Consider the following 273,189-nt stretch of genomic DNA (forward strand, 5'->3'; position numbering starts at 1 on the left):
AAGAGAGACCATCGCAGGAAGCAAAAGAAAACTTCCCCTAAACAATAAATAGCCTTAAAAGTGAGAATATATATTACATTCATAATTGACAAGATTGCTATGAAAAAAATATTTATTTATTTATTTTGAGACAAGGTCTTGCTCTGTCACCCAGGGGAGTGTAGTGGCATGATCATGGCTCACTGCAGCCTCAAGTGCCTGGGCTCAAGCAATCCTCCTGCCTCGGCCTCCCAAGTAGCTGGAACTACAGGTGTGCATCACCACACCCAGCTAATTAAAAAACAATTTTTTTGTAGAGATGGGCTCTCGCTGTGTTGCCCAGGTTGGTCTTGAATTCCTGGCCTCAAGTGATTCTCCCACCTCAGTCTCCCAAAGTGCTGGAATTACAGGTATGAGCCACTGCACCTGGCCAAAAAAAAATTTCAAAAACAAGATAGTGCTCCTGGGCTCCACACTGAAAAATCCACTGCAAAATTGGAAGGTAAAGTACAAACAAAAATTTCTTATAAAGTAGAACAAAAAGATGAAAAATAGAAACTGAGGCCAGGTGCAGTGGCTCACACCTGTAATCCCAGCATTTTGGGAGGCCAAGGCAAGCGGATCATGAGGTCAGGAGTTCAAGACCAGCCTGGCCAACATGGTGAAACCTCATCTCTACTAAAAATACAAAAATTAGCTGGGCGTGGTGGCACGAGCCTGTAATCCCAGCTACTTGGGAGGCTGAGGCATGAGAATTGCTTGAAACTGGAAGGCAGAGGTTGCGGTGAGCCGAGATCATGCCACTGCACTCTAGCCTGGGTGAAAGAGCAAAACACCATCTAAAGAAAAAAAAAAAAAAAGGAAAAGAAAGAAAAATAGAAACTGAAAACACAGGAAAACTAAACACTTAGTCCAAAAGTTTAGCATCAGAATCATGGCAGTTCCAGAAAGACAAAAGAGAAAAAGTAGAGGGCGTGAATTATCAGAGAAATAAAGCAAGAACAGGCCAGGTGCTGTGGCTCATGCCTGTAATTCCAGCACTTTGGGAAGCTGGCGGGGAGCGGATCACTTGATCCTAGGAGTTTGAGACTAGCCTGGGCAACATAGTGAGACCCCATTTCTACCAAAAATAAAAAAGCAAAATTAGCTGGGCATGGTGGCTTGTGCTTGTAGTCCCAGCAATTCAGGAGGCTAGAAGGTGGAGGCTGCAGTGAGCCAGCCATGTTCATGCCACTGCACTCCAGCCTGGGCGACAGAGTGAGACTCTGTCTCACAAAAAAAAAAAAAAAAAAGAGGAAGAAATAAAGAAAGAATGAAACTATAGTATATGAGATGATGGGTATGTTAATTTGCGTGACTCTAGTAATCAGTTCACTATATACATCAAGATAAGTATATCAAAATATTATTTTGTGTACTTGAATATACGGTATATTTAAATATAAAATTACATACAATTTAAAAAATACCTTTTAAAAAACAAACACAAAAGCACAATATTGTGAACTTTCTGAACATCATAAAAGAGGAAAACAGTTCACATACAAAAGATCAGGAATCAGAATGGCATTAAACTTTTTAATAGCAACACTAAAATCTAAAGGATAATGGAGCCAGGGTCGGGCGCAGTGGCTCATGCCTGTAATTCCAGCACTTTGGGAGGCCGAGGTAGGTGGATCACCTGAGGTCAGGAGTTGGAGACTAGCCTGGCCAACATGGTAAAACCCGATTCTTACCCAAAATACAAAAATCAGCCGGGTGTGGTGGCACAGGCTTGTAATCCCAGCTACTTGGGAGGCTGAGGCAGGAGAATCGGCTTGAACCCGAGAGGCAGAGGTCGCAGTGAGCTGAGATTGCACCATTGCACTCCAGCCTGGGCAACAGAGCAAGACTCCGCCTCAAAAAAGAAAAAAAAAAAAAAAAAGAGGATAATGGAGCCAGGTACCATGGCTCACACCTGTAATCACAGCACTTTGGGAGGCTGAGGCAGAAGGAACACTCGAGGCCAGGAGTTTGAGACCAACTTGGGCAACAAAGCGAGACCTTGTCTCTACAAAAAATAAAATAATTAGCCAGGCCTGGTGTCATGCACCTACGTAGTCCCAGCTACTTGGGAGGCTGAGGCAGGAGGATGGCTTGAGCTCAGGAGTTTGAGGCTGCAGTGAACTATGATGGTGCCACTGCACTCCAAACTGGGTGACAGAGTGAGACCCTATCTCTAAAACAATAAATAAATGGGGCCGAGTGCAGTGGCTCACGCCTGTAATCCCAGCACTTTGGGAGGCCAAGGCAGGCGGATCACGAGGTCAGGAGATCGAGACCATCCTGGCTAACACAGTGAAACCCCGTCCCTACTAAAAATACAAAAAAGTAGCCGGGCGTGGTGGCGGGTGCCTGTAGTCCCAGCTACTCTGGTACTCTGGAGGCTGAGGCAGGAGAATGGCGTGAACCTGGGAGGCGGAGCTTGCAGTGAGCCGAGATCGCACCACTGCACTCCAGCCGGGGCGACAGAGTGAGACTCTGTCTCAAAAAATAAAAAATAAAAAATATAAATAAATAAATAAATAAATAAATGATAATGGAGCAAAGCCTCCTAATTTCCGAGGGCAATTTGAACAACAAAATTGTCCAGTGACCCATAGGATAAAATAAATGAGTCAGTGCTAATAAAAATAAATAATTGAATGACTAAATAAATGGAGAAGAAATAGCTCTACCCTACAAGAGAATTCCAATTAATAAATGTAAAAGAAATGAGGAAAAAAGAAAATCACTATTAGAACACTACAGTAATAATTGTTGCAGGCAAGATTCATCAATGAATGCTATAATTAGTTGGTAAAAGTTTGAGGATTAACAGGATATTTACATAGTCTCAAAGTATGTCCACTAATATATTTATTATCTGCAAAAGGAAAAAACTTTATGATGGAGAAACTAGCAGAAACCACTTTCACCACATGATCAAGGTTAGCATCACCAGTAATAAGTCTGATCAACATCAAGCACCCAACACGATGTACTGAGAAGGGCACGTTACCTCCATGGTATTCTTGCCCCAAACCCATAACTGTCTAATCATGAGGAAAACATCAAACAAATCCAAATTGAGGGACATTCCAAAAAAATAACTGACCAGTCTTTTTCAAAACTGTCAAAGTCATGAAAGACAAAGAAAGACTGCCTAGGACAGGAAGAGACTGAGAAGACTTAGCAACCAAAGCAAAGTGGAATCTCAGATTGGATCATGGGAAAATCAAACGACACTGGAAACATTGGTTATATCTGAAGTCTGTAGTTTAGTAAGTAGTAGCGTACCAAAGTTATTTTCTTAGTTTTGATCATTGTACTATGGCTATGTGAGCTGCATAAAGACATTACATAGAACTCTGCAGTGTCTTTGCAGCTTTTCTGTAAGTCCAAAATTATTTAAAAATAGAAAGTAAAAATTCAGAGGAGGAATTATTTCCAACCTAGAATTTTATACCTAAACTATAAATCAATTGTGAGCATAGCATAATGACATTTCTCGGACATGCAAGGGCTCATTCACTTTCTGTTAGGAAGCGACTATAATTTTGCTCCCTTAAAAGAATGAACCAAGATGCAGACATGGCATCTAGGCAACGTGGAATTCAACACTAGAGGGAAGCAAAGGAATTTCCAGAACTATGGCTAAGCAGAGCCTTCCAGAACAACCAGTATAGATGGGAGCAAGGGGACTAATTGTTCCTAGAGGAAGGATGTTGCAAACCAACCAGCCAACCAACCAATCACCACCAACAGTTTACCTATCTATTTGATTATATCGGGGAAGTTTTCCATTTTGGCAGAGTGTGGGATTGAATTATTGATAAGTATGCAGAAAACTAAGCAAACAGAAAAAAAAAAAAAAAGACAATGATCAGCTCTTGGGAAAACAAAATGTTGCCCTGAAAAGAAATGTAATCATAGTATCCTAAATGACTCACTTGTGGATAATTTTTCCATAGTCACGATAATGTAAATACTAAATACTCATTTAACTGAATATTTATATTGGGAGGAGGGAAGAAGGGAAATATGTGTGTGAGTGGAGTATAGGGATAAGAATTAAATTCTTGTTTTCAAAGGCGAGAAGCAAGAAAATCTCTGTCCAATGGGCTCCCAGCCCCAAGGCAAGCTGCACCTTTTAGGTATCATTATCTGGGTGGGAATAGTGAGGGTGGTGTGGCAGACGTGAACACACAGGGAAATCCTCTCTTCTGCTGTCCTAGGCAAACTGGTGGCTAGTGGAAGGAAGCCAAGGCTGAGTGGGATTAGGGCTAGGAAGTTGGGCCAGGCTGTGCTGGCTCGTGATGCAATGACCTCAGGTTCTATTTCAGCAGGGTTCAGCGTCTAAGGAGATGCCATCTAGGGTGGAGTGCAGCCACAAGTCAAAGCAGCTGATAGCTGTCACGAGGTGGCTGTGGCCTGGTTTGGGCCTTGTTTTCAAGGTAGGTTCTGTGAAACACTACTTCTGAAGGATGTAAAGAACTGACCTGAAAAGAGGGTTCCTTGGTCCAACATGCTTGAGAAATGCTGGATTCAATGACACTAAACAAGTTTCTCCAATGCAGGACATCTCAAAACCCTTCATATGATTATGGGAATATCCAATCTCTAAGGCATGGCATGTGGGGGAGATGGTGACAGAGTGTTTGATCATGACCATGGAACCCTTTCTATGCAGAACTTAACACTGGACTAGAGAACTACTGACAACCCTTTCCAGAGTAGGGGTCGGCGTCAGTCGGGGCCGGCACTAACAGGAAAAGCACCTGGTTCCTTGTATCTTCACATCTTTACCACCACTGCCAACCCCTTTCCACTGGCTAGGTCTAATTAGGGTTTCGGGGCCAACAGGCAAATGAACTGAGGTTTGAGACAGGCTCTGCTCTCATGAAAAACTGAAGTGTTAACAAGACAGAAATGTACGCAGAGGCCCAGTTATAAGGTACAGAGGCACCCAGCAGGGGCGGGACTCAGTGGCCCCCAGACCTGTAGCATGCTGACAGGCCCACGCAAAGCCAAGATCAAACCTACAGCAGCTCTTCTCCATCAGCCCAGCACCCTGAGTCGCATTCCTTGGTCAGGCTCTGGAAATGGTAGAGGCAGCTGCTGTGGGAAGGTGAACCCCAGGGGTTCTGGCCCAGCTTGTTTGGGGCAAATGCAGGAGCTGACAACTTACAATCACAGCCTGTCCCCACTCACCTGCTACAGAGGGCTCAGTCATTTCATTTCCCTGATTTCTCCAGGTCTCTAGTGGGGGGTTCCCTGGTGCCGACACCATTCCATCCAGGAGCTGATGAAAACCCCTCTTCTCTGAAGCACAGGCAGAATGTATCCTTAGAAAGGAAGCCAGGGGGCCGGGCATGGTGGCTCATGCCTGTAATCCCAGCACTTTGGGAGGCTGAGATGGGTGGATCACCTGAGATCGGGAGTCCAAGACCAGCCTGGCCAACATGGTGAAACCCCATCTGTACTAAAAATACAAAAATTAGCCAGGCATCATGGCATGCACCTATAATCCCAGCTACTCGAGAGGCTGAGGCAGGAGAATCACTTGAACCCGGGAGGTGGGGATTGCAGTGAGCCGAGGTTGCGCCACTGTACTCCAGCCTGGGTGACACACGGAGATTCCATCTCAAAAAAGAAAGAAAGGAAGAAGGAAAGAAAACACAGGGTTGCCAAAGCATCACAGACTTAACACCACCAAGTCATTCCAGAGTGAAAGGAACGCAAATCCAGTCTCAGGCTGTCTGATTGACGAAGCTTCTGGATGCACGGCTTTTACACTTTTATATTTTATTCTCGATTGTGATGTGCCCAGCTCAGGAGCCGCAGGTTTCGGCCAGTTGTTCTGCTCTAGCCCTGAGCACCCTGGCATGTTTTACAGTTCTGAGACTGTCCTATATTCAGGGCCTGTACCATGGACAGATGCAAAGCCACTAAATGTGTGAGCTGGAATAGACAAGAACAGTTATATTGAGTGTTTACTACATGCTCGTCCTCACAACGTTACGTGCTAAGCACTAGGAGTCGCAGTTTTTGGGGTGCGGAGGCTGAGGATGAGGGCAGTTACATATCTTGTCAAGTCTCCCCCTGGGAAGGGGCAGTTGTAACTCAGCACTTCCTGGTAGCACAGCCTGGGCTCTGGGCCACCCCCACCCTTCGCAGGTGGCCTGGCTGCCACTGTTCCCCATGGCACTGGGCAGGCCGCTCACCTTTTGTTGTTGCCAGGCTCTTCGATAATCCCTGTCCATGGGGTTCATGAGATTATAGCGAGGATCAGATAATGCAATGAGCAGAAAAGTGCTTTGGAGTGGAGTGAATACACACATGGGGTGCCAATCACAGCCAGTCCTTTTCCTAGATACCCAACAATTTGGCATCCCAAAGGGATCACCCTCTCTAGCGCGTGTTTATGAGCTGACTAGAAAAAAGAAAAAGGCACGTAGACGCAAGAAGACAGAAGTGTGATTTTGAAAGTGGGTATCCCTTTACCCAGAGCTGGAAGGCATGAAGGAGGTAAGGGTGGAGACCCACTGTCTAGAGGCTTTGAACTGAAACCTTGGAAGAGTGAACTCTCTCAGACCTCACGGCTGCCCCCACCCCCTCCCAACCCTTCCCCTAAAGGCTTTAGACACTAAAAATACCCCAGCCACCTGCTGCCCTGGGAGGCAATAAATCATTGGCCATCCAGCACCAGAATCCGGGCCAATATGGCAGCGGACACAGACCCAAGGGATCAGTTCCCTTCCTCCCACCCAGGCCACCATCAAGAGCCTGCCTGCTGCTGGGGGTGGGGGAGGGTGGGGCAGGGGGGTGGGGGAGGGCAGGGCAGGGGGGTGAGGGAGTGTGTTCAGAGGACACAGGACCTGCTTGGAGGCTTCTGGGGCCAGAAGTGCTAAGTGGGTGTGGGGTAAGCGGAAGGGAGTGAGTCACTGGAGGGGGTCCTGGGGAAAGGGCGGTGGCCCCTGTGCCGCGACAGCCACCTGCTTTATTATATAGAATAAGGTCATCTCATCAAAACCACAGCTGAGCCGCCCAACTACTGTCCTACTACTCCAGGGCCACCAGATGTCAGTGTTAAAGGGAGCATGGATATTGGTGATCAGACGTCAGGACAGGGACTGAATGTATGGAGACTGTTCAAACCAGGGGCGCTCAGGGGCAAACCTGTGAAATCGGTTTCCTGCTTCCAGTTCTTAGCAATTAGATCCTACCCCCAGGGACTGAAATCAGTCCCACTCCCAAAAGGTAACCACAAAATGCCAAAGATCTGTTCATCTTCACTCTCAGCACAATACCATGTATCAGAAATGAGAGGCAAAGGCAGAATTTCTAATTTACTTATTATTAAAATGCATCATCAACAAACACACCATAGTGGGGAACACGAAGCAATGTGTTGTAGCGTAGTGTTGCTCAAATGTGAAAAAGCAGCGACCCCTGAGAGTCTCCTTTGTTTTGTTACCTCTCTCTCTAGAAAAAGCACTGCATTGTAAGTGACTTGGTCCAACCAGTGAAAAATACAAACAGGACCATTCATAGACAAAAAAGTGAAGAATAAAATTCAGTGGCCACTCAAGTATAATGAATAGACCCAAATGATCAGAAATGTGTTTACGTTGATTGTTTTAGAGCATTAAAAAATCCAAAAATTTGGGAGGCTAAGGTGGGTGGACTGCTTGAGCCTAGGAGTTTGAGACCAGCTTACACAACATAGTGAGACCCCATCTCTACATAAAATTAAAAAATTAGCCAGGTATGGTGGCATATGTCTCAACTACTCAGGAGGCTGTGGTGGGAGGATCCCTTGAGCCTGGGATTGAGGCTACAGTGAGCTGTGATTGCAACACTGCCCTTCAGCCTGGGCAACAGAGTGAGATCCTGTCTCAAAAAAAATGCTATGTGGCCTTGGGGAGGTAATCTGACCCATGTGCCTCAGTTTCTATGTCTATAAACTGGACCTCTCCAAAGCCCCTTTAAGTAATGTAAGATTCTAGGATTCTAAGTGTGACTTTGAGAGGTTCCTGTGGAGTTGGGAAGGTGAATGTACAAAAATTCCAATGGAATGCCACCCAGGGCCACTTCAGTAACATAGACAAAGACTGAGAATTCAGAATGTCTCCCTCCCAACTCCTCGGGGACCCAGGGAAGGCTTCTGGAAGACAAGGGATTACACCCCTATGACCTAATGCTGTAGCATGATCAAAATACTTGATCTCTTTTTAAGAGTTGGGAGGTGGCCAGTCAGATATTTTAAGATGTCAACTTGATCTGTATCATTATCAGCATCTAAGGAAACATTTTGTTTCCAAAAACAAATGATCACTGCTATCTATAAACCTCTGTAAGCACATGAAATTCTCAAGAATGGGGCCTTTTCCGTAATACTCTTCACAGCTGGTTTTGTGTGTACACGTAGAACTGCTGCTTCCTGAACGATAAGTTTAGGCCAAGGAAGAAAGAGGGGAAGAAGGAAGGTGGAGAAAGTCTTTCTTCAGGAGTCTCCCCAAAATGTTAATATATGCACAGAAAAAAGTTTGAAAAATAGAAACAATGGCTAGGAGCAGTGGCTCACACCTGTCATCCCAGCACTTTGGGAGGCCTATTGCTTGAACCCAGGGGTTTGAGACCAGCTTGGGCAACATGATGAAGCCCTGTCTATATAAAAAAATACAAAAATTAGCCGGGCTTGATGGTGCTTGCCTGTCGTCCCAGGTACTTGGGAGGCTGAGGTGGGAGGGTCACTTGAGCCCAGGAGGTTGAGGTGGCAGTGAGCCGATACCATGCCACTGCACTCCAGCCTGGGTGACAGAGTGAGACCCTGTCTCAAAAAAAAAAAAAAAAAAAAAAGAAAAGAAAAGAAAAAAAAGAAACTAACTTTGTAACAGGTAACTGTGGTTCTGTCTGATGATACTGGAGAATCATTATTATTTTTTGCTTATCTGAATTTTTCATTTTTCAGCAAAGAACATGTCACTTTACGTAATAATTTTTTTAATGCAAATACATGCAGGAAGGGTAATACATCAAATCATTATCCGTTACTAAGTCCTTGATGTTAGTGAATGGGTGTGATTTGTCTCCTACACTGGTAAGAAGTGGATTTTGTTAGGTCTGGGGTCTGCAGATCTCAAGGTGGCACTTGAGGCAGTAGAAAGGGAAGAGAGAAGGTGGAGAACCCTCAAAAGGGAAGTGGGTGGAGAAGGTTGGCTCACACCTTAGGCCCGCCAGCTGCTGCCTGTAACCTTGAGGGCATTTATTTATTTTTATTTAAAAAATTATTTATTTTTAGTTTTTGTAGCAATGGGGTCCCACTGTGTTGCCCAGGCTGGTCTTGAACTTCCAGCCTCATGTGGTCCTCCTGCCTTGGCCTCCCAAAGTGCTGGGATAACAGGTGTGAACCACTGCTCCTGACCAGAGGGCATTTAATAACAATTAAGGATAATAACAGTTAACCTTTTCTCATGCAAGGCTTTGCCCAATTATTCTCTTTATAAATAACTTCTCTTTAGAGTCAAACTCAAGTGTTCATAACAAACAAGAAAAACAGCACATGGATTTTAATAACTTTAAAATAATGAAAAACAAACGATTCTTCTCCAAACTTTTTCATTTTGATTTCCATCAAAACTTTGAGAAGGTTTTCTTTTACAATTTCTGTATTGGAATCTATAGACTTTTCTTGAAGCTCCAGTATAAATACTTCAGGAGTTATAGAGCTCGCATAATTAAATACAAGCAAACATCACCATTTAAACACTTTTAAATAGGTTATGCTGACTTTTGCCCCAATATTTTCTAGAAAGGAAGAGTTTGCAAAGGAAATTTACAGTATAAACAACACTGGGGAGGTATCTTAGTCCATTTTGTGCTGCTGTAACAGAAAACCTGGGTCTGGATAATTTATAAAACACAGATTTATCTGGCTCATGGTTCTCAAGGATGGAAGTTCAAGACTGAGGGACTGTGTCTGGTGAGGGAGTTCTGCTGTGTCATCTCATGGCAGAAGGGTGGAAAGGCAAAAGGGCACAAGCATGAGAGAGAGAGAGAGACTGAAAGAGAGACAGAAAGAGGGAGCCAAACTCATCCTTTTATCAGGAAGTTGCTCTGCTGTGATAACTAACCTGCTCAGCAATAATGGCATTAATCCATTCATGAGAGCACAGCCCTCATGACCTAATCACCTCTTAAAGGTCCTACCTCTCAACACTGTTGCACCAGGGATTAAGTGTCCGATACATCTTTTTTGGGAGACACATTCAAACCACAGCAGGAAGGATGGATTCTTTGCATGAATCACTCCCTACAATATAAGCTATTCAAAACCCATTGCGAATCATTTTATATATTCATGAAAGCATGCCTTCTATGGCTGGCTCCCTGGCAACAAATGTGATGGGCAGAGGATAGAAGGTACCAGAGTAACAGATCTCTAAATGTCGAAGGCAAAATGTAGACTTTTAAAATAAACTCTACCAGGTGCAGTGGCTCATGCCTGTAATTCCAGCACTTTGGGAGGCCAAGGCGGGAAGACTGCCAGAACCCACAAGTTTGAGACCAGCTTGGGCAACATTAGACCCCATTTCTACCAAAAAAAAAAAAAAAAAAAAAAAAAAAGCCAGGTGTGGTGGCTGTGCCTGTGGTTCCAGCTACTTGGGAAGCTGAGGTGGGAGGATTGCTTGAGCCTGGAAGTCGAAGCTGCAATGAGTTGTGATTGTGCCACTGCACTCCAGCCTGAGGTGACAGAGAGAGACCCTGTCTCAAAAGAAAAAAAAAGAAGGAAAATAAATTCCAACTGTTTATCAAGTAGTTGGAGATATTGAGGCTTGAAGACGGAAGCAATATTGAGGCAGTGCCTTGTTCATTGAATCTAAGAGGCCGTCAAGCGTAAGATGTACTGTACTTTGGACAGAAAAAACTGGCAGGGTGTGGTGGCTCACACCTGTAATCCCACACTTTGGGAGGCTGAGGCAGGCAGATTGCTTGCCCAGGAGTTCAAGACCAGCCTGGGCAACATGACAAAACCCTGTCTCTTCAAAACAAACAAACAAACAAAGAAAAACCCAAAATGACAAAAATTAGCTGGGCGTAGTGGTGCATACCTGTGGTCCCAGCAACTCTGGAGGCTGAGGAGGGAGGATCACTTGAGCCTGGGAGGCAAAGATTGCAGTTTAAGCCAAGATCAGGCCACGGCACTCCAGTGAGCCAAGATCAAGCCACTGCCCTCAAGCCTGGGCAACAGAGCGAGACCCTGTCTCAAAAGAAAAAAAAAAAAAAAGAACCACTGCCAACTAAATTATGACATATAAACTGCAAAATGCATCCCAATTTTAAAAATGTTAAAATGTGGGGGAAAGTACCATCTTGAATCATGAACTACAGCATTCCCTCAGTCTGCTTGCTCCCACCTCCTTGTCAGGGTGTGACAGGACTCTACTCACAGTGCCTGTGGCTCCTTAACTGCTACACGGGGACACCAACCCTCCTCCCAGCTCACTTCATTGTGAAGGCATTTAGACGTGTCCTTACTTGGCAGTAGAGTGGGTCTGTACTCCAAGTTCCTGTCAGAGTATAATCCCCATTTCTCTCCCATTTGATACTCAGCAAAAACTCAATGGAGAGAAATCATGCTTGCAGTACTGCCGGCAGGATTGGCAGCCCATCCATTTTGCTCTACTCTGTTTACCCTTGGATTGAGCCAGATCAGCAGAGAGCAAAGCCCTGGAACCACGCTGGGTAATCCCTCATGGGAAGAAGGCCTGCGCAGACGCTCCTGCTGGCATGCTGTTGGCCCACGCCAGGGAGGCTGTTAGAAACAGCCCGAGTTGTCCTGAATTTGCTGTCAAGGACACAGCAGTGGGTCTTCATGAGGACCACTGGAGACATTTTTCACGTCTTCATACCAGAAATTTAAAAAAATAAAATTTTAAGAAATGGAGGATATGATCACTACGCATTACATACATGCAGCAAATTTTCTCATGTATCCCATAAATGTGCACAAATTAAATAAATATGAAGGTGTTTTTCTTAATGCAGTTGTTATAATCATAAAAAGTTGTGCATGGATGATGTATTAGTCCACTGTCACATTGCTACAAGTAACTACCCGAGACTGGGTAATTTATAAGGAAAGAGGTTTAATTGGCTCAGGGTTCTGCAGGCTGTATAGGAGGCATGGCTGGGGGAAGCCTCAGGAAACTTACAATCATGGCGGAAGGCAAGGTGAAGCCGGCATTTCCTACATGGCCGGAGCAAGAGGAAGAGAGCGCGAAAGGGACATTGCTACACACTTTACAACAGATCTCGTGAGAGCTCTATCATGGGACAGCACTAGGGGGATGGTGCTAAACCATGAGAAACCACCCCCATGATCTAATCACCTCCCACCAGGCCCCTCTTCCAACACTGGGAATTACAATTCAACATGGGATCTGGGTGGGGACACAGAACCATATTAGGTGATGTAAAATTCACTTCCTTACAAAGGTTTCTGACTATGGTTAAAACACATCAGCCTGAGTTTGGCCCATGGGGAAGTAAAGAATAACTACTGATACTGAACCAGGAAATCTGACTGATTACCAAATAAAATGATATTATGAACAAAAATAAAACACACCTTGAGCAACATAGTGATACCTTGTTTCTATTAAAAATTTAAACTACCTGGGCGTGGTAGCACATGCCTATAGTCCCAGCTGCTTGAGAGGCTGAGGTGGGAGGAGAGCTTGAGCCTGAGAGGTTGAGGCTGCAGTGAGCCCTGATCTTGCCACTGCACTCCAGTGATAGAGTGAAACCCTGTCTCAATATAAATAAATAAAAAAGTATAACATATATACAGAAAAGTACGTAATTTATAAATGTACAGCCAAATATCACAAATTATAACTACCCCAAATGAAAAAAATAGGACATTACCAGAAGCCCCTATGACTTCTCCCCATCACTGCACCCATCTTGTCCCCCAAAGGCAATTTCCATCCTGATTTCTTGATTTTTCATTTTTTATTTTTGGTTTTTTATACAGAAAGGTCTCACTATATTGCCCAGGCTGGCCTTGAACTCCTGGACTCAAGCAATCCTCCCTCCTCAACCTCCCAAAGTGCTGGGATTACAAGTGTGAGCCATTGCGCCTGGCCATCCCGATTTCTAACACCATCGATTAGTTTTATGTTTTTAAACTTTACATCAATAGAATCACCGAACATGTATTCTTCTGGTCGGGCTCCTTTTGCTCCTCATTATGTCTGCAAAATTTCTCCATGTTGTTATGAGTAGCAGAAGGTTGTTCATTTTTTCTTTTGAGACAGGATCTTGCTCTGTCGCCCAGGCTGGAATGCAGTGGGGTAATCATGGCTCACTGCAGCCTTGACTTCCCAGGCTCAGGCAATCCTCCCCACTCAGCGTCCTGAGTAGCTGGGACTAGAGGCGCCACCCAACCTAGCTATTTTTTTTTTTTTTCATTTGTGGAGTGAGGGTCTCACTATGTTGCTCAAGGCTAGTCTTGAACTCCTGGGCTCAAGTGATCCTCCCGCCTTGGCCTCCCAAAGTATTGGGATTACAGGCATGAGCCATCATGCCTAGCTGGTTGTTGGTTTTCATTGCTGTACAATAATCCATTTACGTATAACTTATTCATTTAGATTGTTTCCAATTTGGGATTATTATGAATAATGCTGCCATTTTGGTGCATATATTAAGCATTTCTGTGAGGTACATACCTAGGAGTCAAACTGCTGGGTTACAGGATATAGATGCTTGGCTAAGCTCTGGGGGTGACTACGGGATGACCACAGAATGGACCACCCCCAACGGCAGCACTACCAGTGAGGCCACCACTGGGGCTACTCAGATCACAGACCTGCTGCTCCAGCCATGACTGCCTCTTGATACCCAGGGAGTTGGACACTTGGTATAGTAATGCCAAACTCTCACATTTCCATGACCTTACTTGTCTGCACAAAACAGAAAAGAGGGAGACAGAGAGAGAGGGAGGGAAGAAGACAGGAGAGAGAGAGAGAGAGAGAAACAGTAGAAAATGGCCTCTATATTTTCACCCTCCAAATCTCTCAAGTACTTCTGAAAGGTAAAACCAATTTGGCATCGGAACCAGGGCCTGCAGCCTCTGCAGGGTTGGAAGCCAACCTAGAAGGAGAGTGGAACACAGACTGAGCTATCAGAGCTACAGCATCCGCCACAACATACCAAGGGCCTCGTCTATGTGCTGGGCAAGGCAGAGATCAGATCTGTGAGCTCAAGAGTCTAGTAAGAAAGGCAAGCGCTGAACAAGTTAATGTAAGTACCTGCTCCCCAGCCACCACAGAACTGCTAATTCATCTCCCAGACGAGTGTTTTCTGAAATGCAATGTAATCACAAGTCCCTCTTGGTGCTGACGGTAAGTGCCAAATTGGTGCTTTCCTTCTCTCAATTCTGCAGAAGGTTAGGGCATGCATTTTGCATATTTATTTCATGCTCATCTTATTTCTCTCTCACTCTCCCTGTGTTCCTATTTCCTGATTTACTTTTCATCATAATGTATTATGTATTTCTGCAAGGCATCTCCAATCTTCCTCCTTGAAAAAGGACAGATATAAATCAATCATCTCTCTGCATGGGGCCCCAGTGTTTACCCATTTACTCAGGAGGAGTCAGCTCACTCACCAGCTCCTATTTGGGTTCACAAACTTTAAATAGTATAAATATAAAAACAGAAGCTTTCAATTCATTTCTGGTTTCACATTGGTAACCAAAAAAGACTGGTGAGAAGATTAAAAGATGAGGCAAGAACATTTCCTTTGGAATAAAAAATTAATATAACACTGCAGTATTCTAAGATAATTGGTTTTACTAATGTGGAACAATTAATGCCAGCCATAAAATGTATAATTAAACATTTTATTATTACAAATTCAAATTTGTTCTCTTTTCCCTATATCACCATTTAATTGAACAACAACACAACGAAAACTGGTCGCCTTAAAACCAATTTGAAACAGGTTGTTCAGGAGCAACAATACAAAAACAAAGTGTAGACGGGAATGTATTACATTTTGGCCAAACAAAAAGATTTGATTTATTCTGGCTCATGAAGTTAGATAATGGTGTTTATGGTTTTGAAAGTTCACTGAAACTTTTTCACTGAACTGGTTTCTTTCTGATGCATTTTCTTGAGTTCTACCCATGACTGCCACAGTAGCAGTCCTGGGATCAGAACCCACACACCGTTAAAAAAAAACAGGTAAAGCCAACAGTACAGCCAGTTGCTGGTGTTGAGGTTGGGGCTTCTGGTGAGCCACTCTGGGAGGAAGGTCATCCAGCAGCCATACAGCTCGCACACGCACAAGGTGATCTGCAGGAAATGCCTGTTGGAGAGAAAGAAGCCCGGGATGAACCACCAGCTTGGCACAGTTTGGCATCAGAGTCATGACATCTTTTCTGTAATGGCGGCATCAACAGTCTTCGCTATGAAAACCTCCCTAAGTTGGGCCTCAGATGTTGGGTGGTGCTATTTTGATGGGGGCAAGTCAATCTAATTAATGAAGGCTCATTCTTTCCTTAGAGGAGCAACACTGCCCTTTCTAGATTATTCTCAGAGTTAAGTAAGGACCCTCAGGGATCCTGACCCATTCTTAGGGAAATTTGGTGAGATCACACCTGACTTAACACAGAAAGGCCTGACTCTGAATCTCACCATGAGCCATTATAAAAGGGGAGAGTGAGTAATAACCCCTTCCTCAAACAGTGTAGTGCAGACTAAATGAGATATGAGGATAAAGGGCCAAGCAATGGGCAAGTAAAAGGCTCAATAATGCAAATATCACAAATGTTTAAAATAATAAACACATGGGCACAGGTAGTAAGTTTGCAACCAGCGTCATGGAGTGAAAAATATGTCAAGGTACCAAGGAAAAATTTAATTTTTATTGCCAACTATCTCTCTAAAATTGGGTGGGGAAGGAAGCTTTAAATAAGACTTCTTCATTACAAGATGGTAGAAAATGGAATGCAGCTGTGCCTACTTGAAATTGTTTTAGGGATTCATCTCAGGATAGCAATCTATTCACCCCAGGCCACTCTGTCCCTAAGGAAAGAAAAGGAAGGAAGGGAGGAGAGTTTATAGTCTCTCAGAGTCTGATAGGATGGATAATTTTTTCATCTTTTTTTTTTTTGAGACAGAGTCTCGCTCTGTCACCCAGGCTGGAGTGCGGTGGCACGAACGTGGCTCACTGCAACCTCCACCTCCCAGGTTCAAGCAATTCTCCTGCCTCAGCCTCCCGATAGCTGGGACTTACAGGCACCCGCCACCATGCCTGGCTAGCTAATTTTTGTATTTTCAGTAGAGACGGGGTTTCACCATGTTGGCCAGGCTGGTCCCGAACTTCTGATCTCGTAATTCACCTGCCTTGGCCTCCCAAAGTGCTGGGATTATAGGCATGAGCCACTGCACCCGGTCTCTCTGCACTCCGCCTGCCCCATATCCTTCACAATCTGCTTCTGAGAAGATTTCCTATTTATCTTGCAAGTCTGACTCCAAATTATATAAGATAATTTACTTTTTGTCAAGTGGGTCAGGAGTTTTCTTGAGTGATTTGGGGGGAAAAGGATGGACGTATTATGGTTTTATTCTCCAAAGTATTGGTGGCAAATCATCCAAGAGCGTTAGCACCATTCTTGCCTCTACAGAGTCTAGGTTGTTATTAAAATAATATTTCTCATATTTTTGATTCTGAAAAGTCTGAAATGATCCTAGTAGCACCATCACCCTTATCTCACATAAAATAATTTTCATTTCTCTTCTGCTTTTTTTTTTGGAGACAGGGTCTTACTATGTCACCCAGGTTGGAGTGCAGTGGCGTGATCATGGCTTACTGCAGCCTTGACCTCCTAAGCTCAAGTGATCCTCCCACCTCTGCCTCTTAAGTATCTGGGACTACAGGCGTGTGCCACCACGCCTAATTTTTAAATTTTTTATTCCTTGTAGAGACACGGTCTCACTGTATTGCCTAGGCTGGTCTCAAACTCCTGGGATCAGGTGATCCTCCCGCCTCAGCCTCCCAAAGTGCTGGGATTACAAGTGTGAGCCACTGCACCCAACCTCCATTCTTCCACCTTTTATCTAACAAATATATGTGGTCACAACCTACTCCAAAGGTCACCTAAGTGTTGGGACATGTAATGTCTCCCCTCCTTCCAGCAGGACAGAAGAAGGGCACCTACCGGTAATATTTTTCTTTGACTATAGCATAAATGAGGAACAATGCCAGAGACCCATCCAGGGCGACGGTCAGAATTTCCACAGACACAATGGTTGGATCAAAATAAACCCATCTTGCATCAGCTTTGCCATATTCTTTCCCTAAAGACAAAATCCATGTTGTTACTCAAATGGCAACAATTTTTATGACAGTTCATGGAAATGACCTTTCTTTCCTTTAAGGTGGAGATAAAATGAGTAATCACCACTCTCTCTGCATTCTTCACGATGCCTTAGTGGAAGGCAGGAGAAGCCCTGGGACCAAAATGGGTTTACCACCTGACACAAGCACTGAGAACAGCAGCAGGTTTACAGGTGTCCAATCATTCAGTTTCCAGCATGCTTTCACACACACGCCCTCCTCAGCCCCACCCTCTTCAACATAAGTAGCAGAATTTTAAAAGAATTCAACATGGTCAGATTTTGCAAAGACAATCTCCAGTCATGATCTTGGTAAATACATTGTAATTCCTTACTTCAAAATTTCCATATAAATTCTGTAAGTATAATGGAGATGTGGGAAATTTGTTATGAAGGACATGTTTATAAAAAACATGTTTATGGCCAGGCACGGTGGCTCACGCCTGTAATCCCAACACTTTGGGAGGCCAAGGCGGGCAGATCACGAGGTCAGGAGATCGAGACCATCCTGGCCAACATGGTGAAACCCTGTCTCTACTAAAAATACAAAAAATTAGCCAGGCATGGTGGCGGGCACCTGCAGTCCCAGCTGAGGCAGGAGAATGGCATGAACCCAGGAGGCAGAGCTTGCAGTGAGCCAAGATTGCGCCACTGCACTCCAGCCTGGGCGACAGAGCGAGACTCCGTCTCAAAAACAAACAAACAAACAAACAAACAAAAACTTGTTTCTTGCCCAGGCACGGTGGCTCACGCCTGTAATCCCAGCACTTTGGGAGGCCAAGGTGGGTGGATCACTTGAAGTCAGGAGTTTGGGACCAGCTCAGCCAACATGGCGAAACCGTGTCTCTACTAAAAATACAAAAAGTAGCTGGGCGTGGTGGCGCATGCCTGTAATCTCAGCTACTTGGGAGGCTGAGGCAAGAGAATCGCTTGAACCCAGGAGGCGGAGGTTGCAGTGAACCAAGATCGCACCACTGCACTCCAGCCTGGGCAACAAGAGCTAGACTCTGTCTCAATACAACAACACGTTTATTAATAACAGAAAATAAACTAGGTGCTGAAGGGACAGTGGGCAGGGAGGGGAGGAGAGAGCCCAGACTGCAGAATGAATTGGAGTGGGCAGAGGGGCATCTCCGCCCACAGGGACAGGGAACTCACAATGGCCCTCACACAGTCTCAGCTGTGCTGCTTGGGGAGCCAGTGTGCTCTCAGAGATCCATCCAGACCCATTATCAGAGTGGTTTCTTCTCGGGAACACCATGACTCAGAAAGTCTTTTCAGGGCTGGAATGATGGCCAGGTATTATGGAGGCCATTAAAAATTATTTAATTACTTTCTTAATTTGTAAAAGTAATACATGCTGGTCCTAAGATCTCAAATGATTACAGTGAAAAAATGGAAGTGATCACACCTCGTCTCCCCCTTTAATACTGCCTCGCATTATTCAGAAAAGGTGTGAAGTCCACAGAGGAGCCTGCGATCTGCTACTGAGCAGCGCACAGCTCTTGTCTCATAAAGACCAGAGGAAGGATCCCTCAGGGCCTGGGACAAAGGTTTCTAACAAAAGGCGTCCTAAGAGAAAGGACAATAAGAGGATTAGCTATTTAATGGGATAACACACAAGGCATGTGCTGAGGGAATGTTCTGTGAGAGGCTGAGAGTCATCAGCCTGTCCTTAGCTGACTGTCTGCAGTCTCCTGTGCCCTTCAATAACTAACTGGAAAACAATGTCATATTGAAACGTTTCTCCTCTAAATTTAAGTATACATACAATAGGTGAAATGTACCAGTTAGTGCACCTAAAATCTAATAAAATATCACCTAAGTAAAATGTCAGTTCTTTAGGAACAAAAAGAGATATTGACCAAGTCTTTTTTTTTTTTTTTTTGAGGAGTCTCACTGTTACCCAGCCTGGAGTGCAATGGCATGATCTCGGCTCACTGCAACCTCTGCTTCCCAGGTTCAAGTGATTCTCCAGCCTCAGCCTCCCAAATAGCTGGGACTACAGGCACCCACCACCACACCCAGCTAATACTGATTGATTGACTGAGATGGAGTCTCACTTTGTCACCCAGGCTGGAGTGCAATGGCCAGATCTTGGCTCGCTGCAACCTCCGCCTCCCGTGTTCAAGCAATTCTCCTGCCTCAGCCTCCCAAGTAGCTAGGATTATAGGCACTCACCACCATGCCCGGCTAATTTTGTATTTTTAATAGAGATGGGGTTTCACCAGGTTGGTCAGGCTGGTCTTGAACTCCTGACCTCAGGTGATCCACCTGCCTTGGCCTCCCAAAGTGCTGGGATTACAGGCTTGAGTCACTGCACCTGGCCTAATTTTTTTATTTTTGGTAGAGACAGGGTTTCACAATGTTGGCCAGGCTGGTCTCAAACTTAACCTCAAGTGATCCATCTGTTTTGGCTTCCCAAAATGCTGGGATTACAGGCGTGGGCCACCGTGTCCAGCCTTCAACAAGTCTTTTTTTTTTTTAGCATTTGGAAGGTGTTATGGTAGGCCCTGATAATGCAGCTGCAAGTAGGACCATGTTGGCCCTTAGTGGCCCACATTCTAGTGAGGCTGAAAACCAGGCAGTAAGTGGCGGTTAGCGAATACGAGGGCAGGGAAGAAGTGGCACTGAAGCCAGACTACGAACTTCAGGGAAGACTTCCTGGAGGAGGTGTTTTGATCACTGCCTCTCTTCCCTGTTGGTGAGGGATGGACTTCTGCCTGAGGGCTATGGTGATGGCTGAACACACAACACCCGACACTGGGCAGATGAGATGGAGGAGGTTTATTAGTTGCATACACTTGTGGCCCGGGAAAGGAGGACATCTCGCCATGCAGGGCCACATAGGAGTTGCACCTGGGAACAGTGTTCGGGCAGGGGCCACGCAGGCAGGCTTTGCAGTAACAAGAGGAGGGGGTGGGATGAGCCCTGGTTCCCGACAGAGGATGTGATTGGCTTGTCTGGATAATTCCACGGGCAGACTGGTGGGAACTGAAGCCTGCTACTGAGGGGACAAGCATTTGTCCCCTCCAAATCTGTGCCTGCTCCCCTTGATAGGGAGAGCTATCTGGTTAGGGAACCTTATATGTGGAAGCAGAGTAGGGAGGGAGACTTGCAGTTTGGCCATCTGAGGCCTCCCTGGATCTTACCAGGTATCAAAGCAGACATAATACTGAATCCTGGCCAGGCAGGGTGGCTCACACCTGTAATCCCAGCATTTTGAGGCCGAGGCGGGTGGATCAATTGAGGTCAGGAGTTTGAGACCAGCTTGGCTAACATGGTGAAACCCTGTCTCTATTAAAAATACAAAAATTAGCCGGGCGTGGTGGTGCACACCTGTAGTTCCAGCTACTTGGGAGGCTGAGGCAAGAGAATCACTTGAACTGGGAGGCAGAGGTTGCAGTGAACCGACGTTGCGCCACTGCACTCCAGCCTGGGAGACAGAGCGAGACTCTGTTTAAAAAAAAAAAAAAAAAAAAAGGCAGACATAATACTGAATCCTAATTTCAGGCCTTATACCACAAGAGATGACTCCAAATCTGAGTGGAAAATAAGGGTGTTTCAGGGAGGAGCATGTGCAAAGGCCTGGAGCTGAGATGTAGCGTGTCTGAATCTACAGACAGTTTAGCAGAGCTGATGGTGGGGGAAGGTTAATGCGTGAGAGGAAGGTAGGGGACGGATAGTAAGGGGCCCTGGAATCCACCAGTCCCAGCGCATCTCCCTGTGGCATCTCCCTCTGGCAGTCCCTCTGGCATCTCCACTACTGCTAAACTTTAACCATCTCTTTGCTTATTAAACACTGAAACAATAAAAAGGCAAACAGGAGCATTAAAAAGCCTGACGATGTGATCATTTCCATTGATTCTGTGACTGATAACTGGGCTTAGGTGAGGTTTACAAGGAAAAGATGAAAACTAAGGGTCGGGGTAGATTTCCTCAACCAGAGCCATTGTTGTGTCCTCAACCAGACAGTGGAGACCAGGAGACGCTGAGTATTCATGAGGTTTATGGCTGGCCCTGCATCCCAGCGAAGCCAAGGTCAGAACACAGGTCATCATCAGAAGGTCCTGCCCTAGACACACGGTATCAGAATCTGCATTTGAGTAAGATTCCCAGGTGATCTGGGGCACTTTGGAGTCTGGGAAGTACTACTTGCTTTACATTATCTACTGGATTTTTACTTTCATGAAAATAAAGGACACCTTCATTAAATGAGTTTTTACTGCGTTTTGGTTCTTAGAAATACGGTCTTACTGTGTTGCCCTGGCTAAATTCAAACTCCTGGGCTCAAATAATCCTCCTGCCTCAGCCTCCCAAGTAGCTGGGGCTCCAGGCTCGTGCCACTGCACCCAGCTAGTTTTCACTTCTTTAAGGTGCATAATGTAAACGTGAAGATGATAGAGAAAGCCTGTGTTAGACATTTGCATTTCATGGGATTGAGCCAAATCTGGGCTGTTTGCTTTCTCTCATGCCAGGCAGGGCAGCCAGGGGAGGAGGTGTCAGCACGGCATCTGGCAAAGGGGAGAAGAGGACACTCAGCAAGGAGGAGCCATGACTCAGGCTGGGGTCCGTCAGCCTCTGGGCTTCACCAGCAATCCCCAGGCAGAGTTTAATGCAGCCAATCAAAAGTGCATAGCTGCATTCAGCTGAGCCCTGGATCTGAAGTGGCTCAACTCTGGTCAAGGGGGCTCAAACTCCTTGGCTAGGACTTGAGGCATCAAAGATGACACCTTTTCCTTTGGGAAGTACTAATGAGCCTACTCAATTCTCTAGATGTTTCCTAACACTAGTGGTAAACAGGAGTCCCCCACACAGATCCTAGCTGAAGATGATTTTAGAGTCACAAAAGAAATGAGATATATGGGCCAGGCGCGGTGGCTCACGCCTATAACCCCAGCACTTTGGGAGGCCGAGGCGGGCAGATCACGAGGTCAGGAGATCGAGACCATCCTGGCTAACATGGTGAAACCCCGTCTCTACTAAAAATACAAAAAAATTAGCTAGGCGTGGTGGCGGGCGCCTGTAGTCCCAGCTACTCGGGAGGCTGAGGCAGGAGAATGGCGTGAACCTGGGAGGCGGAGCTTGCAGTGAGCCGAGATGGTGCCACTGTGCTCCAGCCTGCGGGACAGAGTGAGACTCGCCTCAAAAAAAATAGAAAAAAAAGAAATGAGATAAATGATGCAAAGTTTCAGAAGCAAAACCTGAAAGCAGTTATCCTGAGAAAGGCAGTTTTATAAAGTGGTAAAAAAAAAATACCTGTTGGTATTGACACAGTACATGGTAGAATATCGATGCTAATTGAATATTGACCGACAATGAGCATGAAGACTTTTGGAAAGGATCTACAAGACCACAAATATATATGTACAATAAAAAGAAAGTTGATATTAAAAGTATGGGAAAACCACCCAGTTTAAACGCCACAAGCTCTTCCATCTGCACTCACTACCAACATTTTTTTTTGTTTGTTTTGAGAGGGAGTCTTGCTCTGTCACCCTGACTGGAGTGCAGTGGCGTGATCTCGGCTCACTGCAAGCTCCACCTCCTGGGTTCACGCCATTCTCTTGCCTCAGCCTCCCAAGTACCTGGGACTACAGGGGCCCGCCACCATGCCCAGCTAATTTTTTATATTTTTAGCACAGACAGGGTTTCACCGTGTTAGCCAGGATAGTCTCCATCTCCTGACCTCGTGATCTACCTGCCTCAGCCTCCCAAAGTGCTGGGATTACAGGCGTGAGCCACCACGCCCGGCCACTCACTACCAACATTTTTTATTTTATGTATTGTTTTTTAGAGATGGGCTCTTGCTCTGTCGCCCGGGCTAGAGTGCAGTGGTGCAACTGTGACTAAATGCAGCCTTGAACTCCTGGGCTCAAAAGATTCTCCCACCTCAGCCTCCTGAGTAGCTGGGACTACAGGTGTGCACCACCACACCTGGCTCATTTAAAAAACTTTTTTTAAAGATAGGGTCTTGCTATGTTGCCCAGGCTCAAATATTGTTTAACATAATAGCTTTATTAAGATGTAATTCACATGCCACACAATCTACCTATTTAAATAATTGGTTTTAGTAGAATCACAGGTTTGAATCACCACAATCTAATTGTAGAACATTTCATTACCCCAAAAAGAAATCCGTGCCCATTAGCAGTCACTCCTCATTTCCCCCCAACACCCCTATCCCTACCCTCATTCCCAGGCAACCAGTAATCTACAGTATCTCTACAGACTCACCTATTCTGGACATTTCATATAAATGAAATCATACAGTATATAATAGAGGCGTTTGACAGTCACACTTGCAATAAACCTCCTCCAACATTTCAAACGCAAACGTTTTTAATTACTTACATAAAGAAGCAATCAAGCCATCGGAATTTGCAACGTTTCCTACTAAAGACAAGTAGACAAAAGGGCCTTCCTAGAGAGGAGAAAATGAAGACATGCTCTAATACAGCATCACAACCACAGGATGGCATCGTAGACACATGGCGTTGCCTGGCTCCATCCCCCACCCTTCTCCATGGCTCACATCCTGGCCAGAGCCTGGAAACATCCACACAACCTTGTGGGATACAATCTTGGGGCCTGGTTACCTGGACCTTGGAAATGGGTATGTCTCACCCTAATGTACAATTAATGTTGTTTTTCAATGATTGGCACTGTAAAAGCAGAGATGTGGAAAAAGTGTGGAAAAAGTGAAATTTTTGCGTAAGAGTTTAACTACTGTATTAAATAGAGTAAGCTCTAGATTATTCCGGGGATCTTAAGTCTTTGCGGAGAACCCCACAGAAGTTCACTTTTTTTTAACTCAAAAAAATCTAAGATCTTAAAGAGAAAGGCAATCAAGTTTATACCAGCATTGAGCAATCCTCCCCCCTTCTCCTATATAAGGGCAAGTTTAGGAAGATTTAAAACAGTTACAGGCTACATTTAGCATTCAGGTAATAAAATATCTGCAATTACAGTTAGTATTTTCCCATCACTGAAGTGCTTCTTTGCCTAAGATTTCTAAAACTAAACAGCTAGAAGCCACTGGGATATGTAATTGTCATGTTGCTCCTTTGAACAAATTTTGCTGCTGGTCAATAAAACTTTTTTCTCATTCCTTTTAAACAATCATTTGTATGACATTAAAACTGGGTCCTGCCTCCCCAGAGGTCACCACTCTCAATCACATCTCTTTGCAGTTCCCGCGGTGATTTCATAATATACTTTACACTGCTATTTCCTTCGACTACTAGCAGGAAAAGCTATTGTTTCATTGATACTCCTTCCTCTCCCGTTTCCAGTCCTTCGAGTTTCTGATATATTATTCTATTACTTACCCAAATTTGTAACTTAAGTAAAAAAACTGAAAACCTCAGCTCACTCACTCATCAATGTTGTGCAGTCTCTGGGCTTCTAAACCATGAAAGAGTATGACAGCCTCTACCAGGCTCCCTGCACCCTGTTCCCAACTCTCAATTTCTGTCCAGTTTGCTTGTGCATTGTTGAAACTGATTACATGTCCTTTCTTGTTCTCTAAACATATTTGTTTTCCGTTTTATCTGTAACTGGATTCTAAAAGCTGAAAAGCCAATTAACAGCATTTACAATGTTGTGATTATGGAAACAGCGTTCACTGTAATGGGCCACAATTTCTTTCCTTAGGGATCCCGTATCCTGACTCCTGTGTCATTTAAGGATAATGCTGCAAATGAAATATCCTTTGTTTTCTTTTTCTGAGACAGTCTCACTCTGAAGCTGAAGATAGGCTGGAGTGCGGTGGTGCAACCTCAGCTCACTGCAACCTACACCTCCCGGGTTCAAGCGATTCCAGTGCCTCAGCCTCTCAAGTCGCTGGGACCACAGACGTGTGACACCACACTCAGCTAATTTTTGTTATTTTTAGTAGAGATGGGATTTCACCATGTGGGCCAGGCTGGTCTCAAACTCCTGGCCTCAAGTGATTTCCCCACCTCGGCCTCCCAAAGTGCTGGGATTACAGGTGTGAGTCACTGTGCCAGGCTCCAAAAATCATATCCCTTAAAGGACATTAAAAAAATCATATGAGACAAATAGCTGTGTTTTTAACAAATAAGTACTCCCCAGTCCACTTACTTTGCAACACTTTATTTTTACCAGCCAATTTTTTATTTTTAGCGAGCCATAGGGTGAAATCCATACCACTTCCTTGCTTTGGCCTGAGAACTTTCTACACAAAGCACATCCACTGGGCTGGCCAGTGGGGCAATGGGGCTGGACTGGATTTGACCCTCTCTAGGCCTCAGGCCATCTATCTGTAAGATGAAGGACTTCCTTCCTATAGATTGTAAATCTCATCCTAAAACTAAATGCAACGTCCACTGGTGACCTCTTTCACTGGACCCATTAGTAAGATGTGGAGTCTGACACCAGGTTGCAGACCTTTCCACAGAAGCAACTCTGGGTAAGAGCAAGATGGGGAACTGGAAATCAGTAACATGCAGGAACCTATGAGTCTATAACAAATCCGTTTCCTTTTACATCTACTTGTTGAAGCTCTACTCATTTTTCAAATTCCAGCCCTAACCCCCTTCTTCAAGAAACCTTCTTTGACTTCCTAGTAAGATTTAATATCTCACTCTCCTAAATCTCCCATGTGACTAAGTTTGTTTCTGTAACCAGCAGCTATCTGCTCGCTATGGACCCCCAGCTGCCATTGGATCACACATCATTGGGATCTGGAATACTGTCATCTCTACCTTAGAATCCCCAAGAAACATGACATTTGTGTTCCGTGTTTGCTAACCTTGAATTAAGTTCATACAACAAATTACTTATAAAGAAGGATGCCCTGAAGAGGCTTTTAGACTGCCCTATCTCTTACTGTATTAATGTCCTAAATGTAAAGATAGTATAATACATATCAAGTGTAACGAGTATTCATGCCTTCAAATGCTGATCAGGTGTCACCTCCTCCAGGAAGCAAGATTTTACTATTCTCCTGCTGGGAGGTCAGTGCCCTCCTACACAGAAACTTGCTCACTTGTCTCTTCCCAAAACTGCCAGTTCTCTGAGGGCCAATTCTTTGTCTTTTATCTCTGTATTCCAAATGGCTAACACATAGTACATGCTAATAAGCGTTTCCTAAAAGAGTAAGAAATAAAAGGGATAATAGAAAACAAGACAGTTAAAAATAATAACAATAATAATAATAATAATCTGGTTAGAAAATGGGCAAAAGAAATGAATAGACATCTCACCGGCAAGTACATAAAGATGGCAAATAAGCACATGGAAAGATGTTCAACCTCATTAGCCACCAAGGAAACACACCTTCAAGCCACAGTGAGGTATGACTGTATAAACTATCAGAATGGCTAAAATAAGGTTGGGTGTGGTGGTTCACACCTGTAATCCCAGCACTTTGGGAGGCCTAGGCGGGCGAATCACGAGGTCAGGAGTTTGAGACCAGCCTGGCCAACATGGTGAAACCCCACCTCTACTAATAATACAAAACAATTAGCCGGGTGTGGTGGTGTGTGCCTGTAGTCCCAGCTACTTAGGAGGCTGAGGCAGGAGACTTGCTTGAACCGGGAGGCAGAGGTTGCAGTGAGCCGTGATTGTGCCACTGCACTCCAACCTTGGCGACAGAGTGAAACTGTGTCTCAAAAAGAAAGAAAAGGAAAGGAAAGGAAAAGAAAGGCTAAAATAAAAAATAGTGGCAACATAAACAAAATAGTGGCAACATCGAATACTGGTGAGGATGTGGAAAAACTGAAACAAACACAGATTTCTGAAGGGATAGAAGCGATACAGCCACTAAAAAAAACCAGAGTTTGGCAGTTTCTTCTAAAACTAAATATGCAATGACCATACGACCCAGCAATTCCACAGTTGGGTATTTCTCCCAGAAAAATAAAAACTTATGTTTATACAAAAACAACTACACGAATGTTCATAGCAGCTTTATTTGTGGTAACTAAAAACTGATGTCCTTCAAAAAGCCAATCCCAAAAGATTACATAATGGTTACATTTATTTTTATTTCTGTATTTATTTTTTGAGACACAGTTTCGCTCTGTTGCCCAGGCAGGAGTGCAGTGGCTCGATCTTGGCTCACTGCAACCTCCACCTCCCATGTTAAGGGATTCTTTTGCCTTAGCCTCCCAAGTAGCTGGGATTACAGGAATGCACCACCACGCCAACCTAATTTTTGTATTTTTAGTAGAGATGGGGTTTCACCATGTTGGCCAGGCTGGTCTCGAACTCCTGACCTCAAGCGATCCACCCGCCTCAGCCTCCCCAAGTGCTGGGATTACAGGCTTGAGCCACCATGGCCGACCCTGTGGTTACATTTATATAACATTTTTCTGAAATGATAGATTTTAGAAATGGAGGACATTGTTAGTGGTTGCCAGGGGTTAAGGGATGGAGGTGTGGGGTGGGGGGATGTGTAGTTATAAAAGGAAAACACTAGGGATCCTTGTTAGTGCTGGAACTATTCAGTACCTGGACTGTTGTGGTTGATATGTGAATCTACCCAGTTGATACAATTATATGGAACTTAACACACACACACACACCCCCCACACAAAGAAACTGAGAGTCTGAAAAAGATCAGTGGACTGTATCAATGTCCATATGATGGTTATATTATACTATAGTTTTACAAAATTTTTGATACCAAAATTATCAAAATAGAAAATAACTTTTTTTTTCTTTTTTTAGACAGAGTCTTGCTCCCCAGGCAGGAGTGCAGTGGTGCGATCTTGGCTCATTCAACCTCCGCCTCCTGGGTTCAAGCAATTCTCCTGCCTCAGCCTCCCAAGTAGCTGGGGTTACAGGTGCCCGCCACCATGCCTGGCTAATTTTTGGTATTTTTAGTAGAGATGGGGTTTCACCATGTTGGCCAGGCTGGTCTCGAACTCCTGACCTCAGGTGATCCACCTGCCTTGGCCTCCCAAAGTGCTGGGATTATAAGTGTGAGCCACTGCACCCGGCTGAAAATAATTTTTTAAAAACCCACCAAAATGTTAGCATCGTGGAAACCTGGGAAAAGTAAACAAGGGACCTCTGTATTATCTCTTACAACTGTATGTGAATCTACAATTACCTCAAAATAAAAAGTTAATTAAAGAAACAGAGAAAGACATGGGAGAAAGAGTACCACGACTAAGTGAATGGGCTTTTTTTTTTTTTTTTTTTGGCAACTGTCAGGACTTAAAAAAAAAATTTTAGAATAGGCCAGGCTCTGGCCTCAGAGAGCTTATTGTCTAGTTGGATAACAATGACTTCCAGTTCAATAAAGGATGGAGGAAGATGAGGGAGCTGTAGCTGAGACAGTGAGGAAAAATTTCAGAGGGAGGCAGGCCTAGAGCTGGGCCTGGGTGGGCAGGCTGAGAGGTAGGAGGACAGGGATGGAGCCCAGAGGATGGTGTGAGGCCCGTGGGTCCAGCTTTTGCCCTGCTCAGCCCTGTGGCACAAACAGTAGTGCTCAGGGGTACTGTGTACATTAACAATGTGTGCAACCATCACCACCATCCATTTCCAGAACTCTTCATCTTCTAAAACTAAAACAATGTGCCCACTAAACACTAATTCTCCATTTCTTCCCTCTCTCAGCCCAACACCCAGCACTGTATTTTGTGCATCTATGAATCTATTTTAGGTACCTCGTGTAAGTGAAATGAGACCAAACAGTCATGCTAAGCCTCACAATGGTGATATGCTCTGAGAAATGCATCATTAGACAGTTTTGTCATTGTGTGGACATCATAGAGTATATTCACACAAACCTAGGTTGTGTAACACTTACCTCACACGTAGGCTATATGGATAGCCTTTTGCTCCTGGGTTACAAACCTGTACAGCATTACTGTACTGAATACTGTAGGAAATTATAACACAATGGTATTTGTGCATCTAAACACAGAAAAGGTAATGCACTGCACTACAACATTATGACAGCTATGATGTCTCCAGACAATAGGAATTTTTCAGCTCCATCATAATCTTATGGGACAACCATGGTATATTCAGTCCCTTATTGACTGAAATGTCCTTATGCAGTGATGACTGTATTTGTCCTTTCATGTCTGGGTTATTTCACATAGCATAGTGTCTTCTAGGTTCATCCATGTTGTAGCATGTGTCAGAATTTCATTTCTTTTTAAGGCTGAATAATACTCCACTGTATGCAGGCACTGCATTTTGTTTATTCATTTGCTGGTGGACATTTATGTTGTTTCCATTTTGGGGTTATTGTGGCTCATAAGTCTGCTGCTATGAACCCTGGTTTGCAAGGATCTGTTGGAGTGCCTGGTTTCAATTCCTTTGGGTGTATATGTAGAAGTGGAATTGCTGGATCTTAAGGTAAATGTTTAGCTTTCTGAGGAGCTCCCACACTGCTTTCTGCAGCGCTGGCACCATTTTGCATTCCCACCAACAGTGCACCACAGTTCAAACTTCTCCACATTCTTGGCCAACGCTTGTTATTTTCCTTTGTTGTTATTGTTTTTTTTTTAATAGTACTCATCCTAATGGGTGTGAAGGAGTATCTCACTGTGGTTTTGATTTGCATTTCCCCTAATGACTGACTAGTGATGCTGAACATATTTTCATGTACATATTGAGCTCTTTGGAGGAATTTCTATTCAAATCCTTTGCCTACCTTTGAGGTTTTTTTTAATTGTTAAGAATGTAAGTTTTAAAATGGAGATATCATCACTTGGAATTTGAAACCACTGGGCTAGACTGCCCCATGGGCAAGATGAACCAATAATTCTCAAAGCATTTGGTAAAGCAGAGCAGGGGCCATTTTCATAAGAATCTGAGAACAAGATCTGCCCACTCATCATGAGGGCAAGGGGTCTGCAGTGAATCTTGAGTCCCCCCTCCCCTGCTGCCTGGTAACCTCCTCTTCGGTCTTTAAAACCCTAGTGAGGCCGGGCGCGGTGGCTCACGCCTGTAATCCCAGCACTTCAGGAGGCTGAGGCGGACGGACCACAAGGTCAGGAGATCGAGACCATCCTGGTTAACACGGTGAAACCCTGTCTCTACTAAAAATACAAAAAAATTAGCCGGGCGTGGTGGCGGGCACCTGTAGTCCCAGCTGCTGGGGAGGCTGAGGCAGGAGAATGGTGTGAACCCGGGAGGCAGAGCTTCCAGTGAGCCCAGATCACACCACTGCACTCCAGCCTGGGCGACAGAGCAAGACTACGTCTCAAAAAAAATAAATAAATAAAAAATAAATAAATAAATAAGAAAGAAACCCTGGTGAATCCTTCCTTCCTCGGTGCCACCTCTAGGCCTGGACAGAGCCTTATCATTCACCAGACTGCATGACAATGATTTGTTTCCCTCTCTACTTTCCCTACTATTAAAGCTCCTTAAGGGCGGGGCAAGGTTGATTACATGCAATAAACACCAAATACACATACAGTGAGACTTTATAGATAATCCCAGGCTGATTCTCCAGACTTTTCACAGCTATCCCTGAATCATGTGGTATTAGCCGGGCCACCTAATTCCTTAGTCCTTCTTAGTTTTTTTTTTAGTGATAGCAGAGACGACATGGGTCCAGAGGTGTGACTTGCAAAAGTCCTTTGTTGAAACATTCAGTATATTAAAAAAATGCTCTCATGTGATTTAAAAAATAGGACCACTGCAGACATGGGCAGGTCTGGTGGGTCAGTGTGCACTGGCACTGTCTAAATAGCAGGTCATCCTTTTCCGGGAAGGGGCAGTGGTTCTACATGAGGACACTGCCCTTGTGTTTTATGTAAAAAGGAAGCCAAATAGACCAACAAACACTTGGCTTTTCTTCATGAAGTAGGTAATACACCAGTAGTAACTCCCTGATTCTTCCCTGAAACAACGCTAAGAGCTGGTATCCCTTCCCTGTATCATCACACTTGTCCACTCCCACTGCAGCCCACCCCAATCCTGCTGCATCCCACCCCAGGAAGGTCATTCAGATGAAAGTCAGAAAAAGCACATGGTGAAAAGGGGGTGAGCCTGCCAATATCAGAGTTCCAGGTGACATCTCTGAACATTCTGTGATTCTGAGACTGGCTGGCTCTTACCCTAACAGAACTCACAAATATAAATCAGCAAACACAGGCCCACCACTTTAGGCTGCACCATCCACAGCTGATTCTCATCAATAAAGACGCCATGCAAAAACAAACAAAGGGAGGCAGAGGCCCCAGCTTCAGAATGAGACCTGCTATTATGGTTTTAAAGATTGTAAGGGCTGGACGTGATGGCTCACGCCTGTAATCCCAGCACTTTGGGAGGCTGAGGCAAGCAGATCACCTGAGGTCAGGAGTTCAAGATCAGCCTGGCCAACAGTGAAACTCCTTCTCTACTAAAAATACAAAATACAAATATTGTGTCTGGAATTGGTGGGTTCTTGGTCTCAATGACTTCAAGAATGAAGCTGTGGACCCTCGCGGTGAGTGTCAGTTCTTAAAGATGGTGTGTCAGAAGTTTGTTCCTTCTGGTGGATTCGTGGTCTCGCTGGCCTCAGGAGTGAAGGTGCAGACCTTCGCAGTGTTACAGCTCACAAAGGCAATGCGGACCCAAAGACTGAGCAGCAGCAAGATTTATTGCAAAGAGGTAAAGAACAAAGACTCCACTGCGTGGAAGGGGACTCGAGCCGGTTGCCGGGGCTGGCTCGGGCAGCCTGCTTTTATTCCCTTATCTGACCCACCCCCCCCCCCACATCCTGCTGATTGGTCCATTTTACAGAGAGCTGATTGGTCCGTTTTGACACGGTGCTGATTGGTGCGTTTACGAACCTTGAGCTAGACACAGAATGCTGATTAGTACATTTACAATCCTTTAGCTAGACACAACAGCTCTCCAAGTTCCCACTGGACTCAGAAGCCCAGCTGGCTTCCCCTAGTGGATCCCGCACCAGGGCCGCGGGCAGAGCTACCCGCCAGTCCTGCGCCGCCCGCCGGCGCTCCTCAGCCCTTGGGCAGTCAATCGGACCGGTCGCTGCGGAGCAGGGGGCAGCGCCCTTCAGGAGCGGGGGTGGCGGGGAGGGCGCCGGCTCGGGCATGGTGGGCTGCAAGTTCGGAGCCCCGCCCCGTGGGGAAGCGGCTCAGGCCCGGCGAGAATTCGAGCACAGCGCGGACAGGCCAGCAGTGCTGGGGAACCCAGCTCACCCTCCACAGCTGCTGGCCCGGGTGCTAAGCCCCTCCTTAACTGGGGCCGGCAGCACCCACCAAGCCCGCGCCCACCCGGAACTCTGCCCAGGAGCGCCGTGCGCAGCCCGGGTTCTCGCCGGCGCCTCTCCCTCCACACCTCCCCCTCCACACCTCTCCACAAGCAAAGGGAGCCACTCTGGCCGCGGCCAGCCCACAGAGGGGCTCCCACAGTGCAGCGGCGGGCTGAAGGGCTCCTCAAGCATGGCCAGAGTGGATGCCGAGGCCGAGGAGGAACCGAGAGCAAGCGAGGCCTGTTAGCACGTTGTCACCTCTCAAAATTAAAAAACACAAAAAAATAAAAATTAGGCATGGGTGGCACGCGCCTGTATTCCCAGCTACTCAGGAGGCTGAGGCACAAGAATCGCCTGAACCTGGCAGGCGGAGGCTGCAGTGAGTCAAGATCGTGTGTGTCTGTGCCTGGGTGACAGAGTGAGACTCCGTCAAAAAAAAAAAAAAAAAAAAAAAGACTATTCAGGGGCTTTTGAATAAAATCTACTCTAACCACACAAAGACCGAAGATCAAAGCCACTGAAAACACTACTTACTATTTGCCAGGCACCAAAATTATCTGTAGAATTGTAGAGAATGGAGACAGTTATAGTTCCTCCTGTGAATTCATGCTTTATATTAAATGAACTGTACAGTGCTTTCTTTCTTCTCCCTTAAAATTGTTTTTAGACTCTGGGGCCTGAAGTTTATGTTAAATAACTAAATAAACATGGAAGGTTATCAGCTCCAAAGTCTTTAACCACAACGTATGATAGAGATCCAGCCATCTGGAACTAAGATTCATGTTTGAGCTCAACAAGCACTAAGGATCTAAGGATCAGATGAAAGGTGCCTGGTCAACAGCAAAGGGCCACATGCAGGATGTTGCTGTAATTGGGAAGGCAGGGCTCCACTAGGTGTCAGGCGTGATATGGTTAAGCTTGAGCAAAAGCAAGTACAACAGATTGTCTTTCTTTCTTTTTTTCTTGTTCTGTCACCCAGGCTGGAATCCAGTGGTGTTATCACGGCTCACTGCAGCCTCTCAGACTCCTGGGTTCAAGCAATCCTCCTGTCTCAGCCTCCAAAGTAGCTGGGACCATAGGTGTGCACCATCATGCCAGGCTGATTTTTCTTTTTTTAATTGTAGAGACGGGGTCTCGTTATGTGGTTGAGGTTGGTCTAGAACTCCTTGGCTCAAGCGCCTCCTCCCTCAGCTTCCCAAAGTGCTAGGATTACAGGTGTGAGCCACCATGCCTGGCTGAGATTGTATTTCTGACATTCATGGCTACTTTCACCTCTCCGGGCTTAAATTTCCTAACCAAGAAAAAAATAGAGTCAAGCTATATATATATTAGTCAATATATGTCTAGTGAATGAATAAATAATAAGGAGAGGCAGACTGGATCTGTATCTCCACCTTTTGACAGAGTCGCTCACCAACTTCCAGCCTTGAGCGCAGCACTTGGAAGATGCATGTTGCTTACTGAGAGGATGGTGAGGACCCTAAGCAGAGGCCCAGGTAGTGTCTGTCAGCAGAGGGCCAGGTTGGTGGGAGGGGCCTGCTTCAGCGCCAGCACTTCCAGTGGGCATGAGCCATGAGTTCTACACCTGCCAAGACCCACGAGCCACAGGGAAGTCAAGCTCACAGCGACCACCAGGGTAGATCCCTGACTGGACATGATGAGGTCTTCGAGGACTCCTGTACTGTCATTTCTATGATAACAGGAAAGGCAGGCACCTGTCCCTGAGGAAGACCTGACTTTTTAGAGACAGACTTACTCAGTACATAAACATAAAGTGACATGAGGTCCAGATTACCTTCCAGTACTTCAGCAGTAACAATGAAAAAGGGAGGGAGAGAAGGACAAAAACAGAAGAAAAAGTGACAGATGGGCAAGTGCAGCAAAACTTGAAAATGCTGAATCTGCTCACTGATACTGTACTAGTCTCTCTACATTTGTTAAATGTTTGAAATTGTTCACTGTAAAACTTAATTTTAAAAAGATACATAGGCTTACGCCTGTAATCCCAGCACTTTGGGAGGCTGAGGTGGACAGATCACAATGTCAGGAGATCGAGACCATCCTGGCCATCATGGTGAAACCCCCACTCTACTAAAAATACAAAAATTAGCTGCGCGTGGTGGCACGCGACTGTAGTCCCAGCTACTCAGGAGGCTGAGGCAGGAGAATTGCTTGAACCAGGGAGGCGGAGGTTGCAGTGTGCCAAGATTGTGCCATTGCACTCCAGCCTGGTGACAGAGCGAGATTCCGTCTCAAAGAACAAAACAAAACAAAATACAAAACAAACAAAAAAAAATATGTGATACATGTTAAAGTTAAAAAAAATTATAAAAAGGTACAAAGCAAAGGATAAAAGCCTCTCTCCCTCCTGACTCCCAATCACGTTTCCCAGAGATGACCACTGTTAAGTTCCATGGTAGCCTTCAAGAATTTTTCAGGTTTATATTAATAAGCAGTTATAAATATTTAAAATATTTTCTCCCTGCTATGAATTTTTCTATTATTAACCCAGAGGGTGATGAGGAAAATTTCATAATACTTATTTAAGTTCTGTATATAAAAAAATTTGGTTTAAAAAATACAGTAAAGTTCCTACTGGACATATGTTATAAAACATAACTGAACTATATTTAATTGAGCTGCTAACAAAATCAGCTTAAAAATTAAAATGTATTATAGCAAATAAAGGCCAGTCTCATTTTTCTCTTAAGACGTCCCAGGCATGCAATTTTTTTCTTTTTTTAAGATGGTCTCGCTCTGTCGCTCAGGCTGGAATGCAGTGGTGCGATCTCGGCTCACTACAACCTCTGCCTCCCAGGTTCAAGCAATTCTTCTGCCTCAGCCTCCCGAGTAGCTGAGATTACAGGCACACACCACCACGCCTGGCTAATTTTGGTATTTTTAGTAGAGACAGGTTTTCACCATGTTGGCCAGGCTGGTCTTGAACTCCTGACCTCAGATGATCTGCTCACCTCAGCCTCCCAAAGTGCTGGGATTACAGGCGTGAGCCACCACACCCAGCCCAGGCATATAAGGGTTTTAACAACATATTTTATAGACTTAAAGACAGCTATAAGTCAAAGCTCAGATCAAACAAATGATTAAGTTATGCCAGCTATTTCCATTGATAATTAAATATCCAATTTAAAGAGCATGCTCAATTTACTCATTTTAATCCTTAAAGAAAAATTTAGCAAAAAAAGTCCTTACAGAAATAAAAAGAACACATACTGAGGCTGAGTTTCTATTTGAATGTATCTGTTTTTTGTTGTATGTTTGAATGAAGACCTAGAGAAAACATGGCAACATTCACTTTCAAGAGTGGGAGAATGAAGTGGAGCAGGAATAGAATCAGTACATAAATCCTGTCAACATTTATTAGCATTTGCAAATGTGACTCACAAAACCTCAGCCTAATCAGACTGGATTTTTGCACGTCTTGACAACAGCATACATCATTGTTTCTGGAGGGATCAGCTGCGGCAGCCTCCTACTGTCCTTTGGTGACAAGGCTTTAATGACTCCATAAATGTATGCTGCCCAGCTGCTGCCCGCTTAATGAGACGATGATTTCCACTTGATTGAACCTGCCCAGCAGCCAGTTGTCACCTAACATTCACAGGAGACCACGCTGGTCTCTTTCAGAACTACCAGGATCAAACAGTCACACGAGTTCTATGGTTCCTACAACATGGCAGTATACTGTTTGATTTAGGACTTGAATCATATTTCTCCCTTTTTAAGAATATACCCTTCTCTGCCAGAAGGTTGTTACTTCTCAGATTAAAGATGTGAAAGGAAACCTTCCAAGGCTCATCTTAATTGGACATATACATCGTCACTTTAGTATACAGGGATGGGATGACAAATGCTAATCCGGGTATGGAATATGGCAAGGAGGATTCACACTAAGAGGACAGAGGAGAAGAGAATTACATTTACTGAACTCTGGCAAGTGCCAGGTGCCTTACATCTTTCCCATTCAAACACGGTTCATGAACCACAGCCTGGCACTCACTTGGGAGCTGGTTACCAATACAGAATCTCGGATGATCCCTGGATGATTTGTGTGCATGGCCAAGCTTGAGAAGCACTGCGCCAAGTTATAAGGCTTTATTTAATTCTCACAGCCGTTTGAAGAAAACATTATTTCCATACTTCACAGGTAAGAAAACTAAGAAAATTTCCTTCCTTCTTTTCCTCCTCATTACAGAAAGGATTTGCAGGGGAAAGGGGCATGCCCAAGTTTCTGAGTTGGTCATCGGGAAAGCTGGCATTCAAGGGTGCATCTACTGCATCCTAAAGGCCCTTGCTCTTTCCACCTTCCCCCACCGCCCCAGGCTCCTTGAATGATGGTCAGACTCCACCTAGAACCGTGTTTAGGAACTGATGCTGCATTCATTCTTTCATTCATTCATCCATTAATTTATTGAGCTAGAGTCTCCCTCTGTCACCCAGGCTGGAGTGCAGTGGCGCCATCTTGGCTCACTGCAACCTCCACCTCCCAGGTTCAAGCTATTCTCATGCCTCAGCCTCCCAAGTAGCTAGGATTACAGGTGTGCACCACCACACCTGGCTAATTTTTTGTATTTTTAGTAGAGACGGGGTTTCATCATGTTGGCCAGGCTGGTCTTGAACTCCCAACCTCAGGTGATCCGCCCGCCTCAGCCTCCCAAAGTGCTGAGATTACAAGCCTGAGCTCACGCCTGTAATCCCAGCACCTTGGGAGGCTGAGGCGGGCAGATCATGAGGTCAGGAGATGGAGACCATCCCTGGCTAACACGGTGAAACCTCGTCTCTACTAAAAACACACAAAAAATTAGCCGGGCATGGTAGCAGGCACCTGTATAGTCCCAGCTACTCGGGAGGCTGAGGCAGGAGAATGGTGTGAACCCAGGAGGCGGAGCTTGCAGTGAGCCGATTGCACCACTGCACTCCAGCCTGGACCAGAGAGCGAGACTCTGTCTCAAAAACAAACAAACAAAAAAACAAAAACAAAAACAAAAAACAAGCCTGAGCCACTGCACCCGATCTGGTACTGCATTTGAAAATGCAACCTGTGGCATGTATAAGGGTGAGTGACAAGTTTTAGTCATATACATCTATCAGAATGACTAAAAACAAAAGTAAAAAACACAAAAATGCTAAGTTTTGGTGAGGCTGTGGGGCAACAGGAACTCGCACACAATGCTAGTGGGAATGCACAACAGTACGGCCACCGTGGAAAGCAGGATGGCAGTTTCTACTAAACTGAAAGAATCCCACTCCAAGGCCTTGGCCTAGGAGAAAGAAAAATATGCCCACAGACTTGGATGCAGATATCTATTAGCAGCGTTATTTGTAATAGTAAAAAACTAGGAATAACCCATTTGTTCATTAACTGATAAATGGATAAATGAATTGAAATACATCCATGACTGGAATACTACTCAGCAACTTAGGTTAAATGAAGACTATGTATGTATGATTTCATTCTTACGAAATTATAGGACAGCAAAACTTTAAAGACAGAAGGCAGACGGGTGTTTGTTGGGGCTGGTGATGGGCACTGGGATCATCTTCAAAGGGACATGAGAAAACTTTTACTAGAAGCGTGATGGAAACGTTCTGTACTACGATTGCAAGGGTGGTTACACAACTCTACACTATCACCCAAATTCACCAAACTGTACACAGAATGGGTTTTATTATACATAAATTATAACAGTAAAGCTGGAGGGAGGAAAAGGGGAATTTAGAAAAGTGGCTGGTAACCATACAAATATAGGTATATCTCAACAGGTTTCACTATAGTAACAATAATCAGTCCAAATACAAAGGAGAGAAGCCAGGTGTAGTGGCTCATGCCTGTAATCCCAGCACTCCGGGAGGCCGAGGCAGCTGGATCACTTGAGGCCAGGAGTTTGAGACCAGCCTGGGCAACATGGTGAAACCCCATCTCTACTAGAAACACACACTAAAAATAGCTGAGCACGGTGGCACGTGCCTGTCATCCCAGCTATTTGGGAGGCTGAGGCATGAGAACTGCTTGAACCCAGGAGGCAGAGGCTGCGGCGAGCTGAGGTCGCGCCACTGCACTCCAGCCTGGGCGAACAGAGTGAGACTCTGTCTCAAAAAATAAAATTAAATTAAACAAAATACAAAGGAGAAATACAGTAGCAACGAAAATATAAAATGTTTTGAAATAAACTTTAAGAGACTATAACAGAAGATTTAAACAAATTGAGACCTACCCAGTTCTTAGAAGGCAGACTGTATTATAAAGATATCATTTAATCTCAAACTAATCTATAAAGTTAAGAAAACCACAATCAAAATACCGAGTATTAGAACTTGGCAAAGTGAAATTATTTTTTATTTTTGAGACAGGATCTTGCTCTGTCGCCCAGGCTGGAGTGCAGTGGCGTGATCTCAGCTCACTGCAAACTCTGCCTCCGGGGCTCAAACGATTCTCCTGCCTCAGCCTCCTGAATAGCTGGGACTGCAGGTGCATGCTACCACGCCTGGCTAATTTTTGTACGCACCTGGTCAGCAAAATGAATTTAAAAGTACATCTGGAAGGATAGATCATAATTTTAAAGTGTTTGAAAAAGAATAGTGGGGAGAAGTTTGCTTTATCAGATATTGAACTACATTATAGTGCTGAAATTATTGAAACAGTGGCTAGAACTGGAACCAAAAGATTCCTGAAACAGAACTAAATTCAAAAATCCCCAAACATATCCATACATATAAAATACTTTAGTATATGATAAAGCTGGCATCTCAAATAAGTGGGGAAAGAATGGATTAGTCAATAAATGGGGCTGACAACACTTTCTTGCCCTTTCTCCCCAAAAGCGTAATAAAATGTGGGTGAAATTGTTTGTACTAATATATGAACACCTTTTATAGATCATTAAGGAAAAGACAAACATCCCCATTGAAAAACAGGCTATAGAAGGAGGATCCCAAGATCTACGCCCCAGAATCTCGTCCCAAAGCCTAGCACCAAAACAGCAAAGCAGTCCTCCTTCAAGAAAACTGAAGGCAGCTGGTCATGGTGGCTCATGCCTGTAATCTCAGCACTTTGGGAGGCTGAGACAGGCGGATCACGAGGTCAGGAGTTCGAAACCAGCCTGACCAACATGGTGAAACCGTGTCTCTACTAAAAATACAAAAATCAGCTGGGCATGGTGGCACGTGCCTGTAGTACCAGCTACTCGGGAGGCTGAAGCAGAAGAATTGCTTGAATCTGGGAGGCAGAGGTTGCAGTGAGCCAAGATCACGCTACTGCACTCCAGCCTGGGCGAGAGAGAGAGAGAGAGAAAAAAAAAAGGGACAAGAATTAGAGACTGGAATTGTGGCAGTGGGCAGTGAGGAACACACGGTGATGTGAACTGGAGAAGGGTAATGCCCAGCTTCAGAGAGGGTGTGGCACAGCCACTGGGCCTCAAGATTTCTCAACGAAAAACCATTCACGGGTGTTAGGTGGGACGCATGGAGAGCCAGCCAAGGCCCAGGTTTTCTGTGACAGCTGTGCTTCACCCTGCAGGACAAGGCTAAGCAGACTACACCATGACAAAAGTGTGGAAGCAACAACCAGGCAGAGGTTTATTAGGAAACAGGTCAACCTCCATGGCCAAGCACACATCAGACAGCGAGAGCTGCCTGCTGCGTCTGCACTTTTACCCTTCTTCAGCCATCCTCTCGCTCAGACCTTCATCTTCAAAAGAACCAAGAGCCCCCAGCCTGCCCCGAGGTGCCTCTGGAGCTACCCTCCTGCTCTTCCTCCTCCCATCACCAAACCTCCTGCAGGGCTTTCATCTACTGCCCAGCTTCTCCTCTACTTGGCCTATAAGCCTTTGGCTTCTGGAGCCTCCCTCCCATCAATCCCACTCTCACCACTGACTTCCTGGTTGCCAGGTGCCTCACCTTTTATTTTCTTTTTTTTTTTAAATGGTGCTACAGCAATTTATCAGTGTTCTTGAAATTCCATTCTGTGGATCCCAGGACCCCAGCACTCTCCTGGTTCGTGGTCTTGCCCACTCTTTCCTAGGATAGATATTTTAAAAGATCCTGCTCTTATTCCTCAGCTCTTTTACCCTTCTGTTCTCTCTAGCTCAGCAAAAGCAGTCATACCTGGGGCTTCATGCTGTCTCCCCCAACTCAGAAAAGAATTCCCAGCACTCTCTCTTCTGCCCTGACTCTGTCTCTCCAACTCAATTCACATTTTTCAATTGCCTTCTGGCCATTCTCTCTCTCTTCTTTTTGAGATGGGGTCTCACTCTGTCACCTAGGCTGGAGTGCAGTGGCGTAATCATATCTCACTGCAGCCTCAATCTCCTGGGTTCAAGTGATCCTCCCACTTCAGCCTTCTGAGTAGCTGGGATCACAGGCATGCAGCACCACGCCCAGCTAATTTTTCGTAGAGATGAGGCCTCACTATGTTAGCAAGGCTGGCCTCGCAACTCCTAGCCTCCCTCAAGCAATCCTGCCTCGGCCTCCCAAAGTGCTTATTACAGGTGTGAGCCACTGCCCAGCACTATTCTCTCTTAACTGCACACTAGGACCCCCGACTCATAGTTCTAAAGCCAGACTTTGCTGTCTTAGTTAACATGATCACCATTACCCATGTTGCTCAGGCCCTAAGCCCCAAGATCATGTCCACCCCCAATCTACAAGTGGCCACTTTGACTTACCACATTCTCCCCTGGAAAGTCTCTCAGAGTTAGCTTTCCTCCCCATTTTAAGTTCCAACACCACCTCGGCTTGCCTCTCTCTTTTTTTTAAATGACTCCCCACACTACAGCAGTTGCTTTTTGTTGATCTTCTTGCCCCTCAACTCCATCCTTTCCAATCCAACCTGCACCATGTTGAGAGACAATTCTCCATGAATATCTCACATCCTGCACTGTCTGGGTCTCTGAGCAAAGACATTTATATCAATTTTAAGAATGTTTCTATAATGAGCCTTTCCAGAGTAGTAAACCTGGGAGACAGCTCCCTCCAGAGAGATTCTAGGGTGGTAAAGATCAAGACCTCACCTTCTCCTCCTCAGAGGTTTACATTCCTAAGATAAGGTCTCTCCAGAGAGAAGTATGGACAGGCCACCACCAGCTCACAATAAGATGGACGCGTAGTTCTGGAGTTCCTTTCTTGTAACGCATCCCACTGCATGTACAGGCAGTAACATCTGGCCTTCATTATGTTGTCCTGTGGGGTTTGGGCCTTGAGGAATCAAACTGGATTACCTTGTTAACTTCTAAGTTGGGTAAAATCTCGGACCCTAGAGTTTCTGACTTAACACATCACCACTAAATTATCTTTATGAAGATCTGCTTTGGCCATGTGACTTCCCTGCTTGAAATCCTTCAGTGGCTTCCCACTACAGAATACAATTCTTACCAGTCACCTTTCCAGCTGGTCCTCCCACTTCTTATGTAAACCCTGTGCTCCTGTCAATCTGGACTACAGGATGTGTTCCATACACAGGCATTCATATCTTGCCTCATGTTTCTGGCCATGCCTGAATGCTATACTTAGATTGCAGAAGAGATAAAATTTTATCCATGAAGCACCAGTGCCTAGGCTGCCCACAGCGACCTCAGAATGGTGACCCCACCATTTCCTTCTTCTAGTATGTTGCCATGGCTCCTTCCAGGTAGGCTGATGGGAAGTCAGCCTGCCCTCTGCTGTAGTCATAACGAGCTGAACTGATGACCAGTGCTGGGGCCCAAGGTGACCACACTCTGGTTGGACATCTGGGAAATGAACTGCCCCTGGGAATGCTTGGCTTGAAACTGTCCAACAGGATAGCTTTCAATTTGATGGCAGCCAAAAAATCTACAGAGCTCTTCTCTTTAAGAAGTGTCAGGGGGTGGCCAGGAGCAGTGGCTCATGCCTGTAATCCCAGCACTTTGGGAGGCCGAGGCAGGTAGATCACGAGGTCAGGAGATCGAGACCATCCTGGCTAATATGGTGAAACCCCGTCTCTATTAAAAATACAAAAAATTAGCCGGGCGTGGTGGCGGGTGCCTGTAGTCCCAGCTACTCAGGAGGCTGAGGCAGGAGAGTGGCGTGAACCCGAGAGGCAGAGCTTGCAGTGAGCCGAGATCGCGCCACTGCACTCCAGTCTGGATAATAGAGAGAGACTCCGTCTCAAAAAAAAAAAAAAAAAAAGAAGTGTCGGGGTAAGGAGAGGCAACTCATCTTCTAGTGAACAAGTGAGTTTTAATTTTGGTTCTCCCCTAAGCTCTACATCTTAGTCTTAGCTTGTCCCACACTTCTGGGTATTCTTGCAATAAACTCCCAAGCAAAGACAACATGGGCATGTATTTTCTTGCAGCCTCAACTGCTTAATTCAAGTGCTCTCCCCACTGATCTCTGAGACACATGTACAAAGACGTTGGTAGATGCATTGTTTGTAATGACAGAAAAATGTGTCCACTCATATGGGCTGGTTAAGTGATCGTATTCATCAAATATAAGATACATCCCAATTTAGAGACGTTAAAATATCAATCAAATGGCCTACAGTAGTTACATGATGTAGTTGATTCTTCTAATATGTGAAAAAATGTGGGTCTTAGACTTGGAGAACTAAGGTATAGTGTATTCACACAGTGGACTACTTTGCAGCTGGGGTAGGTAATGGCACAAAAGGAGGTGTGTGTCGTGTTGCCTGTAACAACCTGAGCTTGAAAAGTAAACAGTCTTAAACCAAGTGGTGAACACACGCATATAGTTTAAGTATTTTTACAGCTTTTTGTTTGTCTAAGATATGTTAAACATTTTTCTTTTTTTTCCCAAGATAGAGTCTTGCTCTGTTGCCCAGGCTGGAGTGCAGTGGCTTGATCATGGCTCACTACAACCTCCACCTTCCAAGTTCAAGCAATTCTCCTGCCTCAGCCGCCCGGGTAGCTGAGATTACGGGCACCGTCACCACACCTGGCTAATTTTTGTATATTTAGTACAGACGGGGTTTCACCATGTTGGCCAGGCTGGTCTTGAACTCCTGACCTCGTGATCCACCCGCCTCAGCCTCCCAAAATGCTGGGATTACAGGCATGAGCCACTGTGTCCGATATGTTATACATTTTTATACATATACATTCTGATATGCTATACACAGTTATACCCGGCCAATATGTTACACAGTTTTCTCTCACTGGGCCTAGCAACATTTTTGTTATGTTATACATTTTGTTATACATTTTTTCTAACCGGGCCTAGCAATCTGCCTTATCTCCCCTGTTCTGTGGGAAACCTTGTGTTCAAGTGATAGCTTAAAAATCAATTCTCGGCTGGTGGCGGTGGCGGTGGCGGTGGCGGTGGCTCACGCCTGTCATCCCAGCACTTTGGGAGGCCAAGGCAGGCAGATCATCTGACGTTAGGGGTTTGAGACCAGTCTGGCCAACAGAGTGAAACCTCATCTCTACTAAAAACACAAAAATTAGCTGGGCGTGGTGACGGGCGCCCGTAATCCCAGCTACTCGGGAGGCTGAGGCAGGAGAATCGCTTTAACCCAGGGGGCGGAGGTTGCAGTGAGCCGAGATAGTGCCACTGCACTACAGCCTGGGCAACAGTTAGACTCTGTCTCAAGAACAAAAAAACAAAAAGACAAAAAAAAAAAAAAAAAAGAATTCTATAAATAAAGGAGTTGAGAGAAACATTCACTGTCCCTTATCTCTACATGTTGATTATCAGAATAAAAAGAATTCCAGCAACATCAGTCATGGGCACAAAGCCAACCCGTAAACATTTACAGAACTCGATGATTACCCAAAACTCGGCTTGCTTTCTCAATACTACTGACTTTGGCTTCACATTAGCCACAGGTGTGTCTAGATTTAAACAAGGTCAACTTTACAAAAAAAAAACAAACTGATACTTGGGCATAGTTTAAAAAAAACTTAAAAGTATGTGTGTGTGCGTGCGCGTGTGTGGTGGGGGGCGGGGCATTCCAATATAAATGCCTTAAACACAACCTTCCTGGCTATTTTATAAAATGGGTTGAATCTCTAAGGACACATATTTCCTAAGACCTCGACTGATATACAGAGTGCAAACTTGGCAGCCAGACTAGACTGCCTCAGAATCATGCCAGCTGTGTGGCACTGGAAAGTCACCTAATTTTGCAGCGCCTACCTTCACCTCTGTAAAATGGGGAACAATAATAACTAATTTACGGATGCTGTAAAGATCTGAAATTTTAAACTCAGTAATGCGCCTGGCACACATTAGACACGGGTGTTTCGTTTGTCTTGGCAAAGGCTTCGGGTTTTGCGACAATAGCCTTGCTGCCTCCGGAGCAAGCATCTCTCCTTGCCCCCTCTGGGGCATTTAAAAATGACCTCAATTCTACTCTCAATTATGTCCAGTTCAACAGTTACGTGCAGGTTACAAGGCCGAGGAAGCTGAGGTATCTTCTAAACTAACATAGCACGTACAGAATTTTTTTAAAGTTTGGTGGAGGAATCGGCAGCACAAGGTAAGCGGCGCTCTGTTCACAGACCTGGGAATCAGAACTCGGAATCAGAACTCTGGCCGCCGCGGCCTCCAGGCGCCTCTCAGCTAACAGACTTCCTGCAGCAGGGGGAGGGGCGGCCAGCTCGCTGCAAAAAGCCGCAGGACCCCCTCACCCCGCCTTGCCGCCCCCGCTCCCACTCTCTGAGATGGGGAGTGAAGGGTCTAGGCGATGGCACTTACCAGCGCGAAGTGCACCAGCGCGTCGTAGCAGAGCCAGATGAGCGCCCCGCGGTCCGCCGCCCCCCGCCCGCGGCCCAGGCGCAGGCCCAGGGCGCAGCCCGCCGCCAGCAGCGCGGCGCACAGCAGCAGCGAACCGCCAGCCTCGGCCCCCAGCTCCCACTCAGCGCCCATGCTTCAGGCTTCCGACGCCAACGGCCCAGGACCATGAGGCAGAGGAAAGCAGGGAGAGAAACGACGGGGCGGGGCTGGCCGAGAAGGGGCGGAGCCGGATGGCCAAGGAGGAGCGGAGCTGATTGGCCAAGGCGGTCCGGGGAGGGACGGGGCTCCCCGGCCGGGTCGGGGCCAGAGCGAGGATTCCCTGCCCGCCTCGCACCCTGGCCAGCCTGCTGAGTCCGGTGGTTTTGCCAGGTGCCGCGCATGGAGGTTCTGTAGAGGGAACGTGCTCACCAACTTGCGCAACCGCCTCGACCAAACCTGTTCCCAAACCGAGCCCAAAGGATTGGTAATAGGGCCAAACCTTTTGATGTTGTTTCACTTTTAACAAGGCTCAAACTTTAAGCCACAAAGTGAAGCCTAGGTAGTGGAAATTTTGCCAGTAGACCGGGGCAGAATTTTAGGGGCAAAAGGTTTTAATTAGGCTGCAGCAAGCCTTACCAGGGAGGTTGGGGGCCAAGGGAGTTTTCAGCCACCAGCCGGCTTAAAGCCTTTATGGCCTACTCTGACAGTCTTTCCATTTCTTAAAAATCCAGAAAAGTAGAAGGGTGGGTGAGAGGAGCGGTAAGTCCTATTGGCTTGGCGATAGATGCGTTTAACCTGTGGCAGGCCAGGTTTCACTATCGCAGGCCTCCATCACAACTGTTTCAGCACTGAGTGGTTAAATTAAATATTAAAAGCTGAGACCGGGCGCGGTGGCTCACGCCTGTAATCCCAGCACTCTGGGAGGCCGAGGCGGGCGGATCACGAGGTCATGAGATCGAGACCATCCTGGCTAACACGGCGAAACCACGTCTCTACTAAAAATACAAAAAATTAGCCGGGCGTGGTGACGGGCGCCTGTAGTCCCAGCTACTCGGGAGGCTGAGGCAGGAGAATGGCGTGAACCCGGGAGGCGGAGCTGGCAGTGAGCCGAGATCGTGCCACTGCACTCCAGCCTGGGCAACACAGCGAGACTCCGTCTCAAAAAACAAAAAAAAAAAAATTAAAAGCTGAAAGAGTCAGTGCCCATATACCAAAGTCTGGAATGTAAAAAAGCCCACCAAGAGTTTTGCCTAGGCCTTTCTTGGGCCTTGAAGCATGACAAGATAACTAAGGAATTTTTAACAGGACCCGTTTAGGATTAAACAAGTTTTACTGGGGGTCTGAAGAAACTCCCCAGGCCTCCAAAAACAAGTTTATTGGGAGTCTGGAGGAATTCCACAAGCCTCCATGATTTAGCAGGAGACAAAATAAGGGTAATCATCCCAGCACCCAGACCTATTTAGATTAAGTAAATTTACTGAGGCTGCAGAGGAAGGTCTTCAGGATTAGAAGTTGTTAATCACTTACGTCTTTAGATGAATGCACTCTTACACGTAGACATATAGCTTAGAAGGTATATACGCTCTGGAAAAACCTTGTAATTATGAGTTGGTCTGGCAATAATTTCCAGACCTTCTCCCTGTAACCGGTTGCAGAAATAAAAACTCTTCTTCCCCAGTTCATCTGCACCTCGTTATTGGGCTGCCCAACCCCCAGTTTGGTCCGGGAACAAACCTACATTATTTAACTTCACAACAACCCTATGAGGTCGGTGAAATAAGCCAGTCACAAAAACATACTTATGATTCCACTTACAGGAAATATCTAAAATAATCAATTTGCAGAAACAAAATAGAATGATGGTTACCAGGGGCGGGGCGGGGCGGGAGTGGGGGGGGGCGCGGGGAAAAGTGCAGTGTTACTTATTCGGATAGTTTGATTTGCAAGATGATGTTCTGGAGATTGGTTGCACAACAACGTGAACATACTTTACTGAGCTGCACACTTAAAAATGGTTAAGATGGCAAATTTTATGTGTATTTTACAATTATAAAAAAAATGCTGGCACTGAACACAAGAAATTTTTCCCCTAGTCACTTCCTATACCATTTTTTATAGCAGTTAACACCAGATAGAATGATCCTTGTTTACACACTTATTGCTAATCTCCTGCCACTATAATGTAAGTCTTCAAGGCCAGGGGTTGTGGCTAGCTTTTTTATTGCTGTATCCCTGGCACCTATTACAGTTTGGCATATATTAGCTGCTCAGTTAAATAACTGGCGACTGAGTATGGCCAATCTAGCCACCTATGCTCTGGATCCTATCCTGTAACTAACTTATCATCCTTTAGGGACCATTCTGCCCACCTCCCCTTCAGAGCAAAATAGAAACTTAATGAAAAAACTGATCAGATCCCCTGTCTTCATGTCTTGACCCTGCTCCTCAGTCCTTTCTACTCTGGTTCCTGCCTTATCACACTGATACAGCTCTCACTAAGGTAACTACTGGCCTCCACATCACTGAACCCCAAGAGCAGTTCGTTTTCTTAGTGTAGTTTACTTCTCAGCAGCATCCCAGCACTGAAATATTTTTCCTTTGGTTTTCTGAGAATACAGCCTCCTTAGCCATTCTGTTTCCTTTGCAAATGCATCTTCCACTACAAATGCCTAGTGAATGCTGCAGCTCCACAACCCAGTCCTAGGCCCTGTTCTCACTCCAGACCCCAGATCCAGGCAGTCTCATCCTTACCCTCTGCTTTAATGACCAGCAAAACCGGCAGAGAACTCAAATCTCTAGCCTGGTCCTATTCTCTGGACTCCAGACCAGTATTTCCAACTGCCCTACTTGACAGTCACTTGGATGTCTCAATATAACCCAAACTGAGCTCATCGCTTTCCACCCCAATGTCTGATTCTCCTTCCTATCTCATGTTACTTCCACTCATCAGTTACTACAACCCGGAAACCTAGAAATCATCCCCGATACTTCTCTCTCCCCAAACTTGGCATCTAAGGCATCACCAACTCCTCCTCAGCAGCCAAGTATTTCTTGATTCCATGCATTTCATGGACCTGTTCACCATCTCGTCTGTGCTTCACTCACTAATGTGACCAGCGACCTCTACATCACTAAATCCAAAGGACATTTTCTGTCCTTAGCCTTACCAACTAGTGATCTTTATTAATCTATTATCCCTCTTGCTTAATGATGATCTTCCATATAGAATACAAAAATCCTTTTTATGACTTACTAGACTGTGGGGTCTGGCCCCTCCCTATCTCTTTAGCCCTTTCCCATTCCCCTATTAATCCTCCTCTCCATTATAATCTTTCATCTAGCTATACTTGCTTTCTTTCACTTCCTCAAATGCCCCATGGTGCTTCCCACAAGGCTTTGTACAGACTCTTCCCACTGCTGGAAAGCTTTTCCAGTCAATCTGCCCAATAAACTCCTGCCTTTTCACCACGATCAGTGAAATCTTGGCTGGCACTTTTTAAGGGCTCAACATTAGCCTGGTTATCACCTTTCTCAGTAGCCAATTTCCTCTACTATGTGTATCATTGTATACCTCTTTTTTTCTAACATTTGTCAAAACTTGTCTTTTTTTTTATTCCTGTTATTTTTACAAGTATCCTGTGCCATAGCACAGTACCTGGCACGGGACAGAGTATTCAGTATTCGAATGTTTCTAAAGGCTTAGTCAGAATTCTTATTTATATAAGACTGAAGACATCGAAACGATACATATGTAGAATGTGATCTCATGAGAAAAACTAGGCTGAAGTAAATATGAAATTTATTCTTATGTTTAGAGTTGAAAAGGGTAGATGCCCAACGATTTGGGCTAAAGAGAGCTGATGATAAAGAGGGTGTGACTTGATCACAAATCTAATTATGATGAAGCTGGTAAAATAACTGAAAGAATCCCCCCACATTAATAGAATCAAAAGTCCAGATAATGGAATGTTCCCATTCATTCCAAAGTACTCAGAAACCAGTCACACCACACTCCTTATTGTTGGAATCCTTGGAGTACATCACGCTGACAGGAACCAGGTCCAGCAATGACTTTATAATGAGAATGGATGAAATGCAAGGGGTGTTCGAGTAAAAGAAAGCTGATTTAAAAAATGGATGAGTCTCCTCTGCTATCTGGAAATAACAAAGTCTACTCCCAATCAAAAACAGTTAATTTACAATGATGGAAATTTAAGTTTCTTTCTCTTTTGAGACAGGGTCTCAACTCTGTGGCCCAGGCTGAAGTGCAGTGGCACGATCTCGGGTCCAGTGTATGGCAGCCTCAGCCTCCAAAGTTGCTGGGACTACAGACATGTACCGCCAGGCCCAGCTATTTTATTTATTTATTTATTTTGTAGAGATGAGGTCTCACTATATTGCCCAGGCTGGTGTCAAACTCCTGGGCTCAAGTGATCCACTGACCTTGGCCTCCCAAAGTGCTGGCATTACAGGTGTGGGCCACTGCACCCAGGTTAAGAAAGGATCTTGTAGCAAGCAAAGCTAGCCAATAAATACAAGCTCCCTCAAAATGAGTACCTTGTTTCTCAAGCTCTTCTAACTTACTCCTGCAGGAATGTTTCCATAAAATACCCTGCCTCAAAAATCAGATTTTATGTTTAAAATATGTAAAATGTATACTTTATAACACTTTGGCTTGTATTACCAATAAAACTTTTACTTACCACCTAGTAAAGTTGCCGTCCCACGAAAGTGTTCCTTATCTTATGGTTTCTCACATTATTTGGCACAAGGCCCCACGCATCTTTGGGTACCACAGTTTAAGGGAATTCGTCAAGAAGGTGTATGGCAATTTGCTAGGGTAGGGAAGGGGGATGCTGTAGAAGAAATTCCCTGCAGAGAATACTTTCTTTATAGCATGGCTCGGCCATAGTTTCTGTTTTTAATAATTTAATAGATGATTGTAAGTTTTCTGATGGGGCCAATCTCTCAACAATGCTTCAAGTGATCTTCAAACTATGCTATGATTTTCTAGTACAACTCCAGTTTTCCCTAGATAACTTAAAGATTTTCAACTAGAAGTGTTTGAAAAACACTGCCATAGGGTGTTAAGATTTGGGCAATTAACACATTTGATTGTTTTACAACCCTGTTTTTTAGCCACAGGATAAATTTAAGAGGTAACTAGTTGCTCCATATTTCTATTTCTTTATCCCAAGTCCCTTGAAATAGATGTTTAGTACTACCTGGAGTTTCCTACAGATGATTTGGGAAATTAGGTTAGGCCTGCCTTCAATTTTTCCTAAAACTCAGAATGAAGAAAAGGCACATTTGTGTCTCCTTTTTTCATCTTATGCATCTGAGGAAAGCCTGGGACTGTTCATACAACAAAAAAGTCATGATTTAGGCTGTCTCATTTGAGTGGAGTTTTCTATAGGAATTGATTTAGGACAGTGGTTTACAATCAGGGATGGTTTTGGGCCCCCAGATGTTTGGCAATGTCTGGAGACATTTTTGGTTGTCTTAACTTGGGGAGAGGAGAGAGGTGGTACTGCTATCTAGTGAGTAGAGCCCAGGGATACTACTAAACATCCTACATTGCACAGGGCAGATGACACACAACAAAGAATTATCCAGCCAAAAATGTCAATAGTGCAGGGTTTAAAAAACCCCAATTTAGGCCAGGCGCTGTGGCTCCCACCTGTAATCCTAGCATTTTGGGAGGCCGAGGCAGGCGGATCACTTGAGGTCAAGAGTTTGAGACCAGCCTGGCCAACACAGTGAAACTTGTCTCTACTAAAAATACAAAAATTAGGTGTGGTGGCAGGCGCCTGTAATCCTAGCTACTCGGGAGGCAGAGGCAGGAAAATCGCTTGAAACTGGAAGGCAGAGGTTGCAATGGGTCATGCCACTGCACTCCAACCTGGGCTAAAGAGCGAAACTCCATCTCAAAAAACAAAAAAACAATTTAGGCCTAAGTTAGTTGAGGGATTTTATGGGCAAACAGTGGCATTAGGTTGCATTCCCACATCCCTTTTCCCACACATTGTATACAGCACTTTTGGAGAATCATTCTATCACTGTTTTTTAGCTATCTAAACAACATTTATACTCACAGCTTCATATACAGAAATTATATTTCCTTTCCCCCAAAAAGAGTTAAGTAAACTTTCCCAGTTTAACTAGGGTTTAAAAAATTAACCATCACTGTAAGACAACGGACATTCATGAATGTCAGGTGCTCTTGTTTACTTGTTTATCCGCATTAACTAATCCCCTGAAAAGGATAAATGACGCTTCTTAAAAAATTTTCTTTTCATATAAAAATAGAATTTTTTTTAAAGATGGGGTCTTGCTATGTTGCCCAGGCTGCTCCCAAACTCCTGGGCTCAAGTGATCCTCCTGACTCAGCCTCCCAAGTAGCTGGAGCTACAGGTGTCTGCCACCAACCACGCCCTTCAGGATGACCCTTCTGAAAGAAATGATGGCAAGATTGTATGAGTACTATCACATTTACTTATACACCAACTTCTTTTAAAAGTAATTTGCAGTGGCATTATACAAAAGTAAACATTTCTATACTCAAAAGTTTGGCTGCTCCTTTGTTCTTTTAGTTAATGCAAGATTTCATTTAGTGCCATAACCTTTACCTAACAGGTTAAAACTTTTAGGTTTGCTCTGATTACTATTTTCCATAGTTACATGTTTTCAAGGGGTAGCCAGGTCTTAAAGTTTGAGTTTTTGTTTCATCAAAGTCACAATCATACCATCATCTCAAATAAATGGACTTTTTCTAAGTTAGAGTATTTAAACCTGAGACACATAGGGAGAATGCCATGTGATGACGGAGGCAGAGACTGGAGTGATGCAGCTACAAGCCAAGGAATGCCAAGGATTGCCAGGAACCACCAGAAGCTAGGAAGAGGCAAGGAAGGATCATCCCCATGAAAGTCCCCAGACAGAGCATGGCTCAGTCATCACCTTGATTTCAGACTTCTGGTCTCCAGAAGTGGATGACAATATATTTCTATTGTCTGAAACCACCTGGTTTGTGGTACTTTGTAATGGCAGCTTAGGAAACTAATATAGATTTTGGCAATTCTTATTTGTCACAGAATAGTCTCAAATCTAGCATTATTATCGATCATTCTGGTTTGTTAGAGTTGAGATGGAACAGGAACCCCTCTTAAGGGCCTGCCAGGTGCCCCCCCAAGCATGGAAATAAAGGAAAATTTTGAGTTCCTTCAAGGGAAATTCCAGACACCTAGCTAGCCCTATGAATAAATAAGCAACTTGATAAGCAAGAGAGTAATAGTAGCTTAAAACAACAGCCAAGGAAGTCACAGGATGTTTGGTTCCTTATAGAAACTAAAGATAACATCTTAACATATGTCCCTGAGCTGTTCTTCAGACACCTGGACCCCCACCAAATGGTCCACTGGCCAGGGAAGGGGGAACTGAGGACTGAGCTCTGACTGCCATTCTTTGTTCTAAATGTCTTCCTGAGGGGCCTATAGGAAGTCACGCCCATGGGGCAGACTTAGCATTCTTTTCTGCTGACCCCAAGTTTTTTGACAAAGCTTTGATTCCTTAATCAACTGCAAATAAGAAAATCTGTGAATTCACCTATGACCTATAAGTCACCCCCTGCCACCCGCGGCTTCAAGACAGCCCACCTTTTTAGGCCAAACCATTGTGTATTGATGTACAATTCTGCCTGTAATTTATGCTTTCCTGAAATTCACCCCTGCCTTTAAAAACTCTTGCTTGTAAAGCCATGAGGGAAGTTGGGTCTTAAGTGTGAGCTGCCTCATTTTTCTTGTTTGGTGCCCAGCCTGCAGATAAATGCCCTCCTTTTTCCTGCTGCAAAACCTTGCTATGAATGTTTGGCCTAACTGTGCCAGGTGAACAGACTCCAGTTTAGTTCAGTAATATGGTGTGAAAGAGATATTAAAATACAGTAAAAGAGTAATTCATGATTTACCTCCATTGTGATTTTTTAAAAAAAATTCCAAATTTAAATTTAACCATACAGAAAACAAACAAGTTATTTTCAGAAATAAGTTTTCAATGTTTTATCATATTTGATAGCAGCTTTTTTTATTGGTTACAAAACCTAAGCCCATATACAAAATTAGGAACACATTTAGATGCCTCTTTTGAAAGAACGTTTTAGTCTTTTTAAACTGAGTTTAAAAAAAAATAAAAACAATGCAATTTTTAAACACTGTTTTGAAAACTTAAAAGTGCAGCAATATACTTAGTTTCCTTTATCTACGAAATGGTGCAATTCCAATTCAAAACTTGTAAGGTCACAAATTGAATCAAGGAAATGCATACAAGTGTCTGCACTACTTGATGCTAATGTTCACTTAAATGTTAGTTTGCACTTTAAAACATGAGAGGAAATAGGAATCATCACAGTAGAGGCCCAATTTTAATCATAATGTGTGCAAATTTTAAAAGGTAACTGTCAGTTAAGTAAGGAAAGTCCAGAAGAAACTAAACTGGAAGGGGTACAGTTCACAATATCAAGAAGATTTGGACTTTTAAGGGTTTCACCGAAGTTTGTGACCTTAATTAGCTTTTACGTTGTTATTCCTACTTTTAGCGAACACCACACAGTTTCAAAAATTTAGGCTATAGTGTCCGAACAGGATGCAGTTACCATATGAAGCTTTAACTCAAAATTTGGATAAAGAAAAAAAGGCACAATGAACTTCAACTCAATTTTATGTGCACAAGAGTTGAAAAATCTGAGCCACCTTAAAGAGAAATTGATTCTAAAATTTATAAAACCTATAAATAATCAGAGGCCAAACCACTATATTAAAACAGATTCTCTAGCAAGTAAAAATCTTGCGGTTTAAACATACGCTTGTATCCACTTTAGATACAAGACAAAACTCACTCTTTAAAGTGGCTCCACCTTGGCAGATACATATATTTGTAATGAATGCACACCTGCTATGTGTTGTTTATCAGTGAAAACACCCCAGCTGATTCACAAAGCTCTGATGGCATCTGTCTCATCTTCATCACAGAAAATACACCCCCCAATGGATAACTAAATTAGTTTAGATTTTCTATCCCTTCACATCAATGCATTGGGAAATTATACCCAGTAAACAAGAGCAACAATACCATTTCTGTGACAGCACAAATTATTTAGTTTAAAAATTTTTAAATCCATATTCTTTCATTAATAACTGGGTCAGACAATTTACCAAAAGCAATAACTTGACATAGTAATACCGGATTTTGCAGAATTACTTACAGATCACTGCAAATCAGGTTTATGTTAAATAACTGCAAATTACTCCTCTACACAGATCCCTGTCTGAATCTTTTAATATGTGAAGATGCTTTTTGAGTAGGATCTGAATTAACTTTCCCAATACTCAAAGAATGAACTCTTATGACACTTCTAAACAGTTGCTGGTTTGTTGCCAACCACGTTATCAAAAGCACTGGTTACTAAGTAAAAAATATTTTAAGACTAAATTACAGTAAACATGAAAGCTCCACAGTTTAAACCCAATATAAATCAACCATATCCAATTATCAAATTAAAACAAAGAATATTAACTCCTGAAAGCTGAAAGCAAGATTTTTTTAAAAAACATCACCAATGGGTATTTTAGACTTTTGCAGTTTTTTTGTTTGTTTTTTGTTTTGCTGTTTTTCCTTTATACTCAGGGACTCTTGCTTTCAACTTAAACAGAAGTTCAAGTCCATAACAGGTTGCAGCTCAGGTAAAATACCATGCACAGCATTTGATTACTTCAAAACAGCAGGAACACACAGGCTGAAGAGAGTGGTCAAATAGGGCTTGCTGTTCTCAAAAATTAGGTATAATGGCAAAAGCATTAATATCCATATCTAAAGTTCTTCCTCCAACCCTGGCTTCTGAGGCAGATAATAAACATATCAATTACTGGTAGATGAAGTAGTTTTTTTTTTTTTAAACTTATCTGTTTATTCAATAACCAAGTTTCTTGTTTTTAAGTTACTTTTTTTGTGTCAGTTCCACCAATGAAAATCATTTGGCTTGTACTTTAAAATCTATTCTTCCACGTAAAGAATATGAAAATATGTTTGTGGAGGACAATGATGGAGGCTCAGATCACACTGCACCTCTTTAGTCTTCCAACTTGTATATGCATCATACCAAAGTGTCTTGATCCACAGCGCACCATTTTCCAAAGGAGTATCAGTGGACAGCTGACATGTCACCACTAGGGAATATTTATTCTAAACTGGAGACTGCAGTTGTCAGCCTGTGGCACCAGGGAACAGGGAAAAATAGGGTAGTTGAGATTGTTAAGGAGAGTTCTAAAACAGTTTAGGAAATCATGCATATGCATTTACAGTCCATGTGATAGTGACTTTTGGCAACTGCAAAGTGACTGAGACATGGCTTGCTTTAGAAGCATCAAAACAAAGAGGCATGTGTGTTTTGGAGCCTTTTGTTGCTGTTGTTCTTATCATTTGGTAGCCATCTGGTGGTGCTTCATATTGAATGTGGAAAAGATGCTGCACTCAACTGAACTTAAAAATTAAATTCTTTTGTTTGAAGGTTGGCTGTTGGATCAAAATTGTAGGTACCTCCTTGTGTTGCTTCAGGAATGAGGCAGGGATCTTCATCAATCTGTAAAAAACAAGAAAAAAATCCTTATTAGGTTATGATACTATACATTATGATGTAAGTGGAATTGACTTTTTACCTCTTAGCAAATAATTCTATGTGAATGCTTTAACCAACTAAAAATATTCAAGTAAATCAATAATTTTATTAAGAAATTCAACAATTTAAAATTTAACACGTTTCAAAACTGCATTGTTAAGTTTCTGTATCTGAGACCTAGATTTATTTAACCTATCTGAACATGTATCACTTATATAATTACTATTTCTTCCTAGTTAATAGATTAGAAATGAAACAAGAACTGTTTTTACAACTTTATAATGAAGTTTCAAAGTATTTAAGAGAAAGTGACTGATGGAATGTCTAATAGAAATACAATAGAAACTTATGTCATCCTAATAATAAAAGGAAAACTCTTAGTAAATTTACATCGTGTATAGGTTTTCATTTACATGAAGATACACGCTATTTTAATATCTACTTACATCATCACCAGAGAAATACTGATCTATGATTTCAAATGCTAATTTATATATGTCTTCGTTTTCATGTTGCTGTAAAACTTCAATTTTCTCCAAACCTGGTAAAAATAAAATAATCAAAATAACTGGTTAATTGATAAGGAGATACTAATCAAAACCACACTCATTTTAATCATGGAGAAATCCTAAGGAACTCAGAACACACTGCTCCCCCATCTAAGATAGTGGTTTGTCTAAAAAACAGACAAAACACGGGGCTGCTTCTAGTTGGAGGACCAGAATCCCACTAATTTTTTCCTTCTTAGAAGCCCTTGAGGTACCCGGATCCCTGAGGCAGACAGTCTAAAAAAACACCCAAACAATCCATTTGACAGAGGGAAGCTGTGGCATAAATATGTAAAGAGACTTATTTCAAGTTATATGGCAAGTTTGTGACAGTACTAGAACCAACTCCCCCACAGTGCTTTAATATAATTTAACTAATCTATTTTTTTTTTTTTTTTTTTTTTTTGAGACAGAGTCTCGCTCTGTCACCCAGGCTGGAGTGCAGAGTGCAGAGGTGTGATCTCGGCTCACTGCAAGCTCCACCTCCTGGGTTCACGCCATTCTCCCGCCTAAGCCTCCCAAGTAGCTGGGACTACAGGCGCCCGCCACCACGCCCGGCTAAGTTTTTCTATTTTTAGTAGAGACGGGGTTTCACTGTGTTAGCCAGGATGATCTTGATCTCCTGACCTCGTGATCTGCCCACCTCGGTCTCCCAAAGTGCTGGGATTACAGGCGTGAGCCACTGCGCCTGGGCGTTTTTTCTTTCTTTTTTTTTTTTTTGAGACGGAGTCTCACTCTGTAGCCAGGGCTGGAGTGCAGTGGCGTGTCTCGGCTCACTGCAACCTGCACCTCCTGGGTTCAAGTGTCTCCTGCCTCAGCCTCCCAAGTAGCTGGGATTACAGGTGCCCACCACTATGCCCAGCTAATTTTTTGTGTTTTTAGTAGAGACGGGGGTTTCACCATGTTGGCCAGGCTGGTCTCGAACTCCTGACCTCGTGATTCGCCCACCTTGGCCTCCCAAAGTGCTGGGATTACAGGAGTGAGCCACCGCACCCGGCCAATCTTATTAATCTTACTGCCTCATAAAGTAATTTGTATCTTTCTCTTTGTTTTCCAAATGTTATTACCTTTATATAACCACAAAATGAGTTTTTAGAACCTTATAATTGGTATAAAAGATATAAAGATTTAAATTTTGAAAAACTTTCTTTAAAAAATGAATAGAGGTCTTATGTCCTATAGCCACAATGAACCTGGGAGAAAATATTTCCAGAACAGATATCATAGAATGCCTTCATTTATATTTCCAATATATTTACTCCACACATCATATACATGTTTATCAATTTCAAACCTTAATATTCTTCCTTGAAATGTCTTTTTGAAGGTTATTTTAAAATAGTTGCATTTTTTTCTTATATACTAATAAACCAGAAGAATGGGGGAAATCGTTGCCAAAGTGCTTTATACAATTATAAAATATTAATATGTATCCTAACTATTACTCCTATAGACAAAAGTAACTATATTGATAAAAAGCTGGAGTAGTAATTCTCTAAGTTTCTCAAACTTACTGTGTTATGAACCTGGCTACAATGCTAATTTTTAATTATCTTAATAGTAAGAAGATCTGGATTTTAACTTTGCTTCTATCACAACCTACTTCTGTCACCTTGGACAAGACTCCTTAAAATCTGTGGGATAATTTCTTCTCAAGAAACCCTCCCAGCTGGGCGCAGTGGCTCACGCCTGTAATCCCAGCACTTTGGGAGGCCGAGGCAGGCAGATCGCCTGAGGTTGGGAGTTTAAGACCAGCCTGACCAACATGGAGAAACCCTGCCTCTACTAAAAATACAAAAACTTAGCCGGGCGTGGTGGCGCATGCCTGTAATCCCAGCTACTAGGGAGGCTGAGGTAGGAGAATTGCTTAAATCCGGGAGACGGAGGTTGCGGTGAGCCATTACACTCCAGCCTGGGCAACAAGAGCGAAACTCTGTCTCAAAAAAATAAATAAATAAATAAATAAATAGAAAGAAAGAAATCCTCCCAGTCTGAATATTCTACGGTACTACTGCATTTGTTTTCTCTTAAAATAAATAAATAAATAAACAATAGAATATTCATATAGTCAATGAAATGTAAAATCTAAAACATGACATTATGATAAACTAATTTAAGGTTTAAACATGTTAGTACATATTGAACATGTACATTTAAAAACAGAATTTTAACATATGTTTCACATGTCATTAACTAAAGAATAATACAGTATGTCAAATCACAATTATTTCTCATTAAAATTTCAAAGTAACTGCCACAGTAATAACTTCGGGATGTAGCTGTGGAAATCCTAAGAATCATTACAAGATTGAAACAAAATATCTATGTGACTCAGAAGTCAGTAACCTTTTTCAACTATATGAAATAATATTTCCTAAAGTGAAGTCCACAGAATTACATGGTAATAACACACAAAGTGTTTCATTGTTAAGAAGTTTAAGAAATGCTGGATTAAATAAAGCTTTAACATTTATGTAGTGTTGTAAGGGCTCTTAAATTTGCTGTCATGCACTGTGACTTCAAGAGAAGTATTAGTGTTTCCTAAAATGCAATGTCAGGCCAGGCGCAGTGGCTCATGCCTGTAATCCCAGCACTTTGGGACGCTGAGGCAGGTGGATCACTTGAGGTCAGGAGTTTGAGACCAGCCTGGCCAACATGGTGAAACCTCGTCTCTATTAAAAACACAAAAATCCGCTGGGTGTGGTGGTGTGCGCCTGTAATCCCGGCTACCTGGAAGGCTGAGGTGTGAGAATTGCTTGAACTCGGGAGGCAGAGGTTGCAATGAGCTGAGATTGTGCCACTGCACTCCAGCCTGGGCGACAGAGCAAGATTCTGTCTCCAAAAAAAAAAAAAAAAAAAAAAAAAAGCTATGTTGTCAATCTCTAGAAGGCTATACAGTGACTTTCACAACCTGATTTTGCAAAGTATGGACTACTGTCTTCTGGAAAATCCTCTTGGAATGCAAACATAGTGAATAAAGAAAAGCAACATACTGTGATCATTTAAAAACAACGTATCCTAGTAATTTTCTGTCTAGTAAGTTGACTTTAAAGAACTTATGTTTCAGAGTTCCAGTGCTCAAATACTCTTCTTCCATCAATCCACTCTTACCTCCACATTCCTCTATTATTTCAGCTATTGTGCTTGCTTCATCACCGGCCATTATCAGAATGTTTTTTAGACCATCTAGAACCACCTGAACCACTTGAGAATCTTTCACTGACAGTAAATTACAGAACGGTGGTATTACATTCTGCTGTACAAGGTACTCAACCTAGACAACAAAAGAGAAGAAATATTTTTATTTATATAATTATCTATTTCCCAGTAGGGTGTCGTGCTACATGGAAGGCTGAGGCAGGAGGCTATCTTGAGCCCAGGAGTTGGAGGCTGTAGTGCGTTATGGTCACGCCTGTGAATAGCAACTGCACTCTAGCCTGGGCAACATAGTGAGACTCCATCTCTTAAAATAATAATAATTATCTTTTCCCCAAAAAGAACACAATACAGTCAGCAACTACTAAACATAAGAGAGCAGCATGCTTTCCAGTATTAACAATCATGACAGTTACAGGTTTTCAAACTCACCTGATCTTTTCTGCCACTTATTGTTAAGTTGCTGATTGCCCAAGCAGCTTCTTTTTGTGTTCCAAAGTCCCCCTGAAGGTTAAAAATGAGATCATAAAATGGACTCTTTATCCAAAAAGTCTTGGTTATTAACAGATTAATAGACACGGTGAACTCATAATATGACCAACCTTAGCAAGCTGATGAATAATCATAGGAATTAATCCAGCATCTATTACAGCTTGAACTTGTTGCTGGTTGCCTGCTGTTATGTTGGAAAGGAACCACACTGCTTCCTATAATTGAACAAAATATAGGGCACCTTTATTTGAAAAATAATACCTTTAATGTCTTTCTAATATATTTTATATAGACAATAACAAAATCACCTGAATTACGTTAAAGAGACTGTACCTAAAAAGTGATTAGGTATACAAAATTTTCCATTTTAAACAAGTTATAAGGAAACTTCCATTAATTATATTTGGGCTCCAATAACCTGGCATTTATCCATTCATTAATATATAGGCCTACTATAAGCTAGGCATTATTCTAGGAAATGGTGATTTTATAGAAATGAACAAAACAGAAATCTTTATTCATGGAGCTTACATGTCTGTGCATTAGCTTCCTCTAAAAGACAGAAATAAATATACAACTGAATTTCTTTTTTCTTTTCTTTTTTTTTTGAGACGGAGTCTCGCTCTGTCGCCCAGGTTGGAGTGCAGTGGCGTGATCTCGGCTCACTGCAAGCTCTGCCTCCCGGGTTCACGCCATTCTCCTGCCTCAGTCTCCCGAGTAGCTGGGACTACAGGCACCCGTCACCACGCCCGGCTAATTTTCTTCTGTTTTTAGTAGAGACGGGGTTTCACCGTGTTAGCCAGGATGGTCTCGATCTCCTGACCTCGTGATCCACCCGCCTAGGCCTCCCAAAGTGCTGGGATTACAGGCATGAGCCACCGCGCCCAGCCATTATACAACTGAATTTCTAAAACTACTTAAAAACTACTTCTAATAAAGGTGATTTCTTTTTTAATTTTAAAAAATATTTACTCACAAGATATAGTCATTCAAGTATTCCATAAAAATTAACCATCTAACTAGTCTAGCATGGGTCTATATAACATAAATATTCTAAAACTAAGGGATTTATAAGTCATAAACACGTCTGTGAGCTGTTTGCAGGTTAGTATCACATGTGTATCTTCCTCTTCCACAACTGAATTTGTTTTGCCATCCAACTGCGGTTAATAATTGCTGAATCTGTGTTTAGAGTACATGGGTGTTCACTATACTATTCTTGCACATTTTTTGTAGATTTAAAAAGTTTCAAACAGAAATGCTGAGGGAAGAAAATCAAGTTGGTAACTTCTACTTCCAGGGTCCTATGATAGTCTCAAAATGCAAGTAACAAATTTTCAAGGCAAAAAATTTTTGAAGTAACTAATTGCCTTGCTGAAGTTGAGATGGCATTTCTATGAAATTTTCCTCTACCCCCACGATACCCTCACTTAAAAGCATACTACATCACAGGCCGGAACCTTTCTATGCTGACTTCTGCCCAGCTGCCTCACTTCTCAGTTGTTTCCAATTATGGAATATATTCATTTAGCTAAAAAAAAACCCACCTATATTGTTAAAAATTTCTTTAGTAAAAGTAACTGGCCCAGAGTCTGAAAGTCTCTGGCTTCTTTGTCTTCACTGGAACAAATGTATCTATAAAATGTGTTTTTTGACACCATACTTTTCTATAAGAACCCAACAGTCAAATTATACTCAAGCAACTATATAAATATAGTTATGATGACGAAGAAGAAATGATCAGTTCTGCTGGGTTTGGGTGATGGTAGTATATTAGGCAGACAAAACTTTAGTAAACTAAATGTAAATTTATTTCTTTTTTTTTTCTTTTTTCCTTTTTTTTTAGACAGAGTCTCGCTCTGTCGCCCAGGCTGGAGTGCAGTGGCACAAACTTGGCTCACTGCAAACTCCACCTCCTGGGTTCATGCCATTCTCCTGCCTCAGCCTCCTGAGTAGTTGGGACTACAGGCGTCTGCCACCACACCCGGCTAATTTTTTGTAATTTTAGTAGAGACGGGGTTTCACTGTGTTAGCCAGGATGGTCTCAATCTCCTGACCTCGTGATCCGCCCGCCTCGGCCTCCCAAAGTGCTGGGATTACAGGCGTGAGCCACCATGCCCGGCCAACTAAATGTAAATTTAAACCACAATGAGACACCACTTCACATCTACTAGGATGTCAGTAATTTTTTTTAACAGAAAATAAACGTTGGCTAGGATGTGGAGAAATTAGAATTCTAGTAACACTGCTGGTGGGAATGTAAAACAGTGCAGCTGCAATAGAAAACGGTTTGGTGGTTCCTCAAAAAGCTAAACCCAGAATTAACATATGATCGAGCAATTCTACTCGCAGTTATATATCCAAAGAAACTGAAAGCGGGAACTCAAATAGGTATTTGTATGCCAATGTTCACTGCAGCATTCTTCGTAATAGTGAAAAGGTGGAAACAACCCAAGTGTCCATCAACAGAAGAATGTAAAAACAAAATGTGGTGTATACATACAATGGAATATTTATTCAGCCATAGAAAGAATAAAGTTCTGACACATGCTGCAAAATGAATGAACCTTGAAAACATGCTAGATGAAATAAGCCAGGCATGAAGACTTATTACATACTAGTAAGTACATATTACACAATTAATAATAAACTTGTCTATGAAGCTTGAAATCTTAAAAAGAGTAATTTTTCATGATCCTTCAATTTAGGCACCTCGTCTTTGGGTCCAAACTAATTTTGCTGGGAGATCAAAATTTTTATGATCGGTTCGTTTAAAAAAATACCAGCCCATTCAAATGGCAGATTTTGTCTGCACTTTCAAGTGGCTACTAATTTAATGATTGTTGCTATGCTCAGTCTACTTAAATAGAAACACAGGTAGTCTAAAAATGTTTTTTACTCTGTGATGACCAGGGCAGCACCTACCAGAAGTGATTAAAAGTTGAAAAAGGCTGGGCGCGGTGGCTCACGCCTGTAATCTCAGCACTTCGTGGGGCTGAAGCAGGCGGATCACAAGGTCAGGAGTTCAAGACCGGTCTGGCCAATATGGTGAAACCCCGTCTCTACTAAAAATACAAAAATTAGCTAGGCGTGGTGGCAGGCACCTGTAGTCCCAGCTTCTCGGGAGGCTGAGGCAGGAGAATCGCCTGAACCCAGGAGGCAGAGGTTGCAGTGAGCCGAGATCGTGCCACTGCACTCCAGCCTAGGCAACAGACAGACTCTGTCTCAAAAAAAAAAAAAAGTTGAAGAAAAACATTTGCAGAGGTGATTTAAAATAATTCTCATCTTCGCTGCAGTGGCTTTTAAGAAAAAACAAGTAGCAATAGAAACAAGGAGACAGTTAAAAATGAAACATAGAAAGAAATAGCATAATGAGGACATTATATGCCTTACCTTATTTATCTTCTCTTTTGGGTGTGATAAGAGATTTGGGAAGTGTGACAGGACATCACAATTGAGAACAACCTGGGTCTGCTCGTCGGTGCCAGTCACTATGTTGCCAACTGCTCTGAGGGCTGCTGTCTAGGGTGGGGATAAAATGTTTTCTATAAATTTATTTGCTTATAAGACTAATTCTATATTTTTCATAATCCTGAGAAAAAGTAAAAACGCAAGGCGTAAATAACACTTATTTCATCCTTTCACAAAGCACCAAGCAGTCTGAGAGCTATTCTGAATTTTAAATAGTCTCTTGTGAAAAACTGAAACTTTATGAAAAAAAAAATTGTGTGAAAATTGGTTGGAAAAAGATTCAAAAAATAAAAGGAAATTAAAATTTTAGAAGAAGTCCAGTTTCTTAAGGCTGGGCATGGTGGCTCATGCCTATAATCCCAGCACTTTGGGAGGCCGAGGCGGGGGGGATCACCTGAGGTCAGGAGCTTAAGACCAGCCTGGGCAACATAGTGAAACTCCATCTCTACTAAAAATACAAAAATTAGCTGGTGTGATGGTGCATGCCTGTAATCCCAGCTACTCTGAAGGCTGAGGCAGGAGAATCGCTTGAACCTGAGAGGCAGAGGCTGCAGTGAGCAGAGATCGCGCCACCATACTCCAGCTTGGGCGACAGAACAAGACTCCATCTCAAAACAATATATAATATTTTAATAAACACCTGGAATGGGCACACACTTCCACCTAGAAAGTCACTTTGGTAAAGCAGGATGAACAGATCTAGCAAGTGCCTACCCCTAATTAGAGTGGGAGAGAGAAAGAAGAAATGCAATTAGGTTATTGCAATTATTTGGGGGAAAGATAGAGTCTTGAACTAAATCTGTTGTTCTAGATAGATAAGGAGAGACAGATTTGAACCTATATAAGAAGAATTGAAATGATTTTGTAATGGAATGGGAATTGCAAGGAGGAATCAAAATTTCTAGCTTTGGCCATGCTGTTCACTGAAGGTAGACAAGGAAGAAGAGCAGGTTTGTGGGAGATGATCGTTTCATTTCTGTCTAGTTAACCACGGAAAGCTTGAAGGAGTTCTTAGATGATATGTATAAAGGGTCAAGAACAACTGGCTATACAGGTGTGGAACTCAGCAAAGAAACTGGGTGAGATAAAGATTTGGAAATCAACAAAATCAGGCTCAGGGACTAGCAGAAGAAATGTGGAAGATAAGCACTTACAGATAGAATTAAAGCCTAGTTGTACAAGTTAACTGGTTATAGCAAACACAACTGTATACAAATAAGAAAAATTTAAAAATACTTACTTGAACTTTGACTTCCTGATGGCTCAGAAGGGGCACAAGAAAGGGCACAACTCCTGAATCAATAACCATCTGTATCTGCTCATTACCTCCATCTGTCAAGTATGACAGAGCCCAAACAGTGTCTACAAGAATCTACAGGAAACACAAAAGAAAAACCATTTTACATATTTGTTTGAATGCTTTACTTGTTCAACACACCTCAGGAGTAGTGACAGAAAAAGTAACCAAATTTCAAGTTTTAGTTTAGTGGCAAAAATATCTGCTTAGCTGATTAATCTATTAAGTAGAAAGTACCTTATCTTTCTTTCAGTGCCTACCTCAGATCATTCTTCACAGAAAATGAGACACAGAAGTCTGGGAAAACTTCTATTCCAACTTCTGCATTTATGTATCAGACAGATGAATTTAAAAACAGGGAGAAAAAGTAATTCTCCCTGCCCTCACAAATTAGCTACCTAATAATCACACAGAAAAACACTATTTACAAGAATGAGGCCAACACACCATACTGTTTCAAGTTCAGAAGAGAACAGAAAGGTCATCTATTTACTCTACTGGTTTTCCAACATATTTAGCAATACAATTTTTCAGGCTACTAAAGTAAACCAATAAAAGAAATGACTTGGCACTTTAACTTCATCTGGGGAAAAAATTGTTTGAAAATCTCCTGAAATGTGTCCCCAACTGAAGTATAAACCTGGAGTATAAACCATGCCCTATGCCCATCCTAACTTTGCAACTACATAGAAGAAAACAGGCTTAGCGATCTGGTGATTCATTCAAGGTCAAAGATCTTGTATGTGGCATTGCTTGGTGTCGTCACAGAGGAATATAAGCACTGGTTGTAGCTTATGCGAAATCAAGATGTTTCCTATTAGGTCATCCAAATGGAAGACATCACATCTTTTTGCCCTAAAATAATAGCAGGCACCTGAATTCACATACCCTTCAAAAAAGGATATAGATGAATAAATAAAATAAAACTACACATATAACCCACACCCCTTCAGCATTACTAAGAGTCAGAGAACACTAAAAATTTCCATTATCTGTAAGAGGAGAAAAAATTAAATTCTAGCTTTTGTCTGGACCTCTTGCCTCAAGACTGTGTAAAAGAGAGGACAGAAGCTGGACCTAAGAGCTGAGCCCACCTACCAGCCCATTTCCCACTCTGGAAGTGAGGAGGCCTCCCCGCTGGAGGTGTCTGCAGATGCTGGGTCTGAGAACAAAGTCTGGCTACTGCCCACCCTGGCAGTAACAGTAACTAGATTTACCTAGAAACAGGGGTCTCAAAGCATAACACCAATATGTGTAGGCTACAATGGAAAATAACCCTTCATACCAAGATCCAGGAAATTCTCGAAAGAGAAAGACAGTCAACAGATGCCAATATTGAGATGACACACATATTGGAATTATCTGACAAGGACTTGATAAGATTTTAAAGTAACTATCATAAAAATGCACTGGTGAACAATTATGAACACATTTGAAACAAATTTAAAGTGGGAATTCTCAGCAAAAAAACCCGACATGATAGAAGGGGGAAAAAAAATAAATGAACCCAAAGATACATCAATAGAAATCATCCAAACTGAATAACAGAAAAAAAAAAGATTAAACAGAAATTAACTCTCAGGAACTTCCAGCACAATAACAATAGATCTAATATTTGTGCCTTCAGAGTCCCTACAAGGAAAGGCGGAGCTGAAAAAAATATGAAGAAATATGTTCCAAATTTGGCAAAATAGATAAGTCTAGAATCAGATTAAAAAATGGGAGGTTGAGGCAAGAAGAGAAAATAGAATAAGCTCATGCATCATTGCACAGGTAAGAGACAGAAGTAAAAAAAATATCATTTAAAACTGTCAAAACAGATAGTAAGAGAGCATTAAAAAGGTGTAAGAATAAAGGTAACCACTAGAACAAAAATACAAACTTCCCCAAATACCAAAAGAAAACTGAAAAAGACAAAAGTATGCTTAGCAGAGAAAAAAAAAAAAAACACAGGGACATTATTTCACAAAATGACAGTTCAAATCAATCTATCAACCTATGTGAATGGGCCTAACTAACCTATTAAAAAAAAAAAAAGATTTTCAAATTGGCCCTGGCTCTCAAAACAAACACAATTCCACGCTGTATACAAGAGACACACATAAAACAAAGAATTTGGAAAGGCTAAAAATAAAGGGATGAGCAAAAGTATGCCAAGTAAATGATAAAAAGAAAGCTGAGGTTGTAACCCTGTTAAAAGACCAGTAGAATTTAATCTAAAAAGAATTACAAAGAAAAAAGGATACTTTACAAAGTTAAATCCCACAATTTATCATGAAAATACAACAGTTATAAACATCTATTAACCAAATAGCCCTGCAATCACTGTTTTAAAGCAGAGAATAAACACACACACACACACACACACACACAAATATATGTAAAAACATACTAATAATAGGAGGTTTTAACATACTACTGTCATATGAGGGAAGTCAAATAGGCAAAAAATAAAGGTATAACTCTTATGAATATATATTGAACTTTATACCCTGATAATGGCAACTACAACTTGCACATGTACAAATATCATATTAGGTTCAAAGAAAACATCAATAAATTACCTAAGTCAGAAACATTACAAGCCTATCACAAGGCAATAAACTTATACATTAATAAAATGAAAACCAAAAAGGCTTTTCTATATAGAAATTTAATAGCCTTATATTAAACAGCTCTTAGGTGAAACACACACACACACACACACACACACACACACACACACACACACACAAACAGAAAAACCCAACAACAAAATTTCTATTTTTTTTTTCTTTTTGAGACAGAGTCTCACTCTGTCACCCTGGCTGGGGTGTAGTAGCACAATCTTGGCTCACTGCAATCTCTGCCTCCTAAGTTCAAGTGATTCTCCTGCTTCAGTGCCCCATGTAGCTGGGATTACAGGTGCGTGCCATCACAGTCAGCTAATTTTTGTGTTTTTAGTAGAAATGGGGTTTCACCATGTTGGCCAGGCTGGTCTCAAACTCCTGACCTCAGGTGATCCGCCCGCCTCAGCCTCCCAAAGTGCTGGGATTACAGGCATGAGCCAAAACACCTGGCCTAAACTCAACAAAATTTCTAAAAAGTTAAAACAAAAATGCCACACATCAGAATCTATGACATTTATTTAAAACAGTGATTAAAGGAAAATTCATAGCCTTAAAAATTTATACAAATTTGTCTGAACCCACAGAATGCACAACAGCAAGAGTGAGTGAACAACAGTGTAAACTACGGATTTTGGGTGATTATGACGAGTCAATGAAAAATACAAAAGTAATGAGATAAAGGATAGAAAAATCATAGATCTAACTAATAAACTGAAACCCTGGTTCTCTGAAAAAAACAAAAAACAAACAAAAAAACAACTAAGAAAAAGTCCTACCTAACTTAATTAGAAAAGAGCAGGGAGGGGGCACAAATACACAAAATCAGAAATGATAAAATAACCCTTAAAATAATAAATTAGAACAAAAAACTACCCTGCACACTTTAATGCAAGTAAATGTAGATGCAATGAATAATTTACTAGAACAATAGTTTATAAAAACTGACCTCCTTTAGAAAGAGTGCTTAAACAAGCCAACTTCCATATCAAAAATAAAGAAAATTATCATGAAACTAACTCCACAAAAAAGTACCAAAACCCCAAAGGATTTAAGAGGGAAACTATCAAATCTTCAAAGGTCAGACAGACTCGATGCTATATAAATTGTTCCAGAGTACAGAAAATGAAGGAAGCATAACATTAACACCTCAACTTTAATAAAACAATAAAAGTATAAAACCTAATACATCATAATTATAGCACCATTAACTGTATTAACATAATTAAATTTAATATTAATATTTGTAATTAATGTAAATTATTGCCTAATAAATTGAACAAAAGCTAAACTGCAAACCAGTATCACTTAACGTGAATGCTGATGTAAAAATCTGAAATAAAATATTATTAACAGAATCACATACTACATTGAGAAACTAACATATAATGATCAAGTGAGATGTTTCAAAGAATGCAAGGATGGTTCAATTTTTAAAAATATCATTAATATAAGTTTTATTAATAGATTTAAGGAGAAAATAATAGAATTTTCTCTACAGACACTGAAAAATTCATTACATTTTTTCAGTGTCCTTGATAGAACACCCAAAAAAGGAATGTATAGATATTTCTCTAACATAAAACATCTATAGTTCAGACAAAATGTAGATACAATAAAAAAAAAATTGATGAATTTGATTATATACAAAAAGTTCACATGGCAAAACATCATAGTCAAAGACAAAAGACAAACTAGGGAAGTATTTTAAGTATGGCAGAACTAATATCCTTAATATATAAAGAACTCTTAAAACCTAAGAAAAAGACCAAAAATCCTACAGAAAAACAGACAGTAAATATGACTAGTCTGTTCGCAAAGATACAAATTAAAATGGCCCTTAAATAAATGAAATAATGTTCAACGTCATTCATAAAAAGTAAAATGCAAATTAAAACTGAGATACTGTTTCTCACCTATCAGATGAGCAAAAATTTTAAATGTGACAACACACTCTATTGGCAAGGATACTGAGAAAGTCACTTTCACTTTTGAATGCATACTGCATACACTACATAATAGATAAAGGAGTCGAAAAATGTCGTTTAAAACTATCAAAACAGTAAAAAAGAAAAGATATAAGAATAAGGGCAACCACAATAAAGGCAACCACTAGAACAAGAATACAAACCTTCCCAGATACCAAGGCAAAATGGCACAACCCTTACAGCAGGGAATTTGGCAGTATGCAACGAAATTACAAATGCATTCACTCTGTGACCCAGCAATCCTGCTTCTAAGAATATACCCTGAAGATATACCTCCAATAATATGAAAACACACAATAGTCATTGGTATAATACTTTTACATTTGCAAAATTCAGGAAATGGCCTAAATGCCTATCCATAATAGTGTGTTTAAATAAACTGTGTCCACAAAACAGAATCCTGTGCAAAACGACATGATGCCTTAAGATGTTTCTCCATTACATGGTCACTACTATTAGCAGAAAACTATTTTTTCTTCTAACTAATATAATAATGAAATTGTAGACTGAGCTCAACTAATGGTTTTCAGTGGGGTCTCCATGACAATACCTCAAAGGCTGGGAGAAGGTAAGCTACAGCTGGGTGTTAGGCACCCTGAAACTGCAGATACTTGTAGTCTCTAATTTTTTATTTTTAGAGATGAGGTCCCAGTATGTTGCCTAGGCTGGGCTTGAACTCCTGGGCTCAAGTGATTTTCTTGCCTTTGATCTATATTAGCCTTTGAGCTATCAACCCAAAATAAAAATTTGACCATTTATTCTCTGGCTCCTTATCTACTACATAAAAAGCGTATGTAGTTCTTTAGACAAGACTATATGATCTAGAACCTATTAAATCTCTGCCTTATTTTTTCCCCACTATTTGTTCCACATTTTATGCTTCTATCACACTACTTTAATTTTATTTAATTGTTATTTTTTTTTAACACAGCATCTCGCTCTGTTGCCCACGTGGGAGTGCAGTGGCGTGATCTCGGTTCATTGCAACCTCCACCTCCCCGACTCAAGCGATTCTCCTGCCCCAGCCTCTCAAGTAGCTGGGATTACAGGCACGCATCATGATGCCCAGCTAATTTTTGTATTTTTAGTAGAGACGGGGTTTTGCTATGTTGGCCAGGCTGGTCTCAAACTCCTGACCTCAAGTGATCCGCCGTCCTCAGCCTTCCAAAGTGCTAGGATTACAAATGTGAGCCACCGTGCCCAGCCATCATCATACTACTTTTAAAAACTCCTTTGTTGGTTCTTCTTCCCTTGCTGCCATTCCTGAAACGCCAGGAATTCCTGAGTTACATTTTTAGCCCTCCTTCCGAAATACAGCCTCCCCCAGGCGATCTCACTCAATGCCCAGGTTTTCATCAATCCTTTAAATACTGACAAATCCAAAATCTGTATTGTCTTTTGCTTTTGGAAAATACTGCCACTGAGGAACAACAAGTTCCAAGTTCTACTCACTTTATTTCCTAACACTCAAAGTTTTTTCTCCCTTAATGATTCCTATTATTGCAATTTAGTAGTAGTCCATGCCTTCATCAACTTCCCTAAACCTATTATGATAGCAAAATACATCTACCTACAGTCAAACTTTCCCTACTTCAAACCTTCCATACCTTTTCTGTGTTATTTGTCTGTTACAGATAATTTTATCTGTATAAAACAGAAATATCATTTCTCGATTTAAAAAATCTACAATGACTCTGCAGTCATTACAAGATAAACTTAAAACTCTTTAATATAGAATCAAAAACTCATATAAAAAAATAGCAGGGAGTGGTGGCATGCACTGTAATCCCAGCTACTGGAGAGGCTGAGGCAGGAGAATCCCTTGAACTCGGGAGGCGGAGGTTGCAGTGAGCCTAGATCGCGCCACTGCACTCCAGCCTGGATGACAGAGCGAGACTCTATCTCGGAAAAAAAAGAAAAAAAAAAAAAAAGAATCAAAGACTCTGCAAATTAACTCCTTAGCGAACGTATTAGGTTATTATCTACATGTATTCTCTTAAACCTCCATGTATTCTTGAGTTCTTAATATTTTCCCCCGTGTTCTTGAAATGACTTTCTCTCAACCTGTGAAAATCCTATTCATCCTAGTTATATGACATGAGACAAATTACTTAAGTACCTCTGCTTCTTTTACAACGATGGAGATAATGAGAGTACCAATCTCACAAGACTTTTGTAAGAATTAAATGGGTTAACATAGCAAAAGTGCTTAAAACAGTGCCTGGCAGATTTTAAACTCAATAAATGGTAACTATGAACACATTTGACTCTGTCCCCACTTCTGTCTCCTTATAATGCTCGTCTCAAATGTTACTTTGTCAATGAAGCTTTCTGCTTCGCCAGCAAAATTATCTGTGCTTCCATAATATAGCACTTTGGTCATTGCTCTATCTTTTTTTCTTGTTGGCTTTCATACCATGTTTTATGTTTATGTGCTTATGGTATGATTTTTTTTTTTTTCACTGTGAGCCTATGGATTATACTGAATATGTGATCATGGTATGAAAAAGCACAGGCCTTGGACCTGGCTTCAGTTCTCAGGTATGGCTCTCATTCACTGCATGACCTTAGAAAGATTATTTAACTATACCGAGTTTCAATCTCTGTATTTGTAAAATAGGAGAATAAAACTTATCTTACAAGGATACTGGTAAGATAAAAGGAGTCTACAGAGAGATCCAGCACAGCAATTTCTTGACATAAGTTCTTTCCTTTTAACTCTTTTTACATCTTTAATGTTAAGGTCTTAGAAGGCACGGTCTCTTTATGTCTTATCACTGAGTGTACAATTCATGGCACAATTCTGGCTTTAAGTGGAACAATTTGTGAGTGTTTGCTAAACTTGACTAATATACCTGTAACTACAGTACACTGCCACTTTAATACCCCAGCTTTCACATAAACACAACCAACAGATGGTGAAAGCTTTTATTTGCCTATAATTAATTCTATAATGTTCTGGGGGAAAGTCCTGAGGCAAACAGTAGATATTTTGCTTATTCCCCTTTTAATCTTTGCTGTCAGAAAGCTTACAACTAAACTTAACTTTCAACAGCAACAACTAAACTTCTGTATAAATTTTACTTTTTCCTTTACAGATATTATCTTATATGTCTTTTGTTAAGTCACTTTATATCCATTTTGGAAATAAGACGGCATATAAACATGTTTTACTTCATTTTAATGACATTTTAGGCTGTGTCAAACACAAAGTGACTTTAGCTACCTTTAAAAGATTCCATCCTAAGAGCTTAAAATCTGCAAATGAGCTAGAGTAATGTGATACAATTTTTATATACAAATTATATTGCCTTGTGAGAAAGGTAAGCAAAGATGTATTTCTTTGTCCCAGTGATAAATTACACACAATTCACAATTCTGCCACACATATACACATATGTATGTACATGTTATGTGTATGTAGATAAAGATAAGATTACAAAAACACAAATATACAACAAATCAGAAAGAGATGTTAGTTAGAATAAAAGAAACTGGATCAACACTAGTCACCGAAATTTATCCACTGTTTTACTCCATGGAAAAGTAACAATTTACCTTACTGCATTTAGGAGAATTTTCAGATTGCCTAGATAGTATCAAACTTGCCAGAATGTTGACAGTAAATGCTTCACTAAATCTGAATATAATGAAAAAAAATCACCTAAAAATGCCTTGCATTTAAAACTATATATTCTTCTATACTATATCTAAAAAGACCGTAGCATAAAAAGGCAGCATGGTTTTGTGACAAGTACCCAAGACCTGTTATGAGAAGACTTTAATTTGAATATTGACTCTGACCCTTACTAGCTCTTCCACTTTAGATAAGTCATTTAATCTCTCTCTGAGAGTCCGTTTCTTCTTATTCTATAAAATGGGGGGAATAATATCTAGCCTATCTGTTGTAAGAACCAGTGAGATTTTTTTTAAAAAGTAAGGTGTTTCATGAGGTTTTACCGCTTTACAAATATTAAGGTTTAAAAACACTACTTAATAATGACAGAAATAAACCACATATGCAGTAATTTCTCAAAAGTGAGCATTTTTGCTGTCTGGCTGTTACTGCTTACAGATTTAAGCTATAAACCTAATTTAAGCTTAATCCTATTTCTGAAAACTGTAAATACGTTGTAGAAACTTGACAAGTTGATAAAATGTATGCTGACACTTACATAAAAACCCTTTCTGTCCCATCAAGAGCAAAATCCCACATTTAAGCTGCTTCTTAACTTACATTTATATCCGTATGGTATATGAGGACACATAAAGCTGGCAAAATCTGAGGAAAGAAAATAAACAATACTTAACACTAGTTAATTAATATGTCTGCAAAAATAAACAACTTTGACATAAAAAGCAGGTAAATATGGTTTGTAGGGCGAGAAAGACAATGTTAAATTTGTCTGAATATCTTTTAGGAAAATGAAAACCTGATAAATTCAATCTAAAAAAACCAAAAACATATCTCAAATGTTAAACTGAAATATGTTCAATTAACAAGTTAAAATATCCAAATAAATCTGGCAGAAGTTAATGTACCTTAAAATAAAAACATTTGTTTTTAATAACCTTCTTTATGGCATAAAATGTCAAGTGGAAAAAACGGAGATGCAAATATACAGTTACAGCTATTTAAGAAAAGCTACACTTAAAACTGCCATAATTGTCTCACTTACCTGCTTAAAGTAAAAATACGATTTTACTTCATAAGCTACTTAAGTCAAATTAAAGTTTTCAACTTCAGCTTTAATCAAGAAAATTCAAACCAGTACAAAGTACAAAGCTTTGCTTGTTAAATTCAGGCCCCAGAGATCTCTTTTTAAAATATGGGAGAAAGGGAGCAGGGGGTTGTAGGAAATCACACAAAATACCTTTGCATAGCAACAAAAAGTAGCAGGTACTAGTGAAAGATGTCCATTATAAAGATACACAGTTGGCCAAGTGTGGTGGCTCATGCTTGTAATCCCACCACTTTGGGAGGGTGAGGTGGGTGGACTGCTTGATGCCAGGAGTTCAAGACCAGCTGGCCAACATGGTGAAAACCCATTTCTACTAAAAATACAAAAATTAGCCTGGCATGGTGGCACATGCCTGAGACATGAGAATCACTTGAACCCCGGATGTGGAGGCTGCAGTGGGCAAAGATTGTGCCACTGCACTCCAGCCTGGGAAACAGAGCGAGACTGTCTCAAAAAAAAAAAAAGAGATAACACAGTCAACAGTGAATAAAGGTTATGTAGGATTTTTTTTTAAAATGCAAAGCACAAGGATCTATTTACATATCAAATGTAAATAAAAAAGTTTTTACTTTGTTTTAATTAGTAGATTTAACAAAAAATATGTCACACTTTTAAAACTCCAATTTTGTCAGTAATAAATTGGAGTTAGGTCGTGGGGGCAGTGGCTCACACCTGTAATCCCAGCACTTTGGGATACTGAGGTGAGCAGATCACTTCAGGTCAGGAGTTTGAGACCAGCCTGGCCAACACAGTGAAACCCCATCTCTACTAAAAATACAAAAACTAGCCGGGTGTGGTGGCACTGGCCTGTAATCCCAGCTACTCAGGAGGCTGAGGCACGAGACTCGCTTGAACCCAGGAGGCAGAGGCTGCAGTGAGCTGAGATCATGCCACTGCACTCCAGCCTGGGCAAGAGAACAAGACTGTCTCAAAAGAAGAAGAAGAAAAAAAATCAATTGGACTTAAAGCAAACTCATTCAAGAACATTTGCATGTAAGTATACTAGTTTTGCCTGTAGCAACCCCCTTTTATAGCTTTAAACCAACAATGCAATACAGTAATAAAACTTTGAGATTGTTTTCCTTTTGTATTTTTCTCTCTGAATTTTTATATTTTCTTTTTATGCAGATAATCAAAAAAATAGGCATTAGGATGAACTGACATTCTTTCAGGTACAGTAAGACACTCAACTTTTATTTCATAGGAGTAATTAAATATGGTATGTTACTTTTAAAATCTTACACCTGCGGCCGGGCGTGGTGGCTCAGGCCTGTAATCCCAGCACTTTGGGAGGCCGAGGCGGGCAGATCACGAGGTCAGGAGGTCGAGACCATCCTGGCTAACATGGTGAAACCCCGTCTGTACTAAAAATACAAAAAAATTAGCCAGGCGTGGTGGCGGGCGCCTGTAGTCCCAGCTACTCAGGAGGCTGAGGCAGGAGAATGGCGTGAACCCGGGAAGTGGAGCTTGCCGTGAGCCAAGATCGCGCCACTGCACTCCAGCCTGGGCGACAGAGCAAGACTCCGTTATCAAACAAACAAACAAACAAACACAAAACTCACACCTGCAATGAAATCAGTATATGTATTATTTTGTCCCCTGTACATGAATTCCTGAAGTACAAACATAGGGAAAATATACCATCTGGCCTTTACAATTCTTCATTTACCTCCTGAACTGTCTCCATAGGCGGTGGGGGATCCTTATTCCTGCAGAGATTGACAATGACCCATGTGACGTTCCGAAGGAAGGTGATGGGGATGGAGGGACTGATGAAGGACAGAAGAGGTTTGACAACTCCCAGTGATATGACATAATCTCTACATTGAGGACCATCACCTACAGAAATGAAAATTGTATTTAAAAAAAACTTACATTCAGGATGAGAAAGTCTGAAATGTATGCAATGGCTCATGTGGGAACACTGACGTTCTATGTTTCCTCACCATTAGTCAAAGGCATCAAGTGTTGTTTCTCCAGATTTTGATTTGGGGAACATAAATTTAACCTACCAATGCTAACAGCAAACTGTATATCCTTTTCAAAGAGTATCATCTTAAGTCAGTACTTATGAGGCAAGAAGAGAGTCAACACACATTAAATTCAGAGGAAACATAGTATGTAATGGCTATGCCAATGTAGGAAAAAAGTTAATTTAGATTCTTAAGAGGATTCCTTTCAAACCGCTTACCTATAATATTTCCCAAAGCCCATACTGCTTGTTCACAAACATTCTGATGTGGTGAACGAAGAAGTCTCAGAAAAAGAGGTACTGCATCTGTAATAAAGAAAAACTAATATTTATACTAGCAACATGTTGAAGGGTTTGTAGATTTCAGATCAAAGAAATTGATCAAATACAGAGCCTGGCATATTGTAGCTGGAAGAACAAATGTGGCAAATATCTTTACCCTAAAAAGAATCAATTTCAGTATTTTCCCCTAGTAATAGTCAAGTACCGTACCAACTGGCAGTATCTAAAGGTTGCTATCATATCATTAACTAAAAGAAAGCAACAGCATGAAATCCTTCCTATAATCCATTAAAAAAAAAAAAAAAAAGAGTTCCTACCCCAAACATGTAACCTTAAAATGTAATGCTTTAGTCTACATAATCTCAATTCCTGATATGGGGATTAACCAAAGAACTGATTAATCTCATATCAGGTCTATCTTATACTTTAAAATAATTTCTCGTAATCCTTACTCTTTACAGAATTTATACATTATACCCATTTCCAGCATAAGCTAGATCACTTTTTAAAAATTTCAATCAACTGTGTACTACCTCATTTTTTTTTGCTGTATCTGTGTATTACTTGTATTATTTACTTAAAATTTAAATTAAAATTAATTCAGTTTTAACAACTTTATGGAGATATAATTACAATAAATTTACATTTAAGTGTGTAATTCAATGACATTTCATATTTATACAGAGTTGTGAGGACATCACCACAATCTAATTTTATAACATTTCCAGGACCTCAAAAGAAATCTTGGCTGGGTATGATGGCTCATGCCTGTAATCCTAACACTTTGGGAGGCCGAGGCAGGTGGATCACTAGGTCAGGAGTTCAAGACCAGCCTGGCCAAGATGGTGAAACCCTGTCTCTACTAAAAATATAAAAATTAGCCGGGCGTGGTGGTGGGCGCCTGTAATCCCAGCTACTTTGGAGGCTGAGGCAGAGAACTGCTTGAACCAGGGAGATGGAGGTTGCAGTGAGCCAAGATCGTGCCACTGCACTCCAGCCTGGGTGACAGAGCAAGACTCCGTCTCAAAAAAAAAAATATATCATACTCAGCCGGGCACAGTGGCTCACACCTATAATCTCAGCACTTTGGGAAGCGAGGCGGGCAGATCACGAGGTCAAGAGGTTGAGACCATCCTGGCCAACAAAGTGAAACCCCGTCTCTACTAAAAATACAAAAATTAGCTGGACATGGTGGTGTGTGCCTGTAGTCCCAGCTACTTGGGAGGGTGAGGCAGGAGAATTGCTTGAACCCAGGAGACGGAAGTTGCAGTGAGCTGAGATCGCGCCACTGCACTCCAGCCTGGCGACATAGCGAGACTCCGTCTTAAAAAAAAAAAAAAGAAAAAAGAAAAAGGAAATCTCATACTTAAGGCAGTCATTCCACATTTGTTCCTCTGCCACACATTCCCCAAGCCGCAGGCAACCATTAAATATCTGCTTTCTGTCTTTACAGATTTGCCTATTCTGGACATTTTATACAAATGAAATCATACTGTGTTTTTTTGGCGGGTCTGACTTCACTTAACATTCTTCAGGTTCATCCATGTGTAACAGGTATTGGTACTTCATTCTTTTTTACTGCTGAATTGTATTCCATTGTATATACCACATTCACTTTATCCACTCATCGGTTAATGAACATTTGGGTTAGTTATGAATAACATTGCTGTGAATATTTATGTACAAGTGTTTGTATGAATATGTTTCATATCTCTTGGTTTCACCTAGCAGTAGAACTGCTGGGTCACATGATAACTCTTTTTTTTTTTTTTTTTTTTTTTGAGATGGAGTCTCGCTTTGTCACCCAGGCTGGAGTGCAGCGGCACGATCTCAGCTCACTGCAAGCTCCGCCTCCTGGGTTCACGCCATTCTCCCGCCTCAGCCTCCCAAGCAGCTGGGACTACAGGTGCCCGCCACCATGCCCGGCTAATTTTGTTTTTGTATTTTTAGTAGAGACAGGGTTTCACCATGTTAGCAAGGATGGTCTTGATCTCCTGACCTCGTGATCCACCCGCCTCGGCCTCCCAAAGTGCTGGGATTACAGGTGTGAGCCACTGCACCCAGCCTTTGTTTGTTTTTGAGATGGGGTCTCACTCTGTCACCTGGGCTGGAATGCAGTGTGCAGTCTCGGCTCACTGCAACCTCTGCCTCCCTGGCTCAAGCGATCCTCTTGCCTCTGTCTCCTGAGTAGGTGCGACTATAGGCATGCGCCACCATGCAATGCTAATTTTTAAATATTTTGTAGAGACACAATTTCGTCATGTCACCTAGGCTGTTCCTGAACTCCTGAACTCAAGTGATCTGCTTGCCTTAGCCTCCCAAAGTGCTGGGATTAGAGGCATGAGCCACCTGTGGGTCTGGTGAGAATAGTATTCTCAATACATGATTCAATGTAACTTACTGCCATATCACATGCTACTTAAAATCACCTTGATTACCACACCTAAAATTAGCTAAGTGTCCCATACTATAATAACGTACGTGGTGATATCTAGTACTTTTCTAAAGAGCTTGTGTCAGTGTCATTTAACAATAATTATTAGCCCATCTTGAGGAAAGTAAAATTTAAAATATGTCATAAGCTAAAAGGCAGAAGCCATTCAGCATCTTGAAGATATCAGAAATGGAATTTAAAATCCTGTTATCACAGCATGATGTCTACTCCAAAAGATAAAACTCTACTCTTCTTTTAATAACCACAATTAAAATTTTTTCATGATAAATTAATGACGGCTATGAAAAAGATATCGGTCATCAAAAGTAACTTATAAAAGTCATCACTTAAAAAATGTTACAAGATAAAATTTCTTTATTACAAAACTCTACTTCCTTGCCATCATTAAAACATAAAAAGTTCAGACAGTAAGGAATTTACTTACTAGACTGCACAACAGCTTGAGTCTGTGCGGAAGTTCCTGATGCTATGTTAGTTAATGCCCAAGCAGCTTCAAACTGTAATGAAGGACTGTAAAAAAACAATAACACATCTTTTTAGACACATAACTACCACTTAAATTAATGAATCTTAAGACTGATAAGATATGGCTATTCTTTGCCTTGTCCTTGAATTTCACCTTGTTATAATCCAATTGCCTGCTAGCCAACCCTACTTTTTTTTTTTTTTTTTTTTGAGATGGAGTCTCCCTCCATCACCCAGGCGGGAGTGCAGTGGCGCCATCTTGACTCATTGCAATCTCTGCCTCTGGGGTTCAAGTGATTCTCGTCTCCGCCTCCCAAGTAGCTGGGATTACAGGTGCACATCACCACATCTGGCTCATTTTTGTACTTTTAGTAGAGATAGGGTTTCACTATGTTGGCCAGGCTGGTCCTGAACCCCTGACTTCAGGTGATCTGCCCACCTCGGCTTCCCAAAGTGCTGGGATTATAGGCATGAGCCACTGCACCCAGCAGCCATCTCTACTTAAAAAATCTCTTTGGCTCCCAAAGCCAGTCACTATGAACCTGCTTCTTTATGTCCACTGGTATTACAACATTTAGCCAGTCATTATTTCCCTTGACTTCGACTTCCTCTCCACAGACACATCTAATCAATATATCATGTCGATTTTACCTCTTAAACATTTCTTACATTTATATAATCACCCCTAATATCAAGTGCTAGTTGAGGCCCTCATCATCTCACTTTAACCGCTATCACACGCTCTAGGCTGGTCTTAAAGCTAGAACCCCATCTGTCTCCATTACACCATCTGCTTTACATACTAGGGATATTACAAGGCTGTATAATTTTGTTGAAAAAACAAGATCATTATATTTTCGAATAGTAATGGAAGACCTCACAAAGAAAGTGACAACTGAACTAGCTTTTCAAAGATGGATTTAAAAAGAAAGGCAGTGACAGTGGGAAATAAAAAAGGTATCATGCATGGAAGGATCATGATGTGTAGGAACGACAAGAATTAGATCAAGAGAGCTGAAACTAACTAAGAAGCAAGTAACAGGGTGTTTGTGCATGTGTGTGTGTGTTTCAGGATGGGAGTGAGGAGTGTATTCTACAGATATGCTAAGGATGGGGCATTGAAAAGGGAGTAAAGAAAATAATGTTCAAATCAATGGTATGCAGAATGGCTAAAAAAGGTTAAAGGCTGATATAGGAGAGACCTATTAAAAGACATGCTGGGGCTTACACTTGTAGTCCCAGCAGTTTGGGAGGCTGAGGCAGGCAGATCGCTTGAGCCAAGAAGTTCGAAACCCGCCTGGGCAACATGGTGAGACCCCATCTTTACAAAAAATAAAAAAATCAGCCAGATGTGGTGGTACACACCTGTAGTCCCAGCTACTTGGGAGGCTGGGCGGGGGTGGGATGGGGGGATTGCTTGAGCCTAGGAGTTTGAGGATTCAATGAGCTGTGATTGTGTCACTGAACTCCAGCCTGGGTGACAGAGTGAAACCCTGTCTCAAAAAAGACATAAAGGAAAGACCTGTTAAAAGGAAATCATAGATATTAAGTTAGGATAGCTGAAAGAGTACAAATTCCCTTAAGTGGAATACCAAGGATTGGGGGGATTTAGTCAGCAAAAATTAAGATTAGACAAAGGTTAGGGAGTTTGAAGAAAAGCCTATAAACAGGGAAGAGAGCAAGCAAGGTTGTTAGTATCAAAAGGTTAAAGAAGTCCGAGCAAGGTGGTTCACACCTGTAACCCCAGCACTTTGGGAGGCCAAGGCAGATGGATCACCTGAGGTCGGGAGTTTGAAACCAGCCTGGCCAACATGGCAAAACCCCCTCTCTACTAAAAATACAAAAATTAGCTGGACGTGATGGTGCGTGCCTATAATCCCAGCTGCTCGGGAGGCTGAGGCAGGAGAATCCCTTGAACCCAGGAGGCAGAGGTTGCGGTGAGCTGAGATTGCACCACTGCACTCCAGCCTGGGCGACAGAGAGAGATTCCATCTCAAAAAAAAAAAAAAAAGAAAGAAAAAAGAAAAAAGGTTGAAGAGATCCAAGAACAAAAGGTTTTAAGGAGAACAGATGTCAGAGATACAGCAAATAGTGATATACAGGTTAAAAAGATGGAACATATGAGAAAATGAAGTAGCAGAGAAGAACTATGAGGGGACTTTAAAAAGCTCATTAAAAATGTGTATTATGAAAAAAAACTCCATGGATTTCAAATTTTTTGCACCAAAATAAACTCATACTAACTTTCTATACACGTCTGAACATGATCTAGTTCGAGGCACTAAGAGGGGTAAGGGGTAAGTCATCAATCTGAAAAGAGCCCCTAGGAGAGCAACATGAATCCTGCTAAAATTAAAGCAAAAACAGACATCAAATTTATGGTGAAGCTTGGGTGAAATAATGGTGAACTCACTGATGTACTTAAAACTTTATGGGGAAAATGCCCCCAAAGAAATCAGCAGTTTACAAATGGTTAACTCCTTTTAAGAAGGGACAAGTCGGCCGGGCATGGTGGCTCACGCCTGTAATCCCGGCACTTTAGGAGGCTGAGGCAGGCAGATCACGAGGTCAGGAGACGGAGACCATCCTGGCTAACACGGTGAAACCCCGTCTCTATTAAAAATACAAAAAGTCAGCCGGGCGTGGTGGCAGGCACCTGTAGACACAGCTACTCGGGAGGCTGAGGCAGGAGAATGGTGTGAACCCAGGAGGCGGAGCTTGCAGTGAGCTGAGATCGTGCCACTGCACTCCAGCCTGGGCGACAGAGTGAGACTCTGTCTCAAAAAAAAAAAAAAAAAGGGACAAGTCAATGTCGAAGATGAAATCCACAGCGGCAAACAATCAACAACAATATCTGAGGAAAAAAATTAATCTTGTCGTGCCCTAACAGAAGATGATTGCTGATTAACAGCAGAAACAATAACCAATACCAGACATCTTGATTGGTTCAGCTTACACAATTATGACTGAAAAATTAAAGTTGAGCAAACTTTCCCCTTGATAGGTGTCAAAACCATTGTGCCCAGATAAGCCGTAGACAACAGCAGAGCTTTCAATGAAAATTTTAAACCAGAGGGATCAAGATCCTGAAGTATTTCTTCAAGGAATTGTTAAGAGGAGATGAAACATGGCTTTCCCAGTATGATCCTAAAGACAAAGTACAATCGAAGCAAAAGTGGACTGGTCAGGAGGAAAGGTAATGACTAAAAAGTTTTTGGGGATGCTCAAGGTATTATTCTTGTTGACCTTCTAGAGGGCCAAAGAATGATAACACCTGCTTATTATGAGAGTGTTTTGAGAAAGTCAGCCAAAGCTTTAGCAGAAAAAAGCCTGAGAGAGCTTTACCAGAGAGTCTTTCTCCACCACAATGTTTCTGCTCATTCCGCTCTTCAAACAAGAGCAATTTTGCAAGAGAATCAATAGGAAATCATTAGGTATCCACCTTACAGTTCTGATTTGGCCATCTTGTGACTTCTTTTTGTTTCCTAATCTTAAAAAAACAACCTGTAAAGGGCATCTAGTTTTCTTCAGTTAATATCATGAAAAAGACTGCGCTGACATGGTTAAATTCCCAGGACCCTCAGTTCTTTAGGGATAGACAATGGCTGGTAGTATCACTTACAAAAGTGTCTTGACCTTGATGGAGCTTATGTTGAGAAATCAAGTTTATATATTTATTATCTTTCATATATTTTATTATCTTTTGATTCCACTTTTCCACAAACTTTTAAAATTTCCCCTGTGTATGATGAATTCTAACAGAAGGCAGGAAATAAGATGGTATATCAGAGGCAGGGAAGAAGTAAAAAAAACCCAGTAAGATCAAAAACAGTAAGACAGTATATGTTGCCTCAGACTGGAAGGAGAAAGTTATTAAGCTGGTTAGGTGGTTTGGCAAAATACTGGGAATGGGGGACTTAAATGAGAAAATGGATAAATGTAAAAAATAAAATTATAAAGCCAGAGAAAGTCTTTCAAGATGTCATGTGGAAAAATAAAAAAAAAAGAGAAAAGATATAGAAAAAACAAGTGCAATAACAAATGGACATTTACGGCCGAGTGCGGTGGCTCACGCCTGTAATCCCAGCACTTTGAGAGGCCGAGGTGGGTGGATCACAAGGTCAGGAGATCGAGACCATCCTGTGAATGGTGAAACCCCATCTCTACTAAAAATAAAAAAATTAGCTGGGCGTGGTGGCAGGCGCCTGTAGCCCCAGCTACTCGGGAGGCTGACGCAGGAGAATGGCATGAACCCAGGAAGTGGAGCTTGCAGTGAGCCAAGATTGTGCCACCGCACTCCAGCCTGGGCAACAGAGCGAGACTCGGTCTCAAAAAAATAAATAAATAAAAATAAAAAACAAATGGACATTTATCATAAGTTTGACATTGTGTAGAGTGCTTTGTATGTATTATTTCCATTCCTTACCATCACCTAATTTTTATAGATGAGATAGCTGAGGTTCAAAAGCCACGTGGATTTTTATCAACAGCAAACCCTGGATTTGAACCACAGTCAATCTGGCTCCAAAGTATATGGCCTTTTACATTATAACACAACTTCCCATGACAAATCCATAAAGTCAGATCCAAATCATGGAAAATTTTCTGTTTTTGCTTTGGGTGGTGGTTACAGAGGTCTGAGTTTTATAATTATTCATTAAGCTGTACATATTTTAGCATATTTTTCTGTATTATATGTTATGTTTCACAGACACAGACACACAAATGAGTCTACATATAAAAGACTGGAAAGAAAAGGAAAAAAAAGAAGAAGAGAAGTTGGCCACAAACAAGGGGCCCTAGGCCGGGCGCAGTGGCTCATGCCAGTAATGTCTGCATTTTGGGAGGCTAAGGCAGGAGGATCACCTGATGTCAAGAGTTCGAGACCAGCCTGGCCAACATGGTGAAACCCCATCTCTACTAAAAATACAAAAATTAGCCACACCTGTAATCCCAGCTACTCAAAGAGGCTGAGGCATGAGAATCGCTTGAACCCGGGAGGCAGACATTGCAGTGAGCCAAGATTGCACCCCTGCACTCTACCCTGGGCAACAGAGCGAGACTCTGTCTCAAAAAAAAAAAAAAAAAAAAAAAAAAAAAGAACAAGTGGAGGGTCCTAAAGGTAGAAGTAGAATAGAACTTATTTATTTATTTATTTTATTTTATTTTTATTTTTATTATACTTTAAGTTTTAGGGTACATGTGCACAATGTGCAGGTTAGTTACATATGTATACATGTGCCATGCTGGTGTGCTGCACCCATTAACTCGTCATTTAGCATTAGGTATATCTCCTAATGCTATCCCTCCCCCCTCCCCCCTATTTATTTATTTATTTTGAGACGGAGTCTCACTCTGTCACCCAGGCTGGAGTGCAGTGGTGCGATCTCAGCTCACCGCAAGCTCCGCCTCCCAGGTTCACACCATTCTCCTGCCTCAGCCTCCCGAGTAGCTGGGACTACACGCGCCTGCCACCACGCCCGGCTGATTTTTTTTTGTATTTTTTTAACAGAGACAGGGTTTCACCACGTTAGCCAGGATGGTCTCGATCTCCTGACCTCATGACCTGCCTGCCTCAGCCTCCCAAAGTGCTGAGACTACAGGTGTGAGCCACTGCACCCAGCCGAATTTATTTTTTGAGTCAGGGTCTTGCTCTGTTACCCAGGCTGGAGTGCAATGGCACGATATTGGCTCAGGACAACCTCCACATTCCAGGCTCAAACGATCCTCCTACCTCAGCCTCCCAAGTAGCTGGGACTATAGGCATGTGCCACTGGCTAATTTTCGTGTTGTTTTTTTTTTTTGTAGAGCTGGGATGTTACCATGTTGCCCAGGCTGCTCTCGAACTCCTGGACTCAAGCGATCCACCTACCTCGGCCTCCCAAAGTGCTGGGATTACAGGCGTGAACCACTGTGCCCAGCCAGAATTTATTTTTTCAACAGCTGAAATAAAACTTACCTTTACTTAAGTAACACTGTTATAGAAAACAAACATGACAGTATTTTAAAAAGTGTTACAGGACTGGGGGTGGAAAGTGGGAGAGGTTGTGGCACACAACGAAAGCAAATGGCATTTTTAAACACTAAAAACCCTTAGTGGCAACATTTATATACCACTATTCTTATCTAGCCAACTGAAAATTCCTTGGACAACATTTAGCAAAATATCCCAAGTTTCAGTCTAGATGCTCTTAAATGCAAAAAAAAAAAAAGCATTTGTTTTAATATGTTTTGGAGTTCAAACTTATATTCTCCCCAGTTAATCCAAATTAACAAAGTTTAAGGCACAGCACTGAGATATCACTAAACAAAAATGGAAATAGGGCCAGTTCCTCAAAAGATATCAAGTGGAGTTTTACTCCTTCTCTCCTGGGTAAATATAACCTGTCCCCTTATTCTTAATTTGCAGCAAACAAAAAGTCTGACATCGGACAACTTATCATGGATGAAGTTCTGTTAAAGACAACACAGAGGATCAGTAATCAGCTGGAAGATTCCCAGGGTAAGAAAGAGCCACTTAGTTCTGGAAACCATCCATGTTGACTTAGTCACGAGGTTAATCTCTATATAGGCTCATAAGCAAAGAGTGACTCAAACATTATTTGGGTTGTTTTAAAATATTACTAATAAAAAATCCTAATAAAGACTATAAATATTTGAGATAAGTTAAAACAGGCAATAAACAGGAGATAAAAATTTCCTAGAAAACATACACATCCTTCGGAAATGAAAACGAGAAGCACTCTGGGTCTGCTAAATATGATCACAGAATAAGAAAATTAAATTAAAATATATGACGATTGAAAAACATCATAAGTACAAAACCAAACTGAACTCACTGGTTAAGTAATAATCCAAACTTTTAAGTTAACTGAAAAAAACTGAATAGGGAGTCAAATCCATACTTACTTATCATCCCTTTCTAGACATTTGACTAGAATTGGTAAAATCCCAGATTTTATTAAGTCATCAATCGGTGGATTTCTGTCACTGGATAACAGTTTTCTAGGAAAATAAATGAGAAATTAATTGCTATAATTTTCAAACTGTGAAAAGAAATAACAACATATTAACTTCTAGACTACCAGGTAACACAACTGAGGAATGACATAATTCTCTCTCTGGACAAATTAGCATTTACCTTGCTGCCTGGACAGCACTCAATTGGACCACTGGGTTATCACTTGTGGCATTCTGCAATACCAAATGTAAATTTCAGAAATGAAAAAAAAAATCAATTTCAAAATACTTCAAAACGAGAGTATTAAATTAATAACATACCTGCAATATAGCTTCTAGGGTTACATTTTGCTTAAAAAGAAAAAAAAATAGTTCAGCAGAGTTTACTAACAAAATTACATTCATTAAACAGTGTACCTGAGTTAATATACTTTCATTACCATTATAAAGTTGGTCTTATATTAAAAATGAAGTTCTCACAGTTACTATAAAAATTATTTTAAAATCACTATTAAAACATGGTAACTTACTGCTTTAAAATCAGCATCAACATCTGAATCTTCTAGACTTTCTTCTTGGGGAACATTTCTCTTTTTCAATAAGTGTTCATCTCTTTTGTTCTGAAAGGCAACCAATAAATGCTTAAGAAGTCATAAGGACTACTGTTAATGAAAAATCCATTAAAACTACTTCAACTTTATTAGGCAATTATGAAACAAATACTGAACACATAAGGATAATATGAATTAAATGTGCATACTGCAAACCAATGACAAGGGTCACATTCTGGCTTCGGTAACAAAATTACCTGGCTTGCTTTTACACACACACACTTCATTAAGCACCCACTGTGGTTTTTTTTTTTTTTTTTTTTTTTTTTTTTGAGACAAGAGTCTTGCTCTGTCACCCAGTCTGGAGTGCAGTGGCACAATCTCAGCTCACTTCCAACCTCTGCTTCCCGGGTTCAGGTGATTCTTGTGCCTCAAACTCGTGAGTAGCTGGGATTACAGTCGTGCGCCACCACACCTGGCTAATTTTTATATTTTTAGTAGAGATGTGTTTTTGCCATGTTGGCCAGGCTGATCTCAAACTCCTGGCCTCAAGTGATCCACTTGCCGCGGCCTCCCAAAGTGCTGGGATTACAGGCGTGAGCCACTGCGCCTTGCCTATTTGCGTAAGTTTGCTCATACTTAAATTGTAGATTGTTTGCAAAAATGGCAGTAATTCCCCTTCCCATATCCAGTCCCGCACTGACTGTAGGCATGGCTGTGTGACTTGCTTTGGCAATGGGACATTAAGCAAACAGACTTGAAAAGTGCTTACACATCAGGGACAGGTTCTCTTTTGCAACTTTTTTCCTGAAATCACCTTGTGAACACTGAGCCATGGAGAATAAGACTGTGTGGACAACAAACAAGTCCCAGCCAAGTTACCTGAGACCATGTTAGATCATCTAGTCACCAACCAACCCTGCCAGCTGACCAGAGACAGTAAGGGAAGCCTGCAGAAAACAGTTGAACTGGCCTATGCCAGAAAACCCACTCTGCCAACCCACAAAATTGTTAGCTCAATAAAATGGCTATTGTTTTAAGCTACATAGTTTGGAGCGGTGTATTATGAAGCAAAAAACTAGATGATGCACTCATGTTTTTAAATTTATGCTGTATTTAAATTAATATGACTTCTAAAATTCCTGGTATTTTGTTGTTGTTCCTTCTCTCTACTTGCTATAAATTTGTCTCCTGAATTACCACTTTAACTGTATTCTACAGGTTCTGACATATAATAGTTTTCCTACTGTTCATTTTTAGGTATTCCTAGAATCCATTAAGATTTCTTTTATACTCAATATATTTAATATATTCAGACATACTTTAAAACGTTCACAATTATGAGGTTTTTGTAACTGTCTTATTCAGTGATTTCTAATTTAATTATATTGAAGTCAGAGAACATGTATGTACAATACACTGAAATTAGCTGACATCTGCTTTATACCAGAAGTTCCCAAACTTTCTCAGTCCACAGTGTACACCAAAGTAGTCATTTCGGAAAAAGAAAAGAAAAACAAATAAACTGAAAGAAAAAATTATTTCACTCTTAGATAAAATAATTGTAGAAAGGAATGTAGTGTTATTTAAGTGTTTAAACTGTGGACTACCTCGAGATCTAATAGTTCTGTGGTGTCTGAAAGATGTCACTGTATTTCTCTCAAAACTGAAATATCCCAAAGACCCTTTCAGGTCACTGTGGAGCCCCATGTTACCTCAGCGCAGAGTTTGGAAACTATATCTTATTCTATCATAAAACCAGTTTCCAAACACATATGTGGTTTTACATGTGTCTATTAGTTAAAATTTGTGAATTAAATTATTCAAATTTTCTATCTCTTCTTGTGTTTATTCATTACTAAGAAGAAAATCTCCCACAATGATTATATCTTTGATGAATTTCCCCTTCTAATTTTGCAAATTTTGATATATATATATATATATATATATATAGAGAGAGAGAGAGAGAGAGAGAGAGAGAGAGAGAGAGAGAGAGAGACATTCTATTAGGCATATACTAGTTTAGAGCTATTATAGCTTCTTTGTAAATTATTTCTTTTATCAAACATTGGGTAACAACCCCTGCATTTAAATTGAAAACATCCTAACATAGACCAAAATATCTATGGCACAAGAACCATATTTACTTATTTTTTATTTTTTACATGGATTTTTTGCTCTTGCTGCCCAGGCTGGAGTGCAATGGTGCGATCTCGGCTCACTGCAACCTCCACCTCCCGGGTTCAAGTGATTCTCCTGCCTCAGCCTCCTGAATAGCTGGGATTACAGGCATGCGCCTCCACACCCGGCTAATTTTGTATTTTTAGTAGAGACAGGGTTTCTCCATGTTGGTCAGGCTGGTCTGGAACTCCTGACCTCAGGTGATCCGCCCACCTCAGCCTCCAAAAGTGGTAGGATTACAGTCGTGAGCCACCGCGCCTGCCCCATACTTTACTCTTGACAAAAATATGTACAAGCCAAGGAAAAATAATCACTGGGCAGGTTTCTAATGGTCAGATTAATCATTAAAACCAATAACTTAAACTGTCCCTTCAGTTGATACCTAGAGATTTTTACCCTCCTGAAAACTGCACTACAATAAATTCGGCATCCATAAAGGGTATACTTTTCTTTTGTCAGGTGAGAAAGCAGCTCAGGGGTTATGGGAACTTACCTAATTTCAACACCCAACCAATCCTTAAACACACATATGGATTAAATGGATTTCTTAAATTCCTTTAAAAATCCATTATTAATCTATTATCCACGTATGCATGTATTTACCTAGCCCTTTTGGATGTTCTGTTTTTTACTAGGTTGAACCACATGAACTGCTTTCAAAGCGGTTAACTATGGGCAATTTCTTATAACACAACTTAATATATTGTTTGAGTTAGTAAGTTCTGTATGTTATTAAACTCTATATAAAGTACTTCCTTTTCATTCCCAAATTCCTCTTTCCATCTTGAAAAACTGGCTTGCAATTCTATACCTAAACTTGTGGAGCAAGTTTGATGCCAATTCTTTTAAATCTTATGAAAAGGATAATTACATTATTTATCAGCCCCCTTTCAAGCTTGAAATAAGTAATTAAATCTGTTTTTATCCAATAATACCCTCACTTTAAATCTTCATCTAGTTTAGGTTTTGGTTCCTTGGGTTTTGTTTTGTTTTTTAAGAAATAGTCCAACCCTGGTTGCATCTAAATGCTTTTAATGAGGTAGGAAAATATACTCAATGAAAATTCCCCTCAATATTAACATTTATAAAATGATATTACTGCTGGGTGACTACATGGATATTCACCCACAAGTTTTATAAGTTATATTTATGTTTTGGGCACTCTGTTCAGTGTGTTATGCTTTGATTAAAACAAATTTTTTAAAATAACACTACTGGTTCATCAATCATGTTAAGAACTGACAATCTAATGCATGTTTCTTTTTTCCCTGCAGGATCATTTAATTCATCTTATCAAATAGCTGCTTTTTTCGATACTAACTTAGGCTTTTTTTGGTAACTGAAATTTTTATTGAGATAATTGTATATTCACATGCAGTTATAAGAATATGGAGAGATCCCTTGTATGCTTTGCCCAGGTTACCCCAATGGTAACACTTTGCAAAACTATAGTACAGTATCACAACTGGGATACTGACATTGATACAATCCACTTATTTTATTCAGACTTCTCGTTTTACATGTATTTGCATGTGTGTGTGTGTGTATTACATCCCATACAATTTTATCACCTGTATAGATTCATGTTATCTACCACCACAGTCAAGATGGTAAACACTTCCAAAAACACAAGATGCATTCCTCCTGACCTTTTATAAGCAAAATCAACTCCTTCTCATCTGACACCGTATATAACCTTTGGCAACTACTAACCTGTCTTCCATTTCTAAAATTGTATCATTTCAAAAATTTTATATAAATGGGATCATATGGTATATAACCTTTTTATGACAGAATTATAGGCTCAGTATAATTGTCTGGAGATTTATATAAATTGTTGCTTGTATCAACAATTGTTGCTTATATAATTGTTCATTTTTATTGCCAAATAGTGTTTCATCATATAGACATGCTGTAGACATATTACAGTATGTCTATTTACCCATTAAAGGCCATCTGTGTTGTTTCTAAGTTTTGGCTATTAAAAAATAAAGTTGCTATATAGACATGCATGTACAGATTTCATATGAATACAAATCTTCCTTTCTCTGGGATCAATGTCCAGGATTGTAAGCACTGGGTTATACAGAGGTTGCATGTTTAGACAAAAAACTGACAAACTGTTTTCCGGAGTGACTGTACCATTTTACATTTCCACCACTAACATGAGTGATCAGTTTCTCCACATCTTCACCAGCATTTGGTGTTGTCACTATTGTTTACTTTAGCTGTTCTGATAGATATGTAGTTGTGGCTTTAATCTCTATTTCCCTAATAGCTAGCGATGCTGAACATCTTTTCACGTGCTTATTTAATGTCTGTATGTCCTCCTTTCAATGAAATGACTCTTCACATCTTTTTAAATTAGACTGTTTTGGTTTTTCTTACTATTAAGTGTGTGTGTGTCTGTGTGTGTGTGTCTGTGTGTGTGTGTAAGAGCCAGGGGTCTCACTATGTTGCCCAGGCTAGAGTGCAGTGACTGTCCATAGGCAACATCATAGCATACTGCAGCCTCCAACTCCCAGGCTCAAGAGTTGTTTTTGTCTCAGCCTCCTGAGTAGCTGGGAATACAGGTGTTATGCCCCTGCACCTGGCTCTTACTGCTGAGTTTTGAGAGTTCATTATATGTGCTGGATACTAGTCTTTTACTGAATACGTGGTTTAACAGATATTTTCTTCCAATATCTAGCTTGTCTTTTCTATCTTTTCATATGGGCTCACACACAGCAAAATTTTTAATTTAATCAGGTCCAATTTATCAATTGTTTCTTTTATGGATTAGGCTTTTGTGGTCAAATATAGCTCTTTGTCTCCAGATCCAGAAAATTCTCTATGTTTTTTCCTAAAACTTTTATAGCTTTGTGCTTTACATTTAAGTCTATAATCCATTTTGTATTTTTGCATAAGGTGTGAAGTTTAGGCTCACCATTTTTGAAAAAGCTGTCCTTCCCTCCATTGAATTGGTTTTGTAACTTTGCTAAAAATCAGCTGGAGGTATTCGTGCAGGTATATTTCTGGGTTATATTTTCTGTTCCACGGTCTATGTCTTTCCTTCTACCAATAACACACAGTATTGATTACTATAGCTATATACTATAAGCTTTCATATTGCGTGAAGTAATTTCCCTTTTTCTTCTTTGTCAAGATTGTTTTAGCTATTCTAGAGACTGTGCCTTTCCATACACATTTTTAAATGTCTATCTATGTCCACAAAATATCTTGGTTGAATTTCAATAGGAAATGCATTAAACCAACAGATCAATTTAGGGAGAATCAATGTCATTATTACGTTGAGGCTTCCAATCCATGAACACAGTATACATCTCTCCACTTACTTAAGTCTTGTTTCATGTCTTTTACCAGTATTTTGTAATATTCACTGTATAAATCCTGTACATGTTTGTTAATATATACTGAAGTATTTTATTTTCTTTGAATTGTCTAAAAATTGTATTGTTTTTAATTTTGGTTTCTGCATGTTCAGCATATATAAATGCGACTGATTTCCTTATTCTGTGACCTTGCTAAACTCACCTGTTAGTTCCAGGAGCTTTCTGATAGATTCCTTGGGATGTTCTACATAGATAATCACATTATCTGCAAATACGGACAGTTTTACTTCTTCCTTTACAAACTACATACCTTTCATTTCTTTTTCTTGCCTTATATGGCACTGGCTAGAACTTCCAGCATTATACTGAATAAGAGCAGTTATGATGGACATCCTCACCTTGCTTCTGAATCTCAGGGGAAAGCATTTAGTCTTTCACCATTAAGTGTGATGTTAGCTGTGAGGTTTTTGTGGTGCTCTTTATCAAGATGAGGCAATTCCTTTCTATTCCTTTTATCAGAAATGAGTAACTGATATGATCATATTTTTCTTTTTTGGCTTATTAATATGGGGGAATTTAGAGTATTTTTTAAAAGATCTTTCAAACAATTAACTAAACAAGTACTGGATCTTATCAAGCAAGTGGGGCACTTGGGTGGATTTTTTCTTTATGTAGGATCTTAAACTTGCCTCACCTCCAAATCTAATGAAAATAAGGGCCTATGGCCTGACTGACCAATCATCAAGAAAAGATTAGGTCAAATTTAATATAATGTGCCAAAAGTTGAAAATATAAGTAACAGGTTTTGAGCTCATTCTCAACCCACGAAGCATTATTCATCCAACACACATGTATTTTGAGAGGCATTATAGCATAATGGTAAGAGCTCTGCCATTTATTAGCTTGTGACTATGCAAGTTACTTAATTCCTACGTAACTCTGTCTACAATGTGATAAAAAAAGAGGTACAGATGTGTGTTAAGTGTTGATGCATAAAAGCCTCTCTAAATTGGGAAGAAAGAGAGCAAGGAGGTAAAAGAAAAAACAATTCACACGAAAGGAGTCAGAGGCCAGGTAAATAGTACCTATTAATAAACAGATGTCATCTGTCATCCTCAATTTTGATGGATCAGTATCTGTTATTTGAAGTGTGATCCTTACACTAGTTTAATAATTCTCAAACTGTTTGTTACAGTTCTGCTACAAGATAAGGAGCTTTTACCTTCAGGGTGATAAGCCTCTAAAGTAACAAAAAAAGGTGGGGAGGGGAGCTTGTGCCAGAATGTAAATCAACTGTGAAACTAAGCACACTGTTTAGTTCAGCTCTTTAGTTAGACAGAAAGACCTGCTTTAAACATATTATTTTTAAAAAGTTGACAAAAATTCTATATATGTATTGAGTAAAATGATGATGATGATCTGAAATATGTATAAGCTGTGGAATAATAGCTATGAGTTAATAAACACAGCTGAGTGCGGTGGCTCATGCCTGTAATCCCAGAACTTTGGGAGGCTGAGGCGGGCAGATTGCTTGAGCTCAGAAGTTCAAGACCAGCCTGGGCAACATGGCGAAACCCCGTATCTACCAAAAATACAAAAAATTAGCTGAGCAAACTGGTGAGCACCTGTGGTCCCAGCTACTGAGGAGGGTAGGAGAATTGCTTGAGCCTGGGAGGCAGAAGTTGCAGCGAGCCAAGATTGTGCCACTGCACTCCAACTTGGGTGACAGAATGAGACCCCATCTCAGAAAAAAAAAAAAAAAAAAAAAAAAAATTAACACATGCATTACCTTACATTTCATTTTTGTGTGTGTGGTGAAAACACTTAAAATCTACTGTCAGTGATTTTTCAAGAATATAACACATTGTTATTAACTATAGTTCATAACCATGTGATATGGTTTGGCTGTATTCCCACCCAAATCTCATCTTGAATTGTAACTCCCACAATTTCCATGTGCCGTGGGAGGTGATTAAATTATGGGGGTGGGTCTTTCCTGCGCTGTTCTCATGATAGTGAATGAGTCTCACAAGATCTGATGGCTTTAAAAACAAGAGTTTGCCTGCACAAGCTCTCTTGTCTGCTGTCATATGGGATGTGCCTTTCACCTTCTGCCATGATTGTGAGACCTCCCCAGCCACATGGAAGTGTGAGTCCAATAAACCTCTTTCTTTTGTAAATTGCCCAGTTTCAGGTATGTCTTTATCAGCAACGTGAAAACTGACCAATATACCATGTTCTACAGTAGAGGTCTTGAACTTATCCCTCCTATCTAACTGAAATTTTTTATACTTTGAATCAATATCTCCCCAAATCCCTGTTCCCCCCACCCCTGGCCCCAGCCCCTGGTAACCACCATCCTACATGAGTCTACCTTTTTTAGACTCCATGCATAAGTGAGAGCATGTGATACTTGCCTTGTTTGCCTGGCTTATTTCTGGTAATGTAATATCCTCCAAGTTCATCTGCGTTGTTGCAAAAGAGAGGGTTTCTTTCTTTTAAGGCTGAAAAGTATTCCACTATGTATACATACCACATTTTCTTTTTCTATTTGTCTACTGGTGGACATTTGGGCTGATTCCTTATCTCAGGTATTGTGATGCAATAAACATGGGAGTGCAGGTATCTCTTCAACATACTGGCTTCATTTTTCCTTTGGATATATACACAGTAGTGGGATTGCTTGATCACATGGTAGTTCTATTTTTAGGAACTTCCCCATACTGCTTTCTATAATGTCTATACTAATTTACATTCTGACCAAGAGTGTACAAGAGTTTCCTTTTCTCCACATCCTCACCAACATGCGTTATCTTTCATCTTTTTGATAACGGTTATTCTAACAGGTGTAAGATGATATCTCACAGTAGTTTTAATTTTATTTCTCTGATTAGTAATGTTGAACAATTTTTAGTATACCTATTAGCCAGTTCTATGTTTTGAGAATGTTTATTCTGCTCTTTTGCCCTTTTTTTTTTTTTTTTTTTTGAGATGGAGTCTTGTTCTGTCACCCAGGCTGGAGTGCAGTGGCATGATCTCGGCTCACTGCAAACTCCGCCTCCCAGGTTCATGCCATTCTCCTGCCTCAGCCTCCCGAGTAGCTGGGACTACAGGCAAATGCCACCATGCCCAGCTAATTTTTTGTATTTTTGGTAGAGATGGGGTTTCACCCGTGTTAGCCAGGATGGTCTCGATTTCCTGACCTTGTGATCCGCCCGCCTCGGCCTCCCAAAGTGCTGGGATTATAGGCGTGAGCCACCGTGCCCAATCCTTGCCCATTTTTTAATTGTTAGTTTTCTTGCTATTGAGTTCATTATATAATATTAACCCCTTATCAGATGTATGGTTTGCAAATATTTTCTATAGGTTCTCTCTTTATTAATAGTCTCTTTTGCTGTGCAGAACCTTTTAAATTTGATATAATTGCATCTGTCTATTTTTGTTTTGTTGTCTGTGTTTTTGGGGTCATATCCAGGAAAACATTGCCCAGACCAGTATCATGGAGATTTTCCCCTGTGTTTTCTTCCAGGAGTTTTACAGTTTCACATCTTATGTTTGCATTTTAATCTATTTTGAGTTGATTTTTGTATATGGTGTGAAATAAGGGCCTGGTCTCATTCATCTGCATGTAGATAGCCAGTTTTTCCAAGACCATTTATTGAAAAGACTGTCCTTTCCTGTTGCATGTTCTTGCCACCTTTGTCAAAAATCAACCAACTACAAATTTGTGGATTTATTTCTGGTGAAATAAATTCTTGCATGTCAGAGCATATCTTTTCAAATATTCACCTTAGTTGCCTTAGACACCCCTTTCTTTTTTTCTGGATAACATTATTTCCTTTCCAGTTACTATGGTTCGATTTCTGAAAATACTTGTAGTAGGACCAAAAATGAAATTAACTAAAGAAATCTCAAGTAATTTCTTATTTCAAATTTAAGCATTCCTCAAGTAAGCCGTAGAAAGCAAACTTTTCTGTTCCACTGTTCTGTGTGTGTGTTTTTATGTCTCTACCATGCTGTTTTGATTATTATGGCTTTGCAGTAGATTTTCATATCAGGTAGTGTGATGCTTCTGGGTTCATTCTTTTAAGATTGCTTTGGCTATTTGGGGTCTTCTGTGGTTTCATATAAATTTTAGTTTTTTTTTTTCTATTTCTGTGAAAAATGACATTAGAGGTTTGATAGAGATTGCACTGAATCTGTACATCACTTTGGGTAGTACTGATATTTTAATAATACTAATTCTTCCAAATCCGTGAACATGGGATATCTTTCAATTTACTCCTGTCAGAAAGACTCTCTTGAAGGAAGCAGTGCCTTACATTTTGGCACAAGCTCCCTAACTTGTCACAGATCAGGACTTTTGAGTAGCACGGCCTATATCTGAAGTATTTGTCTTAAAACTTCAATACATGACTTAAATATAAGTGCATATTTTTAGACATCATAATTAAATTTAATTCGTGAATATCAGCACTTAATCGACTACATAGCCACAGTGTGATTAAGCATTTTGAGATGGGCTAAGAAAGAGACTTAGGAGTTATTTGGGAGGCTGGGGTGGAGGGATGTAGATGGATAGTGAATGTGGTTATTATCAGCACTTTAGAAGCTTACAATCTAAGGGAAAATGAAATATTCAAAGCAAAATCCCATGGAGTAAAGTGAGTTACAATTGACGGATGATATCCACTAGTTCAATTTCTCAGTGAAACTCTGGGGACTAGCTCTCTTTTGTTTTCAAGAATCTCAATGTCACTAAATAAAAACAATGTGATTCTCTCCTCAATGGAGCAATACAGAGAGCAAGGCCTGGAATCAGGGACAGATACTCTGACCATAAAGAGTGGAAGAATCTTCTCTTGAAGAGCTCTCCACATCTCTGTAAAATCACATCAAAATCAACTAAGTTTTGTCTGAATAAACTTCAGGCGTTGTTTCAGGGAAAGTTTGCTTTCTACTGCTTACTTGGGGAATTCTTAAATTTGAAATATGAAATTGCTTGAGATTTCTTTAGTTAATTTCATTTTTGGTCCTACTACAAGTATTTTCAGAAATCGAACCTTAGTAACTGGAAAGGAAATAATGTTAGCCAAAAAAAAAAGGAAGGGGTCTCTAAGGCAACTAAGGTGAATATTTAAAAAGATATGCTGTGACATGCAAGAATTTTTAGTTCTATAAATTAGAGAAGGCAGCACAACAACAGGAGGAGGATCAAGTAACCAAATATAATATATAAATTAGTAGCTTAGATTTATAAGCACATTAGAAGGGCTAAAATGATTAAACAAGAGGAGGCTTCTGAACTAATACAAAAGTTCTAAAGTTGAATTGCAAGCGTGAAAAGTTAAGGAAAAGTAAGGGCCCATATCTGGTGGCAGATGGTGTAATGTTAACAGATGGCAATAAATACTAATTACTTAATTCCAATTTTACTTCTATTGCATCTATTAAAGAAAGCAATCTTCATTTGGTGAATGAAAATCCAGACAAAAAAGGACGCACACTATTCTACCTATATAGAGTTCTAAATATGCAAAATAATCTGTGTTAGAAATCAGAATAATGGTTACCTTTGGGGATAACCAATACCTAGAAAGAGGCCCTGGGGTATTATTCTCTTTTTTGATCCAGGAGCTGGTGGTTACACAAATGTGTTCACATTACAAATATTCATCAAGCTGGATACTTACGACATGTGGACTTTTTGTATGTATGGTGTATGTCAACAATATGTGAAAAAGAAAAAAAGCTTAAAGTGTTAAGACTGGAAAAAACACCTTACTTTATTAAGCTAAGGCTTAGCTCATTTCTCTGGTCTAAATGACCCAAAGATCTGAAAGAACTTGCAAATATGATTACCAAAGTATTGTTGTGTCCATAAAGGAGTTGACAGGGAATGGGAATTAGCAAGTATTTTTATGCTTATGTTAATGTTTATTATGCTAATGTTTATTAATATACAAAATGATTGATGATTAATAGATAATAGACATAAAATACTTCTATCATTAGTTGTTAATCCATTGATGATTGAAACAAAAAAATGATCTTCCTTGTTAATTTCCTAATTTTGGAGCTACTGGACTAATTACATAGAAAATATTCTATGTTGTGAGTAGCTGGAACTACAGGTGCGTGCCACCACACCCAACTAATTTTTGTATTTTTAGTAGAGACAGGGATTCACCATGTTGGCCAAGCTGGTCTCGAACTCTTGACCTCAGGTGAATTTTTTGAAATTTAGTAAATATATACTACAACTCTTAGCAAGTATTTTCAAAATTTACTTTTAAAAAGGGGGTGGGGAAAGGGTACAGGAGAATGGATGTCAGGAACTATATACTATACCAATGAGCATGACATTGATTTGCAAAAATTCAAAATATGGTTATTTAAACATTTAGAAAAAATAAGCTAATTCCAATTTAACCTTCAGGTTTCAGCTTAAATGTTATTTCTTCAGACAAGTCACCTTTGAATGCCCAATTTTAAAAAAAACCTCACTCTGTTAACTTTCATGGCTATTTTTCCTCCACAGCATCATTCACAATTTGTAAGGATATATTTGGTTATGTGATTATTTATCTAGTGTTCACCTCCATGAGACAATTGCTCAAATGGTAATGCTTGGTTGAATAACTAAATGCGTTTCTGCCGAAGACCTTATGAATGTAGTTAAAATGAGCTTCTGGCAATATCGTTGTAAAACTACAGATTTGAAGAGCTACCTAGCCCGTGTATGAAACAAAGTGTGTATTTAAAATAATTCTTAAATAATAAATGCACAAGTCTATTTCTAGTGACTCTAAGAGAATGTGTACTTTCAGAATCAAGACCTCCTTCCTTCTCCCTACAACTGAAAAGTTTCAAGACGGTAATTTTCTTTTTTTTTTTTTTTTTTTTTTGAGACAGAGTCTCGCTCTGTCACCTAGGCTGGAGTGCAGTGGCGTGACCCTGGCTCACTGCAGCCCCTGCCTCCAGGGTTCAAGCAATTCTCCAGCCTCAGCCTCCCGAGTAGCTGGAACTACAGGTGCGTGCCACCACACCCAACTAATTTTTGTATTTTTAGTAGACAGGGTTTCACCATGTTGGCCAGGCTGGTCTCGAACTCTTGACCTCAGGTGATCTGTCCACCTTGGCCTCCCAAAGTGCTGGAATGACGGCATGAGCCACCGCACCCAGCCCAAGATGGTAATTCAATATAGGAAGGAGTTTTAGGAGTGAATTACATGAGGAAAAGTCTAACCTAAGACAAACACCAAAGATCTGAAATAAGTTTTAAATTTATTTTTTAAAAGATATATGTATAGGCCGGGCACGGTGGCTCACGCCTGTAATCCCAGCACTTTGGGAGGCTGAGGCGGGCAGATCACGAGGTCAGGAGATCGAGACCATCCTGGCTAACACGGTGAAACCCCATCTCTACTAAAAATACAAAAAATTAGCCGGACAAGGTGGTGGACGCCTGTAGTCCCAGCTACTTGGGAGGCTGAGGCAGAAGAATGGCATGAACCCGGGAGGCGGAGGTTGCAGTGAGCCGAGATCACAGCACTGCACTCCAGCTTGGGCGACAGAGCAAGACTCTGCATCAAAAAAAAAAGATATGTGTAAAGAAAGAGAATTCACTATTATTTTCTGGATTAGCAATTTAAATATTTGTTTCAAATAAAATGTGTTCACATGAAAACACAATTTGGGCCAGGCATGGCACTCACGCCCGTAATCCCAACAGAAGGACGATTGTTTGAGTCCAGGAATTCAAGGCCAGCCTGGGCAACATAGTGAGACCTAGTCTCTACAAAAAATAAACAAAAATTTGCTGGGTGTGGTGGTGTGCCTGTATTCACAGCTGGGTGTGGTGGTGTGCCTGTATTCATAGCTACTCAGCCAGCTGAGGTGGGAGGATCACTTGAGCCCGGGAGGTCAAGGCTGCAGTGAGCCAAGATCACACCACTTCACTCCAACCTGGACAGAGTGAAACGCTGTCTCAAAAAAAGAAAGAGAAAAAAGAAAACACAATCTGATGAAGGTAACTCTAAAATCCTCCAAAAATAATGGAAGAAAATACAATAAATTTTAATAGCAGTTGCTTTCAGTGGGGAAAACACAAGGTTTTTCTACTTTTCTACTTTTATTTACTTCTGTAAAGTATCTTTAACGAGGATGTGTAACTTTTACATAAGCAAAGGGAGAGGAAGCCCACAGAAAGAGGATGTCAAAGAAAATGTATCTAACTTCATCAGATGTTATGAGAATTTCAGTGATGGTAAAGTGCTTCACACAGGGCCTAGTACCCTCAGTAAATGAAAGCTATTATGAATAAGTACCATGATAAAGTATCCAGTGATGTGTGGTTTTAGGGATGACCACGAATTTGCCACAGTATTTTCATTATTCAAGATACACAGAATTTTAACATCAGAAAAATCTAATTACTTTTCTTTAAATGTAAATCAACCTTACCTTCCGCAGTTCCACTGTCACTTCATTTCTATGTCTTCGCATTGTCTAGAAAAGAAAAACAAAGATTACAGATGTATCAAAATACGGATACTGCTAGTATATAAAGATCTCAGCTGGGTGCAGTGGCTCATGCCTATAATCCTAGCACTTTGGGAGGCCGAGGCGGGCAGATCACTTGAGGTCAGGAGTTCAAAACCAGCTTGGCCAACATGGCGAAACCTAGTCTCTACTAAAAATACAAAAAAATTAGCCGGGCTTGGTGGCAGGCACCTGTAATCTCAGCTACATGGGAGACTGAGGCAGGAGAACTGCTTGAACCTGGGAGGCGGGGGATGCAGCAAGCCGAGGTGGCGCCAGTGCACTCCAGGCCTGGGCGACAGAGCGAGACTGCATCTCAAAAAAAAGAAGAAGAAGAAAAAAAAAAAACTCAGGTATTTGAGTTAGAAGTCATTTAATATTGGCTGGGTGCAGTGGCTCACACCTGTAATCCCAGCACTTTAGATGGCTGAAGGATCACTTGGGGCCAGGAGTTCGAGATCAGCCTGGCCAACATGGCAAAACCCCATCTCTACTAAAAATACCAAAATTAGCTGGGTGCAGTAGCACGCCCCTGTACTCCCAGCTACTCCTGGAGGCTGACGCTCAAGAATCGCTTGAACCTGGGAGACGGAGGTTGAAGTGAGCTGAGATCATGCCACTGCACTTTAGCTTGAGTGACAGAGCAAGACTCTGTCTCAAAAAATAAATAAATAAGAAGAAATTTATAATCTCAATGACTGATACATCTTATACTTTAAATGATGAGCTACAATTAGTTAAAAAGCCAAATTCTGTATTTACTGGATATCTGTTGGTTAATTTTGTGGAAGGTGGGACTTGGCTGCCTAGGACCCATTTCCCTGCCCTAACTGTACCCAGTCATCTTTGGGGAATTACATCCTTCCCTTCCTGTAGTCTTAATGAGACCTAAAGTGGCTCACTCTCTCCTAGCTTAAGTAGGTCACAAGACTCAACTACACTATCAGAATTATCTCCTCTATAACTCTGAATCTTTAGGAGAAAGGGAAAAAAAGGCACATTAAATTCCAAAGGAAGAATTTTGGACAAGGTAGTAAATAATGCCTATATCCTTGACTTGCTCAATTCCCAGTTCTTCCATTTCTCTACTCATCTTATGAACTACCTTACATTCTTCCAATAAATTATGGTTTTGCTTAAGTCAGCCAGGGATGGTTTCTGATGTCTGCAATCAATGAATTATATCTCTAATGATGCATATTTTTAAAAAGTAAATTCATTGCCATGGCCTTAAACACATGAAAATAAAAATAAGTTTGAGATAGATGTTTTGTATCAAAAGGTAAGGTATCCTTCTGAGTTTAAGAGGATCTATCAGGCATGCCTTATGGGGAAACACTGAAATAATATATATCTCCCCTCTAACATACTGATATAATGGATTCTTTTATTACACATATAAGCATGGTTACATCTTTATATTATTGGAATAAAGGCTATATATATGGTCATGGTATATTATTATTTTAATATACTGCCAGGTTCAGTGTGCTATATTTTATTTAATAATTCTTGTGATATCTCTTTCTTAAACCACAGTGATCTTCTTAAGAAAAAAAATCTCATAAAATCCAAATTATAAAGTTTGCTAACTATACTGAAATAATCTAGATACAAACTTAAACTTAAATACAGATATATATTAAATATAAACAAAACTGCCAAACAAAATTCAAATTAGTCATATTCATTTCATGTGATGGAATTATATACTGATAAAAACTATTATCCCTGATAAGGTTCGACACTAGAAAGAAACTTGAATTTAATTCTATATTTAGTATGTTTCTATATTGTGACTTTAGTACTATTAATATAGAGAATGTCTTACGCATAAATTCATAAAAATGACAAACGTTGGACAATCTTCAAATACCAACATTAATGAAGTGTTATTTGACAACTCTATAAGCTATCTTTATTCACTGGAAGATTAGAACTCTACCACTGTTAAAAATTTTACCTAAATGAATATTTACTTCAATTTTTCCTATAACTGAAAAGAAAAATATTTTCATTGCAATATTTGCAACACTTAACTATTTATGAATTATTAAAAGATGATGCATAACAAAAAGATCCAGGCAGCATATCTGCTCCAAAATATGATTTTCTGCTCTATCATCTTAATTCACACTAAGATATTTCTGTATAGACAGAATTAGTGAGTTAAATTCTGAAGAACCACACTAAATTAGGAAACCACACTTAAGAGGTGATTAATTTAACGTTTTAAACACCCCTAAACAGGAGTTAGCTCCCAGGTAGTAAGTGCTTCGAATATGAACATCTCAATTTATAGACACTGGTTTGATACTCTGCATAAGGAAAGTTGGAAATAGATTTTTACTGCTAAAGTAGAACGGTTATTCAAGATATATGAATTGACTAGAAATACAGGCACCTCGATTCTTACTTGTTTGGGGTCTAAGAATCCGGCAGGCCCTACAGCACAACTTCAGAGAAGTTTCTGTGTCTAGAAACCCCCTTGATCCTGTGTTCCATCCCTTCTTAGAGAACTGTATCACCTAATCCTAGTCAGAACATTGTGGTATCTGCTTAGGGTTGAAGTTTTCTTACAAGGTGGTAATCTCCAGTCTAAAAGTACTATACCCATGAAACGAACCATATGACTTTTGTGACTGCTTACTAATACATATTTATATATGCAGCATAATTCTAAGATTTGTATATATAACTCACTAGTAGCAAAACTTCAAAGGCGAAAGTATCTGTTACCCTCACCTATCTCTAATAATTAAAGACCACTTATTCACCCGAAAGAATCATATAAGTGTAAATGGCCAGTTTAGAAGGTCATTTAAGACCTTAGGTCAGTTAAGAAGAGGAGGTACTGACTACCATACCTAAGTACCTCTGAGTTAGTCATGACTTACTATGCTCTTTGTTTAAATTACAGAAAAAGATGGACTCCCTTATATTCTCCCTTATATTCTTCCCAAGTGATCTCATCTACCTTCATGTCTGCAATTACTGTTTCATGACCACTCCCAAGTATCTATTTTTAGTCCACTCTGTCTCTTAAGCTCCTAATCTATAAGTCATTCACCCATTCAACAAAAATTTACTCAATACATTTAAAATACATTGGGCAATACATTTGCCAACCGGGAAGCAAGTACAGAATTCACAGTCTAGCACAGGGATCGGCAAACTATAACCTGTGTATCAAATCTGGCAGGCTATCTGTTTCTGTAGGTCCCAACAGGAATGGTTTTTACATTTTTTAAGTGGTTACATTATAAATGATATTAAGTACCTACATCATGCTCTTATTTTTGCCTTTTTGCCCTCAAATGCTAAAATATTTACTATTTGTCCTTTTAAGGAAAAGTTAGCAGACTAGGTGCAGTGGCTCACGCCTGTAATCCCAACACTTTTGGAGGTCGAGGCGGGAGGATCACTTGAGCACAGCCATGCTCAGCTGATTTTTCATTTTTTGTAGAGGTAGTATCTCATTGTGCTCATGTGTGCACCTACAGTTCCAGCTACTTGGGGGAGCTGAGATGGAGGATTGCTTAAGCACAGGAAGTCAAGGGTGCAAGGAGCCATGATGGTGACACTGCATTTCAGCCTAGGTAACAGAGTGAAACCCTGCCTTGAAAAAAAAAAAAAAAAGGTTTGCCAACACCTGGTCTAGTGGAAATGAGAGTAATAATGAGTGATAAAAATGTGTTAAGCTGGCCGGGCACAGTGGCTCATGCCTGTAATCCCAGAACTTTGGGAGGCCAAGGCAGGCAGATCACCTGAGGTCAGGAGTTCAAGACCAGCCTGGCCAACATGGTGAAACCCCATCTCTACTAAAAATATCAAAATTAGCCGGGCATGGTGGCGCACGCCTGTAATCCCAGCTACTCAGTAGGCTGAGGCACAAGAATTGCTTGAACCTGGGAGGCGGAGGTTGCAGTGAGCCACGAGTGGGCCACTGCATTCCAGCCTGGGCAACAGAGTGAGATTCTGTCTCGAAAAAAAAAAAAAGTGTTAAGCTTGAGATAGGAAAGTAAATGTTAAGATCTGTATCAAGAGGAGATATAATCAGAGGGACAGAAAAAAGCTCCCAAAAGAATTAAAATATGTGCATATGTGTGTTAAGGGCTGGAAGAGAGATGGTTTAAAGGCTTCAAACTCAGTATGCTTAAAACTAATATACTTGCTCCCTTCCTAACACCCTCACCAAAAAGATCCCCCACATCTCCTCTCCTGTCAATACTCCTAATGTTAGGAAACTGTACAACCATCCAAATAGTTTCAAGAGACCGATCCTGGAAGACTATCCCTGTCTACTCACTTTCAATCCTCTGAAATCAAACAAGTCAACCAGAACGGGATTCAAACCTCCCAGCTCCACGGCCACTATCTAAGAGTAAGCCACCTGCCATCATCTAATCTGGACTACTAAAATAGCCTAACTAGTCTCCTTCCATGCACTGAATCAATTTTCCACAATGCAGCCGGGGCGGTTCTTTTTAAAATGCAAAATCTGTGTCGTCCTTCTCTTGAATAAAATGTGTCAATGATTTTTTTCATCTCTTGGCATCCCCTGCCCCACACAAAAAATGTCATCAGAATAGCCAAACTTAAACTCCACAGACAAAACCTACAAGAGGGCCAGGCACAGTGGCTCATGCTTGTAATCCCAGAACTTTGGGAGGCCGAGGCAGGAGGATTGCTTGAGCCCAGAAATTTGAGACCAGCCTGTGCAACACAGTGAGACCTGTCTCTACAAAAAAATTAAAAATTAGCCAGGTGTGGTGGCGTGCACCTGTGGTCCCAGCTCTTCAGGAGGCTGAGGCAGGAAGATGGCTTGAGCCCAGGAGGTCAAGGCTGCAGTGAGCCATGATCATACCACTACACTCCAGCCTGGGTGATAGAGACCCTGTCCCCAAAACAAGCAAACAAACAACACCTACAAGGTTGGGAGACAAAGTATTCTAACGAATTCTCAAATACAAGCAGGGTCTGGTTAAATCACCAGCTACAGGATTCATATGCATATATGCAGAAGAAAATGGAAGGGCAGAAGTTATGGGGCGATTGAAGACCCTGAGAACAAGAGAACTCCCAAATCATGAATGACTAGAGACTTTGGAAAGGCAACTTGAGAACAGTTGCAAATGGAAGGGATCTTTTGCACACATCAACATTGTTAAGTATGATGGAGCTAGACACAAAATCAAAGAACTAAAATCCTCTTCCTGGACAATGTCCTAAAATGAACAGAGCCAGACCTCAGAAAATAGGATGCCAATGCCACCCCCTTTAAAAAAAAAATCATCTTGTAACAAACAACAGAAGAAAAAGATCTTGAGTGGTGAAACTAGAAAGGCTACCCTGACCCACTTCTTGCTCTTAAAAGTTCAGGAAAATCTATCAAAAAATGGACAGGAAAGGATTGGCGTTGAAGCCCATGCTGTAAGAAATGAGAGAATAGGAAACAGAGTGTTGCTATTGAAAGCCTACTGAAAAGACATATACACAAAACTGATAAAAACTATCCTAGAAAATGATAGAAAATGTGAAATAACATTATCAATCAGAATTAGAAAAACTCAGAAATGAGGTCCTAGCAATCAAAAAAGAATTAGAAATAAAGCAAAAAATTATTTCAGAAAGGAACCTAGCCAAGAGCAATCTTAAGAGCCAGTAAACAACAGATAATGCTTAAGAGAAACAGACTATGTAAAGAAAAAAACTGTAATCAGAAAGAAGGTGAAAATTATCAGAAGGGCCGGGCACGGTGGCTTACGCCTGTAATCCCAGCACTTTGGGAGGCCGAGGCGGGCGGATCATGAGGTCAGGAGATCGAGGCCATCCTGGCTAACACAGTGAAACCCCATCTCTACTAAAAATACAAAAATTAGCCGGGCGTGGTGACGGGCGCCTGTAGTCCCAGCTACTTGGGAGGCTGAGGCAGGAGAATGGCATGAACCCGGGAGGTGGAGCTTGCGGTGAGCCGAGATTGCGCCATTGCACTCCAGCCTGGGTGACAGAGCAAGACTCTGTCTCAAAAAAAAAAAGAAAATTATCAGAAGGAAGTGACAATAAAGGCACTTAGATTTTAAATTCATATAATAAAGACTCCTCAAATAAGAAAACCGAAGCAATGAAATAGAGCAAATACTTAAAACTATAAATCAAAAAAAACTTCCTGAAATTAGAAGACTTGAACTGAAATACTGAAAGTACACCCAAGTACCTGGGGAATCCATCCAGAAAAACCAACACTGAGAAATATACAAGTGAAACTAACGGACTTCCAAAAAGAAAAGAAGAGAAAATTGCATCTGGACATTAGGCAAAAAATATTGAAAATGTGAATCAAGGACTTTATATCCAGTCAAAACCACTAAATTTATACAAGTGGCAAAACAACTGTTATAAACACAACTCAAGGACTACTGTTTATATGAGCACTTTCTGAAGAATCTAATAGAGAACGGTCACCACACAACCAAAATAACTGGAGAGACACTGATAAAAGGTGACCGTGAGCAATGAATTTATTTACCTGTAGAACTAAGATTAAATAGTCCTTCTAAGGTAGGCCCAATCCCTGGGCCGTGAACTGGTGCCAGTCCATATAGCCTGTTAGGAGCCAGGCTGCACAGCAGCAGGAGGTGAGCATTATGGCCTCAGCTCCATTTCCTGTCAGATCACGGTTGGCATTAGATTCTCATAGAAACACAAACCTTGTTGTGAACTGAGCATGTGAGGGATCTAGGTTGTGTGCTCCTTATGAGAATCTAACTAATGCCTGATGATCTGTGGTGCAACACTTTCAACCCGAAACCATCCTCCCCGACCCGCCATTCATGGAAAAACTGTCTTCCACAAAACTGGCCCCTGGTGCCATAAAGGTTGGGGAGCACTGTTATAAGGGAAAAAATATAGTATATAACTGCTACATGCCCTGACAATGTAGACACAGAATTGAAGAGGAAGACAAATATGTATATGAAATACTGAGTAAGTGGGCCAGGTGCAGTGGCTCTCGCCTGTAATCCCAGCAATTTGGGAAACTGAGGCGGGTGCAGCACTTGAGGCCAGGAGTTCAAGACCAGCCTGGCCAACAGGGTGAAGCCTCATTTCTACTAAAAATACAAAAAATAGCCGGGTGTGGTGGCGTGCACCTGTAATCCCAGCTATTCCCGGAGGCTGAGGCAGAGAATTGCTTGAACCTTGGAGGTGGAGGCTGCAGTGAACTGAGATCACGTCACTGCACTCCAGCCTGGGTGACAGAACACGACTCCATCTCAAGAAGAATAAAAACAAAAAAACAACTAAGTGTATTGATTGCCTTATTAACTATTAACTGGTGAGAAAAGGAAATTGCATCACATCAGATGCTGAAGGAAAGTAGAGCAGAAAAGAGGTTAAAGCAGTGCTGAGAGAGAAATTTAAAGCACCTAATGCAAACATTAAGAAAGAGAGAAAGTCTCAAACCAATAATCAAAACTCCCAGCTTCGACACCCTACAACATAAAAAGCAAAACAAACCCAAAACAAGCAGAAGGAATAAACAGAAATCAATGAAATTGAAAACAAAAAAGTAGAGAAAATTAATGAAAAGCTAGTTCTTTCAAAAAAAAAAAAATCAGCAGACTGGCCAAAAAAAAAGAGAAAATGCAGAAGTTATAATATTAGAAATGAAAAAGGTACTATCACTACAGACTTTGCAGACATCAAAAGAACAAGGGAAAACTACAAACAACTCTACACACACAAATTTGACAATTTAGATGAAATGGACCAATGACTCAAAAAGCAAGAACTATCACACCTCACTCAATATGAAATACCTAATTTGAATAACACTGTTAACTATTAAGATGATTATATTTGTAATTTTAAAACTTCCCTTCAGGGTTTGGATGGTTTAACTAGAGAATTCTTCCAAATGCCTAAAGAAGAACTAACACCAATTTTATATAATCTCTACAAAAAACAGATGGGTACACTTATCAATTCACTTTATGAAGCTAATTACAAAATTACCTGAATAACAAAACCAGAAAAGACAGCATTAAAAAAAAGAAGAAGAAACTGCAGGCCAATATTCTCAATGAATGCAGATACAAAAATCCTTATCAAAATGTTACCAACTAGAATTCACTATACTAGCAGGCTTCATTCTAGTGATACAAAGCTGGTTCTGTATTTGAAAATCAATCAATATAAACCATACTAATAGACTAATGAAGACAAATCAATGATTATATTATTCAATGCAGAAAAAAATGACAAAATTCAACATCCATTTATAGTAAAAACACTCAGAAAAATAAAAGCCTAGAGTTAACATTCTAGTGGTGAAAAGTCTGAATACTATGTTTCCCTAGATTGAGAACAAGAAAATGGTGTCCACTCTCACCACTATTATTCAACATAGTATAAGAAGTTCCAGCCAGTAAAATAAGGCAAGAAAATAAACTAAAAGGCATATAGATGCAAAAGAAAGAAAATAATCCCAGCCAGGTGCTGTGGCTCACTCCTGCAATCCCAGCACTTTGGGAGGCTGAGGAGGGCGGTCACGAGGTCAAGAGATCAAGACCATCTGGTCAACATAGTGAAACCCCATCTCTACTAAAAACACAATTAGCTGGGCGTGGTGGTGCACGCCTGTAGTCCCAGCTACTAGGGAGGCTGAGGCAGGGGAATCGCTTGAACCCAGGAGGCGGAGGTTGCAGTGAGCCGAGATCGTGCCACTGCACTCCAGCCTGGCGACAGACGGAGACTCCATCTCAAAATAAAAAATAAAATAAAGAAAGAAAACAATCAATTATTTGCAGAAAAGATGATTTAAAAATTCCAAGGAATATACCAAAAACTTTCCAGATCTATTAAGTGAGTTCAACAAGGTCACAGAATACAACATAAAAATCAATTGTATTTCTATATACTAGCAATGAACACATAGACACTGAAATTAAAAATACAAACAACAGCCGGGTGTGGTGGCTCACATCTGTAATCCCAGCACTTCGGGAGGCCAAGGCAGGTGGATTGCTTGAGCCCAGGAATTTGAGATTAGCCTGGGCAAAATGGCAAAACCTCATCTCTACAAAAAAAAGCAAAAAAAAATTTAGCTGGGCATGGTGGTATATGCCTGTAGTCTCAGCTACTGGGGAGGGTGAGGTAGCAGGATCTCTTGAGCTCGGGAGACGGAGGCTGCAGTAAGTGGAGACTGTGCCACTGCACTCCAGCCACGGCGACAGAGATAGACCCTGCCTCAAAACAAACAAACAATGCTGGATGATGGCTCAAGTAATCCCAGTGCTTTGGGAGGCCAAGGAGGGAGGACTGCTTGAGCCCAGGAGGTCAAGACCATACATAGCGAGACTCAGCTTCTACAGAAAATTTAAAAATTAGCCAGGTATGGAGGCAAGTGTTTATTGTCCTAGTTACTTGGGAGGCTGAGGCAGGAGGACCACTTGTGTCCAGGAGTTCAAGGCTGCAGTGAACTATGATTACACCACTGCACTCCAGCCTCAGTGACAGAGCAAGATCCTGTTTCTAGCTTAAAAAAGAGAAAAAATGGAGGGGCATATTGTGTTCATAGATTGGTAGACTCAACTTGGTAAAGATGTTGATTCTCCTCATACTGATATACAGGTTTAATGCAATTCCTATCAAAATCCCAGCAATATATTTTGCAGATACAGAAAGAATTATTCTAACATTTATACGGAAAGGCAAAGTAAGTAGAATAGTTAAAACAATTCTGAAAATGAAAAACAAAGTGGAAGGAATCAATCTAGCCAATTTCAAGATATATTACATAGCTACAGTAATAAACATTGTGTGATATCAGTGGAAGAATATACACATTGAAAAGAACAGAGAACCCAAAATAAGCCTACACAAACATATCCAACTGATTTTTTACAGAGGTGCAAAAGCAATTAAATGGAGGACATCAATAGACTTTTCAGCAAACAGTGCTGGACCAGATACATATTGACAGACAAAAATATTAACCCTGACTTAAGCCTCACACCTTAAAAAAATTTAATTCAAAATAAATGTGAAACTATAAACTTTTAGGAAAAACCATAGGAGATAATTCTTTGGGATCTGGGGCTAGGCAAAGAGTTCTTAAACTTGACCCTAAAAGCATGATCCATAACAGAAATAGTTGGTAAACTAGACCTCATCAAAATAAAAAACTATTTTGCTCTTTGAACACCCATGTAAAGAAGATAAAAAGAGAAGCTAGAGACTAAAAAAAAAAATTTGCAACCACATATCCAAGAAAGGACTAGTATCTAGAATTAAAAAACAAAAACAAAAAACCTCTCAAAGCTCAACAGGTAACCAACCAACCAATGGAACTAGAAAATAGGCAAAAGAAATGAAAAAAATATTTCATGGAAGAGGATATACACATGGCAAATAAGCACATGAAAAGATGTTCAATACTATTAGCCATTAGGGAAATGCAAATTAAAACCACCATGAAATCTTATTATACATCTAAAATTTAAAATTGTGATACTTTCAAATGCTGGTGAGTATGGAGAGTTTTCATACATTGCTTGTGGGAATGTAAAATGACAGCACCTTTGGCCATTTCTTAAAGTACACATGTAACAACCACAGGACCCAGCAACTACACATTGGACATTTATACGAGATAAATGAAAACTCATCTACACACACACACACACACACACACACACACCTGTACGCGAATGTTTACAACAGCTTTATTCTTAATAGCTACAACCTGGAAACAACCCAGGTATCCTTCACGCTTAAACTGTGGTACATCCATACCATGGAACACCATATAGCAATTAAAAGAAACAAACTGCTGATACAAGCAATGACTTGGATGAACATAAATACTGTACGAGCATCTTGCAAGATGTTACCACTGGGGAAACTGGAGAAAGGATAAACAGGATCTCTCTGTGTTATATTTTATAACTGCATGTCAATCTACAATCACCTCAAAATAAAGGTCAGTTTTTAATAAAAATTTTAAAGGATATACATCAGATGCTGAGGGGGAAGGAAAAGAGAAGGTCACAACTAATTTCAATAATGTACATGATGGGGAATCAATAGAAAATAACTAAGAAAGAGAGGACTAAAGGAAACAAAAACAAAACCACAAACTAAAGGCCAAAAGTATACTAAAACAAAAAATAAAACAGATCACATACAATGACTATTTTACACATAAATATATAGGTGATAACAAGGAAACTAGGACTTGACTTTAAAACCATGAAAATAAACTGCGTATGTATATGACAAAATCAAATTTAACAAGAAAAGCAATCCCTAAAAATAAAGAAATGAACCTAAACATGTATCCATTTGGTAGCATAATCACACTATCCTGTGTAACTTTTCAACACAGCAATTTAACCCTGCATCTCCAGTTAACCCTAAAGAGAACTACCAGGAAAACTCCAAACTGTTCTCGGTAACCCTATTACTGGGTGCAGCGCTGCTGGTATTGTTATTCTGAGACTGTTATGTGTCTATGTGGAATAAAGCAAATGAGTAAAAATGTCATATTCTACTATTCCTGGTGTCAGAAAAAAACAGGAAGTTTGGCCTAGGAGAAAGACGGATATATGATAGAAGTAGTTTAGTAAAACCCCATAGTCCTGAATTTGAATTGGAATATCAATATATGCATTATATGTGTGTGTTTACGTGTGTATGTATGTATATAAATATGCATATAAATATGTATACATATAAATATACATACACACACATATATTTATATACATACACACACACACAAAATTTTGTTTTAATCCTACATCTATCCACCCCTAGATGTCTACTTGGAGATGTGTATCTCCAAAGCCTAGAAACAGTGACCAAATCAGTGAGTGCATAGACAATACTCTCAAAAATACCACCAATAGCAAACAGAACTGGTTCATTCCAACTAATAGGCAGAAAAGGTACAAGGTAAGCCTGCAATATCTTAACATACCAAATATCAAAGATATTTACGAGACTAGAGTCTTGTAAAAACTACTCAATAGCTAACATGAAGAGGCTCCAAATGTTCAAAGACAGTACAATTATTATCAATTATCAGTAAGACAATGAATTCAAACACACATAGATTTCAATCTGTAAATCCAGGAAATGGAAATAAAAACCCAAACAACTAAATTGTCATCACTGAAGGATGATAATGAACTACCTCATTATTTTGAAAACTGATAAAGGAAAAGAATCAAGCACTTATTTTACTGTTTCTAAACAAATTTTATCATGGGGTAATCTAACCAATTAATAAATGAGAGGAAGGTTTCTCTTAATAGATGTAGTCTAGCTCAGCTGTTCCCAAACTTTTTGGCACCAGGGACTAGTTTCACAGAAGACAATTTTTCCATGGACTAGGAAGTAGAAGGAGTGGTTTCAGGATGATTCAAGTGCATGACATTTATTGTGCACTTTATTTCCATTATTATTATATTGTAATATGAAATAATTACACAACTCACCATAATGTAGAATCAGTGGGAGGCCTGAGCTTGTTTTCCTGCAACTAGAGGTCCCATCTGGGGATGATGGGAGATGGTGACAGATCATCAGGCATTAGATTCTCATAAGGAACATGCAACCTAGATCACTTGCATGCACAGTTCACAGCAGGGTTTGTGCTCCTTTGAGAATCAAATGCAGCTGCTGATCTGACAGGAAGTGGAGCTCGGGTGGTAATACAAGCAATGAGGAGCAGCTGTAAATACAGATGAAGCTTCACTTGCTTGCCTGCTGCCTACCTCCTACTGTGCAGCCCAGTTCCTAATGGGCCACGGACTGGTAGTGGTGCAGGGTTGGGGATCCCTGGTCTAGCTTAAAGAAGGAGTGATAGATTATCATCATTTTACAAATCCTAGTAAATAACAGACTTAGACAATGTTCCTCAGTGGTGATGTCATAACAGAAAGAGACAGCCAGACACTACGTGCCTTTCTGATGGAAGAGAAAACCATCACATATGATGCAGTCATGTTCCCAATTCCCCCAAATAATCTGAATCTGATAAAGCCTCCAGCTTCAACTTTGAATTTACAGGAAATACAGAGGGCCAATATACATGTCAAGTGACATGATAAAATGTAAAATCCAGCCGGGCACGGTGGCTCATGCCTGTAAACCCAGCAATCCAAGAAGACTGCTTGAGCTCAGGAGTTCAAGACCAGCCTGGGCAACATGATGAAATCCCATCTCTACCAAAAATACAAAAAACAACTCAGCCAGGAATGGTGGTACATGCCTGTGATTCCAACTACCCAGGAGACTGAGGTGGGAGGATTGCTTGAGCCCAGGAGGCAGACGTTGCAGTGAGCCAAGATCACACCACTGCACTCCAGCCTGGGTGACAGAGTGAGATCCCATCTCAAAAAAAAAAAAAAAAAAAAAGCAAAATTCAGATTATGAGAACCTCCATGAACCCAGTTTCTCCAACAATAAAGTGCATAAAAAAGACAAAGATGGTGAGATTAAGAGACCATAAATTAAAAAGGAGACTTTGAGTTCACACCAATCAATCAATCGCAATGTGTGGACCTTGTAATAGTTGATTCCAGGTGCCAACCTGACTGGATTAAGGGATACCCAGATAGCTGGTGAAAGCATTAATTATCCTCAGTGGTTCAGACAGCACTGAGCTCATCCCTCTTCTGCTGAAAGGAAAACCCGGGCGGTCAGGCATTTGATTAGAATGACTGGGCTGTCCCAGTGCCTGTGAGGGTATTTCCTGAAGAGACCGGCATTTGAGTTAGTAGACTGATAGGGGAAGTTTCACTCTCAATGTGGGTGGGCAGCATTCAATAAGCTGGGGCCCAGATAGAACAAAAAGAGGAGGCAAGAGTAATTCTTGCTGTCAGAACTCCAGATTCTATGGTCTTCGGATTCCAGGACTTGCACCAGCACTGCTGCCCTTTCCCCCCATGATCACATTGGCAAGTGTGATAATGGTATCATGTTTTTAAAAAGAATTCCTATATTTTAAATAACATACATATTCTTAATAACAAAAAAGTAGGACAAAAACTGTATATGTTACTTCTGAAAGACGTCATACTTTGGGAGGTCACCTGTTCTACAACAACTGGATCCTGGCTATTAACAGAAAAAAATATTTTTTAATGCAGTGCTGATGTCATATAAGTAGTAGAGAAGAGGGTCCCTCTCCCTCTCCCTCTCCGTCTCCCCACGGTCTCCCTCTCCGTCTCCCCACAGTCTCCCTCTCCCTCTCCCCACGGTCTCCCTCTCCCTCTCTTTCCACGGTCTCTAATGCCGAGCTGAAGCTGGACTGTACTGCTGCCATCTCGGCTCACTGCAACCTCCCTGCCTGATTCTCCCACCTCAGCCTGCCGACTGCCTGCGATTGCAGGCGCACACTGCCACGCCTGACTGGTTTTCGTATTTTTTTGGTGGAGATGGGGTTTCGCTGTGTTGGCCGGGTTGGTCTCCAGCTCCTAACCGCGAGTGATCTGCCAGCCTCGGCCTCCCGAGGTGCCGGGATTGCAGACGGAGTCTCGTTCACTCAGTGCTCAATGCTGCCCAGGCTGGAGTGCAGTGGCGTGATCTCGGCTAGCTACAACCTCCACCTCCCAGCCGCCTGCCTTGGCCTCCCAAAGTGCCGAGATTGCAGCCTCTGCCCGGCCGCCACCCCGTCTGGGAAGTGAGGAGCATCTCTGCCTGGCCGCCCATCGTCTGGGATGTGAGGAGCCCCTCTGCCCGGCTGCCCAGTCTGGGAAGTGAGGAGCACCTCTTCCCGGCCGCCATCCCGTCTAGGAAGCGAGGAGCGTCTCTGCCCGGCCGCCCATAGTCTGAGATGTGGGGAGCGCCTCTGCCCCGCCGCCCTGTCTGGGATGTGAGGAGCGCCTCTGCCCGGCCACGACTCCATCTGCGAGGTGAGGAGCGTCTCTGCCCGGCCGCCCCGTCTGAGAAGTGAGGAGCCCCTCCGCTCAGCAGCTGCCCCATCTGAGAAGTGAGGAGCCCCTCCGCCTGGCAGCCGCCCCGTCTGACAAGTGAGGAGCCCCTCCGCCCGGCAGCCACCCCGTCTGAGAAGTGAGGAGCCCCTCCGCCCGGCAGCCGCCCCGTCTGGGAAGTGAGCGTCTCCGCCCGGCAGATGCCCCGTCCGGGAGGGAGGTGGGGGGCAGCCCCCGCCTGGCCAGCCACCCCGTCCGGGAGGGAGGTGGGGGGGCAGCCCCCGCCCGGCCAGCCTCCCCGTTGGGGAGGGAAGAGGGGGGCGCCTCCACCCGGCTGCTGCCCCATCCGGTAGGTGGGGGGCGCCTCTGCCCGGCCGCCCCTGCTGGGAAGTGAGGAGCCCCTCTGCCCGGCCGCCACCCCGTCTGGGAGGTGTACCCAACAGCTCATTGAGAACGGGCCATGATGACGATGGCTGTTTTGTGGAATAGAAAAGGGGGAAATGTGGGGAAAAGATAGAGAAATCAGATTGTTGCTGTGTCTGTGTAGAAAGAAGTAGACATAGGAGACTCCATTTTTGTTCTGTACTAAGAAAGATTCTTCTGCCTTGGGATGACTTTGCCCCCAACCCTGTGCTCTCTGAAACATGTGCTGTGTCCACTCAGGGTTAAATGGATTAAGGGCATTGCAAGATGTGCTTTGTTAAACAGATGCTTGAAGGCAGCATGCTTGTTAAGAGTCATCACCACTCCCTAATCTCAAGTACCCAGGGACACAAACACTGCGGAAGGCCGCAGGGTCCTCTGCCTAGGAAAACCAGAGACCTTTGTTCACTTGTTTATCTGCTGACCTTCCCTCCACTATTGTCCTATGACCCTGCCAAATCCCCCTCTGCGAGAAACACCCAAGAATGATCAATAAAAAAAAATTAAATTAAATTAAAAAAGTAAATAAAGTTTACACCAAGGCTGGCTTAAAAAAAAAAAAAAAGGGGAGAGGTCAGTCAAGTTGAACCTAAGAGGGAAGTCATAAAAGGTAATTAAGTGAAATGAAAACTATGAAGGTAGCTGCCTATTTCATACTGGGAACAAATTAAGTCCTGACCCCTGATGCCAGGTTGGAGAGTTAAACCTAAATTAACACTTAGGTTATACAACATAAAATAACTACAGCAAATATTTCAGGAACAGAAAAATGGAAGTAAAATATATCAGCAAGCCAGAAGAAATGATCAGAAATGACCAGATCTGAAAAATAAAAAAAGAACCAAATAGAACTCTGAGATATGAAAAAATAATTATTAAGTTAGACACATAACCAAAATTAAGAACTGAACAGATGGGTTTTACAGCAAATTTAAAGTAGTTTAAGAGATTCTGTGAACTTTAAGACAGGTCAGAAGAAACCGTCAATTATGAAATAAAAGAGGGCCAAAGACGACAAATATAGAAAAGAGGGTAAGAAACATAAAGGATACAATAAAAAATACAAAACAGTGTTTGTTTGGGTTCCTCTGGACAGAAGCAACTGTTAGGAGATAATAGCTAAGAATTTTCCAGAATTGATAAAAAACAATAAACCACAGATTGAAGACACCCAACAAACTCCAAGTGGGAAAATAAAAAGACTTCTTTTCTCAGGAGGAAAATATCCTAGAAGGAGCCAGAGAAAAACAGATTATCTTCAAAAAGCAACAGACTAAAAACTGGCCAGGTGCAGTGCCTCACACCTGTAATCCCAGCACTTTGGGAGGCCTAGGTGGGCAGATCATCTGAGGTCAGGAGTTCAAGACCAGCCTGGCCAACTTGGTGAAACCCCATCTACTAAAACTACAAAAATTAGCCGGGCGAGGTGGTGGGCACCAGCAATCCCAGCACTTTGGGAGGCTGAGGTGGGAGGAGTGTTTCAGCCCAGGAGTTCAAGAACAGGCTGGGCAACATAATGAGACATCTCTACAAAAAGATTTTTAAAAATTAGCTGGGTGTGGTGCTGTGCACCTGGAGTCTCAGCTATTCGGGAGACTGAGATGGAAGGATCGCTTGAGCCCAAGAGGTTGAGGCTGTGGTGAGCTGTGATTGTCCCACTGCACTCCAGCCTGGGTAACAGAGAGAGACCCTGTCTCAAAAAAAAAAAAAAAAAAGAGTCAGTTTGTCAGTTTTTAGTCTGTTGGGTTTGTTTTGTTTTGTTTTGTTTTTTTGAGACAGAATCTCGCTCTTCCTGTTTTTGTTTCCTTCTTATATAGTCCTCATACTTCATCAACTCTAACTCTAACTCCTGTTGCCCTGGTGAAAAGTTAACTCTGGGTTGTTTCAATTCTCACTCCAAAAGCTGAGTTGCTAAGTGTGCAACAGAAAAAATAAATTACTCAACCTCCATTATAGGTATAACAAATTCTAGGTCTCTAACCTCAATTAAGCTCTCAATGCTTACTGTCTGGAAATCTTTCCAGGCTTTCCTAGTTAGATTTTGCACAAAAAGCTACTGCTCAAGCCCCCTTCCAAATCCGCCTTCCTCTCAGCAGAAGACCAGGCCTCATATTTATTGAGAAAACAGAAACTATCAGATAGTAGCAACTCCCTCAACTTCCTAACGTGCACATCCAAATCTCCTCCCCAATCCCAAGATCCCTGTCTCCTTTCATCCTATCACAATGACAGTGCAAGAGGTGGCTAGCTGTGCACTGAATCTAATTATTCTCTCATCAACTGTCCCCTTGCTTCATCAATTATCCATCTCCTCTCTCCCATCTTTCAAGTATTCTATTTCCCATATCATGAGCATGCCCATGTCTTTCACTTAAAAAAAAAAAAGGCCCTTTCTCAATCTACATTTTCTTCTAACTAGTTCCTGTTCTCTTTTGCCAAAATTTTTGAAAAAGTAGTCTAGACTGTCTTCACTTCTACTTATTTAGTCCACTCCATCCAAAATTCCATTGGCACTGCTCTTGCCAACATTATCAGCAACCTTCTATTCATGGAACACAATCCTTAATTACATGGTATCTTTGCAGGAGAACACTTCATTCATTCTCATCTCCTTGACTTCCATAACACCACATTCCTGGTTTTCCTCCTCTTTGGTCTTCCTCCTTCATCCATCCATGTTGCTCTTCCCACGGTTTTGCCTATTCATCTAGTCACTCTACAAACCCTTTCTAGGTTATCATATATATCTCCATGGCTTAAATTATCAATTAAGTATTAATAACTCTGGATAATCCAGATTTGTTTCCTGATGAATTCTGAATTGTGCAGTAATATGTAACTTTTCAGTGTTATAAACAGAATACATATAAGGGAAAATCTAGTTAATCTTTAAATACAGAAAAATATTTGTATCTGGCATCTAAAACGTACTATTTATTATTTTGCTCACCTGTATATATTCTAGGTTATGATTAATCAATACAGCAAAGTGGAACCATTACCTTTTTTGTCATAACAGCTTTGAGATATAATTCACTTACCAAACAATTCACCTAAAGTATACATACAATTCAATGGTTTTTAGTGTATTTCAGAGTTATAAAACTATTAACACAATCAATTTTATCATATTTTCTTTTTTGAGAGGAGGTCTCACTATATTGCCCAAGCTGGTCTCAAACTCCTGGGCTCAAGTGATCCTCCCATCTATGCCTCCCAAAGTGCTGGGTTATAGGCATGAGCCACCGCGCCTGGCCTATATTTTCATCACTACATAAAGAAACCTTTTATCCTTTAGCAGACACTTACCATTCTACCCAGCTCCCCATCTCAGTCTTACAAAACCATTTATCTACTTTTTGTCTCTATAGATTTGAAAATTCTGACATAAAATGTCAGATGTCAGACGTCAATCACCCCTCCAACTATAGCTCCCTTTAGCTAGCATCCTTTAAGTAAACTGCTGTATTTGTAAGTAAACAGATTTTGGTGTGTTCTGCAAGTCCCATAACCTTGAGAATTTAAGCAGCTTATAATTTTAAGCCCGGATCTCTCTCCTGAACTAAAGTATCTCCTGGATCACTCCCTAGAAAACCCCACATGTTCCTTAAGACATTCAAAACTGAGTTCATCATTTTCCTCACTGGTCTTACTTAATTTACTGTTTTCACCTTATCTGTAGATAACAGTACTCTCTAAAAGTGGGATATTCAACTACCTCAAAAAGTAGTTCCAAGAATTAAATAAAATAAACATTAATAAAAGCAGCTCGTGTCACCAAGCAGGCAGTCATCAATGTTTGTTTCCCTTTTCTGTCTACAGGTTGTAATCTCCATTTCCAATATTAAATGCCATTACTTTTCCTGTCCATTGAGGTTTTAACGTCAATGATTTTTCATTTCTAGCAAAAGTTTATTTTTGTAGTACTTCTTAATGTTTTTAGGTCCTTCTTAAAATGATTCAATCATCTTAAAAGTATTTATTTTACAGTCTTTCTCTGATTACCTCTATTGCTGAATTTCTTAGGAGACATAAGACTGACGGTTTTGGTGTCTGTATTATCTGTGATATATTTCTTCCTGTGTTTTATAATTTTGGATTATGAACCTGTTCTCTTCCTGTGCTAGTGAGACCATCCAAAATTTGAAACACTTAGCCTCTCTATAAGAGTAACTAAAAATCAAATAACTTAGAATCTAAATAGCAGAAATTATATTAAATTTGCTATTTGAATGGCATCCTCTCTGGAAGACAAGCATTATTTTGATCTAAAAAGTCTTGTCTAGTATGTGAAATTAAGAATAAATCGGAAACTTCAAACGTCCTTCTCTATCCAGTCCCACTGGTCTGCCAGTTACAGATTAAAAAAATATAGCAGGGGGTGGAGAAGTTTATTAATAAACCTAACATCAAAAATTAAAGCTTGTTTTACCCTTCCAAAAAAGCCTATTCCTACTCCACTGCAGACAGAAAATTCCATTGCGTTAATATTACAAGATATCAACTAGAATTTTTTTTAAAAAATTAAGAAGGGAGTGAGATTTTTCACTTTACAAATAACTGAAATGGGATTCCTTTTTTTTTTTTTTCCCTCTTCACAGAGGTAATCAAGTTAGGATTTTTTTTTTTTTTTTTAATAATTTTAAGTTCTGACTGGAAAAAGAGAACTGGAAGTATAGGTTTAGGACTAAACACAGGACATTATGTCCTAAGAGTTTAAAATTTTAGAGCGATACCATGAAATAATTTAATGCAAGAATAATATCAATTAGGCCTGTGCAGTGGCTCACGCCTGTAATCCCAGCATTTTGGGAGGCCGAGGTGGGCGGATCACTTGAGGTCAGGAGTTCGAGACCAGCCTGGCCAACATGGTGAAACCCCGTCTCTACTAAAAACACAAAAACTAGCCAGGTGTGGTGGCAGGCGCCTGTAGTCCCAGCTACTCAGGAGGCTGAGGCAAGAGAATTGCTTGAACCCAGGAGGTGGAGGTTGCAGTAAGCCGAGATCACGCCACTGCACTCCAGCCTGGCGACAGAGCCAAGACTCCGTCTCAATAAAAAAAGAAGAAAAAAAGAATAATATCAATTAAATTAGAATAAAAAGAACTACTACAAATTATATTTTCATTATCTTGATTGTGGTGATGGTTTCATCAGTGTATGTATGTGTGTGAAACTGTGTACAGTTTAAAGCTGCTTTAAAAAATGTGATTCAAATTGCAAAAAAATCTATTCCTATGTACCTTCTTAGGTATTAAAGCCACAAGAGCTACACAACGGAAAGACCATATGAGTGGCTCTGTCACTAACTAGCTATGTGATCCTGAACCTATTACTTAACCTCTCTGAACCCCAGAGTCCCCACTTATGAAACGAGGATATCACAATCTATCTCTGGGACAGTATAGTGAAAGTACCTTCTATAACAAGTCCTTACTGAACATCTACAAAATATGACTTGTTTACTGTACAAAGTAAAGTATACCTATATAAAGCATTCATTAAAACTTGTGCTTTATTACTAAGTTACAATGTGAGTACCAACAACAAACAAATCTACCTTACATAGTCCAAAATGTACATATCACTATTATATTTTTTCATCTTTCTACTTTCAAACTGTGTCTTTGTATTTAAAATGCTGCTACACAATCCCAGCACTTTGGGAGGCCAAAGCAGGCATATCACAAGGTCTGCAGTTTGAGATCAGCCTGCCCAACATAGTGAAACCCTGTCTCTACTAAAAATACAAAAAATTAGCCGGGCGTGGTGGCAGGTGCCTGTAATCCCAGCTACTCAGGAGGGTGACGCAGGAAAATCGCTTGAACCTGGGAGGCTGAGGCTGCAGTGAGCCAAGATCACGCCACTGCACTCCAGCCTGGGCAACAGTGCGAGACTCTGTCTCAAAAAAAAAAAAAAATGCTGCTACACAGAAGCCAATATGCACTGTAGCCAAAATGCGCTACATAGTACAAAATGTATTTAAAATGGACAGTATGCAGTTGGGTCTTGCTTCTTAATCCAGTCTGACAATCTCTGCCTTTTAATTGGGATGCTTTAGTCAATTTAAATGTAACATAATGACTGATATTGTTGAAATCAGGCATTTCATTATGGTATTTTTGTTTTTGATCATCTCGTTTGTTTTTTATTTCTCTTCCTGCCGGCCTGTCTTCATTTGGGTTAATCAATTTTTTTTTTTTTTTGGCATTCCATTAGATATTCCTCTCCTGGCATTTAGGTTCATCTTTTAATTTTGAAATTTCTCACTAGGGATCACAACTGTGACTTTAACTTAAAACAATCTATTCAGAGTTAATGTTCTACCTACTAAATGTCAAGAACCCAACTTGCGTGCCACACATACATGTACTACACATGCCACCACTGCATGCATAGTATTTAAAAACTGCCAAGAATTTGGACAGATCTTATATGCGAATTTTTTTGGACTCACTTTCTTTGTAGCTGCCTCTCTTCCAGGATTTACCCACTAAGTTTCTTGCTGTTCTGTTAGCCCAGAACTCTGTACCCTTACATTTCATGCAAATAAGGTTGTGGTATTCTTCACCAAGTAGCAGGAGGATTACAGAGCACCCTCAGACAAAAACCCACCAACTCATGAATTTCACAGGATAGTTATGTTTTAAGAATAGGCTCTCCTCCAGTTTGTCTGCTTTTGATCACTCTCCAATACCTTTAAAGAAAAATTAAGACCGGGCGCGGTGGCTCACGCCTGTAATCCCAGCACTTTGGGAGGCCGAGGCGGGCGGATCACCTGAGGTCAGGAGTTCGAGACCAGCCTGACCGACATGGAGAAACCCAGCCTCTACTAAAAATACAAAATTAGCGGGTCGTGGTGGCGGATGCCTGTAATCCCAGCTACTCGGGAGACTGAGGCAGGAGAATCGCTTGAACCCGGGAGGCGGAGGCTGCCGGGAGCCGAGATGGAGCCATTGCGCTCCAGCCTGGGCCACAAGAGGGAAACTCCGTCTCAAAAAAAAAAAAAAAGAAAAAGAAAAAAAAAAAAGAAAAATTAATATATTTTGTCCAGATATTATCATTGTTATCTACAAGAAGGTAACTCTACAGTATTGCACCATTACTAGAAGCCAGAATGCCACATTACTTTTACTACATAAACTCCATTCTGAAAATGCCTTAACTAGGTAATTTATGCTACTATTAGGTATATTTTTCCTTTTTATTTTAGTAGCAGCTTTATTCAGATATAATGCCCACGCCATAAAATTTATCCTAAAAGGATAAGTTCCGTGGTTTCTAGTACAGAGTTGTATAAGCATCACCACTACCTAATTTTAGAACATTCTCATCACCACAAAAAGAAATCACATACCCTTTAGCATTTGTTCCCCATGCTCCTTCCCACAACCCCTGGCAATCACTAATCTACTTTCTGTATCAATGGATTTGATTGCCTGGACATTTCATATAAATGGAATCATATAATATGTGGACTTTCATGTCTGGCTTCTTCACTTAGCATGTTTTTGAGATTCATCCATGCTGTAGCATGTATAAATACTCCTTTTTATTGCTGAATAATATTCCACTGTATGGACATAACCCATTTTATCTACCTATTCTTCCATTCAAGGACATTTGGGTTGTTTCCACTTTGGGGATATTATGATAATGCTATAACAAGCATTCATGTACATGTTTTTCATCTTTTGGACACATACCTAAGAATAAAATTGCTAGGTGATATGGGAACTCTATGATTAACATCTCAAACTGCTATTTTCTAAAGTTGCTGCACATCCTACCAGAAGCGTATTAGAGTTCCAATTTCTACTTATCCTTCCCAATGCTATTATTTGTTTGATTTTAGCCATTTTAGTGTATGTGAAATGATATCTCTTGCTTTTGATTTGCACTTCCCTAATGACTAATAACATTAAGCATCTTTTCATGTGTTTGTTGGTCATTTGTATGCCTTCTTCAGGGAACTGTCCAAGTCCTTGCCCCTTTTTAAACTAGACTGTCTTTGTATTGTTCAGCTGTAGTTCTTTACAAATTCTGGATGTTAAGTAGTACCTTTAATGGATGTATGATGTGCAATTTTTTCCTCCCATTTGTGGGCTGCTTTTCTCTCTCTTTTTTTTTTTTTTTGTTGGAGACAGGGTCTCGCTCTGATGCCCAGGTAGGCATGATTACCACTTGCTGCAGCCTCAACCTCCTGGGCACCAGTGATCCTCCCACCTCAGCCTCCCAAGCAGCTTGGACTACAGATGTGCACCACCACACCAGGCAAATTTTTAAATTCTTTATAAAGACGAGGTCTCACTACACTGTTTAGGCTGGTCTCGAACTCCTAGGCTCAGGTGATTCTCCCACCTTGGCCTCCCAAAGTGCTGGGATTACAGGTGTGAGCGAGCCACTATGCCTGGCCACTTTTCTACTTCCTTGATGGCATATTTTGAAGTACAAAATATTTTAATTTTGATAAAGTCCAATTTACGTATATTTCCTCTTGTCACTTGTGCTTTTAAGGTGGTACTATGAAACCAGTGCCAAGGTTACAAAGATCTATACAGATGTTTTCTTCTGAGAAGTTTACACATTTTAGTTTTTACATGTATATCTTTAATCAACTTTGAGTTGGTTTTTGCATACTGTGTGAGGTAAGGCTCCAGTATTCTCTTGTATGTGGATAGTCATTTGTTCCATTTGTTGGAAAAAAAAAAAAAACTATTCCTTCCTTGTAATACTGTTTTGCCACCCTTGCTGAAAATCAATTGACCTACCCACCTACCAAAAAAAAAAAAAAAAAAAAAAGAAAAGAAAAACCCCCCAAAATATAACTGGTAAATGTGAAAGTTTATTTCTGGACTCTCAATTCTATTCCATTGGTCCATATGTCTATCCTTATGCCAGTATCACACAGTCTTAATTACTATAGGTTTGCTTGTTCTGTAAATTCTGAAATTGCTAAATATAAATATGAGTCCTTCAACTTAGTTCTTATTTTTCAAGTTTTGCTTTGGTTATTCAGGGTCCTTTGCAATTCCATACAAATTTCAGAATCAACTTGTTGATATTTCAAAAAAAAAAAAAAAAAAAGAAGAGGAAGAGAAAAAGAAGAAAAAGGAAAAGAATAGAAAAAAAGAAAAAAGGCAAGTTAGCTTGGATTTTATGGGAAATTGCATTGAATCTCTTAGTTCATTTGGAGAATACTGAAGCTTAACATTAACTCTTCCAATCCATGAACATGAAATATATTTCCATTTACTTAGATCTTTCTTTCAATGAAGTTGTAGTTTTCAGCGTACAAGTCTTAAACTTTCAGTAAACAATGAATTCCTGATAAAGAAAATAAGTCTTACACTTTTGCTGAATTTGTTCCTGAGCATTTTATTCTTTGTAATGCTGTTGTAACAAAATTGTTATTTTGTTTTTTAAGACGGGGTCTCACTCTGTCACCCCTGCTGGAGTGCCAGTGGCGCAATCACCATTCACTGCAGCCTCAACCTCTCCAGCTCAAGGCTCCCTCCTCTGCCCCTAAGTAGCTGGGACTACAGGCATGTGCTACCACACCCAGCTTTTTAAATTTTTCATTTTATTTATTTTTGAGACAGGGTCTCACTCTGTTGCTTATTTAGTCTCACCCAGGCTGGAGGCTCTACTGCTCATCATAGTAACACAATTACAGTTCACTGTGGTCTTGACTTCCCAAGCTCAAGCGATCCTCCCACCTTAGCCTCTAGAGTAGCTGGGACTACAGGTACACACCATCAGACCTAGCTAATTTTGGTATTTTTTTTTTTTGTAGTGATGGGATCTAGCCATGTTGCCCAGGCTGGTCTTGAATTCCTGGGCTCAGGCAACCCACCTGTCTCAGCCTCCTAAATTTTGGGAAGCATAGGCATGAGCCACCACACCTGGCCTGTTTTAATTTTAGATTGCCCATTGCTGGTATACTAAAATACAATTGATTTTATATACTGATCTTGTATCCTGCAACCTTGTTGAAATCATTTATTAGCTCTAATAGTTTTTAAGTGAGTTCTTTAGAATTTTCTATCCAGAAGATCATATCATTTGCAAATAAAGAGTTTTAATTCTTATTTTCCAACCTGGTTATCTTTCATTTTGTTCTCTTGCCTAATTGTGTTGGCTAGAAAATCTGGTACAATACTGAATAGGAAGAACAACAATGAATACGGTTGTCTTATTCCTAATCTTAGGGGGAAGGCTTTACATTTACACCATTAATATGATGTAAGCTGTGGATTTTTCAGATGCTCTTCAACTTCATCAAGAGAATGTGAAGAATGCAAAATAAAACCATAATAAGACATCTCTACACACTTGGTAAAATGATGAAAATTTAAAAGACTGGCAAAACAAAGTATTGGTGAGGATGTGGAACAATTAGAATTCTCGCACTGTTGGTGAATGTAAAATAGTACAACCACCTTGGAAAAGAATTTCAAAGTTTCTAAATACTGTTGGGCTGGGCACAGTGGCTCACACCTGTAATCCCATCACTTTGGGAGGCTGAGGGGGGTGGATCACCTGAGGTCAGGAGTTCCAGACCAGCCTGGCCAACGTGGTGAAACCCCATCTCTACTAAAAATACCAAAATTAGCAGGGCATGGTGGCGCACGTCTGTAATCCCAGCCACTCAGGAGGCTGAGGCAGGAGAATTGCTTGAACCCAAGAGGCAGAGGCTGCAATGAGCTGAGATCATGCCATTGCACTTCAGCCTGGGTGACAAAAGCAAGACTCTGTCTCAAAATAAATAAAGACAGTTAAATACACACTTATATGACCCAGCCACTCTATTCCTAGGTATTGATACAACAGAGAAACACATAGACTTGTATTGATCCAAAAGACATACACATAGCTTTATAAACAAATATTCATAGCAGTCTTACTTACAATTGCCAAAAACTAGTAACAACTCAAATGGCCAACGGTAGGTAAACGGCCTACTGTTGTGGTATATTCATATAATGAATATGAGTCAGCAATTAAGAAGAATGAACTTTAGGTACACAAAATATTAATGTTAATATTAAGTTTTAAAAAATCAGACACAAAAGGAGTATGTATTGTCGTCACATTTAAACGAAATTCTGGAAAAGGCAAGCTGATCAATGAAAGAAAGCAGATTAATATTTGCCTAAGGGTTAGGGACAGGAAGGGGTTACCGCAAAGGGATATGGAGGAACTTTTGGGAAGACAGAAATATTTACATTTTGATTGCAATGGTGGTTACAAGGAGGTAATCATTTGTCAAAACTCATCAAGCTAAATACTGATGTGTATTGCTTCTGTAATTTTTTAATGTTAATTATTCTGAGAAGTACTTAAATTATTTGAAGTCCTTTCTAAATTAATCTGCCTCAAAGATTTTTTCTATGATATAATTACCAATGTCCTAATTTTTTATCCTATTAATACCATATTATGCACTTGGATCTGTGTTGCTTATCAACACTTGGGGCAGCTGATAAATATTCCCTGTAATTAAAAAAAATTGTAAGCAGTCAAAAACTAATAAACCTTCAAGAGTGTTATAAATAAATAAAATTTACAATAACATTTACATGACACCTATTTTAATGTTTTGTCCATTTTATGTTCCAATGATAATTAGGACTAAGTGGTGAGCAGTTCATGTAAAAATGACTTTACAGTAGTTATAAAACCAAACTCACACTGCTGAAGTCTACTAGGCAGAAGAACTGAACAAGAGCAGGAAGGTGTTATATATTTTCTGAAGGTCCCTAAAACAACTCTAGGCACCAGATAACTCCTACCTCACCAAAAGAAAAAAGAAAGGAAGAAGTAACCATATTCTGAAAGTCTATAGCACCAATACTATCCCATTCATAGTCATCTTTTTGAGACAGGTCTCACTCTGTCACCCAGTATGGAATGCAGTAGTGTGATCATGGCTCGCTGCAGCCTCGACCTCCCAGGCTCAGGTGATCCTCCCACCTCAACCTCCCAACTAGCTGGGACTACAGGTATGTGCCACTAAACCCAGGCTGATTTTTTTTTTTTAAGGGATGGGGTTTTGCCATATTGCCCAGGCTAGTCTCAAACTCCTGCGTTCAAGTGATCCCCCTGCCTCAGCCTCCCAAAGTGCTAGGATTACAGGTGTGACCCACCACACCAGGTCTTAGTTCTTTTTCTTGATACAAGTCAGCAGAGACTCCAATTTCTCCACTTCAATAAATTAATGGATTCTTTAAAAAGAGAAAAAGATTAATTAAAGCCACATGAGCCACAGCCCCAAGAATCTACAGTTATACCCCGAATTCAACACCTGGCAGCAGTCATAACTAGGGGTCTCCTATAACATCTAGGCCTGGATGTCCAGCTGCCTGGTTTCCTCTGGTTTATGAATTCAGAACTTTTAGGTTTCTCTTTTGTTCATTCTGCCTTTTAGACAAGAGAGCTCTGGACCTCCTCTCAAGGCTATCTTTACCCTAAGCAGATCTGCCCTACATCCCTTCCTCCCTAATACCTGCACTGCTGTAAACACTATACAGTTCTCTCAGAAATAGGTCCAATATTTACCATGTTACCAAAACAAAAGCATAGGGAGGGATATGTTGGTTAAATTATATTTAAAGTTTAGCCATGACCACAAGCATATCATGTCCTCACATAATGTCATCACATTCACAAATACAAAAACTTAGAATGAAGGTGATAAACCTGGCTGTGCCCCCTTAATTGCTGCATGGAGCTATGTCTAACGTATCAGAAGACTCCTGCACTGGTAACTAATACAACTAATTAGGAATGTGTTCTCATTATGAAAATATTCGGCCAGGCATGGTGGCTCATGCCTGTAATCCCAGCACTTGGGAGGCCAAGGCAGGTAGATTACCTGAGGTCAAGAGTTCAAGACTAGCCTGACCAACCTGGTGAAACCCTGCCTCTACTAAAAATACAAAAATTTGCCAGTTATGGTGGCACACACCTGTAATCCCAGCTCCTTGGGAGGCTGAGGCAGGAGAATCCCTTGAACTGGGAGGCGGAGGTTGCAGTGAGCGGAGATCATGCCATTGCACTCCAGAGTGAGTGCACTCAGACGACAGAGTGAGACTCTGTCTCAAAAAAAAAAAAAAAAAAGAAAGAAAGAAAAAAGAATATATTCTAGCTATTTTTGACAAACACTAAGCAATATACTAAAGAATTTATTACCAGGAGAGAAATATTTAGTAAGTTAAAATAGTGCTTCCCAATCACTTTCATATCATGGCACGCACAGAAAATATTTATACAGCATACTGAGATAAAAGGACAAGGCTACATAGGCTCCAGCACCCAAGTCCCCGGGTGGCCACCCGTAGGGCAGCACACGACATGGGAAACACTGACTTAACAGGCTCTCATGCTAATACCCTGGGTCACTGTGGCAAACTAGGGAGAAGTTCATCCATATGGCTGTACACTGTCACAAACAAACCAGCTTTAAAAAATATTTGTTTCTGCTTTTCTAACTTATACATCTTCATCAAACCATGAAACATTCAAGGCCCAGTTCATCCCCACCAAGAAGCCCTCGCAAATCTCTAAGGCTGTAATTCACACCTATCTTTTCTCTGTGTTCCCAAACTTCCTTTACTCTTACTAAACTATCCTGTTCTGTTTTATAGTTGCCTTTAGCTATTATTTACCTTATTAAATATGTCCCTTGAATAGAAGGATCTTGTTTCATTCATTTTTATTTCCTTCTTGCTCCACAATATTGAAAAAAGAGTTTGTACAACCTGTTTGTTCAATCGGACTTGGGGTGGGTCATATTCAGTGACAATGCTTTTTGTACTACAAGAGCCCATGTACTTTCTCCCTCTGTATTCCGAAATTGGATTTATTTAGTTCCAAGCCTCTCAAATATCCCAAATTTTCCAGTTTCAAGAGTTCAACAGGATACACAAAAATGTTTGTTTCCACTAGCCCCACATCCACAAAATTTAGAAAACAAAAGCAAATATCCAGCCCCTATCGAACTTTTTTATTTTTTATTTTTGTATTTTTAGCAGAGACAAGGGTTTCACCATGTTGACCAGGCTGGTCTCAAACTCCTGGCCTCAAGAGATCCACCCACCTCAGCCTCCCAAAGTGCTGGGATTATATGCATGAGCTACCACGCCAGGCTGTACCCCTACAGAACTTTAACATCCAAGTATCAATTCTTTCTTCCAAGCAAAAACAAGGTTTCCAGAACTCAACAGATAACTGAAAACCACACTGTTGTTACCAGCCATAGTCCCTGACAGTAACTTTAAACTGCCCAAGAGCAGTGAGGAAGCATTTTAAATTATTTTCACATCTATTGAAGGATTCTAGCCAAGAGAATTTATTCTTATTATACAGGAGTAAATACGCATTTTATCACTAAATAGTATGATAATCCTAACTAGGAATTATCAGCTTATAAATTTTCTCTGTAATATCTGTGAATCTATCTGAATGCTAAGATTTTATTTAGAATCACAATTTTTATTTTCATCTTCCCCTTCCCTTTAAAAAATAGTTAATTTTTAACTACTAGTAAGTAGAATAAATAGAAAAATAACTATAAGTGAATACTTAATATGAATTAGTACACAAATTAAGTTATACAAGGATCATTCCCAAAATATTTATTGAAAAATGCTTCTATCCATTTCTGATGTTTTTCTGACCCTTGTTTAAAATACCAGATGCTAAACTAAAATTTATTTATGCATAATCTAAAAAGACAAAAAAAGCACCTCAATAAGCATTCCCAAGTATATATTATTTCAAAACCAAGATACATATAGCCATGGAAGTAGTTTCAAATGTACAGTCAGTTCAAATTTATAAAAAGATACTAACTGTATAGGCTGTTGCTCTCTGCTAGCTGAGGTTAACACTGTACAAAAGCTGGTTTCTACTTTTTCTCTACCACCCATATATGCATCTCTACAATCTGTAGCCCAATACTTAGCCAACATGATCATCCTTCTCAGTCTACTGAATTCCTTTTTTCCTGCTGATTCAAATGTTGAGGAATGGACATGCAATATCCAATCCCTCTAATTATTTCAATGCCTGTTCAGCTACCTTCCTCCATACTCTATTCAGCTTTCTACCTTTCAGTCCCTATTATTATCATTTTGCATAAAGAAAAATAACAACAGTATCTGTCTTAACACCCTCTGTAAACACCACAAAGATATGCTGAAGAGTTGGATCTGTACCCCTTTTGTGATTCTGAAACAGGAAATGCAAAGAAAGAATACAGGTTCCAGGACCTCCTAATACCAAAATCCAAGGATGCACAAAAGTCCCTTTATATAAAATGGCATAGTATTTGCATATAACCTATGCACTCCTCCCACATATTTTAAAATCATCTCTAGATTACTTATAATACCTAATATTATATAAATGCCACATAAACAGTTGTTACACTATTTTTTTCTTTATTTGAGACAGGGGTCTCACTCTGTCACGTGGGCTGGAGTGCAGTGGTGCAGTGCTTGGTGAAGCCTTGACCTCCTCAGGTCAAACAATCCTTGTGCCTCAGCCTCCCAAGGAGCTTGGACTACAGGCACACGACAATGCACCCAGCTGATTTTTTTTTTTTTTTTTTTGTATTTTTTGTAGAGGTAGGGTCTCACTTTGTTGCCCAGGCTAGTCTAGAACTCCTGGCTTCAAGCAGTCCTCCCACCTAGGCCTCTCAAAGTGCTGAGATTACGGGCATGAGCCACATGCCTGGCCCGTATTATTTTTTAGTAAAATCACTTTCCAAAATACTGCAATATGAGGAAATCTTTATTCCAAAAAGTCTACTCATAATAACTTATAAACATCTTTGGAAGTTAAAAATTAACCACATCAACCTGCTTAACCCACATAACCCACATTAACCCACATCAACCTGCTTAGCCCACATAATCCACATTAACCCATATTGTGGTTTATGTTTTAAAAGGAGAAAAAACACTGAAACTACCATATGTCTTACCTTTTAGGCATACATGTTAAAATTTTGGCAGATGAAACATAATACTGATAGATGACACTTCAAAATAACGCAGGGAAGAGTAGAAGTGGGTAGAGATTGTTAAATCAAGTTTAGTCTAAAGTGGTCTCCTTACATATTTGAAGTTCAGTCTAAAGGTTTCTCTGTACATAGTGAACTATAAATGTATCTAAATGGAGGTGTAAACAGACTGTAACCTACTTTTGTGCCAATCACCAAGTTTTGGCCAGTCAAAAGGGGCCAACTGTTCAAACCATGTTCAAATAAGGCAAATGCCAAGCTGTAACCAATCTGACTGTTTCTGTACCTCTGTCTATACATCTTCTTCCACCACCTGGCTGTGCTGTCTCCCTGAACATACTGTGGCTCAGGAGGCTGCCCTATTCACGAATCATTCTTTGCTCAGTTAAACTCTTTAATTTGACTAAGGACTTTCTTTTAACAAGATATAAATTAGACAAACGACCATAAATTATAATTGTTTTAAAATGCCACATGGGAGTTCAATATATTATTCTCTCTACTTTTACATATGTTTGAAAGTTTTATAAAAGAGAGCTTTTGTTTTTTTGTTGTTGTTTTTTCTGAGACGGTACAATCTCAGCTCACTGTGGCCTCCACCTCATGGACTCAAGAGATCCTCCCACCTCAGCCTCCCAAGCTGGGACTACGGTTGTGAACCACCATGCTTGCCTACTTTTTAAATTTTGTGTAGAGATGAGGTCTCACTATATTGCCTAGGCTGGTCTTGAACGCCTAGTCTCAAGCAATCCTCCCTCCTCTGTCTTCCAAAGTGCTGGGATTACAGGTGTGAGCCACTGTGCCCAGGCAGAATTTTTGTTAAGTGTGTTATGATAAAACATATAATTAAAAACAAGTGATTTTTGATTTTCTGAAATCAGAAAACCTGGTTACCAACTAGATGATTGGACAACATTCATTATTTTTCTATGCCTTAAATTTTCACATCTGTGAAAAAGGAGTTGGACTCATTAAATTCCAACGTTCCTGCTAGTTCCATTTTTTTTTAACAATTCAACTGAATGACTTCTACACTTTGAATTTGGTTTAACAATTCTAACTAAAATCCAGAATGCATTCATAGCTAAATCTGATATAATTAACTGAAAATTGTTCATTACTGTTACCAAAATAACAATCTAGTACAGTACTTACCTCAGCTGGGCCTTCATTCCTATATAAACCCTATTTTGCTTACCCTGAAACACCTTTCCTTCAAGTATTACCTCTTAGACCCTTCATTCTCTATAGTTAACGTTGTCAAAGAAAATAGAGCCCACTAAGTACAATTTGTTCCAGTTTCCCTACCCCTAATGCAGCCCATCCTCATTTCTGCCTGTATTTCAAGTCCTTTCCACCTGAGGCTGCTTCAAGATCTCTCCACATCTCACACATCTCTTATATTTCTTATTCCCTTCCCCAACAACTCCCTACTTACTCTATCTAGGCTCAGTCGTTTGTTCCTTTTCTAACCAAGTACTCAGGTCTCTTTTGCTCTGGCTTCTTCAGTTTAGCCTACAGTCAACACCACCCTTCTTAATAAATAAAAAACAACGAACAGCCTTCTTTCCACCCTACGTCTTCCTCAAGCTAACCTGTGATTCCTCCTTCCCATGACTACCAAATATTTAAATGAAAGTTCTAACTAGTCTAAATAGCTCAACTCCAATTCACTCCTTAGCTCATCATGATCTAGCTTCCAGCCTCCACCACCCTCAGTTTTCCCTTCTCACTGGCCCCCAAAGAGCAAATACAATGAATGGCTTATTGTAAGGTCTCATCATGCCTCTCCTCTCTGTAGCATTTGATACTGCAATTACTGCCCCTCCTTCAGGAAACTCTCCTCCCTAAGTTCTGATACACCATTTTCCTGCTAAGCTTCCTACAGACTCCCTCAGTACCATTTTCACCTCGTCTCCTAATATGATTTGGTTCCTCAGGGTTCTTTCCTCCCCTGCTCCTCTTTCCTTCTTATCCCTACAATCCCTCACCTATATTATCATCTTACTCTAGCCATTGCTTGAGCTATTAATCTTCACCACTGGACACGCTAGCCTAGAAGGGCCTGTGAGCAAAATCTAGACCCCCAACTGATTTCATAAATAAAGCTTTATTAGAATACAACCACACTCATTTGTTTGCCTACAGTCTATGGCTGCTTTTGCGCTCAAGACACAGGTGAATAGCTGCAATACAAGCAGAATGGCTCTCAAAGCCCTAATATTTAGGCTTTTAAAAAATATTATGGCTCTTTACAAAAAACTTGCCAACCTCTATTCTATAAGGTAAAATATGCCAAAAGATTAGTCCTAATAACTTTTTCTGCTTTTCAATCTCAGTGCCAACACTATAGTCAGGCCACCCATCTGAGACCTTGAGGGTTTTCTGTTACTCCCAAACTCTCTTCTCATCTTCACCAATCCATCCCCTATGGTATAACCAAAGCAATGCTTCTAAATGCACAAATCTATTTCACTGTTTAAAATGTTCCCCAGAGAAAAGGTTTTTCACAATCTGGCTCTTGTCTGTCCTACCCAAATTTCAAATTACTCCACACCTGAATATTGAAAAATCTTTTTTTTTTTTTAAGATGGAGTCTCACTCCATTGCCCAGGCTGGAGTGCAGTGGTGCAATCTCGGCTCACTGCAACCTCTGCCTCCCAGGTTCAAGCGATTCTCCTGCCTCAGCCTCTGAAGCAGCTGGGACTACAGGTGCATGCCACCACACCCGGCTAATTATTGTATTTTTAGTAGAGACAGCGTTTCACCATGTTGGCTAGGCTGGTCTCAAACTCCTGACCTCAGGTGATCCACCCGGCTCAACCTCCCAAAGTGCTGGGATTACAGGTTTTAAGGCCACCGTGCCCAGCCAGAAATACTGAGTTACTTTAGTTCCCCAGAATGTATCACATTATCTCTTACTTCCAGGCTTGCCCAAGATTTACCATAAATACCTACACATTTTTCTACTTTCAGCTGAGGCACAATCACCTCCATGAAGCCTTCAGTGACTTACCCGGGCCAACTCAGGTGATTCTTTCCCCATGTGCCCGCTCCACTAGGTACACACTTCCATTACACGAAATATTTACTTGCGTTCACATAATCTGCATACTAGTCTACACATTCCTTGAGCAGGAACCCTGAGGTAGAGTAGGAAAATGGCTATTAAGGGCATGGAGTTTTAAAGTTGGAAATCTGGGACTCAGTGCCAGTTCTGCCCCTTCCTAACTGTATGTTCTTAACAAATTAAGAAGAAAATGAAGAAATGAAGAACTCATTTTCTTCCTCTGTATAATGTAAACTTTGTGAGGATTATTTAAGGTTATTCTTATAAACACAGTGCCTTATACATAGTTAAGTGCTCAACAATTACTGGTTATCATTATTTTCATTGTTTTATCCCTCACACTCAGTAAAGAATTCGAATAGCTGCTGAATGACATAACTGAAGCAAGCTAGTTCTGCACTGTTTTCAGTTGCATACTGAATATTTTCATCTGAACAACATTTGGATCCCGAGAACTCATTATCTTTATGCCCAAACTGTTTCAATTAGAGCAATCAACTTTTAAGGTTTCGTCCAGGACTTTCTCTGTTTGAACACTGAAAGTCCTGTATACTGGGAACTACCTCAGTTCCAGGCAAACCAAGACAGTTGATCACCTTAGAGTTATGTTGCAAACAACAGCAACTGACTTGGGCAAATTTAAGAAGAAATAAAGGGAAGAGTGAATATGTTGGTAGAATATATAGAGTAATTCACAAAACCAAGACAAAGCTGAAGAATCAAGCCTATGAAAGCAACTCCCACATATCTAGCCGGCAGGAATTAATGGATGGTTACCTTCACAGTACTTCTGTCATGATGAATCAATTAGGTCTCAGTATCAGCTCACTCAAGATTTAAATGCCAGGGACAAATTAGCCTAATTTGTGTTAGCCAGAAAAATGTGAGGCACATTAATTAATCAGAGGCAGGAGCACCTACATTAAAAATCCCACCATGAGATAGCTAATGGCAGAAAAGTAGCTTCCAAAGGCCAAATCAGAAGGCTGTTTCCAAAAGCAGGGGGAATGGATACAATGCCCCTCATATCAGCTGCAGCTTAAACATGCCAAGCCTTTAGACTCCATGACACAGTCACTGTTACTCATGCTATTTTTCTTTCTGAGTTGGCAAACTCATCCTTCAAGACCTAGCTCAAGTATGACCTTCTGTGTAACCTTACTAATTTCCCCAGGTACAATCACACTTTTTCTATACTCTTATAGTACTTTACAAATTATCTACCTGTATCATAGAACTTATCACACTGTACACTAGCCATATGCTTAAGTATCAGTCTCTCCCACTAAACTGAACTTCCTTAGATCAGGGAATATTTTCATATTTATAATCATTGGCACCTAATGATGTCTACATAGCATGTAGAAAATACTAAATAGGCTGCGTGTGGTGGCTCATGCCTGTAATCCCAGCACTTTGGGAGGCTGAGGTAGGTGAATCACTTGAGCCCAAGAGTTTGAGACCAGCTTGGGCAACACGGCGAAACCCTGTCTCTACAAAAAATAAAAAAATTAGCTGGGTGTGGTGGCGTGCACCTGTCCAGCTACTTAAGAGGATCACTCGAGCCTGGGAAGTTAAGGATGCAGTGAGCCATGATTGTGCCACTGTACTCCAGCCTGGGTGACAGAGCAAGACCCTGTCTCAAAGAAAAAAAAAAGCTAAATAAATGTTTAATAAATCTGTTTCCCAAGTCACTAGAATATGTAAAGCATCAAATAAAAAGAAACATAGGGGCTACCACAAGTAAATATGCTGACAGTATCAAAAGAAAGCTGATAGACTAAAAGCAAGGGAAGGACAAGCCAAAAAAATTAAGAAGAGCAAAAACTCCACAAGCGTAAAAATCAAGAACAAAATTCTGTTAACTTAACAACCTGAAGGCATCACTTACGTAAAAGCAAAACCCAATATCCATATGCATAATGGTGATTCTCAAGAACCAAGAAAACAACTAAATTATATTCTATTTAAGGCAAGTGTCAAAATAAAGTAAAATCTAGCATGTATACAACCTCCCTAACCCAGAAAACCAAGAATGATTAATTCCAAGTAAACATAGTCATGATTTATTTTACCATATTTTAACTGCTGATGTTGGCTATGCTGTAAGAAAATTTTTCTTAACAGCAAAACTGCAAGAAAGGATAGCTACATCCTCCTTATACTTTTAATATTCCTTCACCTCCACTTGAAAATGAGAATACAGTCCTCCCTCTGTATCCTCGGGGGGGTTGGCTCCAGATGCTCCCTCCCCCGAAGATACTAAAATCTGCAGATGCTCAAATCTCTTCTATAAAATGGCACAGTACAGTCAGCCCTACGAATCCACAGGTTACAAAGGGCCAGCTGTACAGCCAAACCGTATGCTAACTAAACAAAAGGTCAACTGAGGAGTGGTGTCAGTCATAGAAAGAAAATCCTACTGACTCTGAAGTTAGAAGTTCTAGATATACACTTTGTAACTCCTTTACTGGATACCAAGAAGTTACTTTTTTTTCCACTTCTTGAAATGTCATCCATTTCATGTCCCATTTCCCCCAAATAACTAAAATTCACTTCACAAACTGTTAAGTAACTTTCACATTGATGGCATTAAACTATTTGTTCTTTATCACCTGAACCCTACGACCAATCTTATTATCATTACTGAGATATATTCTAAAGTATACACTACCACCAAGTGAAGTTTAAATAAATAAATAGAAGCTTAACTTGAAGCTAATCAAGACTTTAAATCAAACTTCCAGTTTAGACTGGGCTCAGTGGCTCATGGCTATAATCCCAGCATTTTGGGAGATTGAGGAGGGAGGACTGCTTGAGGACAGGAGTTCAAGACCAGCCTGGGCAACACAGCAAGACCCCATCGCTACAAAAAGTAAATAAGCTGGACATGGTGGTGTGCACCTGTAGTCCTAGCTGCTCAAGACGCTGAGGCAGGAGGATCGCTTGAGCCATGATCGTGTCACTGCACTCCAGCCCAGGTAACAGCAAGATTCTCTCTCAAAAATAATGTTTAAAATTTTTTTTTTAAAAAAAACTTCCAGATTACAAAAAATCTGAAGGGTGGTAAAAAAACAAATAAGAGGAACCAGTTAAGCACCACCAGAAGGAAACAGACAAACCCAGTAATTAGGACAGTCTATTAGGCTAAATATGAAATTGCCAATACTTGGCTGTTGTTACAAACCTGGAAAAAAGCAATTTCATATAGTGCAATTTAATATAAGAAAACTGACCTGAACAAATTAGTGGCATTTTTAAATGGTTGGGAGACAACAGACTAAAGTTGGAAACAATCCAAGTATTCATCTATAGATGAATGGGTAAACAAAATGTGGTATATACATATAATGGAATGTTACTTAGCCATACAAATTAGCCTTAATCACTAATTCATTCACTATGTATATACCTTAATCTCCCAGAACTTTACCTGTCATAATAAAAAGCTTGGAGTTGATTTGGGAAGCAGTAGGAAAAGGCACTAAAAGAGTAAACGTTTCAGTTCAAAAATACACGAGAAAAATTATTGTGTCTGCGGTGCCTACAATGTATTTATTCAAGGAATATTTTAGTGCTTGCTTGGTTCTAGCCACTGTACTAAGTGGTAGGCAATGAAGATACATAGTCTGTGCCCTCAAAAAGCTCACAATCTAGTAGGAAAAATAAAATCTAATTAAAATACATTATCATAATTGCAACGAGAAAGATACACTCAGACTTCTTCCAGGAGCAAAGAATGGTACCTACCCAGAGTTGAGTATTTAAAAGTGGTAGGAATTAGCCAGGCAACAGGAGGCAGAGAAGGATATTCCAGTCAGCAAGATGGCCCTGAGAATAGAAATAGCACTGGCGAGGAGGGGCAGGCGGGATTCCAGATTATGTATAAGCATATAAGAAGTTCAGTGTTGCTAGGGCTTAAGGGGGTGGGGGAGGAAGGCTGAATCTGGAGAAATAATCAGGCATCAGGCTCACTGAAAAATCTCATAAACTACAGGAAGAAAACCACTTTGGAGATAGTTTTTAAACAGGAAGGTGACAGGTAATAAGGCCTAAAGTAGGCTGGAGGCAGCAGAATATAGAGGCAGGGCCAAAATCCAGAGACAGCACAGAGATTCGAGCTACATAACTGGCATCTGACTGAATGTGGAAGAGGAGAAAGAAGTCCAAGAAGCCTCTCAAGTTTCAAATTCAGGTCACAGTGAGGGTGATGATGCCATAAACAGAAAAAAGAAAAAACAAAGGCAGAACATGGCTTTAAACACTTTGAGCTTGAGAAGCTAAAAAGATGCTCATGTGAATAATTTCCAGCAGATGATTTTATGAAATTTAAGTCCCCGCACATTGAAATGATGATTAAAGCCAAGGGAGTTGCTGGTATGAGCAAGAAAAACAGTCTACAGATAAAAGAATCGTAGACAGAATCCCAAGCCATGCCTACTACATTCAAAGGGTAGGAAGAAGACTTACCAAAGCTGACTGAAAAAGAGTACTCCAAGAGAACCAGGAAGCAGTATATGCCCCATTAGTGAATTCATGAAAAAAAAAAAGTTTGTCTGCTATATGGCATATAGATTCCTGAAACACTTTACACTCTCCAAACTTAGGAAGAAGAGGGAAATGCACAGGATGGATGGTCGTAAGCACCTTTCGACACTGCATATGGTTAAAGAGAGCCAAGAGGCAGAACATGGGTGCATGGCCAATATGCATACTCCTGGGCTTGATCCGTTCAACTGTTTCTGTACTTTATGTTCAACTGTTGTTATTTAAGAGTGCTAAACATTAATGTGATACTAAAAATCACATATGAACCAATATGAACTTTGCCTTAACATTCTTTTATTCACCATTCAAGTATGAGTGAGTTCATGTTACAGAAATACATTATAGGAGAACAGGCTGTTCAAGGAGGGCTAGGCAACAGTATCAATGCCATGGAGTCAACACCAAAAGAAAATTAATGTCTTAGAATAATACTGAACCTTTCATTCCCAAATGTAGACTTTTTTCAGGTATATCATCTAGTCTCTCTTCTCATTAAGTTTCATGTTTCAAGTTACATCCAAGGTATCTATTCTCACTGAGCTTCTCAACAGAGCCCAAATACTTTAATAGCTATACAAACACAGAATTTGTTGTACATCACAGCAATTTATCCCAAATAGGTGAAGGAAAATTCACCTAGGAAAACACTAGAGAGGAGGAAAAGAATAGGGACTGATAGTACCAAGTATGCTGTAAGTCAGGAAAGGCTCATGGAGAACTTTTAAAGTTTTTTTTTTGTTTTTGGTTTTTAACTAGAATGACATGGTGTGGCAGAATTGTAATCTTGGTGTTCCAGAGATATATGAAGGAGTCTCACTGAAGAGATAGGTTGCCAGAGTGAACCCCAACTCAACAGATAGTCAAAAGAAGGCACACAGAACAGCATATACAAAGGCATGAAGAAGAAACTACTGGTTACTCAAGCATCTCCAGTACTTTATCACAGCTGGCACAAAGGAGATATAAAGAAAAGTGCAAGGTGAGGTAAAAAAGGTAAGGTCTTACAACTATGTGTGGCATGCTAAGGACTTTTATCCTGAAGTCAATGGGAAGGATCATAAACAGGAAAGTAACACAGAAAGATATGAGAAAGATCAATCCACAAGATACACTGGGGAGAGAAGATACTGAACACAGAAGAGCTAGGTACACTATTATACTTGTTCAGGCAACAAAGATAAGGGTCTAAACTAGGGGCAGAGGAAGTAAGGTTGGTAACGGGTACAGACATGAGGGTTCTTCAGATAACTAATACAAAGAAGGGTGAAGGAGGGGAAGAGAAGGGAGTCAAGGATAGAATCTTAAACTTGGACAATCAGATAGTGCCACTTAGCATTGGAGGTTCCAGAGACAGAAGCAAGTCTGGTAGAGCTAACTGAATTTTGCAGGGGAGAAAATATATATTAGCCCTGGTATCAGAAACTAAAGCATAAAGCTTAAGTGTTAAGCCCAAAGATACGGATTATCATTTTTTGGTAAAACCAACCAACTGGCTCCTTGCTGATAAGAAGGAAACTTTGCAAGAGTAAAAAGATAAAAAGGCAAATAAATCTAATAATAAAGTTCATCAAAAATTTGCAAGGTTTTAAAGTATAGAAATAGCAATTTCTGTGATATAGTCAATATTTCTTCAATATTTTCCCCATTCACTAACTTTCAGGCATGGTTTGTACATGTCAAGTCTTAGACTCCCTTCGGTGGAGTACAGCACAGTAAGCAAGAGTTCTAGCTTTAGCATCAAGCTTTGTTTGTTTGTTTTTGAGACAGTTTCACTCTGTCGCCCAGACTTGAGTGCAGTGGCATGATCACAGCTCATTGTAACCTCCGCCTCCCCGGTTCAAGTGATTCTCTCGCCTCAGCCTCCCTTGTAGCTGGGATTACAGGCATGAGCCACCAGGACCGGCTAATTTTTGTATTTTTAGTAGAGACGGGGTTTCACCATGTTGGCCAGGCTGGTCTCGAACTCCTGACCTCGGGTGATCCACCTGCCTCGGCCTCCCAAAGTGCTGGGATTACAGGCGTGAGCCATTGCGCCCAGCCGCTTAGCATAAAGCTTTGATATATTGTAAGTCCAGGCTTTGCCACTTAACACCCGATGGAAGACTTAAGGCCACTTACTTAAGGGTTGTAGGCCTCAAGTTGCCTCAGCAGTAAATGGGGATAATAATAGTACTTACTTGATATAGGACTGTTGTGAAGATTAAATAGATAATCTACATGAAGTACTTAGCACTGATATACTGTAAACAATAAATGTTAAGGTTTTTAAAATAATTATTCATTACTGTTACTAACGAAAATGTCACACCCTTGAGGTATACAGGAGCAAGAAAATGAGAAGTTGACCTGGATTGCAGTTACCTGAGCATTTGTTTTGTAATTATTCATTAAACAGAACATTTCTGTTTTGCACACTTTTCTATAAGTTATCTTTGAAAACAGGAAAAAAGTTTTTAAGAATCAATGCCTTACATGAAAAGGTCTAGTATTAAAATGCACATCCCAGGACCGGGCATGGTGACTCATGCCCCTAATCCCAACACTTTCAGAGGCCAAGGCAGGAGGATAACTTGAGCTAGCAGTTTGAAACCAGCCTGGGCAACATGGCAAAACCCCGTCTCTACAAAAAACACGAAAATTAGCCAGGTGTGGTGGCATGTGCCTGTAGTCCCAGCTACTCAAGAGGCTGAGATGGAAGGACGGCTTGAGCCTGGGAGGAGGCAAAGGTTATAGTGAGCCGAGATTGGGCCACTGCACTCCACCCTTGGCGACAGAGCCAGACCCTGTTTTTTTTTTTTTAAAAAAGCACATTCCAGAACAAATAAAAGGAAATGTTTCCCTTTCAATATGTACTTCCTAGTTTTTGCTACAAAATGCATCCCCTACCCAAGCTCCAAATTTCTATCAGTGATGATAATTACTCCCTCCCTTCCTCCATTTATAAACCTCAGAATAACCTTTACTCCGTTTCTCTTCAGTGATCTTTACAAAGAGAATGTGAAGGAGGAGGAAGAGGGAGGAAGAACAGCATCATCAAATCCTCATTCCAGGTTGTAGCCATTCCCAGTCTCAATTTTTTGGAAAACTCTTCTTTGCAGACCAGACAACAGCACTACTTCTCCAAAATGAATTCTAGGTATTACTGCCCTGTCACCCTTTCCATTGCTCTAATCATGTTACATCTCCTCTTTGCTCCGGAATAAATTCCTTCACATCTCCCTATCAAGAAAAAGCTTCCAAGCAACTCTTTGCCACAAGATATTCTTGCATCAACACAGGCCACCTGGAAGTCTCCTCTCTTTAATATAATCACTCTTCTTTTTTACCTGGATATTTATTCACCAGTTAACATGCCCCTTTTAAGTTTGGTACATACTTCCTATAAGATTCACTAACCTCATTTTTTTTTCCTCTCCAAAGATCTCTTAAAGTCTCTCTCGATTGAATGACAAAGAAATTTTCTTCCTCAACCCTCTCTCTACCCAAATCCCCTGGCATAACTCTATCCTTTTATTTTCTTTAACAAGTATGGATCTTATTCTTGCACCTAACATCTTGTGTATCAGCTGCTTCTATAATTTATAACATGTTTTAGCTTTTGTCTATCCTATATGTGAAAAAATAGGCATCATAGCTTATCAAAGTGCATCTCACTGTTTTGGAACAGCCTGATAACCACAACTACTCAGTTACAGAGCTAAGTTGTACTATGTTTCTAATGGACAAGACTAAGCATGGTTACCTACTCTTAGATATGCCTAAATCCCCCAATAAAGGCCCTTCATCAGATTTGACCCCAGTTTACCCTTTAGTCTCTCTCTCTCCTACATTTCTCTCAGGACTCTTCAATTACTGCTCCCTCTAGTCTGGAATGCCCCTTTCTTCCACCAGCCTTCTCCCGCCCTTTGCCTGGCCACCTTTCTTTCATCCTTCACAATCAGCTCACTCCCATTCATCCATTAGAAATCAACCAGAGTATCTTCCCTTTCTGCTCACCTCCAAGTAGTTTTTTTGGCATGCATTTTCGGAATACTACACTGTAACAATTGTTGTTCGGCATTGTAATTATCACCCCCACTGGACTGTAAACTCCCTGAAGTACAGACTGCATCTTATTCCTTATCCCCAAGACCTAACATTGATAGATACCCAATAGACAATTAGTGAATAAATAATACCCATATCCACTGAGTGACATGCACAGGCTACATAAGCACACTGAGGTTTTTTATCTAAAGTTCCAGCTGGGTGTGACGACTAGCATCTGTAGTTCCAACACTTTGGAAGGCCGAGGCGGGAGAATCACTGGAGCCCAGGAGTTCAAGACAAGCTTGGGCAACAAAGCGAGACCCCGTCTCTAAAAAAGATTTAAAAATTAGCCAGGTGTGGTGGTGTCCGCCTGTAGTCCCAGCTACTTGGGAGGCCATGGTGGGAAGATTCCTTGAGCCTAGAAGTTTGAGCTTGCAGCTGAGCTATGAGTGCCTGAGCACTCCAACCTGGGTAAAGGAGCAAGACTCCGTCTCAAAAAATACTTTACTCATGTAAAGTGGGGATAATGCCACACTTCATACACTTGTTACACAGATTAAATAAGGTATCATGAAGCTCGTAACAGTGTCTGCCACATTAGAACTACCATTTGAATGTCTATTTCATGTTTTAGTTACACTATAGAATCCTGAGAAATGTAATGTGACCAATACCAGGCTGAATGGCTTAGCAACCACGCTCTTTTTCATGCATCTAAAAGTCACGGGTTACATTCTTATCATCAGCAAATATTTGTTGTGTACCTATTATGTGCAGGAGTCCTTACTAAGTATCACTGAGCTACCAGAACACAATAAGAGAGGTAAACAATGAAACAAAAACCTGTACCAATATCCGAGAGAAGAATGTTACTGGTTTTTCTGTACAAACAATGAGTATTTTTCAATAAATTTTTATTTGGAACAGGATAGGCTTCAAGAAAAATTCCTAATGGGAAAAGTTCAAAATTAACACTTGTCATCAAGTGGACCAATAACACGAGGCAGTTCCAAAACTTCTTGTTCCTATTCCCAAGTTTTACTTTCGCTTAGATGTATTTCTTACAAAGGGTATTTAACCATGACCAGGAAAGAATATATGATCTTTATTTGACTCACTTAAATGGGAATTCCACGGATATCTCCCTAGGTTCTTTCCTACTAGTATTTAATTTTGTAGCTGTCAAAAACGGCCTGAGTTTGTCTGTTTCTCTACAAAATAGAACACTGAATGGTATATTTACCCCACAACCTTCCTTAAGACAGGATAAAACACACCTCTTAATCACACTAGCTAATCAAAAATTACAAAACTGCAAATCATGTCGCCTAGTATTAGCAAAGAAGGCTGTGGCCTTAAAACCATTTTCCCCCTAACAAATCCAAAGGTCACGGTCCCAGTGAAGTTTGTGCATTATACTTACTGTTCTCAGTAGCTGCAGAGAGACCTCTAGCGCTGCCTCAATAAGCCGAGTTTGCAAATAGTACCTGCTAATGTCACCTTAATGAGACAATGGCAACATGCTGAGTAGCAACTGAGTGACCGCGATGAATGTTTAGTTTTGCAACCACTTGGAAATTCTACTAGCTTGGAGCAAGAGGTATGTAAGAGGATGTATGAACCTGTGTATCCAATTTATTTTAGTAAAACGTGTCAAAGAAATTATCACCCTATGCACACCCAACTCCAAGAAAGGCTAAGAAAACAAGTCCTATGAGCGGAGGTCGGAGCAACCTCTTTTCCGAAGCCTGAACACAATAGATGGCAAACTATTGTCCACCTTCAGCTCGCTCCAAATGCCAGCAGTTGCAGGAGTATGAGCTGGAACAGCTCGGCACGACTAGTCCAAAGACGAGCACTGGAATATAAGAAAATGGTCCTGGCGCATCCTACCCTCCCCCATCGATCACCCTCAAACAAGTCAGTTACCCGGCTGGTCCCCACCCCCCTCTGCGGGCCGCCACCGCCCGCCTGGGCCCGGCTCGCAGAAGGTAGGAGCCCGGACCGGCAGAGCCGAGGCTCCATGTGAGCCGCGCGGGAGGCGCAGAGGGGGCTGCACCGGGCGGAAGGTTGCACCGGTGGCGGGCGCAAGCAGCGGCCGCCCCCTCGGCTGTGCGGTCGGAGGGCCCGGGCGGCAGCATCCCCGTTCATCCGGGCGGCCCTGGCCCGCGGACCTCGCCTCAGCTCCACATCCCCTCCTCGCCGACACCAGGCCGCGCCCGCGTGACGGGGCCGAAAACGCCGGCATTTCCCGGTCGCCGCGCCGGCAGCTCCGGGGGGTCACTGCAGCCCGGCCCGCGTCTCGCCGCCCGCTCCGCCCAGCCCGGGGCCGCGGTGACGGGAGGCGGCGGCCAACTCCGGCCGACCACAAGCCGGCGAGAACCAGCCCGGCGCCGGCCCCCCGCCCCTCCCCGCGTCGCCGGGCCGGCGCGACCAGGCGGGCCCAGACCGCGGAAGCACACTCACTTCCACATCGCGGCCCTTGTTCTTGAAGCTCTTGATGCGGTGGTTCTCCAAGCTGGGGTTCTCGGCCATGGCTGCGCGCGGCTCCGGCGGCGGCTACTCCTGCGGCTGCGGCGGCGGCGGCGAGTCTTGGCGCGGGAGGGGGAGAGCGGGAGGGGGGAGGGGGAGAGCGGGAGGGGGGAGGGGGAGAGAAGAGCACGTTCTGTGACGCCTCCGAGCGCGAGGTGGCAGTAGCGCCGGGGGAGGCGCGGGCCGACTGCCGGGCCGGGTGGGGCGGGAACGGTGCTGAGAGCGGCGCGCGCCCGCGGAGGCTGGCGACACGTGACCGGGGGCGGTGACCGGCTTGGGCGTTCGCCGGGCTGTACGTGCCCGTTGGTTCTCGGGATGACCCTGCCCTCTTCCCCTACAAGGGCTCTCCACAACCCCTCGGTGCTGCAAGTTTTGTGCCAGAAATGGAGCCGGACCTGGCGGCTTTTACTGCCCCTCAGGCGCGGGGCGGCGGTCGTCAACTACAGTTCCCATCATGCCACGATCCGCCTGGAGTAATTCTCCACGCCTACTGAGAACGAGGAGAATGCCGGGACCCTTCCGCGCGCGGCTCTTTGCGCGCCGCGCTCATATTGCTGGGCACAAAGCTCCGCCCCCCACAAGGCCGCCTCTGGGGGAAGAGCGGGGGAGCGTCCCTGGCACCTTGCGCCCTATCAGGAGGAAGAGGGCGGGCCTTCCTGGGAGCGCACCTCGCTGCCCGTAGCTAGAAGATCAGAAAAGGAACAACGGCGGGTGCTTTGCAGTCTCGCTTTTTTGGGGGTCTTCTCAAATAGCAGCCACCTTCATTCGCTCTTCCCATGCTCTGCTTCAGTTTTATAAATAGCATTTATTTCTACCTGACATGTACATGTGTATGTATGTGATACGAGTGTTTATATGCGGTACCTAGCTGCCCGCGCGGAAATTCAGCTCAATGAGAGCAGGTACTTTGGTTGAATTACTGCTGAATCTCTAGTGTCAAAACAATGCCTACCACGTCGTAGATACGCAATAAATACTTGTTGAACTGGCGCTATAGTGTCGCCCAGTTTCTTCATCATCCTTCCAAGCCCGGTTCTGCAACCTTCACTCTGGCAGTCCTTGTATTTACATGCCCCCAACACTTCTTGTTCTACCACCACACAGAATCTTAGCCTTCAGGCAGCAGCCCAGCCCTGGTCCGCAGACACTCCTGTGTAGCACTCCCACTCCCTCTGGGGGCATCGAAAGAATGAAAGAGGGAAATTTGGATGGATTACACTGATAAAGAGCTGCTTTCGGCCGGGTGTGGTGGCTCACGCCTGTAATCCCAGCACTTTGGGAGGCCGAGGCGGGCAGATCACAAGGTCAAGAGACCGAGACCAGTCTGGCCAACCATGGCCCGCATGGTGAAACCCCTTCTTTACTAAATATACAAAAATTAGCTGGGCGTGGTGGCGCGTGCCTGGAGGCTGAGGCAGGAGAATCGCTTGAACCCGGTAGGCGGAGGTTGCAGCGAGCCGAGATGGCGCCACTGCACTCCAGCCTGGCGACAGAGGGAGACTCTGTCTCAAACAAAACAACAAAAACAACAACAAAAACAAAAAGCTACTTTCTGGAGCGGGTGGGCTTCATTTGCTTGTATGTTAATTTTCAGAATCTATGGTAGACATGAGCAGGTATGTAATGTTGTAGTACTTATAATTGAACTGAGGTCAAAAGTTGGTAGGACTATACCATGAAGAGATCAAAAAGGACAATCTTTAAAGCGAAAGGGCCTTGGCTGGGCGCGGTGGCTCACGCCTGTAATCCCAGCACTTTGGGAGGCCGAGGTGGGTGGATCACAAGGTCAGGAGGTCGAGACCAGCCTGGCCAACATGGTGAAACCCCACCTCTACTAAAAAAATACAAAAATTAGACGGGTATAATGGCACATACCTGTAATCTCAGCTACTTGGGAACCTGAGGCAGGAGAATTGCTTGAACCTGGGAGGCGGAGGTTGCAGTGAGCTGAGATCGTGCCACTGCACTCCAGCCTAGGCGACAGAGTGAGACTCCATCCCCCACAAAAAAAATAAAAAATTCAAACAACCCAACAAAAACATGCAAAGGACACTAATCACAGAAAAAGAATAAATATATGAGGAGATACAGAGAAAAAAAAAAAAAAGCGAAAGGGCCTTAAAGAACCTGAGGCCCAGAAGTCAGGAATTCAGAAGCCTTTGGTGGCCAAGCTATGTCCAGGGGCATTCGTCTTGTGAGTGGTGGGGTGTGGCCTATTGATAAACACAGGCTTCAGATCCTCTGGTCATACTGGACTGTGGCCCAGTGGTGCCAGAAGATTCCACTTTTCAAGGAAAACCAAAAAGGTAGATTCTTTTTCTCTTTATTTTTAAATGTTAATTCACATTTTGTTAATGGACTTAAGCATTTCAGTCTCTTCAGAATATCAGGTCCTCAGTTTTCAACACCTGATCTTAGTCTAACCACTCATTTGAAGGGAAACACACACACACACACACACACACACACACACACACACCAGCTGTGAATTTAGAAGGAATACATTAGGCAGGGCACAGTGGCTCATGCCTGTAATCCCAACACTTTGGGAGGCTGAGGTGGGAGGATCACCTGAGGTCAGGAGTTTGAGACCAGTCTGGCCAACCATGGCCCACATAGTGAAACCCTTTCTCTACAAAAATACAAAAATTAGCCGGGCATGGTGGCGCATGCCTGTAGTCACAGGTGCTCAGGAAGCTGAGGCAGGAGAATCGCTTGAACCTGGGAGGCGGAAGTTGCAGTGAGTTGAGATCGCGCCACTGCACTCCAGCCTGGGTAACAGAATGAGACTGTCTCAAAAAAAAGAAAAAAGAAAGAATACATTAGCTCAACTCTGGGTTTTAAGGAAACAACTTGTGTGTTTGCCATTCTCCTTGGCTAAATGGAAGAGAAATTTTCAGACTGTTGCTCAGTCTCTATTATAATTTAGTAGGTATTCCCTTTTCAGGTTACCTTATGCCACCTTTCTTCACACCCAGTCCAAAGCAGCGCTGCCCTTTTGCCTGGATCTAGTTTAGTCATTTTTATTCTTTGCCAGTACCCCTGGTAACTTCAGCATTCACAAATGTGGCACCCTGACACCACAGTCTTTCTACATCCTTAACTTCACCAAGTTTTTTACCACTCAAGTGGTAAAAAGTGCAAGCCTGCACCAGACCTTGGAGACCTTAATCTCTGGGAAATGACCACCTCCAGGGACTCAAATTTGGTGCTTCTCATTGTTAGAAACTATCTCCTTTTTTTTTGCTTCACTCTAATCATCACCCTTGGCCTGAAACTTCTCTGGACAGCTCTTCTTTTAAATGGATTTATTTTCCACACATATTGTGAGTGTCTACCATATACCAAGCATTGTATTCATCGGGCACATGTATGAAGGACTAGGGGGTCTCGGGGGAGACAGGAAGGAAGGGCCCTCAGCCCAGGGGTCAATCAAATCCTCTGACTCACTCTCCACCTTCCCAAGGCATGGGGAGTCATGCCAGCAGTCAGTCAGGTAGCAGTATGCCGTAGGCAACACAAGCATAACAGATGGGAAAAGGACTTCATGATTTGCCTCCTAAGTCAGCTTCTTTCTGCAAACTCACCCCTCTGTTACTGGCATAACCATTCTTCCAGGGACACCTCTCCAAGCTAAGAGCCGTCTTTACTTCTTGTCTCTCTCCCTCAACTCCCTCACCTAGTCACCATGTTAATTCACCACTCAGTGTTTCTGGCATCTCTCTCTTCTTCCCATGCCACCCACGAGACTACCTTAACACCTCCTAAGCAGTCCACCTGCCTCCCCAATCCCTCCACAGCAATCTGACTCACTTCTCCAGATCTTCCTGACTTCATCTCTGCTCCCAAACAGCATACCCTTCTCCTCTGCCATTGTCTGTCAAATCATTTCTAAACTCAGTCTAGGGCCAGGCTCCGTGGCTCACGCCTGTAATCTCAGCACTTTAGGAGGCTGAGGCGGGTGGATCACCTGAGGTCAAGAGTTCAAGACCAGGCCAGGCGCAGTGGCTCATGCCTGTAATCCCAGCGCTTTGGGAGGCCGAGGCAGGTGGATCACGAGGTCAGGAGATCGAGACCATCCTGGCTAACATGGTGAAACCCCGTCTCTACTAAAAATACAAAAAAATTAGCCAGGCATGGTGGCGGGTGCCTGTAGTCCCAGCTACTCGGGAGGCTGAGGCAGGAGAATGGCCTGAACCCAGGAGGCAGAGCTTGCAGTGAGCCGAGATCGCGCCACTGCACTCCAGCCTGGGCAACTGAGCAAGACTCCATCAAAAAAAAAAGGAGTTCAAGACCAGCCTGACCAACATGGTGAAACCCCGTCTCTACTAAAAAAAATACAAAAAGTTAGCCAGGCACGGTGGCACACGCCTGTAATCCCAGCTACTTGGAAGGCTGAGGCAGGAGAATCGCTTGAACCTGGAAGAGGGAGGTTACAGTGAGCCGAGATCGCACCACTGCACTCCAGCCTGGGCAACAAGAGCGAAACTCCACCTCAAAAAATATACGTATTAAAATAAATAAACTTGTCTAGTGGTTAAGATCATATGTGATGCAGACACAGTGCAAGATACTTTTTCTTATTTTTGGTTCCCCTGCACATTGCTCATGCTTCAGCTAACATGTTCTGCTCACCTTTTTCCAAGTATATCTTAACCTTTCCAGTTTTTACATCTTTGCCATTTGACTTGCTCAGATGGCCCTGCCTCTGTCTCTGCCTGTCAACATCGCTTCCTCTTTGAATACTCATCCCACATGGTCACCTTCTCTATGAAGCTTTCCCAGCGTGGTACTGTGGAAGGATCTTCAGAACCTGAAAATTCAGGTCCCAGGGCTGATCCTATCAGATCAAGCCCAGGTAAGTCAATTATCTGCCCTCAATCCTCTTTTCACCTACAAGTAAGGATCCGGAATCACTGGGGTTTTGTGAGAATCAAATTCTAAAATGCATGTGGAAGTGCTTTGAAATTGCTCTATTAATATTAGTTGTTACTATCTTCCTAGCCAGGAGTAATATGTTTCCCTCTGAACCTCAGAAGAACTTTACTTATGGTTTTGTATTGCTGCAATTTGTGTAGTCTTATCTCTCTCTTACCTATTGCTATGGTGTAAACATCTATGTCCCTCCAAAATTCATATGTTGGAAGCCGATACCCAATGTGCTAGTATTAACACGTGGAGTCTTTTGGGAAGTAATGAAGTTTTCATAGCTCTGCCCTCATGAATGGATTAGTGCTCTTATAAAAGAGGCTGCAGCCAGTGTGTACCTGTGGTCCCAGCTACTTGGGAGACTGAAGTAGGAGGATCATTTGAGGCCAGGAGTTCAAGGCTATAGTGGGCTATGATCACACTTGTGACCAGCCACTGCACTCCAGTCTGGGCAACATAGCAGGACCCCATCTCCAAAAAAAAAAAAAAATGTTGAAGGGAGCGCCGTAGTGCCTGTTGCCCTTCTGTCTCTTCCACCATGTGAGGACACAGTGTTCATCCCTCCTGCTATGTGAGGACACAGCAACAAGCAGAGAGCAGCCTTCACCAAACACAGAATCTGCTGGGACCTTGGTCTTGGACTCCAGAACTGTGAGAAATAAGTTTCTCTTGGCCGGGCGGGGTGGCTCACACCTGTAATCCCAGCACTTTGGGAAGCTGAGGTGGGCGGATCACAAGGTCAGGAGATCGAGACCATCCTGGCTAACATGGTGAAACCCCATCTCTACTAAAAATACAAAAAATTAGCCGGGTGCGGTGGCGGGCGCCTATAGTCCCAGCTACTCGGGAGGCTGAGGCAGGAGAATGGCGTGAACCCGGGAGGCGGAGCTTGCAGTGAGCCGAGATCGCACCGCTGCACTCCAGCCTGGGTGAGAGAGAGAGAGACTCATCTCAAAAAAAAAAAAAGAAAAGAAATAAGTTTCTGTTGTTTATAAATTATCAGGTCTCAGGTGTTTTGTTCTATCAGCATGTTCTATCATGCATGTTTGCTGAATGAACAAATGAATTAATGAGTGAATGAATAAACTCCTTTCTTCCCTCATGATCACCTTTTGGCTAATTCACCACACTTTAAGCACACCTGAAGCAAAGAGCAAATACTGAAAATTGAAGAAAATGACATCCAAATGCATCAACCCAGCTACCTAGCAGTGCTCTTAACTCAGTGGTAAAGAAATGTAAAATAATAAGTGTTTTCATTTACTGAATTCCTGCCAGGAATTTATATACATCATCTCTAATCCCTGTGAAAGCCCTGCATGGTTGAAATTATCATCTCCATCTCTCTCTGGGGCAGGCGGAGCTTGGAGCTCTGGTTCCAAGGCATGGTGAGGGTCTGTGGTGTTGGCAGGAACAACGGAAGCAAAAAGACACAGAAAGACAAGTGGTTTCTCTTGTGGCCAATGTCTAGAATAGCAGTAATGAAGACCTCCACTCTCCCCAAAGAACAAATACAGTCCTTAGACTCTAGGAAAGTAAGGTCTCCTCTCCAAGGGGTGTCCCCTGTGCGGGGAGCATCAGTCATGGAAATGGGTGTGCCTAGCAGGGCAACCATCTCGTGATCCATGATAGTCAGTAGCAGCAGACAGCATTGTAGCAGTAAGGTGAAAAGTCAGAGAGGAAGAACCAGATAAATCCCCAGAAATAATTGGGGACACCTCAAGCAAGGCTAGTGTCTGGCCAGTAAGCACTGATACATAATTATGTGGATAACACAAATAAGATAACCTCAATGCATAATAATGGGCTAATGGGCCTGGGACACACACATTGTCCCCCAATATCATTTTCAAATAATTAGACTACAATAAAATAAACAATGTTAAAATTGTAGTGGGCATAATTTAGAATATACTTACCGTCTCAAGGTCATGATTCTGCATGATTTTACACATATGTGAAATCTACATGATTTTACACATATGTGAAATCTACATGATTTTACACATATGTGAAATCTACATGATTTTACACATATGTGAAATCTACATGATTTTACACATATGTGAAATCTACATGATTTTACACATATGTGAAATCTACATGATTTTACACATATGTGAAATCTACATGATTTTACACATATGTGAAATCTACATGATTTTACACATATGTGAAATCTACATGATTTTACACATATGTGAAATCTACATGATTTTACACATATGTGAAATCTACATGATTTTACACATATGTGAAATCTACATGATTTTACACATATGTGAAATCTACATGATTTTACACATATGTGAAATCTACATGATTTTACACATATGTGAAATCTACATGATTTTACACATATGTGAAATCTACATGATTTTACACATATGTGAAATCTACATGATTTTACACATATGTGAAATCTACATGATTTTACACATATGTGAAATCTACATGATTTTACACATATGTAAAAATATAATTTTATACTACTAGATATTATAGGACACATATATAAATATAATTTTAAAATACTAGATATTATAGTACATATATGTAAAAATATAATTTTACAATACTAGATATAGAACCAAATGGTACCTTAGAGATGAACACAGTCCTGGAAGTTTAGTAACTTGCTGGTTCTTTAAATAACAAGCAGTGTGTCCTTGAACAGGTTATTTCATATAAGTAGCAAGTTGCTCACTTGTGAAATGAGCACGTTGGACTGGGTGATCTCAAAGCCTCCTCTCACAGGCATAATGCTTTGAACCTGTGAGCCCACCACTCCAGTCCAGCAGCATCTCTTCTCCTGTCTCTCCCTATTTTATAGATGAGAAATACAAAGACAGTAAATGATCATAATTGTCAAACGGACCAAAAGTTGAGTGTTCTGATTTTTTTCCACTCATGTCCAGTCCTTCATGGGCCTTCTGATTTTCCAGAAGCTGCCACTGTGCTCAACCCACCAGGTCTTCCCTGTCTCAAATGCATTAGGCCACCAAATCACCCTCAAACCAAAGTTTTCGCTCTCAAAATAGTTGAGATAGGCTGGGTGCAGTGGCTCGTGCCTGTAATCCCAGAGACTTAGGAGGCTAAGGCAAGAGGATCGCTTGAGCCCAGGAGTTTGAGGCTGCAGTGAACTGTGAATGCACCACTGCACTCCAGCCTGGGCGACAGAATGAGATCCCATAGCTGAAAAAAAAATTAAATTAAAAGTTATTAAGATAAATCATTATCTCAGATAAGAAATAATTCATTCACGTTAAGGTATGAATGACCTTATTAAACCATGTGAACTCCAGCAGATGGAATGTCTGATATATCTAACCTATTATTAACATCCACCCTCCCCTCCCCACACAAGAAAACAAAAAGCAACCCTTTGGCATCCAATTTCAGCTGATCCCTGCTGGAAGTTATTTTGATAATACTAGGCCTACTGGGAAGTGACCTCTTTGAACGAATACCAGATTTGTTATCTGTTTCTGCATCATCTTCTCCAGTAAACATGAGTACCTGGAGGAAAGCATTTATGTCTTACTCATTTTTGGGTTCCCTGTGTCTAATATGGTACATAGCACATGATGGGGCCTCAACAAATGCTAGGTGGATTAATAAATAAACTCAAGTAGAAAAAAAAATTAATCTTACCCATTGGAGGGGAATCCATAAAATGTTTGGTATAATAAAAATGAGGAGCAGCCGGGCGCGGTGGCTCATGCCTGCAATCCCAGCCCTGTGGGAGGCTGAGGCGGGTAGTTCACGAGGTCAAGAGATCAAGACCATCCTGGCCAACATGGTGAAACCCCGTCTCTACTAAAAATACAAAAATTAGTTGTGGTGGCGCATGCTACTCAGGAGGCTGAGGCAGGAGAATCGCTTGAACCCAGGAGGCGGAGGTTGCAGTGAGCCAAGATCGTGCAACTGCACTCCAGCCTGGCGACGGAGTGATACTCTGTCAAAAAAAAAAAAAAAAAAAGAAAAAGAAAGGAGGAGCACATTTCTTTTTTGCATAAAAAAGTCATAGTCTGGTGAAGATGGGGATTATGGTTATAAAATAATAATAGGCTGTGGTGGCTCACGCCTGTAATTCCAGCACTTTGGGAGGCTGAGGCAGGCGGATCACTTGAGGCCAGCAGTTCGAAAAAATTAGCCGGGCATGGTGGTGGGTGCCTGTAATCCCCGCTACTCGGGAGGCTGAGGCTAGAGAATCTCTTGAACCCAGGAGGCGGACGTTACGGTGAGCTGGGATCATGCCATTGCACTCCAGCCTAGGTGACAGAGGGAGACTCCGTCTCAAAATAAATAAATAAGTAAATAAAGACATAAATAAAAATAAAAAATAATCAGGGGGTGGCAGGGAGCGGGGGAGAGCATTAGGGAAAAGAGCTAATGGATGCAGGGCTTAATACCTAGGTGATGGGTTGATAGGAGCAGCAAACCACTGTGGCACATGTTTACCTATGTAACAAACCTGTACATCCTCCACGTGAACCCTGGAACTGAAAAAAATAAAATAAACTAATGATTTTTAAAAATCACCAACATGTAGAGACGTAAATAGGAAAAAAAAAAGATCAATGACAACTACTGAGTGTGCACCATGTGCCAGGAACCACGTTAAGCCTTTTCTGGGATTACTTCCTTTAATTCTCACAACAGTATTATCAGGTAGAAACTATTTTTACTCCTATTTTATAGAGGAAGAAACTGAGGCCAAAAAATGCTAAGTAACTCTTGCACAGTCAGGAGGAGAGAGGGCCCATGCAACTTGATTGCAGGGCCCATGTCTGTAATTTGGTTTTCTGCAGGCAAGCACGCAGAGAGATGGGGGAGAGCCATGTGTCCTGTCTGGGTCACAATACCTAGAGATACCTCCTTGATCCAGCACAAACAAAAGGGTTTCCACAGGACAATGATGTTATATTTAGTTGCAAAACAAACAAACAAAAAAAGGTCTAGGTAAACTGGTTACCAAAAGAGGAAGAATTAAACAAGTGTGAAAAGCTAGTCTCTACTAAAAAGAGATTTTTATCGTCAAGTCAGCAGGACTAGGAGAGGACTCAGACAAACCACTAAACCCACAAGTCGGACAAAAAAACGGCTTGTCATCTAGAGTTGTATTAAGTAGATAACTTTTTATCCTTTGCATATTGCCATTTGGAGGAGACATACTCTGCTTACTAATTATGGAGCGTCAAAGACTCCAGTCTGTAAATATTCAGCTCTAAAGTCATTCCTGGAAAACAAGGTAACGGGAGGCAGGAGACACCTGAAAGTAGCCATCCAAAAGACTGGTTCATTAGTTTGATTGTAAACATTCTCCTCTGTCCCTACTAGTTGAGGAATTTATGATTCCCTAGGTTGGAAAATACCTAGAGAACTGAAATGTGCAGTAACAATGCTTTTTTTTTTTTTTTTTTTTTGAGGCGGAGTTTCCTTTTTTTTGCCCAGGCTGGAGTGCAATGGTGTGATCTCAGCTCACTGCAACCTCCGCCTCCCAGGTTCAAGTGATTCTCTTGCCTCAGCCTCCCAAGTAGCTGGAATTACAGGCATGTGCTACCACGCCCAGCTAATTTTTTATTTTTAGTAGAGACAAAGTTTCACCAGGCTGGTCTCAAACTCTTGACCTCAGGTGATCTGCCTGCCTTGGCCTCCCAAAGTGCTGGAATTCCAGGCGTGAGCTACCGCACCCAGCATTTTTTTTTTTTTTTTTTTTTTTTTGAGACAAGGGCTCATTCTGTTGCCCAGGTGGGAGTGCAGTGGCGCAATCTCAGCTCACTGCAACCTCCGCCTCCCAGGTTCAAGCAATTCTCATGCCTCAGCCTCCCGAGTAGCTGGGATTACAGGTGTGTGCCATCATGCCTGGCTAATTTTTGTATTTTTAGTAGAGATGGGGTTTCGCCGTGTTGGCCAGGCTGGTCTCAAACTCCTAGCTTCAGGTGATCTTCCCGCCTCGGTCTCCCAAAATGAACAATACAGTTCTGGGCACACTGTTTCCCCCCTATTTCAAATTTCTATGTCCCTTATAATCAACATTGCCAATACATTAATAATCCTTAGTGAATGGCCAATAGAAATTTTCTAAAAGAAATTTTTCTTACCTAATTTGTATGAGTCTTTTAACTTTTAGGTCTATTTCCCTTTAAATCCTGCAGTTTAAATAACTTTGCTTTGGCCAGGTGCGGTGGCTCAGGCCTGTAATCCCAGCACGTTAAGAGGCCAAGGCGGGTGGATCATGAGGTCAGGAGTTCAAGACCAGCCTGGCGAAGATGGTGAAACCTCATCTATACTAAAAATACAAAAATTAGCTGGGCATGGTGGCAGGTGCCTGTAATCCCAGCTACTTCGGAGGCTGAGGCAGAGAATTGCTTAAACCCGGGAGGCGGAGGTTTCAGTGCACCAAGATAGTGCCACTGCACTTCAGCCTGGGCGACAGAGCGAGACTCCGTCTCAAAAAACAGAAAAGAAAAGAAAAGTAACTTTGCTTTGGATAAAATGTGTTTTTTCCTCCAACTACACTTTCACATTTTCTCTCTTTGATACGCAGATGTTCTATACATTAGATCATAGTAGCTTAAGCATTTATAGACAACGCAGTGTGATGTCCTATAGCTATGCTCTCCAGTACAGCTGCCACTAGCTACATGTGGCTATTTAACTTTAAATTCAAATTAATGAAAATTAAATGTAACTAAAAATTAAGTTTCTAGGGCCAGCACAGTGGCTTATGCCTATAATCCCAGCATTTTGGGAGGCCTAAGCAGGGGATCTCTTGAGACCGGGAGTTTGAGACCAGTCTGGGTAATATTATGAGACCCCCGTCTCTACAAAAATTCTTTTAAAAATTTCTTTTAAATTTTTAAATTTAAGCCACTCCTAGCTACTCAGAAGGCTGAGGTGGGAGGATTGCTCGAGCCCAGGAGTTCAAGGCTGCAGTGAGCTATGATTGTGCCACTGCACTGCACCCTGGGCAACAGAGAGCAAGACCTGTCTCAAAAAAAAAAAAAAATTGAGTTTTTCTTCACACTAGTTTCATTTTATGTGCGCAATAGTCACCATATTGTGGGGACTGTATTGGTAACAGAGATATAGAGCCTTATCACAGAAAATTCTGTGGCTACCCCAGAAAGAACACAACACACATTTAGCAACAGACAGACCTTCATCTTTTCAATTTCCACCTTAATCTTTTACTAGACTTGTGACCATGGGAAGTTTCTTAAACTTTCAAAGTTTCAGATATTTAAACTATAAAATAGAAATACAGCTGGGTGCAGTGGCTCATGCCTGTAATCTCAGCACTTTGGGAGGCCAAGGCAGGTGGATCACCTGAGGTCAGGAGTTCGAGACCAGCCTGGCCAATATGGTGAAACCTCATCTCTACTAAAAATACAAAAAATTAGCCGGGCGTGGTGGCAGGTGCCTGTGATCCCAGCTACTCAGGAGGCTGAGGCAGGAGAATTGCTTGAACACGGGAGGCAGCGGTTGCAGTAAGCCAAAATCACATCACTGCACTCCAGCCTGGGTGACAGAATGAGACTCTGTCTCAAAAAAAAAAAAAAAAAAAAAAAAAAAAAAAGAAAAGGAAAAAAAAGAAAAAGAAAAAAGAAAGAAACACAAATATACCTACACCTGTGTGGTGGTAGTCAATAATGCCCAACACACTTTATTGCTTAATAAAAACTATTATTATTAGTGCTTAGGGATCAAACATTCCCTTTTTGATCCAAAGTAAAAAAGCTTTTGAGGCCAGGTGAGGTGGCTCATGACCGTAATCCCAGCACTTTGGGAGGCCGAGGCAGGTGGATCACCTGAGGTCGGGAGTTCGAGGCCAGCCTGGCCAACATGGTGAAACCCTGTCTCTACTTAAAATACAAAAATTAGCTGTGCGTGGTGGTGCACCCCTGTAGTCTCTGCTACTTGGGAGGCTGAGGCATGAGAATTGCTTGAACCTGGGAGGCGGAGGTTGCAGGGAGTGGAGCTCATGCCATTGCACTCCAGCCTGGGCAACAGAGCGAGACTCCGTCTCTCCAAAAAAAAAAAAGAAGCTTTTAAGATTCAAATTAGATATCAATATTTTCTGCATACCTTGAGTACTCAATAAACCTTGCAGACTACCAAAAATTTAGATTAAAAATGTCATAGAATACTTACACGTTTTTGTTCCTTCTCTAGGAGAAAAACAACTTGAATTGCCGTGGAGAAACCTTAGACTCTGGTAGCTGTTTAAACTCATAAATTGTCCCAGAAGATTTCTAATTCCCAAACCATCAAACCATCCCTCACATTTAATTCAAGAACATGTTCGGCAAATGTTTGTGTTTGTACACGAAGTCTCTCAGCGACCTAAGTTTGACTTGACGAGCAATGAGGCAAAATTCCCATCTTCCTACCCCACTTTAACTTGGAGATAAAACCTACTCAAGTTATACATACCAGTACTTTCAAAAGCCCTTCAACTTATCTAAGCATCTCTCTAGCCCCACACTCTTCCCCTTTTCATCTCAATATGGAACTTTGTGTAAAAGCATCCAAAGCTGAAAGACAGAGCTGTGGATTATGTGCCTGCAGAGCTTAATCCCTGCCAATCTCACAGAGGGGCAAGTTACAGTTAGGAATGTGTGCAACCAGAGCCAGGATAAGTTCAGACACATCAAACGATTGTTTTATCAACCACAATTACACAATACAACTAAAACAAAAATAACCTTGAGAAGCAATGAGTAACCTACAACTCATCATGATATGAAATTCAAATAATTGCTAATGCCACACTTGGACAGTCAAGTTTTTCAAGCTTCCCCCTGCTCCCCCTGCCCCCCAAAATAGACAAGATTATGCAATGAGAAGATAAAGGAGATAGAAGACAATGCTCCAGGGCCAGGCGTGGTGGCTCACACCTGTAATCCCAGCACTTAGGGAGGCAGAGGCAGTTGGATCACGAGGTCAGGAGTTCAAGACCAGCCTTGCCAAGATGGTGAAAGCCTGTCTCTACTAAAAATAAAAAAAAAAATTAGCCGGGCATGGTGGTGGGCGCCTGTAATCCCAGCTAATCGGGAGGCTGAGACAGAGAATTGCTTGAACCTGGGAGGTAGAGGTTGCAGTGAGCTGAGATCGCACCACTGCACTCCAGCATGGGCGGCAGAGTAAGACTCCATCTCAAAAAAAAAAAAAAAGAAAAAAAAAAAGAAATCAATGCTTCATCCTTACTATTCAAAGCTAGATTGCAAAATATACTAATCTAAGAAATCTTTAGTTTTTCTCCTCCCTATAGCTTTAGTTGAGCTTTATGTAGGGTTTCTTTCTTTTATACAAAGAAGCACAAATATCTCTCTTGGAAGACTACAGCTCAGTAACTGATGGGAACATGCAAGGGCAGGTGAAAACACACAGGACAACAATATAAGAATGTTTTCTGATGCACAATATGAGCAAATACGGTTCTAGTCACTCTCTTTCTGCTAAGCAAAAAATCTGAACCAAGCCAACCCCTGCAATCTAAAATGGTCATTTTTGAAAAATGTCTTTATTAGTAATCATTTGTTTTCTGTAGAAATGGGAATAATAATAGCTAGCATTCATTGAGCATTTAATATGTTTAAAGCACTATTTTAAGTAATTCGCATGTATTAACAACAGCCCTATGTGGTAGGTAGAGAATATCATCTTTCGTTTTACAGATGAATACACCGAGGCATAGAGAGGTTAAACAATTTGCCCAGGGTCACCCAGCTAATAAGTATTAGAGCCAGAATCTGAGCTTGGGCAATCCGGCTCCATTTTACACTCTTGTCTCTGTTGGCAGTTGAAACAAAGATGCACTTACATGGACATTGATTCCTTGCTACACACAAACCTGCAACCATGTGTCAAGACTAACATCTTATAGTTTATGGTTACTTGTAGAAACCAAATTAAATGAGGAACCCAAACATTTGATTGGAACCTATTACTGTCATCAAAACCCACTTCTCCTTGGTTTTCATAATTCCCAGTGGGAAGTGTATCTCAGCAATTTTGTCTGTCAGGAATTTTGAAAAGTCAAGAGGTGAGTCCTAGTGACATTACTTCAGCTCCAAATCATAGCACACCTGAAGTTGGAGCCATCCATGAATTTTTCTTCTTTTTAGTTATGTGGCTAAATAAATTCCCCTTTTAAAATGGCCGTTTGAGTTTCAACTGAAAGACTCATAACAGATACACCCCCTTCTCCAGCCACTGCCATCCCCACCCCCACAGTGAGTGTCTCACAGGTGGGACCATGACCTCAGCCGGTCTGTTTATTCAGAGTGAATCTCAGGGCTTTTGTAGACATGGCCAGAAAAGAAGCTCTCTTTCCACTGGACTTGAACCTGGAAAGATGTGAGCCTGGAAATACGGCATCATCTAAGGCTGCTGGAGTCTGCTGCACAGAGCTGGGGTAATAGCCCATCGAGGGTGAAGGTGGAGTTAAGAGAAGCAGGGACATTGAACCCTGCGGGCATCATTTGAGTCCTGAACTTTTTAGTGTCGGAAGCCACTCAACCTCCAGCTATCTATTCCTGCCTTACAAAGACCCTAAATGTAGTGGCTTAAAACAACAAAAATTTATGATGTCTCTCAGCTTGGCAATCTGGGTGATTGTCTGGATTTACTAGTCAGCTTTACCACAGTAACAAATGACTTCCTAAATCCCAGGGGCTTGTAACAACCCATGTTCCTCACTCTGCCGTTACACGTCTGCCATCACATCAGTGAAGGCTCTGATTCTGCTCCATGTGTTTTCACATTCGGGGACCAAGGCTGCAGGAGGAGCCCCCATTCAAGCAAGACCTGTCATCCCCGTGGCAGAAAGAAAAGAGCAAAATACCCGATGGCCCTTTAAAGCCTCAGTTCAAATACGGTGTATGTTATGTCCTTTGATACCCCATTGACCAAAGCAAATCCCTGACTTTAAGGACTCCCTGTAGCTGTCTGGGTAAATTAGGTTAGCACCCGAGGCCCTCTGTGAGAGTTTAAGATAAGGAGATATGCACATACAGAGAAAAAGAGGGACCGAGGCAAAGAAGGAGAATTTATGTGTATTTCTACATGCATGGTGTGTGTATGACTTTTTTTTTTTTTTTTTTTTTTGAGATGGAGTTTCGCTCTTGTTGCCCAGGCTGGAGTGCAATGGCGTGATCTCGGCTCACTGCAACCTCCGCCTCTCGGGTTCAAGTGATTCTCCTGCCTCAGCCTTCCAAGTAGCTGGGCTTACAGGTGCCCATGACCACGCACAGCTAATTTTCTGTATTTTTAGTAGAGACGGGGTTTTACTATGTTGGCCAGGCTGGTCTCAAACTCCTGACCTCAGGTCCACCTGCCTAGGCCTCCCAAAGTGCTGGGATTACAGGCATGAGCCACCGCACCCGGCTGGTGTATAACGTTCTTAAGGCAACTTCATTTCTGTGTGGAAGGTTGAAGGTCAGTCCCAACCTGAGATATAGGACCAGTTCTTTTCTAGTCAGGGAGAATTCAGGAAGCCACATTCCAAAACAGTAAGTCAGACTTCTGTTGAGCCTGCTCTGATTTCAGACCTTCGTTCTGCTAACAGGGATCCAGCCTTTGGCCCCATCTGTAGAGTCACAGCAGCTCTGCTGCTGCTCATCCGCTGGGGCTACTGCCAATTGCTGCTCAGTCCCTTGCTGTCTTCATAGAGCCTTGGTCACAAGCTTCTTCTCGAGGACAACTACAGGGTCTGCCCCAGGTACATCCCCACCCATGAGCATCTAGTTTCCACCTCCTTTCTGCCTACCACTCAGGAGCTAAGATAATACTGATAATATAGTAATAATAGCATCTGTCATTTATTGCATATAGTAATAATAGCATCTACCATTTATTGCATATAGTCTCAAATTCTTACGTATCCCAGAAGTGCAGCTATTTCCAGCTGGGCCTCTGTTTTCATTAAACATCATTCTTAATATAGATCTCAACCCTTCTTCAAGTCCCCCAGAACAATCCATGAACACCAAAAGTATTCACGAGCCATGTGTAATTGACTGAGGCTTCCCCAAAACAGTGGAGTAGAGATTTATAGTGCACACCCAACAGAAGCAGCTTTTCTCTAATTTCCTTTTCTGCTGTGCTACCATCAAGGCTCCTCCTTCTCCCCACATCTTGAAGCTTAGCCTTCTCAGTCGTATGCTGAATGCATACTGAAGTAACAGATAATGGAATATGTAACTACATAAAGCTTAAATAATACGGTTTATTATCTCTGGGGGTATCATTTTCAGGCTTTGTTAATTCAGGGACCCAACAACATCATCAAGCACTCAACCCATGTGTTTTCTACTTCCCTCAGTGCCATCCCCAGCCTGTTGGTTTTCATCCTCAGAGTTTCCCTCATGGTCACAAGAAGGCTGCCACAGCTCCAGGAATTATGTCCACACATAACTATATCTAAAGATAGGAAGAGGACCATTATTCCTCCTCCCCACATCATAAAGGAAAAACTTTCACAGAAACATCTCAGAAGACTTACCTTTAAACTCCTCCACTGGGGTTGGGTTACATGCTCATGCCCTAATAATAAAAGTTATTCAGCTGAGACAGGAGAATCGTTTGAACCCAGGAGGTGGAGGTTGCAGTGAGCTGAGATTGCGCCACTGCATCCAGCCTGGGCGGCAGTGCATGACTCCTTCTGAAAAAAAAAAAAGTTATTCAGGTTGAGTATCCCAAAATGCTTGGGACCAGAAGTGTTTCAGAGTTCAGATTTTTTTCCCTCCCGATTTTGAAATATTTGCATTATACTTACCAGTTGAGCATCCCTAATCCAAAAACCCAAAACCTGAATGTTCTGATGAGCATTTCCTTTGAGCACCATGTTGACACTCAAAAAATGTTGGATTTTGAGGCATTTCGGATTTCAGATTTTGAGATTAGGGATGTTCAACCTTTATTGACATTTTTAGCCTCTGGAGTTGGAAAGTGGATTCTGACAGCAAGGATGAAAGATGAGGAGAGAATGGCTGTTGGGAAGAAAACCACCAGACTCACCCACCCTGAGTAGCTTGGTGTCCTACTCACCTGTGTGCTCTGCAAAGTACAATGCCCAACTATGACTAGGCCATGCTCTTGAAGCCTGGGTAAAAGCCATCTAACATTACTCAGGAAGGCCTTTAGAGTCCGACCCCTGCCCCAACCCTAGCAAGGTTATTAAAGCCAGGGATATCAAAACACCTTCCTTAGAGGAGTTTTACTCATCTTTATACCTTTACTGCTTCTCCACATGCACAGCAATTCTGCAGTCTGAGAATTATCTCATTTTTTCAGATGTGGAAGCTGAGTAGCAGAGAATTTAAGTGACTCACTCAGAGTCAGATAACTACTAAATGGTAGATCAATATTTGAACCCAGGGCTCTCTGGTTCCAATGTCCTTGCCGTCAATGAAAGCAGAACAAAGACCCAAAAGAAAAAGCAAAGAAGACAGACTAGGCTTAAATTTTAGCAGAAGAGTAAATATCTTCTTGGTCCTTTAGTAACTTAAAACCATTACAAGTTTCTACAGAGAAATGTAATTTCTGTCCTTGGTTATCTGGAAAAGATAAAACAGAGCCGTGCTTTCAGTACTTGGCCGAGGACATGGGGGCATTTTAAAGTATTGGAATGATTGAACACAAGCCATGCTGCTGAGTCCTGGACACCCAACCCTTTAAATGAGGCCTGGGGAGACATTTACTGAGGATCTGGCGCCTGCCCCAAGAAAGGGGGTCCCAGGCCAAAAAGCTGAGTAAACAGATATTTTTGCCACAGTGTGGTAAGTGCTATCATGGAACTATGAACAGGTCTGTGAGAGTGTGGGTGGGGGAGAGGGGCGGGGAGGGTGGATGGTAGAAAAACCCCTGACTGAGGTCATCCCTGTGTTCCAGGACAGTGCAGTCACTCATTGCAAAACAGGGACCCTGAGTCATGAGGAAAGAGCTAAAGTAAATTCAGTAGACACCATTAAACAAGGCAGGGGATGGGAGATGTCTTGGAATGATTTCCTTCCAATATGGTTTACAGGAAAACATTTCAGCAATTCTGAATGTAAATTTCAGGGGTTTGTTTGTTTGTTTTTAAGCTTACTTTATGGAGCATTTCACATGGCTTTATGAGGATTAGTTCTTACTTCGTGTAATATAGTAAGTAATTTGCATACACTATCTCATTTAAAGCTTAAAATAATCCTGTGAAGCTGATAGTTCTATTTTCCCACTCAAAAAAATTTTTTTTTATTTTCGGTGGGGAGTGGTAACTCATGCCTATAATTCCAGCACTATGGGAGGCCGTCAAGGAAAGATCGCTTGAGTCCAGGAGTTTGAACCAACTTGGGCACCATAGTGAGACCCCATTCCTATAAAAAATAATAAATAAAAAATTAAATTTTTTTCAAAAATTTTAGTTGCTTCCCCCAACACAGTACACACTATTTTAGGTACAGCAATTGATCAGAGAGGCAAGATAGCTTGTCCAGGGTCTGTCAGTTCTTCATTGGCAGAGTTGGAATCAGACCCTCCCTGTCATGAGGCCAAGGTGCCTTCTGAAAAATTCACTCCCAGCAAACACATGATTTCCTGGGAGAGGTGGTTATAGCTTAGTACACTGGATCCAGATAGAGAATAGGTGTCCTGTGCTCACAGTGGAAAAGCAACAAAAATGGTAATGAAGGTTGAATGATCATCAGTAGAAAGAACCTTTTTTTAAAAAATGGATAATGGACAATGCTCTATCCTCATATATTTCTGTAACAAAGAATTAAGGAATTCAAAGTTTTAAGGAGAAAAGTTTGTCACCCTGTATTTTCTATAGCTTGGGCAAATTGACAGACGTGCTACAAAATGGAAGCAGTTAAACAACATCCAATCCAGACCATTGCCACTCAGAGTTCCTCATCCCCTGGTTGCTTGTTAGAAATGCAGATTCTTGGGCCCCTTCCAGGCCTACTGAATCAATTGAACAGGAACCCCAGTTGATTTGCATGCACATTAAATCTGAGGGGCTTGCTGCTCTACATAGATACCTTTCTCTGCCATTGTTTCGTCCACTGCAGATAATGTCTTTCGAGTCTATGAAAATCAAACACATGAGCAGGTCATGTTGTGAGCTGCAGAAGACAAATTTGACAACAAAGCAACATTTGCTATCTTTTTTAACTGAGTTTAATTTTAACTTAATCTAGTAACTTCTTTTGAATAGCTTTTTGGGAGGATTTGTGGTCCTACAAGAGGAGAGGGAAGATAATGGGGAAAAAGAAGTCAGCAGGAAGGAAAAGGAGGGTATTTTCCCCAATGGCGCAGACCAATCATATGACACTCTTAATGTGTTATCAAATTTCTACAGGGGTCCGATGTGAAGCCCATTACCTGACATGCCCGCTGGGTGGTCTGGACTTTGAACAATGGCTCCTCCCATCTGGAACCCTCTGCTATTTTGCAAACGTTTCAATGGCTCTGCTGAAAGCCAGGAAACAACAGCTGGTGAATAATCTCATTTTATATTAATAGAGCAGCACTGACCTATCCAGGTCCCTTAATACTTCACGAAACAGAACATCCTTTCTTTCCCAGGGCAAGGAAGGGAAGTCTCAGCCATACCACATTACAGCACGAGTAGGGGCCCTGAAGAAGAATGAACAGAAAGAGTTTTTTCTTGCAAACCCACCTCACTGGACTTTTTCAGATGAGGATTAAGTTAAGCTAAAGGAGATGGAAGAGAATATATGCATTAAATCCCTGGACTTTACCTATGCAAAGAAATAACCAGAAAGTAAGAAGATTCTTGCCCCAGCCTTGCCTCTGTCTTCTGCATGTGCAGCTCTTTCTGTGAAATCAAGGTAGAGATGTCCAAGTTAAGTGACAATCTGAAAGATAAATATGGACTATTTTTAATACCAGGGCTAGCTGGTGGTTTAATGTTAGTGGAGTCAAATAAAACAGAATGTGACAACACCACCAGTTAATGAGTGTTTGTGCCTGTGCCAGTAGCATTTTTAACGCTGTAGAGAATTGCAAAGGAATAAGGTATAATCTGTGATTTCAAGGAACTTCATTTTGCTGGAGGATTTCTTCAACACAAATGACTAGAAGCAAGGATGTAAAATATAAACTGAAAGATATATACCTTAGCCAATTATACCATCACTGACACATACAGAAAAGGAAGATTAAAATGTTTTGATTAAGCAACATTTCTAGAGATTCTGTCAAAACTTAAACAAACAAACAAAAAATCCTGGAAAATAGTAATGCTTTCTTTAACATTTATGAAAGTTCAATTGGGTATTCCTGCTCCAATTTTCTCAGTGTGGAATAGATGGAAAGTTGCTAGAAGGGAGTGGTTACATGCCACCAGAGTAAGCAAGCTGGACCAGGCATAGAGACTAGCTGATGAGAGGTAGGGAGAATGGCAGAAACTTCTTAAAACAGTAGTTCCTAACCTTTGCCTTTTGTTTGGGTCAAGGACTCTGTGATGGTTAATTTTATGTCTCACTTTGGCTAAGTGATAGTGCCCAGATGTATATGGTCAAACCTTATTCTGGACATTTCTGTGAGGGTGTTTTTGGGTGAGACTAACTTTTCAATTGGTGGACTCTGAGTATAGCAGATGGCCCTCCCTAATATGGGTGGGTCTCATTGAATCCACTGAGGTCCTGAAAAGAACGAAAGGCTGACTCCCCCTGAGCAAGAGGGGATTCTCTGGCCTGACGACCTTCAGACCTTAACTGAAGCCTTGGCTCCTCCTGGTCTCCAGCCTGCCAGCCCACCCTGCAGGTTTGAGACTTGCCAACCTCCACAGTCATGAGCCAATTCTTTAAAATAAATCTCTTTATAGACACATCCTATTAGTTCTGTTTCTCTGGAGAACAATGACTAACACAGACCCTTTTGTGAGTTTTTAGAAGGAATATTTATTGAATGTCTTCTATGTGCCTAATTATGGACTCTGTTCCCAGAAAATTGCACATGAACACAAAATTTTACATATGGTTTTCAGGGAATCACCAAACCCTTGAAGCACATCCATGGACTCCCTCCCTTCATTTAAAAACTCCTGGGCCTCCAGCCTTTTATATAAAGGAGACATGGCTGAATATTTCCCCATCCAAATATTCCTGCTCTGAAAGCAGTTACCACCTGGTGGGTGAAGTAAGGAGTCTACCTGCCCAGAGCTACAAAAGGACCAGGAAGGCGTCCGGCCACATAACTCTCTCTCCCTCACCTCTCTGGGAGGCCAGGAATTTCTACGTTAGCATCAGCACTCTGGGGTGGACGTTTGTTCACTTAACTAGAATAAGGCATTGTTACTACCCATGGTATGGCTGAGCCTAGCTGGTTGTTCTTAAGCTTAAACATCAGCACTGCCTTCCTTGACATTCTCCTTATCTCCTCGTCCTTGCTGATGGACTGTGAGTGAAGGTGATGTGTGTCACCTCCAGTCAGAGGCCATGCAGATGGGGATGCCTTTCATGCCCTTTCCCCGCTTTCAGCAGACTCAGTGAAGGACTTCTCTGAGGTATTGACAGAGGCCTCAGATGGCCAAGGGGCCAGATCCTCTTTCTCCTGCACTCCACACTGTATTGTGACACAAGCAAAAGATCATCCTTTATTTATGTTACTTATGTTAAATGACTGAGATCTGGACCTTGTTTGTCAGCTTATCCTGACTAATGCATACAGGAATTTTACCATTATGAGAAAGACAGTAAAAATATTAGACAAATACCAACTTAAAAATTCTAATATGATCTAGGCTGGGTGCAGTGGCTCACGCCTGTAATCCCAGCACTTTGGGAGGCCCAGGCGGGTGGATCACGAGGTCAGGAGTTCGAGACCAGCCTGGCCAACATGCTGAAAGCCCGTTTCTACTAAAAATACAAAAAATCAGCCGGGCATGGTAGCACGCACCTGTACTCCCAGCTAATCGGGAGGCTAAGGCAGGAGAATCGCTTGAACCCAGGAGGCGGAGGTTGCAGTGAGCCAAGATCGCACCACTGCACTCCAGCCTGGCTGACAGAGCAAGACTCTGTCTCAAAAAAAAAAAAAAAAAGATTCTAATATGACCTAAGCCATTATTACCCATTGACCTTAGCAGAGACTAAAGCCTGGGTCCTGAGGAAGTAGCTGTGTTTAGGACTAAGAACTCCAAACTCAGAGACCGCAGGAGAAGACTAGGCTTCTGCTGGAGGCAGTCATGCTGCACAAGTCCAGGAGGCTCCATTCACCCAGATTCTGTAGTTCCCTGGAGTTGTACAGTGCACTGCCTGCACAACTGTACAAAGTAGCCCTGCTCCTGGTAGTGGCAAAGCAGCACAAAAGAGGCAGGAAGAAATAAAAGAGAGAGAGGAAGGGTGACATGGGAGCCTGCTATGCCTCTCTCATGACCTCATCACCCAGTCAAGTGCTGGCCCTGCTCATTGCTGAGATACCTGAAAAGTCCACCCACACCTCAGCTAATCAGATTCTAGGACAAGCCTTGGTTTGGGGGCCTTTTTGTCTATGAAAAGAAGCATATCTCCCCTGAACTAGTTCTTGAGGGTCTACCTTAAATTATTGGTTACTAAAGGAAAAATAGTACAAAGGGTGACCTGTATGTTGGCCCTGCAGTTAGAAAATAGGGATTATTATTCCCATTTGTCACAGAAAACCTTTCTTTCTTCTTTCTTTCTTTCTTTCTTCTTTCTTTCCTTCCTTCCTTCCTTCTTTCTTTCCTTTCCTTTCCTTTCCTTTCCTTTCCTTTCCTTTCCTTTCCTTTCCTTTCCTTCTCTCTTTCTTTCTTTTTTTTTGACAGAGTCTGGCCTTGTCGCCCAGGCTGAAGTGCAGTGGTGCGATCTTGGCTCACTGCAACCTCCACCTCCCGGGTTCAAGAGATTCTCTTGCCTCAGCCTCCCGAATAGCTGGGATTACAGGTGCCTGCCACCACACTCGGCTAATTTTTTTTTTTTTTTTTGTATTTTTGGTAGAGACGGGGTTAAATCATGTTGCCCAGGCTAATCTCGAACTCCTAAGCTCAAGTGATCCGCCCGCCTCAGCCTCCCAAAGTGTGGGATTACAGGTGTGAGCCACCACGCACAGCCACCCTCACACCAACTTCTAAAACACTTTATATTATAGAACACTTCAAAGATATACAAAATAGGGAAAATAATGTAACAGACCATCATTAGGCTTCAACAATTATCAACGTGTGGAAATTCCATTTCATCTATTTCTCTCTAACCCTTATTCTCTCCCCTATATTCTACCACTTTTCTGGATTATTTTGAGATGCATCCCAGACTTCATATCATTTCATTCATACATATTTTAGTATGTAGCTCCAAAAAAAAAAGGATTCTGTTTTTTTAAAAAGCATAACCATGACGTCCTTATCACACCTAAGAAACTTCGTTAATATTGACAAATATTCAGAGTTCAAATGTCTCCAATTTTCTCATAATTTTTTTCTACAATTTGTTTAAATTAGTGTTCAAACATGATCCACACCTGCAGTTGGCTAATATGTCTACTGGCTCTCTTTTCAGTTACAAGCTGCCCTGCCTTCTTTTCTTTTCTTTTTTTTTCTTCTAATTTATTTGTTGGAGAAACTGGGCCATTTGTCCTGTTGAGTTTCCCACATTCTGAATTTTGCTGATTGCATCCCTGTGGTGTCATTCCACCTGTTTCCCTAAGCCCTGTATTTCCTGAAAAGTGTCTGCTAGATCTACAGCCTTGATCAATTCCGGCTTGATATTTTGACAAGGTTATTTCATAGGCGGTGTCGCGAGCTTTTGCATCTCATCAGGGGCACATGTCTGCTTCTCTCCCATTTTTGTAATGTTAAAATTAATTAGTGGATTCGGGTATTGCCAGCTTAGTCCATCCGTTAGAGAGTTCCCCATCAGCATTTCCCCTAATAGTTTTAACCGCCATTGATGACCAGTGCTTGGATACATTATTTCTATGATTGCAAAATTATGGTATTCTAATTCTATCATTCCTCCTTCACCTATTAGCTGAAATGCTTCTAAAAGAAGACCTTTCCCTCAACAACAATTTAGTTACCCTGAAATACAGTTCATATACAAAAGACAAATGCTCAATTCTTTCCCTTTTTAAATCAGTTTTCAGAGTAATGAGTTGGTTCCCTAGCAACCTGTAAAGGTGACCTATGAGAATTTTTTTTCTGGTATAATTATAAACTCATGGATTTTAACATATTTGATGTATTTCAATCCAGTGTGGATGCTTGAATTATTCCATCTTTGAACAGTGAGTTTCTTTCTATTGGTTCCTAACCTAAGCATTTAGGACACAACCGAGTCATCTCTGAAAGCTTCGTTACTTTCCAGCATGTCAAAATGTCTATTTCTTTTCTTTTCTTTTCTTTTCTATTCTTTTGAGAGAGAGAGACAGAGAGTCTCCCTCTGTCACCCAGGCTGGAGTGCAGTGGCACAATCTCAGCTCACTGCAACCTCCGTCTCCTGGGCAGAAGCAATCCTCCTGCCTTAGCCTCCCAAGTAGCTGGGACTATAGGCACTTACCACCATGCCCAGCTAATTTTTGCGGTTCTTTTTTTTTTTTTTTTTTTTGAGACGGAGTCTCCCTCTGTTGCCCAGGCCGGAGTGCAGTGGTGCAGTCTCGGCTCACTGCAAGCTTGGGCTCACTGCAAGCTCCGCCTCCCGGGTTCACACCATTCTTCTGCCTCAGCCTCCCGAGTAGCTGGGACTACAGGCGCCCACCACCATGACCGGCTAATTTTTTTGTATTTTTAGTAGAAACAGGGTTTCACGGTGTTAGCCAGGATGGTCTCAATCTCCTGACCTCGTGATCCGCCCGCCTCGGCCTCCCAGTGCAGTTCTTTTTTTGTAGAGACAGGGTTTCGCCACGTTTCCCAGGCTGGTCTCAAACACTGGGGCTCAAGCAATCCGCCTACCTCAGCCTCCCAGTGTTTTGATTATGGGCGTGAGCCACCAGGCCCAGCCCAAAATGTCCGTTTCTTGCCTCGGCTCTGGAATCAGTGATTATCCAAGGACGCCCTGGTTCCATTTAGTGACAAATTGGATTTAGAAACCACAGTCACAGAGCTGGCCACCTCCCTACCTAGGAGCCCTCTCCCTCAGGTCCCTCACATCTTCATTTGATCCTACTTTTTTTCCCCAATCCATGACTGTCCCAGCTTTTCCACAGGGAACAAAAGATTAATAGCTAAAGGAAACTCATGATATAGTCGTGTGTCACCTAATAACAGAGATGTGTTCTGAGATATGCATCATTAGGAGATTTCGTCATTGTATGAACACCGTCATGTTCTCACACAAACTTACATTGTACAGCATGCTGCATGCCTAGGCTAATGCTATAACCTATCCCTCCTAGGTTACAAACCTGTACAGCATATTACTGTACTGAATATTGTAGGCAATTGTAACACAATCGTACGTGTATGTCTATCTAAACATATCTAAATATAGAAAAGGTGGCTGGGTGCAGTGGCTCATGCCTGTAATCCCAGCACTTTGGGAGGCCAAGACGGGCGGATCACAAGGTCAAGAAATCAAGACCAGCCTGGCCAACATGGTGAAACCCGTCTCTACTAAAAATACAAAAATTAGCTGGGCGTGATGGCATACGCCTGTAGTCCCAGCTACTAGGGAGGCTGAGGCAGGAGAATCACTTGAACCCAGGAGGCAGAGGTTGCAGTGAGCTGAGATTGCACCACTGCACTCCAGCCTGGGTAACAAGAGCAAAATTCCGAAAAAAAAAATTAATTAAAAAAAACCGAAAGAAAGAAAAGGTACGGTAAAAATTCAGTGTTATAATTTCATGAGATCACTCTCCTATATGCGGTCCATCATTGACTGAAATGTCTTTATGAGGTGCATGACTGTAACTGAAAACAGTTATCACCTTGATACAGGTGAAGATTGAGACAAATCTCTTCTTTAGCGGAACGTGTCTAATTCCCTCACATGAATAGCCTACACTCTTTCCCTTAGTTATAAGGGCTCCAAAACTACTGAGTCCCCAAAACCAAGGAGGTAGGGGGTTGAGGGACATTTACCTTTGCCTAATGAAGGTTTTTTTTTTTTTTTTTGAGACGGAGTCTTGCTCTGCCGCCCAGGCTGGAGTGCAGTAGCGCGATCTTGGCTCACTGCAAGCTCTGCCTCCCGGGTTCATGCCATTCTCCTGCCTCAGCCTCCTGAGTAGCTGGGATTACAGGCTCCCGCCACCATGCCCAGCTAATTTTTTAAATATTTTTAGTAGAGACGGGGTTTCACCGTGTTAGCCAGGATGGTCTCGGTCTCCTGACCTCGTGATCTGCCCGCCTTGGCCTCCCAAAGTGCTGGGATTACAGGCGTGAGCCACCGCGCCCGGCCTGAAGTTTTATATATAATACAAGGAGAGCACATCCTTTCTCTACAGGTGTCTTTTGCACTCTGGTAATCAAATAGTTGTTTGATTGTATGGTTTCTCATCAAGCATTTTTACCCTTCAAGTTTTATCTATAAGTCTAGTGTAAGACTGGGGGATATTTCTAAGTTGTGGTTTGATGAGTCCCTGACTTCAAACCCAACTGGTACATCACAAAATAACAATGCTCTGTAGTCACCAAAATCTTTAGATCTACCTGAATGGATGTGGACCTATCTCCTAGATAGATTAGGTGGAAAACAGTATTTATTACATTATCATTTGTGTAAAAGGGAAAAAGAGCTTGAATATGCACAGAACATGTTTGAATCTATAACAGATTGGTATAGAGATAGAAGGGAGACTCACATTTCACCATATACCTTTTGGTTGTAGTTTTGGCATTTTAATAATGTGCACAAATCATCTATTCAAAAAATTTATTTTAAAAAACCTGAAGAAAGCACTTTAGTAGAGAATCAATACTGTCTGATTGATTGATTGATCGGCCTCAGCTTTCCAAGGAGTTATTGTAGATGGAAAGTGAAGAAGGGTATGCTTTTACAGGAGTATATTTATGTCTTGGGAAGGCTTGAAAGCCAGAGGGGATGAGGATAAAGAGAGTTTGAACAGATACCCAGAAACAACTGCACTTGAAAGAACTTGTGAAATGCTTAAGTTCTCTGACACTTAGAGAATTATACCCCAGCTGTGATACCATTATGAGATGTGAGAGTGTGCTTGTTTAGAAAGCACTGGAACTTGACTTCAGGTTCTGGAGCCAGCCAAAGAGTCTCCTCTCTCTGTCTGGAAGGGTTGTGTCAAATTCATGCACATTCTCAACAATGACTGTCTTTTTCTAATGGGGGATGGGGAGAAAGGGCAAATATTCAAAGCCAGGCAAAGGTGGGGGCGGAGTCAGGAGGCTTTTGGACTTTGACACCTTATCTCTGTTTTTGCCATCTTACTGGGGAGTGGGGAACAGAGAAGAGCTTGGTTTATTCTCAGGGAAATGTCTGGAGACTGCCCCATGGCCTCAGGTCACCCTGAATTTAGGATTTAGTTCTAATAAAATTTTATTCTGGGATGCAACCTCCCTCTAGTTGTTAAGACTTCTGGTTGTCCATTCTAGAATCCATATCAAAGCCAAGCTTACCATATCAAAGCCAAGCTTACCAATGACTTCCAATAAAAAGAGCTAAGAATGGAAGAAAATAAATAAAGAGAAAAAGAGAAAGATGATCTTTAGTTAAAGCCAAATCACTGATCACTTATGGCAGGCCCTTCACTTTATCTCTCCTTTCATCCACCTTCCCTATCAACAGCACTTCTAGTGAGGTGGTATTTTGGAGTGGGAAAGACCTAGGTTTGAATCCCAGCTCTGCCATATTAGTGGAACAACCTCGGGCAAATTACATAAATGCTCTGAACCAATGTCTTTGGTAATGTGGGACACTGATGGCTACTTTAGTCTTAAGTTAGGATCAAGTGAGAGCATTTATACAATACAATAAGCATTTTTTGAGTGCCTATCATGTGATAGTGAGATAGAAGACCAGCAGAACTTGCTTTCTGGTCACAATCCCGCTGACCAAAACAGAATCTAGTCCAGACAAGATAAAGTGAAGAGCCTGGCCAAAACCAGCAGATGGTGACAAAAGCAATCCCTAGCCGCCCTCATTGCTCATTAGCATAAGACACTCCCACCAGTGCCGTGACAAGTTACAAATGCCACGCCAACAACCCCGAAGTTACCACCCTTTTCTCTGACAATGCCCCAGAAGTCACTGACTCTTTCCTAGAAAGCTTTAAATAACCCACCCCTCAATTTGCATTAACCCTCCCCTTAATTTTTCAAATAGTTGAAAGTGAGTATAAGTGAGTATAAGTACAGTTGCTGACAGCCCATACCTTGCTGATTCTAGGCACACTGCCTGTGAGTTAGCCCTGCTCCACAAGAAGCAGTACTGATCAGGAAAAGGTTGCTGTCTAAAACCACTGGCTTGCCCTTGAATTCTTTCCTGGGCAAAGCCAAGAACCCTTCTGGGCTAAACCTCAATCTTGGGGCTCACCTGTTCTGCATCATCTGGTGGCCACAAAGGGATGAAGATAGTGAGTGGGAGGAAGTGACCAATGTGGCGTCGAGACAGCAGAAATGGCAGTCATCAGCGGCAAGATGGCAAGACAATAGCAATTAGCAAAGAGGCCAAATGATAAGAAATACTTGAGAGGTGGAGAAATGGTGAGACAGCAAGATGGCAAGACAGTGACCAGTGAGATGGTGAGAGGCGGCAATCAGAGAGAGGTGGTGATGTGGCAGTCAGTCAGTGCTGTAAGGATCAAAGCTGCAGAGAGCTGGAACACTAACCAAAGGTTCTTTTCAGGACCATCATCTTTCCTGGCAGATGGTTGAGCTGAGTGGATAGGTGAGTAACCATAGTGCAGGGATTCAAAGCTCTGGCTGGGAGGCTGCAGGATCACATGCCAATTCCCTCGCAGCAAGCAAGCCTACCCAAGCCAGGGAAACCTGGGGAGCAAACCTTCACCTGCACCGTACATCAGAGACCAGTTGGCCCTATTTTGGCTCCTGTGGACAGGTAAATATCCCTTTTGACTCATCCCCCAAATATCAGGTGAGCCAGGAAAATAAGGCCTTTGGCTTAGACAGTCAATTCAAAGTCCGCCATAGCATACCTAATTACATCCCTATTGCCCCTTTTCTAGGTCGTTTCTCCTCTAACACGATTTTATTTTTCTGTCAGCCATTTTATTTTATTTCTCACCTTGAAATATATGTTTTCTTTGCAGTTTTTGCTTTGGCTTCCTGCTAACTCTATTTGGGCAATTGTTTAAGGCTGAACACTTGGTTATGAGAGGTACCCTGTTGTGTTGACCCTGGGATGCCAGAGTCATGTTGTTCTCTGGCCCCAACTTGGTCTTTGGCCGCCCCCTGGATGCTCTGGGATTTTTGGCATTGGGTGTGGGGACTCTCATTGGCCACTACTCGGTTACTGTGGGTTTTCAGCATTTGGTATTGTTGGCCGCCCCAGGCACTCCGGGGTTTTTGGCATTGGCATTCCCTCTAGGATTGTGGGGTAGGAGCCTACCTAAGGGGAATCTTGGTCTTGCCTTTTCTCATTTTCTACCCTAAAGTTATCATTTCCCATAACAGCATTTCCTTTTGTTATTGCCACTTTATTTACACTTTTCCCACTATAACTTGCTTAATAAAAATACTTCTTTTGTCACATTTCATTCACTTTATAAGCCACTTTCATAACACCTTGCTACCTATACTTACACCTTCTCTGCAGGAAGTGGAAATTGGAAAGGAAAATAGAAAGGGCCCCGTTGCTTTCCCTCTCACTAGACTCAGAAGAACTTCTATGTCCAGTAGAAATCATCGTTAGACATGGAGACAATGATAAGCATACCTGAGGACTCACCATTAGGATGCCTTTCAGGCTATTGGAGCAAATTCAATTTTGGCTTAAAGAAAAAGAAACTCATTTCCTATTGCAACACCACTTGGGTCCAATACAAATGAGAAGACCAAGAGATTTAGCCTAAACATGGTTCTATACATTATAATGCTATTTTACAATTAACATTAAAAAGAAGGAAAATGGGACGAGGTCCCTTATGTACAGGCTTTTATGGCCCTTTACTGACTCAATGTTACTTCAAGGCACCAGGAAGCCACGCCTAAGGGATCCCCTCCTAGCTGCTTCTCTTAGAAGGCCTACTCCCTCCCCAGAGCCTCCTCAGTCTCCCAATTTGGAGGGGTTCCTGCCAGTTCTCTAACACAGGACTCCACCCAAGGTCATCAGGCACTCCTCCCCGTTATTCAGCTAGCCCCAGCCTAAACCCTCTGCTGTCGGAAAAAGTAGCCCAACCAGTACCCCTAGAAATGGGGCTCCATATCAGCCCCTGAAGTCAAAGCTGTGTCTATTGTGGGAGGTAGTTGACGGAGATGGGGGGACACTTAGAATACACATGCCATTTTCTATGTCTGATTTGGCTCCATGCAAGGAAAAATTCTGCCAATTTTCAGAGAATTCATTAAAGTTTATAGAAGAGTTTGTTAAATTGACCATGTTCTTTAGCTTGGTATGACTTGCAAGCATTGTTGCCCACTTGCTCTGCCATAGAGAAAAAGCAGAGGAAAGTGTGTGGCTAAGCCTCTCAGTTATGAAAAGGTCAGAGATGTAATTCAGGGTAAAGATGAAAATCTCACTCTTTTTCTGGGTAGTTTGGTGGAGGAACTCAAGAAATATACTAATACAGACTCAGACTGCCTGGAAGGGCAAGCTCTCCGGGATAGGCATTTTATTATTCAATTTGCTCTGACATTAGGAGGAAGCTACGCGAAGTAGCAGTGAGACCTCAATCCCCTATGAACCAAGTCTTAAACATGGCCTTTAAAATTTATAACAATAGAGACAGGGCAAAAATGGAAAACACCAAAAGAAATAACCAAAAAGAACAATTATTGGTGATGCTGTAAGCACCCTTCAACCTCAGGGTTACCCATCCTCAGAAAGTGTCTCGACATTGGTGTCTGGGATACCTAGACAAGAGCCCCAACTTGCTAGCCCCCAGGACAGAATCAGTATGCCTACTATAAGCAAAAGGGTAATCAGCAATAGGAACATCTTAATCATCCCTGCTGAGATGAAAAAGCTCCCTGTCCATGTTAGAACTAACCTTCTTCCACTAGCCCCAACAAGCTGCCCTGCTCAAGTAAGCCAGAGCTTTGAATCCCTGAGCTATGGCTGCTCATCTATCCACTCAGCTCCACCATCTGCCAGGAAAGATGATGGTCCTGAAAAGAACCTTTGGATCAAGTCCCGGACCCTTGATCCAACGGTCAGCTTCCCACAGTGGCAGACAAGCAGCCACCCAAATATTCTTCTTCCGTGTCTCTGCTGCTGGGTGACCTCTCTAGCAGCTCAGGGACTCTGAGGTCTCCCCTTTAGCAATGGGCTTTGCCCCTTCCTTTCCTTATTTGATGCTACAAGATCCCCTTCCCTGCCTCTTCCTGTCTTCCATACCTATTGGAGCAAACAATATTTGGCCAGGTAGACAGGTCCCAATTTTGTAAATAACAGATCCAGCTGTCTTGTATAGGTCACTTCATTTGTGTGATGTGTGTTGTGTCTAGCATGCTATCAAATTGGTTCATAGGCTGGGCACAGTGGCTCAGGCCTGTAATCCCAGCATTTTAGGAGGCTGAGGCAGGTGGATTACCTCAGATCAGGAGTTCGAGACCAGCCTGGCCAACATGGTGAAACCTCACCTCTACTAAAAGCACGGAAATTAGCTGGGTGTGGTGGCGTGCACCTGTAATCCCAGCTACTCTGGAGGCTGAGGCAGGAGAATCACTTGAACCTGGGAGGCAGAGGTTCCAGTGAGCAGAGATCATCCCGTTGCACTCCAGCCTGGGCAACAAGAGTGAAACTCCATCTCGGAAACAAAAATAAAACAAAACAAAATGAAACAAAACCAAAACATTGGCTTATAAATAAAAGAGCACTCATAAATTAAACAAATAGGACTAAATTTGTTAGTTTGAAGGGAATATTGTGACTTCTAAAATTTAACTTTAAGCTTTTTACTTAGATAAAATACTGATTTTCATAGGCTTTAGAATGGTTAAAATGGCTTTAAATGTTGAACTTTTTGTGTAGTTTAAAATCTTAAGATTGGCTGGGCATGGTGGCTAACACCTGTAATCCCAGCACTTTGGGAGGCCAATGCAGGCAGATTGCTTGAGCAGGAGTTTGAGACTAGCCTGAGTAACATGATGAAATCCCGTCTCTACAAAAAAATACAAAAATTAGCTGGATATGGTGGCATGCACCTGTAGTCCCAGATACTTGGGAGGCTGACGTGGGAGGATTGCTTGAGCCCAGGAAATGGAGGTTGCAGTGAGCTGAGACTGTACCACTCCACCCCAGCCTGGGTGACAGTGAGACCCTGTCTCAAAATAAATAAATAAATAAATAAATAAATAAATAAATAAATAAATAAATAAATAAATCTTAAAATTATAGAGTGGTTCTCATCTATAGAATGTCAATATCTGATAGTTCAGGATTCTTTGCTTTCTAAATTTATATAAAATGTACCAGGGAAGATATATATTCTTTATTGTGAAAAAGAATAACTTGTTCAATTCAGAAATTATTAAAAGGGAGGTTCAAAATATAAAGGAATCTGCGAATAAAAAAGAGAGATATGAGGTGAGTTACGGATAGAAGACTTTTTTTTTTTTTGGTGGGGCGGAATATATATATTTTTAAATGATCTTGTATAACGAGGAATCTTGTGTGGTGGATTCTTGCACTAGAATAAAGTCACTGGTGTTTGGGAGGGAGGTGATGTAGGATGGGTCAGAGGGTCCAGACATGTCATGGATGGTCTGTGTGGGTTGTGAGGGGCTCATGAAGGGGAATTTGTGAGGGGAGTTAAGTGTTTGACTAAGCTGGCTATGATTGATGGGAAATTGTTTGTGGTAGACTTTCTAGAAAATGGTCTATGTGCCAAGCGCAGTGGCTGACACCTGTAATGCCAGTACTTTGGGAGGCCAAGGTGGGCAGATCACCTGAGGTCAGGAGTTCCAGACCAGCCTGGCCAATATGGTGAAACCCCGTATCTACTAAAAACACAAAAATTAGCTGGGCGTGGTGGTGTGAGCCTGTAATCCCAGCTACTCGGGAGACTGAGGAGGAGAATCACTTGAACCAGGAAGGCAGAGGTTCGAGCAGTGAGCCGAGATCGTGTCATTGCACTCCAGCCTGTGTGACAAGAGTGAGACTCTGTCTCAAAAAAAGGAAAAGAAAAAAGAAAAACAGCCTATGTGTTGAAACTGGGTTTTCTTTAGGTGTTCATTTGCTAAATTACCAGAACTTTTGCTTTTCCATTCTGTGATATATTTCTTTTGGAAGCTTTTCAAATTTGTGTAACTCTCCCCTTCAGCTTTTTCATCAGCTCCTGTGACTTTTTCTCCCCCAGTTCTGACAGTTGCTGTGGTCTGATGCGAAAGTGTTTTGTCTTAGAGGTCTGCGGGACCAGTGTTTTTCCCAAATACAGCTTAATTCTATGCTCGTGGTTTTCCTTGAATATAGCCTTATTTTTGGCTTTTAGTTTTTGACTCTCTTTTTCTTTTTTTTTTTTTTTGAGACGGAGTCTCACTTTGTCACCAGGCTGGAGTACAGTGGCTTGATCTCGGCTCACTGCAATCTCTGACTCCCTGGTTCAAGCAATTCTCCTGCCTCAGCCTCCTGAGTAGCTGGGATTACAGGCGCATGCCACCATGCCCGGCTAATTTTTGTATTTTTAGTAGAGATGGGGTTTCACCATGTTGATCAGGATGGTCTCAATCTCCTGACCTTGTGATCCACCCGCCTCGGCCTCCCAAAGTGCTGGGATTGCAGGAGTGAGCCACCGCGCCTGGCCAGTTTTTGACTCTTATATTGCTTAAAAGGGCTTTGAGGGCTAATGAATGCATGCCCACCTCCACTTCTATCTGGCCTAGAATGTTTACTTGGCTACAAGTCATTGGACTCTAAGTCTGTTGGCCAAAGAGAATCCCTCCCCCTGCCAAAAAAATGGAAAAAGTAACTCAGGCCATGACAGGAAACAGGGAGTCAGATGCCTCACTATGCCTTTCCCTTGGAATTTAGGCCAGGTTCAAAAGGTCTTTCAAAATTCTGAAAATAAAGTATTGGCCTTTCCCACAGAGAAAAAAAAATAGCTCCTCGGTTCAATCAGAAGACTTAGTATTACTAAAAACTTAAAAAAAAGATCCCCTGATCATCAGTTAAAACCAAAATGGAAGGGCCCCTTCAGGTATTGATAAATACTGTCACTGCTGTTAAGCTTCAGAGAGTCACTAGCTGTGTACACCTGTCCAGGATTAAACCTGTGTCTTATGAGTTCCCCATGGGCATAAAAGGAGCACACCACGACCTACATTTATGAACCTAGAAACTTAAGGCTGTTGTTTTGCAAGCACATAGATAAATAACAGGATGCTGTGGGTGGGGGTAGGAGCATTAATTTTTCTCTTCCTCCTAATTGTAATTTTCTTGTTTAGCCTCCCTCGTAAACTTTGTATCTTCTAGATTCCACATAAAGATGATGCCAGCACAAGGCTTCCAACTCATCCGGTCTTTGGACCTGGAAAAGAAAAACATCCTGCCATTGGGCCTCTTAGGTCAGGTATCCAGAGACTTTTACACTGCCAATACTAGGCGGGGTCTATGCCCATAAAATCAGCAAGAAGTAGTTACAGAAGATGGACCTTCACCCCTCTGCAGCCCCCTTAAGATTAGGAGGCTTTGACCAGACACGGTGGCTCATGCCTGTAATCCCAGCACTTTGGGAGGCTGAGGCAGGTGGATCGACTGAGGCCAGGAGTTCGAGACCAGCCTGGCCAAGATGGCAAAACCCCATCTCTACTAAAAGTACAAAAATCAGCCGGGTGTAGTGGTGCTCGCCTGTAATCCCAGCTACTTGGGAGGCTGAGGCAGGAGAATTGCTTGAACCCAGGAGGCAGAGGTTGCAGTGAGCCGAGATTGTACCACTGCACTCCAGCCTGGGCAACAAGAGCAAAACTCCATCTCAAAGAAAAAAAAAAAAAAAAAAATCAGGAAGTGTATCTAATTTCTAAGGGGGAAGTGAGGTAGGAGACTGATAGGACTTGTTTTCTGGTCACAACCCTGCTGACGAAAATAGGATCTAGTTCAGACAGGATAATGTGAAGAAACTGGCCAAAACCAGCAGATGGCAACAAAAGTGCTCCCTACCTGCCCTCCTTGCTTATTAGTGTGAGACACTCCCACTAGTGCCATGACAGTTTATAAATACCATGGCAATGACCCAGAAGTTTCCATCCCTTTCCAAGAAAGTTCTAAATAACCCATCTCATTTTGCATTAACCTTTCCTTAATTTGCATATACTTAAAAGTGGGCATAAGTGAGTATAAATACAGTTTCCAAGTGCCCATATGTTGCTGACTCTGGGTGCACTGCCTATGAGTTTGCCCTGCTCTGCAAGAAGCAGTACCATTCAATAAAAGATTGCTGTCTAACACCACCAGCTCATCTTTGAATTTTTTCCTGGGTGAGGTCAAGAATTCTCCAAGGCTAAGCCCCAGTCTAGGGGCTCTTTGGTGGATCATTGAGCCCAGCAGTTTGACACCAGCATGGACCACATGGCGAAGCCCCATCTCTACAAAAAAAATACAAAAACTAGCCAAGTGTGGTGGTGCATGCCTGTAGTCCCAGCTACTTGGGAGGCTGAGGCAGGAGGATCACCTGACTACAGGAGGGTCGAAGCTGCAGTGAGCCATGATCGTGCCACTGCACTCCAGACTGGGCGATGGAGTGAGATGCTGTCTCAAAAAAAAAAAAAAAAAAAAGTGGCCGGGCAGGGTGGCTCAAACCTGTAATTCCAGGACTTTGGGAGGCTGAGGCGGGCAGATCACCTGAGGTTAGGGTTCACGATCAGCCTGGCCAACATGACTAAACCCCATCTCTACTAAAAGTACAAAACTTAGCCGGGCGTGGTAGCATGTGCCTGTAATCTGAGCTATTCAGGAGGTTGAGGTAGGAGAATTGCTTGAACCTGGGTGGTGGAGGTTGCAGTGAGCCGATATACCATTGCACTCCAGCCTGGGCAACAAGAGCGAGACTCCATCTCAAAAAAAAAAAAAAAAAAAAAGGAAAAGGAAAAAAATGGATAAGGGAATCCTTGTGCTAAAGGGTGTCAGAGACAATCTGAGAGGTAAATGCTACGCTATGGACTAACAGTAAGGGGAAAAGAAGATGGTAAATTTGCAGAGAAGATCAAGTTTGATCAGTTTCCTGGCCTGAAGGTAGGACAATGACAAAGGCTCATTTTAGGGGCTTCTGGTATACAAAGGTGTAGGGGCACTACAAAAAAGTCATTCTGACACTTGTTGACATGCTGTAAGGAAGACTTTATTTAAGACTATTGCAATAGGAGAGAGAGATCAGGCTCAACTCTGAACACAGCTTGGACAAATGGACACTTATAGTCAAGGAGCAGAGTGACGGGGTTGGTGGGTGAAACATTACTAGGAGGAGACATCAAGGGTAGAGAGATTCTTGCTAAACTGAACTAGCAGGATTCTCACTGAAGGAAAGCCAAGGACTTAGACATCAAAGGTGGAGGATGAGGAACTTGCTCAGGTATCAGTGGTGATCAGACCACAAAATGGAGGGAATTCTCCCTAAACTGACTTAGCAATATTCTTGTTCATACTGGGCTAGGCAGGCCAAAGACAGGACAGGTGCCAAGGTCTTAGTGGAGTCTAAGTGGAGAAGAAGGCTCAGAGGAGCACGAGTCAGGTTTGGTCAAGGAGAGGGTCTTTGTTGGAGGGGAAATTAAATGGTGTGGAGGGGAATTTTAGGTGGTTCAACAAGGAGGCAACGTAGTGAGTGGCAGCATGGGAGAACTGAGGCTGGAGAAGTTCTCAGCCCATGCTGTTGCCCCTGTTTTGCCCCTTCCCTCCCTCTCTCCCACAGGAGCAGTTGACTGGCTGCCTCTTGCTGTGGTTCCTGTGAAAGGTGGCTTTAGTTTGGATCTTCAGTGGGGTAAGGGGCTCTTGTTCAGAATAGAGGCTTCCAAATATGCTTGAACGGAAGTAACACAAGCAAAATGCATGGGACACAGTAGGTGTGCAATGCCTATGGGTCCTCTTCTCTTTCTCCCACTGCTCCCTTTTCAGTGATGGGCCCAGAAAAGCTATAGTTCTATACCCTGTACACATGCTTATCTCTCACTTTGAGGAAGAACGATTCCCCCAAACACTTTTAAAAAAACAGTAACATCTAGCAATAAATTAACAACTGGCAATGAACTGTTTCCTGCAATTTAAATTGTTTCTGAATGCAATGTCATTAGGTCCTGGCTGTAGGCTCTTAGGGACTGCACACCTGGAAGGCTGCTGGACAGAAGTGTCATAACCCATACCCCCAGCTCTTCCTTCTCTCAAGTGTCACAATCATTTTGAACTATTTGGAATTTCCACCTATTCCCCCAAATTGGCAGCCTCTCCTGACTTTTATAGCTTTTGAATTTTGTACAAAGTGCATGTGTTAACTATTTACATTTTTATATTTTCAAAAAACGATGATCTCTGTTACAGCAGCTAAAGTGGATTTTCCCCACCCCAGTAACTCACCACCACATTTCCCTATTTTATCTTCTTAGTAGTACTTGTCAGCATATTGTTTTTATACTGTGCCCAGTCTCCCTCCACTAAACCATAATCTCCTCGAGCCAATACTCTGACTTGTTCTCTATGAAATCTCTAATATCTAGAGTATTTATTTTCCTTCCTTTTCTCTTCTCTTCTTTCTTTTTTTTCTGTTAGTATCTTATTTAGATTTTTAGATTGAGATGCCTTCATACAATGTTTTAGAGATTTTTAGTGGTTTTTTTCCTATAGTCTGAAAGAGTTTACATAACAGAAATTATCTATTCATAAAGCAATGCTACTCAAAATGTGTTCTGCAGGCACTAAAGTATAAATCAAACATACTATTTAGTTCAAATGTACTATTTAGCTGAGTTTTGTTTTTTGTTTTTTAGCAAAGACTTTGTTGATGAAGGAAGCAATATACTGATTTATGTTCCAGTGCAAGCTCCTTAACTTTTTGCAGGCTGGTAGCAAACAGTTCTGTAACCAGCTACCTGAGTAGCACTGCGGTAAAGGGTAACAGAATACAGATACAAAACCACCAGAGACTGGTGCTTTTTCAACTGTTAGATTTAAATTGCCTTTCTAGTCTCTTCCATGGGCATTGATCTGTTTAGATTTTCTTCCTTTACTTGGCTCAATTTTGCTAAGTTATATTTTACTAAAAAGCTATCAATTTCCTCTATTTTCAGATACATTTCTAGAGTTGCACAGAATAGTTTCTTTTAGTTCTCTTTATCTCTTCCATATCTGTTTTGGATCCTCAGGAGTAAATAGAGGAACATGCAGTAAAAAAAAGATTGAGAAAAGACACAAAAAGATTAGAGTGCAACCAGGAGAGGTCAGTATTATTCTAGTCACTGGAGATGCAAAAATATGCAAATTCTCGAGGGGCTTCATATTTTATCTCTTTTAATTATCCTGAAATAGTTTTATTATTAATTGCTTTTTGAAGAAGTAGATATTGCCTATTAAATTATCTACTTAGAGACTGGTCAGAGTTTCATGTTCTTTTTTTGTTACTTGTTTTGTTTCAAAATTTTTTACTTAATTATTTTTATTTTTATTTTACAGGTGCCCACCACCATGCCCAGCTAATTTTTGTATTTTTAGTAGAGACGGGGTTTCACCATATTGGTCAGACTGGTCTCAAACTCCTGACCACCAGGTGATCCACCCGCCTCAGCCTCCCAAAGTGCTGGGATTACAGGCGTGAGCCACTGCACCCAGGGTTCGTTGTTATATGTTCATTATATCACTTATAATGTATTATGTTTATAACATATAATGTTTGTAAGTATTATTGATAGGTTTGGCTGTGTCCTCACCCAAATCTCATCTTGAACTGTAGGTCTCATAATTCCCACATGTCATGTGAGGGAGCGGGACTCAGTGGGAGGTAATTGAATCACGGGGGCGGGTTTTCCCATGCTGTTCTAGTGATAGTGAATAAGTCTCATAAGATCTGACGGTTTTACAAAGGGCAGTTCTCCTACACATGCTCTCTTGCCTGCCACCATGTAAGACGTGCTTTGCTCCTCCTTCACCTTCCACCATGATTGTGAGGCCTCCCCAGCCATGTAGAACTGTGAGATTAAACCTCCTTTCTTTTATAAATTACCCAGTCTGGGGTATTTCTTCATAGCAGTGTGAGAACCGACTAATATAATTATGTTCTTGATGTTCATTCAAGTATAAAAAGTGCATCCCTTTGGGTTCTCATCCTATTTCTGCCACTGACTGCTAAGTGATCCTGGGCAAGTTCCTCAGGCTCTCTGAACCTTAAAAGCTGCAAGATTGAGAGGTTGCTCTAGATAACAATAGCTAAAATTTATCAACTGCTTACTGTGTACTAAATACTGACCTAAGTGCTTTACATGAATAATTTCATTTAATCTCTATGAATTAGGTACTATTATTTCTTTCATTTTACAGATGAGGAAACTGAGGCCCAGAAAACTTGCTGATGTTTCCTGAAAAAATAGGATCTAAGTCAATGCTCTTGGGAGGTGCAATTCTAGGGAAGTGGGAGTGAGGGGTAGGGGGAGTGAGGCAGGGAAGATGGGAAGCAAATGCAAGGCGATGAGTTTCCACACTGGCTACCACTTTACTGTGAGCCATGAAGCAGCACACCTGGTCTCATGGCAGGAATGGCTTCTTGGCCTTAGGGAACACTGGCTGCGTGGAAAAACCACACCTCAGAATGATCCATGGGAGAGAAAAGGGGAGAGGGAGTTTGCTGCCATCTCTCCCCTGTCTCTTGTCTCTACTGGCCCAAGTTTGTCCCATAGGGAGTCGAGAATGCCTTCCTCCTGGGTGGTGTCATGCAGCCTCTTTAGCAGGCGCTGGGGAAGTTAGTTCCCAGGCCTTGTGGGTTGGCTGTTCATCTAAGTCTGGAAGTGATTGGAGGAGCCATAACCCCAGATAGGGAGCAGGTGTGTGGGCCACACACAGTAGCTGAGGCAAAACAGGCAGCTGAGGAGGCAGATAAGGCTGAGAGAAGTCTGATATTCATGGATGGGTGTGGTGAGTAGTCATTGAAATGCAGACAACTGGGCTTGACATGGTGGCCCACACCTGTAATCCCAGCACTTTAGGAGGCCGAGGCAAGCGGATCACTTGAGGTCAAGAGTTCGCAACCAGCCTGGGCAACAGGGTGAAACCCCATCTCTACTAAAAATGCAAAAATTAGCCTGGCATGGTGGCGTGCACCTGTAATCCCACTACTCAGGAGGCTGAGGCAGGAAAATCACTTGAACTCAGGAGGAGGAGGCTGCAGTGAGCCAAGATCAAGCCACTGCCCTCCAGCCTGGGCAACAGAGCAAGGCTCCATCTCAAAAAAAAAAAAAAAAAAAAATTGCAGACAACTGGACTCTAGGGCCAGACCACTAGCAATATGCTGCACATCTCTGAGAGCCCTTAGGTATAGAAAAAATATTATTATTATTTTTTGAGACAGGATCTCACTTTGTTGCCCAGGCGGAGTGCAGTGGTACGATCACGGCTCACTGCAGCTTCGACCTCTGGGCTCAAGTGGACTACAGGCATGTACCAGCATGCCTGGCTGATCTTTTTAATTTTTTGTAGTGATGGAGTCTTGCTATATTTTCCAGGGTGGTCTTGAACTCCTGAGTTCAAGCGATCTTCCTGTCTCAGCCTTCCAAAGTGTTGGAATTACAGGTGTGAGTCACTGTGCCTGCCAGAAGAATGTTTATGGTCAGGTATATACAGGCCCAGTCCTTGTTTTCTCAGTGTTCAAGTCTTCAATAATAATATCCCCTCTGTTATCTTCCTAGTGAAATCCTATTCCTTTCTCAAATCCTATTTGGATAACAATTTATCTCCAAGCCTTTAAGACTCAATCACTCCATTCTCTCAATTGTTTTGGCACCTTGTGCATATTTCTCTCCTTGCATACATGATATTTATTGTAGCCTGTATTAGAGCAGGCTGTATGTTTACTAACGGCAGGAACCCTATTGTGTTTTCAGATCCTGTAACCCATGTCTGCCTAGAGAGAGCCTTTGGTATGTGCCTGCAGAGCTGAATGATAGACAATTTTACATTTGTGGCCAGGTGCAGAGGTTTATGCTTATAATCCCAGCACTTTGGGAGGCTGAGGTGGGCGGATCTCCCGAGGTCAGGAGTTTGAGACCAACCTGGCCGACATGGCAAAACCCCATCTCTACTAAAAATACAAAGATTAGCCGGGTGTTGTTGTGGGAGCCTGTAATCCCAGCTACTGGGGAGGCTGAGGTGGGGAGAATCACTTGAACCCAGCAGGTGGAGGTTGCGGTGAGCTGAAATCACGTCACTGCATTCCAGCCTGAGTGACAGAGCGAGATTCTGTCTCAAAAAAAAAAAAAAAAAAAAAAAAAAAAATTACATTTGTGTAGGTTTAAAAAAAAAAAGTTTAAATTTTAGAACAGTTTTAGATTTACAGAAAAATTGCAAAGATAGCACAAAGAGTTCCTATGTGCTCTGCACCCAGTGCCCGTATGATTCGTATCTAACATTAGTATGGCACATTTGGCACAATTCATGAGCCAATATTTGTACATTATAATTAATTAAAGTCCACACTAAGTCAGATTTTCTTGGTTTTTACCTAATGTCCTTTTTTCTGTTCCAGGATCCCACACTACATTTACTTGTCATGTCTCCTTAGACCCCTCTTGGCTGTGATGGTTTCTCAGACTTTCCTTCTGTTTAATGATCTTGACAGTTTTGAGTGATGCTGGTTAGGCATTTTGTAGGGTGTTCTTCAATTGTGATTTTTCTGATGTTCTTGTTCTGATTTGACTGGGGTTGATCTGGGGAGGAAGACCAGATAGTTAAAGTGCCACTGGGGTCACATCCTATCAAGGGTACGTACTGTCAATATCACTTACCATGATGATGTTGACCTTGATCACCTGGCTGAGGTAGTGTCTGTCAGGTTTCTCCACTGTAAAGTTGCTCATTTTCCCCCTTTCCATATTGTAGGCTTTGGAAGAAAGTCACTGTGTGCAGCCCACATTTTAGGAATGGTGGTTTATATTCTATTTCCTTGAGGGTGGAGTATCAACATAAATTGTTTGGTATTCTTCTGCCCTGGGGATTCGTCTATCCTTTCCCATGTATTCAGCCATTTATTTATATCAGTATGGACTCATGGATATTTGCTTTATACTTTGGGTCATCATCTAGTACTGCTTCATTTTATTTTGTTTTAATTTTTGAGATGGAGTCTCGCTCTGTCGCCCACGCTGGAGTGCAGTGGCACAATCTCGGCTCACTGCAACCTCTGCCTCCCAGGTTCAAGCGATTCTCCTGCCTCAACCTCCTGAGTAGCTGGGACTACAGGTGCATGCCACCATGCTTGGCTAATTTTTGTATTTTTAGAAGAGACAGGGTTTCGCCATGTTGGCCAGGCTGGTCTTGAACTCTTGACCTCAGGTAATCCACCCATCTTGGTCTCCCAAAGTGCGGGGATTACAGGCGTGAGTCACTGCGCCTGGCCTAGTACTGCTTTATTTTGTTGCTCAAATGTTCCCAGCTCTGGCCATTGGGAGCTCTGTCAGTTGGTTTCTGTGCCCCTTTGGCATACCCCAATCATTGTGGGGGGGGGGGTTGGGTTTGTTTGGGTTTTTTAACACTTTATTACTTTCTGGCACTAAAGATGTTCCAGGCTCACCTTGTGTATTTCCTGACCCAGTCCTAGAGTCAGCCATTTCTCCAATAAGCCTTAGTTCCTTTTCGTGAAGAATGGTATTACAAACCAAGAGCTGGGCTCTAGCTGTGTCATTACCACTGGGGTGTCATTAATTCCAGGCCCTCTCAGCTGACAGAGCAGGGAAATATATGTGTGTGTAATAGTCAGGAAGGTTCCTTTAATCTTACAAAGCACACTTTGAAAAATTGGACCAATTTAGAGTTCTCTGGCTGCTCAGTCTCAGTCTCTTTTGTTTTCCTTTTCCCAGTGCCTGTTCCTTTGTGCAAGTCCAGACCAGTTTGTCCTCGCATCCCTTCCTTGCCCTTCCTCTGCTCCATGGCCTCCTGCAGGGAGCTGATCCCCGACGTCTCCTAGGTTCCCAGGTCAGCTGGCTGCTGGCTGGACTCCGGCCAGGCCAGCGGTGCACCAGCTGGAGGTGGGGGCAGCACTTCCAGATGCAGCTCCAGGGCCTGCTGGACAGGCCCCCTGTGATTCTGCCTTCTTCTAGGCTGTAGTGACATCACCCCTGTCCTTTGTCCCTCCTGCCTGGAGGTGTCAATGACTTCTGACTGGGGTCTCCCTGCCCCTCATGGGCTTCTCAACTTCTTCTGTCACATATGTAACCATTTCTCTGAATAAATTCCCTTTGTTTAAAACAGTGCTACCTACCTACTTCCCCAGTGGGGCCCTGGACAGAACTGTGAGTAGGGAGTTTCATTAGGAAGGGACTCCAGGAATGGCAGTGGTGTCTGAATAAAAGCAGGATGGAGGGAGAGTGAGTCCAAGGCAGTATTCTCAAGCCAGTCACTGCTGTGGGCCCTAGGAAGCGACCCCACTGGGGACTCTGAGTCACTGGGGAGAACAGCCCTCAGCATTGTCTGACAGCCCCAACTGCTCGAGACATGCCCAAAGGTGAGGAACTCCCTAGTACTTCCAGGTTTTCACACAAATCTGAATGGCTCAATGGGTCCCCACAGGGATCCCCAGCCCCCGATAGATGCTAGAGATTTGACAGGAGGCTGAGGGGAGGGATGGATGGGGTATCAGCCAAACCCATTGCCACAGCAATAACTGAAGTTTAAACAAAATTAAAAAGGATGGGCGGGGGGTGGGAGACAGGCCCAGAGGTGTCTGGGATGCTGAGCTCCCCTCTGCTGGGGCCTTTCTCATGGCTCTCTTTTCCTCTCAGTCTTCACTCTTTCTGAGCAATCTCTTACACACCCCGGGGTTTCAACAACTATCTACATGATATGGGAGGATCAGAGTTTGCTTTGTGCTTTAAAAATAAATCTATTGAAGCCGCTGACTGGCTTTACTTGCAGAAATTCCCTTTGCAGAGAAGAGAGGCTTCCAGACACTTTGCCTAACTAAATAAGAAAATGGACAGTTTATATAATAATTGAATTACATTAATGAGGTCATTCTCAGCAGGTATTTATGACAAGGCTGGGGAGCAAATGCAACTTCTAGAAAAACCACAGTGGTGGTCATTTTAAGTGAAGAAACACATTCTTTGTTTTGTTTTGTTTTGTTTTGTTTTTGAGACGGGGTGGGTCTCACTATGTTGCTCAGGCTGGTCTCGAGCTCCTGAGCTCAAGCAATCCGCCCACCTCAGCCTCCCAAAATTCTGGGATTACAGGCGTGAGCTGCCATGCCTGGCCTAAGAAATACATTTTTTTTTTTTTTTTCTTGAGATGGAGTCTCGCTCTGTCACCCAGGCTGGAGTGCAGTGGCGGGACCTCGTCTCACTGCAACTCTCGGGTTAAAGTGATTCTTCTGCCTCAGCCTTCTGAGTAGCTGGGACCACAGGCGCCTGCCAGAAGGTCCAGCTAATTTTTTGTATTTTTAGTAGAGACGGGGTTTCACCATGTTAGCCAGGATAGTCTCGATTTCCTGACCTCATGATCTGCCAGCCTCGGCCTCCCAAAGTGCTGTGATTACAGGCGTGAGCCACCGTGCCCGGCCAAGAAATACATTCTTTACCACAAACATTTCAACAAATGCAATTTTCTCTAACAAATATTCATAGTTTCAAGGTTACAAGTAAACTGTCCTTGGAAGAGAACTATTGAAATTAAACTCTATGACAAGAAGGCTTTTGGCCCTTCTAAGTACCAGAAACCCAACTACATGATGTCCAACTACAGAAAGAGTACAGACTTAACTTAAATATTATGGTAAGCAATACATAAATATTCGCTAACCTTCCCCCTTCACCTCCATGTGCACAGTCATCGCTTTGGATCCTCAAAGCGATTGTGTTTTGGTTTTCTTTTTTCACTCAGAGTTTCTCGTTAAGTGTCACTGAAACTTGTGACATAAGATCGAACAATGGTATTAACCCGAATTGAATCAAAGCAGATAAAACAGCTTGGGCAACGGCTGTTTTAGCCCTTTAAAGATTCCAAATCTGGCCTTGTTCCCCATCCCAAATGGAAGCTGCTGACACTGGAGACTGTGGAGAGAAAAGGGTGGGGCCCAGCACAGGGGCCCAAGGGGTTCAACAACCCAAGGTGCCAGGTGGTGGCTCAGGGACTCACGGGGCAGACAGTGTTTGTTATTTATTTTAATTAATGGCCTACACTTAAAAGGAGTTTCACAAGTAAACTTCTGGCTTCTCTAGAAAAAATGGATAGCTCTTTCTTTCACTCCTGGACCGGCAATTTCACATGCCAATGGCAGCAGCTGGGCAGTGGTGGCCCCTTAGACCTCATACACGCTCACTCTCTTTTTGGAGAGGAGAGTCACTGTCACTGTCTTGTGGCCATTTCACTTATTCATGCCTGGGCTGGCTCCTGCAGACATTGGTGGTAAAGAGATCAGAGGGTGTGGCCAAATTCCAGAGTGGCTCTAAGAACAGATCAAAGGACACACACACACACACACACACACACACACACACACACACACACACACAGCTTTGCATCTAAGCTCCGTCCACAGTGAAGTTCCCCCAGTTCCTCTTGTCTCCTCTCAGCCTTTGCTCAAGCTGTTTTATCTGCCAGAAACACGCTCCTCTACTGTCCCCTGCCCACCTGGTCACGTTCTATTCAACCTTCATAATGTCACCTCTACAGGAAGCCTCCCGGCCCCCCAGTGAAGGTTCAGATGGATGTCAGAGAGACCCAAAGTAACAGCAACTTAAAAAAAAGGCAGACCTTTAATTCTCTTTCAAGGGAGAGTCCTGCCCAGTGAAGGCCCTCCCAGCGCCTGGACTCTTCTACGTGCCGACCTATCCGTGAGGCACAGCAGACACAGTGCCTAGGACCCATGAAAACGTTTTAATTTCATTTAGAATCAGAAGGAAAAAAAGAATATAATGATAAATCCAGCCTGAATTATTTTTGCCATTTTACTAATACAGTAGTAAAATATAATTTTTAATTTTTTTTTAACAGAAGAAGGGGCCCACAAAGGCAAAGGTGCTTAGGGTTCCCAAAAGTCATAATGCAGGCCAGGCACGGTGGCTCACACCTATAATCCCAACACTTTGGGAGGCAATGGTGGGTGGATCACTTGAGGTCAGGAGTTCCAGACCAGCCTGGGCAACACGGTGAGATCCCATCTCTAATAAAATTACAAAAATTATCCGGGTATGGTGGCACGCGCCTATAATCCCAGCTGTTTAGGAGGCTAAGGCAGGAGTATCACTTGAACCTGGGAGGCAAAGGTTGCAGTGAGCCGAGATCTCATCACAGCACTCCAGCCTACTGGGTGACAGAGCAAGACTCCGTCTCAAAAAGAAAGTCATCATGCAGCCCTGGGTGGTTACTCTCATCTATGTGGTCCACGCTGGCTCGCAGTACAATGGAGGGAGAGAACAAGGAAGGAGGGGATAGGGCATTTCTCTTTAAGGGTTTAATTTGGGAGTTGCACATACTATTTTTCCACTCAACCCATTGTCTGAACCTTAATCTCATGGCCACACCCACCTATAGAGGAGGCTGAAAATGCTGTCTTTATTTTGGATTGTCGTGTGCCCAAATAAAAAGTGTATCGCAATGTGAGAAGGAGAGGGCCGCTATTGGGAGAACTAGTTCCCTCTGCTAAGTGACCTTTCTAGTTTCTTTCATGGCTCCAAGAGGGAGCAGGCAGAAGCTGCAATGTCCTTGATGACCTAACTTCAGAAGCCACATGCCATTGTTTCCACAATCCTATTGGTGACACACAGGCCAAGCCCATCCTGTGTAGGAGGGCCCCACGCCAGGCATGAATATAGGGAGGGGAGAATCACTGAAGGCCATCTGGTGACTTTCTAAGGTCTGGGAGGCCCCTGTGAACTTCCTGCATGGGATTCAGTGAGACCCTCCTTGCTCTTAGAAGAGTGGCCCCCCTCCCTTTTTTACTTGTGTCTATTAAGTGCATTTCTATGTCCTTGGAGCAGACAGACCCTAAGAAAGCGATGAAGGGAGAAAAAGACACTATTATTGGTCCCATCACCTGTTAGCAAATACAGGGGTCTCTGTGGCCTTGTCTTCTTGGTAGCCTGGTGTTTCTTCCTGGTATGTGGCATTCCAAGCTGGCCCCCACTCATCTGCACAACAAGAGTGAGCATCAGGCCTCAGGGATATGGCCCCAGACAGAACAAAGTCCCTGCTCCCTGGAACTTTCCCTCAGTAAGGAGAGACAGACACCAAAGAAACACAGGGCGTACCAGATGGTGGTGTTATAAACATAATTAAAGCTGGATAAGTATGTGTGTGCTATTTTACGGAAGGTGTGAGGGAAGGCCCCTCTGCAGAGGTGACGTTTGCACCAAGACCTAAATGAAGAGAGGAAGTGAACCATAAGAATATAGGAGGAGGGCCAGGTGCAGTGGCTCGCGCCTGTAATCCCAGCACTTTGGGAGGCCGAGGCAGGTGGATCGCCTGAGGTCGGGAGTTCAAGGCCAGCTTGGCCAACATAGGGTGACCCCATCTCTACTAAAAATACAAAAAATTCGCCAGGCATGGTGGCATGTGTCTGTAGTCATATATATATTTATATATGTAGTCGTATATATTTCCTTCCATATGGAAGGAAAAAAGTCTGCAGGAATTTCACAGTGAAGAAATGGACAGGAGGAGTGAATGCAAGATCAGGAGAGAGTCTTTCAAGACAGGACTAGAACAAGATGGGACTAGAACGTGTCTATAGCCAAGGAGCAACTCGTGATTCAGGGAAGCAGAAGAGAGGTGAAATCCAGAGACCAATGAAACGAAATGGCCTCTGACCGGAGCTGAGCCCCATCTCCCATTGTATTAATAGCAGGAGGGGGCTGGGCACGGTGGCTCACGCCTGTAATCCTAGCACTTTGGGAGGCCGAGGCAGGTGGATTACTTGAGGTCAGGAGTTCAAGACCACCCCGGCCAACATGGTGAAACCCTGTCTCTACTAAAAATACAAAAATTAGCCGGGTGTGATGGTGGGCACCCAGCTACTCAGGGGGCTGAGGCAGGAGAATTGCCTGAATCAGGGAAGCAAGGTTGCAGTGAGCCGAGATTGTGCCACTACACTCCAGCCTGGGTGACAGAGTGAGACTCTGTCTCAAAAAAAAAAAAAAAATAAATAAAGAAATAAAATAGCAGGAGGGAAGGCAGGATGTGGATGCAGATGGAAGCAGGTTGGAGATGTGACTGGAAGGTGAAGGGGTTTCGTGTGACTGCTTCTGGTTTCTCAATGGAGTGTGAGGCTCAGGGTGATGGCCACAGGGGTTCAGAAGGTTTGAGGGGGAAAGAAAAAGATGAGAATGAATGACTGTCCTGATGATCCAAAAAACAAACCACTAGGGCAGTGCTTCTAAACTTTAATTGTGGAAATGAATCATCTGGACGCCTGGGGACCTTGTTACAATGCAGATTCGGATTCAGTAGGTCTGGGTGGGGCCTGGCTTCCTGCATTTGTAACAAACTCCCCAGTGATGCCTGTGCTGTTGGTCCAGCACCACGTTTTGGTTAGGAAGGGAAGTGCTATGGTTTGAATGTGTCTTCTCCAAAATTCATGTTAAAATTTAATCCCCAGTGCAACAGTATTGAGGTGAGGGCTACAGGAGGTGGTTAAGTCATAGGGGCTCAGCCCTCATATGGATGAGATTCATAGCCTTATAAAAGGGCTGGAGGGAACTAGCTGGGTCCTTTTGCCCTTCTGCCTTCTCCATGTGAGGACACAGCATTCATCCCCTCTAAACGATGCAGCAACAAGGGATGGTGATGTTGGAAGCAGAGAGAGCTGCTTTCACCAGACACTGAACTTGCCGATGCCTTGATCTTGGACTTCCCAGCCTTCAGAACTGTGAGATAAATTCCTATGACTTATCAATCACCCAGTCTGTGGTATTTTTTTATAGCAGCTCAAACAGACTAACACAAGAGGTGGATAGGATTTGCGAGCATGGACCTTGGAGGTTTGTGGCCTCAATTTAAAGTGAGTACATTCACCCAGCTGGTGTTTTTCTCTTGCTGCTTGGGCACAGAGATGGAGTAAGTGGGTCTAATCAAGGATAAAGGGAGAGCCAAAGAGATAGTAATATTTGAAAGGAAGTGTTTTTAATGATGTACCATGTAATCTGAGCTGGGTCAGGAATGAAGTGAAAAACTAAGAGATGATGGATGATGATAGGGGCTGTGAAAGGAAAACAAATCTTGCGGCCCCCAAATCACTAAGCTAAAGGAGAAAGTCAAGCTGGGAACTGTTTAGGGCAATCCTGCCTCCCATTTTATTCGAAGTCACCCCTCTGCTCACTGAGATAAATGCATATCTGATCTAATCAGAAACTCAAAAGAATGCAACCATTTGTCTCTTATCTACCTATGGCTTGGAAGCCCTCTCCCCACTTTGAGTTGTGCTGCCTTTGCTTCGAGTTGTCCCGCCTTTCTGAACCAAACCAATGTTCATCTTATGTATGTTGATCTATGTCTCATGTCTCCCTAAAATGTATAAAACCAAGTTGTGCTCAGACCACCCTGAGCACATGTCATCAGGACCTCCTGAGGCTGTGTCCAAGTGTGCGTCCTTAACTCCGGCAAAATTAACTTCCTAAATTGACTGAGACCTGTTCACGAGGCCAATGAATCATGGTTCTTCATGAGATTAAATAATTGCTGGTGTGGGAGCATTAGAGCCACTAAACTGGAAAGAGAGGACAAGATGGTCAGGAAGTGAGGCACTTGAAAGTGAGAATAAGGGGCAACACGGTCATTGGCGATGACAAGGTCAAGCAAGTGACCTCCAGAGTAGGAGGCTCAAGATCATTTGAGGCACAAAGGTCAAGGAACAGAGAGGCCAAGGTGTCAGACGGATCACTCTCCAAAGAGTGACACTAGTAGATGGTCAAAATGAAAGCAGTGAGCCCAATGCTCAAGTCCGTAAAGGGACAAGGAGGAATGACCAGGGTACTGGCAGGTGACAGCAACCAGGAGGGAGGCAGGATTTTAGTCTGATGACATGAATTTCAAGAGAGCTTTGTGCAGCATCTACAAGGCACTGGGATAGAAGACAGACATAGTCTCCCTCGTAAGTGAAGTGGGTTAGGCAAGGAAGGGTTCTAGGCAAGGAAGTTACATGATCCAGCTAGATTTTGAAAAGATCTCTTGGACTACTGTATAGAGAATGGATTGGAGGGCGGTTCGGCGGCATTAGGAGGCTATTACAGTTACTTAGACCAAGGTTGTCAAAGGGTGGACCCCAGACCAGCAGCATCAGCATCACTGAGAACTTGCTAGAAATGTACATTTTGGGGTCCCACCTCAGATCTACTGAGTCAGAAACTTGGGGTGGGGGCCCTGCCATTGGAGTTTTAACAAGCTCCCCCAGTGATTCTGATGCAAGCTGAAGTCAAACGAAAATGGTCACAGGATTATGGCAGTCGAGAGGGAGTGGATGAAGCTACAGCTTTTTAGGGGAAGAATAAGGACAGGGTAGCAAGGTGTAGCAGGGAAGGAGTGGGAAGCGCCAGGTTTCTGGGAGGAGGAAGTGGACTGTTGGGAGTTTCCTGTACCCCGAAGGCATGGGGAAGGCTGGAGGAGGAGCCGAGGGGCAGGGCAAGATCAAGAGTTTGGTTCTGTCCACAGCATGGGGCACATGTGTTCCAGAGAAGCTGGCTGGAAAGTAACACTGTGGGCAAGAACTATATTCCGCCCTAGTTCCCAGGTGAAATGCAAGACATGCTCCTGGAGGAAAGCTGCGCTGGCGGCTCTGGGACATGTCGTGACAATGACACACAGTGGCTCTCTGTGGTCCAGTTAAGCTTGCCAATATTACACACTTGCAATTGAGGGCATGGTGGAAAGCACACTGAGCTTGGAATCCAGAGGAATCAGCCCCTGGGGTTAAGTCTTTTCCCACCAGTCATTTCACCTCTGTGAGCCTGTTTCTATATTTCTTTGTTTTTATTTTATTTTATTACTTATTTATTTTGTTTCTGATTTTTTTTTTTTTTTGAGACAGAGTCTCACTCTGTTGCCCAGGCTGGAGTGCAGTGGCATGATCTCCGCTCACTGCAACCTCTGCCTCCTGGCTTCAAGCAACTCTCTGCCTCAGCCTCCTGTGTAGCTGGGATTACAGGCACCTGCCACCCTGCCCAGCTAATTTTTTCGTATTTTTAGTAGAGATGGGGTTTCACCATCTTGGCCAGGCTGGACTTAAACTCCTGACCTTGTGATACACCCACCTCTGCCTCCCAAAGTGCTGGGATTACAGGCATGAGCCACCGCACCCAGCCGTTTCTGCATTTCTTAACAGGGATTATGATATCTGCCTGAACTACTTACAGGGTACACTGTTAGAGCCAAATGAGCCAATGCAAATCCAAATTTATTGATAATTCTAAAATTGTTTCAATGTAAGTCCAGCAGTATTCCAAATAATCTAATAATTATTCTAATATTCTATTATCAAAACTGCTTTTTTTGCTGGTAGCTGCCCACCTGCTATCATGTGATGGCAGTAGAAAGACGACCAATCTCTTTAAACACACTTTCCTTCCTGGTTATAGCCTTCAATTCACTGTATGAGGTCAATCCTTTGACTGAAACTTTTGCCTATAAAATTGCAGTACACCTGGAATGGTAACACTACAAAAAATACCTACCTTTTATTTACTGTGTACTACGTGCTGGTGTTTCATATCCACTATTTCATATGCCTTGAAGGAGTCCTGTGCACTAGATATTGCTATGCTCACTTTATAGATGAGGACATTGGGCTCTGAGACCAGGGGACTTACCCAAATTCATAGAGCTCGTGGAAGGCAGAGCCAGCACCTGACTGTTTGTGCCTGCCTGTGATGCTGTAGTCTCCCTGCTCTTGCACGCAGCGTTGGATGGGCAGGGTTAGGGCACCGGTCATCAAGCCTGGGAAAAGGGAGCTTAGCTGGACAAGGGGAGGAGGCCAAAGGCTGGGGCTTAAGGATCAGATTCAGTTGACCCTACCCAAGGCACAGGAATTGTTCTATGGACTTTCTGCTCTGCTCTTATGACTTTTATTCACAAGCAGCTTTCTAATGTCTCAACCTTCCATGGCACCCAATACTATTTGCTTAGATATTTGGTGGTGAAATCTTTCAACAGAGATGATGGAAGAACTAAGGGCCCAGGGAGGGCTCCAGAGGAAGGTGGGCTCCTTGCGTCCTCTAACCTATAGAACAAATGCACAGAGGGGCTGGGCGCAGTGGCTCACGCCTGTAATCCCAGCACTTTGGGAGGCTGAGGCAGGCAGATCACCTGAGGTCAGGAGTTCAAGACCAGCCTGGCCAACATGGTGAAACCCTATGTCTACTGAAAATACAAAAATTAGCCGGGTGTGGTGGCAGGCACCTATAATCCCAGCTACTTGGGAGGCTGAGGCAGGAGAATTGCTTGAACCTGGAAGGCAGAGCTTGCAGTGAGCCAGGATCATGCCACTGTAGTCCAGCCTGAGTAACAGAGTGAGAGTCGGTCTCAAAAAAGCAAAACAAAACAAAAGAACAAATGCACAGAGGGGAGGGGAAGGGGGGAAGGAGGCTGCCACAGCACCGGGGTCTGTTTTCCAGGGGTCTTTTTTTTTTTTTTTTTTTTTTTTGGAGACGGGGTCTCGCTCTGTCTCCCAGGCTGGAGTGCAGTGGCGCAATCTCGGCTCACTGCAAGCTCCGCCTCCTGGGTTCACGCCATTCTCCTGCCTCAGCCTCCCGAGTAGCTGAGACTACAGGCGCCCGCCACCATGCCCGGCTAATTTTGTTTTTGTATTTTTAGTAGAAACGGGGTTTCACCGTGTTAGCCAGGATGGTCTCGATCTCCTGATCTCATGATCCATCCGCCTCAGCCTCCCAAAGTGCTGGGATTACAGGCGTGAGCCACCGCGCCCGGCCCAGGGGTCTTAATACAGTTCATTTTGCACACGAACAGCATTATGCCTTGTGAACTTTGGTGCAGGCGGGAGAGCGATTAGAGGAGTTTCAAGACTGGTAGTCGATGATACCAGCATGTGACATGAGAGATCGGCCGAGCCAGGAAGGAGCCCATGTTCCTTATCTCATATACACAGAAACCAGGGGCCTTGTCCCCAGGCCCAGGATTGTTTAGCACAACAGAATCCCAGCCTCCCCATGTGTTACTCAATCGCTTTAATCCTCTTAAAAAGAATTGCCGGCCGGGCGCGGTGGCTCACGCCTGTAATCCCAGCACTTTGGGAGGCCGAGGCGGGTGGATCACGAGGTGAGGAGATCGAGAGCATCCTGGCTAATGGTGAAACCCCTTCTCTACTAAAAATACAAAAAATTAGCTGGGTGTGGTGGCGGGCGCCTATAGAGCAAGACTCTGTCGCAAAAAAAAAAAAAAGGTTTTCTGATCGTGCTCTTGGTACCAGTTCTCCTGAGAGTGAGCTTCACTGTGCTGGATCACAAATGTCCGGTGGAAAGACGTCTAGCTGGGGCCGTCTCTCCACAGCCACAGCACAGAGCCTTGCATGAGAGGGAGGGAGGGAGGGATGGATGGGTGATTGCCGGAAGAAGATGCAGAATATCCCCTGGACTGCCTCCAAATACAAGTTCAGTGATATAGAACTTCAAATTGGTTAGTTTTTCTGGCATGAAAGGCTATGTCTTGGGGGAACACCTCTCCCACTGCCCCGCAGTGTAGATACCAGCAGTCGAGTACATGTAGTTACCACTGTTTTTGTTTTTGTTTTTTTTAATGGGTCCTGGCTCCTTCAATGGAGAGGCAGTAAGCAATTAAAACCCGCTTCTAAACCATCCTAAGTACTCCTTTGGAGTGGCTGCAAAAATCGATCATCCTCACGGATACAAAGGGGGAGAAAAGAAAAACAAAAGGAATTACTTTAACATCTTCATTTTCAGACTAGGTTAGGGCAGTAAAAAAGATGACCAGTGGAGGCAAACACTGGTTTAGGGCTGTGGCAGCGGCAGCGGGGTTCCGGGGAGAGAAGGGAGGGTAACAGAGGCTGTTCTGACCCTCCTTGCTTCTGGGGTCTCTTGCTGGGCCTCTGAGTAGGTCTGCAAGTAGGGCTGGGCATCGGGGCTCATTTTGACCACAAGTGTTTGCTGGTTTTGGAGTCAGGCAGACATGTGTCACTGCCTGGATTTAATTCCCATAGCTGTGTGACCCTCGGCCGTTTGCTTAATGTCTCTGAGCCTTAATTTACTCACCTGGGAGGAACAATAGGACTGTTCAGAGTAAGTGAAGTAGCACACTGGGCGTCAGGGCACGTTCGGGGCCGCGCCGGCACGCAGAGAACCTCGCCCGCTCGGCATTACTGTCCGGAAACGGCTTGCGGGGACGGTGGAGGATAACAGGGGGCCAGCACCGCCCGCGGCCGGAGTAGCCCTCGCGTTTTTTCCTTGCCAGCGCCGCCGAGCGCCGCTGCGGGTTGTGGAGACTGTCCGCCCTCTAGTGGTCGGCTTCAAAAGTTGCTTCAAAGACAAGGCTGAATGAAAAGCGTTGGGGCGCCCTAAGCCGACGCACTGCATGGAAAGGGGGCTACCTTTCCCTTTCCCTTTACCAGAGCGGGCAAAGGCTGTTCCATCTTTTTTGGGAGCCCTAGAGGGGATCCGGTTGCACTAGCCTGCATCCTCAGGCTGCTGAACTGACCACGGTGGGCTAAACTGGAAAAGTTTCTTTGGGCAGGAAAGACTCAGATTTAACAAACATTTACTGAGCACCTACTACGTTCCTATCTCTGTGCAGGATGCTTTCACTTACTTTACCCATTTAAACCTCTCAGTAAGACCGGCCACGGTGGCTCACGCCTGTAATCCCAGCACTTTGGGAGGCTGAGGAGGGAGGACCGCTTGAGTTCAGGAGTTCAAGACCAACTGGGCAACAGTGAGACCCCTCTCTACAAAAATTAAAAAATTAGCTGGGCATGGTGGCACACGCCTGTGGCCCCAGCTACTAGGGATGCTGAAGTGGGAGGATTGCTTGAGCCCAGGAGATTTGAGGCTGCAGTGAGCCACGATTGTGCCATTGCACTCCAACCTGGGCAACAGAGCGAGACTGTTTCAAAAAAACAAAAACAAAAACAAAAAACCTCTCGGTAACCTGTGAGTGAGAGTTTAAATATTGTTTTTCTGATAAGATGGTGAAGCACTCTCAGGAAAGTTGTTGCACACAGTGGAATCATGGCTACGTGGCTACCTCAGGATTTGTATTAGTCCACTTAGGGCTGCTGTAACAACCTAAACCTGGGTGGCTTACGGCCCATCCTAATAACCTCACTTTAATTGGATTACCTCTGTAAAGATTCTGCTCTAAATAAGGTCACATTCTGAGGTGTAGGGCTTAGAACCTCTACATATAAAATTTCAGGAAAGTAATTCAACTCATAACAGGATTTTTTTAAAATTTCTTTTTTTTAGAGATGAGGTCTCGCTATGTTGCCCAGGCTGATCTTGAACTCCTGGGCTCAAGTGATCCTCCCACCTCGGCCCTCAAACATGCTAGGATTACAGGCATTAGCCACTGCACCTGGCCCTATAACAGGATTTAACCCATAACTCCTGATCCCAAGCCTGATGGTTACCTGTATATTCAAGCAGTGCTTCTTAAACGTGGATGTATATTTGATTTCCTGGAGAATTTTAAAAAATATATTGACGGGCCAGGCGTGGTGGCTCATGCCTGTAATCCCAGCACTTTGGGAGGCCGAGGCGGGTGGATCACCTGAGGTTAGGAGTTCGAGAACAGCCTGGCCAACATAGTGAAACCCCTTCTCTACTAAAAATACAAAAATTAGCCAGGTGTGGTGCCACACACCTGTAATCCCACCTACTCAGGAGGCTGAGGCATGAGAATTGCTTGAGCTTAGGAGGTGGAGGTTGCAATGATCTGAGATGGTGCCACTGAACTTCAGCCTGGGCGATACAGTGAGACTCCGTCTCAAAAAAAGAAAAGAAAAAAACTGTGTATATATATATGGTTTTGAGTTCACCTCAAGAGATTACGATTTAATTGGCACATAGTTGACATAGTTGTGCCAATTAAATGTGTCTAGACACTGGGATTAAAAAAAAAACTCCTCAGGTGATTCTAAGGAGAGGTCAAGATTAGAACCATTGACTTAGAGCACCTTCCCATCACCATTTGATAGGCTCCACCTCAGAGGAAGGATAAGCCCTCTCCTTGCTTCGCTGCCAGGGAAAGGAGGCCCAATTTGTCTTTAGTTCTGCAATCTTGGCTCCATTTCAGTTTCTATTTTTCTTATTCTTTTTTTTTTTTTTTTTTTTTTGAGATGGAGTCTCGGTCTTTTGCCCAGGCCGGAGTGCAGTGGCATGATCTTGGCTCACTGCAACCTCTGCCTCTTGGGTTAAAGTGAGTCTTCTGCCTCAGCCTCCTGAGCAGCTGGGATTACAGGTGCCTGCCACCACACCTGGCTAATTTTTGTATTTTTAGTAGACACGGGTTTCACCATATTGACCAGGCTGGTCTCAAACTCCTGACCTCGTGATCCGCCTGCCTCAGCCCCCCAGAGTGCTGGGATTACAGGCGTGAGCCACCACACCAGGCCTATTTTTCTTATTCTTCAAGCACATCTGCTCTTCACACATGTCAGACTCACAGCCTAGTACATGACACACATTAGGCCCTTAACAAATATCTGAAGAAGAAAAGGAGGGAGAAGAATCACAAGGGAAGAAGTGCAAAGGGATGGGATTGGAATAGGGGAATTCTTGAAAAAGTGATGTTTCTGGAAAAGGAGGATTTCATGGTACCCACTGGGGGAGAATATTAGTGCAAATAGTGCCCAATGATGGATAATCATCCAGGGATTTGCCTCCCAGTGATACCACATAAGGGCATCAAATCACATTCACAACCTTAAATTTAATAGTTGTGCATGAGGTGAGGACGAATTACCTTGGGGTATCAGTTCCCCTTCCCACCAAACCCCCAGAGCTGGCAAATGACAGTCCAACAAGGTCTCCTCCGAATACTGAGTGCCCTGGAAGGCAGAGTGAAGCTCTGACCCCATTGTGTTGTGAGGTGGAGAGTAAATGACAGTGGTTTCCTTGTGCCCTGGCTTGTTTCTCCCCCTTGGGCTTCATCCATTCTCACCCTCAGAGCTAACTGGGGCTGACTGGGAATGAGCTAATTAGGACTGGCCTTTCCCTATATGTGTTCCCCAGAAAAGGAGCATATACCTTCAGGAAAACATGAATTCACAGGTCAAAGTAGCAGATTTCAGAATCACAACTATGTGAAATGAAACATAGCATTTTAGATTACAGAATCCAACTATATATATAAAAACAGTTGCATAGATAATGTGATATTGGCCTAATAAATATACAAAAAGAGATAAAAGAAGATAATGACAATGTAGATAAGAACAAGAAAACATAAAAAAGTAATATTAGATAAGTAAAATATCATAGTTGAAGTGAACACATCACATGGATAAATAACAAAATGGATAGAGCTGCAAAACTAATTGTCAACTTGGAAGACCAGGTGGAGGAAATCTTTCAGAAGAGATAAGAAAATAACAAAGACGTATAAAATATAAAGAAAAAACTAGGTTATGTGGAAGACAGAAGTACTAACATCTAGGTAATAAGAATTCTAGAAAGAAGAAAAATGAACAGAAAGAAATGTTTGAAGAAAAATGAGATAATCTTCCATAACTGTAAAAAGATGAAAGATAAAAAAGGTTATAGAAAAAAGATAAGAAAAAATCCACACCAGCTCCCTCTCCCTCTCCCTCTCCCTCTCCCTCTCCCTCTCCCTCTCCCTCTCCCTCTCCCTCTCCCTCTCCCTCTCCCTCTCCCTCTCCCTCTCCCTCTCCCTCTCCCTCTCCCTCTCCCTCTCCCTCTCCCTCTCCCTCTCCCTCTCCCTCTCCCTCTCCCTCTCCCTCTCCCTCTCCCTCTCCCTGTCCCCACGGTCTCCCTCTCCCTCTCTTTCCACGGTCTCCCTCTGATGCCGAGCCGAAGCTGGACGGTACTGCTGCCATCTCAGCTCACTGCAACCTCCCTGCCTGATTCTCCTGCCTCAGCCTGCCGAGCGCCTGCGATTGCAGGCGCGCGCCGCCACGCCTGACTGGTTTTCGTATTTTTTTGGTGGAGACGGGGCTTCGCTGTGTCGGCCGGGCTGGTCTCCAGCTCCTAACCACGAGTGATCTGCCAGCCTCAGCCTCCCGAGGTGCCGGGATTGCAGACGGAGTCTCATTAACTCGGTGCTCAATGGCGCCCATGCTGGAGTGCAGTGGCGTGATCTCGGCTCGCTACAACCACCTCCCAGCCGCCTGCCTTGGCCTCCCAAAGAGCCGAGATTGCAGCCTCTGCCCGGCGGACCCCCCGTCTGGGAAGCGTGGAGCGTCTCCACCTGGCCGCCCATTGTCTGGGATGTGAGGAGCCCCTCTGCCTGGCTGCCCAGTCTGGAAAGTGAGGAGCGTCTCTGCCCGGCCGCCATCCCATCTAGGAAGTGAAGAGTGCCTCTTCCCGGCCGCCATCCCATCTAGGAAGTGAGGAACGTCTCTGCCCGGCCGCCCATCGTCTGAGATGTGAGGAGCGTCTCTGCCCGGCCGCCCCGTCTGAGAAGTGAGGAGACCCTCTGCCTGGCAACCGCCCCGTCTGAGAAGTGAGCAGCCCCTCCGCCCCGCAGCCGCCCCGTCTGAGAAGTGAGGAGCCCCTCCGCCCAGCAGCCACCCCGTCTGGGAAGTGAGGAGCGTCTCCGCCCGGCAGCCACCCCGTCCGGGAGGGAGGTGGGGGGATCAGCCCCCCCGCCCGGCCAACCGCCCTGTCCGGGAGGTGAGGGGCGCCTCTGCCCGGCCACCCCTACTGGGAAGTGAGGATCCCCTCTGCCCGGCCAGCCGCTCCGTCCGGGAGGGAGGTGGGGGGGTCAGCCCCCCGCCCGGCCAGCCGCCCCGTCCGGGAGGGAGGTGGGGGGGTCAGCCCCCCACCCGGCCAGCCGCCCCATCCGGGAGGGAGGTGGGGGTGTCAGCCCCCCGCCCGGCCAGCCGCCCCGTCCGGGAGGGAGGTGGGGGGGTTACCCCCCCGCCTGGCCAGCCGCCCCCGTCCGGGAGGTGAGGGGCGCCTCTGCCCGGCTGCCCCTACTGGGAAGTGAGGAGCCCCTCTGCCCGGCCAGCCGCCCCGTCCGGGAGGGAGGTGGGGGGGTCAGCCCCCCACCCGGCCAGCCGCCCCGTCCGGGAGGGAGGTGGGGGTGTCAGCCCCCCGCCCGGCCAGCCGCCCCGTCCGGGAGGGAGGTGGGGGGGTCAGCCCCCCACCCGGCCAGCCGCCCCGTCCGGGAGGGAGGTGGGGGGGTCAGCCCCCTGCCCGGCCAGCCGCCCCATCCGGGAGGGAGGTGGGGGGGTTAGCCCCCCGCCTGGCCAGCCGCCCCGTCCAGGAGGTGAGGGGCGCCTCTGCCCGGCCGCCCCTACTGGGAAGTGAGGAGCCCCTCTGCCCGGCCAGCCGCCCCGTCCGGGAGGGAGGTGGGGGGGTCAGCCCCCCGCCCGGCCAGCCGCCCCGTCCGGGAGGGAGGTGGGGGGGTCAGCCCCCTGCCCGGCCAGCCGCCCCGTCCGGGAGGGAGGTGGGGGGGGTTACCCCCCCGCCTGGCCAGCCGCCCCCGTTCGGGAGGTGAGGGGCGCCTCTGCCTGGCCGCCCCTAATGGGAAGTGAGGAGCCACTCTGCCCGGCCAGCCGCCCCGTCCGGGAGGGAGGTGGGGGGGTCAGCCCCCCACCCGGCCAGCCGCCCCGTCCGGGAGGGAGGTGGGGGTGTCAGCCCCCCGCCCGGCCAGCCGCCCCGTCCGGGAGGGAGGTGGGGGGGTCAGCCCCCCACCCGGCCAGCCGCCCCGTCCGGGAGGGAGGTGGGGGGGTCAGCCCCCTGCCCGGCCAGCCGCCCCATCCGGGAGGGAGGTGGGGGGGTTACCCCCCCGCCTGGCCAGCCGCCCCCGTCCGGGAGGTGAGGGGCGCCTCTGCCCGGCTGCCCCTACTGGGAAGTGAGGAGCCCCTCTGCCCGGCCAGCCGCCCCGTCCGGGAGGGAGGTGGGGGGGTCAGCCCCCCACCCGGCCAGCCGCCCCGTCCGGGAGGGAGGTGGGGGTGTCAGCCCCCCGCCCGGCCAGCCGCCCCATCTGGGAGGGAGGTGGGGGGGTTAGCCCCCCGCCTGGCCAGCCGCCCCGTCCAGGAGGTGAGGGGCGCCTCTGCCCGGCCGCCCCTACTGGGAAGTGAGGAGCCCCTCTGCCCGGCCAGCCGCCCCGTCCGGGAGGGAGGTGGGGGGTCAGCCCCCCGCCTGGCCAGCCGCCCTGTCCGGGAGGTGAGGGGCGCCTCTGCCCGGCCGCCCCTACTGGGAAGTGAGGAGCCCCTCTGCCCGGCCAGCTGCCCCGTCCGAGAGGGAGGTGGGGGGGTCAGCCCCTCGCCTGGCCAGCCGCCCCCGTTCGGGAGGTGAGGGGCGCCTCTGCCCGGCCACCCCTACTGGGAAGTGAGGAGCCCCTCTGCCCGGCCAGCCGCCCCGTCCGGGAGGGAGGTGGGGGGGTCAGCCCCCCACCCGGCCAGCCGCCCCGTCCGGGAGGGAGGTGGGGGTGTCAGCCCCCCGCCCGGCCAGCCGCCCCATCTGGGAGGGAGGTGGGGGGGTTAGCCCCCCGCCTGGCCAGCCGCCCCGTCCAGGAGGTGAGGGGCGCCTCTGCCCGGCCGCCCCTACTGGGAAGTGAGGAGCCCCTCTGCCCGGCCAGCCGCCCCGTCCGGGAGGGAGGTGGGGGGTCAGCCCCCCGCCTGGCCAGCCGCCCTGTCCGGGAGGTGAGGGGCGCCTCTGCCCGGCCACCCCTACTGGGAAGTGAGGAGCCCCTCTGCCCGGCCAGCCGCCCCGTCCGGGAGGGAGGTGGGGGGTCAGCCCCCCGCCCGGCCAGCCGCCCTGTCTGGGTGGGAGGTGGGGGGGTCAGCCCTCCGCCCGGCCAGCTGCCCTGTCCGGGAGGGAGGTGGGGGGGTCAGCCCCCCGCCCGGCCAGCCAACCCGTCCAGGAGGGAGGTGGGGGGGGTCAGCCCCCCGCCCGGCCAGCCACCCCGTCCGGGAGGTGGGGGGCGCCTCTGCCCGGCCGCCCCTACTGGGAAGGGAGGAGCCCCTCTGCCCGGCCACCACCCCGTCTGGGAGGTGTACCCAACAGCTCATTGAGAACGGGCCATGAAGACAATGGCAGTTTTGTGGAATAGAAAGGGGAGAAAGGTGGGGAAAAGATTGGGAAATCGGATGGTTGCCGTGTCTGTGTAGAAAGAGGTAGACATGGGAGACTTCATTTTGTTCTGTACTAAGAAAAATTCTTCTGCCTTGGGATCCTGTTGATCTGTGACCTTACCCCCAACCCTGTGCTCTCTGAAACATGTGCTGTATCCACTCAGGGTTGAACGGATTAAGGGCGGTGCAAGATGTGCTTTGTTAACCAGATGCTTAAAGGCAGCATGCTCGTTAAGAGTCATCACCACTCCCTAATCTCAAGCACCCAGGGACACAAACACTGCGGAAGGCCGCAAGGTCCTCTGCCTAGGAAAACCAGAGAACTTTGTTCACTTGTTTATCTGCTGACCTTCCCTCCACTATTGTCCTGTGACCCTGCCAAATCCCCCTCTGCAAGAAACACCTAAGAATGATCAATAAAAAATAAAAAAAATAAATAAATAAATAAATAAATAAATAAAAAAAAAAAAAAAAAAAAGATTACAGAAAAAATCCACACCAGAACATTTTATAGTAAAATTAAGAATTTCAAGGCTGGACATGGTGGCTCACACCTTTAATCCCTGCACTTTGGGAGGCTGAGGTAGGAGGATCACTTGAGCCCAGGAGTTCAAGACCAGCATAGGCAACAAAGTGAGATCCCATCTCTAAAAAAAGTTTTAAAAATTAGGCATAGTGATGCATGCCTGTAGTCTCAGCTACTCAAAAGGCTGAGGTGGCAGGATCATTTGAGCCCAGGAGGGTGGGGCTGCAGTAAACTGTGATTTCACCACTGCATTCCAGCCTGGGTGACAGAACAAGACATCATCTCAAACAAACAAACAAAAAAACCCAACAACAACAACAAAAAGAATTTCAAGGAAAATTCTAAAAGATTATAAAGAGAAAGAGAACATCACAAAAAGAGGACTGCAGTCAGATTGACATCAGATTTTTTTTTTTTTGAGACAGAGTCTCACTCTGTCACCCAGGCTGGAGTTCAGTGGCACGATCTCTGCTCACTGCAACCTCCACTTGGCAGGTTCAGGCAATTCTCCTGTCTCAGCCTCCTGAGCAGCTGGGACTACAGGCACCTGCCACCATGCCTGGCTAATTTTTTTTGTATTTTTAGTAGAGACAGGGTTTCACCATATTGGTCAGGCTGGTCTTGAACTGCTGGCCTCAGGTGATCTGCCCACCTCGGCCTCCCAAAGTGCTGGGATTACAGGCGTGAGCCACCATGCCCAGCCTGACATCAGATTTTTTAACAGCAACAACTGATGTAAGAAAACAGTGGAATGAGCTGGGCATAGTGGCTCACACCTGTAATCCCAGCTACTCCAGAGGGTGAGATGGGAAGATTGCTTGAGACTAGGAGTTTGAGACCAGCCTGAGCAACATAGTGAGACCCCATCTCTAAAAAAATATTTTAAGTTAGCCAGGCACAATGGTGCACTCCTGTAGGCCTAGCTTACTCAGGATGCTCAGGTGGGAGGATCTCTTGAACCCAGGAGTTTGCGGCTGTAGAGAGCTATGATTATACTATTGCATTCCAGCCTGGGCAATAGTGCGAGACTCCATTTCTAAAAAAAAAATAAGAGAAAGAAAAAGGGAAAAAAAAAAGAAAAAAGAAAAGAAAAAAATGGTGGAGGAATGGTATGGTAGTCTCAAAATAATAAAGGCAAAGAAACCATCCTCAATTTTATTTATTTATTTATTTATTTATTTATTTATTTATTTATTTATTTATTTTTGAGACGGTGTCTCGCTCTGTTGCCAGGCTGGAGTGCAGTGGCACGATCTTGGCTCACTGCAACCTCTGCCTCTTGGGTTTAAGCAATTCTGCTGCCTCAGCCCCCTCAGTAGCTGAGACTACAGGTGTGCACCACCACGACCAGCTGATTTTTGTATTTTTAATAGAGACGGGGTTTCACCATATTGACTAGAATGGTCTTGATCTCTTGACTTCGTGATCCTCCCACCTCAGCCTCCCAAAGTGCTGGGATTACAGGTGTGAGCCACTGCGCCTGGCCTATTTATTTTTTTGAGATAAGAGTCTCGCTCTGTTGTCCAGGCTGGAGCCTGGTGGTGCAATCTCCACTCACTGCAACCTCCACCTCCTGAGTTCAAGCAATTCTCCTGGATTAGCCTCCCAAGTAACTGGGACCACAGGTGTGTGCCACCAGGCCTGACTAATTTTTGTAATTTTAGTAGAGATGGGGTTTCACCATGTTGGCCAGGCTGGTCTCAAACTCCTGACCTCAGGTGATCCACCTGCCTTGGCCTCCCAAAATCCTGGGATTACAGGCATGAGCCACCACGCCCTGCCCACCCTCTATTTTTATATCCAGTTGGCCATTCAAAGATAAGGGCATGATAAAAAAAAATATTATCAGGCACAGAAGTTCTCAGAAGATTTACCACACAAAGGCTATACTGAAAACTATTTTAGATGAAAGGCTTAAATAAAGGGAGAGTAAATCTAGTAGATACTGCCAGAGATATGTAAAGTAAAGATGACCAAGTACACCGGTAAAATTTCTTTGACTTAAAAGAATAGCTAAGACTAAAGAAAAAGAGAACTCATAGACACAATAATCTGGCATCAAAGTGTAGATAATAACATGTGGATTGGGGGCACAGAGATGAAGAGATGAGTGTATAAAGTTTTGTTCTTATGGGGGAAGAGATAGTTACCAATTTAAAGAAATGGTTAATAATATATATAGAAAAAGTGAGTCAGACTGAAAAAAAATAAAGTGGTAGAAACAGGTCCGAATAAATAATTACAATAAATATAAATGAACTAAACTCATCAGTTAAAGACAAAGATGGAAAAATTTGATTTAACAAAAATTCAGGTATGTGCTATTAATGAGATAAAACTAAAGCATAAGGAATTGCAAAGGCTCTAAGTAAATGAATAAAAAAGATATCAGTAAAATACTAATCAAAATAAAGCTGGTTTATCTACAGCAGTATTAGATAAAATGGACTTAAAGGCAAAAAGCAAAAAGATACATAGCATGTATGCATTTAATAAAGCAAAAGGTGGCCCAGGGTGATGGCTCACCCCTGTCATCCCAGCACTCTGGGAGGTTGAGGCAGGTAGATCACTTGAGTTCAGGAGTTTGAGACCAGCCTGGGCAACATGGCGAGAACCCCATCTCTGAAAAAAAAAAAAAATGCAAAACTTAGCCAGGTGTAGTGGTGCATGCCTGTAGTCCCAGCTACCTGGAAGGCTAACATGAGAGGATCATCTGAGCCTGGGGAAGTTGCAGTGAGCCATGATCATGCCACTGCACTCCAGTTCGTGATAAAAGAAAAAGATTGATAAATGTTGCTTTGTTAGAGAAAGTAAAAAGTTATATATAGAAGATATTCAAAACACATAAAACTGGCAAAGGACTGGTATCATAAAGAACTTCCGCAAATCAGTAAAAGAAAAAACACATAAGCAGCCCAATAGGAAAATGGGCCAAAAAAAGAACTGTTTTCACAGAAAACACATGATCAATAAACATATGAAGAGATGTTTAACATAATTAGTAATTGGGAAGTATAAATCGAGACTACAGGCCGGGTGTGGTGGCTCACACCTATAATCCCACCACTTTGGGAGGCCTTGGTGGGTGGATCACGAGGTCAGGAGATTGAGACCATCCTGGCTAACATGGTGAAACCCCGATTCTACTAAAAATACAAAAAAATTAGCCGGGCGTGGTGGCAGGCACCTGTAGTCCCAGCTACTCAGGAGGCTGAGGCAGGAGAATGGTGTGAACCCAGAAGGCGGAGCTTGCAGTGAGCTGAGGTGGCGCCACTGCACTCCAGCCTGGGCGACAGAGCGAGACTCTGTATCAAAAAAAAAAAAAAAATTGAGGCTACAGTGGCACACAATTTTATACTCATTCATCTGGTAAAAATTTGAATGGTCTGATAACACCAAATCTTATCAATGCTGGTGAGAATGTAAAATTGTATAACTACTTTGGAAAAGTTTGACATTTTCTCCCAAATTTGGGCATTCATATACTATTATGGGTTGAATTTTGTCCCCTAGAAAAAAATGTTAAAATTCTAACTCCTGGAACCTTCAATGTGATCTTATTTGAACTTTGCAGATGTGAGTAGCTAGGTTACAATGATGTCATAATGGGCCCTAAATTCAATAGGACTGGCATCCTTATAAGAAAAGAAGAGGCCAGGCACAGTGGCTCATGCCTGTAATCTTAGCACTTCGGGAGGCTGAGGTGGGTGGATCACCTGAGGTTAGGAGTTCAAGACCAGCCAGGCCAACATGGTGAAACCCCGTCTCTACTAAAAATACAAAAATTTGCCAGGTGTGGTGGCGGACGCCTGTAATCCCAGCTACTTGGGAGGCTGAGGCAGGAGAATTGCTTGAACCCGGGAGGCAGAGGTTGCAGTGAGCTGAGATTGCACAATTGCACTCCAGCCTGGGGGACAAGAGCGAGACTTCATCTCAAAAAAAAAAAAAAAAAAAAGAGGAGAGACAGAGACAGAAACACACAGAGGAGAAGACCATGTAAAGACAGAGATAGAAATTGGAGTGATGCATCTACAAGCCACGGGGTGTCCAGGGATGCTGGCAACCATCAGAAGCCGAGAGAGACATGGGACAAATTTTCCCTCAGAGGCTCCCATAGGGAACCAGCCCTGAGGACACTTACTGTGAGATAACACATTTCTGTTTTTTTGAGGCACCCAGTTTATGGTAATTTGTTAGAGCAGCTCTATGAAACTAATACACGTACTCAATGACCCAACAATTCTACTCCTAGGTATAGACCCAACATAAACCATTTCATGTGTACAAGTGACTGCATAAGAAAGTTCACAGGATTTCAGTTCACAACAGCAAAAACCTGCAAACAACCTGAAAGCCTAACTATAAAAGACAGAATAAATAAATTGTAGTAAATCCACACAATGGAATGTTATTCAGCAGTCAACATGAATGAACTATAGCAATGAGGCGGTCTACCTGCAGACCCTGACCCAAACGATGGATGAATGAAGTACACTGACACACAGATATTCTGCTACGCCAGTCCAGCTGAGTGTCTGGGCCACTTACAGACTCCAAGCAGAGTGCTGTAAACAGTCACGACCGTGGCCCTGACCAACTAGTGAGACTCGCATTTATTTGGTAAAGATGAATTGACAAAGGCTTGAGTCAACACCACCAGAGGGTAATTGACATTGTGGACTTCCTGTAGAAAGTAATTAAGCACCGGTGGTAGATCAAAGGTTAGTCTTAAACAACCTAGCTAGATACACTACTCTGCCTTCTTTCTTACCCACTTGAAGCTTTTTACTCAAGGTAAGGATTAGGTTGCCTTCAACCATTGTCTTATCCTGAGACTTTTGTAAAAATCTTCAGGCCTTCCAAGAAAGTTTGTGTTTATTTTTATAACTATCTTTAATATTTTTCCCACCAGCCTGATTGAACTCCCACATAACAACACACAAAAATATGAGGAATCTTAACAATATAATAATAATAAATGAATCTAAAGAGTTTACATATTCTGCGATGCATTTTTAATAAAATTTATGACCAAGATAATAGTTCCTTTTTATGAATGCAAATACATGCAATTAAACTATATGAAATGGAAGGCAAGGAAATTTTTTTTTTTGCAAACACTATGGTGACTTAAAGGCAAGGAAATTGTTAACATGGAATTCAGCAATATGGCTACCTTGAGTAGATAAAGGCAGAGGGACACGATGGGAAAAGCAACCATATGGTTAGATGTAGGTTGTTGTCAAGGTCTTAGTTTTTGCTTGAGATGGTGGGTTCATGAGTATTTATCTATGTCTACAGCTATGTTTATATGTATATTAAGATAACAATATTTAATGGAGGAGGCCACTTAAGGACCACAGAGGAAAGTATGCCATAAATAGGATTAGAACTAATTCTTTTTTTTTTTGTTTTGAGACAGAGTTTCACTCTTGTAGCCCAGGCTGGAGTGCAATGCCGCGATCTTGGCTCACTGTAACCTCCGCCTCCTGGATTCAAGCGATTCTCCTGCCTCAGCCTCCCAAGTAGCTACGATTACTGGTGCCTGCCACCACACCCAGCTAATTTTTGTATTTTTAGTAGAGATGGGGTTTCACTATGTTGGCCAGGCTGGTCTTGAACTCCTGACCTCAGGTGATCCACCCGCCTTGGCCTCTCAAAGTGCTGGGATTACAGGTGTGTGCCACCGCGTCTGGTAGATTAGAACTAATTCTAATCCAATCCTGTGCATCTGGGGCTAAACATCCCCCAAATTGTTGGGCTTTTCCAGATTTGTCCACGATTCTACAAACTGGTGCTTCTGGCTAATTCTGATTTTCACAAGGGTCTGGAAATTGGAATATTTTTTCCACACTAACTCTATGACCTGCAGTGTGGCTAACCAATCTAGACCAAACATGCAGCTCTGGATTGTTCAGGATTTAGTGTGCCAATTTAGATAGAAAGCTCAATTAATTAAAATAAAGAAGCACAGAGACCAAAAGTTCATTGAGTTCAAGTAGAATCAGCTCAATGGGTGGGAAAAAGAAAAAATAATCAGTTCCTATAAAAAAGGACAGCATAGTTGCTAGAACCCGCTAGAGATGTACAGATATTAGATAGTTTTGGCAGGAAGTGGTGGCCAAAATACATGAAACAACAACCTGAAAAAATAAGAGTTAATCAGGGATTACAGCAGGGATGAAAACAAACAAGCCAAAAAGCCACAACAACAACAAAAACAGGTGGAAGATAACAGGAAAATCTAATCTTCATTGCCCATGGGCTGGAATGTAATGTTCTGGCTATGTTTTTCTTCTTCTTTTTTTTTTTTTTTTGAGACGGAGTTTCGCTCTGTCGCCCAGGCTGGAGTGCTGTGGCGCGATCTCGGCTCACTGCAAGCTCAGCCTCCTGGGTTCACGCCATTCTCCTGCCTCAGCCTCCCGAGTAGCTGGGACTACAGGCGCCCGCCAACACGCCCGGCTAGTTTTTTGTATTTTTAGTAGAAATGGGATTTCACCGTGTTATCCAGGATGGTCTCGATCTCCTGACCTCGTGATCTGCCCACCTCAGCCTCCCAAAGTGCTGGGATTACAGGCGTGAGCCACCGCGCCCGGCCTTGGCTATGTTTTTCTTGGTAAATATCTCTACTATCTGCTTTTGAAATGATGGAGCTAACTTTCAGTTTTAAAAACAATATATTTCAGGCATCTCAAGTAATCCACAAACTGGAGGCAAAAGTCAAGACTGGGTTGACAGAGCACAAATCTGTTTCATTTGACTACATTAAAGAGGTTTGCATTCTTTCAAGGGCTTATTAGCGAGTTGTTCAGAAGCAGTATTGACACAGGGGCCTGGGATTGTTGAGGGATGCTTATGCACAGAGAGGAAGGTTTGCTAATCCAGGAGCACTGAATCATCATGATGTAAACTTGCAGGACTTCATGGCTTCAGTGATACATCACTGATCTTGAATTCCAGTCCACAGAACTTTTTTTATGGTAAGGAAAAGGATATGGGAAGAAAAAAGTATTATAAGCATGTTTCTCATATTTCTTCCCTCTTTTACCCTATAAATAAAAAGGCAAAGGTATTACTCAGCAAATGTTCTCTTGAAAAACTTGATTTCTTCTTATGCTTGGAAATTTTGCTATAGAGATAGTCATTGCTACCGTTTACAGTAGACATTCCAACCCTGAAAACTAAACTCTGAAGTATTTACTATGCTTAGATAAATCACATATTTGTCCTCATGAGTACAGCCTGTTCAGGTTTGTACATACCATTGCGTAATTCCCTAAGAACTCTTTCCAATTTAAAAGCATGACTTTGGATACCTTTGTGGAAGTTGATAGGAAAGATTTTTGCTCTTTAAAATACTTGTTAAATAGGCCAGTTAAAAGTATGCTTTGTACTGAATTTTGCCTTGATCAGTAAAGGCTCCAAGAATGTTGATAAAATAAGAGAAAAAGAAATTGGGCTTTTCCCCTGCCAGAATTGGAAGGGAGAGACCCAAAACTAAGAACAGAAAATCTGTCATAATAATGGCAGAATCCTCAAAAGAAGATACACAAATAAATGCAGCTGAGGAACCTGGAGACTTCCCTGGTTTCTGCCCCTTGTGAGACTTCAAATCATAAAATACCCTAATATCTTTCTGTAATCTTCTGTCATGTTCTAAAATGTGTAAAATATTTAAACAGTCCTTATTATCAGAAAAAAAGTAATCATGAACAGAGCCCAGAATATGGTATAAAACATTACCTTACTGTTCTCATCATGTCATTGTTCAGTCCTACCTCCAAACAATGTCCCATGAGAAAACCCAGAAGACATCTCCCTCACTAAAGCATTGAGAAATGCATTAATAAATGGAGCACCTGCAACCTCTTTCAAAGGAGAGCTCTGTGGTCGCTCTCTTCTATAGGGTAGGTGGAAAATATGCCAGTGACATGGTCTCCCCAATTTCAATGATGGGATGATGGGATCTCAGAGTGGCATAGGTAGGGGTGGCACTGAATCTCCAAGGACAAAGTAAATGCATCCACTGTAAAGGGCAATCAGAATGCTTTGGCCTGCAGAGATATTTGATGGTGGTTAAGTGATGGTGTTCTTAGGAATGAAATAGATGGGCAATCTACCATTGTATTGCTTGATCTGTAACAGAGGGAAAAATTCTAGGTCTGGTAGCTAAAAACCTGATGAGTCACTGCAGTGGACAGTCATGGCCTCTTGTGTTGAGATCTAAGTCAATTCACAGAGCCAAAGCTCCTTGATTAAAGAGGAGGCTGGGAGCCAGGCACAGTGGCCCATGCCATCCCAGTGAGTCAGGAGGCTGAAGCAAGAGGATTGATTGCTTGAAGCCAGGGGTTTGACCTCAGACCCTACGAAAAAATTAATCTAAAATGTTGGGGCGCGGTGGCCCACGCCTGTAATCCGAGCACTTTGGGAGGCACAGGTGGGCAGATCACAAGGTCAGGAGTTCAAGGCCAGCCTGGCCAACATGGTGAAACCCTGTCTCTCTAAAAATACAAAAATTAGCTGGGGATGGTGGCATGTGCATGTAATACCAGCCACTCGGGAGGCTGAGGCAGGAGAATTGCTTGAACTGGGACCTGGGAGGCGGAGGTTGCAGTGAGCCAAGATTGCACCACTGCACTCCAGCCTGGGCTACAGAGGGAGACACCATCTCAAAAAAAAAAAAAAAAAATCTAAAATGGATCATAGATCTAAATGTAAACCTAGAATTATAAATCTGCTAGAAAAAATATAGGACAAAATCTGTGGGACCCTGGCATAAGCAAAGTTTTCTTAAGTAGAACACAAAAGAAGATATAAAAGAAATAGATGGGGCTTGGCATGGTGGCTAACATGTGTAATCCCAGCACTTTGGGAGGCCAAGGTGGGCTGACCACCTGAGGTCAGGAATTCGAGACCAGCCTGGCCAACATGGTGAAACCCCATCTCTACTAAAAAAAAATTAGCCGGGCATGGTGGCACATGCCTGTAATTCCAGCTACTCAGGAGGCTGAGGCAGGAGAATTGCCTGAAGCTGGGAGGTGGAGGTTGCAGTGAGCCGAGATCGCGCCACTGAACTCCAGCCTGGGCCACAGAAGAAAATTCCATCTAAAAAAAAAAAAAAAAAAGAAAGAAAAAAAGAAAAAGAAATAGGTAATCAGTTGGGCTTCATCAACATTTAAAACATTTCTCTTTGAAAGTCAGTTAAGAAAATGAAAGTCAGCTAGGTGTGGTGGCTCACGCCTATAATCCCAGCACTTTGGAAGGCCAAGGCAGGAGGATCACTTGAGCTCAGGATTTCGAGACCATCCTACGCAACAGAGCAAGACCCCACCTCTAGAAAATATTTTAAAAATTAGCCAGGCAGGGTTGTGCGTGCCTATAGTCGTAGCTACTTGGAAGGCTGAGGTGGGAGGATCACTTGAGCAAAATCAAAACTGATTTTCATTAAATCTCAAAGTAATTCTGTTGACTGAAAGAAACCAAACAAAAATATATATTGTATTATTTCACTTATATGAAATTCTTGAAAATAAAAACTAACTTATGTAGCTAGACTGCAGATCAGTGGTTGCCTGGGGACAGGTTAAAAGGTGCAATGAACTGCAGACAGGTATGAGAAAACCTTCAATGGCAATGGAAATGTTCAGCATCTTGTTTGTGGAGATGGTTTCATAGTTACATATTTACCAAAACTTATCAAATAGTGCATTTCAAATATATGCAGTTTATTATTCAAAATTATACTTCAATAAAGTTGTGAAAATGGGAGCGGGGAAGCAACAAATACTGGTGTGGGTCAACAGCATGAACCATATCACCTTTTCTCATTTTCCAGAAGTATGCTGAGTTCCTTGGTCAGCCAAAATAACCACCCTCTCACCCATATGAGAGGATCTTCCTTGTCCATTTTCCCCCATAGTACCTGTCATTTTTTTTTTTCTGCTGCTATAACAAAGGACCACAGATTGGGTCACTCATAAAGAAAAGAAGTTTAGGCCAGGCACAGTGGCTCACACCTGTAATCCCAGCACTCTGGGAGGCCGAGGAAGGATTGCTTGAGCCCAGAAGTTCAAGACCAGCCTGGGCAACATGATGAGACCCTGTCTCTACAAAAAATACAAAAATTAGCTGGGCATGGTGGTGTGTACCCATAGTCTCAGCTACTTGGGAGGCTGAGGAGGGAGGATTGCTTGAGCCAGGGAGGTTGAGGCTGCAGTGAGCTGTGATTGTGCCACTGTACCTCAACCTGGGCAACAAAGCAAGACCCTGTCTGAAAGAGAAAGAGAGAGAGAGGGGATAAAAAAGAGAAAGAAAGAAAAGAAAAGAAAAAAAGAAAAGAAAAGAAAAGCTTACTTGGTGTTGCGGGAAGTCAGGGACCCCGAATGGAGAGACTGACTGGAGCCACGGCAGAGGAACATAAATTGTGGAGATTTCTTCTTAATATGGACATTTATCAGTTCCCAAATAATACTATTATAATTTCTTATGTCTGTCTTTAATCTCTTTAATCTTTAATCTGTTAATCCTGTTATCTTGCTCACTGCAAGCTCTGCCTCCTGGGTTCACGCCATTCTCCTGCCTCAGCCTCCCGAGTAGCTGGGACTACAGGTGCTTGCCACCATGCCCAGCTAATTATTATTATTTTTTTTTGTATTTTTAGTAGAGACGGGGTTTCACTGTGTTAGCCAGGATGGTCTTGATCTCCCGGCCTTGTGATCCACCTGCCTCGGCCTTCTGAAGTGCTGGGATTACAGGCATGAGGCACAGTGCCCGGCCTGATCAGAACATTTTTTAATGAAAGGATCTAGAAAGCAACTTGGAAGTGTAAATAGTCACCTTCATTTTCTCTAACTTGATCAAGACTAGTGGGTCCATGGCCCTGTGTTAGTTCATGCATTCATCTCAGACCCAAATGAAAGTTTCAACTCCCAAAGTGCAGTTCCTTAGATGCTCGTCTGGACGTGATGACGTGCCTGCCATATAAGAAGGTGCAATCATAGTTAACACAGGTAGCCAGATAGAAGACATTTTTTTCTCCCAAAATTATTCCTTGGGGTGGGAAGTGATATGGGGGAAGAGCTCCCATCTTAAGGGGCACACACTGAGTTGCTTATGCTACTTCCTTGTTCAAAATGAAGTAACTGCCTTAATCTAAAAAAAAGAAAAGAATATTTACAACACTGAAAATGAATGAACTACAATTTATGTATAGCATGGATGAATTTCATAAACATTGGACAAAAGTATCCAGACACAAAATAGTGGTTGCCTTTGGGCAATATAGAAGGGTGCAAGTGGAAGTGGCCTCAAGGAGTTTTCTGGGGTGCTGGTAAGGTTCTATTTTCTAAACTATGTGGTGATTAAATAAATATGTGTATTCACTGTGTGGTAATTAATCAAACTGTTTACTTTTTTTTTTTTGAGACTGATTCTCACTCTGTCGCCAGGCTGGAGTGCAGTGGCGTGATGTGGGCTCACTGCAACCTCTGCCTCCTGGGTTCAAGTGATTCTCCTGCTCAGCCTCCTGAGTAGCTGGGATTACAGGCGCACGCCACTACGCCCAGCTAATTTTTTTGTATTTTTAGTAGAGACGGGGTTTCACCATGTTGGCCAGGATGGTATCAATCTCTTGACCCTGTGATCCACCAGCCTCGGGCTCTCAAAATGCTGGGATTACAGGTGTGAGCCACTGCGCCTGGCCAACTTTTAAAAAAAAATTTAGGTAAAACCCACATAACATGTAATTGACCATCAGCCATTTTAAAGTGGACAATTCAGTGGGATTTAGTGTATTCACAACGTTGTGCAACCACCACCTCTATCTAGACCCAAGATATTTTCCTCACCCCAAAAGGGAACCCCACCCATACCCATCAAGCAATTGCTCCTCATTCTTCTGAGCTGTTACTTTTCTACACTTTTCTACAAGCATGTTTTACTTCAATTTAAACTTCAACCCATGAAATCTAGGCAAGACGAGGAGGAGAATGAAGTCATATAGGAGCTGATGAATGTCAAGCCATGGTGGGGTGGGCCACTGGGTTGAAGATTTTGAAAAGGTTGAAGAAGTATGGTAGTGGACGCACTTGAGTAAGTGAATTGAAAGGAAAGAGGTAGTGGTCAGAGGGTAGGATGCTTAAATAAAGATTTCACAAATATGTTCATTTCTGTTGATCCCAAGGAAGTGACCGTGTGAGTGTGTAGCTGAGGTGGAATGGTGAAAAAGATCATTGAGGACACATCTGTTAAAGACCTAAGAAGCCAGAGCATTGAATGGTTCAACTACATGGCGTTAGGTGGTTCCAACCAATCAATGCTGAGGTCACAAAAATGGGTAAAAATGACATGGCAGGAGTTGGGGAGGAGGGGAAAAGCAGGAAGCTAAGTGCAAGTCTCTCCTGCATGGAGGGGCATCGCCAAGAAGTAGCTCACAGCTTCAAGGAGGAGAAGGTCAAGGGAGTTAGATGACCTGACCTTCAGAAGAGCTGAGGGAATAGGAATTGGAAACTGCAACTGCAGGCCATGAGGACACTGCCTAATAATGCCACAGTGGCCTTGGGGACAGCCATGTTTCAGGTAGGGCAGGAGAAGAGATGGAGGATGTGGGAGAGTTTAAGATCACAGAGAGGAGCTTCTGAGAACACAGTGAGGTGTGGGAGAGGCAGTGCTTGCATCATATTGGAGGACGGACATGGCAATACAAAGACAGGTGGGTTGGGGGTGACTGGAAAACAGGATGGAGGCTGGACTGGATTCAGCCTGAAGATACACTCAGGGTGAGGGTGGCAACCAGACCCAATGATGTGTGTCCTGGCAATTTCTCTCCAAGAAACCACTAGTGATGAAGCAGTGCTTTAGGTGCTTGGGGGTTGAGCACCTTCCTGATATGTAGTGTTAACAGCTTATAAATGGCTATGTGTGACTTTTTTTTCTTCTGATCAACGCTGGTCCTTAATCACCATGTTGGATTACCTCCTGCTATGGTTTGAGTGCTAGTCCCCTGCAAAACTCATGTTAAAATTTATTTGCCATTATAACAGTATTAAGAGGTAGAACTTTTAAGAAGTGGTAAGACTATGAAGGCTCCATCTTCATGAGTGGATTGATGTTGTTATAAAAGGGAGAGTTTGATCCCCTTTTGTCCTCTCTTGCCCTTCTGCCTTTTGTCATGTGATGATGCAACAAGAAGGCCCTCACCAGATGCCAGCACTTTGACACTGGACTTCTCAGCCTCCAGAACTGTGAGCTAATAAGTTCCTGTTTATTGTAAATGACCCAGTCTCACATGTTGTTATAGCAGCACAAAAATGGACTGAGACACCTTAAGAGGGAGATACATGCTGCTGTGGTGGATATATTAGAGATTAATTTAGAAAGATTATTAAATCACTGAAGACCTTTTAAAAATTAATTTTCTTGGCCAGGTGCAGTGGCTCACACCTATAATCCCAGCACTTTGGGAGCCCAAGGTGGGTGGATCACGAAGTCAGGAGATCGAGAGCATCCTGGCTAACACAGTGAAACCCTGTGTCTACTAAAAACACAAAAAATTAGCTGGGTGTGGTGGTGAGTGCCTGTAGTCCCAGCTACTTGGGAGGCTGAGGCAGGAGAATGGCGTGAACCTAGGAGGCGGAGCTTGCAGTGAGCCGAGGTAGCACCACTGCACTCCAGCCTGGGTGACAGAGCGAGACTCTGTATCAAAAATAAAATAAAATAAAATAAATTTTCTCAACTACGAAGACAGTGAGATCACAATTGTTATCATGGTCCTTAAGATTTTTTTGACATTGAAAAGTACTTTGTAAAGCATATATGTGATAAAACACTTGAATTCAGACTACATAAAGAACACTCAAAACTCGACAGTAAGAGAACAACCTAATAATGGGGAAAAAATTTGAACAAACACTCCACCAAAGAAGATACACAAATGGCAAACAAGTACATGAAAAAATCTCAACGTCATCAGTCATTGGGAAAATGCAAACTGAAACCACACACAGAAACTGTGAAAATTAAAAAGACTGACCATGATTAGCTATGGCAGGGACATGGAAGAACTGCGACTCTCATACACTTCTGGTGTAAATATTAAATGGTTAAATGTTGGAAAACAGTTTGGCAGTTTGGTAAGAGCTAAATGTACACTTACTGCATGATCCAGCCCTTCCACTCCTAGTATTTATCCTGAGAAATGAAAACATACGTCCACACAAAGACTTGTGTGCCAATGTTCATAGCAGCTTTATTTGTAACATAACTAAACTGGGAATAGCCCAAATATCCATTAACAGGTGAATAAACAAATTGCGATACATCCATGCAATGAAATACTACTCAGCAGTGAAAAGGAATGAATGGTTGATACATAACACAACATGGGTGAATCTCAAAATAGTTATGTGGAGTGAAAACAGCCAGATCCCCTCCATTAAAAAGAAGTATATACAGTATGATTTTATTTATATAAAATTCTAGAAGATTAGATTTAATCTGTAGTGACGAAGAGACAAAGGAGGTGGGATAGAAAGAGGCAGAGACGGGGGTTACCAAGGGGCAGGAGGAAAGTTTTTGGGGTGAGATGGGTATGTTTTGTCTTGAGTGTGGTGATGGTTTCATGATTTATACATATGTCAGAACCTATCAAAGGTCCGGCATGGTGACTTAAGCCTGTAAACCTGGGGCTTTGGGAGGCAGAGGCAGCAGGATTACTTGAGGCCAGGAGTTTAAGGCTGCCATGGGCTATGACTGTGTCACTTCACTCCAGCCTGGATAACAGAGTGAGACTCTGTCTCTAAAATTATTTTGCCAGGCATGGTGGCTCATACCTGTGATCCCAACACTTTGGGGGGCTGAGGCAGAAGGATTGCTTGAGGCTGGGAGTTCAAGACCAGCCTAGGTATCAAAGCAAGACCCCAACTCAACAAAAAGTTTAAAAAATTAGCCAGGTGTGGTGGCACACCTTTATAGTCCCAGCTACTCTGGAGGCGGGAGGATTGCTTGAGCCCAGAAGTTCAATGCTGCAGTGAGCTGTAATAGGGCCGCTGCACTTCGGCCCAGGTGACAGATTGAGACCCTCTCTCTCTCTCTCTCTCTCTCACACACACACACACCTCCACACATACACACAATTGGGATGATAGTAGTAACTACGTCAGAGGCTTGTGGTGAGAACAGAAAGCATTCAGAATAGTCTCTGGCACGTATAGACAGTCAATAAATGTTAGCTAATTTTAGAAAAATATTTCTGGCAAAATATACATAACATAAAACTTACCATTTTATATGTGGTAAAATATCATTTCAACCATTTTAAGTGTATAATGCAGTGGCATTAATACATTCACAATGTTGTCCAACCATCACAACTACCTATTTCCAGAACTGTTTCATCTTCCCAAACTGAAACTTCAAAGCCATTAGACACTAACTTCCCATTGTCCCTCCTCCCAGCCCCTGGCAACCTCTTTTCTACTTTTGTCTTCATGAATTTCACTACCCTAGGCACCTCATATAAATGGAATCATACAATATGTGTTCTTTTGAGTCTGGTTTATTTCACTTAGCGTATGTCTTCAAGGTTCATCCAGGTTGTTGTGTGAATTAGAGTTTCCTTCCTTTTTCAGGCTGAATAAAATTCCTTGTATGTAGACACCACACTTTGTTTATTCATTCATCAGTTGATGGACATTAAGGTTACTTCCACCTTTTGAGTATTGTGAATAATGCTACTATGAACATGGGTGTACAAATATCCCTTTAAGCCCCTGCTTTCAATTCTTTGGGGGTATATACTTAGTGAAATTGCTGGGTTATATAGTAATTCTATTTATTTTTTTGAGATGGAGTTTTGCTCTGTTGCTCAAGCTGGAGTGCAGTGGCATGATCTTGGCTCACTGCAACCTCTGCCTCCCAGGTTCACACAATTCTCCTACCTCAGCCTTCCAAGTAGCTGGGATTTCAGGAGTGCACCACCACGCCCAGCCACTTTTTGTATTTTTAGTAGAGATGGGGTTTCTCCATGTTGGCCAGGCTGGTCTCGAACTCCCAACCTCAGATGATCTGCCTGCCTCAGCATCCCAAAGTGTTGGGATTTCAGGCATGAGCCACCACACCTGGCCGGTAATTCTATTTTTAACTCTTTTATGGAACTGCCAAACTGTTTCCAAAGCGGCTGTACTACACTCCCACAACAACACACAGGGATTCCAGCTTCTCCGAGTCCTGGCCATTCCTTGTTATTTTCCAACTTTTTGATAATAGCCTTCCTAATGGGTATGAAGTAGAAAAAAAAATTCCATTTTTTCCAACAGATGCTGCAACCTGGCCGTTGGCCGATACCTTTTGTTTGGCCTTGAATAGTTTTATACATAGGAGCCAATACTTTGAAACCAGCATATTTTACAGGGAGAGAGAGAGTGAGCAAGCAGGAGCTGGCTTCTTTTGGAAAATCATATGGAAACTCTGAGCCCACATTCTTGAACCCGTGAATGAGAGGTAGTTGCCCTTGAGGTGGGGGCAAGGGCCACCTGCTTCCCTCCGGACACACATGGAAATTGTACAGGATACTGGGGAAGTGAAGAGGGACGTGCTCAGCTCAGCTCAGCTCAGCACTGGCTGTCCCGCACACCTGCACTTGAGGGTTGGGTTGGGGTCCGGGCAGTGTCTGACCTGGTGGCCTCCCACCCTTCCCACTTCCCCCAATTCACAGGACTAAGCCAATGCACGTGCCCTCTGCCTCATTGTTTATCATGTCTCCCTGCCCTCATGGGTCTTTGAGTTTGAGACACTCTGTGCAAGAACTAAGCCTGTGACTAGAGCGCTTCTGTTGACTACTCTGTCATTAGCAAGGGTAGAGGCCACAGGGAATAGTTCATTAGTTCCTTCACTTTCATCCTCCCCTGCACCAACACAATCTATCCTGCAATTAAGGGAAAGAAACCCAGGTAAGGGACCTTGGTGGCCTCCATGGAAAGCCCTTGTCAGCCAGTGGAGATGGGACATTGAGTTGCAATCTAGAGTGACTGGAGTGATAGTAGTAAGATATAATAATAACAGGAAGACATAGCAAGACATTGTCTCTACAAAAAAACAAAACAAAACAAAACAAAAAAACAAAAAAAAACTGGGTGATGTTGACTTGATCACCAGTTGATTATTTCTTACTTCTTGGACCCAACATATATTGAGCACCTGCCATGTACCAAGCACTTGGCTAGGCTCTGGGAACACAGGATGGTTCCTGCTCTGTTCCAGGAGGATTTGGGAGCTCTTGAGACACTGAGCTTGGTTGAGTGATTATTTTATTCATCATGAAATCACTAGAAAAAGATGGAAACTTGAACTGCGAACATTGCTTGGATTTATTCTAAGGCACTGGTTCTCAAACCTGAATGGGCTTCAGAATGACCTGGTGGGCTTGTTAAGACGTAGGATGCTGCCACCCCCCAACCCCACCACCAATACAGTTTCTGGTTGAGTAGCTCTGGTTCAGGGCCTAATAACTGACATTTCTTTTTTTCTTTTCTTTTCTTTTTTTTTTTTTTTTTTTTGAGGCAGGGTCTCCCTCTGTTGCCCAGGCTGAGTGCAGTAGTGCAATCACGGCTCACTGAAGCCTTGAACTCCCAGGTTTTATTGATCCTCCCACCTCAGCCTCCCAGGTAGCTGGGATTACAGGTGTGAGCCACCACACCTGGCCTGATAATTGGCACTTCTAACAAGTTATCAGGTGATGCTGATGCTGCTGGTCCAGGGACACACTTTGAGATCCACTGTTCCATGAAAATTATGCCAGGGCTGGTCTAAGAATATTCCCTTTCCTTCATTTGTTCTCCTTAACCAATCATCCTGACCCATATGGCAGCCATTGCTGTTAGATGTTACTGGAAGATTGAAATGACTGGCTGTCTCCATCGCAAACCTGAATAATTGTAGGGCTAGAAATGAGCTATCCCTTTGGCTGGGCTGCGGCTTGGGGAGGTAATTACCTGAGAATAACGAAGCAGTCACTTCCTGAGTCATTACTTCTGCATGCAGAGACGGTTCAAGAATCCTTGGAGAAACCCCATCAAGTCCTGGCCTACTTGAAGTCAGTATTGAGGCTTTCCCTGGCAGTGAAACTACTGAGGCCAAGATTGCTTTCCCAAGCTGGAAAAAACGGCATCCCAGATGACCACCCTGTTCCTGCAGACACACATCTGGGCTTCTAGCCACTGGGGACACCAGAGGCTCACCGTTTTAACTTTTTCTGAGCAACCAAGCTGCTCTCAGCTTGTTGATTCAAGAACGCTCAACCTGAAAAGTCTACAGGCTCTTATTTAAAATTTGTCCCAATCAAGAAACAAGTATTATTATTTTGTGTATTCCTGAAGTCTATGCTAGAAATGGAGGAGAATGGGAGGAACCCGCAATCAACTGTCCATTGTGGGTGTAGATTAGTATCTGCAGCCACATGGGTGATTTTTTTTTTTTTACTTGCAGTTAGCATTTGTCCTAATTTGAGAGAAATCAGGACCTTCATGGTGGCATAATCATAAACGTTTTACTTAAAGCAATGGTTCTCAGCGTTGGTTGCACATTGGAATCACCTAGCTTTATAAAGGATTGAAACTGATAGCCAAAGCTGGGACGATTTAAGCAACAAAATTAATAAAATAGTATTGGACCCAACATATAAATAAATATCCATGAGTCCATACTAACATAAATATACAATTAAATTAATTCATTATTTTGTGGTGGGAGAATTCCTAATAATGTGCACAAGAATTCCAAATAATGTATGTAGATACTCCACCCTCAAGGAGCTAGAGCACAGCTCCCTAGAACTAAAGTGTGAGTAGCAAACAGTGACTCTCTTCCAAAGATTACAGTGTGGAAAGGGGAGAAAAGTAACTTTCCAATGGAGACATCTTAGCCAGGTGTTCAAGTCAGCACCAGTAGTGATGAATCATGTTGATTGTATGTACTCTTGACATGATGTGATGACAATGGCACTTTACCTCTGTGCTCTTCCTCCCAAAAGCCCATGGCCCTGTCTAATCATGAGACATCAGACAGATCCCAACCGAGGGATATTCTACAAAATATTCGACCAATACTCCTCAAAAATTTCAAGACCATCAAAAACAAGAAAAGCCTGAGAAACTGTCACAGCCAAGAAGGGCCTAAGGAGACATGATGGCTAAATGTCATGTGGGATCCTGGATGGGACCTTGGAACAGAAAAAGAATGTTAGGAAAAAACTAAAGTAGTCTGAATAAAGTATGGACTTTAGTTAATAGTAATGTCTCAGCATTGATTAATTGTGACAAATTTGCGATGCTAATGTGAGATTTTAATAATTGGGGGAAATGGGTGTGGAGTATATGGGAAACTCTCTGTACCATCTTTGCAATTTCTCTATATATCTAAAGCTATTCTAAAATTTAAAAGTTTTCTCAGGGGCTGTTTAGCTTAATCGGTTAAAGCATGGTGTTGATAAAATTTTAAAGTTTATTATAAAGAAAAAAACATTGATCCATGGAATCCACCCCCGGTCCCCTCAGGGATTAAAATTTAACTAGTCCAGAATTTGGCCTTGGCTTTGGGCTATTATAGGCAGCCAGGGTTAAGAACCATACCTTCAGTGTTAATCAAAGCTGTTTGAAAAGTGAGCATATTCTTGCCTTATCCCTTTTTCTCACACACCTCAAACTATTCTTTTGGTTCCATGAAAAAAATGTTGTTTTATAATTTTCTTTCTTTCTTTCTTTCTTTTTTTTTTTTTTGAGATGGAATCTTGCTCTGTTGCCCAGGCTGGAGTACAGTGGTGCAATCTTGGCTCACTGCAACTTCCACCTCCTGGGTTCAAGCGTTTCTCCTACCTCAGCCTCCTGAGTAGCTGGGATTACAGGCATGTGCCATCACGCCTGGCTGATTTTTGTATTTTTAGTAGAGACGGGGTTTTGCCATGTTGGCCAGGCTGGTCTCGAACTTCTGACCTCAAGTGATGCACCCACCTTGGCCTCCCAAAATGATGAGATTACAGGCGAAAGCCACTACGCCTGGCCTGTGTTATTATTTTCTTGAATAGCGTTATGGGTTGACTTTTGAGTCTCCCACAAAGATATGTTGGAGTGCTAACCCCCAATTCCTTAAAATGTGCCCTCATTTGGAGATAGGGGCTTTGTAGATGATCAAGTTAAATGAGGTCCTTAGGGTAAGCCATAATCCAATGTGAAAAGTGTCCTTATAAAAAGGTGAAATTTGATACAGAGACAGACAGACATGTGTCCAGGGGAGACAATGTAAAGACAGGGACAAATCATCATCTATACCATCAGGGAGAGAGGCCTGGACCAGACCCTTCTCTCACAGCCCTCAGGAAGGGCCTGTCGACACCTTGATTTCGGACTTCTAGCTCTGGGAATGTGACAATAAATTTCTGTTGTTTGAGCCACTCAATTTGTTACACCATTCCCTTCAAGACTAATACATATAGTATTTGCATTCTTCTGGAATATGTTATGGCTTCATAAACATACATAAATATAGACATGATTTCAAAGGATCAAATTATGCATAATAACATTATTGTATCAATTTTCCTTTCATATGATGCAGTCCTTTGTGGAAGGACATGTGAATGGTTTCTCTAAACTGTGACCTCCTCAAGGGCAGTTCTGTGTTGACCACACTGCATCTCCATGGCCAGCATTACATAACACTGTGGTTCCAGCCTCAGGAGCAGAAGCAGGGAAGGGTGGTGGCTTGGAGCTCTGGTGACGGAAGGAGGGCTCCCTTCTGTATGTGCAAACCCAGGGCTTTTTTGGTGGGAAGCATGGTCTCAAAGGGAGTGGAGTGACCACCTGGAGAAATAAGAGATGGACTGTTACATATTGCAGATTGACAAAGAAGGCCATACTGGTTTTATGTAATTTTATCTCTCTTTCCACAATTAATATACAGCTGTTTTTGGCAACAGCTTTATTGATATCTAATTTACATACCATATATTTTACTTGCTTAACGACTACAATTTGGCCAGGTGTGGTGGCTCACGCCTGTAATCCCAGCACTTTGGAAGCAGAGGTGGGCGGATCGCTTGAGCCGAGGAGCTCCAGACCAGCCTGGGCAGCATGGCAAAACTGTCTCTACAAAAAATATAAAAATTAGCCGAATATGGTGGTGGTGTGCACATGTAGTCCCAGCTACTTGAGAGGCTGAGGTGGCAGGATCACTTAAACCCAGAATGTCAAGGCTATGGTAAGGTGTAATCATACCATTGCACTTTAGCCTAGGCAACAGAGTGAGACCCTGTCTCAAAAAAAAAGAAAAAAAAAGAAAAAGAAAAAAGAGCACAATTCCATGGTTTTTAGTATGAATATATTCACAGAGTTGTGCAACCATCACCACAATTTTAGAATATTTGCATCACAGCAGAAAGAAATCCATACCCATTACCAATCACCTCTCATTTACAATCTCCCTAGCCCTGGGAAACCACTAATTTTTTTTTTTTTTTGAGATGGAGTCTCGCTCTGTCGCCCAGGCTGGAGTGCAGTGGCACCATCTCGGCTCACTGAAACCTCCATCTCCTGGGCTCCAGTGATTCTGCTGTCTCAGCCTCCCTAGTAGCTGGGATTACAGGCGTGCACCACCACACCAGGCTAATTTGTTTGTATTTTTAGTAGAGATGGGGTTTCACCATGTTGGCCAGGCTGGTCTCAAACTCCTGACCTCAAGTGATCCACCTGCCTCGGCCCCTCAAAGTGCTGGGATTACAGGTGTGAGACACTGCACCTGGCCAGAAACAACTAATCTATTATTTGTTTCTATAGATTTGTCTGTTTGGGACATTTCATATAACTAGAATCATACAGAATGTGGTTCTTTGCGATTGGCTTCTTTCAGGTAGCATGATGTTTTCAAGGTCCGTCCATGTGGTAGCAGGTATCAGTGCTTCATTTCCTTTCACTGCCAAAAAATATTAAATTGACTTGGATACACCACACTTTATTTATCCATTCACCTTTGAATTGTTTCAAAGTTTTGACTATCATGAATAATGCTGTCATGTACATTTCATATACAAGTTTCTGTGTGGACATATGTTTTTATTTCTCTTGGGTGCATACTTAGGAGTAGAATTGCTGGCTCATATGTTAACTCTTTGTTAACATACAGAAACTGTCAGACTGTGTTTTCAAAACAGTGCACCATTTTGTATTCCTACCAGCAGTGTATGAGGGTTCTACTTTTTCCATATCCTCACCAACAATTGTTATTACCTGCCTTTTTGATTATAACCAACGTAGTGAGTGTGAAGTGGTATTTCATTGTGGTTTTGATTTGTGTTTCTCTGATGGCTAATTCTATAACATTTTATAATCAGAATAAAATAAGTTATATTCTAAAAAATAGCAATGACAGCGATTCTTCTTTAGGTAAGACATTGTCTGTGTTCCAGTTTTCTCTGACAATCTGTGACCCAATAGTCTCACAGACAGTTCTTTTAGATAAACATAGAAATTTACCCCTCTGGTCTTAAACTTATATTTGTTTTATCTGAGTTCCTTCTTCAGGAAAGGGCACCCAGGACTCTCAAAAACTATCAAAGAACTGGCTGTCTGCGGTGGCTCATGCCTGTAATCCCAGCACTTTGGGAGTCCAAGGCGGGCGAATCACGAGGTCAGGAGATCAAGACCATCCTCGCCAACACAGTGAAACCCCATCTCTACTAAAAATACAAAGAATTATCTGGGCTTGGTGGCAGACACCTGTAGTCCCAGCTACTCAGGAGGCTGAGGCAGGAGAATGTCATGAACCCAGGAGGCAGAGCTTGCAGTGAGCCGAGATCACTCCACTGCACTCCAGCCTGGGTGACAGAGTGAGACTCCATCTCAAAAAAAAAAAAAAAAAAGTATCAAAGAACTGAAACTCACCAGATGATCACCACATCCAGAAAGTGAGATGATCTCATGCGTCATTAATCATGATTGCTTTCTTACTCCTCCCTAGTTCCTGTTTTCCCACACATTGCTAAATTTCTTCCCTGCCATATAAACCTCTAATTTTAATTGGTCAGGGAAATGGATTTGAGACTGACCTCCCATCTCCTTGGCTGTAGCACCCGACTAAAGCCTTCTTCCTTGGCAATACTCATCATCTCAGTCATTGGCTTTCTGTAGGGAGAGCAGCAGGACCTAAACTAAACCCTGCTGTTTCGGTAACAGATTTTGGTTCACTGACCAGGAACACATTGCTCATGGTTTGGCTGCTGCAGGCCAGGAATCTCAGAAGCCCTCCTAAGCAGCTGCCCACCCAATTTTGTCTGGAGGTGAGTTTTGGTCTCCCTCTGGCCCTGCTGCTGACCCCAACCGTGTTCCTGATTGCCTAGAAAGAGCATCCTTTGAAATTTGACATCTGTATCCACATGGGATAGTGTCCTTTGTGGGTCCTGATAGCAGGATCTGCTCCTCTCAATTTGGGAAATATTTATAGAAATTTCCATTTGCAGGTTGAACAAGCCCAACTGACTTGAGAGAAGCACCCCGACTGTTTCAGTGTGGACATTCTTGGGGGCTTGTTTGTAATTGTGTGTTGTGTGTGTGTGTGTGTGTGTGTGTCCAGGCAAGTGAGTGTCTTGCAGGTACCACACAGCAGGATTGGATCCTCTCAATTTGAGAAATTTCAAAGGAATTTTATTTGCAGGTTGATCAAGCCCAACCAATAGAGAGAGGAAGCACCCCAAATGTTTCAGCTTGGACACTCTTGGGGCTTGTTTGTTGCTGTAGCATTTGGATTGTGTTTTGGTGATTGTGTGTGTGCCATGGGAAATCAGAATTCAATAAACTGAAATTCTTTTGTAATACTGTTTGACCCCAATATTGTTTGGAATCTGGAGTTTGCTGTTGAATGGGAAAGTGGGATGGAGTTCTGTGTACCCAGGCTTTTGTGCTGCTGTTCTAAGCAGGGTTGGGCCTGGTTATTTATTTATTTATTTTTGAGATGGAGTCTTGCTGTGTTACCCAGGCTGGAATGCAGTGGTGTGATCTCAGCTCACTGCAACCTCCACTTCATGAGTTCAAGTGATTCTCCTGCCTCAGCCTCCTGAGTAGCTGGGATTACAGGTGCGCTCCACCACACCTGGCTTATTTTTTTTTTTTTTGAGACGGAGTCTCGCTCTGTCGCCCAGGCTGGAGTGCAGTGGTGCGATCTTGGCTCACTGCAAGCTCCGCCTCCTGGGTTCACACCATTCTTCTGCCTCAGCCTCCTGAGTAGCTGGGACTACAGGCGCCCGCCACCATGCCTGGCTAATTTTTTGTATTTTCAGTAGAGACGGGGTTTCACTGTGTTAGCCAGGATGGTCTCGAACTCCTGACCTCAAGTGATCCACCCGCCTCGGCCTCCCAAAGTGCTGGGATTACAGGCGTGAGCCACCGTGCCCGGCCTACACCTGGCTTATTTTTGTATTTTTAGTAGAGATGGGGTTTCACCATGTTGGTCAGGCTGGTCTCAAACTCCTGACCTCGTGATCCACTCATCTCAGCCTCCCACAGTGCTGGGAATACAGGTGTGAGCCACCACGCCCAGCCTTGGGCCTGGTTATCATGCGATGTTCTCCCATGGTGCTGTTTGGCTTCAGTGTTCTTTGGAGTCTGGAGAGATTTGGCCTTTAAAAAACAAATTGCCATGGAAACTGCTTTACCCACAATTTTGGTTCACAGCCTTCAATGGATTGCCTATCCAGTCAAACAAAGTGTAGCCACATAAACTGGTGATTTGTATTGCTATCGGCTACAGTTCAAAGGCAAAGCCTATTGTATCTTTGTTTATATATGTGTGTATACATGTCTATATATGTTTATGTATGTACATTATATGTTGTGTCTACCAAATTGGCTTATAAATAAAAAAAACTCATATATTAAGTCCAAAGTCTTTTTCAAGTTCACAAGACTTACATAAACCTTTAATAAAGAAACTGGCTTTAAAATTATTGATAAAATAAAAGTAGAAAGGTCTTCAGAATTGTCAGCATACATTTTTGTCTAGGTTTTATATTTGTCTCTGCTAGATGTTTTGAGGTGTCAGGGTTTGGCATAGAAGGTTATAAAACTGAACCCAGCTGGAATAAACAAAATAATCTTCGTTTGTGTGCCTTCTTTGACAAAAGAGATCAATTTAATGTTGTTAGCTGAATCTTCTGAGTTATTGGCAAAAAATACTTATGTATTTAACTTTAAGTTTCTTACTTAGATCCTGGCTATTTGAAAAAATGGTTAGCTGGATGCGGTGGCTTACACTTGTAATCCTAGCACTTTGGGAGGCTGAGGTAGGCAGATCACGAGGTCAGGAGTTTGAGACCAGCCTGGCCAACACAGTGAAGCCCCATCTTTAAAAAAAAATACAAAAATTAGCTGGGCATGGTGGCAGGGGCCTGTAATCCCAGATACTTGGGAGGCTGAGGCAGGAGAATCACTTAAACCCAGGAGGTAGAGGTTGCACTTCAGCCTGGGTGACAGAGCTAGACTCTATCTCAAAAAAATAAAAATAAAAATAAAAAATAAAAAATGGAAATTACTTTGATTGATGACTAGTTGTGTCTTATATCTCAGTTTTCAGAAGTAATCTAGATGAACTTAAAAAATGAAATGATTGAGTACATGTAAATGGGATACATGTTATAGGTAAACATTTTGTATAATTTAAAATCTTAAAATTATTTTTGATGCTTATTGGATATCTGATTCATTTCCAATTAATAAATGGTTATGATATGGGAAAAAATAATTTTACAAATTGTGGATTGGTTCTCATCTATCAAATGCTGATATCTGATAAGCAGCTCAGGACTTCCTACTTCCTAGGTTTTTTCACTAAAATTTGAGGTTACTAAGAATAAGAGTTCTAGTTAATATATAATTCTGTATATAAAGTGTGCCAAAAAAGATGTGTTTTTATTGAGAAAAAGAATCATTTTGTCTGGTTCAGAAGTTATCTAAAGGTTAATTCAAATTATGGGTTTGAAAATGTTATTTATGAAACAAGGTAGAAAGTAACCAGTAAGTACAGGAGAGAGATGTGAACAAAGTTATGGATATGAAGATGTATTTTTGGTATAGGTTCTAAAGAAAAGATTCCAAAGAAAATAGAATAATTTGTATGAAAAAGGATCTTGTATGGCAAATTTTTGTCCTAAAGTAAAATGACTGGTTATTTAAAAACAAACAAAAAAAAAAAACAAAAAAAAAAAAACTAGAAAGACAAAGGGAAAATGTAGAACAAAACAGAAAGTCCAAGCATGTCACAGATGGTCTGTGTAAGTCACACGTTGTCTGTGTGTCTCTCTTCATGCAAATATTCTTTAAAACCTGATAGAAAATTGGAGAAATTTGGCTAATTAACATTGCTCATAGTTAAATCTTGTAGTCTTGATGAAGGTAAAATAAGAAATATAGGAAATATTGTAAAGAAATACATTGGTAGTTTGGCAATTTTAAAAAATATAGTTAAGCATGAAGCCAGATTTAGCGTAGAACCACATTTCACATACATGCTTGCATTGCTTCACACTACATTTGCTGTTCTGCAGATAGGGCTAGCACTAAAGTATAATATTTACTGGTCATGTACTTAAAGTGAATTTCTGTTCTTTGTTATTTTTTTTTTCTGTGAGACAGAGTCGCCTAGGCTGGAGTGCAGTGGCAAGATCTCAGATCACTGCAACCTCTGCCTCTGTGATTCATGTGATTCTCCTGCCTCAGCATCCCAAGTAGCTGGGATTATGGGAGCACACCACCATGCCTGGCTAATTTTTGTATTTTCAGTAGAGATGGGGTTTTACCATGTTGGCCAGGCTGGTCTCAAATGCCTGCCTGGGCCTCCCAAAGTGCTGGGATTACAGGCGTCAGCCACTGCGCCTGACCTAAAGTGAATTTCTTAATTGCACAAAATGTATAGTAGTGTTGGTGGACTTAAGGACATTAAATTGCGTATCAAGAAGAAAATATTCGTCATGCGATTTTTTTTTTTTGGCTCTGAGTAACACTGTAGCCTCCAAGGTAAACTGAGTATAAGAAAAATTTTGGGTTGGTTTCCTGTTTATTTCTTTTGCTTCTAATTTTTATTTGCTGTTTGTTTGCTTTTGGGTTTTACTTATACATACATATATATAAAATGATTGACTTTTTTTATTCTAGTGGAAGGCTTTTATTTGGTTCTATGAACAATCATTTTGTTTCCTATGCATTTCCAGCAATTCACCATTTGCCCTGTTTATCCTAAGCTACTTTGTCAAGCCTCTAAAAATTGATAGAGGATACCAGCCATTTAAAATTTGAGGCCAGTCCAGCACAGCACAGTGCGGCCCGCAGAAGCCTAGCCTGCACATGTGCCCACCAGACCTCCAAACTTGAGCCACCATCTCTGCCCATCCCTAGGGAGCCTAAGCCCCTGCAGCACCCCTCCCACCTGTCTCCAGCCATGGGTGATGTTGATGCTGCTGTTTTGGAGACAACACTCTAAGCATGTGTGCTTCCAATTGTGAGTCTGTGAACTCTGTAAAGAGACAGAAAATCGATTCCCAGGCAAGATGGGCGAATAGGAACAGCTCTGGTCTGCAGTTCCCAGCAAGACCAACATGGAAGGTGGGTGATTTCTGCATTTCCAACTGAGGTACACAGCTCATCTCACTGGGACTGGTTAGAACGTGGGAGCAGCCCATGGAGGGCAAGCAGAATCAGGGTGAGGTATTTCTTCACCCAGGAAGTGCAAGGGGTTGGGGAACTCCCTCCCGTAGCCAAGGGAAGCTGTGAGTGAGAGATGGTGTTATTTGGCCCAGATACTATGCTTTTCCCACTCTCTTCACAACTCACAGACCAGGAGATTCCCTTGGGTACCTACACCACCAGGGCCCTGGGTTTCAAGCACAAAACTGGGTGGCCATTTGGGCAGACACTGAGCTAGCTGCAGGAGTTTTGTTTCATATCCCAGTGGTGTGTGGAATGCCAGTGAGACAGAACTGTTCACTTCCCTGAAGAGGGGGCTGAAGCCAGGAAGCTGAGTAGTCTTGCTCAGCGGATCTCACCCTCACAGAGCCCAACAAGCTAAGATCCACTGGCTTGAAATTCTTGCTGCCAGCACAGCAGTCTGAAGTCGACCTGGGATGCTCGAGCTTGGTGGGGGTAGGGACGTCCACCATTACTGAAGCTCGAGTAGGTGGTTTTCCCCTCACAGTGTAAACAAAGCCTCCAGGAAGTTTGGACTGGGCAGAGCCCACCACAATGCCACAAAGTCGCTGTAGCCAGACTGCCTCTATAGATTCCTCATCTCTGGGCAGGGCATCTCTGAAAGAAATGCCGCAGCCTTAGTCAGGGGCTTATAGATAAAATCCCCATCTCCCTGGGACAGAGCACCTGGGGGAAGGGGCAGCTGTGCGTGCAGCTTCAGCAGACTTAGATGTTCCTGCCTGCCAGCTCTGAAAAAAGCAGCAGATCACCTGACACAGTGCTCAAGCTCCTGCTAAGGGACAGACTGCCTCCTCAAGTGAGTCCCTGACCCCCGTGCTTCTTGCTGGGGGGACACCTCCCAGCAGGGGTTGAGAGACACCTCATACAGGAGAGCTCTGGCTGCCATCTGGCAGGTGCCCCTCTGGGACAAAGCTTCCAGAGGAAGAAGCAGGCAGCAATCTTTGCTGTTTTGCAGCCTCCGCTGGTGATACCCAGGCAAACAGGGTCTGGAGTGGACCTCCGGCAAACTCCAAAAAACCTGCAGAAGAGGGGCCTGACTGTTAGAAGGAAAACTAATAAACAGAAAGCAATAGCATCAACATCAACAAAAAGGATGACCACACAAAAACCCCATCCAAAGGTCACCAACATCAAATACGAAAGGTAGATAAATCCGTGAAGATAAGGAAAAACCAGTGCAAAAAGACTGAAAATTCCAAAAACCAGAATGCCTCTTTTCCTTCAAAGGATCACAACTTCTCACCAGCAAGGGAACAAAAGTGGGTGGAGAATGAGTTTGAGGAAGTGACAGAAGTAGGCTTCAGAAGGTGGGTAATAACAAACTCCTCTGAGCTAAAGGAGCATGTTCTAACCCAATGCTAAGAACCTTGCTAGGAAGCTAAGAACCTTGATAAAAGGTTACAGGAACTACTAACTAGAATAATCAATTTATGGGCTAGGCACGGTGGCTCATGCCTGTAATTCTAGCACTTAGGGAGGCTGAGGTGGGTGGATCATGAGGTCAGGAGTTTGAGATCAGCCTAACCAACACGATGAAACCCTGTCCCTACTAAAAATACAAAAATTAGCCAGGTGTGGTGGCACGTGCCTGTAGTCCCAGCTACTCAGGAGGCTGAGGCAGGAGAATTGCTTGAACCCAGGAGGCGGAGGTTGCAGTGAACCAAGATCTTGCCACTGCACTCCAGCCTGTGTGACAGAGCAAGACTCCATCTCAAAAAAATAAAAATAAAAATAGAATAACCAGTTTAGAGAAGAACATAAATGACCTGATGGAGCTGAAAAACACAGCATGAGAACTTTGTGAAGCATACACAAGTATCAATAGCCAAATCGATCAAGCAGAAGAAAGGATATCAGAGATTGAAGATCAACTTAATGAAATAAAGCATGAAGACAAGATTAGAGAAAAAAGAATGAAAAAGAATGAACAAAGTATCCAAGAAATATGGGGCTATGTGAAAAGACCAAGCCTATGTTTGACTGGTGTACCTGAAAGTGATGGGGAGAATGGAACCAAGTTGGAAAACACTCTGCAGGATATTATCCAGGAGAAATTCCCCAACCTAGCAAGACAGGCCAACGTTCAAATTGAGGAAATATAGAGAACACCACAAAGATACTCCTTGAGAAGAGCAACCCCAAGACACATAATTGTCAGATTCACCAAGGTTGAAATGAAGGAAAAAATATTAAGGGCAGCCAGAGAGAAAGGTTGGGTTACACACAAAGGGAAGCCCATCAGACTAACAGTGGATCTCTCTGCAGAAACCCTACAAGTGAGAAGAGAGTGAGGGCCAACACTGAACATTTTTAAAGAAAAGAATTTTCAACCCAGAATTTCATATCCAGCCAAACTAAGCTTCATAAGTGAAGGAGAAATAAAATCGTTTACAGAGAAGCAAATGCTGAGGGATTTTGTCACCACCAGGCCTGACTCGCAAGAGCTCCTGAAGGAAGCACGGAATATGGAAAGGAAAAACCGGTACCAGCCACTCAAAAAATATACCAAAATGTAAAGGCCATCAACACTATGAAGAAACTGCATCAACTAATAGGCAAAATAACAAGCTGGCAACATAATGACAGGATCAAATTCACACAAAACAATATTAACCTTAAATGTAAACTGGCTAAATGCCCCAATTAAAAGACACAGACTGACAAATTGGATAAAGAGTCAAGACCTATCAATGTGCTGTATTCAGGAGACCCATCTCACGTGCAAAGACACACACAGGCTCAAAATAAAGGGATGGAGGAAGATTTACCAAGCAAATAGAAAGCCAAAAAAAAAAAAAAAAAAAAAAAGCAGGATTGCAATCCTAGTCTCTGATAAAACAGACTTTAAACCAACAAAGATCAAAAAAGACAAAGAAGGGCATTACATAACAGTAAAGGGATCAATGCAACAAGAGCTAACTATCCTAAATATGTATAAACCCAATACAGGAGCACCCAGATTCATAAAGCAAGTTCTTACAGACCTGCAAAGAGACTTAGACTCCCACACAATAATAGGGGGAGACTCTAACACTCCACTGTCAATATTAGACAGATCAATAAGACAGAAAATTAACAAGGATATTCAGGACTTGAACTCAGCTCTGGACCAAGCAGACCTAATAGACATCTACAGAACTCTCCACCCCAAATCAACAGACTATACATTCTTCTCAGCACCACATAGCACTTATTCTAAAATTCACCACATAATTGGAAGTGAAATACTCTTCAGCAAATGCAAAAGTACAGAAATCATAACAAACAATCTCTCAGACAACAGTGCAATCAAATTAGAACTCAGGAGTAAGAAACTAACTCAAAACTGCACAAATACATGGAAACTGAACAACCTGCTCCTGAATGACTACTGGGTATATAATGAAATTAAGGCAGAAATAAACAAGTTCTTTGAAACTAATGAGAACAAAGACACAATGTACCAGAATCTCTGGGACACAGCTAAAACAGTGTTTAGAGGAAAATTTATAGCACTAAATGCCCACAGGAGAAAGTAGTAAGGATCTAAAATGGACACCCTAACATCACAATGAAAAGAACTAGAGAAGCAAGAGAAAACAAATTCAAAAGCTAGCAGAAGATGAGAAATAACTCAGATCAGAGCAGAACTGAAGGAGATAGAGACACAAAAAACCCTTCAAAAAATCAATGAATCCAGGAACTGGTTTTTTGAAAAGATTAACAAAATAGATAGACCGCTAGCCAGACTAATAAAGAAGAAAACAGAGAAGAATCAAATAGACACAATAAAAACTGATAAAGGGGATGTCACCACTGATCCCACAGAAATACAAACTACCGTCAAAGAATACTATAAACACCTCTATGCAAATAAACTAGAAAATCTAGAAATGGATAAATTCCTAGACACATACACCCTCCCAAGACTAAACCAGGAAGAAGTTGAATCCCTGAATAAACTAATAACAAGTTCTGAAATTGAGGCTGTAATTAACAGCCTACCAACCAAAAAAAGCCCAGGACCAGACAGATTCACAGCCAAATTCTACCAGAGGTACAAAGAGGAGCTGGCACCATTCCTTCTGTAACTATTCCAAACAGTAGAAAAAGAGGGACTCCTCCCTAACTCATTTTATGAGGCCAGCATCTTCCTCATATCAAAACCTGGCAGAGACACAACAAAAAAAGAAAATTTCAGGCCAATATCCCTGATGAACATCAATTAGAAAATCCTCAATGAAATACTGCCAAACTGAATCCAGCAGCACATTAAAAAGCTTATCCACCACAATGAAGTCAGCTTCATCCTTGGGATGCAAGCCTGGTTCAACATATGCTAATCAATATATATAATCCATCACATAAACAGAACCAATGACAAAAACCACATGATTATCTCAATAGATGCAGAAAAGACCTTTGATAAAATTCAACACCCCTTCATGCTAAAAACTCAATAAACTAGGTATTGATGGAACGTATCTCAAAATAATAAGAGCTATTTAAGACAAACTCACAGCCAATATCATACTGTCATACTGAATGGGCAAAAGCTGGAAGCATTCTTTTTGAAAACTGGCACAAGACAAGACCACTCCTATTCAACGTAGTACTGGGAGTTCTGGCCAGGGCAATCAGGCAAGAGAAAGAAAGAAAGTGTATTCAAATAGGAAGAGAGGGAGTCAAATTATCTCTGTTTGCAGATGACATGATTGTATATTTAGAAAAGCCCATCGTCTCAGCCCAAAATCTCCTTAAGCTGATAAGCAACCTCAGCAAAGTCTCAGGATACAAAATCAATGTGCAAAAGTCACAAGCATTCCTATACACCAATAACAGACAAACAGAGAGCCAAATCATGAGTGAACTCCCATTCACAATTGCTACAAAGAGAATAAAATATCTAGGAATACAACTTACAAGGGATGTGAAGGACCTCTTCAAGAAGAACTACAAACCACTGCTCAAGGAAACAAGAGAGGACACAAACAAATGGGAAAACATTCCATGCTCATGGATAGGAAGAATCAATATAGTGACAATGGCCATACTGCCCAAAGTAATTTATAGATTCAATGCTAGTCCCATCAAGCTGCCATTGACTTTCTTCACATAATTAGAAAAATCTACTTTAAATTTCATATGGAATCAAAAAAGAGCCCATAAAGGCAAGGCAATCCTAAGCAAAAAGAACAAAGCTGGAGGCATCATGCTACCTGACTTCAAACTATGCTACAAGGCTACAGGAACCAAAACAGCATGGTACTGGTACCAAAACAGATATATAGACCAATGGAACAGAACAGTGGCCTCAAAAATAACACTACACATCTACACTCATCTGATCTTTGACAAACCTGACAAAAAAAAAGCAATGGGGAAAGGATTCCCTATTTAATAAATGGTATCAGGAAAACTGGCTAGCCATATGCAGAAAACTGAAACACCTTATACAAAAATTAACTCGAGATGGATTAAATATTTAAACATAAGACCTAAAACCATAAAAGCCCTAGAAGAAAACCCAGGCAATACGATTCAGGACATGGGCAAAGACTTCATGACTAAAACGCCAAAAGCGATGGGAACAAAAGCCAAAACTGACAAATGGGATCTAATTAAACTAAAGAGCTTCTGCACAGCAAAATAAACTATCATCAGAGTGAACAGGCAACCTACAGAACGGGAGAAAAGTTTTGCAATCCATCTGACAAAGGGCTAATATACAGAATCTACAAGGAATGTAAACAAATTTACAAGAAAAAAACAAACAATCCCATCAAAAAGTGGATGAAGGATATGAACAGACACTTTTCAAAAGAAGACATTTAGGCAGCCAACAAACGTGAAAAAAAGCTCATAATCACTGGTCATTAGAGAAATGCAAATCAAAATCACAATGAGATACCATCTCACGCCAGTTAGAATGGCGATCATTAAAAAGTCAGGAAACAACAGATGCTGGAAAGGATGTGGAGAAATGGGAACACTTTTACACTGTTGGTGGGACTGTAAACTAGTTCAGCCATTGTGGAAGATGGTGTGGTGATTCCTCAAGGATCTAGAACCAGAAATACCATTTGAACCAGCAATCCCATTACTGGGTATATACCCAAAGGATTATAAATCATTCTATTATAAAGACACATGCACACATATGTTTATTGCAGCACTATTCAAAATAGCAAAGACTTGGAACCAACCCAAATGCCCATCAATGATAGACTGGATAAAGAAAACGTGGCACATACACACCATGGAATACTATGCAGCCATAATGAGTTCATGTCCTTTGCAGGGACATGGATGAACCTGGAAACCATCATTCTCAGCAAACTAACACAGGAACAGAAAACCAAACACCGCGTGTTCTCACTCATAAGTGGGAGTAGAACAATGAGAACATATAGGGACAGGGAGGGGAATATCACACACTGGGGCCTGTTGGGGGATGGCGGGCAAGGGGAGGGAAAGCATTAGGGGAAATACCTAATGTAGATGATGGATTGATGGGTATAGCAAGCCACCATGGCACATGTATACCTATGTAACAAACCTGCATATTCTGCACATGTATCCCAGAATTTAAAGTATAAAAACATTTTTTTGATTGGCTTTGCTGATGATCTTGAGATCTATGAGAGCCTTAAGTTTCTTGGCAAATAAATAAATACATAAAAGACATTTTTTATAAGGTTTGAACAGATAGTACATTTATTTTGTTGTTTGAAAAGATAGGTGAGAATTAAAATGTTTAAATGGTGTTTATTTCCAAGGTGATTCTTTTCATTATTATTATTATTATTATTATTATTATTATTATTATTAGAGATATTGTCTTGCTTAGTCTCCCAGGCTGGACTGGACTGCAGTGGTGCAATCTCAGCTCATTGCGACTTGCCCTCTCAGGTTCAATCGATTCTCGTGCCTCAGCCTCTTGAGTAGCTGGGATTACAGGCGTGCACCACCATGTCCTCTAATTTTTTTATTTTTAGTAGGGACGAGGTTTTGCCATGTTGGCCAGGCTGGTCTTGAACTCCTGACCTCAAATGGTCCACCTGCTTTGGCCTCCCAAAGTGCTGAGATTACACGCATGAGCCACCATGTCCAGCCTATTTCCAAGGTAATTCAATGAAATCAATAATTTGAGTTGGTTTCAGATCTTTTTCTTTAATGAGGAAAAACTGTGATATGGGTACAAAATTTTAATGCTCAGGAAAAATTGGCCTTGTCCTTACGGAAATTATATTGATTGAGATTTCTTTCAAACTACTTTAATTGTGTTTACTATTATTAACATTAAGTGCCGGGCGCGGTGGCTCACGCCTGTAATCCCAGCACTTTGGGAGGCCCAGGCCGGCGGATCATGAGGTCAGGAAATCGAGACCATCCTGGCTGACACAGTGAAATCCTGTCTCTACTAAAAATACAAAAAATTAATCGGGCGTGGTAGCAGGTGCCCGTAGTCACAGCTACTCGGGAGGCTGAGGCAGAATGGCGTTAACCCGGGAGGCGGAGCTTGCAGTGAGCCGAGATGGTGCCACTGCACTCCAGCCTGGGTGACAGAGCAAGACCCCATCTCAAAAAAAAACAAACAAAAAAATTTGACATTGGCTTGGATTAAATAGTAACAACAACAAGTATGAGACTTCCTAGTGATTTTTGATCCCAATGTGTTTATCACTGATGGGCCTTCATGTGTGTACTTGAAAACAAAATACATACAAGTGTTGCACTGGTTTGAAAATTTTACTGGTGAAAGTCACCTAGTCAGTTGACAGTACTGTATCTAGAAACCAATCTTGGAAATGTATGATGATGCTCTCTTATTTATTTATTTCATTTTATTTTATTTTTGAGATGGAATCTTACTCTGTCGTCCAGGCTGGAGTGCAGTTGCGTGATCGGGGCTCACTGCAACTTTCATCTCCTGGGTTCAAATGATTCTCGTGCCTCAGCCTCCCAGGTAGCTGAGATTATAGGTGCGTGCCACCATGCTTGGCTAATTTTTTAATATTTTTAGTAAAGACCAGATTTCACAAGGTTGACCAGGCTGGTCTTGAACTCCTGGCCTCAAGTGATATGCCCTCCTCAGCCTCCCAAAATGCTGGGATTACAGGTGTGAGCCACTGTACCCGACAATGATGCTCTTTTAAATAGCTGAAAAGAAATTATTGTGTGCTTGTTCTTACTTTGTCCTTGTTTTGTTGTATAGTATTTAAGTGAAAGGAGATTATTTATCCCCATACTGAATTTCCAAAACTGGTATTTGTAGTTACCATTTTTTAGTGATGGAGAGAAATGTTAGTTGTCTTACTTTGATAAGTTCAGCATAGGACCTATCACATTTTTTATCCTTTTAGCCACAATTCTGTCACTAGAATGCTAGCAATTAGACATATGCAATGAATAACCTAACTACTTTAATACAGTGGTTTGAAGTGCTGCAGGCAGTGGCTCCTAAACACCAAATCACAGTGTTTTAATTTGTGACGTGTTAGAATGATAGGACTTTCTGGAGTAAAAATATCCTATTAACTAATCCTTGTGCTGTTAAATTACAGGGCTTTGACTCTTGGGTCTGAAGAAGGCACCGACTCCTGCTAAATCTTGAGCATTGATACCAGTCAAAGCTTTGTCGTCAGACCTGGGAGAAGCTGACAATCAAAATGATTGGCTTTTTTTTTTTTTTTTTTTTTTTTTTTTTGAGACGGAGCCTCACTCTGTCACCCAGGCGGGAGTGCAGTGGTGCAATCTTGGCTCACTGCAACCTCCATCTCCTGGGCTCAAGCAATTCTCCTGCTTCCAGCCTCTGAGTACCTGGGCTTACAGGCACGTGCCACCATGCCCGGCTAATTTTTGTACTCTTAGCAGAGATGGGGTTTCGCCATGTTGGTCAGGCTGGTCTCGAATTCCTGACCTAATATGATCCACCAGTATGAGCTACTGTGCCCAGCCGTGATCTGCTTTCAAAAGACACAGGGCTGGCTGGGCACAGTGGCTCACGCCTGTAATCCCAGCACTTTGGGAGGCCGAGGTGGGTGGATCGCCTGAGGTCAGGAGTTCGAGACCAGCCTGACCAAAATGGTGAAACCCCGTCTCTACTAAAAACACAAAAATTAGCTGGGCGTGGTAGCAGACGCCTGCAATCCCAGCTACTCAGGAGGCCGAGGCAGGAGAGTCACTTGGACCCGGGAGGTGGAGGTTGCAGTGAGGCGAGATTGCGCCATTGCACTCCAGCCTGGGTGACAGAGCCATACTCCATCTCAGAAAAAAAAAAAAAGCCGCAGGGCCAGAAATTAAAACTACTCAATCCCTCTAGGCTGAGGGACTACTGCAGAAGAGGTAGGCACATGAGATTGTAATGGCCGGTTTTGAGGGATAAGATTAGTTCAGGGCCAGGTGCCATGGCTCATGCCTCTAATCCCAGCACTTTGGGAAGCTGAGGTGGGCGGATCACAAGGTCAGGAGATCAATACCATCCTGGCTAACACCATGAAACCCCATCTCTACTAAAAATACAAAAAAATTAGCCAAGCGTGGTGGTGGGCACCTGTGGTCCCAGCTACTCAGGAGGCTGAGGCAGGAGAATGGCATGAATCTGGGAGACAGAGCTTGCAGTGAGCCAAGATCATGCCACTGCACTCCAGCCTGGGTGACAGAGCGAGACTCTGTCTCAAAAAAAAAAAAAAGAAAGATTATTTCAGTTTTTCTATAAATTAAACATTAACACCAAAACCACACTGATGCAAGGCCAGCATCTGGGACTTCCTGGAGCATTAATCTGCTCCTTAATAGAAAATTGTAAAAGATTATAAAAAGTTTATGGAAATCTTACCTTATGGTCAAACTGATTACAATTGGATAGATTTGTTTATAAGGTTTTATTAAAATTAGTTTTAACATTAATAATATACCATATAAAGGTAAAATTTGGTTTCCCTTGAACTAAATGTTCACGTAAGAGATAAGAGATTTTTGAGTAAAACTACAGAAAAAGAGAGGGTTCTCTCCCTCCTAGTTGGCTTCATGCTGTTTTTATTAGGGCTTATTATTTGGGAAGCTGAGTCTCCTCACTATCAAAGGGTAACCTGTTTTGTATTATCATTTTTGCTAAACGAATGGCTATTTTATAGTGACCTGTAATCCTATTTTGTGATGTCAAGTGTCTTAAAACTGATCTCTGACAAACTTTCCAATGGCAAAATTTCAAGTTCCAAATTCAGTCTTTTTGACCTCAAAGTAACTTTTTTGGGTATAAGTTTCCCTGATGTCCAAGAGAGACATATTAGGTTTATTTGGCTTATTTGTTATGTTAGAATTATGCAGGAAGCATTGTCAATCTGAGGTGGTGTTCAGCTTCCTTTGGGTTTTATTTATTTATTTATTTATTTATTTACTTATTATTTATTTTTTAGATGGGTCTTGCTCTGTTGCCCAGGCTGGAGTGCAGTGGCACAATCTCAGCTCACTGCAGCCTCTGCCTCCTGGGTTCAAGTGATTTTTGTGCCTCAGGCTTCCAAGTAGCTGGGATTACAGGCGTGTATCACCATGCCCAGCTAATTTTTGTATTTTTAGTGGAGATAAGGTTTCGCCATGTTGGCCAGGCTGGTCTTGAACTCCTGACCTCAGGTGATCCACCTGCCTTGGCCTCCTGAAGTTCCAGGATGATATGAGAGTTCTAAAATTCTGATATGTCTTAATATATGTTCTCACAGTAATTATTATTATGATGTTAACTTGTATGCCACAGGAATAACAAAATACCCTAGTTAACTGTGCCTTTAACTATGGCTGTCTTAAAACTTTTGTCATCCACAATTGTAGTTTTGCTTTGATCCTTCTCAAAAAGTGACTTATAATCAGCTACAGTCCAGGGCTTTCTTCTTTGGGGAAGTTTATGAAAAATTCAACCTCTTGAATGCAGGTTTCTTATAACTTTGTAGACTGTGCCATTGGATTAGAGAGAAAACTTCCAGGGCACTAATTGAAATGCTGATATGTTCATCAAGATTGCTAACTCAATATGAAGCATACCAGAAGTTGATTGCATGGACTGAATTAATGGAGACTGCAATAATTTTTTATGGTTTTTTTGTTTGAAATATTGCTGATTCTTTTTGTTTTGTTTTTCAGAGTCTGGAGAATTTTTTTCTTTGGAGCTTTTTATTGCCTCTGAGTATACTTTAAGTATATTGAATACAGTATGCTTTCCTCAAACAGAATTTGAGGCATAGTTCTCTCTATGCCTAATTTATCCAGAATTTGTAAATTATTTGTGAATATTCTTAATTCATGGCAATGTGTTTGCTTGCATAAGTTCAATAAGAATCTATTTTATTTTATACTGTGACACAGATGGATGAACTGGCTATTTTCCCAGGTCTTTGACTGAAATGGCCTTGTGAGAGGTTCCAGCAAGGCCAATTTAGGAGAGCCTATGTGGGCAGCAATTCTTGCTGCACTTTGTGGGGTAATCAGGCCACGTTTATGGGACTGCAGCTTATTTTGCAGGTAGGTTTGTCTTGCTGAGATTTGTCTTTGGTGGAAGTAGGGGACTGGAAAAAGAAAGATTGTTTCAGAAGAAAAGGATAGTATTAGATTAACCTTTGATTCCTGGGGGGCCACAGAGTCACCCATGGTATGAGGCTGCCCAGGATGCCCCTCATCAATATCAAGCAGCCAGAATGATCAACAAGATTCCCCATGAATGAGGAATTGATATTTATGTATATACTATATTATTCTTTTTTTAAGATGGGGTCTCACTCTATCGCCCAGGCTGGAATGCTGTGGTGCTATCTTGGCTCACTGTAACCTCTGCCTCCTGGTCCAAGTAATTCTCCTGCCTCAGCCTCCTGAGTAGCTGGGACTACAGGTATGTGCCACCATGCCTGACTAATTTTGTGTTTTTAATAGAGTTGTGGTTTCAGTATATTGGCCAGGCTGGTCTTGAAATCCTGACCTCAAGTGATCTGGCTGCCTCAGCCTCCCAAAGTGCTGGGATTACAATCGTGAGTCACCGCACCCAGCCTATTTAAAAAAAAAAAAAAAAACCCAAGAAACTGTGAACCATTTAAATTTAGCAGTGGAGGGTTTTATACCAACTTTAGTGACACTAAATGTTAATAAGTTCTGATAACCCACTATCATTGGACCAAACTGTACTATAATTTCTGTCATTATTTTAGAGTGTACGGTTAGAAGTTAACCATAAAACAGCCTCAGGCAGGTCCTTCAGGAGGTGTCCAAAAAAGGGCATTGTTATCACAGGAGGTGACAGCTCCATGCCTGTTATTGCCCCTGAAGACCCTCCAGTGGGACAAGATGTGGAGATGGAAGACAGTGATATTGATGATCCTGACCCTGTGTAGGCTGAGGCTAATGTGTGTGTCTATGTCTTGGTTTTTTAACAAAAAACTATTAAAACGTAAAAACAAGAAAAATTTAATAGAAAAAAGCTTATAAAATAAGGATATAAAGAAGACATTTTTGTACAGCTGTACAATATGTTTGTGTTGTAAGTGAAGTGTTATTACAAAAAAGTAAAAAAGATAAAAAAAGTTTAAACATTTATAAAGTTAAAAAGTTACAGTAAGCTAAGGTTAATTTATTATTGAAGAAAACAATTTTAATTAATTAGTGTAGCTTAAGCGTGCAGTGCTTGTGAAGTCTGCAGTAGTGTATAGTAATGCCCTAGGCCTTCACATTCACTCACCACTTACTAAGTCACCCACAGCAATTTCCAATCTTGCAAGCTCCATTTATTTATGGTAAGTACTCTATACAAGCAGATCTTTTACAAAATATTTATACTATATTTTTACTGTACCTTTTCTATGGGCCTGTAAGGCCTGTGGGTTCTCGCGTCTCCCAGCTTCCCCGCAGCCGGCTCCTCAGTGGTCAGCTCCGGTTGCCAGGTGCGGATTCTGTTCCTAACTGAAGGCTGAGTGTTCTTTCTTCGCTATTAATTGTGGCCCCGACAGGCCTGGGTTACTGCGGCCACCACCACAGCAGCCTTGGCACTATGGAGGAGCCCGGGGCTACCCCTCAGCCTTACTGGGGGCTGGTCCTGGAGGAGCCACACAGGGTTGTGGCAGCACTGCCTGAAGGCAGGAGACCAGATTCGAATCCTTATGGATTTCCATGGGAATTGGTGATATGTGCAGCTGTCCTTGGATTTGTTGCTGTTCCCTTTTTCTTGTGGAGAAGTTTTAGATCGGTTAGGAGTCGGCTTTATGTGGGAAGAGAGAAAGAGCTTGCTGTAGCGCTTTCTGGACTAATTGAAGAAAAATGTAGACTACTTGAAAAATTTAGCCTTGTTCAAAAAGAGTATGAAGGCTATGAAGTAGAGTCACCTTTAGAGGATGCCAGCTTTGAGAAGGAGGCAACAGAAGCACAAAGTCTGGAGGCAACGTGTGAAAAGGTGAACAGGTCCAGTTCTGAACTGGAGCATGAAATACTCTGTCTAGAAAAGGAGTTAAAAGAAGAGAAATCTAAACATTCCGAACAAGATGAGGTGATGGCGGATATTTCCAAAAGGATACAGTCTCTAGAAGATGAGTCAAAATCCCTCAAATCACTACTAGCTGAAGCCAAAATGACCTTCAAGAGATTTCAAATGAATGAAGAACAAATGAAGATAGCAATACAAGATGCTTTGCATGAAAATTCTCAACTTCAGGAAAGCCAGAAACAGCTTTTGCAAGAAGCTGAATTATGGAAAGAACAAGTGAGTGAACTTAATAAACAGAAAATAACATTTGAAGACTCCAAAGTACACGCAGAACAAGTTCTAAATGATAAAATCACATTGAGACTCCAACTGAACGCTTGCTAAAGATCAAAGATCAGGCTGCTGTGCTGGAAGAAGTCATAACAGATGATGAAAACTTGGAATTAGAAATGAACAGTGAATCGGAAGACGGTGCTTACTTAGATAATCCTCCAAAAGGAGCTTTGAAGAAACTGATTCATGCTGCTAAGTTAAATGCTTCTTTAACAACCTTAGAAGGAGAAAGAAACCAAATCTATATTCAGTTATCTGAAGTTGATAAAACCAAGGAAGAGCTTAGAGAGCATATTAAAAATCTTCAGACGGAACAAGCATCTTTGCAGTCGGAAAACACATATTTTGAAAGTGAGAATCAGAAGCTTCAACAGAAACTTAAGGTAATGACAGAATTATATCAAGAAAATGAAATGAAACTCTACAGGAAATTAATAGTAGAGGAAAATAACTGGCTAGAGAAAGAGAAACTTTCTAAAGTAGACGAAATGATGAGCCATGCCACTGAAGAGCTGGAGACCTGCAGAAAGCGAGCCAAAGATCTTGAAGAAGAACTTGAGAGAACTATTCATTTTTATCAAGGGAAGATTATATACCATGAGAAAAAAGCACATGATAATTGTTTGGCAGCATGGACTGCTGAAAGAAACCTCAATGATTTAAGGAAAGAAAATGCTCACAACAGACAAAAATTAATTGAAACAGACTTTAAAATTAAATTTTTAGAAAAAGATCCTTATGCACTTGATGTTCCAAATACAGCATTTGGCAGAGAGCATTCCTCATATGGTCCCTCACCATTGGGTCGGCCTTCATCTGAAACGAGAGCTTTTCTCTATCCTCCAACTTTGTGGGAGGGTCCACTCAGACCCTCACCTTTCCCTCCAGGGGAGGAGGAAGAGGCCCAAGAGGCCCAGGGAATCCTCTGGACCACCAGATTACCAGTGAAAGAGGAGAATCAAGCTGTGATAGGTTAACCGATCCTCACAAGGCTCCTTCTGACACTGGGCCCCTGCCACCTCCATGGGAACAGGACCGTAGGATGATGTTTCCTCCACCAGGACAATCATATCCTGATTCAGCTCTTCCTCCACAAAGGCAAGACAGATTTTATTCTAATTGTGCTAGACGCTCTGGACCAGCAGAACTCAGAAGTTTTAATATGCCTTCTTTGGATAAAATGGATGGGTCAGTGCGTTCAGAAATGGAATTCAGTGGAAATGATACCAAAGATAATCTTGGCAATTTAAATGTGCCTGATTCATCTCTCCCCGCTGAAAGTGAAGCAACTGGCCCTGGCTTTGTTCCTCCACCTCTTGCTCCAATCAGAGGTCCATTGTTTCCAGTGGATATGAGGGGCCGGTTCGTGAGAAGAGGACCTCCTTTCCCTCCACCTCCTCCAGGAACCATGTTTGGAGCTTCTCCAGATTATTTTCCACCAAGGGATGTCCCAGGTCCACCACGTGCTCCATTTGCAATGAGAAATGTCTATCCACCGAGGGGTTTTCCTCCTTACCTTCCCCCAAGACCTGGATTTCCCCGCCTACCCGCACATTCTGAAGGTAGATTGAGCTCCCTTCAGGGTTGAGTCTGCCTTCAAATGAGCCTGCTGCTGAAGATCCAGAACCACGGCAAGAAACTTGACAATATTTTTGCTCTCTTCAAAAGTCATTTTGACTATTCTCATTTTCAGTTGAAGTAACTGTTGTTATTTCAGTGATTACACGTTTGCTCATATTCAAACTTAATGGAATTATAATTCTCAGGATAGTATTTTGTAAATAAGGATGATTTAAATATGAATCTTATGAGTAAATTATTTCCATATGATTTTATTCTAGATAGTATAACTATTTTAATTTGTTTAACTAATTCACTATTATATAAACAACAGTGGGAGATTTATAGATGTAATCTTGCAGGTGGGGAAGCTTTACATTTGAAAGGCCATGGCATTATGCCAAGAACTGTATTTACTGTGGTTGTAGACAAATGTGAAAGTAACTTTATGCTTAATTAAATAAATTTTAGTTGATTAAAAAATATATATAGGTTGCATTATTCTTCGGGTATGGAGAGACCAACAGATCAAGTGTCGATTACCACTGAAAAGATGGTTTGTTACTCACAGATCCCAACAGAAGGGAAAGTACTATGCCATGCAGCACTGAATAGGGAGGCAGTATGGTCAGCGAGAAGGCAGGAGTGATGGAAAAACATGGGCAAGAGCCTTTACAGTGGTTTCCATGGGAAGGAATGAGTGAGGCAAGGTGAGCAGGGTTAAGGTTAGCTATTATAGTTTGAGTAATTTCAGCAGGCTCTGGGTATAAGGGCTGTCCCTAGTTGTCTGGTACCTGGCCCTGGGGCGCTTAGGGCAGAGGAATAGTGGCCTAGAGTGTGTGAGTCCTGTGGAAGCCTGATGAAATAGGTAACTGGGGGCATGAGCTCTGGACTGGTTAGCTTGTGTGTGAAAAGCACGCTTATGGGCAAATTGTTTACTGTCTCTAGGAATTGGCTAACCCTGGTAGGGACAGGCCTGCCAAGGTCAGCAAGGCCCTAGATGTCGAAGTGTCAGAATACATAAAAAGACATGGTTAATATGGTATCAGAGCCTCTGTCTTCACGTGGCCTCTCATGAAGGGCTCTAGAGTGAGCTCCCTTAGGGGATGTCAAAGGCCATTCAAGACAGCAGAAGCCACAAGGCCACGTAAAGCTTCAGTAATATCTAAAAGAAGATATTAAGAATAATATCTCCCCTAGATATTACAAATCATATTATCAAAGAATGTACACCCCCGTGATATTGGAGAAATACCTCCCTTAGAAATTACAAAGAATTTCATCACAGGGTGTACCCTCACTGTGATATTAGGAGTAATATCTCCCTTATATATTATGAATAATATCATTACGGGGTGTATACCCACTGTGATATTAGGAATAATATCTCCCTTAGATATTATGAAAGGGACCAAGAAACCTTCTATTTCATTGTTTGCTGTGCCTAGCATCCATTCTGTAGATCACTCCATTGTTCAAGTGGCTGCTGAGGCTGTAGCCATTACCTTCTCATTTTGGTCATAAGAAGATGGAAGCTAGGAAGAAAGTACACATCCAACCCTTTAAAGATAGTTCCTGGAAATTACACATATCACATCTGCTCACATCCTGTGGGCCAGAAGAAATAAATAACATAGTATATCTAGCTGCAAATGAGGCTGAAAAATATCATCATTATTCCCTATAACCACGTGGTTAGCTAAAAACAAAAAATTACATTACTAAAGAAGAGTAAAACAGAACAGATATTGAAAGATAACAAGCAGTCTCTGACGCAGCATCTAAGAATAATTATTCCTTTTCCTGATATCCTGAGCACTAAGATCTAGCTCAAAGTTCAGCCTTCACTTTGACAGCCATTAGAGAAAGTAAATGCACTTCATAAACTAGGGAAATGAGAATTAATGAATCTCAGGGTTCCCCTCCACCCTTTTTTTGGAGACGGATTCTCATTCTGTCACCCATGCTGGAGTGCAGTGGAGCTGCGATCTTGGCTCCTGAAACCTCCGCCTCTGGAGTTCAAGCGATTCTCCTGCCTCGCCCTCCTGAGTAGCTAGGATTACAGGTGTGTGCCACCACACCCAGCTAATTTGTGTATTTTTAGTAAAGACAGGGTTTCACTGTGTTGGCCAGGCTGGTCTCGAACTCCTGACCTCAAGTGATCTGGCCACCTTGGCCTCCCAAAGTGCTGGGATTACAGGGGATTACAGGGGGAGCCACCACACCCGGCCTTTTTTTCCCTTTGTAAAAACCCTCTTCATTAATACTAAGAGTGTTCTTGAAAGCTACAGAGAAATAAATCTCCCTTTCAGTGAATTGATAAGGCCCTGGTTATTTCCTCTTCACTTCACAAGATTTTTTTTTTTTTTTTTGAGACCGGATTTTGCTCTGTTGCCCAGACCGGAGTGCAGTGAGACAATCATTGCTCACTGCAGCCTTGACATCCTGGACTCAAGCAGTCCTCCTGCCTCAGCCTCCCCAGTAGCTGGAATGACAGGCACAGTCCACAACACCTGGCTAATTTTTAATGTTTAATTTTTTGTTGTTGTTATAGATACAGGGTCTCACCACGTTGTCCAGGCTAGTCTCAAACTCCTGGGCTCAAGAGATCCTCCCACCTCAGCCTCCCAAACTGCTGGGATTAGAGGCTTGAGTCATCATGCCCGGCGCACTTCACAAGATTTAAGACATTGTCTCAGATTCTCAACATCTCCTGGACCTTGGCCACAGCCTCCTATTTGTTTCCTTGTCTCTGCTCTCTCCCTACTCCAAACCATTGCCTACCCTTCCGCTGGAGTTACTAAATCTGCCTATGTAAAACGCTCCTTTGGTTCCTAGAGGATAAAGGATTACTTCCTTAGCCTACATATGAGACCCTCCACTGTGGGTCCCAGCCTCCTTTCACCCTTGCCCCTGCCTACCGCTCACTGTTCCCTGGCCAGGCCTGTGCTTGTGCACATTGCTTCCTCTGCCTGGAATGTGCATCTCTTTAGGTTGAGACTATCCTGTTTATCTCTGAAAAACTGGTTCTATTCCTCCCCCATCCCAAGAAAGAACAGGTAATTGTTCCCTCTGCTGTGTTCCCATTACACTTTCTTTGTAGAGTCACGCTGTAATGATCTCTTTACAGATCTCTTGTCCTGATCACTCTGTAAGCTCCTCAGAGGCAAAGAACATCATGTCTTACCAAGTTACCTACATACCAAGGGCTGTCTGGTGCCTGACGCAAACAGAACAGAATGAAGTAGAGGCTCAGCAAAAGCTAGTGGTCGGCCAGGAGTGGTGGCCCATGTCTGTAATCTCAGCACTGTGGAAGGCCAAGGTGGGTGGATCACCTGAGGTCAGGAGTTCGAGAACAGCCTGGTCAGCATGGTGAAACCCCATGTCTACTAAAAATACAAAAATTAGCTAGGCGTGGTGTTGGGTGTATGTAATACCAGTTCCTCGGGAGGCTGAGGCAGGAGAATTGCCTGAACCCAGAAGGTGGAGGTTGCAGTGATCCTAGATCTCATCACTGCACTCCAGCCTGGGTGACAAGAGTGAAATTCCATCTCAAAAAAAAAAAAAAAAAAAGCTGGTGGTCAGATCGATGGAAACAAATTCATGAAAATGTTTCCTTCAACCTGAGAAAGCTGATTAATAAAAGAAAAACATGTAAAATAAAATAAAATGTTTCTGTCTGGCAATGATCAGAATCATATTTGCTTTTCTTTTCTTTTTTTTTTTTTTTTTTTTTGAGTTTCTCTCTTGTCACCCAGGCTGGTGTGCAATGGTGCAATCTCGGCTCACTGCCACCTCCCGCCTCCTGGGTTCAGGCAATTCTCCTGCCTCAGCCTCCTGAGTAGCTGGGTAGGTGCTCACCACCACACCTGGCTAATTTTTGTAGTTTTAGTAGAGAAGGGGTTCCACCATGTTGGCTAGGCTGGTTTCAAACTCCTGACTTCAGGTGATCCACCCCCCTGGGCCTCCAAAAATGCTGGGATTACAGACATGAGCCACTGCGCCTGGTGCATGTTTGCTTTTCTTAACTAGGTTGCACTTAATACCTATTATAGTCAACAGACTGAGTTGAAGTCTTAAGAGACACATCAAACATTCACTTATTCACTCAGAGGGGCCAGATTTGGTGCCAGACCTCTAGTGAGGAGGCCACTACAGTAACCTGGGGGAGAAATGGGTGGCTCAGCCACTAGAACCAACTAAGAAGACCACAATTATTAAAATTTTTATTATTTATTTAGAAACAGGGTCTTGCTATGTTGCCTGTGCTGGAGTGCGGTGGCTATTCACAGGCATGATCATAGCTCACTGAGCCTCAAACTCCTGGGTTCAAGCCATCCTCCAGCCTCAGCCTCTCAAGTAGCTGGGACCACAGGTGCATGCCACTATGCCTGGCTTAAAAGACCACAACGTTTTAGAGCTATCTTCTAGTGGTACATCTGCAGTTTTACCTTTAGTAACAGTGCCACATTCTTCTTCATTCTAGACCACTACATTCTGAGCCATCAGTATAAACATTTATTTCCCTGAATGAGATGAAGCCAAAGACCTACTGCCTTAATAATGGACAGAGAGTGGAACAGAGCATGAAATAGCTCTTTGTCCTGAAAAGGGTTTTTTTTTTTTTTTTTAGGAAACAGCAGAGACTGTAAAGATGCTGAAGCCTCTGTCCCTCTTCCCTGGAGACCAACAACCTTCATTTCCAGTCTCAGTTCCTGTGCTGTTCACACGGATGGCCCGGTGATGATCTGGTTCCCATCCATCCAGCCTATGAATCAGGGAGGAAAATGAACAGTGGTACTGATTAAGGGAAGCTTCTTGAGGTTTTCTGTTTCCTTATGAAGTATCTGGATGACAAGCTTCCCTTCAATGCATTCTCAGGGGCTTGGTCTTTACCCAGAGCAGAGGCTGAGAAAATTATTAAGGTTTCTGATGCAGTCTGTCTCACCCTAACACATCACAAATGCGAGCATTTGAAGAACAAGAGCCACATGCCGTTATTTATTTATTTATTTATTTATTTATTTATTTACTTACTTATGACAGAGCCTGGCTCTGTTGCCCAGGCTACAGTGCAGTGATGCAATCTTACCTCATCTCTGCCTCTGGGGCTCAAGTTATCCTCTCACTTCAGCCTCCGGAGTAGCTGGTACTACAGGTGCACACCACAATGCTCGACTAATTTTTCGTAGAGACAAGGTTTTTCCCTGTTGCCCAGGCTGGACTCAAACCTCTGGGCTGAAGCAATCCTCCTGCCTTGGCCTCCCAGACTGGGGGGATTACAGGCTTCTGCACCCAGCTGCCTTCTCTTTTTGTTAATAAACTCTTTGCAGTGCACAGCTGAGAGGGGACTCAATAAATGTCAACAGAGGATTGTGTTTTTACAGACAGATGGACGTGGAAGAACCCAGAAACACTGGTGTTACTATGGTTTATTTAGTTTGCTGGATTTCAACACCAAATGAGAGAGGTATTCTATTGTAGAAAAACAGAAATCCTATTGGATATAAATTTAATGAAAATCTCGAGAACTATTCAGAAACAACGAAATAAAACCATACTTAAGAGTATGTGGGCTAGGCGTGGTGGTTCACACCTGTAATCCCAGCACGTTGGAGGCCGAGGCAGGTGGATCACCTGAGGTCGGGAGTTGGAGACCAGCCTGATGAACATGGAGAAACCTCGTCTCTAAAAATACAAAATTAGCCGGGTGTGGTGACCCATACCTGTATTCCCAGCTACTCTGGAGGCTGAGGCAGGAGAATCGCTTGAACCCTGGAGGAGGAGGTTGCAGTGAGCCAAGATTGCACATTGCACTCCAGCCTGGGTAACAAGAGCAAAACTCCATCTCAAAAAAAAAAAAAAAAAAAAAGGTTATATGAAGTTTAAAACTTCATACCTTTAAGTAAGATTATAATGTTCTTATAACATATTAGCCAGGTGAAGCGGCTCACACCTATATCCCAACACTTTGGAAGGCTGAGGCAGGAGGATCGCTTGAGCCCAGGAGTTGGAGAATAGACTGAGCAGCAACATAGGGAGACACACACTCTATAATCTTTTTTTTGTTTGTTTTGAGATGGACTTTCACTCTTGTTGCCCAGGCTGGAGTGCAACGGCGTGATCTCGGCTCACCACAAACTCCACCCCCGGATTCAAGCGATTCTCCAGCCTCATACTCACAAGTAGCTGGGATTACAGGTGCCCGCCACAATGCCTGGCTAATTTTTTGTATTTTTGTATGGTTTTTTTTTTTTTTTTTTTTGAGACAGAGTCTGGCTCTGTCACCCAGGCTAGAGTGCAGTGGCATGAGCTTGGCTCACTGCAACCTCCGCCTCCTGGGTTCAAGCGATGCTTCTGCCTCGGCCTCTTGAGTAGCTGGGATTACAGGCATGTGCCACCACACCCAGCTAACTTTTGTATTTTTAGTAGAGACGGGGTTTCACCATGTTGATCAGGCTGGTCTTGAACTCCTGACCTCGAGATCCACTCCCCTCGGCCTCCCAAAGCGCTGGAATTACAGGTGTGGGCCAATGCGCCCAGCCCACATTTTGTATTTTTAGTAGAGACAGGGTTTCACCATGCTGGCCCGGCTGGTCTCGAACTCCTGACCTCAATTGATCCACACGACTTGGCCTCCCAAGGGCTGGGATTACAGGCGTGAGCTAACATGTACCAACTACAAAATTGTTTTTTTTACTTGTTAGGTGTGGTGGTGAGCCCCTCCTGTGCATACACCCTGTGATATATTATTCGTAATATCTAAAAGAAGATTTTACTCCTAATATCACAGTGGGTATACACCAGTGATATTATTCATAATATCTAAGGGAGATGATACTACTCCTAATATCACAGTGGGTGTACACCCTGTGATATTATTCATAATATCTAAAAGAAGATATTACTCCTATTATCACTGTGGGTGTACATTCTGTGATATGATTCATAATATCTAAAAGAAGATATTGTTCCTAATACCACGGTGAGTGTACACACTGCGATACTATTTGTAATATCTAAAAGAAGATATTATTTGTAATACTAGAAGAAGACATTGCTTCTAATACCACGGTAGGTGTACACCCTGCGATACTATTTGTAATATCTAAAAGATATTATTTGTAATACCTAGAAGTAGACATCACTCCTAATATCACAGTGGGTGTATACTCTGTGATATTATTCATAGTAGCTAAGGGAGCTATTACTCCTAATTTCACAGTGGCTGTACACCCTGTGATATTTTTTGTAATATACAAGGGAAATATTACTCTAGCATCACAGTGGGTGTACACCCTATGATGTACACCCTATGATGTTTCTTTTTTTTTTTTTTTTTTGAAACTGAGTCTCCCTCTGTCACCCAGGCTGGTGTGCAGTGGTGCGATCTCAGCTCACTGCAATCTCCGCCTCCCAGGTTCATGCCATTCTCCTGCCTCAGCCTCCCGAGTAGCTGGGACTGCAGGTGCCCGCCACCACGCCTGGCTAATTTTTTTGTATTTTTAGTAGAGGCAGGGTTTCACCGTGTTAGCTAGGATGGTCTCAGTCTCCCGACTTCGTGATCCGCCTGCTTCAGGCCCCCAAAGTGCTGGATTACAGGTGTGAGCCACTGCGCCCGGCCTAAGTGTGATATTTCTTTTAATGTTACAGTGGGTGGACAGTCTGTGATATTATTCATAATATCTAAGGGAGATACAACTTCTAATGTCACAGTGGGTGTACACCCTGTGATATTATTCGCAATATCCAAGGGAGATATTACTCCTAATGTCATAGTGGGTGTACACCCTTTAACGTTTTTAGGAATATTCAAGTTAGATATTATTCATAATGTCACAGTGGTTGTACACCCTGTGATATTTTCAAAATATCCAAGGGAGATGTTAATCCTAATATCACAGTGCATTTATACCCTGTGATCTTATTCTTAATATCCAAGATTGATATTACTCCTAATATCAGAGTGTGGGTACACCCAGTGATATTATTCGTAATATCCAAGGGGGATATTACTGCTAATATCACAGTGGGTGTACACCCTGTGATATTATTGCTAATATCTAAGGGAGATATTACTCCTTTTATCACAGTGTGTGTGTATACCCTGTGTGTACATCCTGTGATATTATTCGTAATACCTAAAAGATATTGCTAAAAGCACTCCTTGTGGTTTGCGCGTGTTGGGATGAAAATGAGATGGAGGTCATGATCTTTTTAAGGGTGGAAAAGCATGAACACAAAGTATCATTTTATAAAGCCAGTTGCAGCATCTCTGTCCATGGGGCTTCAGGGGAAGAGATGAAACCTTTGTTGAGATTCTACCATGTGGGCCAGGCAGGGACACAGAGTTATTTATGGCACAGCCCTTGTCTTAGTTGGTGAGAGGAGGAAAAAGGAACAAAAACCTAAAAGGGGATGTGCAGGGCCAGGATGCGAGTGGGGGTCGCATTCCAGTAATAGCTAAGTCTGGGCAGGGGGAGGACCAGGCTGTGAGATGGTGGTGGATGGAGGGGTACAAGGGGAATGGCTCTGAAGGATGTATTGGTAGATGTAAAAGAAGGTGTCCAGGGGTCTGGCCTTGCTGGAGGACTTCGGGGGATGGTAGCAGCAGCATAAATAATATAGAAGCATCAAATAGGAGACTAAGACTTCAAAAGTCAATCAAGAAGTACAGAGGGGAAAGTGCAATTTAGGGCTAGATCATGGAATGAGGAGATGGGCCAAATGCTGGGGATGGGGGGATATCATTGTAGAACGGGCTGAGATAGCTTTGGAGGGAGTTCCCCTAACCCAAAGGTTCTCTAAGGAAAGTGGGAGTGATTTAAAATACACTTGAAGGAAACTATAAAACTGCCTGAGAAATAAAAGAAGACCCAAGATTTCAAAAAATCCTGGGTCAGATGTGGTGGCTCACCCCTGTATCCTAGCACTTTGGGAGGCTGAAGCAGGAGGATCGCTTGAGCCCAGGAGTTCGAGACCAACCTGGGCAACAGAGTAAGACCCCTCCTCCCTGTGAAAAAATACAAAAATGTAGCTGGGCGTGGTGGCAACTGCCTGTGGTCCCAGCTACTCAGGAGGCTGAAATGGGAGAATCACCTGAGCCTGGGAGGTTGAAGCTGCACTGAGCTGAGATTGTGCCACTGCACTCCAGCCTGGGTGACAAAGTGAGAACCTGTCTCAAAAAAGATAACAGAAGATTGGGTGCGGTGGTGTGTGCCTGTAGTTCCAGCTACTTGGGAAGAGAGCTGAGTGGGGAGGATTGCTTGAGCCCAAGAGTTCATGGCTGTAGTGTTCTATGATGGTGCCTATGAATAGCCTACTGCACTCCAGCCTGGGCAACATAGTGAGACCTCCATCTACACAAAATAAAAGATAGGAGAAGGGTAGGCCTAGAAATGCCGCATAGTGGAACAGTTAATAAGAGTCTCTGTTGGAGGCCACCTGGGTTTGAATTTTTATTCTGCCACTTCCGCCATCTGAACTGGGACAGTTTCTGCATCTATAAAATGGGGGTGATTGTTCCCATCTTATAAAGTCATTTGAATATTAAATGAGCCAATGTGTGTGAGGTTCTTAAAACAACGTCTGGCATATAGTTAATGCTCAATTTTATTTTATTTTGTGATCTCTTTGAAATGCAGAAGCAAGTTACAGTATTATGCCTATAACTAACATTCAGTTATTTTCCTTCCTACATTCATTAGATAAGTATTTGACAAAGTGTTGCACAGCCCCTTGTTCTAAGAAAAAGAGTTCTTGGATTATGTGTTGTGGTGATGTTGCACGTATACACTCTCTCTTGGTTAGCAGACTGTCTTTTGGAAGTCCCACAGTAAATACAGGTAACTGTTGACCTCCTGAGCTAGTGTTCTATAAAACACACTTTGAGAAAAAACTGTGTTGTATAAATCTAGATCAGAGAAAAGGTTAAACGATAGATCATCTCAAAATCTCAAATAGGTCTTTTTTTTTTCTTTTTTAAGAGTCCTCGTCTCACTGTCATCCAGGATGGAGTGCAGTGGTGTCATGACCACAGCTCACTGCATGCAGCCTCTAACTCCTAGGGTCAAGCGGCCCTCCTGCCTCAGCCTTCTGAGTAGCTAGGACTATAGACATCCAACATCATGCCCAAGTACTTTTTTGTAAATTTTTTTTTTTTTGAGACACAGTCTCGCTCTGTTGCCCAGGCTGGAGTGCAGTGGCGCCATCTCAGCTCACTGCAAGCTCTGCCTCCCGGGTTCACGCCATTCTCCTGCCTCAGCCTCCTGAGTAGCTGGGACTACAGGCGCCCACCACCACGCCAGGCTAATTTTTTTGTATTTTTTAGAAGAGATGGGGTTTCACCGTGTTAGCCAGGATGGTCTCGATCTCCTGACCTCGTGATCCGCCCGCCTCCGCCTCCCAAAGTGTTGGGATTACAGGCCTGAGCCACTGCTCCCGGCCAATTTTTTGTACATTTTTTAAGAGATGGGATTTTGCTATGTTGCCCAGGCTGATCTCAGACTCCTGGCCTCAAGTGATCCTCCTGCCTCAATCTTCAGAGTTGCTGGGATTAACAGGTGTGAGCCATCATGCCTGGCTCTATTCAAATGGGCCATATTTTTATAGCCATTAAAATAGATTCAAGTAAAACATTAGTATTTGGAGATTAGATGTATTGTTTATTTCAAGGCACATCTATCAACTGAATTAGTAGTTATTTTGAACAATCAACATTTAATGATGATTGCAGCAATTACTCAAATAATTAAAGCAAAAGTAGAATTTTTGCAATAATTACTGAAGCAACTGTGCTTGAATAGAGCTGCCTTTTGTGGGCTTTAAGTCTCTATGGTTCCCTTTTTTTTTTTTTTTTTCTGAGACAGAGTCTTGCTGGAGTGCAGTGGCACAATCTCGGCTCACTGCAACCTCCACCTCCCGGGTTCAAGCGATGCCCCTGCCTCAGCCTCCAGAGCAGGCTGGGACTACAGGCGTGCACCACCACGCCTGACTAATTTTTTCTATTTTTTAGTAGAGGTGGGGTTTCATGATGTTGGCCAGGATGGTCTCAATCTCCTGACCTTGTGATCCACCCAACTCGGCCTCCCAAAGTACTGGAATTACAGGCGTGAGCCACCACGCCCGGCTGTAACAAGCCTTTTCTAAATATCAATTTAGTTGGAGAAATAGTTTAGGAAAAAATTCAAGAGTGCCAACTACAAAAGATAGATGTAGTAAACTTCATTAGTTTCAAGAATTGTGAATATTAAGAGCCTTGGTGTGGCCGGGCGCGGTGGCCGACACCTGTAATCCCAGCACTTTGGGAGGCTGAGGCAGGTGGATCGCGAGGTCAGGAGATTGAGACCATCCTGGCTAACATGGTGAAATCCTGTGTCTACTTAAAATACAGAAATTTAGCCGGGTGTGGTGGCGGGCGCCTGTAGTCCCAGCTACTCAGGAGGCTGAGGCAGGAGAATGGCGTGAACCCGGGAGGCAGGGCTTGCAGTGAGCCGAGATTGTGCCACTGCACTCCAGCCTGGGCGACTGATCAAGACTCCATCTTAAAAACAAAAAAAACAAAAAAAAAAACCCACAGCCTTGGTGTATGTAGTCCAGTCTAATTACAGGAATAGAACACAAACACACACACACAAAATGTTTTCTCAATATCTGCCCTTAGGGCCACACCTCCTTGTCTCCGTGTAACCAGGGATGATGGTGGGTGAATAATTAACTGCTGTTTATTGGTGCTAACGAAGAGCAGTCACATAAATAATACAGGCTCTTAGACTCCAGGTCAGTATTCCCATCCTGGTCACCCCAGTGCCAGGTACCAGACAAATAGGGACACAACCACTATGTCCCAGAGCCTGAGAAATTATTTAAGCAAGTGAATCCTAAATTGGCTTACCCTGTCTTGCCTGTGGAAACCACAACAAAGACTCGTGGCCATGCTTTCTCCTCGCCTCTCTGCCTCTTGATGGATCCCAGCGCTTGCTCATGGCATTGCATGGTGTGGCATGCCCCCGCTCTTGGAAACTGTGAGTTACAAACTACTTTTTCAAGGGCAGTCATCTCCTGATCGGTTAGCTTCACCATATGCTATAGCTTGAATGTGACCCCCACAGTTCATGTGCTGGAAACTTGATCCTTTGTGGTAGTGTTGGGAGTTGGAGCCTAATGGGAGGTGTTTGGGTCATGGGGGCATGGCCCTCATAAACAGATTAATGCTATTACCTTGGGAGTGGATTTGCCCCGTCTTGCTTTCTCTTTGCCCTTTCACCATGTGATGATGCTTTCCACCATGGGATGACACAGCAAGAAGGCCCTCAGCAAATGCTGGCATCTTTATCTTGGACTTCCCAGCCTCCAGACATGTGAGATACAACTTCCATTTATTATATATTACCTCATCTGTGGTATTGTGTTCTAGCAGCCCAAAATGGACTAAGACATGATATCTGAATAAGAATAAACCCTACATTTTTAAAAACAGCCTGTTAGAACAATTCAAGGGACCGGAAGTTTGCATTATGTTGCAAGGCAACAGTTTCAGCAGTGAATTGATGGCAAAGTTCTTTACCATCTTAAGCTGAAAATGGCTTCCCGGTACATTTCAATAATACTCAGCCTCCAGGGCAATAGAGAATGAATCTATTCATGTTTTTCAAGCAATGAACTATCAGATATCTGAATACATAATGGTCTTTCCTCAGATACCTTACAAGAAGCATACACATCAATCTATGGATTTCTTTGAACATTTTCCCACTCTTATTCCTATAATAATTAGCATTTTGCAAGTCATTTTGACTTCAGTTACCCAGTGAATTGAGTGTTTTCTTCCAACGTTCTCAGGTTTTTCAAAGATTATTTATTCATTCATTCATAGATCAATTAAGCAGACCCTCAGCAGTCACATAGCCTTCATTGGTTTATCGGTGTCTTTTTTTTTTGTGAGACAGAGTCTCGCTCTGTCAGCCCAGATTGGAGTGTAGTGGCACCATCTCGGCTCACTTCAAGCTCCGCCTCCTGGGTTCACGCCATTCTCCTGCCTCAGCCTCTCGAGTAGCTGGGACTACAGGCGCCCGCCCCCACGCCCGGCTAATTTTTTTATATTTTTAGTAGAGATGGGGTTTCACCGTGTTAGCCAGGATGGTCTCGATCTCCTGACCTCGTGATCCACCTGCCTTGGCCTCCCAAAGTGCTGGGATTACAGGCGTGAGCCACCGCGCCCGGCCATCAGTGTCTTTCTTAAAATGTGGTGTAGGCCAGGCTCGGAGACTCACACATGTAATCCCAGCACTTTGGGAGGCCAAGGTGGGTGGATCACTTGACGCCGGGAGTTTGAGTCCAGTCTGGCCAACATGGTGAAACCCCGCCTCTACAAAAAAATAAAATTAGCTGGGTATGGTGGTGCATGCCTGTAATCCCAGCTACTCCGGATGCTGAGGCAGGAGTATTGCTTGAACCTGGGAAGTGGTGTTTGCAGTGAACCGAGATCAAACCACTGCACTCCAGCCTGGGAGACAGAGTGAGACTCCATCTGAAAAAAATAAAAACATTAAAACGTGGATTTACTATTACTGGCTTACCACACATGGCTTCACTGGCACTATTCCCTTCCCGATCTAGAGACTGGGTATATTCTATTGCTTGGCATGCCATTGACAAACATGTCTGGGTCCTTCCTTCTAAATAAATCACCATGGAACAGATTGTATCCTATAACTAAGCAATTATACAGTCGCTTTTTTTTTTTTTTTTTTTTGAGACGGAGTTTTGCTCTTGTTGCCCAGGCTGGAGTCCAATGATGCAATCTTGTCTCACTGCAATCTCCCCCTTTCAGGTTCAAGTGATTCTCCTGCCTCAGCCTCCCGAGTAGCTGGGATTACAGGCGTGTGCCACCATGCCCGGCTAATTTTGTATTTTTAGTAGAGACAGGGTTTCTCCATGTTGGTCAAGCTGATCTCGAACTCCCGACCTCAGGTGATTTGCCTGTCTCGGCCTCCCGAAGTGGCTGGATTACAGGTGTGAGCCACAGCGCCTGGCCACTACCGTAGCTTTTTGAATTTTTAGTTATGGATGTAAAATTCACCATTGTTAAGTATACAGGCCTCATTACAGCATGCTTCTTTCCTTTTACTTAAAAAAAGTTTTAAAACTCAAGAACCCCAAATTTTTTTTTGGTCCTGCTCTGTTGCCTAGGCTGGAGTGCAGGGGTGCCATCATGGCTTAGTGCAGTTTTGACCACCAAGGTTCAAGTGACTCTTCCACCTCAGCCTCCCGAGTAGCTGGAACTACAGATGTGTTCCACCATGCCCAGCTAATTAAAAAACATTTTTTTTTTTTTGTAGAGACAGGGTGCAGCGATGTTGCCTAGGCTGGTCTTGAACTCCTGGGCTCCTGCCTCGGCCTCCCAAAGTGCTGGGTTTACAGGTGTGAGCTAATACATGTTAACTGTAGAAAAATGATCAGATAAATATGAAAGAGCTAGTTCTCTGTATTCTTATTCCCAAGATATAATATTTTGGTATACATTACTTCATACGTTTTCCTCTGCGTAAAGCTCTAGTTTTTTTAATGGATAAAATGACACATACAAATGTTTTAACAACTTGCTTTTCTCAATTATTAATATATATTGGATAGTCTAGAGCCATACTTAGGAATGAATTACAATTATCAGCAGAGTTCCTTGAGGGCAGGGACTATCTTTTTTTTTTTTGAGGCAGAGTCTTGGTCTGTCGCCCAGGCTGTTGTGCAGTGGTTCAATCTTGGCTCACTGCATGACTCACTGCAAGCTCCACCTCCCAGGTTCACACCATTCTCCTGCCTCAGCCTCCTGAGTAGCTGGGACTACAGGCACATGCCACCATGCCTGGCTAATTTTTTTTTTGTATTTTTAGTAGAGATGGGATTTCACTGTGTTCGCCAGGATGGTCTTGATCTCCTGACCTCGTGATCCTCCCGCCTCGGCCTCCCAAAGTGCTGCGATTACAGGCGTGAGCCACCGTGCCCAGCCTTAGGGCAGGGACTATCTTAAGTACAGTCATGTACCACTTGGTGTTTCAGTCAACAATGGACTGCATATATGACAAATATCCCATAAGATTATAGTGGAGCTGAAAAATTCCTGTTGCCTAGTGATATCAGAGTCATCATGACATCTTAGTGTAACACGTTACTCATGTTTGTGGCGATGCTGGTATAAACAAACCTACTGCACTGCCAGTCATATAAAAGTATAAACACACAGTTATGTACAGTACATAATACTTGATAATGATAGTACACAATTATGTTACCGATTTATGTATATACTCTATTATTCTTTTTTTGAGACGGGGTCTTGCTTTATCGCCCAGGCTGGAATCAAGTGGCGCTATCTCGGCTCACTGCAACCCCTGCCTCCCGGTTCAAGTGATTCTCCTGCATCAGCCTCCTGAGTAGCTGGGATTATAGGTGTGTGCCACCAGGCCCGACTAATTTTTGTATTTTTAGTAGAGATGTGGTTTCACCATATTGGCCAGGCTGGTCTTGAAATCCTGACCTCAAGTGATGTGCCTGCCTCGGCCTCCCAAAGTGCTGGGATGACAGGCGTGAGCCACTGCACCCAGCCTGTTTTATTCCAAAAAAAAATTTAAGCCATTCAAATTTAGCAGTGGGGGTTGTATACCAACTTTAGTGACACTAAATGTTAATAAGGTCTGATAACCCACTACCATTGGACCAACCTGTACTATAATTTTTTGTCATTAGAGTGTACTCCTACTTACATATATATAAAAAGTTAATTGTAAAACAGCATCAGGCAGGTCCTTCAGGAGGTGTCCAAAAGAGGGCGTTGCTATCATAGGCGGCGACAGCTCCATGCCTGTTATCGCCCCTGAAGACCTTCCAGTGGGACAAGATGTGGAGGTGGAAGGCAGTGATATTGATGATCCTGACCCTTTGTAGGCCTAGGCTAATGTGTGTGTTTATGTCTTGGTTTTTAATAAAAAAGTATTAAAGAGTAAAAAATAAAAAAATAAAAAGAAGCTTATAAAATAAGGATATAAAGAAAATATTTTTGTACAGCTATACAATGTGTTTGTGTTGTAAGTGAAGCGTTAATACAAAAGAATAAAAACGTTAAAAAAAGTCTAAACTTTTTTTTTTTTTTTTTGAGAGTGAGTCTCCCTCTGTTGCCAGGCTGGAGTGCAGTGGCGCGATCTCAGCTCACTGCAACCTCTGCCTTCCAGGTTCAAGCAATTCTTCTGCCTCAACCTCCTGAGTAGCTGGGACTACAGGTGCCTGCCACCATGCTCGGCTAATTTTTTTGTATTTTTAGTAGAGACGGGGTTTCACCATGTTGGCCAGGATGGTCTCGATCTCTTGACCTTGTGATCCGCCTGCCTCGGCCTCCCAAAGTGCTGGGACTACAGGCATGAGCCACCACACCTGGCCCCAGTTTAAATGTTTATAAAGTAAAAAAGAGTAAGCTAAGGTTAATTTATTATTGAAGAAAAAATTTTAATTAATTAGTCCAGCTTAAGTGTGCAGTGCTTATAAAGACTGTAGTAGTGTACAGCAATGTCCTAGATCTTCACATTCACTCCCCACTTACTCACTGACACACCCAGAGCAATTTCCAGTCTGGCAAGCTCCATTTATTTATGGTAAGTACTCTATACAAGCATATCTTTTAAAAAATCTTTTATACTATATTTTTACTGTATCTTTTCTATGTTTGGATAGACAAATACTTGTGGTTGTGTTTCAGTTGTGCACAGCAGGCCATACAGTGACATGCTGCACAGGTTTGTAGACCAGGAGCAATGGGTTATGCCACATAGTGTAGGTGTGTAGGTGTGTACCATCTAGGTTTGTGTAAGTTCACTCTATGATGTTCCTACAATGAAGAAATTGCCTAACATGCATTTCTCGGAAACTATCCTCATCATTAAGCAACATAACTGTATTTATGAAACACAACACATAGGTGATTCAATTGTTAAATGACTATATTATAATGATTCCTCTGAGACTACAGGTCACACATTTCAACCAATAATGGGACAACTTTTCCTTCAAATTTCTGTAGAACTCTTAAGATGGATGGTGTGATTCATTTACATCACTAATTATATCTAACATTATTCTGTGTTCATATTCACTATTTACTTTAATAATTTGGTCCCAAATATTTTAAAAGAGCAAGTTAGAAGACAGTCTCATATCTGACACAGTAAATGGAAGAATACTAGTTAATTGATTCTACTATTGTTTCCACTCATCCATATGAACAGCCCAGTCCGCTCCCAACAGTGTCTCCCTGCCAGGTTGCATTAATAATGCAAATTAATATAAGTAGTAGTTGATTATATTCCATTTACGAGTACTATGCTTGGTTATGCCTGCATACAGAAAAATTCCAGTTTGGATTACAGATTCTTTTCTCACAATTCTTTCAGTGTTATTGTATTATCTAAAATAAATTATTGATTTAATGTCTCTTACCACGTTCAAGATTTCACTTACATCTCCAGCTATGCTTCTGGTCACTATCTAGACTTACATTAAGAAGTAAACATAAAGTAAAAAGATGTGAGCAAAACACCATGCATTTGTCTGTTTTTGTTAATGATTTAGAAAAGCCTTAATTCAAATTATAATTTTATACCATTCTTAACCCATAATAGTTTGTAATCCAAGTTACAACATAGCCCAGTAATTTTGCCTGATGAGCCAAAGGCAGTTAAAAACCAAATTCTTTTTCTGGTTTTTAATATGTAAACTGATTGTTCATAAAATTTTCGTCGTTTCACATATTTAACCTATCTCCCAAAGTTTAAATCACTAAAATAACATGGAAAATATATCATTGATTAATTTTCAGTCTGAGTATGAAAAACTACCCTGGTATGGACAAATGGACTTTTGCAATAAACAGAATCAAGACAGTGAACAATGCCTCTTTGAGCCAGGAAAAAATGCAAGTCTTTGCATGTTAAAATACAAGAATGTTTTATGTCCTATCTACATTTATATTTATCTATCATTATATATTTAAGGTATGGGTATTATACTGTACTAGTATCATTCTATTGGCTTAACAAAAGGTTTTATTTAAAAAGTTCTCTTAGTCAATGTATTTTTTTTTTTTTTTTTGAGACAGAGTCTTGCTCTGTCGCCCAGGCTGGAGTGCAGTGGCGCCATCTTGGCTCACTGCAAGCTCCGCCTCCCAGGTTCACGCCATTCTTCTGCCTCAGCCTCCCAAGTAGCTGGGACTACAGGCACCTGCCACCACGCCCAGCTAATTTTTTTGTATTTTTTTAGTAGAGACGGGGTTTCACCATGTTAGCCAGATGGTCTCGATCTCCTGACCTCATGATCCGCCCACCTCGGCCTCCCAAAGTTCTGGGATTACAGGTGTGAGCCACCACGCCCGGCCCAATGTACTTTTTAAAATAGACTTTATTTATGTATTGAGATGGAGTCTCACTCTGTCACCCAGGCTGGAGTGCAGTGGCGCAATCTCAGCTCACTGCAAACTGTGCCTCTCGGTTTCAAGTGATTCTCGTGCCTCAGCCTCCCGAGCAGCTGGGATACAGGTGCCTGCCACCTCTCCTGGCTAATTTTTGTATCTTTTAGTAGAGACGGGGTTTTGCCATGTTGGCCAGGCTGGTCTCAAACTCCTGACCTCAGGTGATCCACCCGCCTCGGCCTCCCAAAGTGTTGGGATTACAGGCATGAGCCACCACTTCCGGTCAGCTTAGTTTTTTAGAACAGTTTGTATTTATAGAAAAAGAGAAGACAGCATTGAGTTCCCATATATAAACTCTCCTAGTTTCTCCTGTTAACATCTTACGTTAGTATGGTTCATTTGTTACAATTCATGAATGATATAATGATACATTATTAACTAAAGTTCATGGTTTATTCAGATTTTCTTAGTTTTCACCTAATGTTCTTCTGCTCCAGCATCCTATCCAGTTACCACATTACACTTGCCATGTCCTCTTAAGCTCCTCCTGGGTGTGGCAGTTTCCCTGACTTTCCACGTTTTGATGACCCTGAAAGTTTTGAGTAGCATCATTAAGTGTTTCATAGGATGCCCCTCTGAATTCGTCTGATTTCTCATGATTAGACTAAGGTTATGGGTTGTGGAAGGACGGCCAGCTCGATGTAATTTTCTTAAGATAAATTTGATATGTATGGAGATAAAAACACACCTAGATTTCACCAAACTGTTGTCATGGACATAAACTTCAGTATCATTTTTAGTACTATGTCTCTGTTGTATAATTAGAGGCAGAAAAGAATATGATTTTTCAAAAGGTTGGCTTAAAAAAAAATGAGAGGTAGAGGCCGGGCGCAGTGGCTCATGCTTGTAATCCCAGCACTCTAGGGGGCCGAGGCTGGCGGATCACGAAGTCAAGAGATCGAGGCCATTCTGGCCAACATGGTGAAACCCCGTCTCTACTAAAAGTGTGAAAATTAGCCAGGCGTGTTGGCGTGCGCCTGCAGTCCCAGCTACTTGGGAGGCTGAGGCAGAAGAATTGCTTGAACCCGGGAGGTGGAGGTTGCAGTGAGCTGAGATTGTGCCATTACACTCCAGCCTGGCGATAGAGCGAGACTCTGTCTCAAAATAAAATAAAATTAAATTAAATTTTTAAAAAATTTTAAAAAGAGGTAGATAACATCATAACGATAGCAAACAGTAGTCACTTTAATTTGCTTTCCCAAGTAAGCACATTCTTTACAAATTAAAATGATGATAGAAAGCCAGACAAAATGCATAATACATACATAGTTAAATTTCATATACCTTAAGAGGCAGAATTTGGGATTTATGTAAATAAATGTTACTCAAGTATACCTATGTTTTCAAAGCATATTGTCACATTTTTGTCTGCAGAATAAACAATAAAAAAGGATTTTGCAGGATTCTCTGAGCCTATGGGTCAAAAATAGCCCATCATAAATCCTTAGAAAATTTACAGTAGGCAAATAATTCTCTACTGAATGGCAGTTCTCAAACTGATTTGGTGGGTCTGGCATGGGTTCTGAGAGTGTCCATTTTTAACAAGTTCCAGTGATGCTGATGTTGCCGGTCTGAGACGCATCATGAGAACCACTTTCTGGCCAGGTGCGGTGGCTTACGCCTATAATCCCAGCACTTTGGGAGGCTGAGGGAGGTGGATCATGAGGTCAGGAGTTTGAGACCAGCCAGGACAACATGGTGAAACCCCATCTCTACTAAAAATACAAAAATTACACGGGTGTGGTGGCGGGCACCTATAGTCCCAGCTACTCGGGAGGCTGAGGCAAGAGAATCGCTTAAACCTGGGAAGCAGAGGTTGCAGTGAGCCGAGATCGTGCCACTGCACTCTAGCCTGGGTGACAAGGTGAGACTCTGTCTCAAAAAAAAAAAAAGAAAGAAAACCACTTTCCCTGATGCTTTACCATCCAGGAAACTACACTTATTAAGTGCCTATGATTTTTATTTTATTTTATTTTAATTTTTTTTGAGACAGAGTCTCACTCTGTTGCCTAGGCTGGAGTGCAGTGGGGCAATCTCGGCTCACTGCAAGCGCCGCCTCCCGGGTTCAAGCCATTCTCCTGCCTCAGCCTCCAGAGTAGCTAGAAC

The 273,189-nt window shown here is 42.5% G+C and overlaps 3 protein-coding genes across 5 annotated transcripts; 1 reads left to right on the plus strand and 2 right to left on the minus strand.

The window, feature by feature from the left end:
* Positions 1–14,897: 14,897 nt before the first annotated feature.
* Positions 14,898–45,567, minus strand: EBPL (EBP like). Its single transcript, XM_004065322.5, has 4 exons — positions 45,298–45,567; positions 23,766–23,835; positions 17,234–17,372; positions 14,898–15,378 (listed from the first exon to the last, which is right to left on the minus strand). Exons 1-4 carry the CDS (start codon positions 45,466–45,468, stop codon positions 15,138–15,140), a joined length of 621 nt encoding a protein of 206 aa, XP_004065370.2. The 5' UTR covers positions 45,469–45,567; the 3' UTR covers positions 14,898–15,137.
* A 7,800-nt stretch (positions 45,568–53,367) lies between these two features.
* On the minus strand, positions 53,368–147,193 carry KPNA3 (karyopherin subunit alpha 3). Of its 3 annotated transcripts, none has more exons than XM_031001314.3 (17): positions 146,531–147,193; positions 100,946–100,990; positions 86,946–87,035; positions 86,737–86,766; positions 86,597–86,649; positions 86,365–86,460; positions 79,415–79,500; positions 76,473–76,559; positions 75,951–76,120; positions 73,777–73,821; positions 64,889–65,020; positions 63,571–63,699; positions 60,288–60,392; positions 60,118–60,189; positions 59,641–59,803; positions 56,428–56,522; positions 53,368–55,945 (listed from the first exon to the last, which is right to left on the minus strand). In XM_031001314.3, exons 1-17 carry the CDS (start codon positions 146,597–146,599, stop codon positions 55,847–55,849), a joined length of 1,566 nt encoding a protein of 521 aa, XP_030857174.1. In that variant the 5' UTR covers positions 146,600–147,193; the 3' UTR covers positions 53,368–55,846. The 3 variants fall into 3 exon arrangements, with proteins under 3 accessions (XP_030857174.1, XP_063553459.1, XP_018895393.1); XM_063697389.1 differs by lacking the exon at positions 146,531–147,193 and adding an exon at positions 145,488–145,978; XM_019039848.3 differs by lacking the exons at positions 100,946–100,990; positions 146,531–147,193 and adding an exon at positions 94,897–95,028.
* A 103,057-nt stretch (positions 147,194–250,250) lies between these two features.
* LOC101143553 (cTAGE family member 2-like) lies at positions 250,251–252,656 on the plus strand. Its single transcript, XM_031001343.3, is given in 4 exon segments — positions 250,251–251,028; positions 251,031–251,897; positions 251,900–252,577; positions 252,580–252,656. Coding segments are annotated over 4 exon segments (2,400 nt in total).
* The last annotated feature ends 20,533 nt before the right edge of the window (positions 252,657–273,189 follow it).

This window comes from Gorilla gorilla, chromosome 14 (assembly GCF_029281585.2).
Source record: "Gorilla gorilla gorilla isolate KB3781 chromosome 14, NHGRI_mGorGor1-v2.1_pri, whole genome shotgun sequence".
Classification (NCBI taxonomy): Eukaryota; Metazoa; Chordata; class Mammalia; order Primates; family Hominidae; genus Gorilla; species Gorilla gorilla.

What these genes read in the sequence shown, in the direction of transcription:
- KPNA3 (XM_031001314.3), bottom strand. Translation starts at nt 146,599, where the DNA reads ATGGCCGAGAACCCCAGCTTGGAGAACCACCGCATCAAGAGCTTCAAG. An exon ending in TTATTCATCAGCTTGCTAAG is followed by an intron (nt 60,190 to 60,287) that starts GTTGGTCATATT and finishes TTTAACCTTCAG; the next exon opens with GGGGACTTTGGAACACAAAA. An exon ending in AGTATTTCTCTGGTGATGAT is followed by an intron (nt 55,946 to 56,427) that starts GTAAGTAGATAT and finishes TGTTTTTTACAG; the next exon opens with ATTGATGAAGATCCCTGCCT.
- EBPL (XM_004065322.5), bottom strand. Translation starts at nt 45,468, where the DNA reads ATGGGCGCTGAGTGGGAGCTGGGGGCCGAGGCTGGCGGTTCGCTGCTG. An exon ending in CGCTGGTGCACTTCGCGCTG is followed by an intron (nt 23,836 to 45,297) that starts GTAAGTGCCATC and finishes TCTCCTCTCTAG; the next exon opens with GAAGGCCCTTTTGTCTACTT. An exon ending in TGGCTTGATTGCTTCTTTAT is followed by an intron (nt 17,373 to 23,765) that starts GTAAGTAATTAA and finishes TTTTGTCTTTAG; the next exon opens with GGAAAGAATATGGCAAAGCT.